The sequence below is a fragment of the Colossoma macropomum genome, unplaced genomic scaffold, assembly GCF_904425465.1.
Source record: "Colossoma macropomum unplaced genomic scaffold, Colossoma_macropomum, whole genome shotgun sequence".
NCBI lineage: Eukaryota > Metazoa > Chordata > Actinopteri > Characiformes > Serrasalmidae > Colossoma > Colossoma macropomum.
Window position 1 is genome coordinate 32,011,350 of NW_023494786.1, and position 224,027 is coordinate 32,235,376.

The window sequence follows — 224,027 nt, forward strand, 5'->3', positions numbered from 1 at the left end:
CATCCATCCATCCATCATCTAAACCGCTTATCCTTCTGGGTCGCGGTGGGGTGCTGGAGCCTATCCCAGCTGTCATCGGGCGGAAGGCAGGATACACCCTGGACAGGTCGCCAGTCCATCGCAGGGCAGACAAACAGACATATACATCCCACACACACTCACACCTAGGGGCAATTTAGCATGTCCAATTGGCCTGACTGCATGTTTTTGGACTGTGGGAGGAAACCGACGCAGATACGGGGAGAACATGCAAACTCCACACAGAAACGACCCTGGTCACCCGGCCTGGGAATCGAACCCAGGCCCTTCTTGCTGTGAGGCGACAGCGCTACCCACTGCACCACCGTGCCGCCCTTCAAGATACCAATTAAGTATTTTCCCATGTCGCTGCCAGAAACAGAGAAGACTTTTTATTTTCTCCCTAAATTTGGGCTTTTGTAGTTCTCCGAGCGTTTTCTGAGTATTTAAATCATAATTTTTATTCTACTAAAGTATATTTGTAAGAAAAAGAATCTATTTTGCACTCAGTAGAATTCTTTGCATTTATTTCCTTTTTTGAGTTTTCATTCTGTTGTGTTGTTTCAGGTCCTGGGCTGCTTTACTGACGCTCACATGTGTCACTTTTGAGCTTCAGCATTTTATTTTAAACTTCAGTTTCTATGCTGATGAATGCTGAATGTAAGATCCACTGCAGTTCTATTCAGTTCTACAGGAAAACTCAGCACTGGAGTTTTTGGGCCTCAGACTTGTTTTTAATAGTTGCTGCTTGGCTGCTTTTACTTCTACTCCAGTCATTATTCCAGTGAAGTAACAACACTTTACGGGTTTAGGCTCCTCTACCCGCCCCGGCGCATCTATAATGCAGTGAGAGTCGAGCACGTGAGCGCTCTTCGGCTGCGGCTCTGATGACACAGTCACATTCCTCTTAATTGTTTTATAATGAGGTCCTGCAGTGGGAGCGGCCGGTCAACTCACGCCTGTTTCAACACACACACATACGCACACACCCCCACAGCGCTGAAGTGAGTGTTTCCACCTCAGCCCTGTAAAATTCCTGGACACTCACTAAAACCAGTGTACATAGTGTACATAGATGCCAGTTCAGCTACAGAACCTAATCTTCTTAGATACACGCTTAAAAATGATGGTTCTTCAGGGGTTCATTAGTAAAGAAAATGGTTCTATATAGAACCATGAACACTCAAAGGACCCTTAAGGGGTTCTTTGCATTGTGAAAGGGTTCTTCAGATTGATGGAGAACGTGTTTTATATGGTTCTACACTGCAAATAATAATATCTGAACAAGTGAAAACGAGTAAAAATGTCTAGAAATAAGTTAAATAATCTCACAATATTCTTACGACAGACTCATAATGAGGAATATTAGATTTATTGATGACATTTAAGATGTTTACACTCACTAAGACATAATTTTTTGCAGTGTATGTAGAACTTTCAGCACCAAAAAGAGTTCTCCTACTGTTACAAGCTTGTCATCGTGACAATACAAGAACACCTTTTGGTGCTATATAGAACCATATACAGCACATTCTCCATTAATCTGATTTAAGCACGCAAAAGGTTCTTTGAATGGTTTTATGTAGAACCATTTTCTTTATTAAAGAAGAACCATCGTTTTTAAGAGTGCAGTTATTGCATTGCAGTGCTGCCTACTGCCTAAACACCTTCTCTGCTAGAAAAGCCAGTATAGACTGACACTGGACACCAGTAAAACCAGCATACTGTAGCATTGGCACAGAGTAAGACACAGGGGAGGCCATGATTTCACCTTGAAAAGTGGTCTTTATTAAAAACAGCGACGCAAATCACACAGAGTGACTCTGCGGAGATTTTAGCCATGATTCAGTCAGTAATCCAGTTCAGAAAACCACCGTTCAGATCCTGCGTTTACCTCCATTTTAAATGCCCAGTTAAATCTCCATTTAAAAACCAGAGCAACGTATTCGGTATAAAAGTTCCCATTGTGTCTCAAACAGTCCTCAGATTGACTTGGACTCTGAGTTTAGTGCTAAAAAAGCAGAAATCTACAGCTAAATACACTTAAAAAACGAATCAAATGCAGTCACACCTACCTAGCTTAGCTGTGTCGCGTGTGCTGCTGAGGTGAGGGCGGAAAAAGGCGATAAAACTGCAGTGTCCCATTCAACACAATGAGTGCACTTTCCCTCTTTCCCTCAAAATCACACGAACAGGCCCTAAAACACACGTTAACGGATGAATAACAACAAATATGACAAATATTATCACAAAATTAATAATATCTAGCTCTGTCTTTCAGTTTACATTGATTTTGAGTATTAAAAATATCTGAAATTAACTATGCAACTCAATTTGTATTTGCTGTGTATCAGAGTTTTAGCACTGATCCTGAATCCAAGAGGACAGAAAATCAATAAAAAACATGTCCGTCTTATGCTAATTGTTTATTTTTGCTCATAATAACCACAGAATGAATCACCATCAAAATCACTGCACTTTCAGCTCACAGACACTCCAGACTAACAATTTCTGAAAAGATAACTACAACTGCAGTTGTTTTCAAGATCTCTAGAATTTAAAAATTACAAAATTTAGCAGGCGCTAGGTAAATTTTTGATCAGAAATGACCCAAATTCATAAAGATATCAAATTTCTGTTAGCATTTACATGTCAAACAATGGCATATCTGAGTAGCCCAGGGTCTCCTGAAAATAACAACATATGTCATGTGTGACTGTCTCATGTAAATACTTTATAACTGTAGTTGTAATTGACCCAAAATACCAAAAAAATCCCAAAAATTATAGTGTTCTAAGAGTTAAACACCAGGGCAGAAGGGCAAATACATGGCACTGAACTTGTGGGGGAGGTCACCACCACCTCACACACAACACAACATAAAAAGACTCAATAAACACATACCACAAGCCTTTAACTGACAAACAACATAAACAACACTTAAGTCTCTTATCTGGAGGGCATCTAGAGTCCCGCATCTAGAGCCCATGTGTCGAACACAAGGTCCACAGGCAAAGTCAGGCCCATTTCACAGTAAGCTGCACTACAACCCCCAGCATGCACTGCTACTTAATGTAAGCTCTGAAACCCCTCCCCCAACAACAATGTATGAGACAGCGGATACACCACAAAAAGGGAAGATGGCAGGTGTCTAGTTTAAGAAACCTCCTAAGTACATCTAAAGAGGTTTACAGGTTATCTGTAGCTAATGTAGCCTATTGTTTTATATAAACAATTTGCTTTATTTAAAATGATTTTTAAGTAGTTGAAGTATTCTTGTAATATTTCAGTGTCTGCTACAAGTTCCTATATCTGTTTTAGCACATTTTGAATAGACAGTGGCCAGTTTGGGTCGTATGAAAATGTTAAATAAAAGTGAAATGAAAGCAGATGTTCTCTGGCCCACAGATGTGTTGAAATTGTTTAGCATGGCCCTCTTAGTGGTTGAGTATGACTCCCCTGATCCCTGATCCCCAGGATGCTATAATATGTTGTGTTTTGGATGCTGGTATGCTGGTCAACCAGCATGACCATGCTGGGTGATCAGCATAAAACAGTGGAATGCATGGTGGTCTGTGCTGTGTTCTTCAGCAGGGCTGTTCCAGACAGTGGTCTCTATGTCGAGGGTGATCTGAACCAATCCAACCTATCCTTTGTGTACAAATGGTTGACTGGATAAGCAGTTTAAACTTCACATGAAATGCTAATGTATGAAAATGTTTGGATTCCAGGACGACACAGGAAAGTCCTGGATGGGTGCGCAGTGTGAATGAGTCATAACAGAGCTTCTCTGAACACCTCCAGCCGCTCCTGGCTGTGGATGGCTGTGGTATCACCAGGGATCGAGCTAACATGCTCCCAACGGTTGACGCCACTCGGGAGCCCCTAAAGAAGCTTCGGACACCAAGCATGCCTCAGCTGATTGACTGCATTTGTGATGAGGGGGAAAACTGTAAATTTGGGCTACTGCTTTAAGCTCATCCACACAAGCCTGGCTTAACGGGTGCACATAGAGCGCAAAATGAAAGACTTCCCAATCAGGAAGGTGCCTAGAATAATAATAAAACAACACCCTGCTGAATAAAACAAACTGAAACCATTAAGTGTTTCTGTTGCTTCCTCGTGGTTTTGTAATGTGTTTTGGCTTTTTGATGGGTTGATTTCACAGTGTAAAGGATCCTAATGGTTTAACAGGTGATCAGTGGGTGGTTCTAAATGAATCTGATGGTTTTCTAGTGGGATCTAAGCGTTCTACAGGAGGCCTCGGTGGGAAACAATTAGACTAAATCCCATTAGACAGCAAAATGGTTTTGTAATGTGTTTCCCTTTTTGGTGGGTTGATATTACAATGTAAAGCAGGGGTGTCAAACTCAACCACTCAAGAGGTCATATTAAAAAATCTGTGGGCCAGAGGAAAAAAAATTGGTTTCATTTTTAATTAATGTTGTGCTGTAACCCGAACCGGCCATCGTTTATTCAAAACAGGCAAAAAAAAATCAGCAGTAATATATAGACACTTGTAGTAGACCTTGAAATACAGGGTGACTAAAAAAGATTCATCTGATTGCAAAATGACCTTTTTCTTGGAACTGTTGGTACCAACGATGAATGCTCTGAGCTGTTGGAGGTTCACCGCCAGACTGACAGTCAGAAACTCTATGACCCCCTCTTACAGTTGGTATGTGATTGGTTCCTAGGTGCCTCACGGTTGTAAAAATATGGTGCTTTGAAATCAGATGAATCTTTTTGAATCACCCTATATTACATGAATACTTGAAATATTCAAAATGTAAATGTCCCCAGGAGCCTTTAAACCTGCCTATTTGCTTGAACTAGACCCCGACATCCTTTCTATGCTGCAAGTTCATTAAGACTTGGGTTTAATTTCTGAGCTGACGTTAAGTGTTTACATTGGTTGAACTGCAGCTGAAATGCAGCCAGTGTGTTTGGTGATATGACTGGTGTGGAATTGCATAGAATTGTGTAGAATTGAGGTGCAACTGGTGTCCCATAGACTGTTGTTGGGGTAGAAGAGTCAGAGCACACATTTCGTTGCAGTGCATGCTGGAGACTGTAGTGCAGCACATTGTGAAACGGGCTAATATTAATAGAAAATTAAAATACTTTCACTGGCCGGATAGGATTGTGTCACGGGCCTGATGTGGCCCACAGGCCTTGTGTTTGACATATGGGATTGTATGCTTTAACAGGTAACTAATGGCTGATTCTAAAGACATTTGATGGTTTCCTAAAGGGATCTAAAGGTGTTCTACAGGAGGTCTCTATTGAAAACCTTTAGGCCAAATCACATGACAAAGCAAAACCATCAGCAAACCAATGGTTTCCAAAGGTGCTTTTTCAGCAGGGCATTGTCAAGGAGGTTCCTTATCTGCGGTGTAGATGGAATCTGAAAAATTCAGCGTTCACATGGATAGAGGAAGTCCTCACCCCAGTCTTTTAGGCGTGTTGCTAAAGAATTCTGACTGTATAATCCATAATCCACCCTTCCTTAACTGTTCCTATACACGCCTACAGGGAGTAGCTGAAAGTGTGGTGTGGTTAGAGTGGAGCCATTAGGCACTAGGAAGCCTCCATTGAAATATGAGCCCAGGAATGTTCCTCACAGCTATTCGGTTACGATTACTCATCTTTCCTCAGAACAGGTTTTAGTCTGACGTGTGCGAGAGATAAAGAGGCTGAGAAATGGACGTGACAGATAAAGTAAACAGGACAAAAGAAAGACATTCTTTTAAGAGACGATGTTCTATATATTAATACCTTTATTTCTCTTTCACGTATGTGAAATGTTCCAGAACGTTCACATCTTTTACGCAGCATCGAGAGCTCAACCCTTGGTTAATATACAAAGCTTTCTGGAATGAACAGTATAACTTCAATGAAATGCTGAAAGTCTTTGGCATCAGGTCCTTGGCACTACATTCCATTAACATAAAGGCTTTATTTCTTACAAAATATATTAATAATTTTACTTCGAAACACAGTAAATGTAAACAAAAAAAAAAAACGAAACAAAACAGAAGCAAATAGTATGTAGCTTAACATGTTTGTCCATAGAGCACACTGACCAGCAGATGCACTGTAGGAGAAAATGCACGTTCAAAGATAAAATAAAGGATAAAATTAAGAGCGGCAAAATAATTTATAATACAATTCCACCCGCTTGTGCTAAACATCGTCTGGTGAGTCTTCACAGAAAGAGTGTAACAGAGAACACTGCTTCATTTTCCCCGCCTTCCAGGGGGGGAAAGACAAGAATGTTCACCATTTATAACATGCAGTTCAGGTGGAGCTGTAAAACCGCACAGACCAATCTGAGCCTCCGGGAGAAAATTCAATAGAATAGGAATGTGGTGAGATCAACTGTGCCGTGGTGAGAGAAGGAACAAAGGACTGTAAACCCAGTTTAGGCATGAGGCACTTTTCAACAAGGGATTTCACGGAAAGGCAGCAAAACGGTCCAAAATAGGGCTGCAACTAACTGTTACTTCTATAGTCGGTTAAGCGACCATCGATTATTCAATTAATTGACTAAATGACCACTATATGTTCTTTGGTTCCTCTCGAATTAGCTTTTAACTGAAACAGCAGAAGCTGTATCGCCCCCTGCACTTCCTGTAGTGTATTACAGTCTGTCAGAGTGACTGTGTGGATCATATGAACATTATAGAGGCTTTTTAAATGAAACAGTAGAAGCCATGTCGCCCCCTACACTTCCTGTAGTGTATTACAGTCTGTCAGAATGACTGTGTGGATCGTATGAACATTATAAAGTATTATAGCCTTGATCTGCTTTGTTGATTAACTGTTGCAGCCCTGGTCCAAACAGCCTTACCATATTATATACATGGACTGTTGGAGTCCCTCGTCCTTAGAAACACCATTAATATAGTAAAGACGTTGGCATGTGGCAGCATACCAAAATAAGCACTGTGAAGTAGTGAGAATTTCGCTGTTACAGTCTGTGTATAATTTGCGATTAATTTATTTGCCTGCACTCTTTTGCTCTGGTCACATTCTGATTCATTACTCTACCAGTCTTACACTGTCCTGCAACATTATGTTTGTTGGGTTCTGAGCCTAGTTTTGCACTACTGTGTACTGCACCGTACTGTACGGCACTGTCTTTCGAGTTGGAGTTCTTTTTGACTCTTGAGGATTTCTCAGCATCCCGTCCAACTCACAAACCGCTCTACTGCACGAGTACCCCGAAGAATTTGCATACAAAAAACGCCAAAGACCCGAAGACCAGCTTGAGCTTCACATTCATTTAGAGAGCTGTCCACAAAAGCTCAGCTTTGGGTCCTCCAGGCAGCTCCGTCATCCAAAACTGCTGCATTCCTGCCCTTCTCTGGAGGGATCAGCTGCCATGTCTGTGGCTCCATTGTCTCTACAAAGTCTTGATCATGCAAGGAAGACTGACGGAACTCATATGAAGATTTCCACTGCCTCAGCCTCCACGCTGTCCAGGCCTTTGAAAGGGTTGAGAGGCGGTGGGGTCTGTTGCTGAATGGAATCTATAAAAAAAAATTAAAAACACTATTTAATTCACTAACTTGACACTAAACGCCACTGATTATAACAAGCATTAGGCTGCTAACGTTAGTCACTGATTGACCGGAATACTTCAGTTTAATGATTAAGGTCATTTTCTATTCATCATTTATTACTGTGCACTCATTAGTCATTTTCTTCATTCATGATTCTGGTTGGGTTTGTTGAGTTATTGTGATTTTTATTGTGTAACTGTTTTGCTATCTGACGTTGACCAGAGGAGGATGAGTTCCCCTTCTGAGTTTTGGTTCCTCTCAAGGTTTCCTCTTGTTTTTCAGGAGGTTTTCCCTGTTAATATAGTCTCTGACGACAACTGGAATTGTTAGTCCCGCTCCCGCCCGCAACTGAAACGTTTTATCCCGCCCCCACCCACGCAGTTTAGTCATGGCGAACTGACATCCAATATCTGACAGTCTTTTCACAAATACATTATTCTCTGCTGAAATAACATGGCAATCATGGTCATCAGGCTCACTGAGAAGTAACTTCACCAAACGACATTTATTCCCAGTAAACACAAAGCAGGAATTAAACCAAGAAGTTAATTTTGGTGTTTTGCTGGGCAGCTGTGTCCGTCGGACTGAAGGCTCCGCCGCCTCTGCAAACTACGAGAATTTGCTTGTTGTTCACGTGATCAGTTTCTTTGTGATTTAGTGATCGTTCTACTTTATTTAGGCTATTCATTAATTTGCAGGATTTCTCTTCATGTGTGCTTCGGCCCGTTCCCACCTGCAGCGGGCTGGTTTCCCACCTGCTCCAGTGCGTAACATTGAAAATTAGTCCTGCGATGCGAGATATTGTAGTGGGTCCTGGATTTCACTGGATAGATTTGCCACAAGCAAGAGTACACCCCCTCTAAAACCTGCCCCCCTCTGGTCGGTGCTCTTTTAACACCTGGAGCACAATCGATAATGCACGCAAAACAAGCTTGCTAGCGAAACGCTAATGTTTGCTAACAGTTTGCAAGAGGTTATGTTGATTTTTACTACATCTAATGTGTTCACTTACAAGTTTGAGCTTTTGGGGGCGGGGGGTGTGTCTTAGCCATGCTACCTTGCATTAAAACTATGGGCTAATGACAGGCTTGCTGATGAGCACACCATCGCCCCCTGCTTGGAGCTCTGTCTTCACAAAGTGCTGGATATTTTTTCCCACCCTAATATATCTATGTCCCCCCACATTTGGCCCAAAATTGGTTGTTCCCAGACCTTCTTGTTACGAGATCATGTTTGGCCCCGCGAGACTAGCTTTGTGACAACCCCTGTGGTAAAAAGCGCTACACAAATAAATTTTAACTGAGTTCCATTCAGCCAAGCGCCTAATATGACACTGGAGTAAATCAATGACCACTGGAGTGCCTCCGTGACTGAAAGGCTAATCAATATAAACTCTGGAAAACTCTGCGCTGTATCCACTTTAAAGGCTTGGAAACTCTGTATTGCACTCAGTGTAATGATCCATGGAGAGTTCACGCTAATTGTGCCCCCCCCGTCCATTGTGGTGTTGTGCAAAGGCAACAGACATGTGGCACATCCTGTGCGTACTGACCGTGACTGGGCTCTGTGCTGGAGTTCTGCTCTGTGGCTGTGGTCAAAGCTGCAGGCTCAGCCCGGCTCCTGGCCTTACACACTACAGCCGCAACACGGCAAAGGCGGGACACGCCAGCTGTCTGCCCGTCTGCATGACTCTTCCCTGGAGCAAAGTAAACACAAAAACACTGATTATCACAATGCTCACTACTTCAGTGTAGCTTGACAAACAACATTAGCTGGGCTAACAATACTGAGGACCAGCTATGACAATAACAAACAATGATCTTATTTACATTATCCTAACTGGCCCCTACTGCCTTTAATCCATTATGAGCAACATTAGTATCCTGTGGTATTCCTTAAATGTGATTCTGAGCCTGGAACCAACTGGTCCTTATTGCCGTTCACTGAAGGAAGTACCTCGAACGGCCTTCAGCTATTGCAGTGGTTTAATGAGCAAATCTGGATGCTACTAATCTAAAGTTCGTATTTGAGTGATTACCTGTGTTCTGGGCAGGGCTTGTGTTAGACGAGGGGGTGGGGCTTACAGTGGACACACCCTCTTCCACCTCACCCTTCTCTTGGTCCTGCTGGAGTCGCTGCTGGAGAACGTTAATCACAGCGTCCTTCTCCAGGATCTGCCCGTATAAAGTACGGATCCTACAGAAACACACAGAAATGTTCACGCTTACGTAGCAAACTCACCAGCAAAACACAGTGAATATACACTATTTACACAGTTGGGAAAAAAAACTGTGTCTGAAAAATGGTCAAAATTGAGTTTGTACTGCTTTGAATATAACTGGAATTAATTATAATCAATTCCAACATTCCAAAATCGATGCAGCTGAATCGGCACCCGGAGATCAGTGCATTTTTTTAGCAATGGTCGTCAGTTTGACGGAGTTCATACCTGTTCTCCACCTCCTGGTTCCTGAGCTCAGCGTGGGGCAAATCCTCACTGAAACTGTTCTTGGTTGAATGGCAGGGCGAGTGGTTGATGATGGTGGTGTCTCTGCAAAAACACAAGTGTCTCAACTCAATATGTTGCAAATATACTCAAGGTCAATTTTCTTCTGTATGTAATATATCGCCGCAGTCGGAACCAAACATCGTATCTCCATTTTTGTCGTTTTTCAGTTTTTGACATAAATCGAAAATGCCTGTTACTCTTTACATTGTATGTAAATTTCATGATGAATAGACCAAAAGAAACGACCCAAAATGACTTGGAAAAAAGTCTGGTTCCACTGACTTACATTAAAAGTAAAGTAGGTTTTTTCCTTCTCCTCTAAGTTAGCATTTTAGTGATACAAGGTTTTGTTCCGACAGCAGCGATATGAAACATCTCTGTAGTCAAGTGTATAGTATCTACCTCTGGGCAGCAGCAGTGGCCGCTGCGTCCATGGCGAACTCCCTCATGGTGCTCTCCTCCAGGTATTTCTGCTCCCAGCGCATCATGTCGGCCTCCAGGGCCAAAATCCGTTCTTCGCGCTCCCTCAGACGCTCCAGCAGGGCGGCGACATTCACCGAGGACGCTGGATCGCTGGTCAGACATGCCTGGGTCTGCCTCTAAGGAGGACAAACAGAAAAATAAAGACATATGAGTAAGAATATTGTATGTCCTGCTTCACATCCTTGTTGGTTAGTCCCTTAGAAATGATAATCCCAAAGGCTTTGTAGTCAGAAACGTATTTATAGCCTTTCAGCTTTAGCATCTTCCTTTTAGAATTTTTTGCATTGCTTTGGTATCTTCCCAACAAACATAATGGTGCATGACACAACCACTGGTTATAGATATAAACAGATGGCACAGTAACAAAAACAGCCTTTTTAAGACTGATGTACGTAAATAAACTAGGATCTGATTGGTTTCTGAAACGCTCTGTATAACTTTAGCCTGAATGGGTGGAGCTTATTAACAGCTGTAGACTGAATAGGTGGAAATATGTTGGTTTTCATGACATCACAGAAACAATGAATTCAAAACAGGCTGTTTTTGCAGTTTAGTTTCCATATGCGGACTGGGGACGGTATGTTCTGAAACTTTAGCCAAGTCTTATATTCGAAAAAACTGAGCCCTTCAAATGAGCTGCTTTTAATGGCAACACTTCTCTTAAGGTGATCTAAGAGTAAGCAGTCCATCACACTGAAACTACTCAATCACTGTAGCATCTCACAGGAAGAACCACACAGCTAACAACAGTGTGAGAGTGTGCCATTTCACAACAGATTCGTTACAGGACTGGATCAAATCCCCCTGATTTCTGCTGATATCTGTTGCATACCGATACCCATCAATACTGACATGCAATCACTAAAAATAAATATTTATGAACCACTGAAACCGTTCTTTCAGCAACAAGTCAGAAACTCGAAACTCTTTCCGAAGATTCCACGTTTAATTATGTGATTACGAACTTTAGGTCGGTAACTCGTATGTATAATGCTGGTAGTAATGCGTCTGTCTGTACCTGCTGGTTTCTGAGTGTGCGCAGCTCCTGCTCCAGTCGCGTTCGTAGCCTCAGCTCTAGCCCCTCCCTCTTTTCGCAGGTGGCCTGTAGCTGAGCCAGCGCCCCCTGCAGGCGCTCCACATGCTCCACATACGCGCTCTTCCTCTGCAGCTCCGCCTGCAGCTGCCAACTGTGCGCGTGCGCCGAGCTCAAGTCTCGCTCCAGCGCTTCGGCTCGCTGCCGCTGAGCGTCCACGTCGCGCTCCAACCGCACGCACTGCAGCTTCTGCTCCTCGACTGAGGGAGAGAGAGGGGGAGAAACCAATTAGAGAAATCAATAGACAAGTCTGAGCACATGGGAAATGCTATTAGAGCAACAGTTTGGAAAAAAATTAAGTTATGCAATTTCCCCTTCACCCCAAATGTAGCCGAGCAGCGGCGTAACTAGGATCTTATGGGCCTTTTTAAGATTTTAGAGTTATAAATAATGACTATATCATGTTGCAGGTTGTGAAGAATCAGTTTGGAAATGGTTATAATGGATGGATGAGCTGAATAGAATAAGAGGGAGATAAACAGATGTCAGTTCTGTCTTTGTAGTGTTGATGGAAGCTAATTGCTGAGGTAGGCTGCTATGAAATTGGATCTTCATGTGAGTTATGGGTGTACAATCAGTATCAATATGAGGAGTCCATTAAAATTTTTAGGGGTCCTGGTAACTGTGGACCCTCAATGGGCCCCAATGAAACAGTGGAAGCCATATCGCCCCCTACACTTCCTGTAGTGTATTACAGTCTCTCAGAATGACTGTGTGGATCATATGAACATTATAGAGGCTTTTTAAATGAAACAGTAGAAACCATATCGCCCCCTACGCTTCCTGTAGAGTATTACAGTCTGTCAGAGTGACTGTGTGGATCATATGAACATTTTTAATGAAACGGTAGAAGCCATATCGCCCCCTACACTTCTGTAGTGTATTACAGTCTGTCAGGACTGTGGATCATATGAACATAGGCTTTTAAATGAAACAGTAGAAGCCATATCGCCCCCTACGCTTCCTGTAGTGTATTACAGTCTGTCAGAATGACTGTGTGGATCATATGAACATTATAGAGCTTTTTAAATGAAACGGTAGAAGCCATATCGCCCCCTACACTTCCTGTAGTGTATTACAGTCTGTCAGAGTGACCGTGTGGATCATATGAACATTATAGAGGCTTTTTAAATGAAACAGTAGAAGCCATATCGCCCCCTACACTTCCTGTAGTGTATTACAGTCTGTCAGAATGACTGTGTGGATCATATGAACATTATAGAGGCTTTATAAATGAAACAGTAGAAGCCATATCGCCCCCTACGCTTCCTGTAGTGTATTACAGTCTGTCAGAACGACTGTGTGGATCATATGAACATTATAGAGGCTTTATAAATGAAACAGTAGAAGCCATATCGCCCCCTACACTTCCTGTAGTGTATTACAGTCTGTCTGAATGACTGTGTGGATAATAGGAGTATTATAGAGCTTTGTTTTTAATGTAAACAGTGCAGTAACAACAAAAACAATGTTGACATTTCTCGTAATCACTGTAATAACCTATTCATTGTAGCCCTACAATAGATTACTGAGGCATTTCCTTGGCAGTAAGAAAAGCTATTTGCTGTGTTTGTGTTTTGATCTCTTGCCATGGCTGTTTCCCACTGACTTCTTTCTCAGAGGCGAAGAATTTGATTGCAAAATCCTGAATGCCCCATTTACGCAAGAGCCTGAGGAATGCGAAGGGACAGAGGAGAGGAAAAGAAACGGGGCGAGTCACCCTCCCTCTGACCCACATCCTCAAAGCCTAGCATTCCTTCATCTGTTTCCCACCGTCAACCCAAATCTCCCCCGAAGAGTCACCGCTACACAGGGGAAAGACGGGTGCAGCAGAACAAGGCCTGATCTGTTCGCTACAGATGAGCCCAAAGGGTCGCCGGACAGTGGTGGACTGTCCCTCTGCATTCTTCTTCTAGACAAAAGGTCATGCATGGTGTCTGATGCTCTCTCTGACCATGATCTGTTATGTGACTCAGATTCCTGAGTTAAAGAGTACAAACATGCTTCCTGTTTCAGTCAAGTGACTCAACAAAAAAGCAGCTCCACAGAGAGGTCAGGAATTCTTCCAGACAGTATAGAGGTCAGCCTAAAACTCTTACAACACACCGTTATCTATAAAAATGGACAACAGTGCACTGCAAAGCTAAAAAAAAGCAGTAGTGGTCATCTTGTAGCCCATACTTTTGTCCATGTTTATAGATTCCAGTATGTCCCACAGTGTCAGAAGCCACAAGTCTGTTATAGATTACTTAAAACGTGACTGTTTGCACGATGCTAATTGGTGGGGTATAAGCTTCCATTACTTGTTAGCTACATTAGCCTCATAGCTCCAGTGCTAAAACTAAAGAAGCATCAAACAGGTCTGATTGACCAGATTTGGAAAAAGTGTAGATGAACCCTTTAGTTGCCATATGAAGGCTACAGCAGAGAGCTAATAGCAGGTTTTACAGTGATCTGGCTGTGTGTTTGTGCTGTATTTCTGGGTTGTGTGATGTTAGAGCTGGTTTCTCTCACTCTGGCAAGTGACGGCAGGTTCCTCTGAGTGCTCTGATGTAATTATGTCACTATTTTTAACCCTTTGCTTATAATATGAAAAAGCAGAGGTGTGGTATAACAGTAGCGAGTGGGGTTTGGGTGATTTTGGAGCTGGATTGCTGGCTGATGGATGGTCACGGGTGGATGAAATCACTCTAGATGGTGAGGACAGAGTCTGATGATGATCTGATGTGTGAATCATGGTACTGTTTTAACCCTTTTTGGAATATGAGAGACAAAAACAGAGCAATAATATCAGGATTTTGGGTGATTTTCCAAGCCAAATTACTCATGGATGCTGACGTCACACTCGATGATGCCACACTAGCTAGTTAGGGGTGGGTCTGCTGAATGGTCTGATATGTGTAACATGTCTATAGCTTGAACCATTCTGAAGTTATGAAGGCTAGAATTGACCCACGCTTTTGCCAGCAAGTTTAACTGCAATGTACGCTATGCTGAATTAAACTGTCTCAGATCTGCTCTGTATGAGTTAAAGGGCATTCTGGCCTTTTGTAGTTCTTTCCTTCCACATCATCATGAGGCACTCCCACTCTAGAGACCACCATGAGCGATTTTTCATTTTGGTTGTAGTGCCCTGTTTATTCAGCACTGGTGACGTTATGACGTAAAATGAGCATGAAACTGCTGTTGTAGAATCAGTACTCACTCTGCATGAGGAGCTTGGTCATGACATGCTGGTTGTGGTCAGCAGCTTCCACGTCTTTCGCTGCCCGAGCGCTGGTGTTCTCCAGGCTGTCTGTAACAGTGAATCGAACACCACACATAAAAAATTACTTATGCAACAAAGTTTTTCAGACAGGTCTTCAGTCCATAAGAAGATCACTAAGATCACTAAGATCCTGGTCCTGGAGTAAACCCTGACTCGCACATTTTAGTATTTAACCTGGGTGGGTGAATTAAGAGCCCTACAATCACTGCAGAAATAATATCTTAGTGAGTGTAAGACATCATTTTTAAATGTATTGTGAAATTATTTAACTTACTTTTAGACATTTTTACTTGTTTTTAAGCAGTTTTATCTTATAAAAGTGTCTTATTTCATTGTCAGATCATGTTCCTTGTTTTAATCATTATTTCTTGAAATGAGCAAAATTATCTTCATTATTTCTCAAAACAAGTAAACTAATCTGCCAATGGAATAAGACACTTTCACCAGATAAAATCACTTAAAACAAGTAAAAATGTACAGAAACAGGTGGAATAATCTTATAATATTCTTACAACAGTCTCATAATGAGGAATATTAGATTTATTGACTACATTTAGGATGTTTACACTAATTAAGATATTATTTTTGGCACGGATGTGCAGAGTCGGCGTACCCACAGACCAGAACTGGGAAACACCAACCTAAACTATTCTGCAGAACAGACTCTGCCAGATTTTAAAGCAACAGTATGGTGAAAAATCTAATATATACAATTTTCCACCTTACTTTGAATGTAGTTTATTAGCCAAGAAATATAGTAGAGTTTTGGGCCGATTCTGGCTTTGAGATGCGAGTGTTGGTTGGCTACCAGGCAGATGTTAGGCCTGCAGGCCAGAACAGGGCCAGACACTGGACAACTCCATATGGTTTTGCCTTGTGTCTGGAACTCTGGACCAATTCTGATGTGGACCAGCAATGTAGTTGGGCCAGATTTGGGTCACATCCATTAAGTTTATAGTGTGTGGGCCAGATCTGGGCCAAGGACCTGGACATATACTGGGTCCAAACAAAAACAAGGCTGTGTCCCACAAGTGGGTCAGACAAATTTTGCTAATTGGGTTAAGTTTTACTCTGTAGCTACGATGCTAATGTAGCTAACAAGTAATAAAAGCTTATACGCCACCAACTACCACCAGGTCTGAATCATACCAACTGTGTGGAGCTGCTATCTTAAATACACTTGCTTATGTGGTTGAATCTGTCTGCACTTTTGTCCATGTCTATGAATAACAGCAATTAGCATGATGCTAACTGGTGGGGTTTAGGCGTCCTTGTTATTAGGAGAGGGGAAAACTCTGCACATTTGGGACTGCGCTGAATTATGGCTGTACCTCTGAGCTCAGTGTTGAGTTCCTGCAGTCTCTTAACCTCGGCCATCAGCTTGTTCCTGAGCGTCTGCTCCAGAGCCTCTCTCTTCACACAGCCCTGCATCAGCGTCTCATACGCCTCAGAAATCCGCTGGATCTCCTGCTCCAGCTGACACACAGAAAGAACAAACCGCGTTAACAGTATGCGCTGAGAGTGACAGACGCCTGGCGGAGTTCCTCCTCCTCCTCCTCCTCCTCCTCCACACCTGCGCAGGGAACCTGGTTTCTCGTATGGAAACCATGAGACGCTGTGATTCAACTCAGCGAGTTTACACAAGGCAGTGTCTCGGTCCTCCGCAATTATCATTCCTTCAGAGTGAGAGAACGCTGAGCTACGCTGACGTAACCCTCTGGAACGGGTTTATAACCGCTTTCAGCTGAGCCGACGTTAAATACACCACTGCAGAACAATTCAGCTAAAACTGCCCGGCTGTCGGTCAGATGGAGGTATTCAAGTGACCTCACCACTTTAAACAGTTTAACCTTCAACTAAAACTGGTTTGCATGAATGTGCTGAATGAATGAACATCATAACAATAATAATAATAATAATAATAATAGTAAGAAGATTTATTTATTTAATTGTTTATACTGTTTATCCATATTTTACCACTTTAACCACTTTAATCCTAAACTTAAAAAAGTGCTGTATGAATGAATTTAATAATAATAATATTTAGAAAAGATTATAAGAATAAGAAGAAGAACAACAACATTATTATTATTACTTTTTTGTTTATTTAGCTTCCATAATTTACCACTTATACTTTTAACTAAACCTTTTAATTTTACTTTTAACTTCCTACTAATAGTAATAATAATAGTGATAATAAATCATTATTATCATCAGCATTTTATTCATTTCATCACTTCAATACTTTGTAACTTTATTTCTCTATAAGGACGACTGAAAATGTGCAGTTTATGTGTAAGAAAACATATAAAATCTCATATTATATGATGTTACAGGTTGCATATCAAATCTCTGCTGAGAAATGGATCATATTGCATTGTTTCCTTGCACATCTGGTACAGCACAAATAAAAGTTCACCACATGTGTTTGCCAGTTTGTCCAGATCCTTAATTTAATCCTAATCATATCATCTGTACACTCGTAAAAATATAGGCTCCTAAAGGGCTTGGAAGTCAATCATTGGTATGGAGCTTCTACATTATGTGGAGGTTCACATCTCATTTCAAATACTTCTTCATAGAATCATCTATTGAAAGGTTCTTTAGGGCAGTAGAATAGGTTCTCGTGGCCTGGCCGGCCTCTCACTCCCTCTTTTACTGGGTAAAGGCTGAGAAACTGCTTAACCTGTTATGTGAACTGTGCGTTATCGTTCTGATGGAGCTGCCTGACTAAAGTGGAAAACACCTTTACCTTCTGAATCCTGGCTGCTTTCTCCACATGACCCTCCAGCTCCTGCCTCAGTCTCTCATTCTCCTTCATCAGCAGCTCCGTCTGGTTGCAGCCGAGTGTCAATACCTCCCTGCCTGCAGGGGGCGCACTGGAGAACACATGGCGCACTTCAGGCGACTGCACTGGTGGAACGAGCCTAAATGAAAAGACAAGATTATTAGTTATACAAGTTTCTGCTACTAAAAAAGCACAATTCTTAACTGTCTTCATGATTTAACTGCCAAGGTATTCACTCATTCACCCCCAGCTACTCACTCATTCACCCGCAGCTACTCACTCATTCACCCCCAGCTACTCACTCATTCACTCCCACTGTCTGCCCACTATTTAGTCACAATGAGGCATTACGTCAAAGCAGGAGTGAATATTTCAGTGACTAACCAGTCTGACAATCCTGAGAGCTTTAGGGAATATTATAGCGAAAAGTCACGTTTAAACCTTCAAGGTGTTGGAAAAGACAGATAACAGTATGTCATACAGTGGACCACTTGAAGGGGAATTCCACCTATGTTTTAAAATTTCTGAATAATTAAACCATCCAGAGATAAACAAAGTCATTCAGAGTGATTTGATACAAAATGCTTCACTGGTGGTTTTGGATGGTAAATAAACTGTCTATATTTGTGTTGTAGTCATGGCGACCCCTGGTTCCTATCACCACCACTGTAAAGACATCTGAACCGTTTCACACCAAACCACTCTGAATCCCTCTGTTTACATCTCAAACACTGAACTATGCAGAAAGTTTGGTAGAATTCACCGTTAAGCAAGTCAATTCGAGATAACTTGCATGGTTTGAGGTAGCTGATGCTAATTGGCACCACAAGCTTCCTAAACAGTCTTCAGACACATCTTGGCTGACTGACGACATTTAAATTAAGGAGAAAAGGGTTTAAATCAGATATTCTGCCGAGCTGTTGTATCCTGTACCTGTTGTGCTGGCTGTGGAAAGCTGGTGGAGGTGCAGTGTAGAAATGCTCATACTCCTGCGTGGGGTTTAGCGTTGCCGCTTGTGTCTGAAGGTGAAGCGGATACTTGTGCCAAGGGCCGTGCTTATCCTTAGATCCCTGCGCTAAGTGCTGGCCGGCGTGGTAGCCGGCTATCTGCGGGTAGCTACTGGAGGAGCTGATGGGGGCTGGGGAGGCCTCCGCAGCCTTGCGCTGGAGCGACAGCTGCATCAGCCGTTCGCTGAGTGACCTAGCATGGCCACGCTTGCCATCCCACCTCTCGTCTTCATAGGGCTGCATGCCGCTCAGGCTGTTCTCCAGCAAGTAGTCTTTGCTAGCCTGTCCATTGTGGTACCACTGAGACGCCAGATACTGCGAGTGCACCTTGGCTTGCTCGTACGTGGGGAGCTGCTCGTGGTGGTGGGAGTAAAGCTGGTAGCTTTCAGAGTGCTGGTAATCAGCCTGGTGCTCCTGGCCCTGGGGCTCCTGCCTGGCAGAGAGCTTCGGGGACTGAGGCTCCTCCTGGGAGAGGCTTTCTGAGGAAGACTGAGAAGATCCAGTGCCTCCGCTGCCTCCTCCTCTCCGCAGGGCCTGCTGCTGGATGGCCAGGAGGGTGCGAGCGTCTGTGGGGTTTCCATAGCGAAGCTGCTCCTGGATCAGTCGGTGCAGGACCGTGCCTGAAGCCTCTTCGGTTCTCATTTTGCTATAGTACTCGGTGGGTGACTTCAGACCTGACTGGACAGAAAGATGGAGAAGTAAATGGACAACAGCTCAGACTGAAAGGGAGGAAACTGGACAGCTCAAGTGTAAACAGACTGGTATGTTCCAGCACAGGATCTTAGATCTGCAGATACTGGCCTTCTGCAAATACCTTCTGTAAAATATAGAAAAGGTGGAGAGGCATATTTCGGTTATTATGCTTCTAAACTGTGGAAGTTAAATCACTTTTTATTAGACAGGCTCAGTGCAGACTTTAATTTAGAGTTTAATTAAAATTCTACATCTTTTTTGGTGTTTATATTTTCAATTTAATGTCATTTTTTTAATACAAATTTACATTAATACTTTAAAACATTATTGACATGTCTGTAAAGCACTCTGAGCTGCCACCACCATGATTATTATTATTCTTATTATATGGAAACATGTACTGAACATCTTAAAAGGTATATAAACAATGTAAACAAACTAATGTGAACACATATATGAGCAAAGAATGGATGTGAGTCATAAGGAATGTAAACAGACTGATCAACAAACTGCCAGATGTTCATTTTTTATCTGATATCTGATTCCAGATGCCTTCAAAACCAATCAATCAATATCAGCATTAAGATAACTCTTGATGTAGAATAGATCACATCAAACTTAAGGTGACAAATGGGTCAAATCTCTCAAATCTCCTCATGCACGACGCTTAATTTGGCTCATTATTCGAATTCCCCGTTCCACCTTAAATGGTGCAGAAGTTACATGCAACTGCAGCAGCATTTAAGGTGGAACGGAAACTCTGAACAAGAAGCTGGAGAACAGGAAGCCAACTTCACTGAAATTTGTCATCTGAGTCCACAACAAGTAGAACTTGAACCCAAATCGAGAAATCCTTGAATCGAACCTTCTGTTCTTAATGCTGATTCAGATTAAAGACGAGCGACGCTGACGCTACAGAGCAGCCGGGCTATTAGAGGAGATGTAAACACTAAAGTGAGTTTATTATGGAAACGGATTAACTTACCAGCTTTATTCTTTCGGTTTAGTCCGAAGTTGTTGCTCTTTGTGTCTGTTGATGTCAGCAGTCCAGCTCCTGTCTGTGAATGTGGTTTTATTTCATTTTTCTCTCCTCCGCTCCTCTCCGTTCTGTCTGCGCCGCTCGACGGCTTCAGCTCGACTGAGAGCCGCGTGAGCGAGTCGTTTCTTTTGAGCCGCTTCATTTCTGAGTGAATCAGACGAACCGATTCCCAAGTCCATATGAATCACTCTTAAAAAAGTGGTTCTGCAAGGGTTCTTTAGTAAAGGGAATGGTTCTGTTCAGAGCCATGAGTTCTATATAGAACATTTTTTATGCTTAAATGGTTCTTTGCATGGTAAACTGGTTCTTCAGACTGATGAAAAATGTGTTGACACCTTTTTGAAAATGGTTCTGTGTAGCACCAAAAAGGGTTCTGCTGTTGTTACAAGAGAAGAACCCTTTTTGGTGCTACACAGAATCATTTTCAAAAAGGTGCTGTATGGCACCAAATGTGTGCACACACTTCAAAATGGTTCTTAAAGGGTTCGTTAGTGAGGACAGTGGTTCTATTTAGAACCATGAACACTCAAAGAACCATTTGCATGCTTAAATGGCTCTTTGCATGGTGAAATGGTTCTTCAGAACGATGCAAAATATTTTGTATATGGTGCTTTTTAGAACCTTTCTGAAAATGGTTCTATGTAGCACGAAAACAGTTCTTCCGTTATTACAAGTTTGACATTGTCGCAATAGAAGAACACTTTTTGGTGTTGTACAGAACCCTTTTCAAAAAGGTTCTATATAGAACCTACAACGCATTTTCCATCAGTCTGAAGAACCATTTCACCATGCAAAGGACCATTTAAGCATGAAATGGTTCTATATAGAGCTCACGGTTCTAAATAAGAGCCGTTGTCTTTACTAAAGAACCTTAATGAACCATCTTTTTTAAGTGTGTTCTTAGTTTGTAATATGACGCCCGTTTTATTGACCAAATTAATAATAATTTAAGCAGATTAAAGAACCTTTTTTACGTTTTTACATACGGAGATGGATATGAAACTGACTCGGCTCAATGATTTAACCGAACAGGTGAATCGGACGCTCGACTCATTGCATCGATTCAGTCAACTGAATCCAACCTCCCACAGTCGGACGCGGCTGAAACTGGAATGTGTGGAATGGAATGTGCGCGCGCCCCCGAGATCAAAAGAGGAGGGGTGAGGGGGAGGGAAAGGGGGAGGGGTTTACTACCACCAGTATTTCCGCCAGTATTTCCTTTATTTACTTCATTACTTTACTTATTTACGTTTACTTAAAGCAGAAAGTCTTGTTTTTAAGGAGGAACGTTGAGTTCCTGGTTTTGGTTTTATTGTTGTTTATCATGCTGAATAAAATCATGTTGTTTTATTACCTTTTTATCTACACTCTTAAAAACATGGTTCTTCAAGGGTTCTTTAGTAGAGAAAATGGTTCTATATAGAACCATGAACACTCAAAGAACCCTTTGCGTGGTTAAAGGGTTCTTTGCATCATGAAATGGTTCTTCAGATTGTTGGGGAATGTGCTATGGATGGTTCTATATAGAACATTTTTGAAAAAGGTTCTATATAGCACCAAAAGGGTTCTTCTATTGTTACGTTATCAGGCTTGTTACATATGAAGAACCCTTTTGAGTGCTAGGTAGAACCCTTTTTAAAAAGGTTCTATACAGAACCATCTGCAACACATTCTCCATTATTCTGAAGAACGCTTTCATGATGCTAAGAACAATTTAAGCATGCAAAGTGTTCTCTGAGTGTTCATTGTTCTATATAGAACTGTATTAAATGCAATATACAAACAATATACCAAAAATGTACTGACAGTATAGAATATGCAATATACACAGTATACAAGCAATAGGCTGACTATACATGGACAAGTAATATATAAACAATGTACATACTATTTACAGACAATACACAGACAATATACAAGCAACATTCAGGTTATGTAGGGGCAAGCAATGTACGCATCTATGTATATATAATGTATGTATATGTCGCTGTTGTTGGGAGAAAACCTCGTATCTCCAAAATGGTAACTTTACAGGAGAAGGAAAAAACCTACTTCACTTTTAATGAAAGTCAATGGAACCAGAATTTTTTCTAAGTCATTTTGGGTCGTTTCTTTTGGTCCATCATCATGAAAATTTACCCATAATGTAAAGGACAACAGGCATTTTCAAATTATGACATAAACTGAAAAACGACAAAAATGGAGATACGAGGTTTTGTTCCGACAGCAGCGATATATATATAATATACATATCGAGTCTGACCAAATCGGCTGTCGGTCAAATGTGATTTTAATAGTATCCATTTTCTGTTTGTGGCAAAGTAAGAAGTAAAAACATTCAAATGGCTTTAGCGTCTCCTACAGCAGTCAAAGTATGCTTAGCAACAGCGTCTCAGCAGAGTGATACAGGGTTCGTGAAAAACCCGTGATGCTATGGTGAAATAACAGCACAGTTAGAACGCCTCTCAATCAGCTTGTGCGGCCAGAACTGTTGTATAAAAAAAAAAAAATATATATATATATATATATATATATATATATATGTGTGTGTGTGTGTGTGTGTGTGTGCACAATGGTATGAGTCTAAAGCAGGGAGTAATAATGGAGAAAAAAGTGTTCAGTCATGTTTCACTTTTTTACTAATAGAAATAATAATAACGATAATAATAAGAGGAAGAGGCAGAAGAGGAAAAAGAAGAAGAAACGTTATCCACTCTGGGAAGTGACGCTGTTGAGTGGGTGTGGCCTACGACAGGTGAACTGCAGGTGAAAGAGAGCCTGCAGGTAAACTGTTCCCTGAAAAGTGAATCATGGTGACGTTTGTTATTATTACTACAACTTCAGTTATCATTGCTGTAACTGTAAGATCAGGCTGATCTGAGTCATCAGTTCACGGCAATGACACCGAAGTGACTGAATTAAACTGGTTTGTATGTTTTGCTGGCATTTTGTTATGGAAGCTAATCTGATGGAATGATGATGTTTTATTACTCTCACATTTTGCTGTTTTTCCTCAAGCACTGTCCCTGATGCCACATCACCTTTAGATTAGACTTTTAGATTAGTAAAGTTTGGTGGAGGAGGGATAATGGGCTGGGGCTGATTTTCAGGGTTTGAGACCCTTAGTTCCAGTGAAGGGTGATGTTGAGTGCTACAGAAGACCAAGACATTATAGTCAGTAATATGCTTCCTAACTTTGTGGGAACAGTTTGGGGAAGAACCTTCTCTGTTCCAGCGTGACTGAGCCCCAGTGCACAGAGCAGCTCCATAAAGTCATGGCTGGGTGAGTTTGGTGTGGAAGAACTTGACTGGCCCTCACAGAGCCCTGACCTCAACCCCATCCAACACCTTTTGGGATGAACTAGAACGGAGATTGTGATCCAGGCCCTCTCGTCCAACATCAGTGTCTGACCTCATAAACGTTCTTCTGGATAAATGGGCTAAAATTCCCACAGACACACACAAAATCATGTGGAAAGCTTCCCAGAAGAGTGGAAGCTGTTATCTATCTCTGTCTCTCAGTTTGTCTGTCTGTATAAATTGATTAAAGATGGTAAATGTGTTATTCATTTTTAGGTCTACAGTGGATAAATCTCTAAGATTTCAGTAACTGAACATTTAGAATAAAAGTGTGGATAATATGAGCTTTTCAGCCTTTCATCTTACCTTACTGATGAAAACGAATAATCCATGGAAGCAAATGAATGGTAGTTTTTAACCTGTTGCTCCTAAACTCTTAAACAGTGTGACAGAGTATATTAGGAATATGAACTCAATAGATTTTTTATGATTGGGATTAAAAACATTAGTTCAGGCTAATATATCCTGGCTCTGTTTCTCCTTATAGAATGTGCCTTAGTGCTTTTATTTCATTTGAATCATGGTGTCTTATCTTTCCAGTCCTGTGTGAGGTTCTTTGAGATTCAAATAAAAAAGCACAAAGAGTATTATTATTGTTTTTAATTTTATTACTATAATAATAAACAGGATATCAGCCCAAAAATCACAAAATATTCCATTATATTCTTTTTTCAGAAGCAGAATGAGACTCTACAGTGACAGTAACAGTAACACTTTCACCTCAGTGCTTCACTTCCCTCTGAAGCTGGTCTCAGTGTGGACCGACACAGGAGATAATGTGTTAACGGCACTGTTACAGTCGCCCCCTCCTCACAGCCACACACCTCAGGTTATTCAATCTCTGAAAGAGGAGAATGAGGCCTGTGTCTGTCCGTCTGTCTGTCTGTCAGTCAGTCCCTCCCTTTCCTCTGTTCAGTCTCCACTGGCCTTCTGCCCCCATTGTAGTTCACTTCCTGTAGCTCAGGGCACTCAGCACTCAGCAGAGAGGCGCTGAAGTACTGTTCTAAAATTACAGCTCCTCTCTCAGCACAGCAACACCGTGCCAACACTGAGCAGCCAGAATCAGTCTGAATGTTTTATTCAGCTATCTGACTGTCTGTTAGGCCACAGATTGATTGATCGATCGATCGATCAATCAATCAATCAATCTACCTACCTATCTATCTATCTATCTATCTATCTATCTATCTGACAATCAACCAATCAACCAATCAATCAACCTATCTATCTATCTATCTATCTATCTATCTATCTATCTATCTATCTATCTATCTATCTATCTATCTATCTATCTATCTCTGTCTGTCTCTGTGTTCATTTGATTTTTGGCCAAACGTGTGTCATTGTACTGATGTGAAAGTTCGGGTACTGTTTCACAATCTTAATCAGTGGAAATATGAGTCAAAAATATGCAAGGGACATATATTTCCATATATGTTTGACAAGTATGGAAATATTAAACATTTTCATTATGACATATTGCAGTGTATGTGCACATATTTAATTATACAAAATATATTAAAGTCATCTATTTAGCACCTGTATAAAACATCACACTTATTGAATATATACATCTAATATGAGCAAATATCTGTACATGTATATTTCTTCTATATGTGATGGGAATTAAACAGTAATTTACACATACTTAAGTGTAAAATAATAAAAAAATGGTTTAAGAGATGTATGAAATGTTCTTGGTTTGGTGGTGTGTGCTGTGTGGTACTCACCCTCATACAATAACAATGTACCATAGCACTGATATGAGTTAAACTGAATGCTTTAATAAAAATGATTAATAGATGCACAAGAGCTCAGCTGATTGTAAGGAGATGTGTAACAGCTAAATGAAAGTGTGAGGAGTTCAAAGTATGATTTTTCTCTTGGAAATGTATTTGAAGAAAATTACAAGCATCCAGTTTCAATTCTAATTGAGTACGAATACAAATCTTGAGCACCATACTCAAATGTACCCCCATACCTCAAATCTGAGCTCTCTGACACGATGGTTCACACTCGTTTAGGTAAGTGACTCAAATCTGTCATTAACGTGACGAACCGGCGTCCTGAAATGACCCACATGAGCTCATCCTACTCAGTAACGTCACGTGAATGAATCACGTTCATCATCAGCACAAACTAACGAGCAGAACGAGCTTCGCTGAGAAGATCATTAACTCTGATCAGCTCTCAGCTTCATTATTAGAGCGAGACGAAGGAGAAGAAGGTGAGATGAGCTGCTTTTCCACCGTTTACAGGCTTTAACTTCTGTTTGGTGCTGCTGCCATGGTAACGCTGAATGATGGCGCAATGGAAAAAAAGCACATGAATTCCAATCTGAGCGTCACATTAAGGTCGCATGGCCACGAATCGGATACGTATCCGATCTAGGACCACATATGAAAGTGGCTCAGGTCGGATTTGAAAAGATCAGATTTGTGTGTTCACACAGCCCTGAAAACATCAGATCTGAGTCGCATTAGGGCAAAAAAATCTGATTTGTGCACCTTTAACTTGGTAATGTGAACATAGCCTAATAGTCCTTGGGCAAGACTCCTAACACTACCTTTGCTTACTAGTGTAAAAAATGATCAAGTTGTTAGTCGCTCTGAATAAGAGCGTCTGCCAAATGCAAAGTGCTCCAGCCCAGCATGTAAACATTCCAGATTGATGGTGGGGTATTTCCAGCCTTGGCTGAGACGGTGAGTGACTCAGTGGGAAAAACCACACATGGCTGCGTCGCTGCAGGTGTGAGTGAAGAATGCCAGTCATTAACAAGTCTCTACAAATATAGAAATGCAGAGAATGCCCGACTGCACCGTTTTAAACTGCGTGTGAAAACATTAAAGTACTTCCTGCTCATCGAGGAAGCGACTCCTGACCGCTAGATGTTTGTGATGCAAATGCGCTACAGCTCTTTCACACCCACAGCACCCACCAGACCATCAACACAAACACCACTACAACTATACACACTGCACTTCCATCTTACTCTGAACTGCAAAAAAGGAGATCTTAACAAGTGAAAACTTCTTAAATGTAGTCAATAAATCTAATATCTCTCATTATGAGGCTGTTGTAAGAATATTATACGATTATTCCACCTGTTTCTGTACATTTTTACTTGTTTTAAGTGATTTTATCTGGTGAAAGTGTCTTATTCCATTGGCAGATTAGTTTACTTGTTTGGAGAAATAATGAAGATAATTTTGCTCATTTCAAGAAATAATGATTAAAACAAGGAACATGATCTGACAATGAAATTAGACACTTTTATAAGATAAAACTGCTTAAAAACAAGTGAAAATGTCTAGAAATAAGTTAAATAATCTCACAATATTCTTACAACAGTCTCATAATGAGAAATAGTAGACATATTGACTACATTTAAGATGTTTGAACTTGCTAAGATATCATTTTTTGCAGTGAGTCCAAGTATTGTTTATGGAACATCATTACCTCTAAAAATTGCCAACCACACTGCAAAAAATGATAGTGAGAGTAAACATCTTAAATCAATTCAATTAGAAAGAAAACACAGATTTAGGATCCCTGGGTCTTTAACAGCTACAGAGAAAATGGGGCTCCTAACAACCACCTGGAAGACCTGGTAGACTCCAAAACTGCCCCCATCAGATAAACAGCACTTAAAGCTTTCATCTCTGAGAGAGAGGAGAAAATCAAGCTGCTTCAGATCTGAAAAACATCCACAGGTGTTTCTGTCCATCCTTCCACTGTGAGAAGACGACTCAGCGCTGTGGGTCTGAAAGGATGTGTAGCTGTCAAGAAGAACCTCACTGAGAAAAGGAGACGGACACATCAAACAAAGAAGCTGAACGATGGACTGACCACCCCAGAGTCCAGACCTCAACACCACTGAATGTGTTTGATTACTTCAGAAAATGATCAACCAGCTTCTAAGACTGAACTTTGGAGGTGTGTCTGCAGATTCTTTGAGGAGCTGAAAGTGAGTCTCCTGAAAAGAATGGAAGCTGGAATAAAGGGAAAGAGCGACATACTCAACACTCAAACATCTGATATTAGATTTAGCTGTTGAGGCTTCTGGGTAAAGTTCTGGTAAATATGTGTTTCCTGATACCGAAAAAATTTATAGCTGTTCTGACTGGAAATGAAATAGAGGAATGTTGTCTCTGACTTTCACACAGCACTGTATAATAACTACTCACATTGTAGATCAAAGTCTTATAAACTACACAATAAAATGCACTATTACATTTTTAAATACTTCATGTCTTTTCTGAACAAAAGTAAGTTATTCAATCAAAAATGTTGCCCTATAATTCCCTCTTTCTGACAATTTTTTGCCAGCTTATTTTTTATTTTTGTACACTTGCAATTGTAGATGCTCTTCTCAGTCAGTTTAGCTCTGATTGTCATTCAGGACGCATCGAACATTTCATCATTTTTTACTGCTTTATTATTTAAAACCTGTTGCAGAGCAGTAACAGAGCAGTAACAGAGCAGTAACAGAGCAGTAACATAGCACTAACAGAGCACTAACAGAGCAGTAACAGAGCAGTAACAGAGCACTAACAGAGCACTAACAGAGCACTAACAGAGCAGTAACATAGCACTAACAGAGCACTAACAGAGCAGTAACAGAGCACTAACAGAGCACTAACAGAGCAGTAACAAAGCACTAACAGAGCACTAACAGAGCAGTAACATAGCACTAACAGAGCACTAACAGAGCAGTAACATAGCACTAACAGAGAACTAACAGAGCAGTAACATAGCACTAACAGAGCACTAACAGAGCAGTAACATAGCACTAATAGAGCACTAACATAGCGCTAACAGAGCACTAACAGAGCAGTAACAGCTCTGACAGAGCAGTAACATAGCACTAACAGAGCACTAACAGAGCAGTAACAGAGCAGTAACAGAGCAGTAACATAGCACTAATAGAGCACTAACATAGCACTAACAGAGCACTAACAGAGCAGTAACAGCTCTGACAGAGCAGTAACATAGCACTAACAGAGCACTAACAGAGCAGTAACAAAGCAGTAACAGAGCAGTAACATAGCACTAATAGAGCACTAACATAGCACTAACAGAGCACTAACAGAGCAGTAACAGAGCACTAACAGAGCACTAACAGAGCAGTAACAGAGCAGTAACAGAGCAGTAACAGAGCACTAATATCATATTAGAATATCATATATTATTAACAAAGTTACCAAACTTTTAAATGGTGGTGTAAACAAGCTTTTCACCAGCATAATTATCATCAGTTTGACCTTCCAATGAAGATTAGAGTGTAATGATGCTCTTTGTCTCTCTCTCTCTCTCTCTCTCTCTCTCTCTCTCTCTCTCTCTCTTTCTCTCTCTCTGTTGTCTCTCTTTTCCCTTTTTCGCTCTGTCTCTCTCTTTCTCCATTTCTCTCTCTCTCTCCCTCTTTCTCTCTCTTCTCTCTTTTCTCTCTCTTTCTCTTTCTCTTTCTCCCTTTTTCTCTCTCTTCTCTCTTACTCTGTCACTCCCCCTCTTTCTTGTCTTTCAATTACAATTCAATTCAAAGTAGCTTTATTGTCCTGATTGTTATGAGCACAATGTTGCCAAATCATATAAGATTCCACTCAAAGCAGAACATACCTTGTAGAACAAAAAACAAACAAACATAGAATTAATAACAGATCACAGTCATAGTGAAATGATAACAACAATAATGTTAAAATAAATAAATGAATAAAATAAGACAAAATATACTAAATAATAAAGAATAATAACAGACAGTTTATTGAACTTATATACAGTGAGGGGTTTGGTGGGGGGTCAGTGGGGTCAGGGTGTGGAGCGCTCTCTCTGTCTCTCTCTCTATCTCTCTCTCTCTCTCTTTGTCTCTCTCTCCTTCTCTCTCCCTCTCTCTCTCTCTCTCTCTCTCTCTCTCTCTTTGTCTCTCTCTCCCTCTCTCTCTTTGTCTCTCTCTCCCTCTCTCTCCCTCTCTCCCTCTGTCTCTCTCTCTCTCCCTCTCTCTCTCTCTCGTACAGGCTAAACTGGAAAGTCTCCATTCTTGCGCTGGTGTCTGAGTCGTCTCTCTCCCACAGACAGATCAGGGCTTCTGAGGAGAATCACAAGATCAAGCCCGAACGGTCAGGCAGCTGTGGAGAAGGAGAGGCTTGTTAGAGGGCAGACGGGAGGAGAAGGAAGGCCAGTCCAGCGGGATCAGCTGCGGTTAATTGGGTCGTTCAAAGCAAATTCCCCTAAAACAGAGCCGGGCCTGGCTGGGGGCAGAAACAGCACGCTCTATTCTCCCCACAATTACGCTTTTATGTGTTGCATACTTTCATGGCGTTTGTGTGATTTAAGAGTTGGAGTGAAGTGCACTTCACTGGGACGCCACACAAAGGGCCGAGCTGTTTACTGACCTGACCTGCCCCAGGCTCCCTCTCTCCAGAGCTAAAAGAGCCAAAAAGCTCTTTATCATCAGCAATTTTTAGAAACAGCTTCAGAGCAAATCAGTAATCATCACCAGTTTTATCTTGTTTCTCTTTCAAACACATAATAGTACATAATGCTAATTATATATCGCTGCGGTTGGACCAAAACCTCATATTTCCAAAATACTAACTTTACAGGAGAAGGAAAAAACCTACTTTACTTTCAATGTAAGTCAATGGAACCAGACGTTTTTCCAATTAATTTTGGGCTGTTTCTTTTGGTCCACTATTCATGAAATTTACACACAATGTAAAGAGTAACAGGCATTTTCAAATTATGTCAAAAACTGAAAAACGACAAAAATGGAAATACACGGTTTTGGCCCGACAGCAGCGATATAGAACTTAGACATAATCAATTGACCTTTATTTAAACTCTAAGTACACTGAGAGCGACCCTTATTTACGCTGTAGCTGAGCCAGTACAGCAAACAGGGATTGAAAAAATTAGATTGCAAAAATAAAAATATCAAATGTTAAAAAATAGTAATAATAATCATAATAGCAAATTGAATAGTAAAAAAAAACATGAAATCAGAAAAAAACTTAAAAATTGCAAAGATAAAATAATAAATAACAGATCAGATAGTAAAATAAACAAAAAATACAATATGTAAAACCATAACTGAGCAGATAACTAAAAAGAAGTTCGATATTTAAGTGAATAAAAAGAATAATACATGTAAAACAATAACTAAAACATACTAAAATCAAATAAAACGGTTGCAAGCTGAGTGGAGTCATAGTAATGACTGTGATAGTATAGATCATATGTGTCAGGCTCCAGTCCTCACAGGCCAAAACTCAGCAGACTTCAGCTCACTGCCTCATTAAACACACCTGATTCAGATCATCAGCTAATCAGCAAAGCCTTCCTGAACTGGATTCAGAGTTAGATGAGGGTAAATGCTGATCTCCGCAGCACTTTGGCCTGGAAAGTCCCCAGTTTGACACGCCTGCTGTAGATATATAACAGTAACACTAAACAGTTTAAAGAGGAACTGCACAGATGTTTCAACATTCCTGCATTATTAAATGGTTTAGATGTAAACAGAGTCGTTCAGAGTGGTTTGGTGTGAAACGCTCTCTTCTAGAGACACTTACAGTCAGAACTGTTCACAGTGGTGGTGATTGGAACCAGACGTCCACCTCTAAAAGCTCCCTCACAGAGAGTTACTACATGAAATGGTTATGAATTCACTGCCTGATGTCTGAGATGCTGCTTTGTGGTAGTTTTGATCACTACTAAAACATGTTAAACTCATTCATGGTGGAGGGGTACATGCAGGGGGTTGTGAGGCAAAATAGTGCCCAAATAAAACTTATCTTTCACTATTTTACCATCATCAATATAACTGTTCCACAGGAATGCCCTCCCACCAAAGCTCAGTTGTGACCTCAGTATCATCCAAACAACCAAAACAAATGTGTGAAATGTTATTATATGTCATGTTTTATGCAGTTAAAATGGTCTGGGGTCAAACTGACCCCAAAGAACTCTGATGTGTGCAAAATGTGTACAGAACATTAAAAACACATCATCATGTTAATTTTAACCCATTAAACTAGGAAAAGTCATTAAATATGAAGGACAATAATGTCAGTCATATATTTAGAGACGTTATACATTAAATGGGGCCAAATTCGCCCCAAAGCTAATAGTACAGTTAGTTAGTAGTCAATATTTTGGCTGTAAGGTCACCTCCAGGTCAGGGCCGAAGCTGTACATCAGTCTGACCATCACATGTCTCTTCAGTGGCGTATTTTGTCATTAGGTCATCTGTTTTTCTCACCACAGACTCAGTAGAGGAAACTGCTCTGCTGTACCTTACAGACCTCCTATTGCTCAGCCCCCTCAGAGCTTCAGGCTCTGTGGGGCTGGAGCCCAAAACGCCCGACTGCAGTATTGATTTTCTTACATAAGATGATTCTACTGAGCTGGTTTAAAGTCAGAGCTGAAACACTTTTGGGATTTTAACTGATTTTGGACTTCAAGACTAAAATCCTTTTGCTTTGAGTGACTCCAAACCTTAATTATGTTTATTTTATGAAAACAAATGATTGAACATCCCATTTTGTCACTACCAAAACAATCATAACACTACAGAAACTTTACCAGGTGTTTCAGTAGTGACTGTTTCGGTGGTGACAATTTAATCTAATCATCTCAAAAACGCAGCCAGTACATGACCAGTAAACAGCTTTGAACAGCTGTTCACACAGAAAATTATAATATTTATATTAAAACACAAATAAGTACATAATTGCAGAAAATCTGTTTCAGTAATGACAGTTTTTAATGTTGCACACTGATTTTCAGTCTTTGGGACACGTTTACCTCAAAACAATGGTATCTAACTGCTCACCATGTGGCCATGAGGGACAAGGATGCAGCCTCACTTCCTGCTCTAAAAGACAGGGGCGTGGCTAAAATAAGGCTCCGCCCACATACTAAAACTCTGTAGGTTTCGGTAGTGAGATGAAAATGTGGGACAGTGTTTTTATTTAAAAAGTTACATTCAAGATGAATCTAATTCTTTCAATTCACTGTAAAAATCAAAAAGATCAAAAATAAAAAATCACAAGTGTAAATTTACGGGTTAGGGTTCGGAGACAGATAGAAAAAACGTATCAGTGATGATATTGCATATATTGCTGCACTACAACCCCCAGCATGCACTGCAGCATTATGTGCATAATGTAGTGTAGCCTATTGTAATATGCATAATGTTGTGTACTGTAGCCTATTTATACACCAATCAGGTATAACATTATGACTTTGTTTCTATGCTCATTGTCCATTTTATCAGCTCCACTTACTATATAGGTGCACTTTGTAGTTCTACAGTTACAGACTGTAGTCCATCTGTTTCTCTGATACTTTGTTAGCCCCCTTTTACCCTGTTCTTCAGTGGTCAGGACCCCCATGGACCCTCACAGAGCAGGTACTGTTTGGGTGGTGGATCATTCTCAGCACTGCAGTAACACTGACGTGGCGGTGGTGTGTTAGTGTGTGTTGCGCTGGTCTGAGTGGATCAGACACAGCAGTGCTGCTGCTGAATATATATTCATTTATTTATTTTATTTTTGAATATTTCCAGTATTTGTTATGTCATATTTCAAGGTTCCTTACTGCCTTTATTTTGATGTTGGTGTTCTGGCGTATTTTGAATAAACGCTCAGGTTACAGCAAAATGTTATTTAGCACTCAAATAAAAACACAGATGTTTTCTGGTCCACAGATCTGTAGAGTTTTTTAATATGTCCCTGTCAGTGGTTGAGTTTGACACCCCTGGGGTTGCAGATACTGTAGGTGTTTAATCGAGGAGCTGGAATAAAAAAATAATATTAAACTTTTAATATGTTGATGTTTTACAATAATTAGGACAAAACTGCACAAAGCCCAGATGTTCTCCCCCTCTGTTGGATAGTTGTTGTTTTGGAGGTTTTATTGCTGTAGCAACAAATGTTTAATGTCATTAAAGTGTGAAAGAGCCTGGACAGTCCCTGCACTGCACTGCAGCCTCCCAGCACAGACGCCTGCGCCAGTTTCCAGTCGTGAATTAAAACAATCTGTTTAGAATAACGCAGTTACTGCAATAACACGGCTGAGCGGACGCAGCGCACACAGCTCTGCAGATCACAGACAGAGGCCTGATCATGAGTTAAACAGCCAGCGGTCAATACACGACAAGGACACAGAGAGACAGACAGAGAGAGAGAGAGAGAGAGAGAGAGAGAGAGACAGAGAGACAGAGAGAGAGAGAGAGAGAAGAATGGAAAAGTGAGAAAGAGAGAGAGAGAGAGCAGTGAGACAAAGAGAGAGAGAAGAATGGAAAAGTGAGAGAGAGAGTGAGCAGTGATACAGACAGAGAGAGAGAGAGAGAGAGAGAGAGAGAGAAGAATGGAAAAGTGAGAGAGAGAGAGAGAGAGCAGTGAGACAAAGAGAGAGAAGAATGGAAAAGTGAGAGAGAGAGTGAGCAGTGATACAGAGAGAGAGAGAGAGAGAGAGAGAGAGAGAGAGAGTGAAAGAGAGCAGTGATACAAAGAGAGAGAAGAATGGAGAAGTGAGAAAGAGAGAGAGAGAGAGAGAGAGAGAGAGAGAGAGAGTGAGAGTGAAGAATGGAGAAGTGAGAAAGAAAGAGAAAAGAGAGAGACAGAGAGAGAGAGAGAGAGAGAGCAGTGAGACAAAGAGAGAGAGAAGAATGGAAAAGTGAGAGAGAGAGAGCGAGAGAGAGAGAGAGAGAGAGAGAGAGAGAGAGAGAGAGAGAGAGAGAGAGTGATACAACATTGCACCAACATTACATCAGATCTGATCAAACTGACAGATTTCAGTACCGTCCACTGGATCAGATCATGAGCCGCTGAGCTGCTGAGGCACCCCACCAGTCTCCCTCAGCTACCATAAACTACCATAACTACCATAAACTACCATAACTACTGTCTAATATAACAACATATAGCCACCACACACAGAGAGAGAGAGAGAGAGAGCTGCTGAGACCCTCCACCAGCCCCCCTCAGCTACCATAAACTATCACAAACTCCCATAAACTACCATAACTACCATAGACTACCATAACAACTGTCTAATATAACGACATATAACCACCACAGAGAGAGAGAGAGAGAGAGAGAGAGAGAGAGAGCGAGAGAGAGAGAGACAGAGTTGCTGAGATGCTGAGACGCCCCACCAGTCTCCCTCAGCTACCATAAATTACCACAAACTACCATAAACTACCATAACTACTGTCTAATATAATGACATACAACCACCACAGAGAGAGAGAGAGAGAGAGAGAGAGAGAGAGACAGAGTCAAAAGGAAAGGAAGAGAGTGATAGAGAGAGAAAGAGAAAGAGAGAAATAGAAAGAGTGAGACACAAAGAGAGAGAGGGGAGAAAGGGAGAGAGTGATAAAGAGAGAGAGAGAGAGAGAGAGAGAGGAAAAATAGTGATGGGGAAAGTGAGGAAAAAGTAATAGAGACAGAGAGAGACTGGAAAGAGGGTAGGAGAGACAGAGAAAGAGCGGGAGAGAGAGAGAGGAGAGGGATGAGAAAGAGAGATAAAGAGAGAGAGACAAGAGAGAGAAAGAGACAGAGAGAGAGAGAAAGAGACAGAGAGAGAATGAGAGAGAGAGAGACAGAGAGAGAGAGAATGAGAGAGAGAGAGAGACAGAGAGAGAAAAAAGTGATGTGAGAGTGAGGAGAAAGTGACAGAGACAGAGAGAGAGCGGGAGACAGAGAAAGAGAGAGGTACAGAAAAGAGAGGGAGAGAGAAGAAAGAGAGTGAGGGAAGGAGGGGCGAGAGAGAGGGAAAGAGAGAAAGAGAGAGGGAGATGATAGTGAGAGAGGAAGAGAGAGAGGGAAAGAAAGAAAGGGAGAGAAAGAGAGAGTGGAAGAGAGATAGAGGTTCATATATGTGGCTCATCCACTCAGTCACACAAGCTCCAGCTGATGATGATGATGGTGGGAATCAGCAAAGAGAAAATAGAAGAGGGATGATCAAACGATCATGTCATGTTACAAAGTCATCAGTGGAAACTTCTTGTCGTTCTCAGCAGACTTTAAATATTGCTTTAAAGATTAAAACAGATTTTTAGCGCCGTGTATTAAATTTCAGCCTGTATTATAAATTACTGTATTTAAAGAAACAAAGACGTTTATATGAGAAGTGACTCCAGACTGTTGTCTGCACTGTAGACTTTGATAAACAGGAGCTGAGAGAAGCAGCCGGACGGCGTCGTGAGTTATTCTCATCATCTTTTTGACGTATTTAGGGTTAATTTCTGGTGCTTTAAGCCTGAAACACAGCCAGCTGAGTGAACTCAAACAGGCCTTTATGATGCGCTGCTAAAGAGAGCTATTGTGTGTCTGCTATTTTTACCACTGTGGAGGAATTTCCTCGAATAGAGGGGCTATTTTAGCTGAAAACAACCCAAGAGCTCAGGATAATGAGCTGAAGTTGAGACATTTCAGAGCAGGCTTTCAAAATACTCTGTGGAACTGATGGGCTATTATTCCTCAGCATGAGGCTCAGCATGTTTTTGCTGCCCTCTCAGTGTTGTTCACATTTATTAATCAGTGTGTAAATAAGTCAGGATCATTTATCAGTTTAAATTCTGCATTTAAACATTTGGTCCCTGGCAGTGAGGACGAGGGCACGCTGCTTTCAGAGTGCGGGGCCAGATTTCTGTTTTAGATACACGTTACGAGGTTCTGTCACTGGTGTTTGGCCATAACATTCACTTGAGAATGCACTCTGCTTCTTCCCATATAAGCAAAGGCCCACATGGGGAGGAGGGGGGGTCCAGTTAACCCAGAGAAAAACAGAGCTCACTTACAGCACCAACAGAGTCGGAACATCATTATTACACACACATAATACATACAGGACTCACTACTGTCAGGGCAAAACCTTGTGTCTCCAAACTTTGTAGTAGAAGGAAAAAAACCTTCTAAACTAGATTTTACCAAATTACGTACTTCATTAAGTACTTTAATTAATTTAACTCAATGTAAAGGGCAGCTTGCATTTTCAAATTCAGTGACAGAAACAGATGCAGGGCTTTGTTCTGACAGCAACAGTATACTTCAATACATACAGGACATACATAATACACAATACATATGGGATGGATGGTGTATTATTGTTGTATATAGGCACTTATATATATAATACATATGGGGAATATTATTACTGTGTATATAGGCACTTATATATATAATACATATGGGGAATATTATTACTGTGTATATGTAGTTACATATATAATACATATGGAGAATGTTATTATTGTGTATATGTAGTTACATATATAATACATATTGGGAATATTATTACTGTGTATATGTAGTTATATATAATGTGCATGGGGAACATTATTACTGTATATATGTAGTTACATATAAAGTAAATTTGGGGAATATTATAACTGTATATATATGTAATTACATATATAATACATATGGTTAAATTATTACTGTGTCTATGTAGCCACATACATAATACATACATACATACATACATACATACATACATCATCTAAACAGCCTATCCTTCTGGGTCGCGGTGGGGTGCTGGAGCCTATCCCAGCTGTCACTGGGCAGAAGGCAGGATACACCCTGGACAGGTCACCAGTCCATCACAGGGCAGACAGTCACACACACATTCACACCTAGGGGCAATTTAGCATGTCCAATCAGCCTGACTGCATGTTTTTGGACCATGGGAGGAAACCGGAGTACCCGGGGGAAACCCACGCAGACGCAGGGAGAACATGCAAACTCCCATATATAATACATATGGTTATATTATTATTGTGTATATGTAGTCACATATATAATACATATGGGGAATATTATAACTGTGTAGATGTAGTTACATATATAATACATATGGGGAGCATTATTACAGTGTATATGTTGTTACGTATACATACTTATGTGTACTGTATATGTGTAGTTACATATACACATGGGAAATAACATCACATCTCCATTTTTGACGTTGTTCAGTTTTGACGTAATTTGAAACTAACTGTTGTCCTTTACATTGTGTGTAAATTTCATGATGAATGAACTAAAAGAAATGACCCAAAATGACTTGAGAAAAATGTCTGGTTCCATTGACTTACATTATAAGTAAAGTGTGTTTTTTCCTTCTCCTGTAAAGTTGTCATTTTGGGGATATCACAACAGTGATATGGTGACTATTGTTACTTCATATTGGTAGTTACATATTTATAATACATTTGGGGAACAGTATTACTGTGTATATGTAGTTACATATATATTATATATATAGGGAACAATATTGCGTATAGGTATTTACACATATATAATACGTATGGGGCATGTTATAGTTGCACTTATGTACTTGCACATGTCCCACATGTTCTGATCTGGTATGAAAACCATGCTGTGAGTATTTGGCTCACTGTGTGTTTATATGTTCTTCAGTGCTCCTCTGGCCCTCTGTGCCCTGTTACGCTGCAGTGGAATGAACACACAGTGTAATGACATTTCACGGAGGCTGGTATTGACATTATTGCGCTGTTACATAAGAGAGGTTACAGTGAGGACGGAGAGAGACTGGTATGCAGCTTTAGAGAGGAGCTACTACCTACTGCCTTTAACTCAACCCTAATGATAACAAATGCATGCTGTCATTTTACATGATTTACCTCTGACTCGTACACCATTAAAGTGGAGACATTGTGTGGAAAGTGCCGATTCTAAACTTTCAGTTCGTACCACATAACTGTTTGTAAATAGGAGAGGAGATATTTTATTATGATTTAGATTTGATGAAAACTCATTGGTGTTTGGAGTCTTGCTTTGAAGAAAGAAAAAAACAGACTCAAACCAGAATATAAATCTACTACAAATCTTTCAGGAGCTACTATGCATTATTCAGGATCTATAATGAATTATTCAGTATCTACTATGAATTATTCAATATCTGCTATGTATTATTCAGTAGCTATAATGAATTATTCAGTATCTACTATGAATAATCCAGCATCTACTATGAATTATTCAATATCTACTATGCATTATTCAGTATCTATAATGAATTATTCAGTATCTACTATGAATTATCCAGCATCTACTACGAATTATGAATTATTCAATATCTACTCTGAATTATTGAGTATCTACTATGAATTATTCAATATCTACTATGTATTATTCAGTATCTATTATGAATTATTCAGTATCTACTCTGAATTGTTGAGTATCTACTATGAATTATTCAGTGTCAACTATGAGTTATTCAGTATTTACTATGGATTATTCAGTATCTAGTATGAATTATGCAGTATCTACTATGAATTATTCAATGTCTACTATGAATTTTCCAGTAACTACTATGAATTATTCAATGTCTAATATCAATTTTCCAGTAACTACTATGAATTATTCAGTGTCTACTACGAATTATTCAGTATTTACTATGTATTATTCAGTATCTAGTATGAATTATTCAGTAGCTACTTTTAATTATTCAGTAACTACTATAAATTATACAGTATTTACTATGAAATACTCAGTAACTACTATTAATTATTCCGTATCTACTATTAGTTATTCAGCAACTACTATGAATTATACTGTAACTACTATTGGCTTGGTGTTTGTTAGCAACATTAGCCTCGAAGCTCCTGAACTAAACAACAGAAGCAAATTTGGGACAGCAAAACCGTTCCAGCTGATTGGTTAAATCTGGGGTAAGATTCTCTATTCCTTTAAGTGATCTCTAACAGACATGTGGTTTCTGACACCGTATGACATGCTGTTATCTATAAACATGGTCAAAAGAAAAAGAGCATTCAGGCTCCAGGACTGCAGCCTTTACTGTTTCTAGCTGTGCTAACATATGTTTACAAAAATAAAGAAGAACATTTTGGACACCAAACATGTCTTGCAAGAAATCACTACATTAGGATTCGGGGGGGGAAAACTGTTCACAAGCTCTGTACAACTTCAATCACTTTAATGCTACTCTGATCAGAGCTGTTGCTGTAATGTGCTCAGTTTAAGCCACAGTGGGATAAAATCGACATGAAAAAATGTGAAAATCACAAACAAATGGTCAGAGAACGAGCAAGAATGTTTTGTCAGATGGAGCATATGGTCTGAGTTTGGTCAGAGACGCTGAGGCCTAATTGAAAGTATGTGAGCGAGAGGATCAGTTGCTGTCGGGCAATGTAAGATAACCCCGGTGTAAAAGACTTTATTACATACCACATGGTTGTTTCGTAAGTTCCTGAGGAATTCAGATAGCTCTATAAAAAGAGTGAGCTGAGGAAGTCGCATACCTGCAGCTGAACGGCACTGCAGCTATGCCAAAACAAACACAGCAGAATATCAGGAACTTCATGCTTGTCATTTCAGACATGTTTGTTTTAGATAAGGTCAGTTTGAGCCCCGACTCGGATCACCCACGAGTGTCTTGGCTCATTCCATTCGCTTTATTTACTCAGAAACGGTTGTTTTCTTTTGCACTTGTTGGCCTGAGTGTTTGCGTGCTGTTCATTCCAGTAAAGAAGTCAACAGAAGTCTGATTTGACAGTTAGGAATGCTGTACTAACCCTTTAAACAACCAGGGCCACCAACAGGCCCAAAGTCTTACTACACACTTCTATAACCTAAGAATATCTCAGCCTGTTTGCATTGAAGTCCCTGTAGTTACTGAATAATAAGCCTTAGTGTGTAACAAGCCTGGGATTTCAACTCTGAGCTGACAGTTGTTGTTGTTTTGATACAAATTCAATTTTGCAGCCAATTTATTGGGTGTATCTGCACTCATTGTCCATTTTATCGGGTCCTGTGGTGGTCCGGACCATTGAGGAAAGGGGTAAGGTGGGGCTGGAAACAGATCTGTAATTGTAGAACTACAAAAACCTGATAAAAACAACAATATGTTTAAATACAAGATGCAGTGAGTTTATATTATATAATCATTTACATGTAATCACATTGCTACATGTTTAATTACATAGTAATTACATTATATTTATACTTTTATACTTTTACACATATTTATACTTTTACATTATTACATGTATTTATCTAATGTATTTATGTAATTACATGATATTTATCATTCATTACATTAATTACATAAGCTTAATTACATAATGTCCTGCAATGGACTGGCGACCTGTCCAGAGTGTTTCCTGCCTTCCACCCAATGACTGCTGGGATAGGCTCCTGCTCCCCCTGCGACCCATGAGGATAAGTGGCTTAGAATATAAGTGTGTGTGTGCATAATTACATAATGTCATAGTACCTAAAATTACATTAACGTTCACTTTACGTTCTATTACAGGTCAGATTCTGCACTTATTGACCAATTCTCATTTTTTTCTTGTTTGTTTTGATGTGAAACAATGGTAAACATGGTCTTTCCACAAAACAAGCCTGTATACACAACAATAACAAAGTTCAATCAGAGTGGTTTGGTGTGAAACGCTCTGTTCTAGAGACACTTAGAGTCAGAACTGTTCACAGTGGTGGTGATAGGAACCAGACGTCCACCTCTAAAAGCTCCCTCACAGACAATTATTACATGAAATGCTTATGAATTCACTGCCTGATGACTGAGACATTATTTTATGACAGTTTTGATAAGATTTTGGTCTAAAACACATTTCAAAATGCATTCATGGTGGAGGGATACATGCAGGGTGTTGTGAGACAAAATAGTCCCCAAAGAAAACTTATTATTTCAGATTTGTCACTATTTTCCATCATCAACATTACATATAAACTCAGAAGGCCCGTGTAGGTTCACTGGTGGTTTTGGATAGTACATAAACTGTCTATATTTGTGTTGTAGTCATGGCGACCCCTGGTTCCTATCACCACCACTGTAAAGAAATCTGAGTCTCTACAATCTTAATGATTTAATTATGCATAATTTTCTGCCTTTGTTTACCGCGCCAGCAACGTCTGAGTGTTAATCAAACAGTCATGCAAAAATGACCACTCAAATATGAAATGCATGTATTTCTGGAACATCAAACACTTCAGAGTAATGTGAGGCATCATGGGAATTGTAGGCCGCTAAATGCCTGAATGCGTTCGGCCTGTAGAGATAAACGCTATCAGCGGTTACATTTTTTTCAGCCATCTCCTCTGGAATACTTTGTGAAAGATAATGAATGTTTTGTTGCCTTCATTTTCACCCCGTGTGAAGCCTCGCTCTCTCTGTGTTTCCTGTGATCTGTTATCAGCCGTGTCCTTCGCATTCCTCCACGTATTCCCACGCTTAGCGCTCACAACACGCCTCTGCAGAACGTTCCCATCGTGTTTTGGACGGATCTGAGCGTGGGCCAGAACCACAAGTGGCCCCGCACTGACCTTCTCAGTAACTCCTATTGTTATCAAGAGGATATGAAGTCCCTCTGCCTTGACCGCTGTCAGGAGAGACCTGGCTGAAACAAAACGTGTTGCCATGTCTGAGTGACAGAAGTGTTTTTTTGTCTTATTTTTGTCACCTGAACAGTGTGATGGTCAGGAGAGGAAGGATGGGCTGGGTTGGATGGGAACCGAATGGTCCAAATACAGCAAACAGGGCATGAAAAGCAGCATCCCAACGGGGGGGTGGCTAAGGGGGTCCCTGAAACCCCATAAGAAAGACAAAATTAAACTTGAGGGTATCCCGTGTCATTTTCTTGAATTAAGATGTGAATTTTCTGGCCCTCACACGAGGTGAGGATCTTCTTTTCTGCATTTTTCGTCCTGTTCGACATTTGGTTCCTCGCTCTGAAATCACCTGAATTTATAACCTAACTGCACAATCTACTCCACTGAGCCTCGCTGCACCGTTTAAAACTGGAGAAGCTGAAACTGAGAAACTGTAGATTCCTTTCAGTTTCAAGACACTCAGAAAATAAAAGCTGTTAGCAGCCGTACACCAACAAACACGTTCTTATCAGGAACGGCTTTTCATTTTAGTCTGTTGGAATGTAGTTTTTGTGCAACGACACCATGAGGCTGTCTGACAGAAACTTCTTAACTCTGAAATTTTATCTTATCTGCTTAGTCACCATGACGACTTCAGTCAGGACTGAATTTAGGACAGAAGCTATTACAGAACAACAGTTCATAACTTCATAATCTCATCATTAACTCCAGATAAGAAACCAGTATCACACAAACATCCTAGACTAAACCTCCTAAATGCTGTCCTAACTTTAAACCCTAGAGGTGTCTTAACTACTGCTTAACTGTCTGTTTCTATCGTGTTCAGGCAGTGTAGTTCACTGTAACTAACACTGCTGTTGTCGGAAGAAAACCTCGTATCTCCATTTGTGTCGTTTTGAAAAAACCTACTGTCCTTTACATTGTGTGTAAATTTCATGAGGAACAGACCAGAAGAAATGGCCCAAAATTACTTGGACAAAAAGTCTGGATACACTGACTTACATTAAAAGTAAAGTAGGTTTTTTGCTTCTCCTGTAAACTTAACGTTTTGGAGATACGAGGTTTTGTTCCGACAACAGCAATAATGATGTTGCATTCGCCTACACTGAAAACGGTGCTTTGACTTGTGAGGGTTTTTTCTCCAGCATCATTTTAAAGATCTCAGACGCTGCAGACTCGATCTCCACCGCCCCTCTGATTACCTTCGTGTGTTAATGTTGATGATGAAATATTACAGTGATGGTGGTGAATAATGAGGAGACGGAGCTGAACGTGTGTCTGTTTATTAGGAGGAGTAACGTTAGCGCGCTCGGCTAAAGCGTTTGGGAAATGGAGACTGAAACTGGGGACCCGCGATGCTCTGATAAACAGCAGGAGGCGCTCTCACAGTATTCTTCAAGTTTATCGCGCTTTAGTTTTGTTTGACCTTTTTTATACATCAGTAATGGGAGCTAGCTGTCTGGCTAACTAACTCGATTACTTTGATGACGTGTTTACGCATGGTCGGTTGCTAGGTAACAGACATGACAGTCGACTGCTGACTTTGATCGAGGCTAAGATTTCCTGATTTGAGATAAGATGCTGTAAGATTCCTGAACTAAGATCAGATTTGCTTCTGTAATATGAATTTGTGAAAAATGTCATCTTGACCTGTCAGATCTTCAGACAAAAAGATAGACTTTTCTGTAACACGGCCCCAGAACTGTATCTCTTCGTCCAGCAAACTGAGTTATAATATGATTTTCCTTCTTATAGGACCCACCAAACCTGTGACTAAATTATTTTTAGTGTGTAATATATATTTTAGTGAATTAACCAAGAAAAAAGTGAGCTGTTGTACTTGCTCGCTGCGACTTCTTGTCAGCTTCTAAAGGCCATGCACCACGCACAACACATCGCAATGCAAGTACTCATAATCAGCAAGTGCACGTTCATTTTTACACTGATTTATATAGATTTAATAGATAAGAACTTGTCATTTATGATTTTATCACATTTGGTATTAGCTAACTGAGGCTTCATAACCTGGCTGTTTTGAGCTGAAGGCTATGGGGTAAAAAAGGCGAGGCCGGTCACAGGACATCAGCATTGGTCTGTTTATCTAAAAGAACTTTAGGTTGTGTAAATTTTAAGCCGCAGTTGATCTGAGTTTAATTTAATGTGGTATCATTAAAATGCAGAAGTGCACAAAGAAACTGAACCATCACTGAAAGACACTCAGCACTGCTGTGCATCCGAATTCCACCAAATTTCCATTTTGTAATATTTTCATATTTTGGAGCAGTCAGAAATCCAAGTGAGACCCTCTGCTAGCATGTCTATGCATTTTTAATGAGGAATTTACTCTCTCAGTGTGCAGCACTGCATTTGGACTTATTCTGATCAGACAATTGAATTATTATTCATGGCTTTATCTCAGAAGAATTTACCGATGCACACACAGTGACATTTCTGTGTCAGTACACATACAATGTTAGGCCTAAGAGCTTCAGTGTTGTGTTAAATTAGGACCGCAAAGCCTGTGGAAAAAGAACAGGACTGACCAGTTTTTCATATTTGTCCTAAGCGGTTTAGGAACGTTATGTTGGGGCTGTACCGCACACGGAAACGGTACAACAGTAGTTCTGCTCCGAACAAGCTGACTGTTTTTTTTTATTCCATTTCTGATCCCTGCATATAATCAGTGGTGGACGAAGTACACAAACCATGTACTGGAGTTAAAGTAGAGACACCAAGGTAAAATTTTACTCCAGTAAAAGTAGAAGTTCCTCCCTTTAGACCTCCACTTGAGTAAAAGTACAAAAGTATTTGCCTTCAAATGTACTTAAGTATCAAAAGTGAAAGTACTAAAAGATTAATTATGACTTTAATGTCCTATTATCATTTTATAACAAGACTCGCTTCATCAACTCATTTTAGGTGAAAATACTCCAGTGTCTCTCTTGGTGAACTTTTAATAGAGTCATTAATTAGTGACGCTGATGACTATTAAAATTATCATAAGCACAAAACACTGAAGGCAAACAGTTTCCATCAGGTAGAACTGAGTGGCTCTGAAATCACTTTTTACAAACAAGCAAAGTTTCAGTTTAAGATTTATTTGAACTTAGTTTCAAGTTTAAGTTCAATAAAAACTTTAAACTCAGATTCACAAATGAGTTTCCTTTACTAAACTGCATCTGTAGGTCTCTGTTCATAAACATAAACTAGCCTAAACAAATTTACTATAAAATGAAATGTGTTTGTATAAATTCAGAATAAAGACACGTCAGTCACAACTGCATATGAGTACATATTTCTATATGGTGGTCTGTTTACACAAAGTTAGGTTAGTTCATCATTTATGTTGAATAGACTCTCCCAAAATTTTACGCTGCTGCACTGATGTTGAACCATGTGCTGCACTGGGTCGGTATGACCAACAGGTCAAAACAAGCTCTAAACAAAGTGACCGCTGTGCCCTGATTGGTGTTTTTGCTTTGCTCTTCTTTCGCTTTGACATGTTATGTTTTTATTCACACATAAACCAAAAGGAACGACAGATTTCTCATAATGTAGTGGAGTAAAAAGTGAGATATCTGACTTTGAAATGTGGAGTGAAAGTAAAAAGTCGCCCAAAATGGAAAAACTTCAGTAAAGTACAGATACAGGAAAAACTACTTAAGTACAGCAATGAATTATATTTACTTAGTTACTGTCCACCACTGCATATAAAATCTATCTACCCCTGCTGGCAAGCTAATTTAGCTACTATACACTAACATTTGACATAAGCTAATGGGTTAGCTTAGGCAGCCAGTAAAGCCAGTGAAACTTTGGGCCTTCTTTCTCTGAAAAATGAATATTAATTAAAGCAACGTAAGCTTAATTAATTAAAGCAACTTAAAGAGCCAGTTTCTCACACAGACCTTAAGCATAGACAAATCTCCACACAGAGCTTTAGTCTAAGATCAGTCTTAATCAATGACTGAGCAGTTTTTAATCAATTTTAATTGAGTCATTTTCTTGATGAATATTTTATCCATATTCAAGTGAACTATGAGTGGTGCTAATTCTACTCCTCTTACTTGAACTGTCGCTCTGAGAGCCTCGCTTTGATAAACAAACGCAGCACAGTTTTATCAGCCGTGCTGTAAGGGGCTCTTGGTGCCCGTCGGAGGGCCCGCAGGTCTGTGCTGCGGTTACTGCTGACCGCAGTAACAGCATGTGAAGAGGCCGTGGGTGAAGGTTTTACGGCCCCACTCAGATGACTGAGACTGTAGGGCCGAATGAGGAGACCACCACAGAGCACAGAACTAACCACAGTCTGCTGGAACACACAGCACTTACAGCGTAACACCACAGCATCAACAGCGTTTACTATCAGCACAGATAAGCACAGATAAACCTGTTAGATCCAGCATTAGAGGGGTATCAATCCACACTGACACAGGGAGGATTTCAGTCCAACTTTAGTTCAACTGTGATAATTTAATAGAGACGAAACGTTACAGATCTGACTTTATGTGAACAGTTAGATCTTCATGCCTCTTCTGCTCATTTATATGCTGAGCGTAGAAGAACGAAGATCGATTATCGGCCATCTGCAGCCTTCAAATAATAACTCACAAAACACTATGAGTGTGTAGATTCTATATGAGTTCAAATTATAAGCCAATTTACACAAACCAACGTACAAACAGAAGAATTACATGAAGACAGTTACGGACCAGTAACAGTGAGGAGCAGTGTGAGGCAGGGCCGGAGTGAGGCTCGTTTTCAGACCAGGAGTTACAGGATGCGGACCAGCCCACCTTAAACTCTGACTGTATTTCTCTTCCTAAACACACATACAGCGCTGACTTACAATAGCGCTTTCATTTCTTACTCTTTAGGTCTTATTTGTTAATATACTGCACTGAGCTCACTGTTACTGCTCGGATATGTCCTCATCCACCTTAAGCAGCTGTTTTATTCTTGTCTTCTTGGCTGCTTCCTAGATTCTTTTTGCAGTTCTAGCTGCTGCTGTCCATCTGCAGAGCTGCCTTTTGTGTCACATTCACACCATCATGCTGAATTTGCTACGCTAAGCTCTTGAGGCTGATGAACGTCTTCATCAAATTTCAAGTTCAAGGTAGGTGTTTCTAATAAAGTGGCCAGTTAGTGGAAGTTCAAGGTAGGTGTTTCTAATAAAGTGGCCAGTTAGTGGAAGCACAAAGTAGGTGTTTCTAATAAAATGGACAGTAAGTGGAAGTAAAAGATAGGTGTTTCTAATAAAGTGGCCAGTTAATGGAAGTAAAAGGTAGATGTTTCTAATAAAGTGGCCAGTTAGTGGAAGTAAAAGGTAGGTGTTTCTAATGAAGTGGCCAGTTAGTGGCAGTAAAAGGTAGGTGTTTCTAATAAAGTGGCCAGTTACTGAAAGCACAAGGTATGTGTTTCTAATAAAGTGGCCAGTTAGTGGAAGTAAAAGGTAGGTGTTTCTAATAAAGTGGCCAGTTAGTGGAAGTAAAAGGTAGGTGTTTCTAATAAAGTGGCCAGTTACTGAAAGCACAAGGTATGTGTTTCTAATAAAGTGGCCAGTTAGTGGAAGTAAAAGGTAGGTGTTTCTAATAAAGTGACCAGTTAGTGGCAGTAAAAGGTAGGTGTTTCTGATAAAGTGGACAGTTAGTGGCAGTAAAAGGTAGGTGTTTCTAATAAAGTGGCCAGTTAGTGGAAGTAAAAGGTAGGTGTTTCTAATAAAGTGGCCAGTTAGTGGAAGTGAAAGGTAGGTGTTTCTAATAAAGTGGCCAGTTAGTGGAAGTGAAAGGTAGGTGTTTCTAATAAAGTGGCCAGTTAGTGGAAGCACAAGGTAGGTGTTTCTACTAAAGTGGACAGTTAGTGGAAGCACAAGGTGGGTGTTTCTAATAAAGTGGCCAGTCAGTGCCTAGCATGTTTGTATATGGATCATTAAAATCACCAGACCTAAAGACTTAATACAATGGATGCTATTAGGACTTGACAGCTAACAGCATTAGCATTTTTGGCCAAACTATTCTTTTAAATGAGCTAATTTGGGCCTCATTTATTTGAGCTTGGTGGCTACATTTAAAATCATACGGGGTCTACTTAGTTGGATTTAACTGAACTGCACTGTTTACTGTAATATTTTCTTCAAGGCTTTTGCCTGTAGGAATCACACATCATTTCTCAGTGATCTATGCCGCCCGCTGTGCCAAAAGAATCTCGTCACATGAAAACATTTTCCTTCAAGCTCCGTTGAAAGTTAACGACTGCAGCGCAGCATTCCTCGCTCTTTATTTGTTGGGGCTTAAAGCGAAATGTAACCATAGTGACTGTTAACCATTCCAGAAATGCCTGGTCCCCTGCCTGACACAACACCTCCAGTGAGTGAGAGTGAAGGCCTCAAACTCCTGATGATAAAAACAGACAGAACAACAACACAGCACAAACCGATAGTTCACTGATTTCCCACAGCGCTGCACAGCTTTCATCCAAAAACTTATCAGAGCAAATGAGAAAATCTGTTCCTTTCTGTTCTGCATCACACACAGAGCACGGAAACACAATATTCATCACAAACACATGGTTATCATTAACATTCCTCTCTCTCTCCCTCCCTCTCTCTCTCTCTCTCTCTCTCTCTCTCTCGGCTTTCTATCGTGTACTCCTTGAGATGTGTCTGCACACACAAGAGGCACCTATATGATAATAATAGGTCCCATATATATTATATATACTTATTACCTGTATGTAATATGTCCCATATGCACTATATATACGTATTACCTGTATGTAGTATGTCCCATATGCAATATATATACTTATTACCTGTATGTAGTATGTCCCATATGCATTATATATACTTATTACCTGTATGTAGTATGTCCCATATGCATTATATATACGTATTACCTGTATGTAGTATGTCCCATATGCAATATATATACTTATTACCTGTATGTAGTATGTCCCATATGCATTATATATACTTATTACCTGTATGTAGTATGTCCCATATGCATTATATATACGTATTACCTGTATGTAGTATGTCCCATATGCAATATATATACTTATTACCTGTATGTAGTATGTCCCATATGCATTATATATACTTATTACCTGTATGTAGTATGTCCCATATGCATTATATACTTATTACCTGTATGTAGTATGTCCCATATGCATTATATATACTTATTACCTGTATGTAGTATATCACTTATGTATTATATATATTTTATTACCTGTAAGTATTATGTACCATATGCATTATATATACTTATTACCTGTATGTAGTATGTCCCATATGCATTATATATACTTATTACCTGTATGTAGTATGTCCCATATGCATTATATATATATATATTACCTGTATGTAGTATGTCCCATATGCATTATATATATACGTATTACCTGTATGTAGTATGTCCCATATGCATTATATATACTTATTACCTGTATGTAGTATGTCCCATATGCATTATATATACTTATTACCTGTATGTAGTATGTCCCATATGCATTATATATACGTATTACCTGTATGTAGTATGTCCCATATGCATTATATATACTTATTACCAGTATGTAGTATGTCCCATATGCATTATATATACTTATTACCTGTATGTAGTATGTCCCATATGCAATATATATACTTATCACCTGTATGTAGTATGTCCCATATGCAATATATATACTTATTACCTGTATGTAGTATGTCCCATATGCATTATATATACTTATTACCTGTATGTAGTATGTCCCATATGCATTATATATACGTATTACCTGTATGTAGTATATCCCATATGCAATATATATACTTATTACCTGTATGTAGTATATCCCATATGCATTATATATACTTATTACCTGTATGTAGTATGTCCCATATGCATTATATATACTTATTACCTGTATGTAGTATGTCCCATATGCATTATATATACTTATTACCTGTATGTAGTATATCACTTATGTATTATATATATTTTATTACCTGTAAGTATTATGTACCATATGTATTATATATACTTATTACCTGTATGTAGTATGTCCCATATGTATCATATACTTATTACTTATATGTAGTATGTTCCATATGCAATATATATGTTTATTACCTGTATGTAATAAGTCTTAAATGTATTATATATATTTTATTACCTGTATGTAATAAGTCTCAAATGTATTATATGTATTTTATTACCTGTATGTAATAAGTCTCAAATGTATTATATATATTTTATTACCTGTATGTAATAAGTCTTAAATGTATTATATGTATTTTATTACCTGTATGTAATAAGTCTCAAATGTATTATATATATTTTATTACCTGTATGTAATAAGTCTCAAATGTATTGTATGTATTTTATTACCTGTATGTAATATGTCCCATATGTATTATATATTTTACCTTTATGTAAGCCACTTATCCTCCTGGGTCACGGGTGATGCTAGAGCCTATCCCAGCACTCATTGGGCAGAGGGAATTTATTGCATATGTAAAATGTAATAACATTATTATTATGTAATTTGAATTATGTAACTTGTTGTAACACTTTATAAGGAACACCTCCTTGTTTCTACATTCATTGTCCATTTTATCAGCTCCACTTACTATATAGGAGCACTTTGTAGTTCTACAGTTACAGACTGTAGTCCATCTGTTTCTCTGATACTTTCTCACCCTGTTCTTCAGTGGTCAGGACCCCCACAGGACCCCCACAGAGCAGGTACTATTTGGGTGGTGGGTCATTCTCAGCACTGCAGTGACACTGACGTGCTGGTGGTGTGTTAGTGTGTGTTGTGCTGGTGTGAGTGGATCAGACACAGCAGTGCTGCCTAATGTATATATATGCAAACATCTCAATGTAATAAGAGCTTTCTGAGTGTAGTCTTAATCCTAACCTCAGGAACCAAAAAAAATATTGTGTTGCTTGTTCAGTGTTATGAAATGAAAACATGGAACCCTTTACAAAGTCCGGGGCATCTTGTTGGCCTTGTAGGTCAGTCCTGTTTTATCTGGTTTTATTACAAAAGACTGGACATTTCTGTAAATATAAGAAAACAAGCACACACATGCACACCATGGAGTGTTTGGGATTAATGCTGTCCATTTAAAGTCATACAAAGATATACATATGGACAACGGAATGCCCATTCGATACATTAGACAAACATCAGCATACACAGCTTGATATTTACCATCATTGGTGGACGAAGTACACAAACCATGTACTGGAGTTAAAGTAGAGATACTCAAGGTAAAATATTACTCCAGTAAAAGTAGAAGTTCCTCCCTTTAGACCTCCACTTGAGTAAAAGTACAGAAGTATTTGCCTTCAAATGTGCTTAAGTATCAGAAGTAAAAGTACTAAAAGATTAATTATGACTTTAATGTCCTGTTATCATTTTTATAACAAGACTCGCTTCATTAACTCATTGTAGGTGAAAATACTCCAGTGTCTCTCTTGGTAAACCAGTCTTTTAATAGAATGTCATTAATTAGTGACGCTGATGTCTATTAAAATTATCATAAGCAGGCGCCAGTACAGCAACCAAAACCCCAATGCGTTATGGCAGCCCCCCTACAGTTAGCCCACTTTATCCTCCAAATATTACGACTTTTTTCTCTAAATATTACGACTTTATTCTCTATAAGTCTACTATTTTTATTTTTATGAACAGTGGCCCTAAAATGCCATCGTAGAACCGTATGCTTGCACTGGGTCGGTATGTCCAACAGGTCAAAACAAGCTCAAAACAAAGTGACCGCTGTGCCCTGATTGGTGTTTTTGCTTTGCTCTTCTTTCGTTTTGACATGTTACGTTTTTATTCACACATAAACCAAAAGGAACGACAGATTTCTCATAATGTAGTGGAGTAAAAAGTGAGATATTTGACTTTGAAATGTAGTGGAGTGAAAGTAAAAAGTCTCCCAAAATGGAAAAACTTCAGTAAAGTACAGAAAAAACTACTTAAGTACAGTAATGAATTACATAGACTTAGTTACTGTCCACCACTGTTTACCATCTCACTTAGTTCTGCAATCATGTCCATGTTTACATTACAACAACAGGTGGAATGGTATGTAAATGTGTGTAATCCAGGTCTAAGATCATTCTAAACTCACATTCAGCAGACAGAAGGGAGAGTGAAGACCGAGCTGGGTGTGATTATCTGCGATATTGTTTATTGTTTCTGTAAAGCTCTGGGAACATGTGTGACCGGATAGCATGTTTCACATGACTCAGTCACTGATGATGTCAACGAGAGTGAATTTACTGAAGAAAATCTGAACATCTGCTAAAATCTTCAGCACATTTATCATTACATGTGATTTTTAGTGCAACTGCTGCTACAAAAACCCCAAACTATAATTTGTGGTGTAAACTCTGAAAAAAGATGGTAAAGAGGGTTCTTTAGTTAAGAAAATGGTTCTAAATAGAACCATGAACACTCAAAGAGCCCACTCGATGAGTTCTGTGCATCGTGAAATGTGCTGTACATGGTTCTATATAGAACCTTTTTGAATAATGTTCTATATAGCACTAAAAAGGGTTCTTGTATTGTTACAATGTCAAGCTTGTTACAACAGACTGAATGTGTTGGTACATGATTGTGTGAATGTATATGATGGTGAGTCATTGCAATTGTGTGCACACACTTAAAAATGATCGTTCTTGTGGGGTTCTTTAGTAGAGAAATTGTGCTATATAGCACCAAAAAGCGTTCTTCTATTGTTACCATTGAAATAGAAGAACCCCTTTCGGTACTATATAGAACCATTTCAAAATGATTCTATAAACAAGCATTTATAACATATTGTCTATCAATCTGAAGAACCTTTTCACAATGCAAAGATCCATTTAATCAGGCAGATGGTTTTTTGAGTGTTCATGGTTCTATATAGAACCATTTTTCTTCCATTTTTTACCAGACCAGTGTTATTTTAAGTGTGATAGTAACAAACAAACACATCTTATATAATGAACATGTTTAGGTCAGCGTCATCATGTGACATACAGCCCTGAGGAGCTGGAGAGAGGGTCTGACTGTGCCGCACCTCCAGCCATGCTTTAGAACCAATCAATTAATCCACATTTCCTCAACTAACCACATTAAGAATGATCCTCTGGCCATCACAGGGTCACTGGAAGTAGCCCTGAGTCTCAGACAGTGGACGGGAGATGTTATGGAAGGCCCACTGCAGGATCCCATCAATCGAGCTCTGGAAGAACCCCACAAAACACACACAAACAGAGATAAGAGATGGGATAGCTGACTACACTGGCCACTTTATCAGAAACCCCTCTGTTGTAGCTCCACCTTGCTGGTGTGCAGCTAGAGACTGTAGCCCATCGGCTGATGCCATCTTCCTTCATCAGTGGCCAGTTTCTGACCACAGAACTGCTCTTGGCTTGTGGCCCACTCAACCTATCAATCACACTGACATACAAGATTTAATGTGTGTGTCTCTAATAAAGTGGCCAGTGAGTGGAAGTACAAGGTAGGTGTTTCTAATAAAGTGGCCAGTTAGTGGAAGCACAAAGTAGGTGTTTCTAATAAAGTGGCCAGTTGGTGGAAACACAAGGTAGATGTTTCTAATAAAGTGGCCAGTTAGTAGAAACACAAGGTGAGTGTTTCTGATAAAGTGGCCAGTTAGTGGAAGCACAAGGTAGGTGTTTCTAATAAAGTGGCCAGTTAGTGGAAGCACAAAGTAGGTGTTTCTAATAAAGTGGCCAGTTGGTGGAAACACAAGGTAGATGTTTCTAATAAAGTGGCCAGTTAGTAGAAACACAGGGTGAGTGTTTCTGATAAAGTAGCCAGTTAGTGGAAGCTAAAGGTAAGTGTTTCTAATAAAGTGGCCAGTGAGTGGAAGCACAAGGTAGGTGTTTCTGATAAAGTGGCCAGTTAATGGAAGTGAAAGATAGGTGTTTCTGATAAAGTGGCCAGTTAGTGGAAGCACAAGGTAGGTGTTTCTAATAAAGTGGCCAGTGAGTGGAAGCACAAGGTGAGTGTTTCTAATAAAGTGACCAGTGAGTGGAAGTGAAAGGTAGGTGTTTCTAATAAAGTGACCAGTTAATGGAGGTGAAAGGTAGGTGTTTCTAATAAAATGGCAAGTTAGGGGAAACACAAGGTAGGCGTTTCTAATAAAGTGGCCAGTGAGCGGAAGCTCAGGGTATGTGTTTCTGATAGAGTTACTAATGATGGATGGAAGCCAAAAGGGTCCGAGACCTATGCTAACTGCTAACTGCCGGCTTTCATATTGTGTTGGCTTCCACTCATTGCTAACATTAGCACTATTAGCCAGACTAACCCTTTACATTAGCTCATATTCATATTTGAGCCTGGTTTATCCCGAATGAGAGCACATGTAGGCTTTTCTGTGTGTGTTTTCTCAGGTGTTGGTAAATTTGAGTACATGAGCGCATCTACCTCCCCCATGAAGGAGTCCATCTCCTCTTTATTAATGATCTGCTGCTCAGAGTGAGCCGGACCCTGGTCACCAGGACGCTGAGACACCTGAGGACAGAGCAACAGCAGACAAGAGACACACATGAAAGGTTTTAGGGGAGGAAAATGTTTTCAGGTATGTATTAATGGGCGACTCATTTATTTCAGAAAACAAGCATTGCTTAACGTATCGCTGCTGTCGGAAGAAAACCTTGTATCTCTAAAATGACAACTTTATAGAAAAAGGAAAAAACCTACGTTACTATTAATGTAAGTCAATGGAACCAGACATTTTTCCAAGTCATTTTGGGCCGTTTCTTTTGCTCCATACATCATGAAATTTACACTCAATGCAAAGGCCAACAGGTATTTTCAAATTATGTCAAAAACTGAAAAAGGGCAAAAATGAAGATACAGGGTTTTCTCCTGACATCAGCAATATATACAATAGAAAACAATCTAAGCAAATTTATTTAATAATCATAATTAACTCATAATAACTGCTCTGTTGTCCTCTTTGTCAGGCCGCATTCACAAGATATTTTAGTGTCTGCCAAAAAAGACGCATGTTTTGTTCGCTGTGGGGGTGTTTATGGACGGATACTGAAGTGGGAAACTCATTCAAATATGAAAACTTATGAACAAAACTTATCTTTTATAAAATAAAGAAAAAAGAAGTGCATGTGCTTCAACTCCAGCCAGTCACTGTCGTACAGTATCTTCAGAGCTGAATTTTGTTTTCAGTTTTGTATAGAACTGACCAAATGAAGCCCCGCCCCCTACTGCCTCCTACTGGCTGACGCACGGTACACTCAAAGGTTCAGCTCTGATGACCTTTTAAATGAATCATAGCACAAATTTTTCAATCACTCTCATGCGCTCATGTCTGCTATCTGTAAACACATCATTTAATTTACATCATGGACATTTTTTATGGATTCCCAAAATGCCCCCTTCGTCTATGTCATTGTGCTTAATAACTACAAGTGCTATAGTGCTTAAAATAATGTGTTATAGTCCCTACACTGTAAAAATGATGTCTTAGTGAGTGTAAACATCTTAAATGTAGTCAATATATCTACTATTTCTCATTATGAGACTGTTGTAAGAATATTGTGAGATTATTTAACTTATTTCTAGACATTTTTACTTGTTTTTAAGCAGTTTTATCTTATAAAAGTGTCTTATTTCATTGGCAGATCATGTTTCTTGTTTTAATCATTATTTCTTGAAATGAGCAAAATTATCTTCATTGTTTCTCCAAACAAGTAAACTAATCTGCCAATGGAATAAGACACTTTCACCAGATAAAATCACTTAAAACAAGTAAAAATGTACAGAAACAGGTGGAATAATCTCATAATATTCTTACAACAGACTCATAATGAGGAATGTTTTTTGTGAAATGAAAGGTTAAATTAATGCATAAATAAAAAAAAATAACTAAATGTGTGTGTGTGTGTGTGTGTGTGTGTGTGTGTGTGTGTGTGTGTGTGTGTGTGTGTGTGTACCTGCACAGTCCTGGATGGTGTCTCACTCTCTGCTGACCCCCACATCCTGGAGCAGGTTCTGCATCTAGATCTCCCACTGAGAAAAAACATCCATTCTTTTATTTCAGTCACCTAAAGACTCTGAATCAGACACTTTATTATCACACACAGCAAAAAATAATATCTTAACAAGTGAGAACTTCTTAAATGTAGTCAATAAATCTAATATCCCTCATTATGAGTCTGTTGTAAGAATATTATAAGATTATTCCACCTGTTTCTGTACATTTTTACTTGTTTTAAGTGATTTTATCTGGTGAAAGTGTCTTATTCCATTGGCAGATTAGTTTACTTGTTTGGAGAAATAATGAAGATAATTTTGCTCATTTCAAGAAATAATGATTAAAACAAGTAACATGATCTGACAATGAAATAAGACACTTTTATAAGATAAAACTGCTTAAAAACAAGTAAAAATGTCTAGAAATAAATTAAATAATCTCACAATATTCTTACAACAGTCTCATAATGAGAAATAGTAGATATATTGACTACATTTAAGATGTTTACACTTGCTAAGATATCACTTTTTGCACTTTATAACTCCCTCTGAAACCTTTAACCCTTATTTAAATATTTCAGGTTACTAGTAACCAATGACCTCATCTCTCCTCCCAGTCAGAGATATAATCCAATTCTCAAACTCTTGGATCTTGGATCTGGACTTCCCTTAAAAAGAGTGTTTAGTAAGTAGTCTCACTTTGGGAAGTTGCAGTGTAGATGGTAGCTCTGCAGGCACTGAGGGCAGATGAGCAGCTCTCCACGGGTGAGATGGCAAATCCCACAGGGGGTCCTAATGCCCGCCAGGTCAGGGTCTGCAGACTGGAAATAATAAAAATCTCAATCCATACAATTCTGTGCTGCTCATCCAGTACATTCAGTTCAGTTACCATAAATCAGCTAAATCTAAACAGCATTCTTTAGTAGGTTAAAGGGCCCATATCTTACTTTTTATTGTTTATTGCATTTTATTGTTTCCCCTGAAGTCATTTTATAATGCCTGTGTGGGTTTTTGTACCAGAAACAGTCATAATTCGTTATTACATGGCCGTTTTCTGACCTCTCCTTATTCCCCTAGAATTAAACAGGCTGTTTTTGTTTCAAGACTGATATATCGCTACTGTCGGAACAAAACCTCGTATCTCCATTTTTGTCGTTTTTCAGTTTTTGGAATAATTTGAAAATGCTCATAGGCCTTTACATTGTCTGTAAATTTCATGATGAATGGACCAACAGAAATGGCCCAGAATTACTTGGAAAAAAGTCTGGTTCCATTGACTTACATTAAAAGTAGAGTATGTTTTTTCCTTCTCCTGTAAAGTTCCCATTTTGGAGATATGAGATTTTGTTCCAGCAGCAGTGATGTGCAAATAAACTCTTCTCTGAATGGCTGCCCTGTATTGTGCCTCATTCACAAAGCAGTCTGGGTTGAAACTCTTCTTATAACCTCTATATAAATGGGTGGAGATAAACTGCTAAATATGTGGATATATGTAAATGAGTTTGTTCTTGTGGCCTCACAGAAACAGCAACTTCAAAAAAAGGCTGTTGTTTGAAGTCCCTGTATGGACTGTATGGACTGTGTGAGTGAATGGGATGCTTTGAAACTTCACATTAAACTTTATTTGAAATAAAAGTGAGGGAATTTCGGCTGTTCATAGCTGAAGTTACAAGGAGTGTTTTAGTCCGGACTGCTTTTTGAATACAAGGCTACCCATCAGAACACAGCTCGTTTACATATATCACTCTTAAAGGGACAGCAACAAAAACAGCTTGTTTAATTCTAAGGAATAAAGAGAGGATGGAAATAGTCATGTAAGCGAATTAGTTTTGTACACATAAAAGTACACAAATGTAACAAATAGGCCTCAGCGGGAGAAAATAAAATGCAAGAAAAATTTTGTAGTATTTGGTGGTGTGTCCCCCTTTTACTTAAATGGCTTAAGCCTCTGAGGACCAGATCAAATCCACCTGAGGGTTGTCTGAACACACACGTCAGTGGAAAAGACATAAGACCAAAAAAACCTGACCTTTTAGTTCTAAGGCTTAAAGGGGAATTCCATCAAATTTTCAAAATTTCTGCATAAATCAGTTATTGAGATGTAAAGAAAGTCATTAGAGTGGTTCGGTGTGAAATGGTTAATTGTAGAGAAACTTGCTAACTCCACACAAATGTCATAAGTGGACCTGAGGGGCAAGAATAAAATGCAAGAAAAATGTAGGATTTGGACCCTTTAATCTTAGAAACATTTATATGAATTTCCGAATTTCTTAGTATTTGGTGGTGAGTCCCCTTCTGCTTTAATGACAGTGAGCAGATCACATCCACCTGAGAGTCGTCTGATCATCATTTTTATTCAAAAGACATAAGACAAAAAAAAAAGATCTTTAAGTACAAAGGCCTTAAAGGGGAATTCAATCAAATTTTCAAAATTTCTGCATAAATCAGTTTTTTGAGATGTAAAGAAAGTCAATAAAGTGGTTTGGGGTGAAACGCTTCATTGTAGAGAAACTTACAGACTGTTGAAACCACATGAAAACACACAAATGTCATAAGTGGACCTCAGGGGGGAAATAAATTGAAGAAAAATGTAAAATACAGGCCCTTTTTGAGAAGCTAAGTGCCCCGACACTTTGACCTGTAGCGTTTACTCATCCATGCTGGTGTAACACTGGGGGTTTGTTTATATCTGGTACCTGGAATCCTGCAGGCTGTGTGCTCTTGCTGCCTGTGACTGCAGAGAGAGACGTGGAGGAGAAGAAAGAGAAGTCCACCGTGGAGCTGGAGCTGCTCTCAGTCAGAGGAGTGTGAACTGGAGGCTGAGGGACGATTAATAGGATCAATATTACTCTTTCATACACACAGGATAATTCTACATTTAGAGTCGGTTATTCATTCAACCTAACGAGAAACTGTAGAACAGACTCAGTTTATATCACAATACCTACATTTAGAGTCGGTTATTCATTCAACCTAACGAGAAACTGTAGAACAGACTCAGTTTATATCACAATACCTACATTTAGAGTCGGTTATTCATTCAGCCTAACGAGAAACCGTAGAACAGACTCAGTTTATATCACAATACCTACATTTAGAGTCGGTTATTCATTCAACCTAATGAGAAACTGTAGAACAGACTCAGTTTATATCACAATACCTACATTTAGAGTCGGTTATTCATTCAGCCTAACGAGAAACTGTAGAACAGACTCAGTTTATATCACAATACCTACATTTAGAGTCGGTTATTCATTCAGCCTAATGAGAAACTGTAGAACAGACTCAGTTTATATCACAATACCTACATTTAGAGTCAGTTATTCATTCAGCCTAATGAGAAACTGTAGAACAGACTCAGTTTATATCGCAGTACCTACATTTAGAGTCAGTTATTCATTCAGCCTAATGAGAAACTGTAGAACAGACTCAGTTTATATCGCAGTACCTATAATATGAACGATGTGATGCAGTTCTAGTGAAACATTTGTTACTGTGAGATTACTGCTGGCTTCTAAACGCACCTGCAGAGGCGTGTATGTCTTCTCCACCATCGATCGGCTTCCGTTACAGAACTTACAGCGCCAAGTACCGCTAAAGAAAACATACAGAACAGTCTGTTAAAGCAATAGAGCAGTGCTAATTGGTGGTGTATAGACATCTATTACTAGTCTATATTAGCCTTGTATTGCAAAACTAATGAAGATAACTGAAGATATCAAAGATGTCTTGGCTGATCAAGTACATTTGGAGTAAGAGGGCAAAACTGTGTAAATCTGATTTTTCACTGAAGTATTTCTTTAATCTGTGCACAGATTAAAAGGAGAATCCCACCAAATTTCCGAAATTTCTGTATAATTCAGTACTTGTGACATAAACAGTTGTTCAGAGTGGTTTGGTGTGAAATGGTTGATTGTAGAGACTCAGATTTCTTTACAGTGGTGGTGATAGGAACCAGGGGTCGCCATGACTACAACACTAATATAGACATTTTATTTACTATCCAGAAACCACCAGTGAACCTACACGAGTCTTCTGAGTTTATATGGAATGTTGATGATGATAATGATAAAATTGAAGTAATGAATAAATAGCTTAAAGAAAATATCAAACCTACTGTGAAACAGTGTCTCAGGCATCAGGCAGTGAATTCATAACCATTTCATGTAGTAACTTTCTGTGAGGGAGCTTTTAGCGGTGGACGTCTGGTTCCTATCACCACCACTGTGAACAGTTCTGACTCTGTAAGTTTCTCTAGAACAGAGCGTTTCACACCAAACCACTCTGAACGACTCTGTTTACATCTTAACCATTTAATTATGCAGAAATTTTAAAAAAAAAGGGTGGAATTCCCCTTTAAATGAAGGTTCCCTATTCGGTGTGGTTCAGTCTGCAGTATGGAGGTGAAGTGTTTGACAGCTGTTACAAACCTGGGTATGGAGGTGAGTGGAGGCACCAGGCAGTTGAGGTGGAAAGCGCGAGGACATCCATCACAACAAATCAACTCTCCTCCATCTTTACACACCGAACACTCGTCATCATTACGCTCCACCTGAAGGTGCACACACGACATGGAGATTGGATGGATTCATATTCAGACACAAACACAATAGACCATTTGAATGTTTGACACCTCCCAGCCAATCACAACTGTCTCTAAGCATTATAACCTCTGTCAAGTGAAGGAGAACAAACCTGCAGTGAGAACGGCAGTGGCAGCAAATGAGTATTATTCAGAATGAGGAAAGTAAGAAATGTTGGAATGGCGTTAGTGAGGAACGTATAACGCTTGACTCACATTATCCTGATCATCTGGAGGGTGGAGCTGCTTTTATTTGATGCCTGAGGTTTTGGGTTTAATAGCTCAACGTCAAAACTACTAACAAAGAGACTTACGCTGGCTCTAAGGCAGTATGAGGACTAACGATAAATAATGTTAACATGTTTATGTTAAAGGTGCCACAGAACGGAAACGTTTTACTTCGGCTCAGTTGAATAAGGAGAGTTTGGTGTATGAAATAATGATTAAAACAAGGAACATGATCTGACAATGAAATAAGACACTTTTATAAGATAAAACTGTTTAAAAACAAGTAAAAATGTCTAGAAATAAATTAAATAATCTCACAATATTCTTACAACAGTCTCATAATGAGAAACAGTAGATATTTTGACTACATTTAACATGTTTACACTCACTAAAATATCATTTTTTTGCAGTGTTTGCACTAGAATGTCTGTTTAAACTTAAAATCAGAAATAAAAGTAAAGAAAAGAAAAAAATCACATTGCAACAAATAATATATTAGTATAATTCTAAGTGAAAGCATATTAAACGCAGGTAATATTTCTCGTTATGTGACTGCTGTAAGAACATCATATTATTTTTGCTACACTGGCAAATAATTTCACTTTATTCAAGCATAATTCCCAAAACAAGCAAAATAATCTATTAATGTACTCAAATAAATTTACTTGGTAAAATTACTTTAGTGAACATGTCTGGAAACATGTTGAATAATCTTATAATATTCTTACAGCAATATTACAGTGAGAAAAATTAGCGATATTGCCTACATTTATAGATGAATTCTACTGATTTTCCAAAATTTCTGCCGAATTCAGTGAATAAGATGTAAACAGAGAGATTCAGAGTGGTTTGGTATGAAATGGTTCAGATGTCTTTACAGTGGTGGTGATAGGAACCAGGGGTCGCCATGACTACAACACAAATGTAGACATTTTATTTACTATCCAAAACCACCAGTGAACCTACACGAGTCGTCTGAGTGTTTACATGAAATGTTGACGATGGAAAAATATCGATAAATCTGGAAAAATAAGTTTTTGTTGGGAACTATTCTGCCTCACAACACCCTGCATGTATCCCTCCGTTATGAATGAATGTTTAGGCCAAAAGTTTTCAAAATGATCATAAAACAGTGTCTCAGACATCGGGCAGTGAATTCATAACCATCTCATGTAGTAACTTTCTGTGAGGGAGCTTTTAGGAGGTGGACGTCTGGTTCCTATCACCACCACTGTGAACAGCTCTGACTTGGTAAGTTTCTCTAGAACAGAGCGTTTCACACCAAACCACTCTGAACGACTCTGTTTACACCTTAACTCTATAATTAAGCAGAAATTTCCCTTTAAGATGCTTTCACTTGCCAAGCCATTATTTGAAGGCAACTGCAGAGAGGAAAGTGATGGATTATAAACTCAGCCTGCTCCACGCACATCCACAGCTCTGGTGTTTGGCTCCCCCTGCTGGTGACCCTCACTTTGCACTGTCTGTGGGATGTGAGTGCTGGCTGTCTCCTCCAGCTTTCCAGAGGAATAAAACTCTCCTCCAACTTTAATACACTTCTTAGCCCCTCCTGTAAGAGAAAAGCCACTTTAGATTCCTCCAGTGCTGACAGGAGCTGACAGAGTGAATATAAGTCAAAGCTACGCAGCCACAACAGTGATCCTCGTCACAGGACCAGGCTGCCCTTTCTGAAAGATTCACAGCACAGCAGACTGAGACAACACACAAAGCAATATTTCTCTACCAGCACTGCAAAAAAATAATATCTTAACAAGTGAAAACTTCTTAAATGTAGTCAGTAAATCTAATATCTCTCATTATGAGTCTGTTGTAAGAATATTATAAGATTATTCCACCTGTTTCTGTACATTTTTACTTGTTTTAAGTGATTTTATCTGGTGAAAGTGTCTTATTCCATTGGCAGATTAGTTTACTTGTTTAGAGAAATAATGAAGATAATTTTGCTCATTTCAAGAAATAATGATTAAAACAAGTAACATGATCTGCCAATGAAATAAGACACTTTTATAAGATAAAACTGCTTAAAAACAAGTAAAAATGTCTAGAAATAGTTAAATAATCTCACAATATACACGAAATTAGATATATTGACTTTCACTCACTAGGATATCATTTTTGCAGTGTAGTATAATATGTAAAAAATGATTTTCTTTCTTTTTGGAAATAAAAATGTAAATCTAGTATGTAAACATTATTAAAGTTTCAAAACATCACTAAATGGAAACTAAAACAGCCTGTTAAAATTTCATTGTTTCTTTTATGTCACACAACCTGTGTTTTTTGCATATCTCCCTATTTAGTTTAGCTCCGCCCATCCACGCTGAAGTTATAAGGAGTGTCTGAACCGTTTTAATGGGTTTTTTAATGCTTGTAAGTGTCGTATTCATACAGCCTTATATACATTTCACATAATTGTCAGATATATCTATCTATCTCAAGGTGCAATAGAAATATAAACGTTGATGATGATGTCATGATCTTACCAGACTCGATGACCTGCTGGATGAGAATTTCCTCCACCTTCCCACAGCCTGCAGGAAGTTCACCAGCGGTCAGTGTCACAGCCCGCTGGACCGAGGCGGACACAGACTGCACGCCTGCACAAAGGCAGCACAATAACGACGAACATACAGTTCATTTACATAGACTTTCAAAACAGATGTGATAAAAACAGCATAGTGTGCTATTTTTACACCACATCTGGGTGTCCCGATAAGAACAACACACTCTGTGCTACTTTTAGCAAACTTTTTATTCAAGTTGTTTTACATAAAGATGTGCTGTAGTCACTGCTCTGTTCTTGCTAAAATAATAAATAATAAAACACAAAAAGTGTGTTGTTAGTTAATATCAGATTTGTAAGAGTGCAGCACATTTTCAAAACAAGTATGCAAGTTTTACAGAAAGGCTGAGAAACAGAAAAAAAAAAACAATAAACAATAACAAAAAGCACAGCAAGTACAAACAGCTACACTGCAAAAATGATATCCCAGTGAGTGTAAACATGTTAAATGTAGTCTATATATCTAATATTTCTCATTATGAGACTGTCGTAAGAATATTGTGAGATTATTTAACTTATTTCTTATTTGTTTTTAAGCAGTTTTATCTTATAAAAGTGTCTTATTTCATTGTCAGATCATGTTCCTTGTTTTAATCATTATTTCTTGAAATGAGCAAAATTATCTTCATTATTTCTGTAAACAAGTAAACTAATCTGCCAATGGAATAAGACACTTTCACCAGATAAAATCACTTAAAACAAGTAAAAATGTACAGAAACAGGTGGAATAATCTTATAATATTCTTACAACAGACTCATAATGAGAGATATTAGATTTATTGACTACATTTTAAGACGTTTTCACTTGTTAAGATATCATTTTTTGCAGTGTACAGCATAAAACATTTTACCTTTGCTCACTGAAACCTGAGAGAGAGACGTGCTGTCTGTCTTCCTCACAGGCTTTCCTTTTCCCCCTAAAACATTGCAATGCAGTTATTTCTATTTAAGATACTCAATTTTCCCATTTTAACTTACCCCACACTGTAAATTATATCAAAGTGAGTGTAAACATCTCAAATGTAGTCAATAAATCTAATATTTCTCTTCTGAGACTGTTGTAAGAATATTGTGAGATTATTTAACTTATTTCTAGACATTTTTACTTGTTTTTAAGCAGTTTTATCTTATAAAAGTGTCTTATTTCATTGGCAGATCATGTTACTTGTTTTAATTATTTCTCTAAACATGTAAACTAATCTGCCAATGGAATAAGACACTTTCGCCAGATAAAATCACTTAAAACAAGTAAAAATGTACAGAAACAGGTGGAATAATCTTATAATATTCTTACAACAGACTCATAATGAGAAATATTAGATTTATTGACTACGTTTAAGAGGTTTTTAATTTAAGATATTACGTTTTACAGTGTAAATGATAACATTGTCAGAAACCACTTAATCAAGTCTATGAGAGAATTAACTGTAGAATTAACTGCAGTTTGGGCCGAGTGTGTGATGATTTAGGCCTATGCTAATTGGTGGGGTATGAGTTTCCATTACTTGTTAGCTACATTAGCCCCGTAGCTCTGGTGTAAAACTAAAGAAGCAAACTTCAGACATCAAAACTTCCTTGGCTGATTGACTACATTTGGTGTAAAATGTGAAATTGTGTAAATTTGATCATTTTTTCAGAACTATCGCTTTAAGGCAGGTGATCCTGCTGCAAATCCATGTTTGCCCAGATCCACTACACCTCACTGAGCACAGCAAGGCCTATCAATACCTGAATCAAGGTCTGTTAGAGCATGAAAACCATGGACCTGTGAAGTGACTGTGTCTCATGCAGTGAGTGATATTATTGAGTATGAGGTGCAGTTGGGTCGGTGTTGGTACCTGAGCTGGGCTGCAGCGCTCTCTTGGAGTAGTGGTGTGGGCGATGGGTCAGCTGCTTCTCCCTGAGACCCCTCTTCTTGCCCAGCTGACCCTGAATCTGCAGCTCTAGTCTGGGGCTCCTAGCAGCCCTGCTCCCCAGCCTCAGTCCTGCCAAGCACAGTCAGGGTTAATCGCAGAGGAACCACACAAATTCTAATCTCAGCTGTAACCCTAAGACTAACCCTAGCCTTGAAAACTAACCCTAAAGCTGCAGTATATAAGATTTTAGGGATTTTGGAGACCTCTCTGGTGAAAATGTGTAATTACACACAACATGCGGAAGAACATGTTGTAGCCTGGGTTGAGCTTCGGACCCCTTCCCTGAGTGGATGGATCTGATGATTACGAGCATTTTACAAGAGAATTCAAAGAGAACTCAGTCAAAACTTTGGTGAAGGAGCGTCTACAGAGGAACTTCAACCTAAAGCCTACTATAGCTCTAAAACTAAACTGAACCCTAAAAGTCATCTTAATGGTAAGGCTAAGCATGAAAATAACCCTAATCCAAAAATTAACCATAACCCTAAAACTAATTTGCCACCTAAAATGAACCCTAAAACTCAACCTAAACTATAAAACTACAGCGAACCCTAAAACTAACTCAAACCTTAACAATAACCCTAAAAATAACTTTAAAATGAATGCTAACCACAAAACTAATTTATTATTATGAAGTGTCCTCAAGTCAGTTCCAGCTCCTGGAGTCCATATAGATACTGTTTCTCCAGAATATCCTATCTTCTGTTTTGGTTTTTCTCTTTAATACAATAAAACCAACCCCCAAATTTAACTCTGAAAACTAATCTTAACTATAAAACTAGCTCTAACCCAAACCTAGCCATAGGCTGAACCCTTAAACTTTAACTGTAAAAACTAATGCTAATGCTAATCCTAAAACTAAACTGAACTATAAAACTAACGCATACCATATACTGTATATGTATATACGTTCATAAATATTAGTACTGCTACTTTGAAGGCCATTTGAGTTATTACATCATTTCACAGTTCACTTTATTTGAAATCTAAACCTTCCACTTTCACTTACTGTCCACTTTGTGAGCTCCACATATCCTGCAGATCTTCAATGTAGGTTTACTGTTACAGACTGTAGGCCGGAGGTCACTAATAGGCGGACCGCGGCCCGAGCCCAGACCCAGACGCTGTCCTATGCGGACCTGGACCTAAAACTGATAAATCTATGGAGTACTATTTAATTTCGACTGGGTGGTCCTATTTTAATCGGCGTAACTTTTCTAGCCTTTACAGTACCAGTTTAACGGCCCGGGAGACTCACAGACCAATCATGTGCGTTGCAAATATCACGTGATGCTACTCAGCCAATCAGATCTGTGCATTACGATGAGCACTGAGACTCGAGTGAGTGACGCACACAAAGGGATGGGACGAGGCGAGAAACAGCAGTCAGAGAAGAAAGTGAGTCAGAGGGAAGTTATTTAACATGTCGTGCTCCAAAAAGAGAAAACTGATAATAAATATTGTTGAAATATGACTCAACTGTACTTTATTTGATTTGACATTCAGTTGTTGACTGAATAAGATGTTGATATAACTACTAGGCTACTTCAGTAAACAGTATATGGCACTGAATCATAATCCAACTTAGACATTATGATGTTCTGGACCTTTGCATGAGGATATTTTCTCTAACTGGACCTGAATTTTAATTAAAGACCCCTGCTGTAGACCATGAGCGCAAGTACGGTTTCTAATACAGTGAACAGTGACAGTACATTTGGATGTGAACTGTATGTGATGAAATGTGCACCTTTGGGTAAATTAGCGAACAGGCTCTGCAGTTTGGGGTAGCTCTCCTGATTGTACTCTTTGGAGAGATTGTCCCAGAAAGCCTGGAGAACCGAGGTGTCCTGCTCCAGAAGCCACGTTAGGAGAGAATACACAGCCTTATGGATTCCATCCTTCTTCTTCCTCTCCAGGGTCTCCTGAAGAGCACATGGACCACAGCATGAGCACTACAGCATCACGTCATGATGGAAACAAAATGTCTAAAATTATTCACTGGAATGGGCAGCGCAGTGGTCTTATAAAAGTGTCTTATTTCATTGTCAGATCATGTTCCTTGTTTTAATCATTATTTCTTGAAATGAGCAAAAATAATCTTCATTATTTCTCAAAACAAGTAAACTAATCTGCCGATGGAATAAGACACTTTCACCAGATAAAATCACTTAAAACAAGTAAAAATGTACAGAAACAGGTGGAATAATCTTATAATATTCTTACAACAGTCTCATAATGAGGAATATTAGATTTATTGACCATATTTAAGAGGTTTTCACTCGTTAAGATATTGTTTTTTGCAGTGTACAGTATGTTGGTAGTTAATACAACATGTTAGGCCTTCAGTTCAGGGCCAGAAGTGCTAACCAATGGGAGAGCTTGCTTGGATGTATGTACCAATTTTCCACAGAGTTACATTCAAGCCAAAACCTGAATGAAAATAAAGGTATTATTACAATATTCCCCAACTTCAATCATTATCAATCTATTAGAAAATATCCTACAAATGAACTAAAACTGGCAGGCATACATTTTTTTATCTCATATAAATTATTAGACCATCTCTAAAGGCCTAGAAGGATTTGTGGGTTTCCCACTGAATTTCATGGATTCACAAATGACCTTCACTCCAGGATGGACAGATTTAATTAAGCATTGCTCATGCTGAAGGTGAGAAGGTGTTTTTTATTTTGACATAGTTCAATACTATCCACACTGTTCAATACTATTCAGTGTACTGTGTTCAATACTGTTCAATACTGTGGTCACTCTCACCCCCAGCAGTCGGTCAGAGATGATATCATGATCTGCCAGGCCATACAGCAGGGGAGAACGCGTCGTGGATTGCCATCGCGATCTCAGTTCTACATGCTTTCAGCTGCGAGCGCAGCTCCGAATCTCCATAAGCCTCCACACGGGACATGCTGGACTGGACAGTGAAGAACAGAATGTCATCAGAGACCAAGAAAAGGGTTACATGTACACTTTGTGTCCATCTGTACAATCTATACAAATACAAATGTATATAAACAGGACAAATTGCCCTGTTTTTTTAATAAAACATGCAGTTGGAAGTATTGATGAAACACACAATATGCTCAGCAAAGAATTTTGTGATGTAATGTGGAAACACCTACCTTGTGCTTCCACTAACTGGCCACTTTATTAGAAACACCTACATTGTGTTTCCACTAACTGGCCACTTTATTAGAAACACCTACCTTGTGTTTCCACTAACTGGCCACTTTATCAGAAACACCTACATTGTGTTTCCACTAACTGGCCACTTTATTAGAAACACCTACCTTGTGTTTCCACTAACTGGCCACTTTATTAGAAACACCTACCTTGTGCTTCCACTAACTGGCCACTTTATTAGAAACATCTACCTTGTGCTTCCACTAACTGGCCACTTTATTAGAAACATCTACCTTGTGCTTCCACTAACTGGCCACTTTATTAGAAACATCTACCTTGTGTTTAAACTAACTGGCCACTTTATTAGAAACACCTACCTTGTGTTTCCACTCACTGGCCACTTTATTAGAAACACCTACCTTGTGCTTCCACTAACTGGCCACTTTATTAGAAACACCTACCTTGTGTTTAAACTAACTGGCCACTTTATCAGAAACACCTACCTTGTGTTTCCACTAACTGGCCACTTTATTAGAAACATCTACCCTGTGTTTAAACTAACTGGCCACTTTATTAGAAACACCTACCTTGTGTTTAAACTAACTGGCCACTTTATTAGAAACACCTACCTTGTGCTTCTACTAACTGGCCACTTTATTAGAAACATCTACCTTGTACTTTCACTCACTGGCCACTTTATTAGAAACATCTACCTTGTGCTTCCACTAACTGGCCACTTTATTAGAAACACATACCTTGCACTTCCACGTCCTGGCCACTTTATTAGAAACATCTACCTTGTGTTTCCACTAACTGGCCACATTATTAGAAACACCTACCTTGTGTTTAAACTAACTGGCCACTTTATCAGAAACACCTATCTTTCACTTCCATTAACTGGTCACTTTATCAGAAACACCTACCTTGTACTTCCACTCACTGGCCACTTTATTAGAAACACTCACCTTGTGCTTCCACTCACTGGTCACTTTATTAGAAACACTCACCGTGTGCTTCCACTCACTGGCCACTTTATTAGAAACACCTACCTTGTGTTTTAACTAACTGGCCACTTTATCAGAAACACCTATCTTTCACTTCCATTAACTGGCCACTTTATCAGAAACACCTATCTTTCACTTCCATTAACTGGTCACTTCATCAGCAACACCTACCTTGTACTTCCACTCACTGGCCACTTTATTAGAAACACTTACCTTGAGCTTCCACTCACTGGTCACTTTATTAGAAACACCTACCTTGTACTTTCACTAACTGGCCACTTTATTAGAAACATCTACCTTGTACTTCCACTCACTGGCCACTTTATTAGAAACACCTTTCTTATAGCTCCACTGTGTAGGAGTTTGGTTATAGACTGTAGTCTGGGGGTGTCCAGCACAGTTTGGTAGTTTCTTTACTTAAACAAAAAACCTACCAACTAAATCCAGCAATTAACAGATGAGTTGACTCATTTGCTGGACTCTGCTGGACACCAGCCCTCCAGGACCAGATTTGTACACCCCTGTGGTAGTCCATCTGTTGCTGCACAGTGTATCTGCCCCCTCTACCTATTCATCTATTCGTCACTGGTCAGTTTCTGACCTCAGGACTACTGTTGTCCAGTTATTATTTGTATGGTGGACTTTCTCAGCTAACACAAACTAACTGCACACCAGCAAGGTGGAGAAGCTTCTAGTAAAGCAGCCAGTGAGTGCATCTCCAAAGACAAACGGAATTCAAAGCACTGCTGTGGAAGAAAACGTACTTACTGTAGCTGCAGGTGATGAGATGCGATGAGACAGCACCTCACACTCTGCTGCATTAGCCTTTTATCTGCTTTGATGGCTGCTGCGTATCCCACCTGTCTCTGTGTAACAGGGTGGAATCTCTGGTGGTCTTTGGCCTTCAGGGGCCGGTAATCCACCAAGACGGAGCTAAAGGCCTTCAGGGACTCACTGATGGTGGTGCTGCATGGGAAAATGCAGCTGGAACTCTGAATTAAGTCCTGTGGGAGGTGCTTTAATGCACTGCTGGTAGGTCAAAGTCACCTGAACTTCAGAATCCACACAGTCTAATTTAGAGGTACAGCCTTGGAAAGTCCACAGTTGGCCTACAAGAGACTTTGCCTCTCTCTCTAACTCTCTCTCATGCCCACCTGCCCCTCTATAGGTCTAACTGAAGTGTGTGAGGCAGGGGAACCCCACTCTGAGTGAACACTTCAGTCCAATGAGCAATGCAAACCAACTAACTTACTGTATATGAATCACGAGGCTTTCAGACGTGCCCATCACTCTGTATGGGTAAAGATGGTTTCAGTCAGTGGCAACTGAAGGTTAGTTAAAGGGGAAACTCCACCTCCTTTTCCAAAATCTTTTCATAATTAAATGGTCGAGATAAATACAAAATTGGGTGGGTTGGTGTGAAATGCTTTGTTCTTCAAGGGTTCTTCAGTAAAGAATTCTATGAGGGATCTATACAGCACCAAAAAGGTTCTTCTGAGTCATTCTATGGAAATGTCCATGTTTGTGTCCCTAGCGTTTACAAATATATTGCACTTGAAAAACATGTTAGTGTTACAATTTATTAATATTATACAATGTTTTTTTTAACAATTACACCTTCTTGAGCCTCAATTTAGCAATATTGGTTTTTAAATCAATCATATAGAATTCCCAGCACCACAGAAGAGCTCGTCCTCACAGTCATGTGTGAAGGCTGAGGCCATATTTTCAGGTAAAAACTTGTTTTTCCACATTTTTAACTACAATAATCTATACATGACTATGAAATATATGATTTAAATGACATAAAGAAAACAAATGACGAATAAATATTATAAAATATATAATGAAAGTTCCCCAGGAGTCGTGTCACTGGTGTTACAGCGTAACAAAAATCTCTTATTTTGAAATAAAAGTCACACTGATGACATCACTTGACTTCCTTTTACCTGTTTTCTGAGGATCTATGAAGAAAAGCACATGGTGAGTCCACTGTGTCTTTCAGTTATCAGAGATTTTCTCATTTAGCTCATGATTTCATATGAAGCTTTTAGCTGAAGTCACTGGTGTGACCGACTTTATTCTGAGGTAACTGTGAAAAAATACAATACAAACGGATTAAATTCCATATTTTAGTGGATGTTCCATGATTGACATCATGTGGTTTGATGCTCTGTAGTAGCCGTTTAGTAAAATGCATTGTTCATTAAAAATGTCTCTGGTGTTTCCTTTATTATGTGTAACACCAATGAGGATCAGTAACACCAGTGACTCCTATGGAGAGACAGAGAAGTGGACGTTTCTGTAGAATGACCCTTCTATTGTTACGGTTTCAAGCCTGTAACAATAGAAGAACCCTTTCTTGGTGCTATATAGAAAAACACACTCTGCATCAATCTGAAGAACCCTTTAATGATGCAAAGAACCCTTTAATCACAATCTCAATGTACAGAAACAGGTGGAATAATCTTATAATATTCTTACAACAGACTCATAATGAGAGATATTAGATTTATTGACTACATTTAAGACGTTTACACTTGTTAAGATATCATTTTTTGCAGCGTAAACCATTACACTGTGATATCTACCCATCAGGAAAACCAGCAGACCAGCAGAAACTTTTAATAGTTTCTATGTTTTTTTTAGCAGGGTATTATTAGACCCAGCATGGGAAAAAGAATGTGTGGCTTAGTTTAAGACAACACAGGAAACCACACAGAGCTGCTGTGTGGCTGTGGAGGTAACTTGGTGAGCAAAAACAGCTTATAGGACAAAGTTTACTGCATTAAACACGGCTGTGTCACGATATTCTTACTACTACAAGGTTTACTTCTCCTCCAGCAGCCTTACATCGCTAGGCATCAGTAGCATATCCGACACAAGCTGCATTTCTGAGTGGAAGAATTGTTTATTGCAATTATTATTAATCATAATTTTCATTAGTTTTTATTTTTATTTAGTTTTTTACTTAATTAGTTTAAGGGGACATCAATATTTTCTGAAAAGTAATAGTTTTAGTTCAGTTTGTAATTGGTTTCAGTTTCAGTTTTTAGTATTATGATGAACGCTGTGATAGCAGGTATCTAAAAAGAGTAGGGCAAAACTAACCCAACAGCAGACTGAACTCAGCTCAGCTCTCCTTAAAGACGCCCAAACACAGAAAAGTTCCACTTCTAAACTCTCATTAGCCACGTTTACATACAGCCTAATAATCCGACTAATAGCTCAATCGGAATAGAATACGTCCATGTAAACACCTCAGTCAGAATAGTCTAGTCTGATTGAGGCCATTCAGAATACAGTCTCTATCCGACTGAACGAGGTTAAGGTTAGGGTTAGGATTAGAGCAGGTTTAGGGTTAAAGACAATTAAGGTCAATTTAGTAGATATTTAGTTTAATAATTTAAGTATGTACAAAGCATCTAACGCGGACTCTCCAAATAAAGTGTTACCTAGTTTTTTTTCTTAGAAATTAGTTTAACATGGCTTGGTTTAGTTCAGTTTTAGTTAGTTTTGCAGTGGACATTATAGTTTTGATTGATTTTAGTTTTTGCAATGTCCGAAATGTCCCCTAATCACTATGCCCTGCAGCTGAGAAACCGGATCACTTTATAGAGCACTATCACAGGTAACAGGATTCGTGATAGTAGTAAACGATTTCGACACTGCATTATACAGGTTTGCTCATTACTGTGCAGTGGAGCATTTGAACAAAATCATAGTTTATAAATGCTTAAAGATTTTTAATGTAAATTAATACATTTATTTCCACAGAACAGCATAAAACATTTTAACGAAGAGCTTTTAAACTTGAGTTGTAGGAGTTTAAAACGGCGCCTCATGTACGTTCATGACATCAGTGAGCGCAAACAGCCAATGAGCTGCTCTGCTCGCCAACCAATCAGTACTCAGTAGCAGTAATGTTAGCACTCTGCTGCCCAAAACCCGTTTGCTGTAGAAAAAAGGTGAGTTTTCTTTGCTTTTTTAGTGAAATACTTTCTAAAATTAAAGAATGTTCTGGTTGATTAGAAACAATTTTCACTGTTAGTTTTTAGCTGTTGAGGTACATCAGTTGTACACTACTTACTGCAGTGCACTATGGGACTGTTTGTGTGCGCTGGATCTTCTGCACTGTGTTTTACCATTCTACAAAATGGTAGAACCCCAAAATAGTGCACTGCACTGTTAGAAATAAAGGTTCTGTTCAGGTACACTTTTCATTCATCAAGGTACAAACAGTGTAAATGTTCAAAGCTCCAACAGTGGTTTTAAGGTCTGATTGTGAACCTTAAATAAGTTTTTCCAGGGGAAAAGTTCGTATTTGTATCTTTTCATAACCGAATGTTTTAAAACAGAACAGTAAAATAAAAGCCTGGAGACGAGACGGGGTGTGTGGAGTCAGTACAGCTTAGAACATATCATTTCAGTGGATTATGGTTCAGTTATGTTCCCTGACTAAAGGTACTGAGATGGAGCCTTGAGGGAACCACCCCAGTGACAAGAGGGGAACCGCCCCAGTGACAGATTACCACCTTTATTTGGGAGAGTGTATATAGTGAATAGGGTGGTTTCGAAAGCTAAAGTATCTCTAAAACGGTAATTTGACAGAAAGAACAAAAAGCTTATTTACTTTAAATGAAAGTCAATGTAAAGAGATTTATTTCCAGTTTTGGAGAGCTTCTATTGGTCCATTCGTACTGAAATGTCACACAGCCGAGCTGTGATACTTGGTTTATTTTTTAACGATAAACTAGATAAGAGTGGAAAGAAAACCAATGAGCCGTGAGCGTTTGTGGTATTAACACGTAGAGTTTATTGATCTTTTCAGACAGATGTCATGCTCATAAATGTCCGTACAGAATGAATAGAGAGCCAACTGCACTGCTCTGCTCAAGCCCATGGCCACAATCCCAGACTGCCCTGCGAGCTCACGGCACCGCCGGGGCCTCTGATCATACACACTCTCAGCATCCTCTCACACTGGACCTGCTACACCTTTCGACCTCGGTGATGGACAGAGTGAACAGAGGATTTCTCTAAAGGAATGATTTCATCACATGAACGTCTTAAATCCATCCAGCGCAGGGGTCGGTCATTTCAGCTGAAGTGACCGCCACCTCACCACGTCGTACCTGTTCGCGGTTATAGCCATACAATGAGAGCTTTGCATTTTGGTGTTAGAATAACAGAAGGCACACTAGTGTCACAAAAGTGGAAGGTAATAAAGGAAGAGGCTGGACAGTACAGGTTAAATATGAGATTAATATGAGATGAATTATTATGTGACGAGTCTAAAATCTATTTATTCCTGTGGCTTCTTTAACTGTCAGCTGCTGTGACAAGATTTAAGGTTTCCAGTGATTCTTTAACATTAATTCCTGACCATTAAAACGACGGTCATTCTTCTAGCCTATCTATATCATATCTAGTGGAAGAATTACTGGCACTAGAAATGAACTGACCTAACCTTAACATCTTTACAAGGGCCGAAAACAGCCGAAATTAATATATAAACGTCTATACACAGTGGTGTCAGTGCATTCATGTAAACAGAAAAAAATATACATATGTATATATATATATATATATATATCAAATAAGACATTATAATGAAATAGTACAGATACTAGTCCTACTACTGTGATAAGTAAACAGTTCACATTCCTTTAACATATTGGTGCAATGACCTGAATCTTATAGAGTGGACTCGAACCACGTTTCTGTACATTCTCCCCCAGCTTTGCTCTGCTTAGTACTTCCTGTCTGGATCTGAGGACTTTTATCCACACAGGAAAGTGTCCATTCATGTGGGAAACAACAATCGTTTTGTGTTTACACCCTACACACGTACCCAAAATGTGCTCGAAGGACGACGGACCGCACTACACTAAACACTCACGAAGGGGACCGCGACAAAACTCGTCGTATTTCATCACTTTACGGCGTGGACGGCGACATGTTTCCTTCTTTCAGGACACTGGAACAAAGTGCATGTATTAGAGGTCACAAATAAGCAAAATCACTGGCCACCGCTCGCAGTGCAGCAACAAAACCGGAGAGAAAAAAACAGACAAAAAGAGCTCAAATTTGAGCGAAACCTCAAAATATCGTCAAAATATCAAAACATTCCTCCTCACTTCAGCCCTGATGTCACTTTTCTCTCGTCACAAGATAACAGCAACCCACTGTACAATGCAATTTGAAACAGTTTAGCTGTCTTCAAAACAAAAGAAAGTATAATAATGATAATAATAATAATTAAACAATAAATAACAGACTGTCTGTTGGGTTAACATATAAGGATTAACAGCAAAATGATCAACATCATAACATGGGAGAGAAAGAGACCCCCTCCCCCCAAAAGGTGAAGCCCTTATCATTTCAGAACGTACTCATACAGGTGAACGCTAACCTTTTTGATGGATGTTAATGACAATATAAATACTATATACAGTACAGTACAGCACGGCAGATCTCAACAGTGAACACGCATCCGGCCTTTTTGAACTGTACTCTCTGTGGACGGCTCAGTTTACTAAAGTGAACCAAAAAACATGCAAAGCTGACTGGTGGGGGGCAGTGAATGTGTGACCGGTCGAAGTGTGTGATTAAAATCACATAAAAACACAAACAAATGCGATAAGTTATTAGTATGTCCTGCTAAATCTGCACGGAAGAAAGTGCTGCATTGCATTGACTCGATTCAAAAGTGTATCATTTACATAACTGTGTTGATGTAATATATTATATTCATGTGGAAACGACACACCTTAGAATCAAGTAACCTTTTTCACTGCCTCAGCTTTGTCTGGACAGGCCTACGCAAGGCCATACTGCCTTTCCCCTTATCTCCACGGCCTTATCTTAATTACTAATAACGTGTAGGGGAAACCGGGCTGACATGCATGGGGTATAAGAAAGAATGATGACCCTATACGCTGCAGCTACCGCCTGTTCCATACTCACTATATCTGTGAAGGCATCATCTCGCGCTTCACTTCATGTACAAAAATACAAAACGTAACCTAACATGAAATTTTTCCAAGAAATGTCAGAGAAAAAAATGGAACGTGTGTCATTTCATTCCCTACGTAATTCCGACAGCATGTCTTTACCTTGTTTTGTAAGTGTACGTAATATTTTTGCTCTTTCTTTAGCATCTGTGTTGACAGTGTGGATGTGATTTTTACATCTGAGAGTTTCGGGCCACTCACTCGGATGTAAAAAGCCTATGTCCAATCGTTACGTTCAACTGGATGCTGACCCATGGGAAGCAACAGAACAAGCAGGTTGTGTAAATGAAGGTGTCCATGAGGGGGCGCTGTACTAACAGGAGCAGCCGCTCTCGGTGGCCGGGGGCTCCTGCGGTTTGTCCAGCTTGATGTCGATCACTGAGAGGTTCACTGTCAAGGAAGTCTAGTGTCTGCTTTACTGAACACAACACAGGCTATAATGTTCATATGATCCACACAGTCATTCTGACAGACTGTAATACTCTACAGGAAGTGTAGGGGGCGATATGGCTTCTACTGTTTCATTTAAAAAGCCTCTATAATGTTCATATGATCCACACGGTCACTCTGACAGACTGTAATACACTACAGGAAGCGTAGGGGGCGATATGGCTTCTACTGTTTCATTTAAAAGGCCTCTATAATGTTCATATGATCCACACGGTCATTCTGACAGACTGTAATACTCTACAGGAAGCGTAGGGGGCGATATGGCTTCTACTCTTTCATTTAAAAAGCCTCTATAATGTTCATATGATCCACACGGTCACTCTGACAGACTGTAATACACAACAGGAAGCGTAGGGGGCGATACGGCTTCTACTGTTTCATTTAAAAGGCCTCTATAATGTTCATATGATCCACACGGTCATTCTGACAGACTGTAATACTCTACAGGAAGCGTAGGGGGCGATACGGCTTCTACTGTTTCATTTAAAAAGCCTCTATAATGTTCATATGATCCACACAGTCGTTCTGACAGACTGTAATATTCTACAGGAAGCGCAGGGGGCGATATGGCTTCTACTGTTTGATTTGCACTCTTCTCTGCCTGGTTGGTGAGCTATCCTGCATGTTTACCAGTGAAAAGCTTTGATTATCTACTTGAGAGGTTCTCCTTCTATTCTGTTAGGCGCTATAATAATGGCATAAACAAAGCTGAGCAAAATATAGGCTCTCTTAAATGACCTCCTACTACCTATGTAGTGAGCACTATGTAGGTCATTATATATCTGCCTTCCAGACATAAATGCAGTGAATGTCTAACAGAAAGTCATTTACATTCAGCCAAAGTTGTACGACTCCAACATTTCAGAGCACTATTTGGGTGTAGAAGCCATAGTTTCATGACCTGTGCTGTGTGAATATAGAAAGTAAGGAGCGATTCAGCCACAGATGTGCTCTTATGCTAAATCAAAATGACTGCAGCACTGAGTACATTTTTCCCAAACTTTTGTCATGATTGCTAATATAAACGTGACACCCATTCATCACAATCACTCATTTTTTTAGAAAATCCTTCAGTGCATCATAAAATCTTTCAACACAAATCCTTTCCGCTTCAGAATTTCAAAAAAAAATCTTAACAAAGTAGTATGTACAATATAATCAATACAAAATGACCAATACACCAGGGCCCAATCCCATTTCACGCCTCACCCCTACCACTTAGCCCTACCCCTCCATTTTGCATGTTCACATCTAGGGGTAGGGTGTCCTGATTCTTGTTGAGATAGAGGGGTAGGGTGAAGTGTTGGGGCTACATGACCCTCCAAACGGAGGTTTTTCAGAGACTCCAAACAGAGTGATATGAGAAAAAAGGAAAAACCGGCAAGACGGAGAACAAGAGACCAAGGAAACCCACAAATGTGAGAATTTTCTCTATTAAAAGTTACAATAACCACTGTATTATCTTAGTTTAATACAGTTTCAATGTATTATGGTCCTTTTCTTCATAACAAGCATAAAAAATCGACAGTACTACGCTGACGTCTCGGTGGCTAGCTAGCTAAATTTCCCGTTCCACCTTAAATAGTCCAGCAGTTCTGACGCTTGAAGCGCCAGAATGTAACTGCTGCTCCATTTAAGGTGGAACTGGAAACTGTAAACAAGAAGCTGGCGAATATCTGAGCGTCATATCACTGAAGAATTAGTGGTGGATGATAATAAATAATTGCCCCCCTCTTTGAAGTCATATGGTGCCCTAAATGTAACTAAAGCCCAGCAGTGAGGAGCTGAACTTTACCCTCCTCTGCTGTCACTGCAGACTGGCAGGGTCGCCTACAGAGCAGCGCTGGTAGCTGTTAATGAAGTAATGCTCTTTTTATTTGAGGGTCCCATTTCAGAGGGAAGATTTCAACCACTATTCCTTATAACTCAGTTCCAAGGGGCAAGGAGACACTCGAAAACGAGGGGTAGGGGTAAAAATAAGAAATGGGACTGGGCCTTAGTGTTTCTTGGATTTTTACATTACCGAAGCATTTTTACACCTCTACTAAACACTAAGCCAAGTGGATGTGAGTGGTGAGTGAAAGGATACTGCCCTCTTTGTTAGTGTCATCCAGACTCTCCATCCCAGGCAGAGCAGCAGCCACTCGCCGGAACAGCTGAGGAACCAAAGCAGAGAGAGTTTAAACCAGAGAGGCGGCGCAGGATGAGCTGATAAAGCACTGTAGGGTTGGCTTGACCCTCCAGCTAAATCAGATCAAAGCGGCACGTTTTGCAAGGATTGCACTGTTTTGCTGAGCCTGTGGTGAGAATTAGGAAGGTTCTGTGCTGCTATCAGACTCACCTGCTTCACATTGCTGCCTGTTTTAGCACTAGTCTCAATGAACATCACGTTCAGCTCTTTGGCCCTCTGCTCGCCCTCCTCGATCGTGATTTGCCTGTTCATGAAATATACAGCTGATTAAAATGATACAAATCCAAATGTACACAGTTTCCCCCTTTCACCAAATGTAGCCAATCAGCCAAGACATGATTAGTGTTGGTTTTGCACCGGAGCTATGAGGCTAATGTAGCTGACCAGTAATTATAACCTTATACCCCACCAATCAGCATCTTGACTTGTAATCTGTGTAACCTGCAAACGATAAAAATGCATTAAAAATGTATGATTGTTGCTGCACGGTAGCTTTTTCCATCAAACTATCTTTGAGTGATAACAATGCTTTACATAACAACACTGATTCCTGCAAAAAAAACTGTTGTTGTGGTTATCGATATAGTTTTGGTTATAAATAAAAAAATAAAATAAAAGGAAACCGAGCCAAAATCGAATTTAATATGTTTGCATCTTTAATTTCATTGTTGGCTGGATATTTTTGGTTGGTGGACTATTCTCAGTCCAGCAGTGACACTGAGGTGTTTAAAAACTCCAGCAGCACTGCTGTGTCTGATCCACTCAGACCAGCGCAACACACACTAACACACCACCACCACGTCAGTGTTACTGCAGTGCTGAGAATGATCCACCACCCAAATAGTATCTGCTCTGTGAGGGTCCATGGGGGTCCTGACCACTGAAGAACAGGGTAAAAGGGGGCTAACAAAGTATCAGAGAAACAGATGGACTACAGTCTGTAACTGTAGAACTACAAAGTGCACCTATATAGTAAGTGGAGCTGATAAAATGGACAATGAGCGTAGAAACAAGGAGGTGGTCAGAATGTTATGCCTGATCGGTGTGTGCCACCGTCCTGCCTCCCCTAACTCTTCCTTTCCCCACCCCTGTTGTAAAACGTGATATAAAAGGCAATAAACAGTTGATCACAAAATAAATTTCCAGTGCGACATATCAGCATCTACAAACAACTGATCTCCTGTTGAATAAGAAAGTTTTGTCAACGTTCATAAAATATTACTGATAATTTCTATTTCCACTTTAAGGCTGGGAGTACAAGAGAGCATCTGTCCCCTCTCTCTCTTTCTCTGGGTGGGCAGGATGTCTCGCTCTCTCCCCCATCACTCAGAGTGATGCTAGCCAACGCGGGCGTCTGTTAGCTAACATAACAGAATTAGCAGTTAATGTTCTCCTCCAAGCGTGTTGAGCTGCCCAATGACGTTACATTAGCGGCAGCTCAATAAGATAAACTGGCCTTCACCCTCCCAGCTTGGTAGTACCGTGTGAGGAGTGAGACTAAGCTGTGGCATAACTGGACACATATAACTTGCCCTGTCCTTGTCTTTCTGTTTTCTCCTCCCTGCTCCTGCCTTCTTGTTATCTGTCTCACCTGTCTGTTGTCTGTAGCCCCGCCCTCTCCGGTCTGTTCCATGTGTATTTATGCCCCTGCTTGTCTGCTTTTTTGTTTGCTTGGTGTTTTGTCCTCTCAGGCTCTGTTTTGTTTATCTCTTGTCTGTTTTCTAGTTTTCTTTATGTCCCTCTGTCTTTGGTTTTCTCTCTGTTTCAGTATTTTGTTCAGTAGTGTTCGTGTCATGGATTTTTAACAAAACCAAGGCCTTGCACCTCCATCCTGCCTCTTTGTCTCTCCTGATGTTACAGTGGATTACATTCACCATAAGGGGGGGAAACTGTGTAAATCTGAGTTTTCACCCAACTATCACTCTAACCCAGTCTGGTATAAAAAGCAGAAAACAAAAGAAAAACAACAAGAAACACTGAATCCTGCTAACATTCCCTTTGTTCCGCTTCATGGATGAAGTCTGCCATTATTCGAACTAGGAGCCATTTCACTGGCAGTTTATTTAGCCAGACCAATCACTGTGTCTTGATGAGCTACGTGGGCGGCTCAGTTAATGACTGAAGTGCAACTGCTGGGCTTGAAATGGAAGAAGAAACCATGACAACGGCTACATTAAGGTTGACATTCATAATATACCTCTGTGCAAAGACAGATTGCTATGGGGGGAATAGCAGACTGAACTGATGAAGCAGAACAGGGTGAAATCTCATGGGATTCAGGGTCGACTGCAGTGCTCTAGCTAACATGAGTAACTGAGTAGCAAACAGGAAAAACACAGACACTACAGCTACGTTCACATTACAGGTCTCATTGCTCAAATCAGATTTTTTGCTCAAATCCGATCTCTCTGACACGATGGTTCACACTCGTTTAGGTAAGTGACTCAAATCTGTCATTAATGTGACGAAACGGCGTCCTGAAATGACCCTCATGAGCTCATCCTACTCAGTAACGTCACGTGAATGAATCACGTGCATCATCAGCACAAACTAACGAGCAGAACGAGCTTCGCTGAGAAGATCATTAACTCTGATCAGCTCTCAGCTTCATTATTAGAGCGAGACGAAGGAGAAAAAGGTGAGATGAGCTGCTTTTCCACCGTTTACAGGCTTTAACTTCTGTTCGGCGCTGCTGCCATGGTAACGCTGAATGATGGGGCAGTGGAAAAAAGCACATGAATTCCGATCTGAGCGTCACATTAAGGTCGCATGGCCATGAATCGGATACGTATCTGATCTAGGACCACATATGAAAGTGACTCAGGTCGGATTTGAAAAGATCAGATTTGTGTCCACACAGCTCTGAAAACATCAGATCTGAGTCACATTAGGGCAGAAAATCTGATTTGTGCCACTTCAGCCTGGTAATGTGAACGTAGCCTATAATAGCACTGAAGCATAACGACTGTGCAATTCAGTCTAAAATGAATTAACCTCTTTTCTTCTAAGTCTGTTTTGTTGCCCACAAGCATAATGATCACATCGCTCCCCCTCTCTGTCCTGACATCATCAATCCATTTAGAGGTCAGCTGGAAGGAGTTCACATCTGGAGAAAGAACGAACAACAAGGTCACCTTTAAACAGAGCAATCGGAATAAAATCAGTGCTGTTAAGATAATGAGTTGCTGCTAAGTTTAAAGCAACATACTGCAAAAAATAATATCTTAACAAGTGAAAACTTCTTAAATGTAGTCAATAAATCTAATATTTATCATATATTATATAATTATGAGGCTGTTGTAAGAATATTATAAGATTATTCCACCTGTTTCTGTACATTTTTACTTGTTTTAAGTGATTTTATCTGGTGAAAGTGTCTTATTCCATTGGCAGATTAATTTACTTGTTTTGAGAAATAATGAAGATAATTTTGCTCATTTCAAGAAATAATGATTAAAACAAGGAACATGATCTGACAATGAAATAAGACACTTTTATAAGATAAAACTGCTTAAAAACAAGTAAAAATGTCTAGAAATAAGTTAAATAATCTCACAATATTCTTACAACAGCCTCATAATGAGAAACAGTAGATCTACTGACTACATTTAAGATGTTAATTTACTCACTAAGACATCATTTTTTGCAGTGTGTATTGTAGCATTGATTATAATGAACAATCATTTTGAACAGAAGAGAACCGAAACCCCACTGACTTAAAACTCACTTATAATAAGAAGCCAAAGGCCAGGAGATGAAATTCCTTACCTTTAAAAAATGGATTTGTTGTAGGTTTTTTGACAAAGTCAACGGTTTTATACAGAACCAACTCAAAGAACCATCTCAATGTTCAGCCCCTTGAAAAACCCAGGCTTATTATTCAGTAACTACAGGGACTTCAGTGCAAACTGGCTGAGCTATTCTTAGATTTTAGACGTGTGGAGTAAAACTTTGGGCGTGCTGTACAGTTTTCTATGATAAAGAAGCTGGTGGATATTCATTCTACCAAACTGGTTCAAAATCAGTTGAAAACATATTTGGGATTTTTAACTGATCTTGGACTTTAGACTAAAACCCTTTTGCTTTGAGTGACTCTAAACCTTAATTATGATTATTTTATTAAATCTAATGACTGAACATTCCATTTTGTCACTACCAAAACAACCATAACTCCCAAACTTTACCAAGCGTTTCAGTAGTGACTGTTTCGGTGATGATTTTAGCTCATTTTGAGCTCAAAAACGCAGCCAGTACATGACCAGCAAACAGCTTTGAACAGCTGTACAAACAAAAAATCAAAACACAAAAAGTACTTAATTTCAGAAAATCTGTTTCGGTAGTGACAGTTCTTAATGTTCCACACTGATTTTCAGACTTCGGGACACATTTGCTTCAAAATGGGATCTAAAAATGGGATCTAACAGGGATGCCGTCTCACTTCCTGCTCTAAAATCTAAGGGCTTGGCTAAAATAAGGCTCCGCCTACAGACTAAAACTTTGTGTTTCAGTAGTGACATAAAAATATGAGTAAGCAAGTTTTTTTTTAATTTTAATAAAACTAAAAGTTTTTAAAAACTTAAAACATTTTTTTTATTCATTCATTAATAGTATTACTATTATTATCACAAGTGTAAATTTAGGGGTTAGGGTTTGGGGACAGACACATCCCATTAAAAAAGAACCCTATAAATGATGATTTTGTATATATTTGTTTATTACTATCGCTATTAATGCATTGAATTTAAATAGATCAGAATATAATCCTTATAAATATTTAAGGTTTGAATTAAATAGTTTTACTGTGAGACTGTAGTCTAAACAGAATGGTCTGCACAGCACCAAAAAAAATTCTTCAGTCAATTCTTTGAATAAATGATGTAAATTAAGCTGTAAATCTGTGTAGTTTATGATTAGAGCTGGAAGCTGTGTAATTGTTTCTTTCAGACGCTGGACTAGTCGTCAGGAGGGAAAATCTGTGGCAGCTGTAGTGCCGAGTTTTCGCAGGATTCGTCTGATCGCCATGCAGAAAACTTCTGGGAAAGCGAAAGTCAGCTAATCTTTCTTACTGATGCTCCAGTGTTGTTTGTGTAGCTGGATAAAAGTTCATAAGAACAGCTTTGGTAAGAGATTCTGTCGGTCTGACTCATCCTAACATCTGTACTGATACAGTGGAACAGCTGGAGCTCAAATTCATATCATACGATTACATTTTAGCAGCTGCCCATTGGCTTCTACTGTAGGTGAACTTCGATTCAGCTGGTTTTCTGTTTTTTTACAGGAAAACGTCAAAATGATCGTCATGGTAACTGATGCTGCAGACGTAGCAGACAGAGATTAGGCTGAGAAACACTGGAGTCTTCCTTTAATGTTGGCTCCACTGTCTGAACGCATGAATGTGTGAGGCTCACTTGTGATGTCATACACAACCACAGCCACCGTGGAGTCTCGGATGTAGCTGGGAATGAGGCTCCGGAAACGCTCCTGACCAGCCGTGTCCCACAGCTGTAACCTCACCTGTGGAAAAAAACACAGTTTACTCACAGAAAGATCAGGGTCTTATGAGGCCCCTGGGGTCAAAGACCACCCCCCCCCATCTCCCACCCCCCCCAATCCTGCAGTCTGACAATAGCACATCTGTAAAAATGCCAATAAAAACAGACACTAAATGATTAAATAAATCATTATTATTAAACTAAATCTTTAAAAATGATCTCTGAAAAAAATAATTGTCATAATATTTTATTATTTAATTTTTTTTATATTTTATTTTAAAATTGTATTATTATTTTATTATTATCTTCCTGTGCAATAGCCTGTCACTTATGCTGTACGCAAACGTGTGGGCACCCCTGGTCAAATTACAAGTGAAAATAAGGACACATCCTCTACAGAGAACACATTTCTGCACATTTTAATACACAATTACTGTTTATTTGTTGATATTTTAACATAATGAAAAAAAGCCCACAAAACTAGGTCCATGCAAAAGTTAATACAAATTTTATGTTTTATGTGTTAATGTTTTCCAACATGATAAATAAAGCAGATAAACAGATATTTTGCACTGACATTTGCAGACAAAATCCATTGTGTGTTGTTCAGGTCTGTGGGACCCATTTTCAATGTTTACCAAAAGAAAAAATGATGTGATTTATTATTATTTCAATCCCAGATTCTTGTCCTTTACTCATTTTCTGTGAAGAGCATATAAAATAACCCATGGACATGGACAGGCTGCTGACTGGCTACAGCTGCTAAAGGAAACCCTACGCTGGACACTTGTGATATTTTAAACATCTGGTATTTTTACATAAATTGATATGGCTGTGTTGATTTAATAAAACAATAATGCGGTGGGTCCAGCAGACCACTGAGTAACACACATGTCAACACCACACAAGGGTTAAATTTATTCCCTGTAGACGATGTGTTATTCTCACTTAGAAAATCAAAATATGTAACTTGACCAGATGGTGTTTCTGCACATGACTGAACTTCTGCACTTTGGATCTGAATTCTTTTACATTATAATACAAAATTGGTTACATACACCGATCAGGCATAACATTCTGACCACCTCCTTGTTTCTATGCTCATTGTCCATTTTATCAGCTCCACTTACTATATAGGTGCACTTTGTAGTTCTACAGTTACAGACTGTAGTCCATCTGTTTCTCTGATACTTTGTTAGCCCCCTTTTACCCTGTTGTTCAGTGGTCAGGACCCCCATGGACCCTCACAGAGCAGGTACTATTTGGGTGGTGGATCATTCTCAACACTGCAGTAGCACTGACGTGGTGGTGGTGTGTTAGTGTGTGTTGTGCTGGTCTGAGTGGATCAGACACAGCAGTGCTGCTGGAGTTTTTAAACACTGTGTCCACTCACTGTCCACTCTATTAGACACTCCTACCTTGTCAGTCCACCTTGTAGATGTAAAGTCAGAGACGATAGCTCATCTGCTGCTGCACAGTTTGTGTTGGTCATCCTCTAGTCCTTCATCAGTGGTCACAGGACGCTGCCCACAGGACGCTGTTGGCTGGATATTTTTGGTTGGTGGACTATTCTCAGTCCAGCAGTGACACTGAGGTGTTTAAAAACTCCAGCAGCACTGCTGTTTCTGATCCACTCAGACCAGCACAACACACACTAACACACCGCCACCACGTCAGTGTTACTGCAGTGCTGAGAATGATCCACCACCCAAATAGTACCTGCTCTGTGAGGGTCCATGGGGGTCCTGACCACTGAAGAACAGGGTAAAAGGGGGCTAACAAAGTACGCAGAGAAACAGATGGACTACAGTCTGTAACTGTAGAACTACAAAGTGCACCTATATAGTAAGTGGAGCTGATAAAATGGACAATGAGCATAGAAACAAGGAGGTGGTCATAATGTTATGCCCAACCCTGTGGTCCAAGGCTCCTCAAGACCCCTGGTAGTGAGAGGCTCCTGGGCAACAGCCCCATTGGTCCAGTCAACCCACCCCTGCATTTACTGCTTACACATGTTTCCACAGCCATACCGTAAACTAGGGCTGCATAATATAGACATAAATGCTATATAACTACACTGCTATATATTGCTATTTATCTGTCTTACAATACATTCAAATACAGTACATTTTTGACCAAAATGATGAAAGTCAGCGATTTGTGGGAGGCTCATTTGCATTTCACAGATATGTGATATATCACTATAAGGTCAGTGTTGCTCTAATGACTAATAACCAGTATGCTGTGCAGGCCTGAAATAAACCACAGCAGATACAGAAACAGTTTTCTTACGGTTCGATCCTCCAGATACATCGTTTTTGATAAAAAGTCGATTCCAATTGTTGCCTAGAGAAAAATAAAAGGACCAGATCAATAACGTTTGAAAGAAGCAGTCTGGGCAATCAAAACCCTTCGAAGAACCTTGAAGAAGGAACTGATGACGTACCTGATAAGTGTTGTCAAAGCTGTCATACATGAACCGTGTAATCAATGAGGTTTTTCCAACTGCAAGAGAAAACAGGAGGAAACACTCACCATTAGGATACACTGAGTGAACTGAAGCTTACAGTCTTAAAAAGATGGTTCTTCAAGGGTTCTTTAGTAAATAAAATGGTTCTATATAGAACCTTTAATACTTAAAGAGCCCTTTGCACGATTAAAGGGTTCTTTGCATCGTGACAGCGTTCTTTGGATTGATGATCAATGTGCTGTAGATGGTTCTATATAGCACCGTTTTGAAAGTGGTTCTAGATGGCACCAAAAAGGGCTCTACTATGGTTATGATGTCAATAACAGAAGAACCCTTTTGGCGCTAAATAGAACCATCTGCAGCATCTCTATCAATCTGAAGAACCCTTTCACGAAGCAAAGAACGCTTTAATCATGCAAAGGGTTCTATGAGTGTTAATGGTTCTATATAGAACCATGTTCTTTACTAAAGAACCCTTAAAGGACAGCTACACTGCACTGTATTTGAAATAATTAATGAAAGACTTTCAATTTCATGGTCACATTAAACACAAATGATCACATCATCATCACATGTTCGTCACAAACCGACCAACTACTTAATACAAAACATTCACTTTTATTTTTATTATTTAAACATTATTTAACCAGGAGAACCTCAGTAAGATGAAAGATGGCTAATACAGGTGGCAGCACATGTAGCAATTAGTTCCCACACACACAAATAACAACACCAAGCACAAGAATGATTAATAACTTCCTTATTACATGCTTATTATTCAGTAATTACAGTGACTTCAATGCAAACTGAGCTATTCTTAGGTTATAGAAGTGTGTAATAAAACTCTGGGCCTGCTGGTGGGCCCTGGCAAGGGGTTATGCTCTGCACCCTGTCTTGCTTTGCCAACAGAAAGCAGAAAAGTGTCAGAATGCAGACTGCAGAGTGCACTAGGCCTAATCCTCAGACTGCGCTCACACCCACACCAACAGAGGCCTGCTCTGTTCAGGCCTTACAGGTCAGGCCTGTTCCTCAAGCTGCCTTCAGAAAATCGGTACAGGCTAAGAGCCGTGATTCATGGGCGTATCATATACTGGGTCTGACAACGCACCTACAGACCCTATCAGAGGTTAGATATCTTAGCAGGATTATCAGGAAACCAACAGTTCCCAATATCCAAACCAGTGCTACGCTTCAGGACCCTGGACAGCAGCATTCCACACATTTTTCCCATGTCTGTGGGTAACTGAGGAGCAGGCCCAAGCCTAAAGCTGCCCTGCCTCAAAATGCCTGTGATTCCTGACTGCTGCTTCGTATGTGGCCACAGAACAGCTGCAAGCAGTGCCACTTGTTTGGCCACACGTATTTGTAAAGGAAGCCTATACAGCTGGCAGCAGTTTTCCAAAAAAGCTGAACAATTATAAAACCATGAAAAGGTTCTGCCGGTTCCTGGTGGTGCCCAACAGCCACTTATGGCATTTAGCGTTTTGCTAAAGGACTGATATCACAGTGTAAAGGATTCTAATGGTTTAACAGGTGGGACTGATTCCAGATGCATCTGATGGTTACCGAATGGGATCTAAAGGTGCCTAGTGGTCTCATTAGGCCAATTCCCATTATTAGGATGGTTTAATAATTCCCATTATTAGACCATCATTAGGAGAACCATCAGGAAAACCATCATTAGGAGAACCATCAGCAAAACCATCATTGGGAAAACCATCATTAGGAAAACCATCATTAGTAAAACCACCAGGAAAACCATCATTAGAAGAACCATTAGGAAAACCATCTTTAGGAAAACCATCATTAGGAGAACCACCAGGAAAATCATCACTGGGAACACCATCATTAGGAGAACCATTGTTAGGAAAACCACCAGAAAAGCCATCATTGGGAAAACCATCATTAAGAAAACAATCATTAGGAAAACCATCATTAGGAAAAGGATCATTGGGAAAACTATCATTAGGAAAACCATCAGGAAAACCGTTATTGGGAAAACCATCAATAGGAGAACCATCGTTAGGAAAACCACCAGAAAAACTATCATTGGGAAAACCACCATCAGGAAAACCATCAGGAAAACCATCATTAGGAAAACCATGAGGAAAACCATCATTAGGAAAACCATCATTGGGAAAACCATCTGGAAAACTATCATTGGAACCATCCTAATGTTCTTTATTCCGGCAGGGTTTGGCAACATTCCCGCTCCGCTGCACCAACATTCTGTTTTATGACGCCACAGCAGCCCTCCTCTATGACGCCACAGCGGCCCTCCTCTATGACGCCACAATAGCTCCCCTCTGTGACGCCACAGTAGCAAATGCACAATGTCGCGTGCCTGTATTCCATACGGCATAGGTTAGGACATCTTTCTCAGGGAGTGCTTCCACACACGCGCACGCGCACACGCGCGCCCGTACACATACACTGTGATTACGTCTTCTCCCATACAGACAGCAGAGCAGCCCAAAGCTCAAGATCACCTTCATCACGACAGCTCGCCGCCACACACGCTGACTCACCGATACGATCATACGAGTTGTAATAGGGCGGCCCGGCGCTGCTGCTGCAGTGCTGCTCGGCCTTTATTCCCTCATTACAGGCGTTATTGTGGTTCTATGGCGCGCGAAGGCTGCCAAGTTGAAGGATCCCAACCTGGGTGTGTCTCCACTGGACAACATGGGAAACGCTCATCGTTTCCAACACTGTTCTCCTGGATATCAACACTAGGAACACGAGCAGAACCCGCCACCACGCCCAGACTGACATTACTGCACAATTGCTTCAGTATTATTATTATTATTGTTATGATTATTATTACTATTATTAGCCCTAATACAACAGCATGCATGGTGTCTAATGCTGTTAGTGAATGTATTTAGAGTGATTAGATCTCACGAAGCTTATTGGGCAGCACCTTGTTCGAATTTTCCCGTTCCACCTTAAATGGTGTAGCAGTTACATTCATACAGCGCCACAATGTAACTGCTGCACCATTTAAGGTGGAACGGGAGAATCTGAACAAGGCACAAATAAAACACACCCAGCACTCACCGCTCTGCTCCCCCAAAAAAACAAGTTTGAATTTCCTTAAAGGGTTCCCAAAGTCGCTCCCCATGGACATGGCTGCTCTGACGGATGGATGTGGTGCAGATCCCACCTGGCCGGAGGAAACGCAGACGAATAAAACCCCCCCGAATGTCCGGCTCTCTCTCCAGATCGATGGGCGCTGCAGCACTCCGCTTTTGCTCTCTGAGATATGAAGAGTCTGGACGGGGTTTCTTTTCCTGCGCTGCGCATGCGCAGCTCTCTCTCGCTCACTCGCTCTCTGTCTCTCTCTCTCTCTCTCTCCCTCTCTCCGCCCTCCTCCCCGTTTCGCTTCACACTTCATGTTTACGGAAACGGCGCTGAGGCCTCGCGCATCCGCCCCGCACTGCATTTGTGCATTAATGCATTTATGACTCTGATTTGGCAGCTTAAAAAAAGTCATGCATGTGCAAGCAAAGCGCGCGCGAAACCACACACGGCCTCGTGCTTCTCATACCGAGCACAAATCGCTTGCGAAACTTCCTATTTCTTTGGGATTCAATCAAATCGCGCACGTTGGGTTTTGTGGGCTGTGTGTGTGGGGTGTGTGTTTATGCCACGTTGTGGGGACCTTTCACCCTTGTGGGGGACTACAACCAGGTCCCCACAACGTCAATCGTTACATTTTAAGGTGAAGGCATGTTTTAGGTTGAGGGTAAGGTGAAGGTTAAGGGTAAGGATAGGGTAAGGGTTAGTGTTAGGCTAGTCGCATTTAGGGTTAAGGTTTGGGGAAGTTTCCAGAAAATGAATGGAAGTCAATGGGATGTCCCCACAATTCACAGAAACAAACGTGTGTGCATGTGTGTGTGCATCTTGCAGGTTCTCTGGAAACAAGATTTTAAGATAAATTTGTGTGTTTACATGCCTGGTTTATATGCTTAGAGGTAAATATGAAAGCTATTACACCAGCAGGCCGAATAATAACGCACTGTCAGATTTTTAATGGTCAGAATTTGTTGAGGCCTCAGAGGCAGTGAGTCCATTTCTCTGTGGTGACCAAGTGGCAACAGAATGATGGAAAATATGCACACTTTCAAGACAATAAACACATTCTCTACAAAAATAAGTCATTCGTGATAAGTGCAAATGCAAAATACTGGGCTATCAGTATATAGGAGAGTATAGATAACATCTCAAAGGGGAACTGCACCAATTTTTCAAATTTTCTGTATAAATAGTTGAGATGTAAACAATCATTCAGAGTGGTTTGGTGTGAAAAGTTCTGTTCTAGAGAAACTTACCGAGCCACAATTCTTCACAGTGGTGGTGATAGGAACCAGACGTCCACCTCTAAAAGCTCCCTCACAGAAAGTTATTATATGAAATGGTTATGAATACATCGCTCGAGGCCTGAAACATTGTTATACGATAACTTTTGGCCTAGAATGTATTTTTAAAAAAAACATTAATGGCCCCCAAAAAACAATTACTACCAACATTTTATAAAAAAAATTTAAAAAGTTGGGACAGGGGGCAACAAAAGACTGGTAAAGTTGTGTAATGTTAAAAAAAAAACCTAGTGGTTGATTGGCAACAGGTCAGTAACATGATTGAGTATAAAAAGATCATCTCAGAGAGGCTTTCAGAAGTAAAGATGAGGAGGGGTTCACCACTCTGTGAAAGACTGCACGATCAAATAGTGCAACAATTCAAAAATAACATTTCTCAACGTAAAACAGCAGAACTTTTGCTTTTCATCATCTACGGTACATAATATCATTAAAAGATTCAGAGAATCTGGAGAAATCTCTGTATGCAAGGGACAAGGCTGAAAACCAGTATTTGCTGGCCGTGATCTGTGGGCCCTCAGACAGCACTGCATTAAAAACAGATATGTTTCTGTAGTGGAAATCACTGCATGGGCTCAGAAACACTTCTGAAAACCACTGTCTGTGAAAACAGTTCATCACTGCATCCACAAATGCAAGTTATATCTTTAAAATGCAAAGAAGAAACTGTACCTAAACAGGATCCACAAACGCTGCCACCTTCTCTGGGCTGGAGCTCATTTAAAATGGACTGAGGGGAAGTGGAAAAGTGTCCTGTGGTCCAACAAATCAACATTTTAAATTCTATTTGGAAATCGTAGACACTGTGTCCTCCAGGCTGAAGACCACCCAGCTTATTGGTTCAAAAGCCAGTATTCATGATGGTATAGGGGGCATTCGTGCAAATGGCATGGGTGATGTGAACATCTGTGAAGACACCATTGATGCTGAATGATATATACAGGTTTTGGCAACATATGCTTCCATCCAGACGACGTCTTTTTCAGGGAAGGCCTTGATTATTTCAGCAAGACAATGTAAAACCACATTCTGCATGTATTATAACAGCATTGCTCCATATTAAAAGAGTCTGGGTGCTAAATGGACCTGCCTGTCACCACTGATAACAGCTAGCTGCCCTATATCTATATTTCTATGTTTTATTCTATATAACAATGTTTATCTGTATTGTCCCTGTCAAATAAACAAACATAAATAAATATATAAATAGTTGGATCATTGTCTCCCATTCCTTAAATACTCTACTAAATGTCTGCTAATGAGGAACAGGTGTTAGCTAGAGTCTCAGTATTCTAGAGAGTGAGACCCCTGCTGGTGTGGAGGGGAACTGGCAGCAGATGTGACACCTTTAAACTGATGCACAGATTCCATCCAGCAAAGACTTCAACTCCTTGAGACCACCGGTGATTCCAAAACGCACTTCGTCATATTCTTCATAACTGTCATATTTCATAAGCTCCATTCTAAAGGTGGGGGTCGTATGAGAGCTGTAACTGTCTTCTTTCCAGTCAAATAGATGGGTGATGTAATTTTAAACCCTTATAATAAAAGAAGCTGAACTCACAATTTTTTTTTCTACTGAAAGTCGACCCATTTTTCCACAAATCTGAGCTATAAACTATAAACAGATGGCGTCTCTTCAGTGATCTGCTCTGTAAACATTATTTTTATAAAATAATACAAAGAGCGTCTAAGATTTTTGGCTTTCGGCAGTAAATTGTAAGCACATGTTTATGATATAAAACACATTTTCTGTTAATTTGAGGGGAGCTTTTACAAAAAAATAAATAAATAAAATAAAAATGTACATTTATTTTATGCAGTTACTGAATAAATTGCCTTACGATTTGGTCATGTAAATTCAGATGGACAAACCAAAATATACCCTGGAGAATAAGAGGTTAAGAGGCACAATCCTGACACTAAAAGTGAATATTTCTGTAAAACTGCAGCCGAAAGTGTTTTTCTTCTGTATTTTGCTCATACAACCACGTTTTGATCTGATCTTTTGGAATTTGCTTAAAATAATTGAACAGATGTTCCCTTGTAGCTTTGAAGATCATCTTTGATATGTTTAATTATGAGAAAGGGAAAGAAGAGAAGAATTTTACAATAAATTTTATCTTCTTATTTGCTAAATATCATGTACACCTTTAATACAGTGCACCAGTGAACTGGAACACACTACAGTAACTCTAAAGCGCCGCTCGGTGGTGTCACTCCACCATTTTAAACCTCTAATCTCCTCTTTGATCTGATCTCAGTTCCTTTCTGCTCTGTTCTATTTTATTTCACTATTTCATTGCACGGTTTTATTTGATGTTTGCTGTTTTGCTGTTCTACTTTATTTTACTATTTTATTAAATGATTTTAATAAAGATTTTTAGTTTTTTTTATTATTGCTTATTTCCTTAGCTGGCTCTTTTACTTACTTTTAATTTGTTTTCATTATTTATTTTCTTGCTATTTTATGTCTGTTTCTTATTTGAACTGTTGTTTTTATTCCTTTATAAATATTTATGTCCATTTTGTTTTGCTGATTTTGATTTTAGTTGATAAATTTCATTTTAGTTTTTCTCTTTCAGTCCCTGTTGAACTCGCTGGGCTACACTGTAAATGAGGGTCACCCTCAATGTACTTCCATGTTGAAATGAAGGCTGATTGATTGATTGATTGACTGACTGATATTATATTCATAAATGTGAATTCAGTGGCGCCAAATCTTTCTTCCTTGCTTTCAAGAAAACTGATAGTTTTGTGTTCTTTTATTGTCTCTTCATGTTTGTAGACCCCTGAACGTTTTTGTGTATTGTTGCTTTTTGTGTTGTGTGTTTCCTGATGTTTATGTTCTCACAATAAAATAAATTACTACAGAAAAATAAATATAAATAAATAAATAAAACACTTTCACATTGTGACACTTGGGTTGCTGAAATTAAGCTTAGGGTTTGAGGAAAACAATAACAATATTTCATCGTTATCACGATAAATTTCCTTTTGTGATTATGAATACGCTTCTTTGAACATACAGTGCTGTGAAAAAGTATTAGTCCCTTCCCAATTTCCTCTATTTTTGCATATTTGTCACATGTGAACGGTTCAAATCATCAAACTACTATCAATATTAGACAGGGATGATTTCATTTACTGAAGGAAAAATGCTGTTCAGCCCTACCTGGCCCTATGTGAAAAAGTAATTGCCCCCTTAGCTACTAAATCATCTAGTTAACCAAATTTACTTGACTGTTGGGTTCAATTTCACCAGCCACACTCAGGCATGATCACTGCCAGACCTGCTGAATCTAAACATCACTTAAATAGAACCTGTCTGGCAATGTGACGCAGCTAGAGGGTCTCAAAAAACAGCATGTGATGCCACGTTCTAAAGAGATTCAAATACAGATGTGAAACAAAGTCACTGAAATCTACCAGTCTGGAAAGGGTTCCAAAGCCATCGCTGTGGCTCTGGGACTCCAGAGAACCACAGTGAGAGCCGTTATCCACAAATGGAGAAAACCTGGGCAGTGGTGAACCTTCCAAAGAGTGGCCAACCTAGCAAACTTTCACCAAGAGTGCTTCAACGACTCATCCAGGAGGTCACAAAAGAACCCAGATGAACATCTAAAGAACTGCAGGCCTCACTTTCCTCAGTTAAGGTCAATGTACACGATTCCACAATAAGAAAGACGCTGGGTGAAAATGGCATCCATGGGAGAGCTGCAAGGCGCAAACCACTGCTGACCGTAAGAACACAAAGGCTCGCCTCGCATTTGCCATAAACATCTAGATGACCCCCAAGACTTTTGGGATAATATTCTATGGAATGATGAGTCAAAGGTGGAACTTTTGGAAGAGTCCCGTTAAATCTGCCGTAATGCTTACACCACATTCCACCATAAGAACATTATACCAACAGTGAAACATGGTGGTGGTAGTGTGATGGTCTGGAGCTACTTTGCTTCTGCAGCACCTGGATGACTTGTCATAGTTGATGGAACCATGAATTCTGCTCTCTATCAGAAAATCCTGAAGGAGAATGTCCGCCTGTCAGTTTGTGACCTAAAGCTCAGGCGCATTTGGGTTATGCGGCAACACAAAGATCTGAAACACACAAGCAAATCCACCTCTCAGTGCCTCAAAAGAAACAGTATTAAACTAAACTAATCAGTTTAACCATTGCTCCACCTGTTTTCCCCCGTTGTGTACTACAATACCTTATACTAACAATGTTTTGCTATCCAGCGTCAACCAGAGGAGGATGGGTTCCCCTTCTGAGTCTTGGTTCCTCTCAAGGTTTCTCCCTCCTGCTCTTAGGGAGTTTTTCCTTGCCACTGTCGCCATTGGTGACGCTCATGGGGGCTCGGCCCCGGTTTTCTTTCTTTAATGCTGATTTTTCTGTAAAGCTGCTTTGTGACAACACCTGTTGTAAAAAAGCGCTACACAAATAAACTTTGCTATTTAGATTTCACAATGGCTGAGTCAAAGTCCTGACTTGAGACCTCAATTCAGGTCTCAAGACCTTAAACGGTCAGTTCACACTCAAAAACCCTCCAATGTAGCCAAATGAAAACAATTCTGCAAAGAAGGGTGTGGCAACATTCCTCCACAGTGATGTAAAAGACCCATCACAAGTTATCACAATGGTATGATTGCAGTTGTTGCTGTCAAGGGTGGCAAAACCAGTTATTAGGTTTAGGGAGCAATTACTTATTCACTCGTGTGATATAGGTTTTGAATAAATCTTTATCTTCAGTAAATGTTCATGCAGTACAGGATGTGAAATGTTGAGTAAAATTCATTCTTCCCAGTTTTTAATGGTAGTTTTTTTTAAATGTGTTAGTATTAGTGCACTGTTTGTGTTAAAATGTTGTGAAACGTGTTGTGAAATTGTGTGTAAGTTTTATAATATCTGCTGTATTTTTCACTCCCAGTTAGTGTTGGGTTAAGTGGAGCACAGTAGCATTTACACACATACAGAAGCACAAAGGAAAGACCCATAAAGACAGGAATACAAACCAGTGTGTGTGTGTGTGTGTGTGTGTGTGTGTGTGTGTGTGTGTGTGTGTGTGTGAGTAAAGAGGATCAGCCACGCCTTTCTGTGGTCCTCCCAGGTCTCCCCTCCAGCCTTCAACCAGCTCTCACCAACCCGGCACCTCCAGGGTCTTAATGCCCCACAAATGAAGTACCCTAATTTACTGTAGGCCGTTGGTCTTATAACTAAAACTGAAATACAGACTTGTTCTATGGTTGCATCACTAAATGCGATTGCTTTATCTATCTATCTATCTATCTATCTATCTATCTATCTATCTATCTCTCTATCTCTGTCTGTGTGTCTCTGTCTATGTGCCTATCTGTCTGTCTGTCTCTATGTGTCTGTCTGTCTGCCTATATGTCTGTCTGTTTTTGGAGGAAAACAGCTCCACACCAGGCAAAACTAAGTTAAATTCAGATATTAGATCACAAAATATTTCAACAAAACTCCTACTGAAGACAAACCTGGTTAACAAGAAGACTTTTTTCCCTCCTCAGGTTGTTTTCCCTTGAACACCGGTGTGATAAAACATCTCAACCACACACGTTCACATACCACACACATCCACATACCACACACCACACACGTTCACATACCACACAGCACACACATCCACATACCACACGCCACACACATCCACATACCACACACCCACACACATCCACACCCCGCACACCCACACACGTCCACACCCCGCACACCCACACACGTCCACATACCACACGCCACACACATCCACATACCACACACCCACACACATCCACACCCCGCACACCCACACACGTCCACACCCCGCACACCCACACACGTCCACATACCACACGCCACACACATCCACATACCACACACCCACACACATCCACACCCCGCACACCCACACACGTCCACACACCCAGACACATCCACATACCCACACACATCCACATACCACACACCCACACACATCCACATACCACACACCCACACAAATCCACACACGTCCACATACCCACACACATCCACATACCACACACCCACACACATCCACACACGTCCACATACCCACACACATCCACATACCACACACGTCCACAAACTACACAACCACATACGTCCACATCCCACACACATCCACATACCACACAACTACACACAACCACATACCACATACTAGGTTAAGTATTTAGCTTCATTACTTGTCACATGTATCATACTTCAAACAGTTATGCTGAATCTACACGCACTGCTGGACAGATTGGTAGTTTTTTGTGTAAAAGAGTTTTTTTGTCATCCATAATATGATAAATACTAAAAAAATAGCTACAATAAGAGAGATGAGGCCAGGCCATCTTCCTAGGGAGGCAATGGAAAGAACCATTAACCTGTGGTTTTTACACTGGGGAATAGAAATGTGTTGTTTTAAACTGGCCACAAGAGGACGCTGCAGACCACAGAAAGAGCATATAGAGCATTTATCACATAGTAGTGATGGAAGTGTAGTGATCCTCAGGAGTGACACACCTAAAACAGGCAGGCCTACGATGCAGACTTTGACAGCAGAAGCTTCAGCAGCAGAGAAATGGGGAGAAAGGCTGGAGCCGGTTGAAGCAGAGCGCCGTGGCCCACTGCAGCATTCATTCTGCTGGTGTTCTCCGTCAGATCAAAGAGGCGCCTAAATATCACTCATTTTCTGAGGTGAGCTTTTAAAAAAAAGCCTACTGAACACACATACATACAGTCACAGACTCGATGGATAAATCTGTGTTCAAATATATATATTTCAAACAAAATCAAAGTTTATTTTATTTAAGAAAATGTAAAATATCAAAATGACCAAATTGATATCAACATAACAGACATAATTATGTGAATGCGTATGTTTGTGCTTCTGTTTTGGCTGTGTTCACATCTCTGTCGTTAATTTTAGAGTCATATACTTTCTTTTTCCTCATGAACATTTTGCCTCTGCTGAAACAAAACCTTCAAAACAGTCACTTTAAAAGCAGGAGAAGAAAAAATGTGATTAATCTTCTACAAAAGTTAATGTAACAGTTTTATTGTAAGTTTTGGTGCATTTCTATTGGTCCATTCGTCATGAATTGTTGACACAGTGTAAAAGGCAACTGTACAGAGCCCCGCTGGTGACACCCTGTATAAATAAAAATAATGTGTGGCCACGACTTAATAAGATGTGGGAATGTCCTAATGCATGGCCACAATTTAGTAAGGCATGGGAATGAGATCCTAATGTGTGGCCACAACTTAGTAAGGCATGGGAACAAGATAATGAAGTCGTGGCCATGATTTAGTAATGCATGGGTATGAGTTCCTAATGTGTGGCCACAACTTAGTAAGGCATGGGAATGAGATCTAATGCGTGGCCACAACTTAGTACGGCATGGGAATGAGACAATGAAGTCACGGCCATGACTTACTAAGGCATGGGAATGAGACCCTAATGTGTGGCCACAACTTAGTAAGACATGGGAATGAGATAATAAAATCATGGCCACGATTTAGTAAGGCATGGGAATGAGATCCTAATGCATGGCCACAACTTAGTACGGCATGGGAACAAGATAATGAAGTCATGGCCATGATTTAGTAAGGCATGGGAATGAGATCCTAATGCGTGGCCACAACTTAGTAAGGCATGGGAACAAGATAATGAAGTCGTGGCCATGATTTAGTAAGGCATGGGAATGAGATCCTAATGCGTGGCCACAACTTAGTAAGGCATGGGAACAAGATAATGAAGTCGTGGCCATGATTTAGTAATGCATGGGAACGAGATTCTAATGTGTGACCACAACTTAGTAAGGCATGGGAATGAGATTCTAATGTGTGGCCACAACTTAGTAAGGCATGGGAATGAGATAATGAAGTCATGGCCATGACTTACTAAGACATCGGAATGAGATTCTAATGCGTGGCCACAACTTAGTAAGGTGTGGGAACAAGATCCTAATGCGTGGCCACAACTTAGTAAGGCATGGGAACGAGATCCTAATGTGTGGCCACGATTTATTAAGGCATAATCTCATTCCCACGCCTTACTAAGTCACAGCCATGACTTAATTGTCTCATTTCCATGCCTTACTAATTTGTTGCCACACATTAGGATCTTGTTTCCACAGGTTAATAAGCCGTGGCCACGCATTATTTTTATTCATATGGGATGTCACCAGCAGGGCTCCGTACAGCTGGGCTGGTACTTTATTATTAAATTATGTTAAATTATATTTAAAAAAAAAAAACGACAAAAACAAGATCGTCACTATTGACCAGACTGGGTTCCTGTACTGTCATGGTAGCATGAAAATATCGAATATTGAAAGTATTCATGCTAAAGCAAAAAGATCTTGCTAGCATTCAGAGTCTCAGTACAAACATACAGTTCAAAACCTTTGAAGATCTACTATGTTAATAACAGAACAACCAAACCTAAGCAGAACTAATGTTCAAAGTCAAACAACTCGGCTTCTTTTTCCTTCCAGAACGCAAAACTGCGATCAATGTACTTACAAATTTCATCATTGTTGAAACACGAGAAGTCCATGTTCCCACCTGCCCGGTGGACCATCTCATTCTGAGCTGCACCCTCAATGGCCTTGACCTCAGGCTCCTTCTGAGACTTTGGAGATGCAGCGTTCCCTTTTGTCCCGAAGAACTGTGCCTTGATGTCTTCAAATCCATCTTTCCAGTCCCGTTTGCCGGCTTCGATGTCTCTCAGCACGGCTTGGTGGAAATCTCTGACCGTTTCCCAGGGGAAGGCTCCGACATGGTCGAAAACCTCGAAGCACAGCAGGTGCCTCATCTTCCGTTCTTCAGCGGGCAGGTCCTGCTCCAGGATGTGGAAGTACCCCAGCATGAAGAGGTCAAGTGTCAAGGTGTCATAAGGCACAGATGCGCCGTCCACTCGTGGCAGGAAGTGCTCTGGGGAGTAGGTGACCCGTTTCCTCTGGAGGCTCCGGATCTGGCGCGAGGGGACACCCAAGGTGATGGCCCTCCAGTTGCGGATCATCTTGTCTATGGCCATCTTCTGTCTGTAAAGGTGATACAATGAGCCGTTCTTTGGCGGAGAAACTGGGTTTGTCACAGTGTGATTCTTCAGGCAGGTCTCTGCTGATTTTTGTGTGTCAATTTCCTGCCTCATTTTGGTTCTCATCGAGATCGCGTAGGCGGACTTCTTCCAGTGGCTCAAGAACAGGACAACGATCCGCTCTTTGCGCAAGCTGGTGGTCTCCATGACTTTAGCCGGTTCCTTGCCGTTTGTGTGCTGGACCTTCATGTTGCTGTCACTGATGACACTGATGTCTTGGACAGCCCCAGAATTGCTTGTCTGCTCTTTCGTTTTGGGCTTAGATGAATTGTTTAACATCCCTGAGAATGGGTAGATGTTCCCCATCTGACCTTCAAAGTTGGACCTTAGGTTTCTCACGGAAACGCCTGACATCTGGATCTCCATTTCCACCTTTTCTCTCCTGCCCCTGATGGAGCTTTGTCTTTCCGGCTGCACGGAGAAGACTGAATCCAGTTCTTTGTTGGGGATTTTACAGATGCCGTCCTCCGCTCCTCCAGTTCTCTCTGTGATGTTGTTCAGAAGCAGACTCATGCTCTTCACAATGCCCGAAATACGGCTGCACCACACAGGAAGGGCCAGAGAGTCCATTACATCTGGCTGCTGGTGAGTATTGACGGTGATATTGACGATTGGAGCTGGGAGGATGGCCCTAAGCTCCTCAACTAGACGGGCTAACTCCAGTTCATAGGCCTGGCACTTCTTCTGGAGTGATACAGTCTCAATCTGACCTTCCAGGTACACCAAGTCATCCTCTGTTAGCAACTCGCCAAAGGGGCCCAAAATAGCGTCGTGGACCTTTGAGTATCTCCAGCCGTCCATACATTTGTCACTGTTATCCTGGCAAGAACGAAACAATCATAAGAGACAGTGATCACAGTGAGAGGACAATCATTTTCCGAGTTGATGAGAAGTGAATTTGTGATGTTAGACAAACAGCAACTGATGAAACAGCGTCATAACAATGTTTTATTCTTGTCTATTGAAGTATTAAAAACTGACACTAGTCACAGTGACACCCACACTGTGCATCTAAACACTGGAAGTAACAGTTATTGCCAACAATAAAGAAAGCCTGCTGTAATTTAAAGAAGATGGTTCTCTGAGGGTTCTTTAGTAAAGGCAATGGTTCTATATCAAACCATGCTTAAATGGTTCTTTGCATGGTAAAACTGATCCTCAGATGGATGGAGAATGGTGCTGTATATGGCTGTTTATAGAACCTTCTTGAAAATGGTTCTATATGGCACCAAAAATGTTTCTGCTATTGTATAATAAAGTTGCCAGAGAGTGGAAGTACAAGGTTGGTGTTTCAAATAAAGTGGCCAGTTAAAAGAAGCACAAGGTAGGTGTTTCTAATAAAGTGGCCAGTAAGTGAAAGTACAAGGTAGGTGTTCCTAATAAAGTGGCCAGTTAGTGGAAGTACAAGATAGGTGTTTCTAATAAAGTGGCCAGAGAGTGGACATGCAAGGTAAGTGTTTCTAATAAAGTGGCCATAGAGTGGAAGTACAAGGTAGGTGTTTCTAATAAAGTGGCCAGTTAACAGAAGCACAAGGTAGGTGTTTCAAATAAAGTGGACAGTTAGTGGAAGTCCAAGGTATGTGTTTCTAATAAAGTGGCCAGTTAGTGGAAACACAATGTAGGTGTTTCTAATAAAGTGGCCAGTTAGTGGAAGTACAAGGTAGGTGTTTCTAATAAAGTGGCCATAGAGTGGAAGTATAAGGTAGGTGTTTCTAATACAGTGGCCAGTTAGTGGAAGTATAAGGTAGGTGTTTCTAATAAAGTGGCCAGTTAGTGGAAACACAATGTAGGTGTTTCTAATAAAGTGGCCAGTTAGTGGAAGTACAAGGTAGGTGTTTCTAATAAAGTGGCCAGGAAGTGGAAGTATAAGGTAGGTGTTTCTAATAAAGTGGACAGTAAGTGAAAGTACAAGGAAGGTGTTTCTAATAAAGTGGCCAGTTAACAGAAGCACAAGGTAGGTGTTTCTAATAAAGTGGCCAGTTAGTGGAAGTCCAAGGTAGGTGTTTCTAATAAAGTGGCCAGTGAGTGGAAGTATAAGGTAGGTGTTTCTAATAAAGTGGCCAGTTAGTGGAAGTACAAGGTAGGTGTTTCTAATAAAGTGGCCAGTTAGTGGAAGTATAAGGTAGGTGTTTCTAATAAAGTGGCCAGTTAGTGGACATTAACTCCAGACTATCAAAAATCTATTTGAATACAATCTGGATATGCCAGAAATCGGATTTGGGCTGGCAGTCTGAACACGGCCTAAGAGTTAGAACTTTAAAAAGGAGGATTTTAGAGTCCCTGATCAGCACAATTCACTGAGTCACCGTCTCTTCCAGAGTCGAGGTAGAGTTTATTAGGAGTCCCTCTCCTCCAAACCACTGAGCTGTGTTATGACATGTACAGGGCTACAGTGTTTGACACCCTCCCAGCCTGGTAGCTGCGTGAAAGACTGAAAGTCTGCAGGGTTTCTCAGTGTATGTGGGGTGAGATTTGCTCCAGCTAACACTAAGAAGGATTGGAGACGAAGATGTTTACCTTTTGCTGTTGGTCTTCATCGTCCTGTAGTCGTGCCTGGAGCTTGCGCACCATCACCTGCCTCTTCCACTCGGCAATAGGCTTCCCGTGCTCATCATGCGTAGGAACCAGAGAGTCAATGTCAGCAAGACTGGCCTCCTCCATCGGGATGACCATCAGTCCGTTTTCTCCTTTCTGCAGAAACAGAGCTGTATGTGGTATTTCGATAGTAGAGCAGATTTCTAAAGTAGATTAACTGAATCAACTGTGTTCACACTTAAAAATGATGGTTCTTCAGGGGGTCTTTAGTAAAGAAAATGGTTCTATATTGAATCATTAACACTCAAAGAACCCTTTGCATGCTTAAAGCGTTCTTCAGATCGATGGAGAATGTGTTTTATATGGTTCCATGTAGAACCTTTTTTAAAAAAACTTTCTATAAGGTTATAGAAAAGGTTCTATATAGAACCATATAAAACACATTCCCCATCAATCTGAAGAAGGCTTAACGATGCAAAGGACCATTTAATCATGCAAAGTGTTTCCATAAAGAACCATTTTCTTTACTAAAGAACCTCTGAAGAACCATCTTTTTTAAGAATGTAGATCTGAGAGAAAAAAGCCATCTTGGTGGAGGCTTTTGTCCCAACAAACAACAGACGCATTTACCGTGTGTCCAGTGAAGACGGCCGTCATTCCCGCATGTTTCCAGGACTTCATGGACCTCATCTGAGACATCAGCGTCTCCTTCTCCTCAGCAAGCTTCGCTGTGTTGAATGAAGACACAACTGCAGGAGCAAACGCAGGGAAGCGGAGTTCAGCTCACACTCAGAACTTCTGAAACAGGGTTTTCAGCTCAGATCCTGGAGGCCTGCAAATGTTTTATTCCTGCTCTAACACATCCCAGTTAGTCAGGTGGGCTGGAACAAGGAAGAGGCTAAATTGTGTATTATTATTATTATTATGGCCCTCCGCAGTTTGATAACCCAAGCCCAAACAGAAAACAAACACGTCCCGTCTGCGCTGATGTTTCCATCATACAATCTGAGGTTAGATGTTGGGTGGGGCGAGTGGCTTCCTGATCAGCATAAAAGGACAGTTTTAATTTGCAACCAAAGCTCATAATGACCAATTTTGTACAGATATGTGGATAAAGAGAACTGAATATACACCATATAGACAAAAGTATGTGGACACCCTTCCTAATTATTGAGCTCAGGTGTTTCAGCCACACCCTTTGCTAACAGGTGGATGAAATTAAGAGTTTAGCCTTGCAGTCTCGATAGACAAACACTGGCAGTAGAGGGTCGTACTGAACTCCAGTGACTTTAAACATGGCACTGTCATAGGATGCCACCTTTGCCACAGGTCAGTCTGTCCTGCTAGATCTGCCACTGACTACTGTAAGTGCTATTATTGTGAAATGGAAGTACTTAGGTGTAACAACAGCTCAGCCATGAAGCGATAGACCACGCAAACTCACAGAGCGAGGCCACCGAGTGCTGAGGCAGATCCTCTGTTGACTCACTCACTAATGAGTTCCAAATGGCCTCAGAAAGCAAAACCAGCAAAACAACTGTGTATCAGGAGCTTCTCTAATTGGGTTTCCATGGCCGAGCAGGGGTTGGAGGGGTGGAGCGGTGTAAAGCACGCCACTACTGGACTCAGTGGAAACGTATTCTGTAGAGTGATGAATCACAGTTCTCTATCTGTCAGTCTGATGGACGAGTCTGGGTTTGGCGAATGCCAGGAGAACGTTACCTGCCTGACTGTATTGTGCCAGCTGTAAAGTTTGGTGGAGGAGGGATGATGATATGGGGCTGTTTTTCAGGGGTTGGTCTAGAACCCTCAGTTCCAGTGAAGGGGAATCTTAATGCTTCAGCAGAACAAGACATTTTGGACAATTGTACACTTCCAACGTTTGGGGAAGAACCTTTCCTGTTCCAGCATGACTGAGACCCAGTGCACAAAACAAGCTGCATAAAGGCCTGACTGGGTGAGTTTGGTGTGGAAGAACTTGACTGACCCTCACAGAGCCCTGACCTCAACCCCATCCAACACCTTTGGGATGAACTAGAATGGAGACTGTGAGCCAGACCCTCTCGTCCAACATCAGTGTCTGACCTCACAAATGCTCTTCTGGATGAATGGGCAGAAATTCCCTCTGAGTCTTGCACTCAGAACATTTGTGTGGTTTTATATACCAAAACAGTCATAATCTATTCAATTTCTGTCCTCTCTTCATCCTTAGAGTTAAACATGCTTTAAAACCGATACATGCAAATGAGCTCTGTTCTGATTCGGCTGCTCTGTATTGATGCTTCATTCAAAAAGTGCTCAGAGAGGAACACTCCTTGGGCTGAACTGCTGTAGCCTAATAGGTAGATATTTAAATATGTTGGTTTTTGTGACATCACAGACACAATGGATTCAAAATGGGCTAATTTTGTTGCTTAGTTTCCATGTATAGACTGTATGGTCTGGAGTGAAACCTTAACAATGTTAATGTATTACTTCAAACTCCTTCATTTAAAAAAATGTCTGTCCATGATATGAGCCATTTAATGAGTGAATGACTTCTAATGAAGTAAACTGAATCTGATGTCAACAAAAGTCTCAAAGTCTAGATTCTGTAGGATCAAACTGGTGCTGTGGGAGCCAAAGCCGTTCCACTAGACCAGGGGTCGCAACCCAAATGTTAAAAGAGCCATTTTGTCCTTTTGACAAAAATCAAACCACCTTGGGAGCCACAACATTTTACCATCTTGGCTGTAAATATGTCTCAGTATGCGCTAAAGTCAAAGATATAATAGCCTCTAAAGAAAAACGCAGACTTGCTTTGCTCTGCTTTAAGCTTTAGCTCAGCTACAGTCTGCTTTTCTCACATCTCCAGCAGGAAACTTTTCACCAAAAGTAGACAGTTTCTTGTAAAATGTCTCTGAACATTTGATTGTTTACGAGGCTGAAGTCGCTTCTCATTCGCCAGCTTTATGTTTAGATTTTTCCGTTCCTCCTTAAATGGTGCCTGAGGTGTCAGAATGTAACTGTTACACCATTTAAGGTGGAACAGGACAATTCAAACAAGAAGCTGGCGAATGAGAAACTGGCTTTGTGACTTTTTCGTGTTTGACAGTTTCTCGTTTGCAGATTAAACGTATCAGGAAACCAGCTGGAGTGATTATAAATGCAAATAAGTCCATTAATCTCTAAATTATCGATGTTCATCTTAAATCTTTCTTTTTGCCGTTTCGTTAGCTACTAGCTAGGTGAGATTGTGTCTGCGTTGCTAAGGTGACCAGCAGTCTGCGCTGATCTTCAGGGTTAAAGGGTGAATTAGCAGTTCTACATTATCTCCAGCGTTTAAGACCATTTCTAGTTAAAACTGTGTTGAACGATCAGCAGAGCTTTATTTTACTGTAAAGGAGGATTATTATATTTTTAAATAAAGCTGATACAGGGCAGCAAAAGAGCCACATGCGGCTCCGGAGCCACATGTTGCCGACCCCTGCACTAGACGCACTGAAGTACTCTGTTAAAAGGCCAAGTCTTAACAATGTTAACATATTACTTCAAACTCTTTCATTTAAAAAATGTCTTTCCATGATATGGGCCATTGAAGCCAGTTTACTTCTAACAAATAATAATAATAAAATAAATACATAAAAATTTATATTCAAGTGTAACACTTTATTTTGATCCACTATAGTTGCTAAATATCTATTAAATTTAATGGAACTTCTAAACCCTAAACCTAAACCTTACACTCACTCTGAGCCTAACTTTAACCTCAACCTTAAGTCCCAGACTAAGACTATTAAACTCCTTCACTACCTTTAACGATCAAACTCGTGTAATTAATCCTGTGAATTCCTGAGAATATAAAATAATCAGATCCTGTTGACGGTCACCTGCAGAGGCCACCTGCACGTGTTGAATGGAGTTGGCTCCAGTTCTGGCGGAGGCCAGAGAGGAAGTGAGTGTAGGAGCGGAGGAGTCAGGACGTGCTGGAGAGAGACGAGGCTGCGGAGGCACCTCCTTCACCGGCTGCTGGGAACAAACCACAAATGCAGGGATTAAGGAAATGATTTGATCAAAAATCAAATTTACAAAGTTTTCCACTTAGCCCAGATGTTGTCAATCAGCCGAGACATGTTAGACAAATTTTGCTTCTTTAGGTTAGCGCTGGAGCTACAGGGCTAACGAACTAACTAATTAACACCTGAAGTCAATAGTCACCCAAATCTTTTCTGTAAAGGCATCAAAATGCCAAGCATGATTCGGTTGATCGGCTTCATCTGCAGTCAGATGAAAATTGTGTGAATTTGATTTTTCGCCAAACTGTTCCTTTAAGACCATGTTGGTTGTGCAGATAAGCAGTGTTAAGACTGTTTAACCTTTGAGGAGAATTTATCTCCTTCATTTGAAATGTGGACTACAATGTGATTTTATGTTTATATGATTTAATTTAGTCATTAAACAGGGAGATTCACTCGAAAGAGGCCCCGAATATTCTGCTGTAAGTCCCGTAAAGATGAAGCAATCGGAACCAAAAAATACGTTACATACCTTGACGTGTGTGTAATCGATTGCATTACATGTGATGCTGGAAGTGATCTCCGTTTTCTCTCAGACACATGAAGGGGTACGGGGGTCTGCACTGAACATAACGACGGCTGTCCGGCGCCTACCTTATCGCTCCGACGCAGGGGCATCGTTTGAAGCTCCATATACTGAGGAGCTCATTGCATGTTGTTTTGTTCAGATTGCTTCATCCTAGAGAGAGTTATTACAGAATATTCGGGGCCTCTTTCGAGTGAATCTCCTTGTATATTGTTTAGCTTCCATTCAAAAATATGTACATATAAGCTTAGATTTATGAATATTTGCGGTGCTGCTAAATGTCACTGCACTGCACTTCACTTACCTTGACACTTTTACACTGGTGTAAACTGTAAAGTGACTATCTAATCTAATCCATCCATTTATCCATTCACCCATTCATCACTGGTCGGCAGAAATACAGGGCAAAAATGTGTTTCGTGGCTTAGGACATTTTCGGCCTTCGAGGCTTCCTGGGCTGGGTGCCTGTGTGACGCACCATAGTTGTGGAGTGAGACTTTCCCCGCGGCTAAAGACTCTTTCCGGGCTAGCTAAGTGACTCTATACTGTGGTCATGTGTGTTTCTGTGTTGTTTTATTTATTATTGTTTATGTATTTTGTTATTTTCAGTTTACTACATTGTTTCTACTCCAACATGCCTCAGTCAGCTTGTGAAGGGTTTGGCAATGGGCCTGTGAATTTAATCAGGTGTGTTAGAGCAGAAAAAATACAAACTATGCAGAGGAGCGGCGTCTCCGACCACTGGGACTGGGAATGATTGATCTTAGCATGGAAAGTGATGCTCGATCTACTGTCAATATGAGTTTGAGCATTGTATTTATTACCTTGCTGCCCTCCATCCCAGGTCTGGGGCTTTGGTCACTGGACTGGTCTGTGACGTCTAGGAACGGCGTCCTTTCCTCTTCTATGAGAATAACTTCCGGGGAGAGGTGACCGTCTGCTGACTCCTGAAGCAAAGAAACACAACATCGTGAACAGTCAGTGAGGCTATTGGGAGCTTTTAATGGCAAGTGATCATAATCTAGGACAATAAAAGTATGTGAGGATAATCACTGCAGACCCTTCTGACCCTGGTCATCACCTATTTTAGTGAACACCCTCTGGAAAACAATCAGCTGGCCACTCAAAAACATTCTTCCCACACGCAGTGGGAACCACTAACCAGCTCTGAACAGAATTCGTCTTCCAGACCTTTCGCTGGACTCAAGACTCATATACCTGAATCTTCTGCACATCCTGTGTATGAGTGTGATACTCATATTCCACCTATCCTACACTCACTGAGCGCTTTATTAGATACACTTGTAAACACCGGTCAGGCATAACATTATGACCACCTCCTTGTTTCTGCGCTCATTGTCCATTTTATCAGCTCCACTTACTATATAGGTGCACTTTGTAGTTCTACAGTTACAGACTGTAGTCCATCTGTTTCTCTGATACTTTGTTAGCTCCCCTTTTACCCTGTTCTTCAGTGGTCAGGACCCCCATGGACCCTCACAGAGCAGGTACTATTTGGGTGGTGGGATCATTCTCAGCACTGCAGTAACACTGACGTGGTGGTGGTGTGTTAGTGTGTGTTGCGCTGGTATGAGTGGATCAGACACAGCAGTGCTGCTGGAGTTTTTAAACACCTCAGTGTCACTGCTGGACTGAGAATAGTCCACCAAACAAAAAACATCCAGCCAACAGCGTCCTGTGGGCAGCGTCCTGTGACCACTGATGAAGGACTAGAGGATGATTAGCTCATACTGTACAGCAAGAGATGAGCTATCGGCTCTGGCTTTACATTTACAGGGTGGACCAACAACGCAGGTGCATCTAATAGAGTGGACAGTGAGTGGACACAGTGTTTAAAAACTCCAGCAGCACTGCTGTGTCTGATCCACTCAGACCAGCACAACACACACTAACACACCACCACCACGTCAGTGTTACTGCAGTGCTGAGAATGATCCACCACCCAAATAGTACCTGCTCTGTGAGGGTCCATGGGGGTCCTGACCACTGAAGAACAGGGTAAAAGGGGGCTAACAAAGTATCAGAGAAACAGATGGACTACAGTCTGTAACTGTAGAACTACAAAGTGCACCTATATAGCAAGTACCAACAGTCCAGGCCGGTGGAGGTGGTGTAATGGTCTGGGGGATGTTTATTGTTTTTTTATTAATACCAATCATTGCTTGAATGCCACAGCCTATTTGAATATTGTTGCTGACCATGTTAATCCCTTCATGGCCACAATTTACCATCTTCTAATGGCTGCTTCCAGCATGATAATACAGCATGTCACAAAGCAAAAAGTCGTCTCAAGCTGGTTTCATGAACCTGATAATGAGTTCAGGGTTTTTCGGTGGCCTTCCCAGTCACCAGATCTGAATCCAGTAGAACCCTTTGGGATCTGAAAGAACGGGAGATACACAGCAAGAAAGTGCACCTGAAAAATCTGCAGGAATTACAAGAGGCAATCGTGACCAGAATCGCAAAGGAATGTTTTCACCATCTTGTGGAATCCATGCCATGAGGAATTAAGGCTGTTTTGAGAGCAACATGTGGAAACATGTATTGTGTTGACCTTTGTGGCTGCGCCTATTTTATTTGTATTCTGTGTTGTCCATTTATGTATGCATCAAATCCAGGACATCACATCCAAGACAAAATAATATGCAGTCATATGTGCAAGTGACCTTGGCAATAAAGTGAACCTGATGTCAACAAAAGTCTCAAAGTCTAACATATGGATCCTGTAGGATCAAAACTGGTGCTGTGGGAGCCAAAGCCGTTCCACTAGACCAGGGGTCGCAACCCAAATGTTAAAAGAGCCATTTTGTCCTTTCGACAAAAATCAAACCACCTTGGGAGCCACAACACTTTACCATCTTGGCTGTAAATATGTCTCAGTATGCACTAAAGTCAAAGATATAAAAAAATATATAGTCTATAAAGAAAAACGCAGACTTGCTTTGCTATAGTCGCTTTTTCTCGCATCTCCAGCAGGAAACCTTTCTGAAAAAATAGAACAGTTTCTCATTAAATGTCTCTCAATGTTTGATTGTTTACGAGGCTGAGGTTGCTTCTCATTCGCCAGCTTCATGTTCAAATTTCCCATTCCACCTTAAATGGTGCCTGAGGCGCCAGAATGTAACTGCTGCACCATTTAAGGTGAAATGGGACAATTCGAACAAGAAGCTGGCGAATGAGAAACTGACTTCAGCTTTGTGACTTTTTAGTGTTTCAGTTTCTCACTGCAGATTAAACGTATCAGGAAACCAGCTGGAGTGATTATAAAGGCAAGTAAGTCCATTCGTCTCTAAATTATCGATGTTCGTCTTAAATCTCTCTCTTTTCCTTTTCGTTAGCTACTAACTAGGTGAGATTTTTGTCCGTGTTGCCATGGTGACCATGTCTATTTATTGACTGTCTATTTAATGTTATTGCTACACCATGGGGTCTGAGAGTAACACAGTTTCAATACTCTGTATGTCCTGTACATATTGTAGTATTGACAATAAAGCTGACTTGACTTGACTTGACTAGTCTGCGCTGATCTTCAGGGTTAAAGGGTGAATTAGCAGTTCTACATTAACTCCAGAGTTTAAGACATTTATTGTTAAACCGTGTTCTGCCCTGCGATGGACTGGCGACCTGTCCAGGGTGTATCCTGCCTTGCATCCAATGACAGCTGGGATAGGCTCCAGCACCCCACCGCGACCCAGAAGGATAAGCGGTTTAGATGATGGATGGATGGATGTGTTGAACGATCAGCAGAGCTTTATTTTACTGTAAAGGAGGATTATTTTATTTGTAAATAAACATGTAATTCCACTGTGGAGCCACAAGAGGGCAGTAAAAGAGCCACATGCGGCTCCGGAGCCACATGTTGCCGACCCCTGCACTAGACACAGTGAAGTAATCTGTTAAAAAGCCGAGCCTCCCGGGAGAAGATAAGACGTGAGAAAAGTGAAATGTGAGAGCAAAGTGTTTAGTATAGCACACCCCCCACTTAGCTCACTAGACAAAGGCAGCCTATAGAGCGCTGTCACTCAATAAGATGAATCAGGTTACCTGTCCCTGACGCTGCTGTGATTCAGGGCCTTTAATGCTATTCGCTGGTTTAAACTCCACATGACTCTGTCACAGATACACATCCTCCCATACTACGCATAATCAGGGAATCTTAGACTGATGATCTGCATTAGCATCCACGCTTACGGAAACCAGTGCTGCGCAATTTTAATGGACTTTACTTCAGAAAAAATAAATGAGTTAAAAAGGTGTGTAAGCAGCCCCATATGGAGCAAAAATATATGGACATGTACTTTTTATATATATTTGAAATCATTTTAAATACATTGCTGTCAGTGCCAAAACACATTCCAAACACTAAACTGTATTTCTGAATATATTGCCATATTAACCAAATATATTTTAAAATACATTTGTTTTAAAATTTAAAATATGGGGAAATATTACAGATAGAAATGTAGCATACAAAATAAATGTATGTAAATATATGTATCAAATACATCAAATAATGTTGTTAGAATATTATACGATTATTTAACTTATTTCTAGACATTTTTACTTGTTTTTAAGCAGTTTTATCTTATAAAAGTGTCTTATTTCATTGGCAGATCATGTTCCTTGTTTTAAGCATTATATCTCTAAAAAAGTAAACCAATCTGCCAATGGAATAAGACACTTTCACCAGATAAAATCACTTAAAACAAGTAAAAATGTACAGAAACAGGTGGAATAATCTTATAATATTCTTACAACAGCCTCATAATGAGAGATATTAGATTTATTGACTACATTTAAGACGTTTTCACTTGTTAAGATATTATTTTTTGCAGTGTGAATATTTAGTAATATCTGTAGCCTTTGTTAAAACTACATACAGTTAAAAAATACAGTAACAAACACAAATATATGCATTTTAAAATGTATTTAATAAATACAATTTTTGGCCATTTTCATACATCGCAAAAATATATGTGATAAACACATCTGAAATATATTTTTTTCCATTTGGGATCGCAGGTCCTACTTTTACTGCTGTTAAGAAAGTACAACTCGTGAAGAAAATGAACCTGCACTTTCAGTTCTCCACATTTTTTGCTTAAATAATATACTATTAATATAACATTTACACATTTTCCCTCAACTCTTAGTTTGTGTACAGAGAATAAAACACCACAGAGGCTCTGACTGATGATGCTGTTCTACGTTATGTAATCATGCTGGCCAAACAGACACTGATAATCTGTAGCTGACAGAGCAACACAACAAAGAAATATTTATATTTTCCAATCAAAACCTATTCAACAAACTGCTTATGCGATGCTATAGTGACTGTAGTCCAATTTACAATACCAAACGACTAGTTTAATATGACATAACATATCATAACCTTCAAAAAGGGACATTTCCAGCATGTTTAGTCTTTTCAGTACTGTACAGGTACCACACTGCAAAAAAAATGATGTCTTAGTGTAAAAATCTTAAATGTAGTCAACATATGTAATATTTCTCATTATGAGACTGTTGTAAGAATATTGTGAGTTTATTTAACTTATTTCTAGACATTTTTACTTGTTTTTAAGCAGTTTTATCTTATAAAAGTGTCTTATTTCATTGTCAGATCATGTTACTTGTTTTAATCATTATTTCTTGAAATGAGCAAAATTATCTTCATTATTTCTCAAAACAAGTAAACTAATCTGCCAATGGAATAAGACACTTTCACCAGATAAAATCACTTAAAACAAGTAAAAATGTACAGAAACAGGTGGAATAATCTCATAATATTCTTACAACAGACTCATAATGAGGAATGTTAGATTTATTCACTACATTTAAGACGTTTTCACTTGCTAAGATAATGTTTTTGCAGTGCACAGAATTAGTTAAAAACAAATTAATTCAGCGTAGTTTTATTTTAGTGGTTTCTCCTATGGCCATCGTCCCAAAGCAGCTAGTCCAGACATGCAGCCCCTAATGACCACTGCAGAGAGGAACCAAGATTCTAGAAGAGAACCCATAACCAGATACCTAAAACATGAAACCTGTACACATGTGAGAACCACAATTCCCAAATATGGTTGTCACAATCACTTCCATCATTAACTGTATGTAAAATATGCATTATCATCATGCAAACTGACAACTAATCTTTGCTGATTCGCTGAGAAAGCAAATTTAGATTTTTTTAGAACCAAATAAACAACATTAATTGAGTTATGGTGGAAGCTCTATTCCATATTTAAAAAAGAAATCAAGGCTACGTTTAGAGACAGCAATCTGAAACAGCTTACAGTGCGCAGTGGTGCCAGTCCGGGTTAAGGTCCTGACCAGTGAAGAGCGGAGCTGCAGAGTAACCCTCACCTGATGGTCAATCTATGGCTGAACGCTTCAGCATCTCCACCATATGAACGATTCGCTGAGACGGGAGGTCTTCTACTGAGGTGTTATTGAATAATTAAGAGGTGGGGTTGAGTGTCCAGTCATGACTCAAAATCAGAAGGGGTCTGATGACCATGTGCATGTGCCGTACTGTACGTACACAACAGCAGCCCTAAGGCAGGCACGGAGGGGGTCGGGGAGTTGGACATTACGTAACCAGCGGTGACTCAACGTGACTGAACACCACTGTTCAGCGCATAGGGGTCAGTTTTATCTGATGTCTTGTAATCTAACCACATATAATAGCAGATAATTTACAACAAGGCAACGAGAGATATGCACATATCACCAATGCATGCATAAATTAGGGATGCAAAAAACGTCAAATTTCACATTGCAAAAAATGGTACCTTATTGAATGAAGACATCTTAAATGTAGTCAATATATCTAGTATTTCTCATTCTGAGACTGTTGTAAGAATATTGTGAGATTATTTAACTTATTTCTAGACATTTTTACTTGTTTTTAAGCAGTTTGATCTTATAAAAGTGTCTTATTTCATTGTCAGATCATGTTACTTGTTTTAATCATTATTTCTTGAAATGAGCAAAATTATCTTCATTATTTCTCTAAACAAGTAAACTAATCTGCCAATGGAATAAGACACTTTCACCAGATAAAATCACTTAAAACAAGTAAACATGTACAGAAACAGGTGGAATAATCTTATAATATTCTTACAACAGTCTCATAATGAGAGATATTAGATTTATAATAATGCTTAAAACCAGTAACATGATCTGCCAATGGAACAAGACACTTCTATAGGATAAAACTGCTTAAAAACAAGTAAACCTGTCAAAAAATAAGTTTAAAGTTATTTTCGGTCCACTGTATGCTGAATTCGGTCAAGAATTTTCATTTTGGCGCATCACTAGCATACATGCATGCACTCTGTGTATATAAAAGGTGGTCACACAACCTGAACTTCATGTGGTAACGAGTGGTTTAATGAGTGTTATAGACATATAGTCAAATTAAAGCAAAATAACTATTCAGATAAATAAATGCAAGTCATATTTATGAAAACAACTCAGATTCTGCCCACTCCTATGTATGCTCTCTCTCACACACACACACACACACACACACACACACACACACCATAATCTACAGCAGCCGCATCATCAAATATTACAACTCCCTCTAAGGTGTCTCATTAATACCTAACTGTAACTGACTTTCTATAGTGGTTCTGCAAATTTAAATAAGTATCACTTCACTGCTGTAGCTCTCCCTGCTGACTGTACTTTGACCACGGGGCACAGAGGGGTCAGCAGTCATCTGTTACATGGTTAAATGACCAGTGCTGGAAAAATGACCGAAACCCTTTACATCAGAACTAATTACATGAAAGTGGACCTTCAAAATTCAAATCTATTTGATTCTATTTGAATCTAAATTATATACAAATACAGTATTATACTGCAATAATGCACTAATAATAAAATACAATAATGCAATAATGTTCCATGTGCATTAAATCATATTTAAATACAACGCCATTTCCAAAAAAGTTGGGACGCTGTGCAAAATGTACATAAAAATAAAATACAATGATGTGCAGATCATTTAAATCCTATATTTAATTGAAAATAGCACAAAGACAAATCAAACTTGTTGAAACTGAGAAATTTTATTGTTTTTTGATAAAAATAAAAATATATGCCCATTTTGAATTTGATGCCAACAACACGTTCCAAAAAAAAGTTGGGACGGGGGAACAAAAAGCTGGTAAGTTGTGTAATGCTAAAAAACACGGTACAGGTCAGTAAAATGATTGGGTATAAAAGAGCATCTCAGAGAGTCTTTCAGAAGTAAAGGTGAGGAGGGGTTCACCACTCTGTGAAAGACTGCACGATCAAATAGTGCAACAATTCAAGAATAACGTTTCTGAACATAAAATAGCAAAAAACTTTTCCTTTTCAGCATCTACAGTACAGAATAACATTAAAAGATTCAGAGAATCTCTGTATGCAAGGGACAAGGCTGAAAACCAATATTGGCTGGCCGTGATCTTTGGGCCCTCAGACAGCACTGCATTAAAAACAGATATGTTTCTGTAGTGGAAATCACTGCATGGGCTCAGAAACACTTCTAAAAACCACTGTCTGTGAAAACAGTTCATCACTGCATCCACAAATGCAAGTTAAAACTCTAAAACACAAAGAAGAAACTGTACATAAACAGGATCCAGGAATGCTGCTGCCTTCTCTGGGCTGGAGCTCATTTAAAATGGTGAAGTGGAAAAGTGTCCTGTGGTCCAACGAATCAACATTTGAAATTCTTTTTTGTAAATCATGGACACTGTGTCCTCCGGACTAAAGACCACTCAGCTTGTTATCAGTGCACAGTTCAAAGCCAGTATTCATGATGGTGTAGGGGGCATTAGAGCACATGGCATGGGTGACGTGCACATCTGTGAAGGCGCCATTAATGCTGAACGATATATACAGGTTTTGGCAACATATGCTGCCATCCAGACGACGTCTTTTTCAGGGAAGGCCCTGATTATTTCAGCAAGACAATGTCAAACCACAGTTTGTATGTATTACAACAGCATAGCTCCATATTAAAAGAGTCTGGGTGCTAAACTGACCTGCCTGCAGTCCAGACCTGTCACCACTGAAAAGGTTTGGCACATCATAAAATGAAAAATACGACAAATGAGCCCCTGAACTGATGAGCAGCTGAAATTCTATGTTAAGCAAGAACTAGAAAACATTTCACTTTTAAAACTCCAGCAGTGTCTCCTCAGTTCCCAAACACTTACAGAGTGTTGTTAAAAGAAGAGGTGATGAAAAACAGTGGTAAACAGGCCCCCTGTCCCAACTTTTTTTGGAACATGTTGTTGGCATTAAATTCAAAATGGGCATATATTTTTATTTTTATCAAAAAACAATAAAATTCCTCAGTTTCAACATTTGATATGTTGTATTTGTAGTATTGTCCTTTAAAAATATGGTCTACATGATTTGCACATCATTGCATCCTATTTTTATTTACATTCTGCATTGTGTCCCAACTTTTTTGGAAATGGGGTTGTATACAAATACAATATTAGTGCAATAATGCACTAATAATAAAATGCAATAATGCAATAATGTTTCATGTGCATTATACATATTAAATATTTCATCAGTAAGAAAGTTTCCACTGCTCTGTGGTTGATGACATCATCAACAAGCCAGCAAAACATTTTTAAAACAGCTAAAATTTAAGACCCCCACACTCCCTTTTTACCCTCCTGTGACCTGCTGCCTAAGTGGAATACCTGGTCTATATTTCACTGTTGTTACTCTCCTCTTAATATGTATCAGCCCTGTAATAGTAATAAACAGCACATCAGAGACCATCAACAGCAGCTCAAATGTTATACCACTAAGACTCATATACTTATATATATTTATATATCTATATCACTGCTGTCAGAAGAAAACCTTGTATCTCCATTTTTCAGTTTTTGACATAGTTTGAAAAAGCCTGTTGTCCAATTTCCTGATGAACGGACCAAAATAAACGACCCAAAATGACTTGGAAAAATGTCTGGTTCCACTGGAAAGCAGGTTTTTTCCTTCTCCTGTAAAGTTACCATTTTGGAGATACGAGGTTTTGTTCCGACAACAGCGATATACTTTTGATAAATATTTATACATACATATACATTATCTAAGCCGCTTATCCTTCTGGGTCGCGGTGGGGTGCTGGAGCCTATCCCAGCTGTCATTGGGTGGAAGGCAGGATACACCCTGGACAGGTCGCCAGTCCATCGCAGGGCAGACAGACAGACAGACATACACACTCACTCACTCACACCTAGGGGCAATTAACCATGTCCAATCAGCCTGACTGCATGTTTTTGGACTGTGGGAGGAAACCGGAGTACCCGGAGGAAACCCACGCAGACACGGGGAGAACAGACAAACTCCACACAGAAATGACCCTGGTCACCCGGCCGGGAATCAAATACAGGCCATTCTCGCTGTGAGGCAACAGCGCTACCCACTGCGCCATCGTGCCACCCTAAATAAATAAATTAATTAATTAATTAATTAATTGAAATTTTTTTTTTAAAAAGGCGATGAAAAACTAGGAGTGCAAGGTCCAACAATAGAGTATTTACAGAGTATTTAAGAAGGAACAGGAGAAAAACCTCATATATTTGAGGGAAAAACAAGTCAATAATAAATTGATGATACTATAAAGGGCTGCTTACAGATTTCACAGTTACTACACTGGTTATTGTTGTTTCAGGTTCTATATAATTGGTCTAAAAATTTGGTCTTTATTATGATCTGTGCAGTTGCTCAGAGTTGTAGAGTTCAGTGTTCTTAAAAGACATTACTGCTAATATTTCTAACTGCATGCAAAAGTTTGAACACACCTGGTCAAATTCCACGTTTTGTATGTTTTCTAAGTGAAAATAAGTGAATACATCTTTTACGAACTTGAATACATCTGCAAATTTTAGTGCACAATTTCTATGTAGATGATTATGTTATTTTTTCCTCAATAACTCAGCAAATGAACAGCAATTGTGCACTAAATTGTGCAGAAGTGTGTTCTCTGTAGTCCCGGCGTGTCAAACTGGGGACTTTCCAGGCCAAAGTGCTGTAGAGATCAGCATCTACGCTCATCTAATGCTCTGAATCCAGTTCATGAAGGCTTTGCTGATTAGCTGATGAGCTGAATCAGGTGTGTTTAATGAGGCAGTGAGCTGAAGTCTGCAGAGTTTTGGCCTGTGAGGACTGGAGCCTGACACATGTAACTTATTTACACTCAGAAATTCACAAAACATGTGATTTGACCAGGAGCACCCAAACTTTTCCATACAGCCATATATTCACATTCATGCATTTGGCAGACGCTCCTATCCAGACTATTGATTTCATCATGTTACAGATGTGGGTGAATGAAGTGTTAGGAGTCTTGCCCAGGCACTCTTCTTGCTATACTGTAAAAAAAAAAATGTATAGAAAAATGCTCCTGAATGTACAGTATGTAATGTACATTAACCCTAATGTAATTGAATGCAATGTGTGGAAGAACATTTTGTAACGCTGGTTGTGCTTCTGCCTTCCCCACACTGCAAATACTGATATCTTAGTGAGTGTAAACATCTTAAATGTAGTCAGTATATCTACTGTTTCTCATTATGAGACTGTCGTAAGAATATTGTGAGATTATTTAACTTATTTCTAGACATTTTACTTGTTTTAAGCAGTTTTATCTTATAAAAGTGTCTTATTTCATTGGCAGATCATGTTACTTGTTTTAATCATTATTTCTTGAAATGAGCAAAATTATCTTCATTATTTCTCTAAACAAGTAAACTAATCTGCCAATGGAATAAGACACTTTCACCAGATAAAATCACTTAAAACAAGTAAAAATGTACAGAAACAGGTGGAATGATTTTATAATATTCTTACAACAGACTCATAATGAGGAATATTAGATTTCACTTGTTAAGATATTATTTTTTTCAGTGTATAGTAAGGTGTTCTTGCCCAGGCAGGGATTGACATTACTAATATGGGCCACAAAGTCAAAGGACAAAACTCATCCACTACATAATCCGGTCATTTAGAAAAGCTGTGTCATGAACTTTGGAACACAGAAAGCGCATCTGATACTTTGCCAAAGTAAACAACAAATCACTACACAAGCCAGAGGTCACAACAGAGTTGCCTGCCAGCCTCGTGATGGACGGGTTTGGCAAGAGAAGCTGCAAACATACAAGCGGAGAGACGCAGTGTGGTAAACTCGCAGGTTTGTGGCCCTGAAACCTGAGACGGCGCAGCTCAGTTGACTCTTCCACTCTATGGCTTTGGAGCTGAGGAGGAGAGGGTGGGGGTGATAGCTGATAGCCCCAGACAGAGCCATTCACTCCACCATTTACCCCTCTACCCCCCGTCCTTATCAGGTCTGCAGTGCATTACTGTTATAGCAACAGCAGCATCCATTATTCTGTTCCTTATTAAAAAATACAATCTTTATTTTGCAAAAAATAATATCTTAACAAGTGAAAACATCATAAAAGTAGTCAATAAATCTAATATCTCTCATTATGAGACTGTTGTAAGAATATTATAAGATTATTCCACCTGTTTCTGTACATTTTTACTTGTTTTTGGTGATTTTATCTGGTGAAAGTGTCTTATTCCATTGGCAGATTAGTTTACTTGTTTTGAGAAATAATGAAGATAATTTTGCTCATTTCAAGAAATAATGATTAAAACAAGTAACATGATCTGCCAATGAAATAAGACACTTTTATAAGATAAAACTGCTTAAAAACAAGTAAAAATGTCTAGAAATAAGTTGAATAATCTCATAATATTCTTACAACAGACTCATAATGAGAAATAGTAGATATATTGACTGCATTTAAAATAATTACACTCGCTAAGATATAATTTTTTGCCATGTTGCCACCTCATCTATATAGCTGTTAATACCCTGTGCAATGAATTTACACTAATATATAAACTATATATATATATATATAAGTATCCAGAATGAATGAATTCTAGTTTGAGGGGCATCTATTACTGACACAGGCGTTCAACTGCACACATAGCTCAGCATGGGGTGCCCAAACTTTTTCCAAAGTGGGCCAGATCATGTCTAAATACGTGAGGGCTGACATTTTATTCACAAATGATTCAAAATATTAAGATTTCAAAATACAAGCAAAGCAATTTGGACCGGTAAGCGCTTATAACAAATAAGTGTTTCAGAATAATAATAAAACATGTCTACTGTATTAATTATATTCCTATTCAAGCGTTACTTGTTCAGAAATACTGAGTTGTGAGACAAACTAAACAAAAATCTATACATTTTGAGTTTTATTAGATAATATTCTTTACATATCAAATAAGTGCAGCAAGCGCACCAAAAAAATAACTTTATTAAATGAGCAAGGCAGATTAAGCAGCATAAACAGACTAATAATATTAATATTTAATATAATATTAATATTTCGCTATTGTCAGAAGAAAACCTCGTACCTCCAAAACGGTAACTTTACAGGAGAAGGAAAAAACCTACTTTATTTTTAATGTAAGTCAATGGAACCAGAGTTTCTTCCAAGTCATTTTTGGCCGTTTATTTTAGTCCATTCATCATGAAATTTACAGACGATGTAAAGGGCAACAGATATTTTCAAATTATGTCAAAAACTGAAAAATGCTTTATGGCTGTAGTCTTGACTAATTTCTGTAAATTAATATTTTGGTCTGTAAAATTCAGTCATTCAGTGAATGAAGCTGCAGGTCTATTCAGAGAAGAAAGGCTCTAAACTTTAGCTTTAGCTAACTTCGTTACCACAGTGCAGCACATAACACTGCAATATTACAATAATGCTGCCACCATCAGGTGAAAGGAAAAACTGCAGCGTACTGGCTGGCGGGCCACTTAAAACACACACTTAGACAGAAGCTACAGGCCAATTAAAATCTGTCTGCGGCCCATTTGGCCCTGCGGCCGGACTATGGACACCCCTGGCCTAGTATAATCAAATATAATCTCCACTGAAATGCACTGATTACTAGAATGGGATGCTCTGGAGTGGCCACACATGAGCCTAAGGTCACCTCGTCCAATGCCAAGCGTAGGCTAGAGGGGTCCCCCAGCATTGGGCTGTGGAGCAGTGGAGCTGCGTCCTCTGGAGTGATGAAGCTCCATGCAATACCTTTGGGATGAGTTGGAGATCCAGAACTGACCATCCAGCATCAGTACCTGACCTCACTAATGCTCAATCAAATCCTCACAGCAATGTTCCAACATCTAGGAGCCTTTCCAGAAGAGTAGAGGCTGTCACTGCAGCAAAGACCAGCTGCTCTTGATTGAGCTGGTGTCTACAAATATGAGGATCTACAGAATTATACTGAATTAACTCATGTTTATGTACTGTGTGTATTTTATACTGTAATCACTTATTTTGCCAAGATAAATTTCTTGTCCATGCGAGTGTACTTGGCCAAAAAAATGACCCTGAGCAGAAGATGAAGGCGGCACATTTTCCACTTCATTGACAGCATCGCTTCTCTGGATGCTCTTCAGGTTTCACAGGCAGGTATATGTGTCCGCCAGTGACCCAGAGACTGGACTGTTACGTAATCGACTGTATCCTGGTATTGCGCTGTCTGGCCCCTTCAACTGTACACACTTAAAAATTATGATTTTTCAAGGGTTCTTTAGTAAAGAAAATGGTTATATAGAACCATTAACACTCAGAGAACCCTTTGTAGGGTTAAAGTGTTCTTTTCATGGTGAAAGTGTTCTTCAGATTGGTGGAGAATGTGCTATAGATGAGGTTCTATATAGAACCTTTTTGAAAAACTTTTCATCTGTTGTAACAAGCCTGACATCATAACAATAGAAGAACCCTTTTTGGTGCTGTATAGAACCTTTTTTGAAAACGTTGAAAAACTCAGAATTGCAGTTTAGAGTGTTCTCAGCCTCTGTGTGGTGTACAGTATACCATATTACACCAGTAGGTGGCAGTATACAGTCACTCTGTGTAGAAGCTTTTAGAAATGTGTTGAGTGGTCTTTATGGCTGCTGTAGGCAGCAGAGCTACCTACTCTCCTCTTTCACTTCATCGTACAATTCCAAGTTGTACTTTCACCCATTAGACAGTTCAGGATTCCACTTGCCTTATACGTCCACCTGTGACGCAGGAGCGCAATCACACACTGTAGCTCATCTGCTGATGCAGAATTTGCTGTAATTGCTATAATTTTCCCCCAAATTTAGCTGGGACACATTTGGTGCCAGAAACTCGCTTCTTAAACTTTGCACTGGTCAAAAGTATGGTCAAAACTCAAACTTCGTGATGTTGTTCTTCATGATATTTTGGTCCATTCATCATGACATTTACACACAATGTAAAAGAACAACAGGTATTTTCAAATTATGTCAAAAAAGAAAACGACAAGTAGCAATATATGTGTATATATGCCCACATATATATATATATATATATATATATATATATATATATATGATATATGTAGAGAGAGAGAGAGAGAGAGAGAGAGAGAGAGAGAGAGAGAGAGAGAGATACAGTACAAGTTGGAAGAAACACCTCTAAAACCATCATCGTGAACACTGGAGTTCCCCAGGGCTGTGTGCTGAGCCCTCTGTTGTTCACTCTGATGACTCATGACTGTTGTGCCAATTACAACTTGAACCACATAATTAAGTTCGCAGATGATGTAATGGTGATGGGCCTCACCAGCAGCAAGGACGACTCAGCCTACAGAGAGGAAGTGAACCAACTCGTCGTCAGCAACAAGAACAACATGTCAATGAATGTCGACAAGACAAAGGAAATTATTGTCGACTTCGGGAGGAAGCACATGGTACATGCTCCACTTACAATCCATGGTAACGCTGTGGAGTCAGTGAGAAGCACCATGTTTTTGGGAGTGCACATCACAGATGACCTGACATGGACTACACACACCACCTCCCTTGTCAAGAGGGCTCAGCAGCACCTTCACTTCCTATGATGGATGAGAAGAGCACACCTCCCCCTTCATATCCTTACAACTTTCCACACAGGGGACTATATATATATATATATATATCTCCTCCCACAGTCCACCATTGGACATGGTAAATTGACCCTAGGTGTGCGTGAATGTGTTTGTCTGTATGTCTGCCCTGCGATGGACTGGTGACCTGTCCAGGGTGTATCCAGCCTTCCGCCCGATGACAGCTGGGATAGGCTCCAGCACCCCCCGCGACCCAGAAGGAGAAGCGGCTTAGACGATGTGTGTGTGTGTGTATATGTGTATATATATATATATATATATATATATATATATATATATATATATATATATATGTTTTCTCTCCATTGTATGTTTTTTATGTCTGTCTAAGACAAATATTACAAATATTTGAGACAAAATAAAAATTAAGGCCTAAAATACAACAATTTTGTTGCTGACACTGTGCTAGATTAGTTACAGCTGTATAACCGGCTTCATTTATGATATTGCTGTTAAATGATTTACTAAACTAATTTACAAAAGATAACGAAAGAAAGAAATGAAGGAAAAATAAGTAATTTGGACTGTGAGCAAGCAAAAAGCCAGTGGGCTGTGGCCCACCACCCTCTTGCTGTGTGGGTTTGTCCATGTTAACAGATGATTCCTCAGCAGATGCATTTCGCATCTTGTGGGTTGTAAGCTTCCACTATTTGTTAACTACTTTAGCCCAGTGTAAAATTAAAGAAGCAGACGCCTTCAGACGCCTTCAGACGCCTTCAGACACCAAACATGTCTCAGCTGAGCTACTTCATTTGGGAAAACTGTATAAATTAGATTTTTCACTGAACTTTAGGGTGTAGGGAACACCTGGTCTTCCACACACCTGAGCCGAGCGGAGCAGCGTGGCGCAATCTCCATGGCCATTATACTCCGCCAGGTCCACCGCACTGAAGCCATCCACGTCCTTCTCCAGTGGACTGACATGGTTGGCCAGCAGGACTCTGCAGCACTGAGAAAAGAGTGTAAAGTAACGAGTTGCATTTACTTAGTTCCATGAATATAGAACAACTTGGTGGATTTGTACTTTTCCTGGTATTTTCACATCCTAAGATTCCAAAATGTGTTTGTGAAGGAAATAATACACTTTTTCCTCAGTTACATTACAGTCCTTAATATTTAGGAGTGTACATCTCACTATTTTGTCGGACGGTTGATTCGACAGACTCTCTTTTCATGACAAAACTAAACCCACTCTGCAAGAAATGATATATTAGTGAGTGTAAACATCTCAAATGTAGTCAGTATATCTACTATTTCTCATTCTGAGACGGTTGTAAGAATATTGTGAGTTTATTTAACTTATTTCTAGACATTTTTACTTGTTTTTAAGCAGTTTTATCTTATAAAAGTGTCTTATTTCATTGGCAGATCATGTTACTTGTTTTAATCTTTATTTCCTGAAATGAGCAAAATTATCTTCATTATTTCTCCAAACAAGTAAACTAATCTGCCAATGGAATAAGACACTTTCACCAGATAAAATCACTTAAAACAAGTAAAAATGTACAGAAACAGGTGGAATAATCTCATAATATTCTTACAACAGTCTCATAATAAGGAATATTAGATTTATTGACTATATTTAAGACGTTTTATGTTCTTAAGTGCAGAGCAGCTTTATTTTTTAGATTTTTATATTTGAAAATAGTCTGAGAATTCTGGCCAAAAATGAGTGCAAACTTCACTAAATATAATTATGGTCAACTCTGATTCGTACGACTCAAAATTGATCTGAATCGCTTGAATCGCCACCTTCAGTCTGATGCCCTGAAGCAGTTTTACCCCCCTACTAAGACGGCACCTCCAGTTCTCCGTTCTCCGCAGCGTCGTGCAGAGGCGTCCCACCCCAGCTGTCCCGCAGCACTCTGGCCCCCATCAGCAGCAGCCGCTCCAGGATGCGGTGGTGACCCTCGCTGGCGGCGAAATGCAGAGCGGTGGCTCCATTCTGATCCTGACACGACACGTCCACATCGGTGAAAGAAGCCTGAAAACCACAAGCAGCGATGCAGTCAGAGAGGATTTCACACAAGATTTTTTGGCTGCATTTCTCACTACAGTGCAAAAAAATGATATCTTAGCGAGTGTAAACATCTTAAATATATCTACATATATCTATATCTATATATTTAACTTATTTCTAGACATTTTTACTTGTTTTTAAGCAGTTTTATCTTATAAAAGTGTCTTATTTCATTGGCAGATCATGTTACTTGTTTTAATCATTATTTCTTGAAATGAGCAAAATTATCTTCATTATTTCTCTAAACAAGTAAACTAATCTGCCAATGGAATAAGACACTTTTATAAGATAAAACAGCTTAAAACCAAGTAAAACTGTACAGAAACAGGTGGAATAATCTTATAATATTCTTACAACAGCCTCATAATGAGAGATATTAGATTTACTGACTACATTTAAGAAGCTTTCACTTGTTGAGATATTATTTTTTGCAGTGTCTGTAATTGTACACCTAACTTTAGCTAAAGAGAATTTCCATCAGGGTCTAAACGTAATACAGCCTCTTTAAATCTGCGCAATGTGATTTCCAGGTGCTTTCAGCTTTTAACTGCAAGTACAGGTTAGATACACTCCTAGTGAATCCTTTAATTGCAGTGGTGTGATAAGGTGTGTCTTCACAACGTCAGTCCGTTCCATATAAGGCACACCCAACTTCCACAACAGAACAGCACCTAATCTCAGTTCATCATATTTAACCTGTCTCTTCATGCTGGCGCCTGCCTGTGACGTCTTTATTTGTTGAAAAATGTCTGTGTTATTGTACAAATGGTAAAGGTGATGAACGGCACACTGTGCAACACCCAACCAGAACATTTTGTAACACTGGTTGTGCTTCTGCCTTCCCCACACTGCAAATACTGATATCTTAAATGTGGTCAGTATATGTACTATTTCTCATTATGAGTCTGTTGTAAGAATATTGTGAGATTATTTAACTTATTTCTAGACATTTTTACTTGTTTTTAAGCAGTTTTATCTTATAAAAGTGTCTTATTTCATTGGCAGATCATGTTACTTGTTTTAATCATTATTTCTTGAAATGAGCAAAATTATCTTCATTATTTCTCTAAACAAGTAAACTAATCTGCCAATGGAATAAGACACTTTTATAAGATAAAACAGCTTAAAAACAAGTAAAAATGTACAACCCCATTTCCAAAAAAGTTGGGACGCTGTGCAAAATGTAAATAAAAACAAAACGCAATGATGTAGAGATCATTTAAATGCTTCAAACACTTACACAGTGTTGTTAAAAGAAGAGGTGATGAAACACAGTGGTAAACACGCCCCCGTCCCAATTATTTTGGAACATGTTGTTGGCATTAAATTCAAAATGGGCATATATTTTTCAAAAAACAATAACATTTCTCAGTTTTAATATTTGATATGTTGTCTTTGTACTATTTTCATTAAAAAATATGGTTTACATGATTTGCACATCATTGCATCCTATTTCTATTTACATTCTGCACAGCGTCCCAACTTTTTCGGAATGGGGTTTGTACAGAAACAGGTGAAAATAATCTTATAATATTGTTACAACAGTCTCATAATGAGAGATATTAGACTTATTGACTACATTTAAAAAGCTTTCACTTGTTAATATATAATTTTTTGTGTGTGAATGTGGGTGAAGTATGTACTGTTGTCATCACATCTTGATCAGCATACTGTTGATTTTGAGATCATTTGAGGTCTAAATATCAAGCCAGACCTTCTTTTTGAGTGTGTGTGATGATTATACATTAATGCATAAATATGTATGACATGGTGTGAGATACTATGACTATGACTGTGATCATTTCAGGCTCTACAGGGCGACGCGCAACAGCGCACGCTCACCATATTTTAGCCTGTTACTGACTCAGTAAAGCTGCTTGTTTACTCAGCAGCTGTAAAGTAACTTTACTGTTACTTTACTGTTTTATTGCAGGTCATTTTGGACCTTTCCTATTGGTCCATTTCTCATGAAATGCTCACACAATGAGTCTATTTTTTCAAATAGGGTAAAAACTAAAAATACTTAGTGAGAAATGTGAGTGACTCACCAGCCAGACCACCAGGCCGTAGTGCCCCATGTGTGCAGCAGCATGCAGGGGGCTCATGCCATCCTGGGTCTTCAGATGTACATCCGCACCACAGTCCTTCACCAGGTACTCCACCACATGCAGGTGACCTTCCTGACAGGCCAGGTAGAGAGGAGTGGCCCCAGTGGTCATTTGCCGGTCCACACACCTGCAGCAGTTGAGAAAAGCTCTGTTCTTTTTGTCTGTATCAGCTATTTAAAAGAGATGGACGGCATATCAGGGATTCACTGCTGAACGGAACAACTGTCTTCCATAATAAGTGGCACACTTGGTAAAGATAAGCAAAAGAGTCATAATACAATGTAATACAATACATACACTGTAAACCTGATGAGTTAGGTCAGCTCAAACTGAGGAAACTGATTACCTCCAATGTTTTTAAGTCACTACAGACCACCTCGCCAAACTCTGCGGTCTCTGTGGCACGCAATCACGGCAGAACCGCAGAACCACACTCAGCAAAGAGAAACTTAGTAAGTCAGCTCTCTCAACACCAATTTTTGATCGGTGCTGATCGGCATGAATCATAAAAGCTTAGAAATTTAGTCGATACAAGGGAAGGTAGGCTGGGGAGAATGACAACACACAGACGGAGAAGAGACACGCCCAGTATGTAAATATGTGATACTAAGAGCCAATAGGAATGATGAGAGTTTTACTCAAGGAGGTTGCATTGAGCAAACATTTATCAAGTAAAGCTGAGAGTCTAAACTACATTTCAATAAGTTTATTCAACTCAAAGATCCCGTTTGATGGAGTCTTTCAGTCTGAAATCATCAAAAATAAAATTATGAAAAAAGCATGAAAGTCCAAATCATTCTAATGTAAGCATTTATGCTGTTTATCACATTAAGCCACGCTAAATTTTCAAACGTCTTTAAAAACAACCCTTTATTGGCCTGTTTCGTATTTGCATGTAAAGTCAAGTTAAATAAAAATAGTGAATATAATACATTTAAACAAAGTTACCTCAACTCAAAATGTTGAAAAAACAGTCTTACTCAAAATGACTGAGTTACGATGTGAAAACTTCGTTTTTGAGTTCATTTGGATTTTTTAGACTAAGTCACTCCAGCTTTCTGTTGTATTCAAGTTGGGTTAACTTAATTCTTTCTTTAAGATGTGCAGTGAGTTTTACAGTGTAGCAAAATGTTAAATCCACTGTGTCTTTATTTGACAAAAACTGGGTTTGCATTTGGTCTGATTTGCCTCCAGTGCTGAGAGGTATTTCCAGTGGAAATGTATTCTGTGTAGTGATGAATCAGCTTCTCTATCTGTTAGTCTGACGGATGAGTCTGGGTTTGGCGAATGCCAGGAGAACGTTACCTGCCTGACTGCACTGAGCCAGCTGTAGAGTTTGGTGGAGGAGGGATGATGATACGGGGCTGTTTTTCAGGGGTTGGTCTAGAACCCTTAGTTCCAGTGAAGGGGAATCTTAATGACTCAGCACCAAGACATTTTGGACAATTGTATGCTTCCATCTTTGTGAGAACAGTTTGTGGAAGAACCTTTCCTGTTCCAGCATGACTGAGCCCCAGTGCACAGAGCAGCTCCATAAAGGCCTGACTGGGTGAGTTTGGTGTGGAAGAATTTGACTGGCCCTCACAGAGCCCTGACCTCAACCCCAACAAACACCTTTGGGATGAACTAGAACAGAGATTGTGAGCCAGGCCCTCTCGTCCAACATCAGTGTCTGACCTCACAAATGCTCTTCTGGATGAATGGGCAGAAATTCCCAGAGACACTCTCCAACATCTTGTAGAAGCTTCCCAGTAGAGTGGAAGCTGTTAGAGCTGCAAAGGGGGACCAACTCCATATTAATGCCTCTGGATTTAGAATGGGATTCATAAAAGCTCCTGTAGGTGTTCCACTACTTTTGTCCATAGAGTGCATGTGTGTGAGGGGATTGCAGGTATAAGGTGAGTGAGTGAGGAGGGGGTGGAGCCTGACGGAGAGTAACAGCACAGGTGCGGACATGTGGCAGGTAAGAAGCTACTCATGTATTATTGAGCATTGAGCCACGAGGATCCGTTTAACATATGTCTGACCCCCCACCGGCCTGGCATCGCTGACGAGCCGCTCCAGAGAGCCTTCAACGTGACTCTCAGCTGCTGCCTTTGTGTGCTTCACTGAGCATGGACAACACACACACACACACACACACACACACACACACACAAACACACAAACACACACACACACACATTCATGCATACACTTGCGCTCACTTTGTTAGTATGAAACCCGAGACAGAGGTGAGTGGACAGAAGGTGTAGGCAACTGTTTTGTGTTACTTTAGCCACGTCTGTGTGTTTGTTTTCATCTATTTTCAGGAAAAAAATATCTGACTGTGTAGGAAAACAGGGGTAACCCAGCACTTTGTACAAAAGCTTCTTCTTTTATTTGCTACAGCTAAATAGGTTCGTTTTAGGCACCTGAGAAAATGAGATTCCCAAACTTCTTCTCATGGCAGCCCAGTACGAACTGTAGTCATTATCCAACACCTGATTTGGCCAATGAGCTGATTTTATCTGGTGAAAGTGTCTTATTCCATTGGCAGATTAGTTTACTTGTTTAGAGAAATAATGAAGATAATTTTGCTCATTTCAAGAAATAATGATTAAAACAAGTAACATGATCTGACAATGAAATAAGACACTTTTATAAGATAAAACTGCTTAAAAACAAGTAAAACCATCTACAGCACATTCTCCATCAATCTGAGGAACACTTCAACGATGCAAAGAACCCTTTAATCATGCAAAGAGTTCTTTGAGTGCTCACGGTTCTATATAGAACCGTTTTCTTTCACTGCAAAAAATAATATCTTAACAAGTGAAAACATCTTAAATGTAGTTAATAAATTGTTGTAAGAATATTATGAGATTTTTTCACCTGTTTCTGTACATTTTTACTGGTTTTAAGTGATTTTATCTGGTGAAAGTGTCTTATTCCATTGGCAGATTAGTTTACTTGTTTACAGAAATAATGAAGATAATTTTGCTCATTTCAAGAAATAATGATTAAAACAAGTAACATGATCTGACAATGAAATAAGACACTTTTATAAGATAAAACTGCTTAAAAACAAGTAAAAATGTCTAGAAATAAGTTAAATAATCTCACAATATTCTTACAACAGTCTCATAATGAGAAATAGTGAATATATTAACTACATTTAAGATGTTTACACTCACTAAGATATCAGTATTTGCAGTGTGACTTTTTTTGGGTGTGCTCATTGTTGTCTCACCTTGGGGAGTGGGACATGAGCAGTTTGAGACAGGTGAGATGTCCACTGGCAGCTGCGTAGTGGACAGGAAGTGCTCCGCAGTCTGTTTCTGTCTCAGTGCTGCTCCCTGTGGACAGCAGCCACCGCACTGCCTCAGCATGGCCGAACCTCGCCGCCAAGTGCAGAGCTGTAGCTCCTTCCCCGTCCTGATCCTACAGCCAGGAACACAACAGCATCAGCTACCCAGTGGATTCATAGATAGAAGTTAGACTGTAAATTATATACATTCTTAAAAAAGATTCAAAGGTTCTTTACACTGCAGAAAATAAGGATAAGAGTAAACATCTTAAATGTAGTCAATATATCTACTATTTCTCATTCTGAGACTGTTGTAAGAATATTGTGACATTATTTAACTTATTTCTAGACATTTTTACTTGTTTTTAAGCAGTTTTATCTTATAAAAGTGTCTTATTTCATTGTCAGATCATGTTCCTTGTTTTAATCATTATTTCTTGAAATGAGCAAAATTATCTTCATTATTTCTCCAAACAAGTAAACTAATCTGCCAATGGAGTAAGACACTTTCACCAGATAAAATCACTTAAAACAAGTAAAAATGTACAGAAACAGGTGGAATAATCTTATAATATTCTTACAACAGACTCATAATGAGCAATATATTTTAAAATAAAACAAGTTATTTTACCAATTTCACCTTCTTGAGCCTCAATTTAGCAATATTGGTTTATAAATCAATCATATAGAATTCCAAGCACCACAGAAGAGCTCGTCATGTGTAAAGAGGCCACATTTTGAAGAAAAAACAATTTTTTTGCAATTTTAACTACAATAATCTATGCATGACTATGAAATATATGATTTAAATGACATAAAGAAAACAAATGACAAATAAATATTATTAAATATATAATGAAAGTTCCCCAGGAGTCGTGTCACTGGTGTTACTGCGTAACAAAAAATCTCTTATTTTGAAATAAAAGTCACACTGATGACATCACTCGACTTCCTTTTACCTGTTTTCTGAGGATCTATGAAGAAAAACTCATGGTGAGTCCACTGTGTCTTTCAGTTATCAGAGATTTTCTCATTTAGCTCATGATTTCATATGAAGCTTTTAGCTGAAGTCACTGGTGTGACCCACTTTATTCTGAGGTAACTGTGAAAAAATAGAATCCAAATGGATTAAATTCCATATTTTAGTGGATATTCCATGATTGACATCATGTGGTTTGATGCTCTGTAGTAGCCGTTTAGTAAAATGCATTGTTCATTAAAAATGTCTCTGGTGTTTCCTTTATTATGTGTGACACCAGTGAGGATCAGTAACACCAGTGACTCCTATGGAGAGACAGAACAGTGGACGTTTCTGTAGAATGACCCTTATAGAGCATTCATTTCATCTCATGTGCCTATCTGTGCCTGTGTGTCTGTAAAAGTACTCTTGAAAATGCTTCTTCAAGGGTTCTTTAGTGAAGGGAACCCAGAGGTTAAAAAATTCTGTCTCAGGATCGTCTCAGAGAAATAAAGCAGATCTCAATATTATATTAATGAAGGATCAGTGTTTCTCCTAAACCTCCCTGAGGAGAAAAGAGGAGACTAACATCAGCATTTCACTGTGAGAAACTCTGGAGATGAATGAGAAAAGCGTGAGTTCTCCTTCTGCACTGATAGACTGCTGAGAGAGTTCCGTGATCTAGAACAGAGCTGGATAAGAAACCAAGCAGATCTTACACTTTTCTTATGGTGATATTACTCAGCCGAGGCTGGGCTGAGACGAGTCAGACTCTAAAGAGTTAAAACACGTGTGTGACAGTATTTTGATCAAAGTGAGAAAATCTGAGTTTTATTTATTTCTCATGAGCCAAATTTCAGAAACAGGAGAAAACGGCCTCAGTCTCACTCTGATCTCAAACTGGACTCAACTGTATCTAGGAGACGTACCTGAGATCAAGAGAAGATCTCATTTGGAATATTCCTTTCCTCTGAGAATGGTTCTATTTAGAACCATGAGCTCTAAACACTCTTTAAAAATTATGGTTCTTCAAAGGTTCTTGAGTAAAGAAAATGGCTCTGTATTGAACCATGAACACTCTAAGAACCCTTTTTATGATTAAAGGGTTCTTTGCATCATTAAATGGTTCTTCAGATTAATGAGCAATGTGCTGTAGATGGCTCTACATAGAACCTTTTTTGAAAAGGGTTCATTATAGCACCTTTTCAAATGGGTTCCATATAGAACCATTTACAGCACATCATCCATTAATCTGAAGAGCCACTCACTGCAAAAAATGGCATCTGGTCAAGTGAAATGATCTTACATCTAGTTTACATATCTAATATTTCCAGTTTTGAGATGGTTGTGCACTTATTATAATATTATCTAGCTTATTTGTAATTAATTAATTAAGTAATTTGACTTGTTTTCAGTAAATCCGTCTCACTTTACAGGCAGATAATGTTGCTGGTTTCAAGCACATTTTTTAAAACAAGCAAAATTATCTGCCAATATAGTGAGATAATTTTACTTATTACAATTACTTAAAACAATAATGTCTATTAATAAGGTAATTAATCTTAAATTGAGCTTACAGCAAACTCAACAGGAGATATACTAGATTTATTGACTATTTTTATGATTTTACTTGACAAGATACTATTTTTTGCAGTGCTGTGAAAATGTATCCCACTTTATATGAACAGTCACTTTAATCCGTACGTTGTCCGCTGTTTTATTCTTCTCTGCAGTTGTGTTTCTAAAGCACTAATGTTAATTATCAGTGCACACACTACTTTAACTGCTGCTGTGGACCTTCAGCTGGTCTCTTTTCTCTTTTGTCCTGTGCTTAAATGGATAAATATGGGCATAAATCCATGCAACTTTCCAAACAGACACAGCAGCAATTTAATTTGATTTATTGCTTCAATTTTATTCGTCCATTGTCGAGAGTGTTCCCACGTCATCTATTACAGTGTGGTAAGGAAATATAAACACCCAGACCTGTAATAAGGCAAGGCATTGTGAGTAAAGCTTCAAAGATAACTGGAATATCACTTCCTTCAGCTGACTGTGTTCACATTCAGCACACCCTGAAGTGGCGAAGAGAGTAATTACAGAATCCTCTCATCCAGTGAACCGTCTTTTCCAAACTCTTCCTTCTGAGAGGCGCTATAGATCCAGAAAAACGAAGACAATCTGCTTCAAGAACAGCTTTTTTCCTACTGCTATGAGGTAATATTACTGTGCGATTGATCTTGATTCTTCTATGTTAAATCTTCTGTACTGTTTACTGTATGTAGCTGCGGTCAGAACAAAACATTGTACCTCCAAAATGGTAACTTTACAGGAGAAGGAAGAAACATAATCTACTTTTAATGTAAGTCAATGGAACCAGACGTCTTTCCAAGTCATTTTGGGCTGTTTCTTTTGGTCCATTGATTGTGAAATTTACATACAATATACAGGACAGTAGGTATTTTCAAATTATGTCAAAAACTGAAAAATGGAGATCTGAGGTTTTCTTACGACAACAGCGATATATACTGTATGTTTATGTGTATTGTGTCTGCTACAATAGAGTTGAATTACATCTTGTTGCAACATGTGCAATAAAAAGAACCAATTAATCAATCAATCAATCAATCGATCGATCAATCACTCAACTGATGTCAAAACATGTTATAGTTGAGGTGTCAATGTGCTACGTGGATTAATCTGCATAACACTATTTTTAAAAGGGACAGTGCTATGACCTTACGAACTCATTCTAAATGCAGTTTATAAATGAGGCCCCTGGACCAGACCACTCCCATCATACGAGGTCTATACAGGCTGGAGTTTCCTCCTCCACCTGTTCATCATTCTACTATAAACTGGTAACAGGGTGATCCATCTCGCCTCACCTCGATCCTGCACTCTCCGCGTCCCAGAAGCCACTGCAGCTCCTGCGTGTGTCCAGTTGCCGCAGCGTCGTGGGCGGCCGTGGCCCCGTTCCTGGCGCGGATGTGGCCCTGAAGGCCGGCTTCTATCACCAAGAAGCGGAGGCAGTCTAGCCGGCCGCAGCGGGCGGCGTGGTGGACCGGCGTAGCCCCCTGGGGGTCAGTGATGGCCGAGCTGAGGTAGCCCTGACTGGTGCAGGACCCTCAGAGCTTCAACATCGCCCTCACGAGCAGCCTGGATCACTCTGTGGAGAACCATGCTGGTGCCCTAGTGCCCTGCTGGGACTCAACTGGCAGGGGTCCTGTCTGTCTGGTCACTACTACACCTCCCTCGCTCTCTCTCTCTCTGTCTCTCTCTCTCTCTCTCTCTCTCTCTCTCTCACTCTCTCTAAAAATGACACCTGAGCCGCATCCGAAATGCCTGAATGAGGGACAGATGGTCAGCTAAAAAGAAAGAGAAGCAGGGGGGCAGGTCGAGATGCTTAACTACAAAAAGTTTCTACTTAAGAAAAGATGGTTCTTCAAAGGTTCTTTAGTACAGACAGTGGTTTTACAGCATCATGAACACTTAAAGAACACTTTACATGATTAAACGGTTCTCTGCATGGTGAAAGGGTTCTTCAGATTGATAGAGAATGTGCTGTAGCTGGTTCTATATAGCAAATTTAAAAAAAAAGGTTCTTCTATTGTTACAAGCTTGACATCATAACCATAGTAGAACCCTTTTGGGTGCTATATAGAACCATCTACAGCACATTCTCCATCAATCTGAAGAACTCTTTCACAATGCAAAGAACCCTTTACATGCAAAGGGTTCTTTGAGTGTTAATCGTTCTATATAGGTCCATTTTCCTTACTAAAGGACCCTTGAAGAACCATCTTTTTTAAGAGTGTATTTCTCTACTATCAACCGCTAATGTAGCTAACAAAATAAAAGCGTGTTACCATCAGCACTGTCCAAACTGTACACTGCAAAAAATAATATCTTAACAAGTGAAAACATCTTAAATGTAGTCAGTAAATCTAATATTTCTCATTATGAGTCTGTTGTAAGAATATTATAAGATTATTCCACCTGTTTCTGTACATTTTTACTTGTTTTAAGTGATTTTATCTGGTGAAAGTGTCTTATTCCATTGGCAGATTAGTTTACTTGTTTTGAGAAATAATGAAGATAATTTTGCTCATTTCAAGAAATAATGATTAAAACAAGGAACATGATCTGACAATGAAATAAGACACTTTTATAAGATAAAACTGCTTAAAAACAAGTAAAAATGTCTAGAAATAAGTTAAATAATCTCACAATATTCTTACGACAGTCTCATAATGAGGTATTAGATATGTTGACTACAATTTAAGATGTTTACACTTGTTAAGGTATTATTTTTTGCAGTGCAGGCCTTTCTGACACTACAACATACTACTGATGGACAGGTGTGTCGCAGTAGCAGCCAATTTGAAACCTGAATTTTGTCCAAACTTCCATTTTCACAGGTTTGCGTCTGCTGCTGTGACTGCAGGGGTGCTGTCTCTGGCCTTGCTACACCCCTCCTCTATCCCTAAAAAGACACCTGAGCTGCGATCAAAAAGGAACAGGTGGCCGGCTGAACTCAGAGGGAAGCAGGGGGAGGCAAAATACACTGCGCAAAAGTCAAATGTTTGGGAGCATCTTGCCTTTTTTTGGAAATTTCAGAGTACAATTTACACTGCAAAAAATGGCATCTTGTCAAGTGAAATGATCTTAAATCTAGTCACAATCTACATTTTCCTATTTTTAGATGGTTGTGCACTTATTGTAATATTATCTAGTTTATTTCTAGTCTTTCTAGACTTTTCACTTGCTTTAAGTTACGTTATTAAGTGAAAATTCTCTCACTACACTGGCAGATAATTCAGCTGGTTTCAAGTACATTTCTTAAAACAAGCAAAATTATCTGCCAATATAGTGAGAAAATTTTACTTAATAAAATCACTTAAAAATATACATCTCATTTCCAAAAAAGTTGGGACGCCGTGCAAAATGTAAATAAATACAAAATGCATTGATGTGATAATCATTTAAACCCTATATTTCATTGACAATAGTAGAAAGACAACATATCAAATGTTGAAACTGAGACATTTTATAGTTTTTTTGAAAAATATTTGCCCATTTTGACTTTGATGCCAACAACTTTCCAAAAAAGTTGGGACGGGGGCCTGTTTACCACTGAGTTTCATCACCTCTTCTTCTAACAACACTCTGTAAGTGTTTGAGAACTGAGGAGACACTGCTGGAGTTTTGAAAGTGAAATGTTTTCCTCTTCTTGTTTGATACAGGATTTCAGCTGCTCATCAGTTCAGGGTCTCCTTTGTCGTATTTTTCATTTCAAAATGCAGCAAATGTTATCAGTGGTGACAGGTCTGGACTGCAGGCAGGTCAGTTTAGCGCCTGGACTCTTTTAATACGGAGCAGTGCTGCTGTAATACATGCAGAATGTGGTTTGACATCGTCTTGCCGAAATAATCAAGGCCTTCCCTGAAAAAGACGTTGTCTGGATGGCAGCATATGTTGCCAAAACCTGTATATATCGTTCAGCATTACTGGTGCCTTCACAGATCCTCACATCACCCATGCCATATGCACTAATGCCCCCCTGTACCATCATGAATACTGGCTTTTGAACTGTGCACTGATAACAAGCTGAGTGGTCTTTGGTTTTCAGCCATGTCCCTTACATACAGAGATTTCTCCAGATTCTCTGAATCTTTTAATGATATTATGTACTGTAGATGATGAAAAGCAGAAGTTCTGCTGTTTTACGTTGAGAAACATTATTCTTGAATTGTTGCACTATTTGATCGTGCAGTCTTTCACAGAGTGGTGAACCCTCCTCATCTTTACTTCTGAAAAACTCTCTGAGATGCTCATTTTATACCCAATCATGTTACTGACCTGTTGCCAATCAACCACCAGGTGTTTTTTATCATTACACAACTTTACCAGCCTTTTGTTGCCCCGTTCCAACTTTTTTGGAAAATATTGTTGGCATCAAATTCAAAATGGGCATATATTTTTTAAAAAACAATAAAATTTCAACATTTCATACGTTGTAGGGTTTAAATGATTTGCACATCATTGCATTTTGTTTTTATTTACATTTGGCACAGAGCCCTAACTTTTTTGGAAATCAGGGTTGTATATAATGCCTAGAAATAAAGCAAAGAATCTTATATTGAGCTTACAGCAATCTTAACAGGACAAATATAAGAATTACTGACTATATTTAAGATCATTTTATTTGACAAGATACCATTTTTTTGCAGTGTGATTTTTAATGTAACTTTTCAAGTTATAGCAGTTTTTTTTATTATTTGTTCTCTTAAATATTTTCCCATTTTTCTTTATTTGATTTTAATGTCAACTTCTTCACGTAATTCAGCTCATTTTAGTTTAAACTGATTCCAATTTCAATTTCTTTTCACTCTCTTTTCAGCCCCTTCAGCATCTTCAAATAACCACAGTAAGAAGAAAGACACCATTCAACACTGCTTCATCACTCAGATAAAGGAAAGAAAGGCAGAAACCGTTTATGACAGTGTCGCACATTTATTTCACGTCCAACAAAGTGTTAAGTGTCCACAGACATTAGGAGACACAGGTCCAACACTCAAAGAACTTGAGCACTGAGTACACTACGGCCTATCCACTCACGGTATAAAGAGGTTACGTACCAGACCGTCCACAGTTTGGTTTATATACACGGCGGAAATGTCGAAGCAGTTACAGTAGATGCGCTTTAGTTGGCAGGACGTGCCCTGGAGTGTTGATTCATACTGCAAGATCTGAATGAATGAGCCCAGGAATGAAGGATGTTCTAGATGTTTTTTTGAAATGCAGTATTAACAGAGTCCAGTGAGAGGAGGAGAAAGATATATAGAGAGAAACAGAGAGAGAGAGAGAGAGAGAGAGAGAGAGAGAGAGAGAGAGAGAGAGAGAGAGACCACTTACAGTATTTAACAACAATCTCCAGATGTCCTGTTTGTTACAGTATGTGACGTATGTTGATGTACGGTAATATTCTGATATACTGCACTCCTGCATCCTTTCTGTCGAGAGCAGTTCGAGGGTTTGCGTGCATGAGTCATGGTGTTTCCTCAGTCCGACAAAATAATACAATACAGTATGTCCTAACTAGTATTCTTATGTAAATGCTACTGATATACTGTACGGAGGTAAATGAGCTTCGATGCATTAGATTCAAACAGTCGAATAACTATATACAGCATGCCGTCACATATAGCTTTATCAAATGGACAAAAAAAAAGGAATGGACAGTACTTGATCGGAGCACCGAGAGGCATCGCCAGAAGGCCTTTCGCACTGAACAACTCATCTTCTCATTTCTGAGTGCACAAATGAAGATCTTGCTGAAGTAGGCTATGTTTGCACTGCAGTGTATTGACACCGGCGACAGAGAGTTTTCCAGTCACTTTAAAACCTGCTTGTGTCTGTGGTTTTTAGGTTAGAGCTCTGTGGGTTGGCTGGCCCAAGGCGTACAACCTAGCAGTGTTATTACTCCGCAACAAACATAGAAATGACTGGCTGGTCATTCTCCACCACTGTGCTACAACACAAGCAGGTTTTAGTTGGATCAACACGCTCAATGCAAGAGCCTGTGGCGGGACGTCTATGATATGTAGCTATAATCTTCACATCATCACATTTCTTTCTGTTTATCAGTTCATTTCATTCCAGAGGCAAGTTAAAGGACCATAAATGGCAGAAATGGTCTTCATTCTTAAAGCTAAACACAAGCTGCGTTAAATAAATGTAACGTCCAGGCAATCTGCCAGGCCACCTCCGGCCACTAGAAGAGGCGGAAGGGTCAGGACTGAGTAATTAGGGCTGTGCGGTAGCAGCTGTGGGCACCCTACTTAAGGGGTGCTTACACGCTGCTCGCTGCTCAGTCTTGAGTTCAGGGGGCAATGGGCACGTTGCTCTGACTCAGCCAGTAACCTCGGTATCTGTCTCGAGTTTCGAGTCGTTGCTTTTCTCAAATTGTTCTCCACCGTAAGTATATAAAAAAAGTCTCGAGTGAGTCTCACTTTAGGGAGAGGTGAGGGTGCGATTAAAGAAGGGAGTTTTTTGGATTCAGTTTTGGGGAGCTCGTAGTGTGGGTCATCCTTTTAAGTCTTTAGTCAGCATGGACATTATCCCCTTTTTGAGGGTTCAACATTCCCCTGTGACCAGTTACTTTCCTTGGTTATTGCGTTCCCCTTTTAATTCATTCTCCCTTTATAGTTTGATTTCCTGGCTTTTAGTGTCTTTTATTTCTTTTCTGAGTTTCACCTTTGTTCCCGACCCTCTGTTGCTCTGCACTTAAGGCTGTCCTCTAGCGTCCACCAGGTGGTTCATGCCCCTGGCGCTCCCGACTACTAACATTAGGGTCGTGAGTTCCATCCTCACACCTCCTGGTGAACCCCCTGGTGCAATAAGTCATTTTCAGTTTGGTTTAAATAGAACTGCCTGCTTAGGTAGGACTTGCTGCATGTATTCAGAGGGAAACGTGGGTTTCTCATTCCAAAACTGTAACACTGAAATTGGATCTAGAAAAAGGCTCAGGGCCAATTGTTGCATCAGGTGAGAGATCATCTCAATTATTTCCTTCAGCAAAGGTAGATACGACCTGCAGCGTCTGTGTAAAAGCCAAGAATGCAGTAAACACGTCTGCCATCAATGATAACCTGCTCTGAAAGTAAATGCAAACCCAGTATTGCAAGAGTTATGCCATAAATATATTTCTGACAATTTTATAACTTAGCTATTAATTGTTAAATGCAATATAACTCTAAATCCCTCTTTGTCCAGATGCTGTAACCTACTTTCAATTTGTCAGTGTTATGAATGTGCATAAACTAAAACAATGAAATCAGAGTTTAGCAGCCAAAAGTTCTTGTGCAAATTAACTTATTAATTAATTTAACTAACAAATAAAGTGTATCAGGCTTGATGAATGATCAAAGATCAGATTCAAAAGTGCAATGTGGAAAACGTCTTCTTAAACTGAAAAAAACTGTTTAAAATATATTAAGATTAGTGAATAAATAAACATGAAGCATAATATAAATTTAAAAAAAAGATGTTACATATTAAACTCTGTTAATAATGATGGTAAAAGTTTAAGACGCTTCTTTTTTGGACTTGATTGTTTTCTTGATGGCAGATCCTCGTTCAGGCTGAACCTTCACGCCACTGTATCTAGTCCTACTCCACCCAAAACATAAAAAAGCTTAGTAACAAAGCAGCTCTGTACTGTCTCGCAGTGCAATAGTGCGATCAAAACAACAGGACTCTACAGAAGCTCAGGGAAAAAGCACTGGACATCTAACCTGCAGAAGCACATACATAGGCAGAGCACGGCGGTGCGTTTTACACAGCGGCTAAACTCTTTACATTTTAAAATGGGGGCTTTTGTATGATGCTGTTTCCTATAATAATCACTAATAAGCTAATAAGTAGTCTAAGGGGTTGAATTATGGAGAGTTACAGTACTTATGAACTGACAAAGTTACCACTTTGCTAAAGCAGGTTTGACACACACACATACGTGCACACACCCATGTGCTCATACACACTCACACCACACACACATACAGTGGTTGGAGGGAGACAGGCAGGAGGCAGTATTGAGGGTGGCAGGCAGGGGGCGCTCTTCACATGATCTATTTACACCACAGGAGCCTGTCGGGTTTCCATTTTTATCACAGGATGTTGTTCTTTCCTCACATCCTCGTCTGAGCTGATTTTTTCCTGGAGAGCTTAGACCTGTAATAGGAGAGAGAAAGAAATGCAGTGAAATTGGTCCAGGACTGGGTGAAAATGGTACAGAACGTCCAACAAATCAGATTTTTTCAGCACAAACTGAAGATGATGACCATAGAACCTTGATAGATGAAGCTATTTGGTTCTAGGGCTGAAATATTAATGTTTTTTTTTAATCAAAAACCCTATTTAGGAGAGTGCAATTGTTTTTAAATTATAGCCTACATTATCAAAAACGTCTAGTTTTAAGTAGGGGAAGTTTAACCTAATAACACAGAGCTTGTGAACTGCCTGTAGATGAGTTAGACAAATCAGAGGCAACCAAACCTCCATATGTTGTGACATCACAACTCACTAAGATTTAAAACAATGCTGAATAACCTAAGACATAAATACAACTGCGGCTCTTGCGATTTCAGAACTGCACTCTTTCAAATTGTGATTGTGATATAAAAAACGATGAGTATTTCAGCCTTGCTGTCCACTTTATTGGAAACACCATCACAATCTTGTGCTCCAATCTTGCTGTTGTACTGTAATGAACTGTAGCCCATCTGCTGCCATGCTCAATTTGTGATAGCTTAACACTGATGTGTGTAAAAATCCCAGCAACACCGCTGTGAGTACACACTCGTAACAGCGCCCCACACACACCATGTCAGTGTTCAGTGGTCTCAAACTGTCCCAAGATGAATGGGGTAGAGGAAGCTGATAAATTGTGCCATGGCAGATGGGGCTGCAGTATATAATCATATACCTTCATAGTGGACCTGTAAGGTAGGTGGAGCTACGTGGCCAGTGAGAAGAAGTACAAAGCAGGGGTTTCTAATTATTATACTAGATACTGCATGTATATAAACACTATATCAAGCCTAGTCTTTTTCACTGCAGCTGAGGCTTCTACCTGATGGTTCCAGCCAGCAGTGGGTTGAAGGCGTACAGCCAGTCGTGCATTTCTTTGTCATTGCTGGCCTGGAGGAGAATGCCACGGTGCTCAGTGCAAACGGCAAATGTGTTTGGAGCCTGGAGACAAAAATCACACACACAGCCACACCATCGAGTTAGAAAATACTCTTTAATAGAGTCACCAACACTGAATAATCCATGGCAAAGGTATATATAGGCGAGATAAAGCAAAGCACGACACTGACAGTGTGTTGTGTCTTATACGACATGCCATTGGCCAGTTCAGTTACAGGGGTGCCTGAAAGTTTTCAGCCTGATGAGCATCAACAGCTCTTCTTTTGAGGTGCTCAGAAATCTCCTTTGTTCGTGCCATGATACACTTGCAAAAACGTGTTGTGAAGATCAGACCGTGATAGATCCCTGTTCTTTAAATAAAACAGGCTGGTCACTCGCACCTGACTGTCATCACACTGACTGAAAACACCTGACTCTAATTTCACCTTCAGATAATCTGCTAAAGGTTCACATACTTTTGCCACCCACAGATCTATAATATTGGATCATTTTCCTTAATAAATGAACAACCAAGTCTAATATTTTTGTCTCATTTGTTTAATTTGGTTCTCTTTTTATCTACTATTAGGACTTGTGTGAAAGATTTTAGGTCACATTTATGCAGAAATGTAGAAAATTCTAAAGGGTTCACAAACTTCCAAGCACCACTGGAGGTTTACTTTCTATATACTATATATAGGTTAGATTAAGTGACCCTTATTAGTCCCACAGTGGGGAAATTTCACCTCCGCATTTAACTCATCCATGCAGTGAATCACCACATACACATTAGTGAACACACACACTAGGGGGCAGTGAGCACACTTGCCCGGAGTGGAGGGCAGCCCTATCCACGGCGCCCGGGGAGCAGTAGGGGGTTAGGTGTCTTGCTCAAGGGCACTTCAGTCATGTACTGTCGGCTCAGGGGATCAAACCGGCGACCTTCCGGTCACTGGGCTGGTTCCCTAACCTCCAGCACATGACTGCCCCCAGGTTATAGACCATATGTATATCATAACATAACATATAGTACATATCGCTGCTGTCAGAACAAAACCTCGTATCTCCAAAATGGTAACTTTAGAGGAGAAGGAAAAAACCTACTTTACTTTTAATGTAAGTCAATGGAACCAGATTTTTTACCAAGTAATTTTGGGCCGTTTCTTTTGGTCTATTTATCATGAAATGTACAGACAGTATAAAGGACAACAGCTACTTTCAAATTACATCAAAAACTGAAAAACAACAAAAGTGGAGTTACGAGGTATTGTTCCGACAGCAGCGATATAATAATATATACACACACTATACTGTTATATATAAATAGTATACATAATAACGTTCTATATATAATATTCACTGCACTATGTATTATACTCCGATATATATTAGTGTGCTGAATTTTTTCGAGAAAAATTGAAAAACGAGATTTAATTTTAATTCCTCTTTTTTCAGCTCTGATAATGAGGAAAATTCTCACCCTCAGGATGGTCTGCTGGTCCTCGTTGTACTCCACCTGTGCAGAAGACAGGTTAATGACGGCTCTCTCCACGCTGTCCCTCTCGCTGCGGTACAGGTAGACATAGGGCCGCCGGACCACCACATAGCGCTTCACCCAGCCAGACGTGTGCGGCTCCAGAAAGTGCAGGTAACCTTTCTTTGACACGATGGGACTGCCAGAACAGAGGGACACATCTCATTCAGTTCAGCTGCTGAGCATGCTGTTCTTCAGTTAATCTAATAAATGTAACAGAACTTGCTTCAAGAAGATTAGAACAGCCCGGAAACATGGTCTAAGAAAATTACTGTCAGTTCTGAGCTTCACTGGACTGAAAATTAGTTTATCTTCCGATTACGATTGTGTTTTGTGTTTTACGAAACCACAGTGTAAGAAGTTGCACTTGTGATAGTGTTAAAAAATATCGCTGTTGTTTGAAGAAAATCTCGTATCTCCAAAATGGTAACTTTACAGGAGAAGGAAAAAACATATTTTACTTTTAATGGAAGTCAGTAGAACCAGACATTTTTCTGGGTAATTCTGGGACATTTCTTCTGGTCCATCCATCATGAAATTTACACACAACGTAAAGCGACAAAAATGGAGACACAAGGTTTTCATCCAAAAACAGTGATATTTTTGATTAAACTTTTCATTTTTCATTATGAAAACCAGCTTCTGTGCCTTAATATTGTGCGTTTTGCCTGAGAAGTTACAGCACTCTCAAGACTCAACTCATATGAAGTGATGCAAGTGATTTCCATAAGCCATGTGAATGAACATCTTTTCAGCTAAATAAAGTCCCTTTAGAGATTTTCCCCCTTTCACAATATTATACATCAGTTCTACTTTTACAGTGTAATTCACTATAAAAAATGTCTTGAATTGGTCATATTCTCTGTCTGGACATTGAGCTTGTATGATTCCTGGGCTCTTCAGGTCAGTACCTAACACGGATCTCCTGGATGTTGGGGACGAAGGTGCAGGTCCGGGGCTTTCTCTCCTCAGGGCTGAACGGATCCAGATCAGGGCTGGAGGCCCCAGAGTGAACCTCTGCACTTCTGCAAGACACACATTAAACACTCTGTTCAACGTGGGGACATTACAGCCAGGACACAGCTAATCGTTAATATTTTGAGCTGATGATCTTATCTACACATTTAACAATTAGATAGATAGATAGATAGACAGATCGATAGATAGATAGATAGATAGATAGATAGATAGATAGATAGATAGATAGACAGATAGATAGATAGATAGATAGATAGATAGATAGATAGACAGACAGATCGATAGATATTTTATTGATCCCGAAGGAAATGTAGCAGCCAGTATCAGTCACACAACACAGGACAGTTATAATAATAAGGGTGAAACAATATAAAAAGAACAATATATACAGAAAAACCTCTCTACAGGCATATATACAAATAGAAATATACAAAAATATGCAATAAGATCTATAACCTGAGATAAAAAGGGTAGTGCAATAATGACTGTACAAGGAGGCGCAGGTAACGGTATATAATGACAATACTGATTATGGTTGTTTAAGAGTTCTGGAGTAAAGAAAATGGTTCTATATAGAACAGGGGTCGCAAACCAAATGGTAAAAAGAGCCATTTTGTCCCGTCAGCAAAAATCAAACCACCTTGAGAGCCACAATATTTTATGTCCAGTTTACCATCTGGGCTGTAGATGTGTCTCAGTAACTGCTGACGTACTAGGACAGGATTAAAAATACACGCAAAAATGCAGACTCACTCTGCTCTGCTTTAAGCTTTAGCTCAGCTTTTCTCGCATCTCCACCAGTCGTGAAGCTTAAGTCATCTTCTCTTTCGCCAGCTTGCTGCACCATTTAAGGCGGGAAACGGGAAAATTCGAATGAGAAGCGACTTCAGCCTTATGACTTTTAGTGTTTGTCAGTTTCTCAATACAGATTAAACCTGTCAGAAAACCAGCTGGAGTGATTCATCTCCAAATTATCGATGTTCATCTTAAATCCCTCTCTTTGCCGTTTCGTTAGCTACTAGCTAGGCGAGACTGTTGTCTGTGTTGCTATGGTGACCAGCGGTCTGCGCACTGATCCCCAGGGTTAAAGGGTGAATCAGCAGGTCTACATTAACTCCAGAGTTTAAGACCATTTCTAGTTAAAACTGTGTTAAACCATCAGCAGAGCTTTATTTTACTGTAAAGAACCCTTCGCATGATTAAAGGATTCTTTGCATCATTAAAGGTTCTTCAGATTGATGGAGAGTGTGCTTTTGTATGGTTCTATATAGAACCTTTTTGAAAAGTGTTCTATCTAGCACCAAAAAGGGTTCTGCTATTGTTACAGGCTTGACATTGTGAGCATATAAGAACGCTTTTTGGTGCTATATAAAACTCTTGTCAAAAAGGTTCTGTATAGAACCATCTAGAGCACATTCTCCATCAATCTGAAGAACCATTTCACAATGCACAGAACCCTTTAATTGTGCAAATTCATATATAGACAGGACCATTTTCTTGACTAAAGAACCCTTGAGGAACTCTGGTTTAAGTGTGGTTTAAGTACGTTTTAGTAAGGTTAGTTACTTTGTTGTCAATTCTGAGTGCTTGCTACTCCTTTGCTGCTGTAGCACTGTGTATTTCCTCATTGTGGGACTGATAAACAGTTATCTTATCTTGTCTTATCCAAATTTTCCTTATCTTACAAACTTACCTGAGGTCAGGGTTGCTATAGTGACCTTCCACCAGTGACGGGCAGGTAGTAGAGGGAGTCAGTGTGCTCAGAGTGGAGGAGGAGCCGTCTCTCAGCAGGGATGCCGACATCTCTGACAGCTAACATACACATACACACACAGAGTCAAAAACAAAGAAACATCACAAACCTAAAGGGTGAATGGACAGAAAATGAGTGTATCTCTGATCCAACAGTTTAGACTGCAAAACATAATATCTTAACCAGTGTAAACGTCTTAAATGTAGTGAATAAATCTAATATCTCTCATTATGAGTCTGTTGTAAGAATATTATAAGATTATTCCACCTGTTTCTGTACATTTTTACTTGTTTTAAGTGATTTTATCTGGTGAAAGTGTCTTATTCCATTGGCAGATTAGTTTACTTGTTTGGAGAAATAATGAAGATAATTTTGCTCATTTCAAGAAATAATGATTAAAACAAGGAACATGATCTGCCAATGAAATAAGACACTTTTATAAGATAAAACTGCTTAAAAACAAGTAAAAATGTCTAGAAATAAGTTAAATAATCTCACAATATTCTTACAACAGTCTTATAATGAGAAATAGTAGATATACTGACTATATTTAAGATGTTTACACTCACTAAGACATCATTTTTTGCAGTGTAGCATTCAAATATCTGAGCTCACCCTCAAAACAACTACAGGAATAATCATGACAGGCTAGCAATGGCAGGCAGGCAGGCAAAAAGAACTTGCAGCGGGTCTTAGTGACTAGGGAGTGGGAGGACGAGACCAGTCCTACAGTGGCTCTACTCGAAATGAGCTAATGAGGAAAGTGTGAGGCTGCAGGCCATCATTTGGCTCCAAAATGAGCTAATGGATGAGCTGTTCGTAATGAGGCAGGGAGGGAGAGCGGGTGGAGGATCGCTCTGTCTGAACAAGTCAGAGCAGAAGAGCAAGCAGAGAGCTGCTCTGTATGAACGAGACAGAGAGAGAGAGAGCGCGGGTTCGTGACCGCTCTATCTGAATGAGGGTAGAGAGGAAGGGCAGATAGAGAGCCACTCTGTATGAATGGAGGGATGAGGCAAGGCCTGCGGGTGGCGAATCTGAAGCAGTAAAGGCTCACCTTGCTCTCACTGGCACTGCTGCTCACCTGGCTGTACTGCCTGTTGAAGGTGTGCATGAGCAGTCGCAGACACTGTGGAGGAGAGAGAGACAGAGTTAAATCACTCTAGCCACTCTACACAGTACAAGATACTAAATTACTTAAATACTTCAACACTGTGTACATTATTCACTGCAAAAATGATGTCTTAGTGAGTGTTAACATCTTAAATGTAGTCAATATATCTAATATCTCTCATTATGAGACTGTTGTAAGAATACTGTGAGATTATTAAACTTATTTCTAGACGTTTTTACTTGTTTTTAAGCAGTTTTATCTTATAAAAGTGTCTTATTTCATTGTCAGATCATGTTCCTTGTTTTAATCGTTATTTCTTGAAATTAGCAAAATTATCTTCATTATTTCTCAAAACAAGTAAACTAATCTGCCAATGGAATAAGACACTTTCACCAGATAAAATCACTTAAAACAAGTAAACATGTACAGAAACAGGTGGAATAATCGTATAATATTCTTACAACAGTCTCATAATGAGAGATATTAGATTTACTGACTACATTTAAGACGTTTTCACTTGTGAAGATGTGTTTTGCAGTGTTGCTTACTTTAGAATTTATAGTGAATTCATTACAGATTCACTGTAAAATCATGCTGATGTAAAGTTTGAGTCTCCAGCCCATCATCAATGGGCAGTTTCAGACCCCAAAGCCGCTCTTCACTGAGTAGTGACCACTCTCAACCTAGCAGCGTCACCGATATGTGCAAAAACCTCGTGCCACATGATGCACTACAACACCACTGCCATGTCAGGGTCCACCACCCAAATGATATCTGGTTAAGATTAGTCCTGTGGTCACAGACTGACCAGAGATGAATGGGCAAGAGGGGGCCTGACAAATTGTGCATGACAACAGATGGGCTACATTCCCATTGTACACCTAGAGGGCCTTTAAGGCAACTGGCCAGTGAGTGGAAGTTCAAGAAAGGGGTTTCTTTTTTTTTCTTTTTAATTTTTACCCGATTTTCTCCCAAATTTAGTCGTCTCCAATTCCACCCGCTAGTTAGGACTCCCCCAATCACACGACGCTATCAACGCTAGGAGGGTGAAGGCTAACACAGGCTTCCTCCGAGACCTGTGAAGCCAACCACCACTTCTTTTCGAACTGCCGCTCACGCAACGTCACTGGACAGCCGAACGCGCTCGGAGGAAAGCGCCAACCGCCAGATCTGTTACGTCAGCTAACAGATGCCTGCGCTGACTAGCATCGCGCTGAGTGAGTGATGGGGGGAGAAGGAGGGGCCATCCCACCCACCCAGAGAGAGCGAGGCCAATCATGCTCTCTCGGACTCCCGGCTACGGACGGCTGTAGCATCACCATGGGATCGAACTCGCGATCTCCTGATGATACGGGCCAACGCTTAGACGGTTGCGCCACTCGGGAGCAAGAAAGGGGTTTCTAATAAAGTGTATGATAAGTGTTTAACGCTTTATTTTACCCACAAAGGAGGTCAGGTGATGTTGGACTCTAAGGCTCAATCCTATTTCATCCCTCGCACCTACCACTTAGCTCTACCCCTCTGTTTTGTGTGTTCACTCCTAGGGGTCGGGTGTCCCGATTCTTGTTGAGATAGAGGGATAGGGCGAAGTGTTAGGGCTACATGGCCCTCCAAACAGGAGACACACTCCAAACAGAGTGATATGAGGCAAGATGGCTGAACAAGAGACCAAAGAAACCCACAAATGTGAGAATTTTCTGTTAAAATTATGATAACCATCGTATTATCATAGTTTAATGTAGTTTCAATGAATTATGGTCCTAATCATCGCTAATAGTTTGCTGATGTCTCGGTATCTAGTTAGCTCAATTTTCTAGTTCCACCTTAAATGGAGCAGCAGTTACATTTTGGCACCTCAGGCCTCAGAACTGCTGCACCATTTAAGGTCGAATGGAAACGTTCTAACAAGAAGCTGGTGAATATCTGACTTCAGCTTCATATCACTGAAGAATTAGGGGTGGGTGATAATAAATAATTGCCCCCCCCCCAAATGTAACTAAAGCCCAGCAGTGAGGAGCTGAACTTTACCCTCCTCTGCTGTCACTGCAGACTGGCAGGGTCTCCTACAGAGCAGCGCTGGTAGCTGATAATGAAGTAATGCTCTATTTCATTTGAGGGTCCCATTTTGTAGGGAAGATTTCAACCACTACAACTTGTACCTCAGTTCCAAGGGGCAAGGAGACACTCGAAAACAAGGGGTTAGGGGTGAAAATAAGAGATGGGATTGGGTCTTAGAATCAATGCAGAAGTTTTCAAATTCGGTCTTCCAGTGTGTGACTGTGTAACAGTGGGTGATAAGAGGGCAGTGTTGGTCACCTTGGCAGCCAGCTCCTTCTGCCTTTCGTTGGGGCTGTCCAGGCCCAGGCCGCCTGCTGGGTTGAGGCAGGGACTGAGCGCTTTGGGCGACTCCATCAAGTCTTTACTGCACAGAGTGTCTTGACCAAACAGCAGAGAGGCTTCCAGCTTCTCTCTCAACAGCAGGTAGTGCCTCGTCTTCTCAACCTGCCCCCCCACACACAAACGCAAACATCACGGTTACTCAGAGCATCGAAAACTGCAACTTAAAGCTTATATACAACACTTTAAGCATTAATATGGCAGCAAACAACCATTTTCTATGTAAAGACACAGTGGAGTGATTGCATCCTGATCAGAGAATGAAGCCACGCCCCCTCTGTGTGTGTGTGTGTGTGTGTGTGTGTGTGTGTGTGTAATCTGAGCTTCTCTGTTTTTGTTTCATAGCCAGTCCGGCCGCACATGCAAATGTGAAAACGACGGCCCTCCCCATATTTTGTTTTGCCCTCCACAGACAGTGAGCACCCACACAGCATTGAGTGTGCACCTTTTAAGGTGGAACAGGATAATTCGAACAAGAAGCTGAGGCGCCGAATGTAGTCTTAACTGCTCTACCTTTTAAGGTGGAACGGGAAAATTCGAATAAGAAGTTAAGGCGCTGGAGTGTAGTCTAGCTGCTACACTTTTTAAGGTGGAACGGAAAAATTAGAATAAGAACATCTCAACGTCTCAGAATGCTGGTACCTCCTGCAGGAGACTGAGCTTCTCCAGCTCCCACTGATGGTCTAGGATCAGGCTGTCACTGCGTGGCCTCCAGCCGGCCAGGTTCTCCTCCCCACGGACGTACGCCACTGAGGTGTCCAGCACCCGTCTACGCCTCCTCTGCATGCCTGCATAACAAAAACAGAGGTCAGTTGAAGCATTCTTAGCAGATTTACTGACCATCCACTTCACTAGCCATTTTAATGGCTTTCTCTGCCTTATAGCTCCATTATACAGGCGTACAATTACAGACTGTTGTCCATTTGTTGCTGTCCAGTTTATCACCCACCCTCTACCCCATTCATCACTGGTCAGTTTCTGACTACAGGACTGCAGTTTGTCCTGATATTATGTGGGTGGAGGTCCATTCTTAGCACAGCAGTGACACTGATATGGTAGTGTGTGCGGTGCTGGTACAGCACAGCAGTGTTGCTTTGGTTTTTATAAACATTGGTGTCACTGCTGGGTTGAGAGTGGACCACCAGACAAAAGTATCCGGACAAGAGCGGTTCTGTGGTCAGGGATTGACTACTGATGAAGAACCAGAGGATGGCTAACACAAACTGCATCAACATACACTGATCAGTCATAACATTATGACCACCTCCTTGTTTCTACGCTGATTGTCCATTTTATCAGCTCCACTTACTATATAGGTGCACTTTGTAGTTCTACAGTTACAGACTGTAGTCCATCTGTTTCTCTGATACTTTGTTAGCCCCCTTTTACCCTGTTCTTCAGTGGTCAGGACCCCCATGGACCCTCACAGAGCAGGTACTATTTGGGTGGTGGGTCATTCTCAGCACTGCAGTAACACTGACGTGGTGGTGGTGTGTTAGTGTGTGTTGTGCTGGTCTAAGTGGATCAGACACAGCAGTGCTGCTGGAGTTTTTAAACACCTCAGTGTCACTGCTGGACTGAGAATAGTCCACCAACCAAAAATATCCAGCCAACAGCGTCCTGTGGGCAGCGTCCTGTGACCACTGATGAAGGACTAGAGGATGACCAACACAAACTGTGCAGCAGCAGATGAGCTATTGTCTCTGACTTTACATCTACAAGGTGGACTGACAAGGTAGGAGTGTCTAAAGGGGGGACAGTGAGTGGACACAGTGTTTAAAAACTCCAGCAGCACTGCTGTGTCTGATCCACTCAGACCAGCACAACACACACTAACACACCACCACCACGTCAGTGTTACTGCAGTGCTGAGAATGATCCACCACTCAAATAGTACCTGCTCTGTGAGGGTCCATGGGGGTCCTGACCACTGAAGAACAGGGTAAAAGGGGGCTAACAAAGTATCAGAGAAACAGATGGACTACAGTCTGTGACTGTAGAACTACAAAGTGCACCTATATAGTAAGTGGAGCTGATAAAATGGACAATGAGTGTAGAAACAAGGAGGTGGTCATGATGTTATGCCTGATCGGTGTATGAGCTACAGTCTCTAACTGTACACCAGCAAGGTGGAGCTACAACAGAGGAGTGTCTGATGAAGTGGAAAGGGGGTGTATATTAGTGTGTGTCTTCTACTTTTGTTTGGTGATGCGTCTCCTACCTGGACTCCCAGCATCTGCCAGGTGACACAGACTGAGCTCATAAACTCCAGTCACACGATTACTGAAAGACAGAGATACACAAGTAGTCAGTACTTTGTCATGGTCAGCACTTTACAACCAGCCTTCACTTCCTTAATGTGACTTAAATGTGTCAGTTTCACGACTTGTTGTTTCACATTTATATTTGTTTCCCCCTAAAATGTAAGGGCAAGTATAGAAACTCACAAATTACTGTCACAAATACATAAATTCCATTATAGTTTCATAATAGTTTCTGAATTATTTATAGTATTTAAGCAACAACTCACGCATTTCATAGCTGAATAATAAGTTTGCAGTTGTAGGGATTAATATGGATCTGCTATCCCCCTTAAACACACTTCAATTCCTCACCCTCATAACTGCACACTTAATGATGGTTCTTCAAAGGTTCTTTAGTAAAGGAAATGGTTCTATACAGAACCATGAATACTCAAAGAACCCTTTGCATGATTGACTGGTTCTTGGCATTGTTAAAGCATTCTTCAGATTGATGGAGAGTGTGTTTTATATGGTTCTATGTAGAACCCTTTTAAAAAGGGTTCTACATAGCACCAAAAGGGTTCTTGTATTGTTACAGGTTTGGCATCGTAACAATACCAGAACTCTTTTTGGTGCTATATAGAACCATCTAGAGCACATTCTCATCAATCTGAAGAACCATTTTACGATGCAAAGAACCCTTTAGTCATGCAAAGGGTTCTTTGAGTGTTCACGGTTCTATATAGATCCATTTTCTTTACTAAAGAACCCTTGAGGAACCATCTTTTTAAAGTGTGAATGTGTGACATTATAACAATACCAGAACTCTTTTTGGTGCTACACGGAACCAAATACAGCACATTCTCCATCAATCTGAAGTACCATTTCACAATGCACAGAACCCTTTAGGACCATTTTCGTTACTAAAGAACCCTTGAAGAACTCTTTTTAAGTGTGGTTTAAGTGAAAGTGTTCTTCAGATTGACCACAAAGGGTTCTTCTATTATTACAAGCTTGACATCATAACAATAGATGAACTCTTTTTGGTGCTATATAGAACCATCTACAGCACGTTCTCCATCAATCTGAAGAACACTTTTATGATGCAAAGAACCCTTTAATCATGCAAAGGGTTCTCTGAGTGTTCATGGTTCTATATAGAACCATTTTCTTTCCTAAAGAACCCTTGAAGAACCATCACTGTGCATACTGTTTTTATAGTAGCTTCCAGACGTTCACTGTAGTTACAGTGACACTTAATATTAATATAAATAACCTAATAGTTAATTATGAATATGTAATGCTAATAAATGAATAACAAGTACAGCAAAAGTTAAAGCCTTGATAAGAACCTTATGAAAGTAAAAATCATGTTTTTCTGGCACACTGTCACCGGTCAGTCCCTACCTCTCGGAGGGTCTGAGGACTCCGGTGCTGAAGAGGTTGCGGATGGACCGGGACGCGGGAAGCTTTGCATCCCTGGAATAGAACACCATGCAGAAGTCCTTGGTGATGACCGTAGGCTGAGAGCAGTTCTCCATCTGAGGGAAAGTGGAGAGGATTTAAAAAAGGAAACTTTAAAATCTGCCAAACATTTCTGCAACTGTGCTGGCAGGATATTTATAGAAGCCAGCTGGGTACAAACACTTGGCAGAGTCTGCAGAAAAATGACATTGCAGACTATTCACTGTACATGAGGCTCGGCTCCGGTTCCTGTTTATACTGTATAACTACCAGAATTTGGACTCAATCAAGCTCGTTTTCAGGCCAAGAATCCTTTCAGATTCTCTTAATGCATTTTTAGCACTTTGGTCGCGATTAAAACACCTGACTGCTGTTCAGTGCTGTATTATTGCTATAGAGACTATACACTGATCAGGCATCACATCATGAGCACCTCCTTGTTTCTACGCTCATTGTCCATTTTATCAGCTCCACTTACTATATAGGTGCACTTTGTAGTTCTACAGTTACAGACTGTAGTCCATCTGTTTCTCTGATACTTTGTTAGCCCCCTTTTACCCTGTTCTTCAGTGGTCAGGACCCCCATGGACCCTCACAGAGCAGGTACTGTTTGGGTGGTGGGTCATTCTCAGCACTGCAGTAACACTGACGTGGTGGTGGTGTGTTAGTGTGTGTTGTGCTGGTCTGAGTGGATCAGACACAGCAGTACTGCTGGAGTTTTTAAACACCTCAGTGTCGCCGCTGGACTGAGAATAGTCCACCAACCAAAAATATCCAGCCAACAGCGTCCTGTGGGCAGCGTCCTGTGACCACTGATGAAGGACTAGAGGATGACCAACACAAACTGTGCAGCAGCAGATGAGCTACCGTCTCTGACTTTACATCTACAAGGTGGACTGACGAGGTAGGAGTGTCTAATAGAGTGGACAGTGAGTGGACACAGTGCTTAAAAACATCAGAAACCCTGAAAACATCAGATCACATTAGGGCAAAAATCGGATTTGTGTCACTTCACCCTGGTGATGTGAACGTAGCCTCAGTGTAGAGTTACTCTCAGGATGTGTTTTCAGAGGAAAGCACTGGAGACGGACTCTGCTCACCTCCAGGTACGCCGAGAGGGTGATGTAGATTTTCTCTCCGTAAGGTGTGACCCGGTTCAGCAGAAGAGAATTGTGCATGGAGCTGTCCCACGCCGCCTCGAAGCGGTAAAACGTCCTGCAGGCCATCCCAAAGGGACAAACAATACATTACAATTCAAAATATGATATCAGCCTCTGTGCAGTGTTACTGATCTTGGTTTTTGTTTCAGCCATTTTCATTACTAAAACAAAATTATATAAATGAAAATGCAGCACAACAGAGGAAATGGAAAAAAAAATACCTATGGTCAATTCCCAAGGACACACTGAGAGGAAAAAGCGAGAAACATTACAGAATTAGTGTTAGAGAATTAGAAATGAGTTAGAAAGCTCAGCTTTGTACTCTTCTCTCTTCACCAGAGAGAATCAGAGAGACATTCAGTCAACTTTTGTCTGTTACACTGCAAAAAATGATGTCTTAGTGAGTGTAAACTTCTGAAATGTAGTCAATATATCCACTATTTCTCATTATGAGACTGTTGTAAGAATATTGTGAGATTATTTAACTTATTTCTAGACATTTTTACTTGTTTTTAAGCAGTTTTATCTTATAAAAGTGTCTTATTTCATTGTCAGATCATGTTACTTGTTTTAATCATTATTTCTTGAAATGAGCAAAATTATCTTCATTATTTCTCAAAACAAGTAAACTAATCTGCCAATGGAATAAGACACTTTCACCAGATAAAATCACTTAAAACAAGTAAAAATGTACAGAAACAGGTGGAATAATCTTATAATATTCTTACAACAGTCTCATAATGAGAGATATTAGATTTATTCACTACATTTAAGACGTTTTCACTTGTTAAGATATTATTTTTTGCAGTGTAAAGCTTATTGCAAGTAAGAAATCTTTGGCATTAATTAAAAAAAAAATCGATAAGCAGCAAAGCAATAAACATTATTGGTAAGCGCACAGACATTACTATAAGAACAAACATTAGGCGAGAATGCAGATGATTTTAGGAGCAGCAGGGGACACTTTCTGAACAGGTCTGGTGTGTTTCCGTCCTGTGCTGAGCTCTTAAGGTTATGGCGATGTTGGATTTATACCTGTCATCATAAGAGGGCCTTATGTAGCCAGCAGACAGGATGTTGAGGGACAGGATGTTGGGGTCGATGATGGTCTCGTCTGCCTCGGGTGTGTTACGGATCCGTCCTGAAAGAGAGAGAAAGACACGCTGAGTCATCTCAAACTCTGCAGTCACACACGCTCCACGTACCAGACTGTACTCGCCTCTCTGACACACGCACAACAACAAAACAGTGACTACGAGATTAAGAGAAGCTGTTCTGATTAGAAACCTGTGGTCACTCACCGATAACCAGCTCCTTAACCTCCTTCCATTCAATGTCACTGCCCGTTTCATGGGCTATCGTCACTGTGATTCTCCTTTGGATGCCCTGCAGAAATGTTTTCACAAGTTAACAGCACTTTCAAGAAGCCAACCTCATAGCAAATGCAAGAAACTGCACAACCAAGAGTTTTTTATCCAGTAACTACTACAAATTATTCAGTAACTACTTACTGAATAATGTGTACTTACTTGGCGATAGCACACTTTATTGCTTTTATACAACAGTGAAATAAATAAAGTAATAAATTAATAAACTGGGTCGTGAACGCGGCGTTTAATATGTTTTAATGTTCGCAGTTCCTTCACCAAATTATAGTTCCTTAACGAGCAGCTTGTTGCTACGTCAGAGTAACGAGCTCCGCCCACTCACTGCTCAGTCTGCTGTAAGCCTCGCCTTTTGAAGTACAGACTGAGCCATAAAACTGCCGCAATATCAAGTTCAGCTCAGTTGTGTCAGTTTTCGCCAGATCAGTATTAATGTTGTTTTGTTCCAGCCAGTCTGTGAAGCATCTTACAGCCCGTTTAGTTTGGCGAATGGTGTTGGGTTCATTTCTGGCTGATTCCAGGTTGTTTAGCTGTTCTTCTGTCTCAGCTGCCGACTGAAAAGCTGCTCAGTGGTGATGACAGTTTGGGAATTTAGTGTCGTCTCATCTTCAGAGTCTGACCAAATCGGCTGTCGGTCAAATGTGATCTTAAAAGTGTCCGTTTTCTGGTTGTGGCAAAGTAAGAAGTAAAAACGTGCAAATGTCTTGAGCGTCTCCTACAGCGGAGTGATACAGTGTTCGTGAAAAACCTGTGATGTTATGGTGAAATAACAGCACAGTTAGAACGCTTCTCAACCAATCAGCTTGCTTGCCTGGAACCAACTGTTGCATAATATAAAACTAATATGTAGTTTCAGTGAGGAACTGAAATTTGGACCCACGTATAGGTTCTTGCACTATTAGGGGTTAAACTGAACTCTACACAAGGAGTTAAACTGTGAAAATCTGTTGATTAATATTCAGTAAGTCAGGGTCAGTGCTTACCTGGTGCAGTAGGAATGTCCCGTGGCAGGGCATTCCTCCTCTGTGATCAACCACAGCTGGGATGTAGCTGGAAAAGGCAAAAACAACATGAAATATAAGTGCTCTGTCAGGCAGACACTGACACTGCAGTAATACCATCTGACTGATCTCAGCTGGGTTCAGATACTCACTCTCCATTAGCTTCGAGCTCACAGATCTCAAAGAAAGCCATGAGGTCGTATTTGCAGTGGCATGGTCCAGCAGAAGAGCGGGTCATTGCACTCAGTTTGGTGGCAGGCACTGCAAAGAGAGAAGGCATCATTAATATGAATAAGAATATACTGCAAAAAATAATATCTTAACAAGTGAAAACGTCTTAAATGTAGTGAATAAATCTAATATCTCTCATTATGAGGCTGTTGTAAGAATATTATAAGATTATTCCACCTGTTTCTGTACATTTTTACTTGTTTTAAGTGATTTTATCTGGTGAAAGTGTCTTATTCCATTGGCAGATTAGTTTACTTGTTTAGAGAAATAATGAAGATAATTTTTGCAGTGTAAGTGTTCCTACAAGCTTCTTCTCATTGATAAAAATGTAATTATTTTACTTTAAAAATGACATATTATTAATATTAGCAATTAACAATAAACAATGATTATTAATGTTGTTGGCAAAAAAGGATAGAATCCCTTTCAAACAGTAAAGTTTAACAACTTAAAGTGCTTTACAAACAAATATAACTGAAAACAATGCTACACTGCAAAAAATGACATCTTAACAACTGTAAACATCTTAAATGTAGTCAATAAATCTAATATTTCTCATTATGAGACTGTCGTATGAATATTGTGAGATTATTTAACTATTTCTATACATTTTTACTTGTTTTTGAGCAGTTTTATCTTATAAAAGTGTCTTATTTCATTGTCAGATCATGTTACTTGTTTTAATCTTTATTTCCTGAAATGAGCAAAATTATCTTCATTATTTCTCAAAACAAGTAAACTAATCTGCCAATGGAATAAGACACTTTCACCAGATAAAATCACTTAAAACAAGTAAAAATGTACAGAAACAGGTGGAAAAATCTTAGAATATTCTTACAACAGTCTCATAATGAGAGATATTAGATTTATTGTCCACATTTAAGAAGTTTTCACTTGGTAAGATGTTATTTTTTGCAGTGTATTTTATAAATGAGTAAAATAATAATAAGCCACCTATTACATATTTTATAAGATCATATAAATCTGAGTAAATGTTGTTTCCTCCAGCACAGAAAGGCTCACCTGGTTTGGATAAAGGCATCACCCGGGGGAACTGCCTTCTGGACGGGCGTAGAGGACTGTTAACACAGCAAGATTTAGAAGTGTTACTACATCTCTTAAAAACAGATGGTTCTTCAAGGGTTCTTTAGTAAAGAACCATTTAGAACCATGGACACTCAAAGAACCCTTTGCATGAATAAGGCGTTGTTTGCATTATGAAATGTAGAACCTTTTTGCAAAGGGTTCTATATAGCACCTAAAAGTGTTCTTCATATCGTACTTATAGCAGACCCTTTGGGGCACTTTATAGAACGCTTTGCATGATTAAAAGGTTCTTTGAATGAATAAATGGCTCTTTGGGCTGAGGGAGAATGTCTTGTGTATGGTTCTATAGAGAACCTTTTTGAAAAGCGTTCTTTATAGCTCCCAAAAAGGTTCTTCTATTGTTATGATGTCAAGCTTGTAACAATAGAAGAACTCTTTAGGGTGCTGTATAGAACTATAGAACTGCTCACTAAAGTGTTGGTGCTAAACAAAAAAGGTTCTATATAGAACCACCTTAAGCACATTCTTCATCAGTCTGAAGAACCCTTTCGTGATGCAAAGAACAATTTCTTTACCTCGAAGAACCGTCTTTTTTTTAGAAGTGTACATTAAACTACTGTCTGGTGAGTGAAGTGCAATAACATGAAACGATGAAATCAGAGTATTACCAAGAACCAGTTCTCACCTGATGAGATCTTTACAGAGAGGAGGGAAGGGCTGCTTCTGGTAGTGCCCGAATACCTCAAAAACTATGGGCTGACTCTTGATGTACTCCACAAAAGACTTGGTGACCTCAACCGTGATCTGAAACATCACCACAAACATGAATCACACGCTGAGTTTGGCTTTAATCGAGACTTTCATAGAGACTAAGGCCCAGTCCCATTTCACCACTCGCCTCTACCACTTAGCCCTACCCCTCCGTTTCCGTGTTCATGTCTAGGGGTAGGGTGTCCTGATTCTTGTTGAGATAGAGGGGTAGGGTGAAGTGTTGGGGCTACATGACCCTCCAAACGGAGGTTTTTCAGAGACTCCAAACAGAGAGTTATGAGAAAAAAAGAAAAACTGGCAAGATGGCTGAACAAGAGACCAAAGAAACACACAAATGTGAGAATTTTCTCTATTAAAAAATTACAATAACCACTGTATTATCTTAGTTTAATGTCGTTTCAATGTATTATGGTCCTTTTCTTCATAACAAGCATAAAAAATCACTAGTATTATGCTGATGTCTCGGTAGCTAGTTAGCTAAATTTCCCGCTCCACCTTAAATGGTGCAGTAGTTACATTCTGGCACCTCAGGCATCAGAACTACTGTATTATTTAAGGTGGAACGGGAAAATTCGAACAAGAAGCTGGTGACTATCTGACTTCAGCTTCACTTCACTGAAGAATTAGGGGTGGGTGATAATAAATAATTGCCCCCCCCCTTTGAAGGCATATGATGCCCTAAACGTAACTAAAGCCCAGCAGTGAGGAGCTGAACTTTACCCTCCTCTGCTGTCACTGCAGACTGGCAGGGTCGCCTACAGAGCAGCGCTGGTAGCTGTTAATGAAGTGATGCTCTTTTAGTTTGAGGGTCCCATTTTGTAGGGAAGATTTCAACCACTACCCTGTAACTCAGTTCCAAGGAGACACTCAAAAACAAGGGGTGGGGTAAAAATAAGAGATGGGACTGGGCCTAAACCTGAAACTTCACTCCTAGCCAGCAGTTTTTGATACTACAGGTTTCTTGCTTACATTCTGGACGTGGTAGAACCCCAGTGGAGGTCCCCTGCCTGTGTTCTTCAAGGGTTCGGTGGAGAAAGCCTCGTCATGCCTGTGGATGAAGCTGAAAGCACAATACATTTTAGCATTAAATGCTCCAGTCAGCCCACAAATCCACATTGACAGGAACGTTAGATCTTCTAAATAAACTAAACACTCAGAAAAGATGGTTCTTCAAGGGTTCTTTAGTAAAGAAAATAGTACTATATAGAACCAAGACCACTCAAAGAACCATTTGCATGATTGAAGGGTTCTTTGAATTGTGACAGTGTTCTTCAGATTGATGAGGATGTGCCGTAGATAGTTCTAAATAGAATCTTTTTGAAAAGCGTTCTACATAGCACCCAAAAAGGTTCTTCTATTATTCCAAGCTTGACATTGCAACAATAGAAGAAACATTTTTGGTGCTATATAGAACCCTTTTTAAAATGGTTCTATATAAAAGTATCTACAACACATTCTCCATCATAATGAAGAAGAACCATGTATTGATGCAAAGAACCCTTCAATCATCAAAGAGAAAGAACCCTGTAAGAACCATTTATTTTAAGAGTGTATAGAACCCTTGGCAGGCTTATATCCTTCTTCGCATGGTGAAATGGTTCTTCAGATTGGTGGAGAATGTGCTGTAAAAGGTTCTTCTATTATTACAAGCTTGAAATCGTAACAACAGAAGAACCCTTTTTGAAGCTATTTAGAACCCTCTTCAAAGAGGTTCTTTATAGAACCATCTACAGCACATTCTCCATCAATGTGAACAACAACCATTTAATGATGCAAAAAGAACCCTTTGTTCATGCAATGGGTTCTTTAAATGTTTATGGTTCTATATAGAAACATTGTCTTTACTAAAGAACCCCTAAAGAACCATCTTTTATTAAGAGTGTGTTTCTTTACATTATCATATCTACATCTTATAAAACCATCGTCATTTTAAAATTAATAACTGAATAAACGTCTAAGATTTGATAGGTTAAACTAATGAACTTCATCTCTTTTCACTTTTTAGAATGCATGCATTGGGGTGGGAATCTCCAGGCACCTCACGATTCGATTCAATTACGATTCAGAGGCTGCGATGTGATTATAAAACGATTATCTTATTTTTCTATACAGGATTTCTATCTTCTCACTGTGAAAAGGCAAAGAGAGAGATTTAAGACGAACATTTGGAGACGAACGGACTTATTCGCATTTATAAGCAGCGCAGTTGAACCTGCAATGAGAGACTGTCAAACACTAAAAAGTTGTGAAGATTAAGTCAACAAGAAAATTCGAACAAGAAGCTGGAGAATGAGAAACTGACTTCGTAAAACAGTCGAACGTTGAGAGACATTTTACAAGAAACTGTTCTACCTTTGAGGAAACGTGTCCTGGCGAAGACGGGAGGAAAGCGGCTACAGCTAAAGCTTAAAGCAGAGCGAAGTAAATCTGTGTTTTTGTTTATATTTTTTAAGCTGTACTACGACATCATCACATACTGAGACATACTGGACATTAAATGTTGTGGCTCCCAAGGTGGTTTGATTTGTGTTGAAAGGACAAAATGGCTCTTCTTAACATTTGTGTTGTGACTCCTGTCCTAACCTGGCTTTAATGCAGAGGGAGCCGGTCGGATTTCTCGCTCATCCAGTTGTGTTTTTGTTATGTGCCGCCACAGACTGTCCGGGCGCTGCACTTACCCACTTCCAGTTCCGCCTTTTGCGTTCCGTCAACATTACGTTATAAATTAAATATTCAGAAAATCGATTTTTGACATTTGTGAATCGATTCAGAATCGTCCACGTCCGCATCGCGATGCATCTAAGAATCGATTTTTCCTCCACCCCTAGCATGCACGGTAACACAGCATGCGTATGCAGCGTACAGACACATGAGTGTGTGTCTCTGTCCTCTTTCCCTGTGCTCGAATTCAGAGTCTTACTTGAACTGGCAGAATATGTCTGCGTATTCGGCGGAGATGCTGGACGCCTGCAGGACGGTCACTCTGAAGGTAAAGGTGCTGCCAATCTTCAGGTGCTGGAACACTTTGTCCTGCATTGTGTCCCCCGAGACCTCCAGAGTTTTCACAGGACTGCCAGGAACATCAGGACTATCTGCAAGACAACACAGCAAGAGACACATCACACACTCTGAACCACTTACAGACAGGAAGATAGAAGAACTGATCACCTGCATAATTTACTATATAATATGTAATTATGTAATCACATTTAAATAGAACAGCAAAACAAAAGCAAATACATTTGACTTTCGATCCTGAAGGAACTTGCTTAAGAACAACTTGCATGGAAAAATGAGCTCATCACGTATTTTTCTCATTACAGTGAGTAAAATAGTGTCATTTCTTTGGCTAATTACCTGTGCAGGTGTTGTTGTTGACCTCGTCAGCTGAGAGACTTATTTCAGAGTTTTGTCCCTCTCCCTCTACAATCCGCAGCTCCTCCTGCGATGTGTTGGAGTGGGACATCCCCCCGGAGCAAGAGTCCGTCTGAAACTGAGACAAAAAGGTCAGATTTGATTTCAGGTCGGGGTCTTAGGCTACGTTCACACAGCAGGTAAAAGTGGTACAAATCTGATTTTCTCACTAAATCTGATTGTTTTGTTTGGCTGTTCAGATTATCTTTTAAATGTGATCTGTATGCAACATCAGTCTGAACAGATCAGCTCCTAAACTGACCCGCATACAAAAGAACAGAGCGTCACGCTGCTTCACGGCTCATCCAGAGGTAAACAATCACGACTGCCAACGAGCGCCAGTCGCTCCCGGAGGATCAGCTTCATCTTCACCAGCATCACAGGAGCCACCATGAAGCTTCACTGACTGACAGCTTGGCTCATCACCCAGAATGTGTTCGAGCCGTAAAAAGGGCGTGGCCACTTCTTTGGTTCTCCTCGGATTCTTTAAACTTTGCTTTCAGACTTTTATCTGTTCTTTGACGCTGCAGCCTCGTTCTCCTGCGGCCGCGTTCGGCATTTCTTTCTAAATCTCTTCAAACTCGGAGGGTTTTGGATGAGTCTCTTCTAGTTTTTGGTACAGAAATATCACCCCAAATGTTTTTAGTCTCAGCAGCGCGAAATGATGATGAATGTGGAGCTGGATTGACGTAAAAACCGCATGAATTCCGATCTGGCTGTTCAGACTGAGCCGCACTGCTGCAGATCAGATACGTATCGGATTTCAGTACCACATACTAAAGAGCTCAAATCAGAATGTCAGATTCAGTGTGTTTATCTGTTCACACTGACACACAGACACACATCTGAGTCACACATGAAGAAAAAGGTGAGATTTGGGCCACTTTAACCTGCTGTGTGAACAAAGCTTTAAGTGCTGTTAGATTAACTGATTATTGTACTCGTGGTGGAGTAAAGTGCAGATTAAGCTGTTGTAATATATCATTGCCATCCAAAGAAAAACATTTCTCTCTAATTTTTCTGATTTGTAGTTTTCTACATCATTCGAGCAGATGATTTTACATTGTGAGACAATTTCATGATGAATGGACCAACAGTGCTGCTCCAAAATGGCCTGGAACAAAATCTCTTTACTACATTAAGAGTAAAGAACATTTTTGTCTCTCCTGTAAACTTACACTCTTAAAACAGGTGGTTCTTCTAGGGTTCTTTAGTAGAGAAAACAGTTCTATATAGAACCATAAACTCTTAAAGAACCCTTTGCATGATTAAATGGTTCTTTGCATGGTGACATGGGTCTTCAGAGTGATATAGAACCATCTACATCACTCTGCAATCTGAAGAACCCTCGGGAAATGGCTCTTCAGATTGATGGAGAACATGCTGTAGATGGTTCTATATAAAAGCTTTTTGAAAATGGTTCTATATAGCACCTAAAAGGGTTCTGCTTTATAGGTACAATATCAAACTTGTAACAACAGAAGAACCCTTTTTGGTGCTACACAGAACCCTTTTCAGAATTGATGGAAAAAGTGCAGAACTTTGCTACAGATGGTTCTATATAGAACCGTTTTGAAAAGGTTCTACACAGCACCCAAAAGGTTCTTCTACTGTTACAAGCTTGACAATAAAAGAACCCCTTTGGGCGCTATAAAGAACCCTTTTCAGAAAAGTTTCATATAGAACCATCTACAGCACACCAATCTGAAGAACTCTTTCATGACGCAAAGAACCCTTTAATCATGCAAAGGGTTCTATGAGTGTTTATGATTCTATATAGAACTATTTTCTTTACTAAAGAACCCTTAACGAACCACCTTTTTTAAGATTTTGGAGATGCTTGTTTTTCTTTGGACAGTGACGACTTGCACATCCTAAAGGATTTAAAAATCACAGACCTTCTCAAACTGCTGGTCCTCGAAGGAGATCTTTGCGGTTCCTGACTGCCGAACACCTGAGCCGTAGTCTGGAGCTTCTTCATCAGCTGTGAGGAGAAGATAAAGAGCTGCTGAGAGCCAGTTAAGCTTTCATTAAGGCTGCATGACTGAAAAATATTATGTTCATTTTCAGTTTAAAGCAAATATGAAGAGAGGAAAGCAAACATTAAGTGTTGTCCATCTCCCAAATAAAGGTACTATACTGTCACTGGGGCAGTGCCCCTCTTGTCACTGGGGTGGTTCCCTCAAGGGACCATCTCAGTACCTTTAGTCAGGGAACATAACTGAACCATAATCCACTGAAATGATATGTTCTAAGCTGTACTGACTCCACACACCCCGTCTCGTCTCCAGGCTTTTATTTTACTGTTCTGTTTAAAACATTCGGTTATGAAAAGGTACAAATACGAACTTTTCACCTGGAAACACTTATTTAAGGTTCACAATCAGACCTTAAAGCCACTGTTGTACCTTTGAGGGTACGTTATATTGTTTGTACCCTAATGAACGAAAAATGTACCTGTAGAGAACCTTTATTTGTAACAGCGTAGAAGCTCCACTCGTACCACCTGTACCATAAAAACTGAACCGAACTGTTTCTGCGCTGATTCTGAATAGGATTTCTCAAATCTTTAAAATCTACTTCACACTCAGCTCATCTAATAATATTTAAGTGCAACAAATGTGGTATCAATGTGACAAATGTGCCACATTCCGAAAAATGAACTGCTCCTACCTGAGATGGCCTGCACCGCCACCCGCAGGAAGCCTTTCACCTCGCCCTTCTCGCTCACTATGGCCACCCGGTGCACCAGCGGTACAGGATACAGCAGGTTGCTCAAATACACGAACGCCCTGCAGAGAGGAGGAAGGAGAGCGGGAGGGGTGCAGAGGTTTGGGAGGTTTGGAATAAGGTACGAGAGGTGGTGGGAAGACACAAGAACAAAATCAGTTAGGATGGAAAGAGCAGCGCAGGACGAGAAAAGAAAAGGTCAGTTTTGAAGGTCAACGCAGCCACACTGCCACGGGACGACACAATACTGAGACGCAAAAAAAGCAACTGAACAAGAAGCTGCTCCAGCAAAAGCAAACAAAAAGTGCCCATTTACATCTGCTGCTCGTCTCTCAACACCCGGTGAGCCGGTGGGATCTCTGTTTTCTGAGCAGGGCTGGTGAAGCGCCCCAAAATGCATGTTTGGAGGACGACTACACCAAAAACCTACACTCTGATGGTGGATTATTTTTTACTTTATTTCTGATTTGATTTCAATTTCATTTGAAATTCTTTTGACTTTTTGATTTGATGTCTTGATTTATTTACGATGTATTTTGCCTTATAATTTGATTGCATCTGATTTCTGATTTTGATTTGATTTCACAATTTATTCCTTGACCTTACACATAAATTTTCACGTTTGTTGAGGTTATTTCACTCATTTTGCATTTATAGTATGTCATCTAGTATTCGTTTGGTTAATGAAGCAAGTTAATTAATTGTAAGGTGGGAAGAGGAGGGAATGATGGGAAAGACTGAATAAAACATTCCCTGATTAGTAATCAATAAACTAAACATTGGCTGAGCTAGAGAGCCTCCTAATAAGGTAATATAGGGAAGCAGACTATGGACTGTTTGCGCTGGACTATCTAACGGGGAAAGAGGTTCTGGGCCCACAGAGGGGGCCGTACCAGATGACAGTTTAAGTTACAGCTGAGGGTCACTCTTGTATGTATATGGGGAGCTGTGCAAGAGGACCCTGTAAGGAGGGAACAGTCTAGTAAGAGACCAGAGTGGGTTTAAAAAAAGACATCAGACGCGTTTGGGTTTAAAGGCTACCAAAAAGGTGTAAGGTTTGGACATGATGGGGACTGAAATGGTATGGAATTGTGTAAAAGGGGTGGGGAGATGACCTCATCACCCCAGTGGGCAATAAAAAGTGATGTTTTGAGATGATATTCGCATTCTGGTTGACCGGGAACCATCTTGCCATTCAATGCTCAATAAAGCGAAGGCCTTTTCCTTCCACAAGAACTCAGAAGTCCTTTTCATTTCTGTTTATCCTTTTTCATTTTCGCTGATATTCTTTGATTCTTTTAGTTCTTTTTGAAGATGTTAGATTACAGACAGTTATTAGGGCAAATAGTATAGATAATATTAGAGTTCCTTATAAATGTCCAGACCCTGGGCAAAAAGAGAGAGCTCATAACTCCTCTCACAAACCGGACTCTTTTTGGCACACAGCCGGATTTTAGAAAGGCTACAGCGCCTGAGTGAAGGTAGAGCTGGGTTCAGATTCAGTTCAGCGATAGAGCTGCGAATGACGCAAGTGGACAAAATCTACATTAGACTTCAAGCTACAATCCTCGTTTTGTTCATATTTCAAGTGGAATAATTGATAATTAGCCTGTCAAACGTTTGGAGACACCCAGCTTCTAATAAATGAACAGTTTCCAAAGACTTAAGATGTCACATGATGGTTCTTCAGTAAGGAAAACGGTTCTATGTAGAAGCATGAACATTTAAAGAACCCTTTGCATAATCCAAGCGTTCTCTGTATCGTGAATTGGTCTTTCAGATGGATGGACAATGTGCTATAGATTTTTTGAAAAGGGTTCCACATACCACCAAAAAGGGTTCTTCTATTGTTACAAGCTTGACATCAACAATAGCAGAACCCTTTGTGGTGCAATATAGACGACTTTTCAAAAAGGTTCTATATAGAACCATCTGCAGCACTCTGCAATCTGAAGAACGCTTTCATGATGCAAGTAACCCTTTAATCATGCAAAGGGTTCTTTAAGTGTTCATGGTTCTATATAGAACCACTTTCTTTACTAAAGAACCCTTAAAGAACCATCTTTTTAAGAGTGTAGAAAAACTGCAAAAAGGATGGTTCTTCCTGGGTTCTTTAGTAAAGAAAATGGTTCTACATAGAGCCATGAACACTCAACTGATAGAAAATGAGCATGAATGTGTTATAGACGGTTCTATGTTTACGGTTCTAGGTTTTCTGAAAAAAGTTCTATACAGCACCCTAAAGAGTTCTTCTATTGTTACAAGCTTGACATCATAACAATAGAAATACCTTTTTGGGAGCTATAAAGAACCCTTTTCAAAATGGTTCTATATAGAACCATACAGCATACTCCCTCAACCCAAAGAACCATTTCTCCATGCAAAGAACCTTTTAATCATGCTAAGGGTTCTATAAAGCACCCAAAAGGGTTCTGCTATAGGTACGATATAAAAGAACCTGTTTTGGTGCTATATAGAACCCTTTTCAAAAAGGTTCTACATTTCAAAATGCAAACAACCCCTTATTTATGCAAATGCAAAGGGTTCTTTGAGTGTTCATGGTTCTATAAAGAATCATTTTCTTTACTAAAGAACCCTTGATCAAGCATTTAATCTCCTTGCTGTGATGTCAGAACTTATCAGCACTCGTTTCAAGTGTTTAAACCTCATTGGGGCAAAAAAGAGCCACATCTTTTAAAACTAGTTTGAAAATCATTATTTATCATTATTATTATTATTTAGGTAAAACGTCCTCCTCATACCAAGAAGTACATTTTGATGAACACAAAGCTGAGTTGAAGATACATCTAAAGAATCAGTGCACAGCCGGTATATGTTAATAAAGCCATTGCATGAATTTTTCCAACTTAATTGAAAAATAACTGGAAATCAAATATTACTAACAAAGACAAGGTGTCCCCAAACTTTTGGTGGGCAGTGTAGTTACCATGGTCTACTGAGCTTTAATGCCCAGTGCGCAGCGGCACGGCAGGAAGAGCTGAAGAGCGGCAGGAGGGGAGGAGCTGGAGACAAGATTGGTGAGGCGCAAAAATAGAGCATGCTCAGATAAAGAAAATATATAGTGAGAAAAACAAATTCAAAATTTGGCTTCGTCGGACGATGCAAACCGGAAAGCAAAAAGGGGGAAAAAATCGAAATGACATTAACATACATGACTTCAACTCCATGAACTCAAAAGTGAAATCAAAGTCAACACACGTCACATGTCTCTGGATGGCGCATGTGTGCGAGGGAGTGAAGGTGTGGAAGCCAATCCAGAAAAGAAAAAAAGTCGGGACAGTTTTTTTTTTTTTAGCTCTGGCATGCCTGGCCGAGACTGCTGCAGTCGAAACCAGCTCTTTCATCGTGAGGTCACTGGTCGGTTCAGCTTATCCACAATCAGCTCCAAACACCATAAACGTCTCAACAATCATATTTTGATTTCTTCATCTCAGTGCAGCAAAATGTGTTGTTTCATATCTAAATAACAAGTGATGTGAAGCACCAGCATGTAGCACCCCAATCCCATTTCACCCCTCGCCCCTACCACTTAGCCCTTAACCCCCCGTTTTGCGCGTTCACTCCTAGGGGTAGGGTGTCCTGATTCTAGTTGAGATAGAGGGGGTGAAGGGTTAGGGCTACATGGTCCATTTAAGGCAAAATCAGAAAAATTCAAACAAGAAGCTGGTGAATATCTGACTTCAGCTTCATATCACTGAAGAACTAGGGGTGGGTGATAATAAATAATTGCCCCCCCCTCTGAAGTCATATGATGCCCTAAACGTAACTAAAGCCCAGCAGTGAGGAGCTGAACTTTACCCTCCTCTGCTGTCACTGCAGACTGGCAGGGTCGCCTACAGAGCAGCGCTGGTAGCTGTTAATGAAGTGATGCTCTTTTTATTTCAGGGTCCCATTTCAGAGGGAAGATTTCACCAACACCCCTTTCAAATCAGTTCTAAGGGGCAAGGAGACCCTCGAGGGGTAGAGGTTAGGGGTAAAAATAAGAAATGGGACTGGGCACAAAGGTCCAAGACAGCAAGCACTTCTGATATGTCCACAATGCTCAAAGGTACAGGTGTTAAAGGAGTAACTCTAGTTACAGGAGAGACAGAAGCTCCCCCTTGTGGACAATTTTGTTAAATGTGAGTGAGTGAGTGATATTTACTTTTTAAAAAAGTAAATATATCTTATCCTCCACTACATATGATAGTTGTTTAATAGTTATTCACTCCCAGAAAACACTGAAAAAAAGGTGGCCCTTAATACAAACACCATGTTTATGGACCTTTCTACCCAATCAGTTCAAACTGCAGTCTCACATTAAAAAACTATTTAAGAACAATTAGGTATCTAGATCTTAGATGTTTACAAAGATTATATTCTGATCTAATTAAACCCAAGGCATTAATAGAGACAGTAATAACTAAATATATACAAAATCATCATTTATAGGGCACTTTCTATTGGGAGGATTCTGTCCCAAACCCTAAACCCTAAAATTAGACCTGTCAAAATAAAAAAAATGGTATTTTTGAAACATTTAGATTTTTAAAAAAATACTTTGTGTTTACTTTAAAAAACACTGTCACAACTTTACGTCACTACCGAAAAACAATACGTTTTTGTCTGTAGGCGGAGCCTTATTTTACCCACGCCCCTGCATTTTAGAGCAGGAAGTGAGGCTGCATCCCTGTCCCTCATGGCCACATGGTGAGCAGTTAGGTCCCATTGTTTCAAAGTAAACGTGTCCCAAAGTCTGAAAATCAGTAAAATTGTCACCACCGAAACAGTCACTACTGAAACACTTGGTAAAATTTGGATGTTATGATTGTTCTGGTAGTGATGTTCAATGGGATGTTCAATTATTAGTTTTAATAAAATAAAGATTTGAGTCTAAAGCCCACATCAGGTAAAAGCCCGAAATGCCTTTGATCTCTGACTTTGAATCAGTTTGGTAGAATCATCCTTCTATTAACAAAAATATGAAAATGCCGCTACAGCAACCATATTTTGTCACTATAATGAGGAACCAACACTGACTAGTTCACAGCTTCTAGTGGACCACTAGTGTAGTGTAGTGGGTAACACCTCTGCCTTCTATGCTGTAGACTGGGGTTCAGTCCCCTGCCTGGGTAATCACCCTACACTATACCAATAAGAGTCCTTGGGCAAGACTCCCAACACTACCTTCACCTACCTGTGTAAAATGATCAAACTGTAAGCCACTCTGGATAAGACCGTCTGCCAAATGCCATAAATGTAGTGGACATTATTCAATTAGTCAACTACCCTATACAATCTCCACTACAAATACTGTGCTATAGAGTACACACTGTAAAAAATCACACAGCTTTTAAAACTTAAAATGTAACAAAAAAGTTAACTTAAACTTTTGAGTGCAATAAACTTGTAGCATTAAGTTAACAGAAGAATAATTTGTTTTACATTTGTTACTGTATTATTGGAAATTTACCAAGCTCAGTATTTCAAGTTAATCCAGTTATTTGCTTTTTTAAGTGGTAAATAATTTAAATTCTCTACTGTCGTCATGTTGTTTTTCACCTCGTTCATTAGTTACCTGTCAAACAAAATCATTCACTGCCGCCTACTGCTTGACAATACTATCACGATAATACGGTCAGTGGGAGCTTTTAATTCAGGGGCAGGTGGGAGTGAGGTTGGGGGTGCAGTTGGGCTATTGGGAGTCTTCATGCTCTGTACTTTATACATGAAAGAAAACAGTAGCCACTCAGAAAGAGTGGTGTTTTTTTCATGAGTGAACACAGGAAAATAAATAATTCCACCAGCATGAAAAATGGTATATAAATAAAGATTATTATTATTATTATTCTCATTATTATTATTATTATTAGCCCCAGGCATGCTGCTTGGTTTCAGACATAGCCTCAGTGTGAAAGAGCTGGTTTCCTCTGGCAGCAGCGGAACTCCTGAAGCCTCACCAACCTTCCCACTAAACTGAACAGAGGCCAGCGGTCGTAAAAGGGGTCCTGGCCTTCGCTGGCTTGGGGGCACCGCGGCCCCTCCTGCGGCTCTGAGCCCCCGTCCTCTGCAAAGATCTCAGGGTCCAGGTCCTCCAACTCCTCCTCCAACTCCTCCTCCACCTTCCCATAATGCCGCTCGTCTGCGAGCTCGGTTATGTCAGACTCGGGGTCGGAGAGGGTGGGGGAGGGGGTGGGGTCTCTCATGCGCTCGCTCATGCACGTGTTCAGAATGGGGGTGCTGGAGCAGCCAGAGACACGGGAACTGGGTTAGTGCAACTCACACACACACAGTCTTCACTCCAACACACACACCAATGACCGCCTCGCACACCGTCACTACCGCCTCACATCACCTACAGCACCACAACCTGATTTACTGCAGAGAATACACTGAAAATCATAATACGATGATCTACTGTTCATATACTGTTCATATACTGTTCATAAACTGTTTATATACTGTTCATATACTGTTCACATACTGTTCATATACTGTTCACAGGTTTCAAATAAGACATTTACACTCTTTAAGACGGTTCTTCAAGGGTTCTATAGTAAGGAAAATGGTTCTAAATAGAACCATGAACACTTTGAATGAATAAAGGGTTCTATATAGCACCAAAAAGGGTTCTTCTACTACAATGTCAAGCTTGTTACACTAGAAGAACCCTTTTGGGTGCTTATAGAACCCTCTACAGCACATTCTCCATCAATCTGGAGAACACTTTCATGGTGCAAAGAATACTTTAATCATGCAAAGGGTTCTTTGAGTCTACATGGTTCTATAAGAAACCATTTCTTTGCTAAAGAACCCTTGAAGAACCATCCTTTTTAAAATAAACCATGAGAACTCAAAGAACCCTTTGCATGATTAAAGGGTTCTATACAGCACCAAAAAGTGTTATTCTACTGTTACAGTGTCAAGCTTGCTACAATTGAAGAACACTTTTGGGTGCTATATGGAACCCAAAAAGGTTCTATACAGAACTAGCTACAGCACATTCTCCATCAATCTGAAGAACCTATTCACAATGCAAAGAACCCTTTAATCATGCGTAGGGTTCTTTGAGTCTACATGGTTCTATATAGAACCATTTTCTATACTAAAGAACCCTTGAAGAACCATCCTTTTTTAAATAAACCTTGAACACTCAAAGAACCCTTTGCATGACTCAAGGGTTCTATATAGAACCAGAAAGGATTATTCTACTGTTACGATGTCAAGCTTGTTACAATTGAAGAACACTTTTGGGTGCTATATAGAACCCAAAAAGGTTCTATATAGAACCATCTACAGCACATTCTCCATCAGTCTGAAAAACACTTTCACAATGCAAAGAACCCTTTAATCATGCGTAGGGTTCTTTGAGTGTTCATGGTTCTATATAGAACAATTTTCTATACTAAAGAACCCTTGAAGAACCATCCTTTTTTAAATAAACCATGAACACTCAAAGAACCCTTTGCATGATTAAAGGGTTCTATATAGCACCAAAAAGGGCTATTCTACTGTTACAATGTCGAGCTTGTTACAATAGAAGAACCCTTTTTGGTGCTATATAGAACCCTTTATAAAAAGGTTCTGTATAAAACCTTCCACAGCACAATCTCCATCAATCTGAAGAACCCTTTCACAGTGCAATAACCCCTTTAATCATGCAAAGGCTTCTTTGAGTGTTCATGGTTCTATATAGAACCGTTTTCTATACTAAAGAAACCTTGAAGAACCATTCTTTTTTGCATAATTAAAGGGTTCTACATAGCACCAAAAAGTGTTCTTCTATTGTAACAGGCTTGCCATCGTAGCAGTAGAATAACCCTTTTTGGTGCTATACAGAACCCTTGAGTCATGCAAAGGGTTCCTTGAGTGTTCATGGTTTATTTAAAAAAGGATGGTTCTTCAAGGGTTCTTTAGTATAGAAAATGGTTTTATCCTCTAGTCCTTCATCAGTGGTCACAGGACGCTGCCCACAGGACGCTGTTGGCTGGATATTTTTGGTTGGTGGACTATTCTCACCCCCATGGACCCCCACAGAGCAGGTACTGTTTGGGTGGTGGATCATTCTCAGCACTGCAGTAACACTGACGTGGTGGTGGTGTGTTAGTGTGTGTTGCGCTGGTCTGAGTGGATCAGACACAGCAGTGCTGCTGGAGTTTTTAAACTCCTCAGTGTCGCTGCTGGACTGAGAATAGTCCACCAACCAAAAATATCCAGCCAACAGCGTCCTGTGGGCAGCGTCCTGTGGGCAGCGTCCTGTGGGCAGCGTCCTGTGACCACTGATGAAGGACCAGAGGATGACCAACAAACTGTGCAGCAGCAGATGAGCTATCGTCTCTGACTTTACATCTACAAGGTGGAGTTTAAAAACTCCAGCAGCACTGCTGTGTCTGATCCACTCAGGCCAGCACAACACACACTAACACACCACCACCACGCCAGTGTTACTGCAGTGCTGAGAATGATCCACCACCCAAATAGTACCTGCTCTGTGAGGGTCCATGGGGGTCCTGACCACTGAAGAACAGGGTAAAAGGGGGCTAACAAAGTATCAGAGAAACAGATGGACTACAGTCTGTAACTGTAGAACTACAAAGTGCACCTATATAGTAAGTGGAGCTGATAAAATGGACAATGAGCGTAGAAACAAGGAGGTGGTCAGAATGTTATGCCTGATCGGTGTATATAGTACACAGATATGTCTGTTCTCTTACTGTGTCAGGTGGAGGGGTTAGGCTAAGTTTCTGGTGTTCATGGGTCTTCGTGCAGCTCTGATCTGGTGCATTTAGTGAGTTAAGTCTATTGTGATGTGTAACTGTAGGTCAGTGCTGACTCACTGCTAATCTGTACAATTAATGTATTAAAGATTTAAATCTCCCTCTCACCCCTCATTATGTGCTATACCTCCTGCACCCAGACACTTCTTTCAGTCTCTTTATATTCACAGACACTTTCATATTCAAACACTGTCTGCAATTTTTTAATAATGTCTATGGTGCTGCGAACGACTATTATAAATAACAATATGCAATGATGATATATAGACAGTAGACACTGAGTGCGTATACATGCACTCAATAATCCGATCATAATCGGATTTCTGCAGTTATCTGATTCTTCAAATGGTCATGTAAGCACCTCGGATCTAGAAATCCAATTAAGAAATCTGACAGAGTCTGGATTTTAGCTCAGTAATCAGATTTCTCAGTGCATGTAAACTCTTACTCTGATTTCTTTCGGATCTTCTCAGTCTGTACATGCGCGAGATCAGAAGGTGGAGACCAAACACGAAATAAAGGATTTAAATCTTCTTCATCTTCTAGATGATGTCTGTTCATATTCTCAGGTAAAGTGGCGCGATGTTTAAAAAAAGCCACGTAATGAAGTTTGAGTTTTACGTTACGTTTACGTCGCGTCTTCCTCTGTGAGTTTATAGGCTGGTTGCAAAGTAGAAATCTGATTACTGTCTGACTCATGTAGACCTGGAGTTTCCCCATTATCTGATTACTCAAGAGCATATAGACGTGTTGATTGGATTACTGACAAAATCTGATTTTCTGCAGTTATCGGATTATTGAGTGCATGTATATGCCATCACTGAGTGTGTTTACACACACTCAATAATCCGATCATCATAATTTCGGATTTCTGCAGTTATCTGATTATTCACATGGGCATGTAAGCAGTGTATTTAGATATCTTAGATTGGAGTAAGGTCTAGAAATCTGATAAAGAGTCTGGATTTTAGCTCAGTAATCAGATTTCTCAGTGCATGTAAACTCTTACTCTGATTTCTTTCAGATTTCTAATGTGAAAACAGACTGCTGTACCGGAAATAAGCGAGCAGCGCTGCTGCAAAATGGCAGTAAAAACACTTTTGGAGCGACACTGAAACCAAATACAGGCTTAATGAAATGAAGGATTTAAATCTTCTTCATCTTCTAGATGATGTTCGTTCATATTTTCAGGTAAAGTGGCGCGATCTTAAAAAAAAAAAGCCACGTCATGAAGTTTGAGTTTTATGTTATGTTTACGTCACGTCTTCTTCTGTGAGTTTATTGGCTGGTTGTAAAGCAGAAATCTGATTACTACCTGACTCATGTAGACCCAGAGTTTCCCCATTATCTGATTACTCAAGTGCATGTAAATGCGTTGATCAGATTACTGACAAAATCTGATTTTCTGCAGTTATCAGATTATTAAGTGCATATAAACACACTCATTGCTGCTATAGACCGACAGCTGGTCTTTCTTTCCTTTCACTCCATTATCTACTGTCTTGTCTCTACTGTCCTGCACTGAACAGCTGTATACTTTATCATGTGTTATATAGAACTGTTTACGTGTAGTGTTTCGTATCATTTGCCTGTATTTATTGTCTGTCTGCACTCTTGTCTTCTGCTGTCCTGTGTTAAATACAGCACAGTGTCTGTGTAAACTATAGTTTTGTACTTATTCGACACATCTGAGGGGAGACGGGATGACAATAAAGCCGACTTTGACTTAACAGAAGTTCTGGCTCTGGGCAGTTCTAGGCAGGCTGCATGTAGCTTGATGCTCCATTCAGACTCACATTTACTAAGCATGATGCAGTGTTACAGGGTGATAGTAAAGGCAGAAGCTCAGCTGCTGCATCTCAAAGCAGTGAGGTGCATGCCACACACACACACACACACACACACTCACACTCACACACACACACTAGACTGGTAGGGCACTGACCGGCCTACGAGACGGAACCAGGGGAAGCGGTCGTAGAAAGGGTCACCGCCGGTTAGCGTGTGGTCACAGTCCTCCATGGCACTGCTGGGGACTTCTGCGGCACGATCGTACATTTCTCTCATCAGGTCCAGCCTCTGTCTGCAGAGAGCACAGCAAAGCAGGATTAATACCACCACTGAGCATTTCAGGTCTGCTGCTTTAAAGGGGAACTCCAATGAAATTTTCTGCATAATTAAGTGGTTCAGATGTAAACAGAGTCGTTCAGAGTGGTTTGGTGTGAAACGCTCTGTTCTAGATAAACTTACAGAGTCAGAATTGTTCACAGTGGTGGTGATAGGAACCAGACGTCCACCTCTAAAAGCTCCCTCACAGAAAGTTACTACATGAAATGGTCAGGACACCTTGTTTTGTGCAAGTTTTGGGATACATTTTTGTCTAAAATGTATTTTAATCAGTTTGTTTTAAACTGTTCATGGTGGAAGGATACAAGAAGGGTCCTGTGAGGCAAAACAGTCCCCAAACAAAAATCTTTTTTTTTTTTTCAGATTTGAATTTACCATCATCAACATTCCATATAAACTCAGAAGACTCGTGTAGGTTCACTGGTGGTTTTGGATAGTAAATAAAATGTCTATATTTGTGTTGTAGTCATGGCGACCCCTGGCTCCTATCACCACCACTGTAAAGAAACCTGAACCATTTCACACCAAACCACTCTGAATCACTCTGTTTACATCTCAAACACTGAACTAAGCAGAAATTTTTAACCCAATATATTTTTCCAGCTGTTTAACAGTAAATTAGTCATCTCTCATTCTCTTTTACCAAAATGGTGTTTATCGCCTTATATACATCACCATCAGGTTACTTGTCCATCATCAACGTTAACCGATTGTGTGAGTGTGAATCCTTTAAAATTTCGTATTTCAAAGATCCTTTTCATAAGTCATCCATTATACATCATGAAGTGGATTATTAGAATGTCTTTAATGTCCTCACACTAGTTAACCATATTTTGTGTAATCATTAATTCAATAAGCAAAAACATCAACCCTGTTATAAATTTACACCACTGTCAGCAAAGAAAACCTGTACAAAATAAAATACCGATCCTGAGATTGATGAATTAATTTTTTTGAATAGTTAAATGTTTTCTTAAATGCAATGTTGAAAAATGCTAAAAAATAACATTTACAAGGGCTAAATGGCCCCTTGGCACGATGGCGTTTAGGGCCACTGTTAATAAAAATAAAAGTAGTAGACTTGGAGAATAAAGTCACAATATTTCGAGAATAAAGTCGTAATATTTGGAGGATAAAGTGGGCTGACTGTAGGGGGGCTATCTGTAGGGGGGCTAACTGTAGGAGGGCTGTTTGTGTTGGGGTCTCGGTTGCTGTCCTGGCGCCGGAGCTCCACTCACTCCTGTCTCTCTGTGGATCATTTTGATCATCATTCTCACTGTCTGTGAAACTTCATGCCCTCTTTGAATGGGGGGAGATGTAGCCCCCGATAGCCGTGTAGACGACCCTGCCTGAGATTCTCCTTCAACAACACAGACAGACAGTTTCCTCCGAGTCCGTCTGGCTCTTTATTCTAGATAAACTCAGTTTCCTGCTCAGCCGTTTCAGCCGGTTCTTATACTAATAACAGGCTGGTGCTGATGTGCAGGAGAGACAGGGAGACTGAGTGTTTCTTTATGGGTGAATCGATATGAAAGTAGAACTTTTAACTCCTCACCGCCCCTCATTTAACACGAGGAGGTGCTGCCTTTAGCAAACACTTTGGCCACAATATTGCGACCTTTCCTGGTATTAATGCCACTTTAATGTCGGAATTTTACAACTTTATTCTCAAAATATTATGATTTTATTTTAGCTGCTGCTGTTTTTACCTGTGCAAAATTTTCCATTTTTATACAGAGGATGTTTTTATGCAGTACTGCACAAATAAGCCGTACAAGGCCTGTTTCACCACACCTCAGCTTCTCTAAGGTCCAGTAGTGTGTGGCTCCATTTTTCTGGTCCTGAACCTCCACTGCTACGATGGTACGAGGGAAGGGTCTTTTCTCTCGGTCCTTAGCTACACTGGGGGGCAGGAGATCAGGAGGGAGTGGAGAGTAGAGTGTGTCTGTCAGCAGCACAAACTGGAACTGAACCTGGAGGGATGACACACATTGCAGCAATGAGTAATAAACAAAAACATAACACTCTTGGGCCCAATCAGATTTCTTATTTTTACCCCTACCCCTTGTTTTCGAGTGTCACCTTGCCCCTTGGAACTGAGCTACAAGTTGTAGTGGTTGAAATCTTCCCTCTGAAATGGGACCCTCAAATAAAAAGAGCATCACTTCATTAACAGCTACCAGCGCTGCTCTGTAGGCGACCCTGCCAGTCTGCAGTGACAGCAGAGGAGGGTAAAGTTCAGCTCCTCACTGCTGGGCTTTAGTTACATTTAGGGAATCATATGACTTCAAAGAGGGGGGCAATTATTTATCATCACCAATTCACCAATTCATCATCAATTCTTCAGTGATGTGAAGTTGAAGTCAGATATTCACCAGGTTTTATTTGAATTTTCCTGTTCCACCTTAAATGATGCAGCAGATACATTCTGGCACCTCAGATGTCAGAACTGCTGCACCATTTAAGGTGGAATTGGAAAATTTAGCTAGCTAGCTACTGAGACGTCATCATACTACTAGTGATTTTTCTTGCTTGTTCTGAAGAAAAGGACCATTATACACTGAAACAACAGTTCACTAAGATAAAACAGTGGTTACCGTAATTTTTTAACAAAATTCTCACATTTGTGGGTTTCTTTGATCTCTTGTTCAGCCATCCTGCCGGGTTTTGTCTTCTTTTCTCATAACTCTCTGTTTGGAGTCTCTGAAAAACCTCCGTTTGGAGGGTCATGTAGCCCCAACACTTCACCCTACCCCTCTATCTCAACAAGAATCGGGACACCCTACCCCTAGACGAGAATGCACAAAACAGAGGGCTAAGGGCTCAGTGGTAGGGGCGAGGGGTGAAATGGGATTGGGCCTTAGTGTGCACATATTTAGCATGGGTTGCTACAGGTTTAGAATAACAGAGAACAGAGATGGGCGGCAACACTAAAAACGAGATGGATTCTAGAATAGTTCTGCACTTCTGACAGTAGTATTAGTGGACATAAGCGAAGATGTTTCATCCAGTTAAAGGTGTCAACACTATAACAGCCAATGAGAGCAGCTCACCTTCTTCTTCAGCTCGACGCTGATGGCGTTGGCCTCTTTGAGGAAGATGGCATTGCCCCACAGCAGGTCTCGCAGAGAGGTGAACTGGTAGAAGCGCCATTTCCGGAAAGCCCAGAGCGCCAGCTCAGTCTCCCGCTTGGTCCAGGCAACTGCTAGGAACAAAAACATATATCATATTAAAACTGTGAGGCTTGTTAGAGTATCTCAGAGATACCAGAGGGAAATCTTTTCAGTGGATTGTTTACTGACAATACATACATTTTGGGGAAACGAGGCATTAAGGACACAAACTACTCTCCACTACAAAACAACAGTGTCTGTGTTCACACGCAAAGATTTTTGCCAATCTGCTTGAATACATCCGATTATAGATTAAGACTGAGGTGTTTATTCTCACTCTACTCAACAATCTGATGGAAAACCTCTGTTTACATGCTCACTACAAGTAATTCAATCTAAAATTATGCGCATGCATAGAGAACCGCTTAGTGTAGACGTTACCATGACAACCAGCATCACGTGAGTCCGGTCAGAGTGAGATGAGCAGCAGTGAGCAGTGCTTGTGTTTTTAATTACTTTAAAATGATGTCAGACTCAGGAAAACGTCCTTCACATGTCCTTATTAAAGGAGGCCGAGAGGAAGACGTCGTGTTCTGAGACACATAAGCTGGACGTCCGTCCCACCGCCGTCTTTTAAAGACCAGAGCATAAACTTCGTCTCCTCTGCAGACCAGTTTCTGCTCCGCCATGTTGAACGGTATAAACTCTCACTATGACGCGACGAACATGATCAGAACGGACTTAAACTTTCTGATAGGGAATGTAATCAGATACAGGCGTTTACACGGATATTATTCTTCTATTTAATGGATTATTTACAGGATTACTCACCTCGTTCAATCGGATAGAGATTTTATTCCGAATGGCCTCAATCGGACTAGTCTAGCCCGACTGACTTGTATACATGGATGTATTCTGTTCCTATTAGTCGGATTATTAATGGATTATTAGGCTGCATGTAAATGTGGCTATTCATGTGGTTCTGGATACTAAAACACTGGTCAGCAATGACCCCCGTGGTAAAAGCAACAGTTACTTCTTTGTGCTGATACAAAGTTGTCATTAACTTAGTCTTTTCTAAGTACAAATGTGTTTGTTTCTCACCCTCTTCCTCTGGTTCCTCTTCCTCCTCTGTGGTCTCTGGGTAATACCGGGAGTCAACCTGCCTCTGAAGAGCCTCCAGCTTGCTCTCATAGTCCTGAAAATTAAACCAGGTCATGATCAGGTCATGATTTTGTCTTTTCACTTGTATAAACTATTCAATGCCCTCTCTGGAGCTGTAAAAGCCAACAGTCTTACCAGTCTTTGCTGCTCAAGAAGGTTGCTTGCTTCTTCTCTCTCTCTGCGGTACTGATCCTCAAGCTCCTGCAATCTGTAAACACAGCATGTAACATAACAACAGTAACTACACTTGGGTTAGAGACATTACTCTAAGCAGAAGGCTTAATTCTGAATGAAGGTCATATGCACAAATAAATATCTAGGGTAAAAATGCAGACTGGATCTGTGGTTTCCAACACCACCTTGGGAGCCACAACATTTTATGTCAATTAACGCTTTACCATGTTGGCTGTAAATATGACTCAGTATGTGCTGATGTCCTATTATAGGCTAAAAATATAAGAAAACAAAAACACAGATTACTCTCCGTTAAGTTTAAGCACAGCTATAGTCGCGTTTCTCGCATCTCCGGCAGGAAACCTCTTCTAAAAAGTAGAACAGTTTCTTGTAAAATGTCTCACAACATTTGACTTTTTACGAGGCTGAAGTCGCTTCTCATTCGCCAGCTTCTTGTTCGGATTTTCCCGTTCCACCTTAAATGGTGCCTGAGGCACCAGAATGTAACTCCTGCACCATTTAAGGATGGAACGGGACACTTCGAACAAGAAGCTGGTGACTGAGAAACTGACTTCAGCTTTAAGCCTGTGATATTAGTGATGGAGTTGTTTAGCATCTTTTAACCTGTTAGCTAGCCGACCAAACTAGTTCTAGTTAAGAAAATAAGCTGTCAGCTCCTCAGTTTAAACAGAACCGGGTTCTCACTTCATCAGTACATTCGGTGCTCCACGCGAGCATCAAAAATGATTCCATTATCAGCACAAGGGATTTTTCGTGCCGTGCCGCAGTGATACAGAGATCAGTTGTTGTGAGGCGGTCATAGCCGTGCATGTATCGTGTATTTTGGCTTCAAACGCAGCTCAGCCAATCAGATTTTAGGACCAGAACTATCCGTTTTATAATGATGAATCTTGTACATCTGGACACTCCACACCTGGACACTTTATTTCAGTACCAATATATGCACATATTTATTCAGTATTGTCATTATATGCTGTTACCTGCACCACCTTGTGCAGTCAGGATAGATCTTATTGCAGATTTTTGTATATTTCTAGTTGTATATATGCCTGTATCTATCTATCTATCTATGTATCTATCTATCTATCTATCTATCTATCTATGATGATATACTAGTCTGTCTCTCCGCCTGTCTACTTGTCTGTCTGACTATCTTCTGTCAGCCAATTTATGTCTATCAATCTATCTATCTATCTATGTATGTATGTATGTATCTATCTATCTATCTACCTAAATAATGAATCAGTTGTCAGCTGACTCTTAATAGGCTGTATCTGACTGAATGTTCCACCGTACCTCTGCTCCATTTCCTGTTTCATGTCTATGCCCTGTTTCTCCAGCAGCTCTCTCTGGGCGAAGGCCCAGTCCACAGGCTCTACGGGCGTCTCAGCGCAGGGGGTGCGCTCCCGCTCCTGCCTCGCCTGCTCTGGGTCATTAAAGCGGAACACATGGCTCTTCCCCATGATGATACGGTTCCCTAAGAGGAACACATGGAAACAAGGTTAAAGTTTATGACCAGCTTGAACTCACCTTCTCTCTTGAACCTAATGCTGATTATGTAACTGGCTCATCTGCATAAAAGTAAAGCAATTATGTGCAATTATCGCCAAATTACTACATATAGCCCAGACTGAAACATCATAGCCTGGATGTATTACGCTACAGACACATCACTCACTGACTATAACACTGCATAGCAGCAAAAAGAAACATGACACTATGAGAGATCCTTTAGTTTGGACACTGTCAAAAACCAAAAAACCTTCTGTCAGAAAATTTCCAGCACATGTTCCACTAGTCAACAGACAAATCTTCCACCTATTTAACATGAAATTATAAATAATTATATAATAAAAATTAGATAACCGAACATTACGAGTTAATTTTGTGCCAAAAGTTTCAAATAAAATAATGAAATCCACAAGCAAAAATTTAAGTACCAAAATGTCCAAAATATGTTGCAAATACAAATAATAAGAGTTAAATCAGACCTGACTTTTCTGAAAGATAACTACTCCTTTTACCTCACTGTGATATTAATTTATCACTTATGTTGTCATTTTTTGCTTTATTTTTGTCTATTTTTTTCTATTTGCTGATTTTGCTGATTGCACTCTCTATTACTCAGCTGAAATCAGTTGACCAGTGGAGAGGGCAGGTGAACGCCCTCTTCTAAGACCTGTCCCCTGTTAGAAAGTTCCACAAGTCAGAAGCAAAAGAGCGATTTAAGAAGCAAAAAATATATCAGCAAAATCAGCAAACAGAAACAAATTAAAGCAAAAACGGGCAAAAAGAGTGAGACATTTATATCAGAATGACTGAAAATGACTAGTAATCTTTCTGAAAAGGTTTCATTTAACTCTCAAACACTTCATATTTTGCTTGTGGATTATTTTATTTGAAACTTTCGGCATAAAATTAACTCCATAGCACATCCAGTCAAAAGAAAATACTAAAATAACATAAAATAATAAAATAAAACAAGCCTTTACTTAGAAAAACCTTCAGTCTGACAGACCAGAGAGCTTCACAGTAGTGCAGCCCTCCAGGACTGGAGTTAACCCAGATGCTGTGGACTCACCTGATCTGAGCACGGTGGGCTCTGTCACTTTCTTGCCGTTAACGTAGGTCTCGGCGTCCTTGCAAGGCTCCAGAACAACCACGCCCTCGCCTGACGGGCTGGTGCTACTGGTGAAGATACAGTGCTCTTCTTTAATAAAGTGACCGCTCAGGACAATGTCTTGCCTACAGCTGGCGTCCTCACGGCCGACCCTGGAGACAGAGAGGGATTCATTGGTCATAAAGGACATGCGGCTGGCAAAAATCTCAGAGAGGAAGCAAATATCGGTCCACTGGCTTGACAAGGTCGGCACCCCGCTGACTGTTTGCCACTACTGGTCCATCCTTGGACCAACCAGATTACTGTTCTGCATACAAGGACTAACTCGTTTTTTTAATCTTCTCAGACAGATTTTAAATGCACACAGACTTTTATTTTGGAAAATGCACTTATTGACAATGACAAATAATGACAAATATTACAAACAACTGAGAGAATAAAATAATGACTAGAACTAGTATAAAATGATTTTATAGACCATGTTGTTACTGACACTGTGCTAGATTAATATTAATTTTAATTAATTTACAAAGAATAACTAAAGAAAGGAAAGAGGGAAAAATAAGTAATGTGGGCTGTGAGTGGAAAATGAGCGATGACCAGTGGAATTTTGTCTATGACTCTGCTTAACCACCTGTGGGCCGCCTAGAAAACGCTGAGCAAAATGCCGGCGGACCACCAGCTTTGCCATCGGTGAGCCAACAGGGGTCCACTATCCTCTGGCTATCAGGGTTGCATTCAATTGTTTTTTTTTTTTTTCAGATCTATGTTAATAAAACAGTCTGCCAAGGCAAAGAATGGACCTTTTTCACAGTCACTGCGTCGTCACATCCGGCTGTAAATAGTAGCTTTATCGAACTTCCGCCTGCACCGATGAACAGAGCAGCAATAGAGGGTCTCTGGTTTTCAGCATCCCTCACAAATCGTCCTTCGGCCTCAGCTCGGTTAATAGAAGAGCAGTTGGCGTGTGTAGAAAGGCCAGTCTGACATGGCTAAAGCTTGTCGCGCAAAACTTAAAACCATTTAGACTCTGTATGAATCTGCGCATCTGGCGCTGTTGACTCCACTGTGTGGAGCTCTGGGGCAGCCCGGTAAACATAGTACACTGCAGCAGACAACGGAGCCACGAATCCCACGTCTGAAAGCGCATCTCCATATCAAAGCAGCTGCATTCAGACGGCAGAACTTTAAGGAATTGGCCTGAGACGGGTTTTGCAAAGCGGAGAAGAAGCAGAGCAGATTATTATGTTCAACACCACATCACACCCCCCTAAACAGACCTGCTCTCACTGCGCTTTATTCTGGAGAAAAAGTCCACCAGGTTTAGTTTTTCCTACTCAGTCCATGTAAACATTAGCAAAAGCCCTGAACACCAAAACCAGCTCAGAGACACAGCGTCGTATTTCTACAGTACAGTTGAGTACAGTGGAGAGGAGTCAGTGTATGTGAATGAATGTTTGTTACGGAGTGTTTTTAATCACAGATGTGAGTGAATCTGTCCTGTACAGCCCGTTTTCACTCTCAGCGTTACTCCCTTTTTGATTGGCTACCTCGTTAAAAGTGACACATGACGAGCGGAGCTTTTCAGCTGAAGCTGAACATTTTTAAACCTGATCGAGTGGAAACTCAGGTGAGGCTGTTCAGTTGAATTATTGGTGCATCAGGATCGCAGCAATGATTTCGGGCAGTATCAGCCATTGTTTACAGTGTGACTGGAAACCGTTTAACGCTCCCATTTACTCTTCCACATTAACGAACACAGAAGTGTGAAAATGGTCTATATAAGTATCCGTAAGTCATTATACGTCACATTTATTTCCAGCTTGAATGGAATGATTACTTTATGTGAGAATAAAAAAATATTAACATCTATTAATGTAGCTTTAATCATGGGTGGTTATCAGGGGTAGCTGGGATTTTCAAATATCGCAAAAAACATTTAAAATAGATGTATGAGGTTTAATAAGCACAGCTGGTTTACTGTAGAGACACTGCAGTCGTAAAATATGCTGTTCTAAGTTTATGCTGTACACTGTTAAAAAAGATGGTGCTTCAAGGGTTCTTTAGTAAAGAAAATGGTTCTTTATAGAACCCTGAATACTCAAAGAGCCCTTTGCATGATTAAAGGGTTCTTTGCATCATGAAATGGTTGTTCAGACTGATAGAGAATGTGTAGTAGATGGTTCTATATAGAACCTTTTTGAAAATAGTTGTATATAGAACCCAAAAGCGTTCCTCTATTGCAACGATATCAGGCTTGTAACAACAGAAGAACCTTTTTGGGTGCTATATAGGACCCATTTACAATGGAAAGAACCCTTTAATCATGCAAAGGGTTCTTTCGATGTTCATGGTTCTACTGTCTTTACTAAAGAACCCTTGAAGCACCATCTTTTTAAGGAGTGTACGAAACCAAAGCGGTTCCTTTTTGAAAAGGGTTCTATACAGCACCAAAACGAGTTCTATTGACACAGGAACAACAGAAGAACCATTTTAGGTGCTATATAGAATGATTTTTGAAAATGTTCTATATAGAACCACCTACAGCACACTCTCCATCAATCTGAAGAACACTGTCATGATGCAAAGAACCCTTTAATCATGCAAAGGGTTCTCTGAGCGTTCACGGTTCTATATAGAACCACTGTCTTGAAGCACCATCTTTTTTAAGAGTGTTCTTCTTAAAGCTCTTACTTGGTGATGCCGTCTTTGATGTAGTACAGTAGGCACTCGGACATCAGTGGGTCTTCGTTCAGGTTGACCAGGTGAGGCGTCTGAAATGTAAACACTGTTATCACTGCCATTTTTCAGTTATCTGTTCACGATAACATGTAAACAGGACTCATTGTGGACCTCTTACCTTTTTGGGAGAGAACACTCCCACCGTGCCTCCATCCTCCCTCATGGCCACTCCCATTTCAGCCAAAAGAGCCTCCCTACACAGAAAAGTGGACAGGCCTACATTTTATAGCTAAACAGGTCACACTACACGATTGTTACCTCGAGTTTAGCCCCGATTCTCAGTCTGGCCGAGTCTGTGCTGGTCGGCTCTGGTCTGCAGGTTTTTGGGTCAGTTGGAATCGACAGTTGGAGAGAGAATCGAGTCGAGTGTGAGGGGCACAGACTCAGATTTTTGACCTCCCGATTGTATTTCAGACCAGTAGTGTAAACTGATCAACGACTCAATCTGAACAGACTCCTGCAACAGCCAATGAAAACTGAGAGCACGAAAGAAGAAAAATACAGCAAGTAAACAAAGAAAAAGTCTCTCACATGCAGAGCGAAGCTTTTTAATGAGCTGAGTTTAAGGTACAATCGAGTTTATGTACATTTAAAACCCTAAAAAATACCTCAGTGATCACATTTTTACATCCATGATCCCCATTTAAACGTTTACCTGCGGCTTCTTTACTGTTTCGGCACAAACGGCAGAGAAAACAGCAGCAGCAGCTCCGCGTTTGTTTATCTAGGTCTCCTAATAACGGGAGAACGGAGAAAAATCTGCAAAACCAGCTGGATAGTGTCAGATGCCCAGTCTTTAGTCTGAGCAGATTATAATAAGACTGGGCGTCTCACACTGTCAGACTGGTTTTTGTAGATTTTTTTGGGCGACTGAAATATTAAGGAATCCCACACTAAACGATTAGGGATATTAGGGATCACACACTACTCAACTTTTAAGCAGCTGCTGAATCGAAAGGAGCTAACTAAACTCACGCAAACTCCTCACGCAAACTCCTCACGCAAACTCCTCACGCAAACTCCTCACGCAAACTCTTGCGATACTAGCAAACACAAATAAACAAAAGTGGAGCTGCTGCTGCTGTTTTCTCTGCCGTTTGCGCTGAAACAGTAAAGAAGCAGGTAAACATGTTAAAGTGGATCATGGATTTAAAATGTGATCAGTTGGTATTTTCAGAGTTTTAAATGTATATAAACTCAACTGTGCCTTAAACCAAACTCATTAAAAAGCTTTTAATGAGAGACTTTTCACCATTTTTCTTTGTTTACTTGCTGTATTTTAATCTTTTGCACTCTCAGTCTTCATTGGCTGTTGCAGGAGTCTGCCCCATGACTCCACTCTCTCTCCAACTGTGACTCTGACCGACCCAAAAACCTGCAGACTAGAGCCGTCCAGCTCAGACTCAGCCAGACTGAGAATCGGGGCTAAAATCGGGGTAAAAGTCGTGTAATGTACCCAAGGCTTTATAGGTCGTGGGAAATAACTGAATAAATGCAATTTATGAAGGTTGTAGCACACGGGGCCAGTCTGACCTCTCCATCCTGATGGCCTCCGTACGCCGCAGCTTCTCCTCCCAGGTCTCGTTGAGCTCTGCTATGATCTTCTCTGTTTCCTAACAGGACGAAAAGACACAGTGAAACAGGAGTAAATAAGGAGAATTCACTAATAAGAGTTAAACATCAACCATGTAACAGGAGAAAAGCCATTTGTGTGCCCCAAATTGTGGAACAGTTCTTCATTAGTGAAGACAGTGGTTCTATATAGAACCATGAGCACCGTAAGAACCTTTTGCATGAATAAAGGATTCTTTGCATAGTGAAAGGGTTCTATATAAGGTTCTTCTACCCTTTCATGATGCAAAGAACCCTTTAATCATGCAAAGGGTTCTTTGAGGGTTCATGGTTCTATATAGAACCCTTTTCTTTACTAAAAAACCCCTGAAGAATCTTCTTTTTTATGTGTGAAACTTGACGTTGTAACAAAAGAACGCTTTTGGTGCTACATAGAAACTGTTTTCAGAAAGGTTCTATACAGAAGCATCTATAGCACATTCTCCATCAATCTGAAGAAAATGTTCATGATGCAACGAACCCTTTAATCAGGCACAGGGTTCTTTCGGTGTTCATGGTACTATGTAGAACCATTGTCTTTACTAAAGAACCATTGAAGAACCATCTTTTTTTCAGCGTGTTCTATTATTTTGGATATTTTGCTTTTGAATTTACATGCTTTCTGTTTTATATTGTGTAAAGCTGCCATGTGGTACTTATTAAGTATAAAATGTAAAATACTATAAATAAAGTTTACAGTGTCCACTTACTGGCCACTTTATTAGAAACACCAACCTTGTACTTACACTCACTGGCCACTTTATTAGAAACACCTATCTTGTACTTTCACTCACTGGCCACTTTATTAGAAACCCCTACCTTGTGCTTCCACTAACTGTCCACTTTATTAGAAACACCAACCTTGTACTTACACTCACTGGCCACTTTATTAGAAACACCTACCTTGTACTTCCACTAACTGGCCACTTTATTAGAAACACCTACCTTGTACTTCCACTAACTGGCCACTTTATTAGAAACCCCTACCCTGTACTTCCACTAACTGGCCACTTTATTAGAAACACCTGTCTTGTTCTAGGGGTGTAACGATACACTCAGCCCACCACTGATTCACGATACTGGGCCCACGATTCGGTATTCTTAGGATATTTTAACAAAATTTAATTAAAATTTAATTTTAGGAAATTTGTTGCTGTTGCTGCACCTTCTAACAATACCAGAGCTGGAATGTTGGTATGAGTGTATCAGACACAGTGGTTTTGCTGGGGTTTTGCTGTGGTTACCTTCAGCCTCTCGATGGCCTCCTCACTGCCGGGGCTGAACATGATGCGGTCGTGCAGGCTGCTGATGGAGCCGGCCCGGCTGGACAGGGCCGAAAGAGACGGGGACGGACTCATCCCTGTCATGGCATTGGTCACTGTGGAGAGACGACCCCTTTGACTGACAGCCTGGAGACTACTGACATTAGCCTTGTAATTGGACAAATCTGGCCAGGAAGATTTTGGAAAAAAAAGAACGGGAGCACAAGGCCGGAAAATCATGGGAAGAAGTGGAAGTTAGAGAAACGGAGAATCATGGACACAGGGAGCAAGGAGCAAGGGAGAGTAGAAAGCGTGAGAAAGCTTCGTTTAATTACGGGAACTTAAAAGCAGAATGAAGCAAAACAATGGGCATAAATTTGAGGGCTTTTGATTCGTCACTAAGAAACCAGTGCTTTCTTTTTTGGTATTTTATGTGTGAATCATATCAATAATCCTTCCTTTTTCAAGTCAAATTATTAATCCCTAAAGCACGCCTCAAATTCATTTCAGCACTGTGACCATGCTTCGGCCATAAGCATAGAGACGTGCTGTCCAAGAGGCTGCTAGAGCAAGAGGGCGAAGGGCAAAGCCAGGGCAGACTAGTTAAACCTCATCCTCTAAATTAAAATGAACCCAAAGCATCTGCAATCAGCAGAGAAACCCTGGAGCACCAACAATCCCTCGCTCCATGGACACATTAGAATAGACTGGTTCACTTTGGGAGCGTGTGGGACTGTGGTGGTCTAGAGCAGCCTGCTTCAGCCTTAGTAAGCTGCAAAGCACTGGGGTCGAAAAATACACACATTTCAGAGCCGCTACTCCAGGCCCGGTCGCGCGATATGCTGAGAGAAAAGAGAGAGGAAGAGAGACACACTCTCAGATACAGCTACATACTAGCACTCAGGATACTGGCTTCACCAGCAGGCCTTAAAGTCACAGTTCACTCACACAGTTTCCCACATTACTCCAGATGTACACACCTAAAAATGATGGTTCTTCAAGGGTTCTTAGTAAAGAAAATGGTTCTACACTGCAAAAAGTAGTATGTTGTCAAGTAAAAATCTTAAATATAGTCAATAAATCTAATATTTCTCCTGTTGAGATGGTTGTAAGATTAATTTAAGATTATTTAATACATTTCTAAACTTTTTCTACCTGTTTTAAGTTATTTTATTAAGCAAATCTCACAATATTAGCAGATAATTTTGCTTGTTTTAAGAAAAGTGCTTGTTATCTGCCAGAAAAGTGAGAGAATTTTACCTAATAAAAATACAAAAAAATAAAAACATCTAAATGTCTGAAACGTAAAAATGTCTAAAAATAAGCTAAATTATCTTACAATAAGTGCACAACCATCTCAAAATAAGAAATATTAGATGTTAGATCGACTAGAATTAAGATAATTTCACCTGACAAAAAACATTTTTTTTGCAGTGTATCTAGAACCATGAACACTCATGTATGATTAAAGGGTTCTTTGCAGGGTAAAAGGGTTCTTCAGCTTGATGGAGAACGCGGTTTTTGGAAAAGGGCTCTATATAGCACCAAAAAGGGTTCTTCTATTGTAACAAGCCTGACATCGTAACAATAAAAGAACCCTTTTTGGTCCTATATAGAACGCTTTTCAAAAAGGTTCTATATAGAACCATCTACAGCACATTTTCCATCAATCTGACGAACACCTTCACGATACAAAGAACCCACTAATCCTGCTAAGGGTTCTTTGAATGTTCATGGTTCTATATAGAACCATTTTCGTTATTAAAGAATCCTTGAAGAACCTCAGTTTTTAAGTGTGTAGTCAAGCTAAGACGTTTGGTGTCTGAAGTTCTGTGGTTTTGCACTGGAGCTATGAGCTAACATGTAATAGAACCATAGGACCACCAATTAGCATCGTGCAAACTGCATCTGTGTGTGTGTGTGTGCTGTGTGTGTGTGTGTGTGCGTGCGTGTGTGTGTATCATATATAAGATAGCAGTACGTCATATGTTGTCACAGACTACATAACCAAGTCTATACTCTTAAAGATGGTTCTTCAAGGGTTCTTATATAGAATATATAGAACCATGAACGCTCAGAAGACACTTTGCATGATTAAAGGGTTCTTTGCATCATGAAAGCGTTCTTCAGATTGATGGAGAATGTGCTGTAGATAGTTCTACATAGAACCTTTTTGAAAGCACCCAAAAAGGGTTTTTTATCAAGTTTGTAACAGTAGAAGAACCCTTTTTGGTGCTATATAGAACCCTCTCATGATGCAAAGAACCCTTTAATCATGCATGGTGCTATATAGAACCATTTTCTTTACCAAAGAACCCTTGAAGAACCACCATTCGAGTGTGTACAGCACTGGCTGACGTAATGTCCTCAACCTTTTGTTCATTTTGTTTTTAGTATTTGATCCTGGATAGTTTACATAGCTCTATATTAGAATCTGATCGCATCTAGAACCATGTAGAAACCTAAAGCTGACCCAAGCTGATCTCTAAACCAAAAGTTTGGTCTGTTTTAGATTAGATGTTAGCTAGAACAGTCTGTGCAACTCCAAATCACCTTGTGTCCTCACAGAATCATAGCAGCTACCAACAGTTCTTTGCATCATGAAAGCGTTCTTCACACTGATGGACAATGTGCTGTAGATGGTTCTATATAGAATCTTTTTGAAAAGGGATCTATATAGCATCAAAAAGGGTTCTTCTACTGTTACGGTTTCAAGCTCGTAACAATAGAAGAACCCTTTTGGACGCTATATGGAAACCTTTTCAAAAAAGTTCTACATGGAACCATCTACAGGAGATTCATGCTCATTTTGCATCAGTGTGAAGAACCCTTTCATGATGCAAAGAACCCTTTAATCATGCAAAGGGTTCTTTGAGTGTTTATGGTTCTATCTAGAACCATTTTCTTGACTAAAGAACCACTGAAGCTCCATCTTTTACAAGAGTGTATTTGACACTGCTCAACAACTCCACATGGTTTAATGCGAGTGTGTGAAGATTTAGGCCTGCAGTTAGCACCATGCTAACTTGGGGGGTATAAACATCAATTACTTGATAGCCACATCAGCCTCACAGCTCCAGGGAAAAACTAGAGAAGCAATCTTCATGTGTGTCCTTTGACACTAAGACTTAGATCAGAGAACGTGGATGTGATGATTAATGAAAATACACTACAATAAATATTAAAAAACGAAAGAGCAGCATAGTTTCTCTCTGGCTCTGCTGTGTTGGGCAGTTATGCTCAAATCTAGTCCTGGGGATCCACTGACCTCTAAAATTCCTTCTATTTCATGTCCCAACACAAATGATCCAACCAGTGAGAGCTTTAAATCAGCTGATGAGCTGGATCAGGTGGGTTGGGCCACTGAATACATGGACACTGAGAGAACCTGAGAAGCACACACTGCAAAAATAATATTTTAGTGAGTGTAAACATCTTAAATGTAGTCAATATGTCTACTATTTCTCATTATGAGACTGTTGTAAGAATATTGTGAGATTATTTAACTTATTTCTAGACATTTTTACTTGTTTTTAAGCAGTTTTATCTTATAAAAGTGTCTTATTTCATTGTCAGATCATGTTCCTTGTTTTAATCATTATTTCTTGAAATGAGCAAAATTATCTTCATTATTTCTCGAAACAAGTAAACTAATCTGCCAATGGAATAAGACACTTTCACCAGATAAAATCACTGAAAACAAGTAAAAATGTACAGAAACAGGTGGAATAATCTTATAATATTCTTACAACAGCCTCATAATAAGGAATATTAGATTTACTGACTACATTTAAGACGTTTTCACTTGTTAAGATATTATTTTCTGCAGTGCAGCTGTAGTGGCTGAGCACAGATACGGGTCACTCACTTTCAATGATGTCCCCAAGACCCTGGGCATAGAGGAGGTCCTTCAGTCGAGCCACTTCCTCCTTCAGCTCGCGCACTAACCGGTTGTTCGGGTCTTCGTTGATGACGGCGTTGCAGCGGATCTGCTTCGCTCGGTCGGCGTACCTGAGCAGCACACAAACACAGCAGCTAACGGACTTTTCCTATCTAAATCTGATGCCCTCCATTCTTAAAAAGGACGGTTCTTCAAGGGTTCTTTAGTAAAGGGAATGGTTCTATTTAGACATCTGACGTAGAGTCTACACAGAGCCATAGAGCCAGATTCTACATAGAGCCATATACAACATGTTCTCCTTCAATCCGAAAAACCTATACAGAACGGTTTGATGCTTAAAGGGTTCTTTGCATGGTGAAATGGCCTAAATGGTCTAAATAGAACCATGAGTTCTATATAGAACTATTTCAGGCTTAAATGGTGAAATGGTTTTTCAGGTTGATGGAGATTATGTTGCATATGGTTCTATATAGAATGTTTCTAAAAATGGTTCTATATAGCACCAAAAAGGGTTCTCCTATTGTTACAAGCTGGACATTGTTACAATAGTAGAACCCTTTTTGGTGCAATACACTCTTAAAAAAGATTCTTTAAGGGTTAAGTTCTTTAAGAGTTCTTTGCTAAAGATAATGGTTCTATATAGAACCCTGAACACTCAGAGAACCATTTGCATGCTTAAATGGTTCTTTGCATGGTGAAATCGTTCTTCAGATTGATGGAAAATGTGCTGTGGATGGTTCTATACAGAATTTTTTTGAAAAGGGTTCTATATAGTAATAAAAAGGGTTCTTCTATTGTTACAATGTCAAGCTTGTAACAACAGAGGATATATCTATATAGTTCTATATAGAACCATCTACAGCACTCTACAGTCTGAAGAACTCTTTCATGATGCAAAGAACCTTTTAATCATGCAAAGCTCTATATAGAAATTTTTCATGCTTAAATAGTTCTTTGCATGGTGAAATGGTTCTTTAGGTTGATGGAGAATGTGTTGTATATGGTTCTATATAGAATCTTTCTAAAAATGGTTCTATATAGCACCAAAAAGGGTTCTTCGACAAGCTTGACATCGTAACAGTAGCAGAGCCCTTTTTGGTGCAATACACTCTTAAAAAAGATGGTTCTTTAAGGGTTCTTTGGTAAAGACAATAGTTCCTCAGATTAATGGAGAATGTGCTGTAGATGGTTCTACAAAGAACTTTTTTGAAAGGGGCACTAAAAATGGTTCTTTTATTGCTACAATGTCAAGCTTGTAACAACAGAAGAACCATATAGAACCATCTACAGCACTCTGCAACCTGAAGAACCCTTTCATGATGCAAAGAACCCTTTGAAAGAGCAAATTTACGCACATTTTCCATCAGTTCTCAAAAGGGTTCTTTATAGCAGCAAAAAAGGGTTCTTCTATTGGTACAAGCCTGATATTGTGCCTATAGCAGAACACTTTTTGGTGCTATATAGAACCCTTTTCAAAAGGTTCTTTCTAAACCCACCTACAGCATATTTTCCATCAACATGAAAAAGAACGTAATGATGTAAGGAACACTCTGAGCATTCAAAGGGTTTTTTGCGAGTTTACGGTTCTATATAGAACCTTTTTTTTTATTAAAGAATCCTTGAAGAACTCCTTTAAAACTTTCAGAACAGGCTGCGATGTCTGACTGTCGAGCACGTTCCCCGTTAATCGTCCTGCCTATCATTAGATCTCTCACTTTCAGCTCGGCCTGTAATACGACCCTGCAGTACTGCGTGTCCTCCATGCTGAGGCTATAAGCAGCTTGCAGTTCAGGCCTGGACTGTTTTTAATATGGAGTTTCATCAAAACCATCCAAAAGGTCATGGAACTGGGTTTGGCAGACACAAGACAGACGGTTTACTGGTTTTTAAGGTGTTAGTTGATATGGAATCACCTGAGGGTGCTGAGGGTCTCGTCGTAGTTGATATCCGCAGGACTGAGAGCTGCTACCATGGCAGTGCGTGAATTCCCACCTAATCAATCAACACAGTCAGTGAAAACACAGGAATTCAGTGTTAAACTGACAAAATTAACTGTCAAAGGCAAAAAGAAACAACTGGGGACGTTTTATTGATGTTACTCAGTCAGAAACTGAGTTATATATTGAGAATTATGAAGCTCTAAGAAGCATTTTGGTCATAAAGCTTACTAACTTTAGCCCACCAGAGTTTCCAAAACACACTTCGTCATATTCTTCATAACTTTCATATTTCATAAGCTACATTCTAAAGGTGGGGGTCGTATGAGAGCTGTAACTGTCTTCTCTCCAGTCAAATAGATGGGTGATGTAATTTTAAACCCTTATAATAAAAGAAGCTGAACTCACTATTTTTTGTCTACTGAAAGTCGAACCATTTTTCCACAAATCTGGGCTATAAACGGGTGGCGTCTCTTCAGTGATCTGCTCTGTAAACATTATTTTTATAAAATAATACAAACAGCGTCGAAGATTTTTGGCTTTCAGCAGTAAATTGTAAGTATAGCAATATGTGTGATCATAAAACACTTCTGTTAATTTGAGGGGAGCTTTAACACAAAAAAAATAAAAAAATAAAAATCTACATTTATTTCATGCAGTTACTGAATAATTTGCCTTACGATTTGGTCACGTAAATTCAGATGGACAAACCAAAATATACCCTGGTCAATAAGAGGTTAAACCTTAGTGACCTCATTGCTCCAATATAATTAGACATCATTGTTAGTGGATTTTTTTTCGGTAAATCATTTTAACTTAACTGATCTGCTAATTGTAACGTAGTAAACACACTTGAATGGGAGTGTGGTTGTTTCTACATTGGTTGTATGAAAAAAGGGGGTTTAATGACAGATAATCTGAACACAAAAACGCTATATTTACTCAGAACCCTTGCTATCCTACAGCCAAAAAATGCACTATGAGGCAGCTAATCATCAGTTCCCCAGTGCTTTACAAGCGATGGCCATTGAAGTTATTCCAAAGTACATTAGAGGAGGTAACAGATTAAGACAAATACTGCAGAGGGAGTCATTCTGGATTTATACACTTAAAGCCGTAGAGTATCCTGGCTTGAATGAGGATATTGATTTCTCTCCTCTTCCGTCTACAGCTTCGTGGCTGAGCTGTTGTTGCTCCTAAGTACTTCCAGTTCACAATAATAGCACTTACAGTTGTCTGGGGCAGATCTAGCCAGGCAGAAATGACAGTGCCATGTTTAAAGTCACTGAGCTCATCAGTGCGACCCTCTACTGCCAGTGTTTGTCTGTCAAGACTCTGTGCTCAATATTATCCACCTGTTAGCAATGGGTGTGGCAGAAACACCTGAACTGAATTAGGAATGGTGTCCACATACTTTTGTCCATATAGTGTATGTGTATGTATGTATATGTATATATATCGCTGTTGTCAGAAGAAATCCTTGTATGTCCAAAATGCCAACTTTTCAGGTGAAGGAAAAAACCTGCTTTACTTCTAATGTAAGTCAGTGGAACCAGACCTTTCCAAGCCATTTTGGGCCGTTTCTGTGTTCGCTGTGCCTCGGAATTTCTGTGTTCTGGGATTTATTTTGTACATGCCTTGTGGACGCACATGGATTCTCTTGTTTTTAACACTCCCAGCATGAAATCATTACTTTGACTTTGCTGCACCCAAGCCATAGGACCACCTATCTGTTGGCTTCATTGCTGCGACCCCTGCAGCGCTTCCTCATTTTTGCTTTGATACCAGAGATTCAGTTTTGCCAAATTTAGTCTAATTCTAAGGTTCAGATCTAAAGAGAAATTCTCAAATATTTATACATCACAATAATCATCGTTAGGGTGTGAAACGCCTCGTACCAAGATTCTCCCTAAGCAGCCAGGTCAGTACAGAGTCTCTGTAGGGTATAAAGCTCTCTGCCTTCTTCTTCTTCTTGTTCTGCGGAGAAAAACATCAGTATCAGTTTTTAAAGCTATAACTGTGTAGAGATTATCTGCAAAACATGCACCTGCTCCTGTGTCAGTTTTTACCTTGTTTGGTAGAGAGTCCTATAAAAAAATGAAAGGGAAAGAAGATTTAATCTTCAACTTTCACACACTGGTTAAGCTCAACTGCAGTGCGACTGTACAACTGCCATCAGTAGCAAACGTAAAAGAATTGTCTTAGTTATCTTTGATGTACTCGAGTCAGATAAGCTCAATTTCTCACCATTTCAGCTAAAGCAGAAATCACTTTGCCAAGCGTTGTCAGGGATTTATTAATATTAGCTCCTTCCTGTAAACAGAAGCATGAAAGTCGTGTAATTTCACAGCCAAATCATTTCATTCCTTCACAAGACACACTGACAGAATCACATGAGACTAGGAGAGTTTCACCTTCAGTCTGGTCCCTTTGGCTCCAGTTGAATCAGCTCTTTCACTGCCTGCCAAGTCCACCAGGCTGATTTTGCTGACCTGCATCGAAGTGGAAAACGTTGCAGCTCAGCCAGATAATTTACTCTAATGCACAGCAGACTGAACTGCCTATCTGTGTCTCTACGCCACGTCCACATTTCAGGGAGCAGGTAGGAACCATTCCTGTCATTAAGACAGACTCCTTTAGGGAGCAGTGGTAGACATTACCTTTTCTGAGGTGTTGTCTGTGTCACTGTCATGCCGCTTCTGTGTGAAGATGATGTTGAAGACAGCGTGGGAGCGGCTGCTGGTCTCGTTCATGTTGGTAGCTGCCACGGTTCTGTGGCAACAAAAGACGGGTTGGGTTGTAGAAGTGTTGAACTGATGGCAACCAAAATCTAATTTAAAACTCTCTAAGTACTGATCAAGGTAATTGCTCATCTAATCTCATTTAGAGCTATCTAGAACCGACCAAGCTAACATCTGTTATAAAGCTCTCACTGGTAGCTGCCGCAGTTCTGTGGCAACAAAGGATGGGTTGGATTGTATAAGCATTGAATTGATGGTGACTAAAATCTACTCTGATCTAAAACTGCAAAAAATCATATCTTAACAACTGAAAACGTCTTAAATGTAGTCAATAAATCTAATATCTCTCATTATGAGGCTGTTGTTAGAATATTATAAGATTATTCCACCTGTTTCTGTACATTTTTACTTGTTTTAAGTGATTTTATCTGGTGAAAGTGTTTTATTCCATTGGCAGATTAGTTTACTTGTTTGGAGAAATAATGAAGATAATTTTGCTCATTTCAAGAAATAATGATTAAAACAAGTAACATGATCTGACAATGAAATAAGACACTTTTATAAGATAAAACTGCTTAAAAACAAGTAAAAATGTCTAGAAATAAGTTAAATAATCTCACAATATTCTTACAACAGCCTCATAATGAGAAATAGTAGATTTATTAACTATATTTAAGATGTTTACAGTTGTTAAGATGTCATTTTTTGCAGTGTAGCATTGTTTTCAGTTATATCTGTTTGTAAAGCCCTTTAAGCTGCTAAACTTTACTGTTTGAAAGGCATTCTATCCTTTTTGCTAATAACATTAATAATCACTGTTTATTGTTAATTACTAATATTAATAATATGTAATTTTTAAAATAAAATAATTACATTTTTATCAATGAGAAGAAGCTTGTAGGAACACTTACACTGCAAAAAATGCTGTCTTAGTGAGTTTAAACATCTTAAATGTGGTCAATAAATCTAATTATTATAATAATAGATTATTTAACTTATTTCTAGACATTTTTACTTGTTTTTAAGCAGTTTTATCTTATAAAAGTGTCTTATTTCATTGTCAGATCATGTTCCTTGTTTTAATCATTAATTCTTGAAATGAGCAAAATTATCTTCATTATTTCTCTAAACAAGTAAACTAATCTGCCAATGGAATAAGACACTTTCACCAGATAAAATCACTTAAAACCAGTAAAAATGTACAGAAACAGGTGGAATAATCTTATAATATTCTTACAACAGTCTCATAATGAGAGATATTAGATTTATTGACTATATTTGAGATGTTTACACTTGCTAAGATATCATCTTTTGCAGTATATCTAGGTCCTGATCAGGGTAACTGCTTATCTGATCTGATTTACAGCTATCTAGAACTGACCAAGCTAACTTTTAGCATAGAGGTCTCATTCATGTTGGCAGCTGCTATGATTCTAGGGCTGTACAGACTGCTGTACTGAAGAAAATCAAGCTAACAACTAAACCAAAACTTACCACAACAGACCAAACTTCAGGTTTAGAGGTCAGCTTGGGTTTTTCTACATGGTTCTAGAGGAGATCAGATTCTAATACAGAGCTATCTAAACTATCCAGGATCAAATACTAAAAACAATATGAACAAAAGATCAAGGACATTAAGTCAGCCAGTGCTGTACACACTCGAACGGTGGTTCTTCAAGGGTTCTTTGGTAAAGAAAATGGTTCTATATAGCACCATGAACACTCAAAGACCATGACTAAAGGGTTCTTTGCATCATGAAAAGGTTCTTTGCATCGTAAAATCGTTCTTCAGACTGATGAAGAATGTGCTGTAGGCGGTTCTACATAGATCCTCTTTGAAAAGGGTTCTATGTAGCTCCAGCAAGAGTTCTTTTATTGTTACAGGCCTGACACCATAATAATAAAAAGAACGCTTTTTGGTGCTATATAGAACCCTTTTCAAAAAAGGTTCTACAACATATCGTAGCACATTCACATCAGTCTGAAGAGCCCTTTCACAATGCAAAGAACCTTCTAATCATGCAAAGGGTTATTTCATTGTTCATTGTTCTATATGGAACCGTTTTCTTTACCAAGGAGGCCTTGAAGAACCATCTTTTTTAAGAGTGTACATCTGATTTTAGGCGCTTTACTTACAATAATGATTTATTTATTTTGTCTTTTTTATCAATATGATTAGACATTTTTAACCAGAATTAATTCATCAAGCTTTTCCCAAAAAAACAAAAAATATTTAAATCATTTTAGGTCAGAAATCTTTTTACTGGGTTCTCTGGTAAAGCTCCAAAGTTCTGCTGCTGTCCACTTGCCTGGCTTTGTTTCCGGAGTCCATCAGATCCTGGATGTCATTGTAGGACGTGACGGCCAGCTTGGACAGATCTTCCACATAGGGCCCCATTAGTGGATGCTCTCGCACTCGCAGGTTTCCTTTGTTTTTGGGGTTCAGCAGGTCACGCACACGCTCACAGTAGATCTCCATATAGCTGACCTGAGGATGCATGAAGGAACAGGTTAGAGCTGATCTAGAACACACCTGTACAGAAACTGTGGTCCTGCTCTCACCTCCACTGAGTACGACATGTTGTTGTCACCGTTGTCGTTAATCTTGGTGAACAGGTCTTCACAGAGCTGTCAGAGAAACAACACACACAGAATAAAAATGTGGACATACATTTCTATTGCATTGCAGTCCATGATGATTTACACCAATCAGGCATCACATTCTGACCACCTCCTTGTTTCTACGCTCATTGTCCATTTTATCAGCTCCACTTACTATATAGGTGCACTTTGTAGTTCTACAGTTACAGACTGTAGTCCATCTGTTTCTCTGATACTTTGTTAGCCCCCTTTTTACCCTGTTCTTCAGTGGTCAGGACCCCCATGGACCCTCACAGAGCAGGTACTATTTGGGTGGTGGATCATTCTCAGCACTGCAGTAACACTGACGTGGTGGTGGTGTGTTAGTGTGTGTTGCGCTGGTACGAGTGGATCAGACACAGCAGTGCTGCTGGAGTTTTTAAACACCTCAGTGTCACTGCTGGACTGAGAATAGCCCACCAACCAAAAATATCCAGCCAACAGCGTCCTGTGGGCAGCGTCCTGTGACCACTGATGAAGGACTAGAGGATGACCAACACAAACTGTGCAGCAGCAGATGAGCTATCGTCTCTGACTTTACATCTCCAAGGTGGGCTGACAAGGTAGGAGTGTCTAATAGAGTGGACAGTGAGTGGACACTGTTTAAAAACTCCAGCAGCACTGCTGGAAAATACATGTAAAACATATTTTTAAAATGCATTTAACAAAGACATTTTTGGCCATTTTCAGACATTAAAAATATACTTGATAAATAAATGTAGAAAATCATTTAAAATATATATTTAAAATATATTTAACAATTTTTTTTGCCATTTTCCTACATTGCAAAAAATATTTCTGATAAATACATTCAGAATATATATGTTTATGAATATATATATATTATATAAGTAATATCAGGGCCTTTATTCCACTATGCAGTGCAGCCCCTCGGCGGTTCTTCCTCGGTCTCTCAGAGAGTTTTTCCTTGTGAGTCTAGGGATGTTCTCCTGACACTGTCTCCCTCTGAGAGGTTCTGCTGTTATAGAAAGCACCGTATGAATAGAACCGAACTGAGCTTGAATAAGACATTACCAGAGGAATGATGCCCTGCTGGTCTTTCTCCTGTTTGCCCATCATGGTGTAAGACTTTCCAGCTCCAGTCTGGCCGTAGGCGAAGATGCAGACATTGTAGCCTTCAAACGCATGGAGGAGCATCTCTTCTCCGATGTCTTTATACACTTGTTTCTGATCGGCATAGTTAATATCCTCCGGCTGAAGCACACAGAGAGAAAAAACAATAAAAACAATCACCTGATCAAAACTTCTCATATATTAAAATCAGATACTCTTTGACAAAGATAAACAATACACAGGCTGCGTTTTCGAAAAGGCGGTTCAACCAAGAAGCCAGAAAAAACTTCATACGAACGTTGGGCCTCATTCACCAATATCCTCCTAAGTTTGTTCTTAACCCTCTATTGCATGAATTATTACTTAAACATGATAAAAATGTTTTAATGTGTTTTTGTTATTTGAAATTGCTTAAATAATGGAAATATTTGAAAAAAAAACAAAATTTAAAGTGGCGTATTTGGTAAATTGTTGCCATATGGCAACAATGCGCAATCATAGCACAGAACAATAAAATGTAAAAAAAAGCACCATAAAATATTTTTTTTTCTAAAATCATAATTTTATTGAAAACAAGACCAAACAAATCTTATACTTAGTAAAACGTATGACCCAATATTTACAAATATTGGAAATTAATACAATTTCAATTGGTATTTGCAATGTACGGTAATAATAACATCATAATAAGAATTTCTGGTCATGTGATGTGATAAAGTATTTGTCCCTTCAAAGTAAAAGACCCTTTTTCCACAATTAAGTAGGAAAACACAGATTTTATGTCACTGCTTTTTAGTAAAATTGAGATAAAAGTAATTGTTGCCACATGGCAACACCGTGCAGTAGAGGATTAAATGAGAAAGACCCTAAGAAAACGTCTACGTCAGATTCAAGACGTGATCTTAAAGCGCAGAACTGTTCTCACCTTTGTGCTCTTGAGTGTGTGTAGATCCTGTTCTCACTTACGAACAAATCCCAAATAAGAAAACAGTGGTGAACGTCAGAATCGTCCTGAAAACCGTGTAAGCTGGTTTAAGAAGAAACTTCTTCTTAAGACCGGTTGGTGAACGAGGCCCAATGTTATTACAGTGAACAAACTGAGGAAGCGAGGGAGCTCAGACTCACCGTTGTGTGAGACCAGTAAGAATAGTCAAAGTTGAAGCTCTTGTTCTCTTTTGGCTGTTTCGGGTTTATGATTGCTGGGAAATAAGAGAGATTATTCAGACAGAACCACAGAAACAAACATCAACAGGGAGAAAATATGACAATATACTGCATATCACTGCTGTCGGAAGAAAACCTTCTCAGTTTTTGACATCATTTGAATATATATATATATATATATATATATATATATATATATATACCTAAAAATCCAACAACTATATATATATGTATATATATATGTATATGTGTGTGTGTGTGTGTGTGTGTGTGTATATATACACACACATATATACATATATATGTAGTTGTTGAATTTTTGACGTTTTCCAGTTTTAGATATAATTTGAAAATATCTGTTGCCCTTTACATTGTGTGATAATTTCATGATGAATGGACTAAAAGAAACGACCCAAAATGACATGGTAAAAACTCTGGTTCCATTGACTTACATTAAAAGTAAAGTATGTTTTTTCCTTCTCCTGTAAAGTTACCATTTTGGACATTCAAGGTTTTCTTCCGACATACTGCATACAACAGGGAGCTACCTGACAGTATACTGCATACAACGGGGAGCAAAGAATGAAAGGTACCTGTCTGAGCATCCATCACAGACAGCTGTAGTCCTACCTGAGTTTAAAACAATATTTCTTGTTTTTTCGCTACTTTAAAGGAATCATATTAGCAGCACTAACAATTTGGGTTATATGTTATTTGCAAGTTAAGGCCTATTAGCAGTACCCTGCAAAAAATAGCATCGTGTCAAGTTAAATCATCTTAAATCTAATTAACATGTCCAATATTTCTCCTGTTGAGATTGTTTTACGCTAATTATAAGATTATTTTACTCATTTCCGAACATTTTACTTGTTTAAAGTAATTCTATTAAGTACATTTATCTCACTATACTGGCAGATGATTTTGCTTGTTTAAGAGGTGGCTTAAATGAGATGATTTCACATAATAAAATTATTCAAAACGAGTACAAACTGTCTAGAAATAGGCTAAATAATTGTATAATAAATGCGCAACCATTACAAAATAAGACATATTAGATATATTGACTAGAATTAAGATCATTTAATTTGACAAGATACTTTTTTCTGCAGTGTATGCAAACCTATCAAGCCAATTGGTGACTAATAGCTTCCAATAAAGGTTATATATACGAAACATTTTAAGCATTAATATGGCAGCAAACAACTGTTTTCTATGTAAAGACAGTGCAGTAACAGCATCCTGATCAGAGAATGAAGCCACGCCCCCTCTGTGTGTAATCTGCATGCATGTTAGTCCCACCCTGTGAAAACGACGGCCCTCCCCAAGTTTTGTTTTGCCCTCCCCAGACAGTGACCACGCACACAGCATTGAGCATGCACCTTTTTAAGGTGGAACGGGAAAACTGGAACGAGCAGCTGAGGCGCTCAATGTTGTCTTAACTGCTGCACCTTTTAAGGTGGAACAGGAAAATTCAAACAAGAAGCTGAGGTGCCGAATGCAGTCTTAACTGCTGCACCTTTTAAGGTGGAACGGGAAAATTCGAACAAGAAGCTGAGGCACCGAATGTAGTCTTAACTGCTGCACCTTTTAAGGTGGAACGGGAAAATTCGAACAAGAAGCTGAGGCGCTGAATGTAGTCTTAACTGCTGCACCTTTTAAGGTGGAACGGGAAAATTCAAACGAGAAGCTGAGGCGCCGAATGTAGTCTTAACTGCTTTACTTTTTAAGGTGGAACGGGAAAATTCAAACAAGAAAAGGCCACTTTATTACCCCTTCCCTACAGCTCTAGCTTGCTAGTTGTACAACTACAGACTGCACAATTCGTGTTAGCCATCCTATAGTCCTTATCAATGGTCAGTTTCTGATCAATTGGCTGGTGAACCACTCTTAACCTTGCAATGACAACGATCACTACCATGTCAGTATCACTGCTGAGCCGAGAGTGGTCCACCACCAAATTAATATCTGGTCAACGTCAGTCCAGTGATTAGAAACAGACCAATGATGAATGGCAAATAGTGGGGCTGGGAAACTGTGGGCCACAGTAAATGCATAGGTAGCTCATAAAGTGGCATGTGAGCGAAAGTGAAGGGCAGAGACTTCTAATAAGGTTAACAGAGTGTATATCAGGTCATGGTCATCTGATGGAGATCCACATTAAAACCTCTATATTCTCAGAAAAAATGATGTCTTAGCGAGTGTAAACATCTTAAATGTAGTCAATATATCTACTATTTCTCATTATGAGTCTGTTGTAAGAATATTGTGAGATTATTTAACTTATTTCTAGACATTTTTACTTGTTTTTTAGCAGTTTTATCTTATAAAAGTGTCTTATTTCATTGGCAGATCATGTTACTTGTTTTAAGCATTATTTCTTGAAATGAGCAAAATTATCTTCATTATTTCTCGAAACAAGTAAACTAATCTGCCAATGGAATAAGACACTTTCACCAGATAAAATCACTTAAAACAAGTAAAAATGTACGGAAACAGGTGGAATAATCTTATAATATTCTTACAACAGTCTCATAATGAGGATATTAGATTTATTGACTACATTTAAGACGTTTTCAGTTGTTAAGATGTTATTTTTAGTAGTGTAGTGTGGACAGTTATGTGTGACAGATTGGTCTGACATAGCATGATGCGTAGCATGCCGTCCCCCGGACTGTGGGAATGAGGTCATTAACCCGCGCTGCTTCCACAAACAGTCACAAAGCGCTGCAGTGTGCTGGGCATCACATCCTGCCTCAGCTGACTCTGTTTACCCACTCACACAAAGCAACAATGAGCAGTTCACTGCCTTCGCCTCTGCTGTAGAAACACGAAATCCTGGTCCAAAAAAAGAGGCTTTGTGTCTGTGCATGTGAACGATGTGGGTAAATACAATGATCAAACTTGTTTCATCTTCTGGTTCTGAAATGCGAGCATGCTGGGACGGACATGGACAACCAAACGCAGGGATCCTGTAAAATGTGCTTATGGCTGATGCTCCAAAGGAGCGCATGACATCTCAACACTCACGACACTGAAGATGCACTACAATGTTCATCAAAGCTTGGAGATCCGTTTTTAATGTTCTAATAACTGTGCAGGTTGTCTTTGGTTTGCAGTGACTGACTTGTTAAAGACTAAACAGATCAAGAGGGAAATAACGTCACTGATTTATCTGTGAAAACAACTAAATATCTTTAAATAAACAAGAAATAAAACAAACCAAAAAACAACAAACAAGTCAGTCAATCACTCTTAAAAAAGATGGTGCTTCCAGGATTCTTTAGTAAACAAAATGGTTCTATATAGAACCATGAACACTCAAAGAACTCTTTGCATGATTAAAGGGTTCTTTCGCATCGTGAAATGGTTCTTCAGATTGATGGAGAGTGTGCATGAATGTGCTATAAACGGTTCTATTAAACCTTTTTGAAAAGGGTTCTTCTACTGTTACAAGCTTGACACCGTAACAATAGAAGAACCCTTTTGGGTGCTTTACAGAACCATTTTCAAAAAGGTTCTACATAGAACCATTGAAACACTGGCTATAGAACCATTGGCTTGACACCGTAACATTAGAAGAACCCTTCTGGGTATTATATAAAACCTTTTTCAAAAAGGTTCTATGTGGAACTTTTGATCATTGGCTATATAGAACCATTGGCTTGACACAGTAACAAAGGAAGAACCCTTTTGGGTGCTATATAGAACCATTTTCAAAAAGGTTCTACATAGAACCACTGAACCATTGGCTATAGAACCACTGGCTTGACACTGTAACAATAGAAGAAGCCTTCTGGGTGCTATATAGAACCTATTTCAAAAAGGTTCAACAGAACCATTGAACCATTGGCTATAGAACCATTGGCTTGACACTGTAACAACAGAACCCTTTTGGGTGCTATATAGAACCATTTTCAAAAAGGTTCTACATAGAACCACTGAACCATTGGCTATAGAACCATTGGCTTGACACTGTAACAAAGGAAGAACCCTTTTGGGTGCTATATAGAACCATTTTCAAAAAGGTTCTACATAGAACCACTGAACCATTGGCTATAGAACCACTGGCTTGATACTGTAACAACAGAAGAACCCTTCTGGGTGCTATATAGAACCTATTTCAAAAAGGTTCAACAAAACCACTGAACCATTGGCTATAGAACCATTGGCTATAGAACCATTGGCTTGACACTGTAACAATAGAACCCTTTTGGGTGCTATACAGAACCTTTTTCAAAAAGGATCTACATAAAACCATCTACAGTACATTCTCCATTAGTCTGAAGAACCCTTTAACCATGCAAAGAACCCTGTAATCATGCAAAGGGTTTTTTGAATGTTCACAGGTCTATATAGAACCATTTTCTTTACTAGAGAACCATTAAAGAACCATTTTTTGAAAAGGGTTCTATATGGCACCCAAAAGTTGTTCTTCTATTGATACAAGCTTGACTCTATAATAATAAATAAACCTTTTAGGGTGCTAAATAGAATAAAATAGGTTCTGCTATTGTCCTGCTATTCTTACAGGCTTGACACTGTAACAATAGAAGAACCCTTTTTGGTGCTATATAGAACCCTTTTCAAAAAGATTCTATATAGACCCATCTACAGTGTATTCTTCATCAGTTTTAAGAACCATTTAATGATGCAAATAACCCTTAAATCATGCAGAGGGTTATTGGAGTTTTCATGGTTCTATATAGAACCATTTTTCTTTACTAGAGAACCTTTGAAAAACCATCTTTTTTAAGAGTATAGTGCACAGCTTTTATACATCGACACATGAAGAAACACAACTGTAAAGGAGATTTTTAGAACTACGCAAAATAGATGCTGAACCTGTTTCAGTGGCTCAGCAGTGGTGCATCTATGTGCATTGTGATGTTTGGAAAGTGAGGTGTCCCCAAACTTCTGACAGGCAGTATTTATGCCCTTGTTAATGAGTTTTGACAAGAGAGGGTGTCAATTAATATTTCATATATGTATCATCCATTATTGACGCATGGCACAGTTTATCAGGCCTCTCTTGCTGAAAAGCATTCGCAGAGTAGCCACGTTTACATGCAGCCAAATTATTCGCTAATAATCCGACTAATAGCTCAATCAAAATAGAACACGTCCCTGTAAACAGCTCAGTCAGAATAGTCTAGTCCGATTGAGGCCATTCGGAATACAATTTCTATCCGTCTGATCGAGGTGGGTAATCCTGTAAATAATCCATTAAATAGAAGAATAATATCCGTGTAAACGCCTGTATCTGATTACATTCCCTATCAGAAAGTTTAAGTCCGTTCTGATCATGTTCGTCACGTCATAGTGAGAGTTTATACCGTTCAACATGGCGGAGCAGAAACTGGTCTGCAGAGGAGACGAAGTTTATGCTCTGGTCTTTAAAAGACGGCGGTGGGACGGACGTCCAGCTTATGTGTCTCAGAACACGACGCCTTCCTCTCGGCCTTCTTTAATAAGGACACGTGAAGGACGTTTTCCTGAGTCTGACATCATTTTAAAGCAGTTAAAAACACAAGCACTGCTCACTGCTGCTCATCTCACTCTGACTGGACTCATGTGATGCTGGTTGTCATGGCAACATCTACACTAAGTGGTTCTCTACGTATTCGCGTAATTTTGGATCAGATTACTTGTAGTGAGCATGTAAACGGAGATTGTCCATCAGATAGTTGAACAGAGTGAGCAGATAAACACCTCAGTCTGAATCTATAAAAGGAATGTGTTCAATCAAATTGGCAAAAATCTTTGCATGTAAACACAGACAGTGCGGAGTTTAAGTGAGGCTGCCCTAAAGCACAGGCCTGGTAAGCCACTGAAAGCACTGACATTCACCCAAAGAGTGCAGAATACTCACTGGTGGTGTTGCCAGACATCTGTATGATGCACTTGCTCTCTTTCCCAATTTCTCTGGAGTTGAAGGGTCGGACCCTCACGGCCACCTTCACGGAGGCTCCAGCCATGGTGATGGAGTGCTGGAGCTGGACGCTGTGGTGCTGGATGAAGGCTTAGAGCAGCAAGTCCAGAAACTCACGGCTACCTGCCACCTGAGGGGGACAGTATACAGGTCAAAAAGCAGCACAGAGCAGTCCAAACATATCAAAGCTTGAGCAACGTACAATTACACAGAACCTCAAAGTGACAACATGAGAAAAAAATCTAATTTACATAAATCTCATAAGTTTTTCTCTGTAGGTCTGCTCTGGGGCTATGAGGACAATGTCCATGTCCAGTGTCAGAAAAGCAAGTCTATTAGAGATTACTCACAGAAACTCCACCAATTTTTCAAAAATTCTACATAATTAAATAATTGAGATGTAAACAGAGCCGTTCAGAGTGGTTTGGTGTGAAACGCTCTGTTCTAGAGAAACTGTTCACAGTGGTGGTGATAGGAACCAGACGTCCACCTCCTAAAAGCTCCCTCACAGAAAGTTACTACATGAAATGGTTATGAATTCACTGCCTGATACCCGAGACACTGTTTTATGACAATGTTTTGGCTTAAAATGTATTTTTTACCCCTTTATATTAATTAAAACTGGTGGAGGGGTACATGCAGGGTGTTATGAGGCAAAATAGTCCACAAAGAAAACTTATTATTTCAGATTTATCACCATTTTACCATCATCAACATTCCATATAAACATTGGATAGTAAATAAAATGTCTATATTTGTGTTGTAGTCATGGCGACCCCTGGTTCCTATCACCACCACTGTAAAGACATCAGAACCATTTCACACCAAACCACTCTGAATGACTCTGTTTACATCTCAAAAATTTAATTATGCAGAAATATATATATATATATATATATATAATATATATATATATATATATATATCATACACATATATGTACCGCTATTAGTACAGCTGCTATTACTACAGACACCAAACATGTCTGGCCTTTTGTCTACATATGGAGGGATTCAAATTAGCAGTTTAACCTTATAAGGTAAGCATTTCAAAGAAGATGTCAAGATCAATTGCCCAAGATCTGATAACTCAGCAGATACACCATGTCCAGTCAGGTCCTTATAAATCTGTGACTGACTCTCATGACTGGATTTAATTTAGGTAATTGATCCTGACCATGACTCAACATCGCCATCTCTGTCTTCCTGCTCAAAGATTACTGCATTCAGAGGTCTTTCATAAGATTTTAATGCGGCGGTCTCTAAGCCTGCTCCTGGAGAGCTGTACTCCTCTGGAGTTTCAGCATTAATCTAACACACATTCAGACTTTCCAGAGAACCTCGTTCAGCTGAACCTAGTCCTTAGATTGACGCTGGTGCTCAAACATGTATGAGGGCTGATCTGCAAGAGGAGCACAGATTCCACTTATAACGTCAACTCATCAACAGAACAGACAACAGAACTAAATGACCACAAAAAGAGAAGAGCAGCAGCATCACGACAAGCTGGACGTAATTTGAAGCAAACCAGCGAAAGAGCCACATTTCAGCAATAAACTATGAAAAAAGTATAAAATTGTTAGTAAAAATGTAAAGTGTGATTACAAAGAATGCTTTTAGCATGGTTTAAAACACACATCAGGGGTCATATTACAGAAACTACGGAGCCCAGCTGGTAGTTATATAAAAATAATGCGTGGGAATGAGATGACTAAGTTGTGGCCACGACTTAGTAAGGCGTGGGAATGAGATCACTTACCAAGTCGTGGCCATGCATTAGGATCTCATTCCCACGCCTTACTAAGTCGTGGCCACGTGTCATTTTCATTTATACAGGATGTCACCGGCAGCGCTCCGTAAGAAACTTCTTAAGTCTGAAATCTTATCTTATCTGCTCAGTTACCATGGCAACTTTATTTAGGCCTGAATTTAGGACAGAAGTTAGTTATTACAGAACAACAGTTATTAAGTCCATGATCTTATCGTCAACTCCAGATAAGAAAACAGTATTACAGAAACATCCTAACTAGACAGAATTTCCTAAATTTTGTCCTAACTTTAAGATCAACCCCAGAGCGTCTTAACTTCCATTTATCCGTCTGTTTCTATTGTTCTGTGCTGTGATAAGCAGCACAGTTCACTATATATAGCATAATGACGCCTCATTTATCTACACTGAAAACGGCGCTTTGACTCGAGTTTTTTCTAGCAGCGTTTTAAAACCCCAGACGCTGCAGACTCGGTCTCCACCGTCCCTCTGATTACCTTCGTGTGTTAATGTTGATGATGAAATATTACAGCGATGGTGGTGAATAATGAGGAGACGGAGCTGAACGTGTGTCTGTTTATTAGGAGGAGTAACGTTAGCGCGCTCGGCTAAAGCGTTTGGGAAATGGAGACTGAAACTGTGGAGCGGCGACTCTGATAAACAGCACGAAGCGCTGACACAATATTCTTAACTTAAAGTTTATCTCGTTTTAGTTCTGTTTGACCGCTTTTTAACCTCAGTAACGGTAGCTAACGTTAGCTATCTGGCTAAACTAACTTGATTGTTTTGATTACTGTAATGCTGTGTTCATAGGACTTAATGCAGGTACAACCAACAAACTACAACTTGTGCAAAATGCCACAGCAAGAATATTAACATGACCAGAAAACAGCATCATATTACAGCAGTTTTAGCATCACTGCACTGATAATGATACCTTAGTGAGTGTAAACATCCTAAATGTAGTCAATATATCTATTTCTCATTCTGAGACTGTTGTAAGAATATTATTAGATTTACTGACCACATTTAAGAAGTTTTCACTTGTTAATATTTTATTTTTTTGCAGTGCACTTGCAGCAATATGAATAAATCGCCTACATCCCTAGAAAACGACCGGTCACTTGTCCCTCCATTGCCTGCTAATGTGACCGCAGGGAAAGCATTCAGTTCTTGTGGGGTAGAAAAAAATTCATTATCAAATATCAGTTTGAATTAGCGGTCCAATCTAAACACTGGTCGCCAGTAAATGTCTGTACACAAGCATCTGCTAATGCTGTTATGCATCCCCAGTGTTTCCCTACTCTCTATGTGAGTAAAATACCCCTACTTATTCCTTTGAAAATACTTTCTATATCCTCCCTTTACCCATATGGAAAGACATATGGACAAGTGTGTTTATATATTTGAAATACATTTGAAATACATTCCAAGCACTAACATGTATTTCGGAATATTTTGCCATATTAAACAAATATATTTTAAAATACATTAATTTTTATTGCAAAATGTTTGAGGAAATACTACACACAGAAATGCACCATACAAAAATAAATGTGTGTAAATGTGTTTATCAAATTGAAAATGTATCAGTACTGTTCATTCAGCTCATGTATATTTAGTGTGTATATATATATATATATATATATATATATACACACATATAATATTTTATATCTGCAATCATTGTTAAAACTACACACCATTGAAAAAATATAATCACAAATGTAAATCAATGCATTTAAAAATATATATTTAACCGATACATTTTTGGGCATTTTCATATACTGCAAACATGTATTTGATAAACACATTTTGAATATATATTTTTTCCATTTGAGTACATCATACATTTTAATTTCCAGTTCCAGAAACAGTATCCAAATGTCCCTGTCCAGCGCACTCTCAGCACTGAGAAGCAGCCACCAATAAAACTAATACAGAAATATTATAATTATCAGGAAATTTCTCATTAATTTGAGCAATCTTAGAAGATCCCTTAGCAAACAGGTAAAACTTCTCTAGGTTGTATTCGTAATTTATAGCATTAGAGATTTGAGCCCCCAGCCTTTTTTGGAAACAGCGCAAAACACTGTTTTACACTAATTAAACTGCAGATTAGAAACAATTCATCATGTTCAGACTTCAGACACACAGTATACTCTGATACTGGGAAAGTGATGTGTACACTGGAAAAAATGTATCTTAAATATAGCTAATAAATCTAATATTTCTCCTGTTGAGGTTGCTGTATGCTCAATTTTAGATTATTTACTTTATTTCTAGAAAATTTTGCAGTGTACAGTTTAGACTCCAAGGCCCGAGCAAGACAGAGTGTTCCTGTAGTGACTTTGCTGATTGGTGCTGATGCTGCTTGTTATTATTTGTCTCTGTTCAAAGTCACGCCAGCGAAATTCAATAGAAAACAGTTTTCACTGTGGGTAAAAATACCACCATTAAAACAGAGGGGCATCTAAACAGGACTCTTCAAAAGACCACCTCCTTGTTTCTACTCTCATTGTCCATTTTATCAGCTCCACTTACTATATAGGTGCACTTTGTAGTTCTACAGTTACAGACTGTAGTCCATCTGTTTCTCTGCATACTTTGTTAGCCCCCTTTTGCCCTGTTCTTCAGTGGTCAGGACCCCCATGGACCCTCACAGAGCAGGTATTATTTGGGTGGTGGATCATTCTCAGCACTGCAGTAACACTGACGTGGTGGTGGTGTGTTAGTGTGTGTTGTGCTGGTCTGAGTGGATCAGACACAGCAGCGCTGCTGGAGTTTTTAAACACTGTGTCCACTCACTGTCCACTCTATTAGACACTCCTACCTTGTCAGTCCACCTTGTAGATGTAAAGTCAGAGACGATAGCTCATCTGCTGCTGCACAGTTTGTGTTGGTCATCCTCTAGTCCTTCATCAGTGGTCACAGGATGCTGCCCACAGGACGCTGTTGGCTGGATGTTTTTGGTTGGTGGACTATTCTCAGTCCAGCAGAGACACTGAGGAGTTTAAAAACTCCAGCAGCACTGCTATGTCTGATCCACTCAGACCAGCGCAACACACACTAACACACCACCACCACGTCAGTGTTACTGCAGTGCTGAGAATGATCCACCACCCAAATAATACCTGCTCTGTGAGGGTCCATGGGGGTCCTGACCACTGAAGAACAGGGTAAAAGGGGGCTAACAAAGTATGCAGAGAAACAGATGGACTACAGTCTGTAACTGTAGAACTACAAAGTGCACCTATTTAGTAAGTGGAGCTGATAAAATGGACAATGAGCACAGAAACAAGGAGGTGGTCAGAATGTTATAATGGTATGTTTTATGTATTTTATATATTTACTCCACAAGTTGTACTGTTAATTTCTTTCCATTTTTAAAGGCCTAATCAGGGACTGGGGCTACAAATTAGCTTAAGCTATTTGCCCAATATACATTACGTGTGCTGTGTTCTCTGTAGCAATGTTTATCTGTATTGTAACGGTCAAATCAGCAAATAAAATAAAATAAAAATGTTAAAAAATCTGCAGATATGTACATGAAAAAATGTTGGATATTGGCACCGACCCACAATTCCCACATCAGCACATCCCTTATTCAAACATGTATCGGAACGCAAGATCATTAGCAATGAAAACCCTAAAACAAGCACCATAAATATCATCATCAATGCAAAATACAATTCATAATAAACTTGTAACTACAATGTCACCATAAACACAAAATATGATCTATAAGCACCAAAAAAAAAGAAATGTAAATTATGATTTGAAAAATAGCATGTAATTGTTAATTAATTACTAATTAATTACTAGTTGTTAATTAAGCACTAAAATAAAAATGTAAATTCTCTGACTGAACATGTTCCTTCATGGTCCAGATAACGCATGTGAGTGAATGAGCGTCCATTCATCACATGCGGTGTCTCGGTCAGCGTTCAGGACATTAATGTGCATTTCAGCAGGATTTTATCAGCCACACTGCACCACATATGTTCACTATATTGAAGTGCATTCATCAGGACTGTAAAAATCGCTCTGCCCCATATCTGCTATAGGTAAAGTGGGTGATCAGACACGTTCATGTGACGCCAAAGTGCGTCAGCTTCCTAACAAAAACAACACATCAGCGGTCATCGTCATTTTCTTTTATCTTCAGCAAAGCGGAGAGTCATCGGTTAATGACTGCAGGAGGGCTTTGGGATGCCTCCGTAAAATAAATGCATTATATCTTGTTGTCGTGTAAGGAGCTGCATGCTGCTCTGTACTGACATTTAAACCTAAATTCAGCATGAATGCTCTGGGTTAGACTGAAGGTCGGCTTTTGAATTGGAGAAAAAGCACATATTTGATCACAGTAATGCATTTTAAACAGATTTTAGCTCTAGAATAATTGCAGCCTCCACCATTTTGTGTCCAGAGTGCCTCCACCCCAGCTCTAAAGCAAGACACACACACACACACACACATCACACTGAGACTCAATACAGAGTGCTGGAGCAGCCTGGCATTCAAAAACAAAAGGGTTTTTACAGTAATGGGCTTCTTTTACATTAGAAATCTAATGGTATTGAGTCAATGATGCCTGAAGGAGCATAAGGCCAAAATTTCAGAATTTCACAACTCAGATATTTACACTAGATTTAATACTATCAGATGCAGTGTTGTAATATATTGCTCTTACACTATAATAAAATATGTATCATGTCCTGTCTGCTTATATTCTCCGCTCAGGATGTCAACAGACCATTGGAGGCCTGCTGGACACAACCACAGCAGAGAAGCAAACAGCCCCTTTCTTCAGACACTGAGATCAGAGAACAAAATTAGCACAAACACACAGAAAGCCATCAGTTTCAAACGCAAAGCTGTGATTTCGGCTGCTGCACCTACCCGATGACCCTGACGGCAGAGTCCCGGCGATCCTCTGGATGTTATTCCATGTTATTCTGCTGCTCTGTTTGTGTGTGTGTGCTGCTCGGCCTCTCCCTGCCTCAGACTGAGTGGGGAGGGGGGGGGGCAAGACGGGTCTGCAGGGCCTGGAACACAGTGGTGCGTCAGGGCATGGGTGGGAGGGGGAGGGAGGGAGTGAGAGAGTGAGAGAGTGAGAGAGAGAGAGAGAGAGATAGAGAGAGAGAGAGATTTTCTGCCCAGCACAAAATGGCTGTGATGCTGGAGCTGAGGATGCTGAACAGTGGTGAGCCGGTGATGACATCACCAGCGTCAGAGCTAGCAACACACAGAGGGAGGGGGAGAGAGAGAGAAATGAAGAAAGGGAGGGGGGAGGGAGGGATGTAGCAGGAGGGAGCGAGAGACAGAGCAACAGAGGAGGAAGGAGAGAGAGAGAAAAACAGGGAGGGAGAGACAGAGAGACAATGATGCTCAATGAGCAGGAGGGAGAGAAAGGGAGAGTGAGCAAGGAGGGAGGGGAGGAGAGAGAGGGAGTGAGAGAGAGAGAGGAAAGGACAGAGGGAGGGAGGAGAAGAAAGGGGCAGTGAGAGAGAGAGGAAAGGAGCAAGGGAGGGAGATAGATGGGGGAGTGAGTGAGAGAGAGAGAGAAAGAAATGAAGGATTAGTAGAGACAGTGATAATTTTGTAATTGAAATTAAACTTAGTTGCCTTAAAGCTCTGAATGTTTATCATTCAATGACACTTTGGCAAAACTAACTAGCATTTCATACACACACACACACACACATATAATATATATATATATATATATATATATATATATATATATATATATACACACACACACACACACACAGATATTCAGCAGCTGGGACAGGGAGACTGGTCAGGGTTGAGGGAGGAAAGCTGAATAGAGCAAAGTACAGAGATATTCTTAATGAAAACCTGATCCAGAGTGTTTGGGACCTCAGGTTGGGCCGAAGGTTCACCTTCCAACAGGAGTGTTTTCCAACAAACAGTGACCCTAAGCACAGGGATGACTCTGTGAATGTCCTTGAGAGGCAGAGCCAGAGCCCTGACTTGAACCCAATTTAACAACTCTGGAGAGACCTAAAAATGGCTGTCCACCGACAATCCCCATCCAATGTGACAGAGCTTGAGAGGATCTGCAGAGAGGAATGGCAGAAAATCCCCAAATCCAGGTGTAAAAACCTTGTGGCATCAAACCCAAGAAGACTGGAGGCTGTAATTGCTGCCAAAGGTGCTTCAACTAAGTACTGAGTTAAGGGTCTGAATACTTATGTGAACGCAATATTTTAGTTTTTGCTTTACAATGAATAGAAGTTGTGTGTGTGTGTGTGTGTGTATATATATATATGTGTAAATATCTACATCTATCTATATATATACACATATACACACATACATATAAACACATGCATAAATACATATTTGTATATATTTAGACACACACACTAAAAACTAAATGTATTCTATGATACTTTTTGTCCATTTACACACCATGCTGATTTTAAAGCGGTTAATAAACAAGTATTGATGGTGTTTCTTTTAAAGATGGTATACATTATTTTTATGTAGCAGGTAAGTATTCTAAAAGTATTTTCATAAAAAATACAAAAAGTAACTGTATTCTGAATCCTGCCTTTACAAAATGTATCTTCGACTGAATACAAATACTTAATTTCTGTATTCTGAGTACGTATTTCAAGCACTTGTATTCTGTTACAGCCTAACACTGCATACACACACAGCCTGTGTCATCTTTCCTTGAATACAAAAGTCACAGTATTAAAAAAACCTCACAGTGCTGCATCTCTCTGGAAAGCATCTCCCACATAACTCAGCATGAACAGCCTGTACTGCTCTGAATCAGGCCACTGTAGAGAGCTGCTGCCTCCAGCTGTGCAGAGACAAAAAAAGATCTTTAGTCACATCCAGCTAAAGATTTTCAAGTTGTGCGTGTTCAGTGTATCGATCATTTGTCTAAACTTGGACTGTCACTATCGATTATATGAGTAACAGAATAATCTAGCAATTATTTAACAGTTACTCAAGTGATCTTTAGACTCAACAAAAATGGGCTCAACTGAACAATAACACACTATTTGGAGCCTTTTAAAGATTCCAGAGTACTTTATAAATACTATGTGGCAAAAAATAAATAAATAAATAAAACATGGGTGTCCATGATGCTCAGTTTCTGTAAAAAAAAAAAATTGTAAAATTTGCATTATAAGTACCTGCAAGTATCAGAAAATTCTGTTAAATGCATTTCAAGCATAGATATACATACCTAGATGCGGTGTTGTCTGTCATTCTCTATGTAAGGCGATACGTCTGCACGTCCGCCATGTTGGAGAGGTCAAGATCCGCTTGTGAACAAACTCACTTGTATTGAGAGACGAGAGTCTCAGGATTAAATCGGCCACAACTTCCTTATTACTCAACCGATTTTCACTAGATTTGTTTAGTTATAATCCTCAGACACAGATTAATCCAGGCTGCACGGATCTGCTCTCGGTAGCTTTTATTACTTTAATAACTGATCGTGATAATTAGCCGTCCGGACCAGCAGAGAAGTATTCAGTCTGCACCCGACGTTAAAAACTGAGTTTAGCACGAGAAACACAATCAGACACATCAGCAGATCCATCAGTGTGTGAATCACTTCTAATCTTAATACACATAAAAATAAAAGAACCCCCCCACCCCAAAAAAAAAAAATAAGAAGGGCGAAGCTAAAGTTGGCTTCCTATTCGCCAGCTTCTTGTTAGAGTTTTCCCATGCTGCACCTTTTAAGGTGGAAGTCACTTTCTGGTTCTGAAGCGGCACCATTTAAGCTGGAACGGGAAAATTCGAACAAGAAGCTGGCAAGTAAGAAGCTTACTTCAGGTTCGTGTAAGAAGGTGCTAAAGTTAATCTATTATGAATATCTACATGGATTAAGGAACGCTGTAACTTACTGAGCTACAAAGATCTCCTGAATAGACTGTTAAATGAAATAAGCTTAATATAAAACCAGAGGAAAAACAATCACATCAACAGGTTCTCTGTTCCTCACCCACCACACAGCCATATCTACACAAACATCACACAAACATGAGTGTGGATCGCTGCCTTCTCTCCATTATATACCCCTGTCCCACTTTCTGAGTGTAATATTCTTGAAATAGTGTAATTCTGGACAGCTATCTTTCCTTAAACTGCCGCTCTGTAATGGTACTGAATGCAGTCCAGCAGCGATGTTGACCGTCCTAAAATGGCTGCGCCGTTGCCGTGCCTGGCTGGACCCAGCGCGGCATCTAGGCATGTATATCTATGATTTGAAGTCATTTTAATGCCATTTCAGAACTCTTTCCTTTCGTAATCCTCTCATGACTGCACGTATTATTATATAGCAGTGTTTACACTTTATAATCTTCACATGATAAGGAACCTGAACACCACCACTGCAATACCGATAAGTTCACTAGTTCTAGATAGAACCTTTTTGAAAATGGTTGCATATAGCACAAAAAAGGATTCTTGCATTGTTACAATCCTGACATTGTAACAATAGCAGAACCCTTTTTGGTGCTAACGTTATATAGAACCACTTTCAAAAAGGTTCTATTTCCTTCAATCTGAAGAATCGTTTCAACATGCAAAGTTTCACCATTCAAGCATAAAATGGTTCTATATAGTGTTTATGGTTCTAAAGAGGACCTTGTAGCCCTTGTAGCTAGTTAATATCAGACAAAGTCTAACGATAACAGTTTCGGGCCGATTCTGGCTTTCCTATGTGAGTGTTGGTTGACTGCGGGTAGATGTTGGGCATGCGGGCCAGAATAGGGTCAGATCGTGGACAGCTTCATCCCATTTTGCCTCGTGTCTACATTTGTGGGACAATTCTGGCGTGAATGTTGTGGACCAACAAGGTAGTTGGGTCCAGACTGGGGCCAGATTTGGGCCATATCCTTTAGTTCTTCTCACTTTGCAGTGTGTGGGCCAGATCTGGGCCAAGGACCCAGCCACATACTGGGCCAGAACAAACCAAGGATGTGGCCCACAAGTGGACCAGACGAAATTTTGCTAACTGGGTAAGGTTTGGGTTAACTTAACTGTTACCAAATGAAGATAACCAATTTGACTTACCATTTGAATTATCTGAAGTTTGCTTGTTATTTCACCCTCCTCAAACCCTAAACAAATCAAAAAACATCTAACAGTCAGTTTTAAGATACCTCAGTAACTAGCCAGCTAGCTAAATAACTGCCAGGATGGCCTATGGCTATTCACAAGGAACTAGCTATCTAGGTTATCTTAGGTCATGACGAATTATCATTGACATGAGTGTAAGTTAATTAGCTCAGCTAGTTTATCGTGTATGTTTATCCACGTATCTCAGGGCAACACTGTTAGAACAACTCAGAGAAGCTCTGTTTTGTTTAGCTGTTAGCTGTAAAGTTTCAGCTAATGTAACTATTGGCACCATAGATATACACATGTAGATGCCGCATTAACGGCTGTTCTCCATCTGAGGCGATACGTCTGCGTGTCCGCCATGTTGGAGAGGTCAAGATCCGCTTGTGAACAAATTCACTTGTATTGAGAGACGAAGAGTCTCGGCCACAATTTCCTTATTACTCAACCGATTTTCACCAAATTTGCTTTGTTGTAATCCTCAGACACAGATTAATCCAGGCTGCTCTGACTGCTCTCGTTAGCTTTTATTTCTTTAATAACTAATCGTGAAAATTAGCCGTCTGGACCATTCAGTCAGCACCTGACGTCAAAAACCGCGTTAAGATCGAGCTCCGGTAGAAACACAATCTCACACACATCAGCAAATCCATCAATCCAAATTCATCATTAGATTTCTGATAAGTTTCGACTGTGTGATGTTGAATGATGTTGCTATGCATGTAAACCCACACAATGGTGTTTGCTCGATCCCTCGCCCCTCAGAGGCCTCTTCTAACACCCCTTACCTGAGCTAATAAAATAAGGGAACAGTATTTAAGATGGCGGTGGAGGTTCCCCCGAGAGGAAACAACGAGGCCAAGTGGACAAACGCTTGTTAAAACCGGTGTTGGAACCTGGGAGGCCAGAGTCTGAGACATTCTGCTGTCTCTCTCTCTCTCTCTCGACAGCCTGTCTGAAAACACACCCTCTACAACTCAGACATCAACAGTCCAGCCGTATTTTACTTTAGACAAACTGGACAACAAAGTAAAAGGCAGAATTTGTAATTACAAATTGGCCAACAATCAAACAACATTGCCAGTGCCAAAACATCCACCTACCTAAAGGAGTTTACAGAGGAGACTCTCCTACTGAAAAAACATAACTCCAAACATGCTGGTCTAAGCTGGTCTAGTGCTGGTTTAGCAGGTCACCCAGCATGGTCATGCTGGTTGACCAGCATACCAGCATCCAAAACAATATATCGTCACTGTCCGAAGAAAAACAAGTATCTCCAAAATAGTAACTTTACGGGAGAAGGAAAAACTGTCCTTAACTTTCAACGTAAGTCAATGTAAAGAGGTTTAATTCTAAGTGATTTTGGAGCATTTCTATTGGTCATCATGAGATTTTCACACAATGTAAAGAACAGCTGCCCTGTTTAAATGATGTAGAAAAATAGACAAAAATGGAGATACGTTTGTTTTTTTGTTTTTTGTTTTTTTTTTTCACAGTGACGACAATACTGGCTTTGCTGATCAGCATCCACTGCTGCTAACCATTGTTTTCAGTTGTTGTCATATTTTGAAAAGGCCTGTTGTCCTTTATATTGTGGGGGGGGTTTCATTCTCCTGTAAAGATACCATTTTGGAGAGGTTTTATTCAGACAGCAGCGATGTACTGGTTTTGCTGGTGACCAGTTATGCTGGTCTTTGCTGTTTTGTCTAGCAGAGCAATCAAGTACCTCAGTAACTAGTTTAATTTAGCTAATGTTAGCTCTCAAATTTCCTTGCTATGGTCAAACATAATTAATACTGATGTCCTTCTCTCTGTCTTGGTTTTTAGAGATATAATTATTGTGTCTTGGAATCAGACACTTCTGGAAATCGAACAGCCCTAATAAAGAGTGTTTCAGCTTGGACTGCTTTCTGAGCAGGGCACAATGTAGGGCAGCCAATCAGAGCAGAGGTTATTTACATTTACTACTATGAGAAGCACAGCAGCAAAAGCAGCCTGTTTAGTTCAAAGGAATGAAGAGAGTTTGTAAAAATGGTCATGTAAAAATGTGTCACAAGCAGACCTCAGGAGAAAGAACATACAAGAAAAATGTAGGATATGAATCATTTAAAGTGGATTTAACCAGAAGAAAACTGAGTGGTGGACATTCTGCAGAACCACCCCACCTGCTGGACAGTGGGGTGTATTTTCAGCCTGGACACTTGCTGATTGGTTCTCATACTTGCGCACAGAAAGGGATTTCATATAAACTCAGAAGCGTCACCAGCGGGTATTTAAATTGGCAGCAGTTTTAATCAGTTGCACAGAGTAAAAGTCAATAATGTTACAACGGCACATCGTGTGCACTTGGATCTCCTCCTCGGTCAATAAGAGTTACAGCACAGCACGCATTTGGACGTTCGGAGGTAGTGAGGGCTCATCCGGGACGCTGGACTTCCTCTACGTGTGAAGTGGGTGTTGAGCCCCACCATGGTGCAAAGGCCAAATGCAGGCAAACAACAGGCCCTCACTTATTTACTAGGCCGTCTAATTATTGACTGTGGGTCAGCAGAGGGACAGACGCCATGGCCGAAGTTCACGCTGTGGAGTAGCCTCAGTAATACACACATCCAAAGTTCCAAAGATGTCACAACACTGCAACTGAGACAACGATGCTCAACAATAAAATACAAAGGATGGTCACACACTGCATATTCATTCAATTCAACTAAGATTTCATTTACATGGCACTTTTTTTTACAGACATCGTCCCAAGGTATCGTCCAAACCGTGAAATCGAGCACCAGACCAAGAAATAAATTGATGCTTTAGTTGTATTTTGATGATGTTGCAAATATATTTCAGCTGTGGTCAAAATCCAATATATATATGTTGCAACAAAACCTTGTATCTCCAAAACTTTAACTTAACATATTTTACTTTTAATGTAAATCAGTGTAATCAGACTTTTCCCCACATCATTTTTGGCCATTTCTCTTGGTCCATTATATATATATATGGCCAAAAGTCATGGGATAGCAGTATGTAAACTGATTATACATTGGTGTCACCTCAGGGGACGACCTGGGTATGCCCACACCTGTATAAGTATATTGTGAGGTGTTATCTTGTGAGTGAGGTTGGACACTGGCCAGCGTGCTCAAGGCAAGGTGACGTGAATTATCGGAGTTTGAACAAGGCATGATAGTGGGTGCCAGACGGACGGGACATTCCATTTCCATGGAAAGTTGTGCGGGCCTTTAACATTCCTCGATCCACAGTGTCACATGTGTACTGGGAATGTGTCATAGAAGGCATTACCACAGTGGACAGTGCAGTGGCCAGCCACGGGTGCTTAATGATCGTGACCGGCGGCATCTGGCTAGAATTGTCTGTGTGAACAGACAAGCGACTCTGGCAGAAATCACATCCACATTCAATGCAGGAGGCTCCACACGCACATCCCACAGGTCAGTGTATCATTCTTTAGCTTCCATGGGATATGGGAGGAGAAGACCACCACAGTGCCTCTGTTAACAGCGCCTCTCTTGTGAGATTGGTAACTGGACCCTACAGGACTGGCAACATGTGGCGTGGTCTGATGAGTCATGGTACCAATTGTTTCAGGCTGATGGTAGGGTTTGTGTGTGGCACAGACTCCATGAAGCCATGGATCCCAGTTGTCTGGCTACATTTCACTGCTTGGTGACCATTTGCACCCCCTCATGGACTTCATGTACCCCCACAATGATGGGATATTCCAGCAGGACAATGCGCCATGCCATCGGGCCCAAGTTGTCCAGAATTGATTCAAGCATTGTGGAGAGTTTAGATGAATGATGTGGCCTGCATGTTTGCCTGACATGAGCCCAATCGAGCATTTATGGGATGTGGTGGAGAGGTCCATTCGCACCAGAGCTGTGGGTGGCT

The 224,027-nt window shown here is 39.8% G+C and overlaps 5 protein-coding genes across 7 annotated transcripts; all 5 read right to left on the reverse strand.

The window, feature by feature from the left end:
* Positions 1 to 5,780: 5,780 nt before the first annotated feature.
* amotl2b (angiomotin like 2b) lies at positions 5,781 to 20,552 on the reverse strand. 3 transcript variants are annotated; one of them, XR_005007013.1, is made up of 12 exons: positions 20,413 to 20,552; positions 18,661 to 19,412; positions 17,692 to 17,866; positions 16,271 to 16,415; positions 14,877 to 14,966; positions 11,597 to 11,871; positions 10,498 to 10,694; positions 10,036 to 10,137; positions 9,625 to 9,782; positions 9,139 to 9,282; positions 7,213 to 7,553; positions 5,781 to 7,168 (listed from the first exon to the last, which is right to left on the reverse strand). XR_005007013.1 is itself a non-coding variant. In XM_036565363.1 (11 exons), the coding sequence occupies exons 2-11, from the start codon at positions 19,374 to 19,376 to the stop codon at positions 7,465 to 7,467; spliced, it is 2,091 nt and encodes a 696-aa protein (XP_036421256.1). In that variant the 5' UTR covers positions 19,377 to 19,408; positions 20,413 to 20,552; the 3' UTR covers positions 5,781 to 7,464. The 3 variants fall into 3 exon arrangements, 2 of the variants coding, with proteins under 2 accessions (XP_036421256.1, XP_036421254.1); XM_036565363.1 differs by having other exon boundaries at positions 5,781 to 7,553; positions 18,661 to 19,408; XM_036565361.1 differs by having other exon boundaries at positions 5,781 to 7,553.
* Positions 20,553 to 53,146: 32,594 nt separating this feature from the next.
* Positions 53,147 to 68,458, reverse strand: aire (autoimmune regulator). Its single transcript, XM_036556313.1, is given in 14 exon segments — positions 53,147 to 53,445; positions 54,654 to 54,740; positions 56,183 to 56,258; positions 56,922 to 57,043; positions 58,919 to 59,041; positions 59,747 to 59,816; positions 60,653 to 60,855; positions 62,469 to 62,602; positions 63,537 to 63,650; positions 64,468 to 64,533; positions 65,455 to 65,601; positions 67,283 to 67,457; positions 68,311 to 68,364; positions 68,366 to 68,458. Coding segments are annotated over 14 exon segments (1,545 nt in total). The 3' UTR covers positions 53,147 to 53,364.
* A 7,587-nt stretch (positions 68,459 to 76,045) lies between these two features.
* rab6bb (RAB6B, member RAS oncogene family b) lies at positions 76,046 to 90,602 on the reverse strand. Its single transcript, XM_036565364.1, is given in 9 exon segments — positions 76,046 to 77,071; positions 79,233 to 79,299; positions 79,485 to 79,578; positions 82,329 to 82,440; positions 84,743 to 84,848; positions 87,119 to 87,172; positions 87,273 to 87,331; positions 90,357 to 90,533; positions 90,536 to 90,602. Coding segments are annotated over 9 exon segments (801 nt in total). The 3' UTR covers positions 76,046 to 77,006.
* Positions 90,603 to 99,987: 9,385 nt separating this feature from the next.
* Positions 99,988 to 135,503, reverse strand: espnlb (espin like b). The gene is given in 11 exon segments (XM_036556325.1): positions 99,988 to 101,613; positions 103,312 to 103,485; positions 103,960 to 104,078; positions 107,199 to 107,334; positions 108,735 to 108,857; positions 124,769 to 124,894; positions 125,747 to 125,929; positions 128,014 to 128,200; positions 131,306 to 131,496; positions 135,209 to 135,424; positions 135,426 to 135,503. Coding segments are annotated over 11 exon segments (3,000 nt in total). The 3' UTR covers positions 99,988 to 100,146.
* Positions 135,504 to 138,816: 3,313 nt separating this feature from the next.
* Positions 138,817 to 216,008, reverse strand: kif1ab (kinesin family member 1Ab). Its single transcript, XM_036565365.1, has 49 exons — positions 215,898 to 216,008; positions 209,169 to 209,358; positions 203,261 to 203,334; positions 202,097 to 202,276; positions 200,984 to 201,049; positions 200,731 to 200,909; positions 198,341 to 198,452; positions 198,095 to 198,172; positions 197,928 to 197,993; positions 197,750 to 197,767; positions 197,579 to 197,657; positions 195,657 to 195,735; positions 193,711 to 193,853; positions 190,646 to 190,684; positions 189,825 to 189,958; positions 188,503 to 188,582; positions 187,088 to 187,163; positions 186,922 to 187,001; positions 184,189 to 184,379; positions 182,904 to 183,084; positions 181,548 to 181,620; positions 181,353 to 181,446; positions 180,189 to 180,340; positions 178,930 to 179,108; positions 176,954 to 177,091; positions 172,196 to 172,471; positions 166,175 to 166,293; positions 165,400 to 165,485; positions 163,445 to 163,580; positions 163,008 to 163,179; positions 161,057 to 161,147; positions 160,002 to 160,120; positions 159,293 to 159,348; positions 158,191 to 158,299; positions 158,021 to 158,087; positions 156,954 to 157,038; positions 156,688 to 156,793; positions 155,874 to 155,897; positions 155,593 to 155,707; positions 154,436 to 154,569; positions 153,007 to 153,068; positions 151,428 to 151,573; positions 150,705 to 150,890; positions 148,332 to 148,403; positions 147,218 to 147,336; positions 145,458 to 145,571; positions 144,493 to 144,685; positions 142,957 to 143,075; positions 138,817 to 142,055 (listed from the first exon to the last, which is right to left on the reverse strand). Exons 2-49 carry the CDS (start codon positions 209,272 to 209,274, stop codon positions 142,013 to 142,015), a joined length of 5,346 nt encoding a protein of 1,781 aa, XP_036421258.1. The 5' UTR covers positions 209,275 to 209,358; positions 215,898 to 216,008; the 3' UTR covers positions 138,817 to 142,012.
* Positions 216,009 to 224,027: the final 8,019 nt, after the last annotated feature.

Bases quoted from the DNA above. Each gene is read 5' to 3' on its own strand.
- kif1ab (XM_036565365.1), bottom strand. From the start codon at position 209,274: ATGGCTGGAGCCTCCGTGAAGGTGGCCGTGAGGGTCCGACCCTTCAAC. The intron at 179,109-180,188 runs GTGAGCTGCTCT...TCATCCCTCCAG, and splicing joins GCGTCGAGCTGAAGAAGAAG to GTTCAGTTCCAGTTTGTGCT. The intron at 172,472-176,953 runs GTCAGTGCCCTA...TGGCTGCTCCAG, and splicing joins TGGTTCCGTCTCGTAGGCCG to CACCCCCATTCTGAACACGT.
- amotl2b (XM_036565363.1), bottom strand. From the start codon at position 19,376: ATGAGAACCGAAGAGGCTTCAGGCACGGTCCTGCACCGACTGATCCAG. The intron at 10,695-11,596 runs GTACAGACAGAC...TGTCCTCCTTAG, and splicing joins GCACACTCAGAAACCAGCAG to AGGCAGACCCAGGCATGTCT. The intron at 9,283-9,624 runs GTAATCACTCAA...ACTTTGCTCCAG, and splicing joins AAGCCCTGCCCAGAACACAG to GGAAGAGTCATGCAGACGGG.